This window comes from Cervus elaphus, chromosome 18 (assembly GCF_910594005.1).
Source record: "Cervus elaphus chromosome 18, mCerEla1.1, whole genome shotgun sequence".
Lineage (NCBI taxonomy): Eukaryota > Metazoa > Chordata > Mammalia > Artiodactyla > Cervidae > Cervus > Cervus elaphus.
This window is the reverse complement of record NC_057832.1, coordinates 118706408-118982270: the sequence shown is the minus strand read 5'-3', so window position 1 is coordinate 118982270 and position 275863 is coordinate 118706408. Positions and strand designations below refer to the sequence as shown.

General features: G+C 54.3%; 12 protein-coding genes, 1 long non-coding RNA gene and 1 other non-coding gene across 38 annotated transcripts in view; 9 read left to right on the top strand and 5 right to left on the bottom strand.

Moving 5' to 3' along the window:
• Positions 1–2168, bottom strand: part of LOC122673840 — a 3270-nt gene extending 1102 nt beyond the window's left edge. The window contains exons 1-2 of the long non-coding RNA XR_006334843.1: positions 2040–2168; positions 1039–1088 (exon numbers count right to left, since the gene is read on the bottom strand). This is a non-coding gene — a long non-coding RNA (uncharacterized LOC122673840). The remainder of the gene's footprint in view (positions 1–1038; positions 1089–2039) is intronic.
• On the top strand, positions 1791–27327 carry WDR86 (WD repeat domain 86). 10 transcript variants are annotated; one of them, XM_043871747.1, is made up of 7 exons: positions 2386–2538; positions 2739–3025; positions 13809–13950; positions 16911–17313; positions 23553–23688; positions 26322–26425; positions 26704–27327. In XM_043871747.1, exons 2-7 carry the CDS (start codon positions 2863–2865, stop codon positions 26869–26871), a joined length of 1116 nt encoding a protein of 371 aa, XP_043727682.1. In that variant the 5' UTR covers positions 2386–2538; positions 2739–2862; the 3' UTR covers positions 26872–27327. The 10 variants fall into 10 exon arrangements, with proteins under 10 accessions (XP_043727676.1, XP_043727677.1, XP_043727679.1 ...); XM_043871746.1 differs by lacking the exons at positions 2386–2538; positions 2739–3025 and adding exons at positions 8101–8965; positions 26004–26140 and having other exon boundaries at positions 26704–27010; XM_043871741.1 differs by lacking the exon at positions 2386–2538 and adding an exon at positions 1791–2100 and having other exon boundaries at positions 26322–27327.
• A 3643-nt stretch (positions 27328–30970) lies between these two features.
• On the bottom strand, positions 30971–60293 carry NUB1 (negative regulator of ubiquitin like proteins 1). Of its 3 annotated transcripts, none has more exons than XM_043871734.1 (15): positions 60141–60293; positions 57032–57149; positions 52500–52667; positions 50745–50803; positions 49711–49781; positions 46840–47022; positions 46557–46648; positions 45235–45341; positions 39682–39868; positions 38753–38860; positions 37958–38110; positions 34796–34942; positions 33055–33150; positions 32232–32409; positions 30971–32008 (listed from the first exon to the last, which is right to left on the bottom strand). In XM_043871734.1, the coding sequence occupies exons 1-15, from the start codon at positions 60209–60211 to the stop codon at positions 31830–31832; spliced, it is 1917 nt and encodes a 638-aa protein (XP_043727669.1). In that variant the 5' UTR covers positions 60212–60293; the 3' UTR covers positions 30971–31829. The 3 variants fall into 3 exon arrangements, with proteins under 3 accessions (XP_043727669.1, XP_043727671.1, XP_043727672.1); XM_043871736.1 differs by having other exon boundaries at positions 33055–33129; XM_043871737.1 differs by having other exon boundaries at positions 60023–60151.
• Positions 53198–53304, top strand: LOC122674942. Its single transcript, XR_006335105.1, has one exon. It is a non-coding gene; the product is annotated as a U6 spliceosomal RNA (small nuclear RNA).
• Positions 60294–103026: 42733 nt separating the features above from the next.
• Positions 103027–136554, top strand: SMARCD3 (SWI/SNF related, matrix associated, actin dependent regulator of chromatin, subfamily d, member 3). Of its 2 annotated transcripts, XM_043873404.1 has the most exons (14): positions 103027–103318; positions 104826–104966; positions 130314–130525; positions 132233–132275; positions 133133–133255; positions 133367–133489; positions 133734–133829; positions 134020–134121; positions 134353–134514; positions 135264–135361; positions 135522–135657; positions 135867–135989; positions 136100–136201; positions 136376–136554. In XM_043873404.1, exons 2-14 carry the CDS (start codon positions 104928–104930, stop codon positions 136427–136429), a joined length of 1413 nt encoding a protein of 470 aa, XP_043729339.1. In that variant the 5' UTR covers positions 103027–103318; positions 104826–104927; the 3' UTR covers positions 136430–136554. The 2 variants fall into 2 exon arrangements, with proteins under 2 accessions (XP_043729339.1, XP_043729338.1); XM_043873403.1 differs by lacking the exons at positions 103027–103318; positions 104826–104966 and adding an exon at positions 126931–127430.
• Positions 120747–126009, bottom strand: LOC122674831 (translation initiation factor IF-2-like). Of its 2 annotated transcripts, none has more exons than XR_006335054.1 (2): positions 123648–123794; positions 120747–122013 (listed from the first exon to the last, which is right to left on the bottom strand). XR_006335054.1 is itself a non-coding variant. In XM_043873405.1 (2 exons), the coding sequence occupies exons 1-2, from the start codon at positions 124765–124767 to the stop codon at positions 121895–121897; spliced, it is 1086 nt and encodes a 361-aa protein (XP_043729340.1). In that variant the 5' UTR covers positions 124768–126009; the 3' UTR covers positions 120747–121894. The 2 variants fall into 2 exon arrangements, 1 of the variants encoding a protein (XP_043729340.1); XM_043873405.1 differs by lacking the exon at positions 123648–123794 and adding an exon at positions 123801–126009.
• A 137-nt stretch (positions 136555–136691) lies between the features above and the next one.
• Positions 136692–141994, bottom strand: CHPF2 (chondroitin polymerizing factor 2). Its single transcript, XM_043873400.1, has 4 exons — positions 140743–141994; positions 139725–140289; positions 138836–139018; positions 136692–138135 (listed from the first exon to the last, which is right to left on the bottom strand). The coding sequence occupies exons 1-4, from the start codon at positions 141021–141023 to the stop codon at positions 136837–136839; spliced, it is 2328 nt and encodes a 775-aa protein (XP_043729335.1). The 5' UTR covers positions 141024–141994; the 3' UTR covers positions 136692–136836.
• On the top strand, positions 141713–148779 carry LOC122673939. The gene is made up of 3 exons (XM_043871822.1): positions 141713–141803; positions 141991–142658; positions 148568–148779. The coding sequence occupies exons 1-3, from the start codon at positions 141713–141715 to the stop codon at positions 148607–148609; spliced, it is 801 nt and encodes a 266-aa protein (XP_043727757.1). The 3' UTR covers positions 148610–148779.
• Positions 148780–149163: 384 nt separating this feature from the next.
• ABCF2 (ATP binding cassette subfamily F member 2) lies at positions 149164–163347 on the top strand. 2 transcript variants are annotated; one of them, XM_043873401.1, is made up of 15 exons: positions 149164–149315; positions 150032–150231; positions 154246–154458; positions 155106–155288; positions 155373–155544; positions 156677–156772; positions 158045–158147; positions 159335–159430; positions 159572–159691; positions 159783–159872; positions 160237–160347; positions 160984–161046; positions 161247–161375; positions 161844–162047; positions 162722–163347. In XM_043873401.1, the coding sequence occupies exons 2-15, from the start codon at positions 150075–150077 to the stop codon at positions 162857–162859; spliced, it is 1875 nt and encodes a 624-aa protein (XP_043729336.1). In that variant the 5' UTR covers positions 149164–149315; positions 150032–150074; the 3' UTR covers positions 162860–163347. The 2 variants fall into 2 exon arrangements, with proteins under 2 accessions (XP_043729336.1, XP_043729337.1); XM_043873402.1 differs by lacking the exon at positions 149164–149315 and adding an exon at positions 149570–149845.
• Positions 163348–163486: 139 nt separating this feature from the next.
• Positions 163487–168799, top strand: LOC122674832 (histone H2B type 2-E1). Of its 2 annotated transcripts, none has more exons than XM_043873406.1 (3): positions 163487–164116; positions 166112–166336; positions 168529–168799. In XM_043873406.1, exons 2-3 carry the CDS (start codon positions 166205–166207, stop codon positions 168763–168765), a joined length of 369 nt encoding a protein of 122 aa, XP_043729341.1. In that variant the 5' UTR covers positions 163487–164116; positions 166112–166204; the 3' UTR covers positions 168766–168799. The 2 variants fall into 2 exon arrangements, with proteins under 2 accessions (XP_043729341.1, XP_043729343.1); XM_043873408.1 differs by having other exon boundaries at positions 163487–164185; positions 166172–166336.
• A 2034-nt stretch (positions 168800–170833) lies between these two features.
• IQCA1L (IQ motif containing with AAA domain 1 like) lies at positions 170834–187772 on the top strand. The gene is made up of 19 exons (XM_043871820.1): positions 170834–170844; positions 171559–171886; positions 173138–173257; positions 173542–173727; positions 176307–176378; positions 177747–177952; positions 178727–178811; positions 179236–179358; positions 179512–179587; positions 179927–180033; positions 182730–182813; positions 182909–182964; positions 183649–183731; positions 183897–184004; positions 184617–184816; positions 185277–185363; positions 185624–185801; positions 186525–186763; positions 187172–187772. Exons 1-19 carry the CDS (start codon positions 170834–170836, stop codon positions 187274–187276), a joined length of 2454 nt encoding a protein of 817 aa, XP_043727755.1. The 3' UTR covers positions 187277–187772.
• Positions 187773–189089: 1317 nt separating this feature from the next.
• ASB10 (ankyrin repeat and SOCS box containing 10) lies at positions 189090–200163 on the top strand. Of its 5 annotated transcripts, none has more exons than XR_006334998.1 (7): positions 189095–189642; positions 190012–190241; positions 190422–190689; positions 194355–194874; positions 197606–197665; positions 199141–199254; positions 199512–199529. XR_006334998.1 is itself a non-coding variant. In XM_043873061.1 (7 exons), exons 1-6 carry the CDS (start codon positions 189224–189226, stop codon positions 199695–199697), a joined length of 1737 nt encoding a protein of 578 aa, XP_043728996.1. In that variant the 5' UTR covers positions 189103–189223; the 3' UTR covers positions 199841–200163. The 5 variants fall into 5 exon arrangements, 4 of the variants coding, with proteins under 4 accessions (XP_043728998.1, XP_043728997.1, XP_043728996.1 ...); XM_043873061.1 differs by lacking the exon at positions 197606–197665 and adding an exon at positions 199841–200163 and having other exon boundaries at positions 189103–189642; positions 199512–199697; XM_043873063.1 differs by lacking the exons at positions 190012–190241; positions 197606–197665 and adding an exon at positions 199841–200163 and having other exon boundaries at positions 189090–189642; positions 199512–199697.
• Positions 200164–201123: 960 nt separating this feature from the next.
• On the top strand, positions 201124–227957 carry GBX1 (gastrulation brain homeobox 1). 2 transcript variants are annotated; one of them, XR_006334947.1, is made up of 2 exons: positions 201124–201147; positions 226701–226826. XR_006334947.1 is itself a non-coding variant. In XM_043872526.1 (2 exons), the coding sequence occupies exons 1-2, from the start codon at positions 207295–207297 to the stop codon at positions 227249–227251; spliced, it is 1083 nt and encodes a 360-aa protein (XP_043728461.1). In that variant the 5' UTR covers positions 207148–207294; the 3' UTR covers positions 227252–227957. The 2 variants fall into 2 exon arrangements, 1 of the variants encoding a protein (XP_043728461.1); XM_043872526.1 differs by lacking the exon at positions 201124–201147 and adding an exon at positions 207148–207826 and having other exon boundaries at positions 226701–227957.
• A 2276-nt stretch (positions 227958–230233) lies between these two features.
• On the bottom strand, positions 230234–258637 carry AGAP3 (ArfGAP with GTPase domain, ankyrin repeat and PH domain 3). 5 transcript variants are annotated; one of them, XM_043872518.1, is made up of 18 exons: positions 257640–258629; positions 256261–256319; positions 255907–255994; positions 255603–255688; positions 255319–255460; positions 254747–254881; positions 254491–254618; positions 252821–252979; positions 249278–249370; positions 244989–245093; positions 238787–238955; positions 235716–235835; positions 234236–234373; positions 232417–232571; positions 232225–232315; positions 231902–232124; positions 230992–231247; positions 230234–230873 (listed from the first exon to the last, which is right to left on the bottom strand). In XM_043872518.1, exons 1-18 carry the CDS (start codon positions 258535–258537, stop codon positions 230667–230669), a joined length of 3252 nt encoding a protein of 1083 aa, XP_043728453.1. In that variant the 5' UTR covers positions 258538–258629; the 3' UTR covers positions 230234–230666. The 5 variants fall into 5 exon arrangements, with proteins under 5 accessions (XP_043728453.1, XP_043728455.1, XP_043728454.1 ...); XM_043872520.1 differs by lacking the exon at positions 252821–252979 and having other exon boundaries at positions 257640–258633; XM_043872519.1 differs by lacking the exon at positions 235716–235835.
• Between the last annotated feature and the right edge of the window lie 17226 nt (positions 258638–275863).

Genomic DNA, 275863 nt, shown 5'->3' with positions numbered 1-275863 from the left:
CACACACATGGTCTCCCCACACCCATAAGGAAGTAGACAGGCTCACTTACCCGCCCCTGCCCCCCCCCCCCCACCGGAGGCACCACTTCGTGCCAAACCAACACTGGGGGAAGAGAAATAAAGGAAAAGGGCAAGAAGAACAAAAACTGCCTCAGCTTGGACAGAAGAAGATAGTGGAGGTGAGCAGTACTGGACCTTGGCCAGTGGACGTTTCGTTGACATTGTCAGCCCTTATGAATGGGCTCTGTGTACTGGGAGCTGGTGGGGGGGCAGGTTTGTGTTGGTGGTGGCTGAGGAACTGAAACTATGCCTCCCACCTTGCTCACTACTATTATGTGGCCCCCTGATAGTTGAACTTTTCTCAAACCCTAGTAGACGGGCTCCTTGAGGGTGTGGCTGTGGTCATCTCACACTGCCTTGGACCTCCCCACTTCTTGAACACCCCCTCCTCCGGTGTCCAAGAGAACAGATGCCTCTGCAGACCATTTGGGTCTCCCCTGACTCTTTTCCTTTGTCTTCTTACTCTTTATTTATTTTGCTTTGGCTGTGCCTGGTCTGATTGCAGCCCTCAGGATCTTTGTTGAGGCATGTGGGATCTGGTTCTCTGCTGCTGTTGTTCAGTCACTAAGTTGTGTCCAACTCTTTGCAACCTCATGAACTACAGCACGCCAGTCTCCCCTGTCTTTCATCATCTCCTGAAGTTTGTTCAAACTCAAGTCCATTGGGTCAGTGATGCTATCCAACCATCTTATCCTCTGTCACCTCCTCCTTCTCCTGCCTTCAATCTTTCCCAGCATCAGGGTCTTTCCCAGTGAGTCAGTTCTTCACATCAGGTGGCCAGAGTATTGGAGCTTCAGCTTCAGCATCAGTCCTTCCAGTGCTGGGGCGCCCGGCATTGGGAGTGTGGAGTCTCAACCACTAGACCGCCAGGGAAATCTCTGTCTTCTTGTTCTTCACCTCATCTTCCCCAAGGGCTGCAGCTCCCAGGCATGCCCATGACTCCTGCCCTCTCTCCCCAGCCTCACCGGTAGGCCATACCTGTACAGCCAGATGCCATTAGTCTTGGAGTCTGCATGTTGCAATGGCCCCTGGAAGGACACGGGTCCCAGAGTGAACTCGTGAGCAGCTGGTAGAAGCATCTCTGAACCTGTGTCATTGGTCACCTTCTACCGGGTCTCTCTGCACAGTGAGGAACCCCCAGAGTCCTTCCCTCCTCCCGGTGGGCATCTCCTTTCTGAAGAGTCCACCTTGGGAACATCCTTGCCCTTTCCACCTTCCTCTCTCCTGATGGTGCCCAGCAGCCTCCTGCCTCCTCTTTTCAACCCACCCCATCAGTTTTCCAACAATTTCAAATCCCATTCCAAAGCCCCCTCCCAGACCCTTCACTAGCCCCTGTCTCTTAGGAAGTAAACTCCCTCTCCTTAAGCCGAGCTGCATGGTGATTCAGAAATCTGGGGAAAGAAAGAACGGGTTTCCTCCGGTTTTGACCACTCGGAGAATAAATGGCCCAGTGCGCCATGGGATCCCATTCTGGGGTTTTCTTTCGGAGTCTGGACACGGTGAATCATTGGAAGAAGGTCGGGAGGTTGTGATGAGTATTGGGTTTCCAAAAGCACCCCACTCCCCGCCCCGCGTCCCCCAAATCACACAAACACAAATCCGATCTGAAATTTTCCTGGCTAGATTCTCTAAAGGGACCCGGAGAGTTCGAGAAATCCTGCTACCTCTAGGACCTGGAGGATTCGAGTAGGGGGGTGACCCTCCCCGCCCCCCGCGGAGTAGGCGCCGGAACTGCCTAAGGGGAACCAGCAGAGTGGCGCTGAAGGGGGCTGCGCTGGCCCGGGTTGACGCGGAGACAGGGGATCCCGGCCGAGACCTCGGGGGATCGTCAGAGGCTGCCGATCGATCCTGGGAGCGCTGGACACTCCCCGTCCCCTTGCGGGACTTCCTTAGGATTCGGAGTTTGCACGCGATTCCCCAGCGAGGGCGGACTAAGGGCGCTCTCCGAGGAGGACGGACCCCAGGTCCCCCAAGAGTACCTCTGCAGGGTCCTTAGGGTCCTCGAGGAGCCTGGAGGGAAACGACTTGCCGCGGGCCTGAGTGAGCTCCCCGCGTGCGCGTCTCCCCAACCCTGACCCTGCAGTCCACCCCCTTCTCGTCGTCCCGGCCTTTGGTCCAAGCAAGGGCGGCGAGGGCGGGAGCCTCGAGGCGCGGGCCGGGCAGCCCGGACGATCGCACACGGAGCGGTCCGCAGCGTCCCCGGGGGCGGGCGCGGGGACCGCGGGCTAAGGTCGGTCCTGAGAGATCAGGAGCGGCGGTCGGGGTGGGTGCTGCGGAAGGGCAGGCCCGAGAAGTGGGAGGGGACAGGTTGAGGGGTGGTCTCTGAGGAGGAGCCTGGCTGGACTGTATTGTTCGCCACTCTGCCGCCCGGAGCGCGCGGCGCTGGCCGCGGAGGGCGCGCGGGACGCTTCACTCCCAGGGTTCACGGGTCCCGGGCGCCCCGCGCTCTCCAGCGCTCCCTGAGACAACCGTGCGCAGGTGGGTGCGGTCTCCCCCGGGGGGCGCGGGGCGGGAGTCTTTCCGCGCCGGTGGGGCTGCGGCTGCTTCACCCGTTACGGAGACTCCCGAGGGGGCCCGCCCTCTGGGGCGCAGCCCCCGGAGGGTCAGCGGGCCGGGAGGCCGGGTGGGCGCACGGTAGCGAGGGTCCCCCGCCTCACCCGCGACGGGTGCCTCCGCAGGAGCCGGGAGCCGGTGGCCCTGCGATGGCCTCGGGACACAGCCGCAGGGAACCGCCGCGAAGACACCGAGGGGCCCCTCCCTAGCGGCGCGCAGCCTCCTCCGAGGTCCCCCTCCACCCGCGGGATGGGGGGTGGAGGGTCTGCCCTGAGGGTCTGCGCCGACCACCGCGGGGGCATCAACTGGCTCAGCCTGAGCCCCGACGGACAGCGCCTGCTGACGGGCAGCGAGGACGGCACGGCCCGGCTCTGGAGCACCGCGGACGGCACGTGCTGCGCCCTCCTGCAAGGTAGACCCGCCCGGCCGACCGCTAGCTCTGCCCTCCTGTCTGCCGCTCGCCAGCCTCTGACCTGTCCGCAGACCCCTTCCTCCAAGTCCAGCGCGCGCCCACCGTGGACCCTCGTGGAAGAGCCCCCCGGGAGGGGGGTTAGGGTGGGCGTGCAGAGAGGCCGCGATCCCGGCCAGCGAGCCGAGGGGCGCGGTGTCGAGTCAGCAGGTGGGTGAAACCACTTCCATCACCGCAGTGGGGACAAGCGGAAAGAAACCGCACCTCCGCCCCTTGAGCTGAGCGTCGCCCTGCCTCCTCTCTCGCTGGTCTTGAGACCTGTGGCCGACGTTTCCTGTCCCCGAGCCTTTGGATACAACAGGGGCTGGGTCGGCGACCTGGGCACTGCGGCGGAGGGGCTGCTGTTCGCACGGTGTTGTTCTCTTAACCTATTTGTGCAGACAGGGAGACTGAGGCACGGAGTTAATTAAGTAGCATGCAGGCGGTTTACGCAGCCCCACTCCGCGGGGGGAGGGGGGTCAGAGTCGAAAACCCCCTCCCTCATTCGGCCGCCCGGCCCTGCTCTCTCTAGCTTCTTGGTCTCATCAGCAATTTGGACAGGCCCTGAAACAGCAGGAGGTACACATCGGCCTAAGCACTGCTTCATAAAAGAGCCCTGAGGGTACGCCCGTACCGATTTATATTTGTGTACTTCCTGGAGGGGGGGGTGGATGTCCCCCCACCCCAGGGACTTGTCACAGGCCTGCAGCGCGGACTGCCAGGCCCCTCCCCTCTGAGTGGCCCCTGCAGCCCCTGGCAGAGGCACCAGGCTGCCTGCCGGCGCGCAGTTGTTTGTCACCGCCGATTTTTCCACCACAATCAGCAAATCCTGGGTGGCCTGCTCGACCTCCCGCTTGGCCTCGCGCTTCCTGTAGGCACGGGGAGGAAATTAGCTTCAGGACTGGCTGCTCCTGACCCTGCTGGTTTCAAACAAGAGCAGTGAGGGTAAATGTTTCAAAGCTCCGGAGGGGTGCAGTCTGGGGCTGCCTGCTCTTTGGGAGGCGGTGTGGATAGTGGGGAGTTGGCCACCACTCACAGACAGTCACACACTTGGCCAGACATAGATCTGTTAGAAAATTTAAATCCAGTTGGTATTGTTTCCCAAGCGTGATACTTTTATCCGGAGGGCTTTCAGAAACGCAGATTCCCACGTCTGGGTTTCACAGAGCCCTTGGGGTGGGACTCTAGAATTGGCATTTCTCTATTTTCTTTTTGATGGTGTTAGCCTTCCTAGGTGGCTCTAGTGGTAAAGAATCCACCTGCCAAGGCAGAAGACATGGATTCCGTCCCTGGGTCAGGAAGATCCCCTGGAGGAGGGAATGGCACCCCACTCCAGTATTCTTGCCTGGGAAATCCCATGGACAGAGGGCCTGGCGGGCTACAGTCAGTGGGGTCGAAGAGAGTCAGATACGACTGAGGCAACTTGGCGCACACTCAGCCCGGGTCTTCCTTGCTCCTTGCCGGCTTTTCTCTAGTTGCAGGGATCAGGGGCTACTCTCTGGGTGTGGTTCTCAGGCTTCGTGCTGCTGCGGCTTCTCTTGTTGGGGAGCAGGGTCTCTAGAGTACAGGGGCTTCAGTGGTGGCCCTGTGACATGCGGGATCCTCCCGGACCAGGGATCAAAGCCGTGGCCCCTGCATTGACCGGTGGATTCCTTACTGCTGGGGCCACCAGGGAAGCCCCAGAACTGGCATGTCTAACACACTGCAAGGTGGCGCTGATGGTCAGCTGGCCTGGGGAGCCCTTGTAGGAGCTCAGGTAATAGGCCAGTCTCTGCTCCAGGAAGCTCCGATCCTTTCCAGAGTGATTCTGGGCTCGTGGGCTTTGCCTCCAGGGCCCACCGTCCTTGCCCAGCCCTGCCCTGCCCTCCTCACCCAGCTCTGTCCTGGTGGGCCCCCCGCACACCCTCTTTAGTGGCCCTCCCGGCGGTTCATCCCCACAGGACACCAGCACTGCTTGTTAATGAGGTCACCTGGACTCTCCGACTGGGGGCTAGTTGGAGGATCCCACTCGACAGGAAAACACTGTCAAATGAGAAGACTGCTGCCAAGATCCTTTCCATCACGATCGAGTCTTCTGTTATAAAGGTTCGCGCTTCAAGAATTGTCAGGGACAGAGGGGACTTTCCTTTTCCCACAATTGCGCTCATTGGCTTCACTTGTAAGAGACTCATTTTGAGTTTGTGATGATCCTTGTGCCCACCCCTCACCATGGAAAGCAAGCACTTGCCAGCTCCACCCCCTACTGTAGGATTTTTTTTGGATCAGTGAAGTATTAATAAGATGTTGTGATATTTTAGTTTCCTATATTTTATCAACACTCTTCTCAGTACATATTTTCTTCTGTTATCAACACTCACAATTGTGAGGTGGTTAGAATTGACACCAATTTCTTTATTTATTGGCTTTGAGGCGAGGCTTATGGGACCCTATTTGCCCAACCTGGGACTGAACCCACACCCTGGGCAGCAGAAGCTCGGCGTCTCAACTGCTGGACCCCCAGGGAATTCCATTTATTAATTTTTAAAATTTTTATTGAAACATAGTTGGTTTACGATGTTGTGCTAATTTCTTCTGTACAGTAAATTGACTCTGTAGTACATATATAGACTTAAATATATTCCTTCTCATTTTCTTTTCCATTATAGCTTGTCATAGAATGTTGACTGTAGTTTCCTGTGCTACAACATGACCTTGTTGTTTAGCCATCTTGTATATAATAGTTTGCCTCCCCAATCCCAAACTTCCATTCCTTTGCTCCTCTACCTGCTCTCCCCTTTGGCAAACACAAGTTTGTTCTCTATGTCTGTGAGTCTGTTTTTGGTTTCATAGATATGTTGATTTGTGTTGTATTTTAGATTCCACATAAAAGCGATTGTATATTGTGCTTGCTTAGTCTGATAATCTCTAGGTCCATCTATGCTGCTGCCAATGACATTATTTCATTCTTCTTTTTAAAAAAAATTTCTTGGCTGTGCCCCGTGGCATGTGGGATCTTAACTCTCTTGAAAGAAAGTGAAAGTGAAAGTTGCTCAGTCATGTCCGACTCTTTGCGACTCCGTGAACTTGGAATTTTCCAGGCCAGAATACTGGAGTGGGTAGTCATTCCCTTCTCCAGGGGATCTTCCCAACCCAGGGATTGAACCCAGATCTCTCGCATTGCAGGCGGATTCTTTACCAGCCGAGACACCAGGGAAGCCCAGGGTAGCCCCCCTATCAGGATCGAATCCACCCCCTCTGCAATGGAAGTTCAGGGTCTTAACCACTGGACCTCCAGGGAAGTCCTAAATTTCATTCTTTTTATGGCTGAGTAATATTCCGTTGTATGTATGTACCACACCTTCACCCATTCATCTGTCGATGGACACTTAGGTTGTGCCCTTGTCTTGGCTGTTGTGAATACGGCTGCCATGATGACACCAGTTTGTTGATGAGACAGACGGGAGGTGCAGATATTTACCAACATGCTACACGTTCTGTGTTTTCTGCACACTCACCTCGCGAGGCAGGGGCTGTTGTCAATATCCTCGATGCACAGTGTGGTTGCAGAGCTTGTCCAGGGCCACACGGCGGGATGGGGAGGCTTCTCGCCCTTGGCCCTACTCTTGCCAGGACAGAGCTGTAGGACAGCTGTGCCCTCCCGGGGCCGCGCGGCTGGTCAGCGGCAGCCTGATCCCTGGAGGTCTCCTGACTCCAGATCCAGGCTCTTTCCACTCCTGTCCTGGAAGCTGCTGCATCGGGGTGGGGACCAGCTCCCTGCACAGCCCTGGGCCCACTGAAGGCAGAGAAGGGGCAGCCTGCTAGGGCACCCTCCTGGGTCTGTTGGGCAGAGCAGCCTGGGTTGGCAGCTCCTGCCTTGTGTTTCCTTCCGCAGACAAGCTCATGGCGGCAGAAGCCATTGGGGGCCAGAGGCTGTTCTGTGAATCCTGCAGGGTTTAGGGAGCCTGTGCCAAGGGGTGGGAAGAGAGGAAGGGCCGGGCAGTACCTGGTGGCAGAGGCTCAGCGGGCACACTGTCACCCATGGGGACGCCTGGAGACTAGGCTGCAAGATCAGTCCCCCAAGCTTCCCTCCCGCAGCAGCTCTGCCCCCGAGAAACTGTGAACCCCTGAACTGGCTTTCAAATGCAATTGGTGAGCTCCTAGTGAGAGAGAAGGTTTAATTGCCTTCTGTAAAGGGAGGAATTGTTTTTACTGTAACTCTTCCCCTTTGCCTCTTCTTCTTTAGCCTTTGGGTACCTACTTCTTTGGGGCACTTCACGGGATCAGTGGGACCAACAGCGTTTCCCCCAGGGGCGGTTCCTTTCCTGCCCTGTTCTCACTTAAATAAGGGACCCAGCCTGAGGTTCCAGCCCTCGATGGCTGTTCCCCTGCAAGCTGCCTTCTAACAGCACCTTCTCACGTGATGGGGGTGGTGACTGTTTTCTGTTCCGTATAGACAAACAGCACACTCCCATCTACTGGAAGCCTGGTGGCCTCCTGCCCATTTAGATGACCCCTACTTGCTACCAGGGAGCAGAAAGGACCATCGACAGTCCAGAGCCTGAGCTCTGGAGCCAGGCAGCTTGGGCTTGAATCCGGTTACATAACTTCTCCAGCCTAAGTTGCTTTATCTGTGAATTGGGGATGATAAGAATAGTTACCTAACCTCAGAGGGTCGTGGTGGGCACCAAGCCAGTGAATATAGAGCTCCTAGCTCCTTGCATTTGCTGACTTAACCTTCATGCACAAAATGAGAAGCAGCATCCCTTGGGCCCTGAACTGTGCTGGCTCCAAAGCTCTTCCGCATTTGCTTCTCACAACCCTGTATCATCCCATTTTGCAGATGAGGAAACTGAGGCTAACCCGCCCTCTGTGCTCCTCCCTCTGAGTCCCCTCACCTGCCTGTCGGTTTGACCGCACTGGGTGCCTATGTCGAATTCAAAGGTGCCAGAGACTCGGACCCAACCCGGGGAGTTTGCAGATTAAATTGCTTAACTGAGGGGCTATGTGCTTGAACTTCAGACAAGCAGGAACTCGGTGAGTTGGGCCAGTCAGGGTTCACGTCTCGTCCCAGGTGGGCCGGGAACTGAGACAAGTTTTAATTGTTATTAAAAAAAACACGTAACATAAAGTTTGCCATCTTAACCATCTTTAATGTCCAGTTCAGAGATACTAAACTTCAAAAATGTCATGCAACCATCACCCCCACCACCTCCAGGACTTTTTCATGGTCCCCACTGAACAATAACTCCCCTTCTCCCTTCCCAGCCCCTGGCTCCCACCATTCTGCTTCTCCTCTGGGAACCTGACTCCCGTGGGTTCCCTGTGTAAGTGGGATTTGTCTTTTTATGATATTATTTTATACATATTACTTTGTCATTTGTGACAGGCACGTTTCCCTCCACTCAGTGTCCCCAAGGCTGTGACACGGGGCAGAATGTCCCTCCTTTTGAAAGCCAAACCCTCTTCCCTCGTGTGGATCTAATTCGTCTTCCTTATCCTTCATCCGTCCACGGACACTTGAGCTGCTTCCACTGACTTTGTGAGTGATGCTGCTGTGAACCTGGGTGTGCAAATCTCTCTCCCAGGCCCTGCTTTCCCTTCTTCTGGATGCAAACCCACAAGTGGGATTGCTGAGTCATCTCATATGTGTTTTTAAAAGGGCATGTAGGAGCCCAGGGAAGACGCTCAGACAGAAACAAAATCGTTCGTAGCTTTGTCCTGGCCAGGAAGCGTTCCGTAAAAAAAGCAGCCCTGGGTTTTCAGCACAGATGGGAAGGAAGCCCACACTGGTGATTCATTCTCCAGCCCTGTGGAGACCACCGTCCTCAGGAGGAGAGCTCCCCCATGGGAGCGGATCAAGGAGAATGGGATGGAGGCAGACAGCAGTTTGGTCGAGGTTGAGGGACCAGAGAGGCTGGGACTGAGGTAGGGCCCTGAGGTGGCAACAGAGACCAGCATGGGAGTGGGAGTCTGGGGGGCGTGTGGCCCCAGTTGGGGTCCCCCGTGGTTTTGTCAGACCCCGTCCATTCTGGCCAGAGCCTCCGTGCTCGGGCAGCAGCAGGAAACCAGTGGCCCTCCCAAATGGTTACTCATGGAGAGTTTCATGAAGGGACTTCGGAAAATGTGGGCAGAGGGTGGGAAACTGCAGAACCTGGGTCTCAGCAGGGCTGACCGTCCCCAGGCCTGAAGGGGGCGGAGGGCGGTCACTAAGGCCCGGAAATGGCCGTGGCCACGGAGGGGGCTTCATCCAGGGAGGTGTGAGCCTGGTTTGCGGGCCTTGGGGGACACGTCCTGAACTAGAGGCCCCTCCAGGAGTTCCCGACTCTCTGGGCCCTGAGTGCAGCGGGGGGCGGAGGGATAGGAAACCCCCAGAGAGGGGGACAGGCAGCCCACAGGGGGTCAGGGAGCCCCCGGGGGTGGGGGGCTGCAGAGAGCAGCCTGGAGAAGAGCAGGGGGCCCCACGGCGCAGACGGAAGACTCCAAGGGCAGCAAAGCTTGTCATGCTGAGCTGAAGGCGAACTCAGCTGGGCCATGCCCACCCCGGGCCCCTCTGCCCCTGCAGACCCTGGCCTCTGGCAGGGTGAGCCACTCCTGCCCACGGAGGGGTTACTTCGACTCTGAACCCCCAGCAAGTCCAAGGGTGTGTGAGCCGGGAGGCCGGGAGGGCCAACTACCTTGGCAGGAAACCCTGAGCCTCAGCATATTCTCTTGAACAAAATAACCGCATTTTATCTGCATTCTGCAGCCCTTCAAAAATATTTATTTTTCGTTTGGCTTTCTTGCTTATTCTGCACAATTCCGACAGCTCGTGGCCGAGGCTCTGTGGTCCCCGGGGACGCGAGGGCCCCTCCCGCCTGCTTCCTCGGTGACCCTGCTGGGGTGATGGGGTCCCGTTGTTGCTCTGTGGCTTCTCGTCTGTGGGTTACAGTCAGGGGCTTGCTCACAGCCCTCAGGGCCCCAGTACAGCAAGGACTCCAAGCCCGGAGGGCTCCCTTGGGTGTGAGATGGGCGTCTGGTGCCAGAGAAGGGGCGTGTGCATAGAAGAGCCTTGACCAATGCAGGGACCCCCGCCAGCCCGGCCAGGCCCCCGAGAGGGTGGAGGGTCAGCCTGGCCCACCTTCAGAGATGAGCTTTTCCACACTGAAAAACTTCTTTTCGTTGTTAGCTCGTTTCTTCAAGCCTTTGTTTGTACTTATGTTGATTTGCAGTCAAGTGTCCATCCTTGTTTCAACTTCTGCAAATCAGAGGGTCTGATTTGCAGACCCTCTCACAGTCTTGGCCAATGACTACAGTTCCATCGAGCTGAGGTGCCAACCTTGGGGTTTCAGTGCTTCCCTTGGTCTGTTGGTGGGTCCACTTGCACTCTGCTTTCCTGCTGTCAGATGCTGCTGAGACGGGAGGGAAGGAGCTTAGATTTTGGACTGCGTGCCTTAGTCTTAGTCTGGACTGGGAGTGGTCCCTGGGGGAGACTCTCCTAGCCTTGGTGGGCTTTGGGGGACCCCTGTCTCAGTGCAGAGTGCTCCCAACCCCTCCTGACGGCAGATCTGGTCTCAGGGAGAGTGCGTTGACAATCCTCAAATATTATATAAACATTCTGGGGTTGGCAGAAAGCTGGGCTGTGTTTTGCCAAACACATTTTGCCCTCAACTTTTAAACTGCCATGCACTTTGATGGAGACAATCTCATGTTTACTTAATTCACAAATGTTGATTTCCTAGAGGCCTGGGATATGCTATCCAAGAAAATGTTTATTTCTTACTTAAAAAAAAAAATTCTCTTTCTTAGAACCCAGGAAGTTGGGTTCTTTCAAGAGTAACTAAGCTTGAACCCCAGGCTAAAAAAAAAAAGTGAGAATCAGTTCGAAACTGCTCAGGAGGTTCTAAATCCTTGTCTAATTGATACCAGACATTGAGAGGAAATTTTTAAAATCCGATCAAAATCTTTAATGTCATAAATACACCCCTCACATCGTTCTTGTTTTGAGTTCATCACTCGCCTTGTCTGTGACATAGGTCTGAGGTCTCACATTCCTTTGATTCCATTGATTTTTCTGGTCTCTAAATTCTCCTCCAGTAGAGTCAGCTTCAGTTTACTGTTGGACGTGGTTATATTCGAGATGGAAACACTTCTTTTTTTCTTCTTTTAAACTTTTACTTTGTATTGGGGTATAGCCAATCGGGAAAGACTGAGGGCAGGAGGAGAAGGAGACGACAGAGGATGAGATGGTTGGATGGCATCACCGACTCAATGGACATGAGTTTAGGTGGACTCCAGGAGTTGGTGATGGACAGGGAGGCCTGGCGTGCTGCGGTTCATGGGGTCACAAAGAGTCGGATACGACTGAGCGACTGAACTGAACTGAACTGATAGCCAGTAAGGGCTTCCCTGGTGACTCAGATGGTAAAGAATCCGCCTGCAATGAGGGAGACCTGGGTTCCATCCCCTGAATCAGGAAGATCGCCTGGAGAAGGGAAGGACTACCCACTTCAGTGTTCTGGCCTGGAGAATTCCATGGACAGAGGAGCCTGGTGGGCTACAGTCCACGGGGTCGCAAAGAGTCAAACAAGGTTGCAGCGAGTTAGCACGCATGCATAGCTGATAAATAAACCATGTTGTGAAAGTTTCATTTGAACCTCAGAGGGATTCAGCCATGTATATACATGCAAACCTTACCTGGAAAACAGGCTCTTTGGTGTCCAGGGATCGAGGGTCCCCGGGGCTGCATAATAAGGCTCGAGGCGTAAAGATCAGCCCCACAGACGGGGTGAGAGCCGACAGATCAGACCACTGCCCCCTGAGGGGATGGCCAGTGCACTTGGCGAGACCCTGCGCTGCATGGCCCTCGCTCCGTCCCAGACCGCCACCCTCACTCCGCCTGCTTCATCTACCATCTCTGCCGGGTGTCTGAGTCCTGGCTCCGGGGCCCCTCCTGCTTGGTTTGTGCTGCCTCCTTGCCCAGACACTGCCTCTTCTCCGGACAGACACCGCAGAGACCCTTCCTCACCCACCACACCCGGCGTCTGCTCTGCTGACCCTCGTCACGCACTGTCCCTGCACCCGTCACACTTGGCCAACTGTCTCTCCTTCTGGGCTGGCTGTTCTCCTGGAAGGCAAGTTGTTGTTCAGTCACTCAGTCGTGTCCGACTCTGCGACCCCATGGACCGCAGCATGCCAGGCCTCCCCATCCTCCACTATCTCCCGGAGCTTGCTCAAACTCATGTCCATCGAGTCGGTGATGCCATCCAACCATCTCATCCTCTGTCGTCCCCTTCTCCTCCCACCTTCAATCTTTCCCAGCATCAGGGTCTTTTCCAATGAGTCAGTTCTTTGCATCAGGTGGCCAAAGTATTGGAGTTTCAGCTTTAGCATCAGTCGTTCTAATGAATATTCAGGACTGATTTCCTTTAGGATGGACTGGTTGGATCTCCTTGCAGTCTGAGTGACTCTCAAATGTCTTCTCTAATACCATGGTTCAAAAGCATCAATTCTTCAGTGCTCAGCTTTCTTTATGGTCCAACTCTCACGTCCATACAGACTACTGGAAAAACCATAGCTTTGACTACATGGACCTTTGTTGGCAAAGTCTTTGCAGGGGATGTGTCTTGCTTATCCCTGTATCTGTTTCCTGTGGGTGCTGTGACTGATGATCCCACTGGGTTTCCTTGAAACAAGTTTATTCTGGCACAAGTTTGGAGGTCCAAAATCAGTGTCACTGGGACGAAATCCAGGTTTCCTCTAAGACCTGCAGGGAAGACCGCAGTTACCTTTCCAGCTTCTGGTGGCTGCTGCATCCCTTGGCTTGTGGCCGCATCGCTCCAGACTTCCAGGCCAGCAGCCACACGTCTCTGCTCCTTCTTCACCATGCCTTCTCTATGTCCTGGGCCCTCCCTCTTCCTCCTTATGAGGATGCTTGTGAAGGCGTGTAGGGCCCATCCTGATATCCAGGATCATCGCCCCATCTCAAGGTCCTCCTTAATGAGTTGCATCTGTAAATGTGCCTTTTTCCAAGAAAGGTAACCTTTCTAGGTGCCAGCAATTAGGAACCAGCTCTCTTTGGGGCCAGTGTTCTGCCTAGCAGGGTCTCTCCCCAAATGTGAGGACGGCTCACAGCTAGTGTTTAGACACCCTGCACGGCTGTCCCCTGACTCGGGCAGCGGCACTGTCCGCATTTCAGGTGAGGAAATGGAGGCAGAGAGGGGAATAACTTGCCCACAGGCAGCAGCAGCACCAGGCTGATCACCTGGGCATTCTGGTTCCAAAGACCATGCCCCTGGCCTCTATACTTCCTGCCTCTGTAACATGGGGCTCCTTGAATGACCGAGTGAATACAAACAGCTGAAATTTGAAGAAAAGGAGGGACTTCCCTGGTGGTCCAGTGACTAAGACTCTGCACTCCCAGTGCTGGAGGTCCATCGCTGATCAGGGAACAAGATCCCACGTGCTGCAACTAAGGCCTGGCACAGCCAAGTAAATAATTAAATAAATATTTTCTTTAAAAAAGACCAAAAGAAGATGGTTAAGAAGGAGGAGGGGCGGAGAGAAGGGAGGAAGGATTCCGGGGCAGGCTGAGTGCTCCCTGAATTGCTCCTGGCTCCCCACGATTCCTGAGAGTCTCCCAGAGTTACAGCATCGTTTCGAAGCGCTGGTCCTTTCTGGACTCAGCCCAAACACTGCCCGCAAGCTGCTTTCTTTCCTTCCTCCGTGTCTCAAACATGCTCAGGGAGCAGGCCTGCCCCGCGGTGCTCACCTGTCCTCCGCTCGTCTGCAGGACACGAGAGCTACGTGACCTTCTGCCAGCTGGAGGACGAGGCCGCCTTTACCTGCAGCGCCGACTGCACCATCAGGAAGTGGGATGTGCTGACCGGGCAGTGTCTGCAGGTGTTCCGGGGACACACGTCCATCGTGAACAGGTCAGCGGGGCCCGGGGGGTGAGGACGGGGGACCGAGATGTAGGCTGTGGGCCCCCTGCCCTGGAGGAGCTCAGCTTCGGTAGGGAGGCGGCCAGGAGCACAGGGCAGTGGAAGCCCCAGGACAGAGGTGTCCCCGGGCGTGACAAGTGCCAACTGCCCAGGGCTGCAGGCGTGTGTGTGTTGGGGGTTGGGGGTCGGGGGTGCAGATTGGGAGGTGGAGGTGCGGGCAGAGAGGCATCGCCAACCCTTAGACTAGTGCCTGGACATCCTCGCGGGCCCTACAGCACAACCGCCCCCAGCTGGGTGCAGGGAAAAGGCCTTGGAGGCTACAGCGCCTACCGATGGGAGCAGATTCCAGAGGAAACGGCTTAAGTGGTGCCTGCTGCTGGACCAGGCGCTTGGAGGAGGAACAGAATGGGGCTTGTTTTGCAGAGGGCATTGAGGGTATTTTTCAACCTCTCCTTTCCCTGTTGCTGTTGAACATATCCCAGCCACTCCTCCTCACGGAGGTTTGAGTTTTTCCAAAAACGTATCAAGTTTGGGTCTGAGCTGAGCCATGCAAATTCCTTGCTGATCAGATTGGTTGGACAGTATTTCTGTAACTTGAGGCCATTTCAACGCCCCCACCCCCCCCACCAAGGGACTCCATGGTAGGAGCAGGAGTCTGGGCACCTGCCCCTGGGCCCTCCTGACCTCAGGGCCCGAGAAGGGCACCTGTCTGGGGAGTTAACTAGGCGAGGAACGTGCAGGCAGGCGCCGTGGGGGCCGTGGTTGCAGGGCTTTGTGAAGCCTGGGGCCGGGTGGGACCCATCTGGCCGGCTGGTCCTGCACATGGGGGGTGGAAATGGTGGGCCGGCCTGGTCATTAACTGCCCCCCCGATGGACGGATGCTCCCGCAGGGCAGGAGAGACACTGAAGTGTCACACTGACTCGGGATGGCGCTGAGCGGGGAGGGACCCCAGTGGGGACCCCGGGAGAGCGCCAGCCCCCTTACATGTTCATGCAGCTGAGCTCTGATCCCCCTCCCCCAAGCCTCCACCCCACTTAGCCAGAGCAGGTGGGGCCTGGGGACCTGGGAGGCCAGGATGAGGCAGGCAGGGGTGGAGGAGGGCTGGGATGAGGACCTGGGTCTCAGCTCCTGCCAGCCTCTGCCCAGCATTCTGTCCTACTTATTTATTAAAAAAAAATATATATATATATATACATATATATATATTTTGGTTTCAAACCTCATTCCCCAACCAGGGATCGAACCTGGGCTCTGGGCAATGAGTGTTTGGAGTCCTAACCACTGGGCTGCAGGGAATTCCCAGCAGCGGTCTATCTCGAGAAAGCAGTCTGTGACTGAGGAAGAGTGTGGGCCTGGGGGGCGACTCCTTTGGTGAGGCTGGGTGCAGCTGGGAGGGCCGACAGAGGAGGGGGCAGGTGGAGAGGGTCCCATCTCAGAGGACCAGCCGGCCCTCAGATTGTAACCAACGGCTCCTCAGAAGTGAAGGTGAAAGTCGCTCAGTCGTGTCCAACTCTGCGACCCCGTGGACTATACAGTCCATGGAATTCTCCAGGCCAGAATACTGGACTGGGTAGCCTTTCCCTTCTCCAGGGGATCTTCCCGACCGAGGAATTGAACCTAGGTCTCCTGCATTGCAGGTGACTCCTCAGAAGTAAATCTGCCCAGAAATTATGCTCTGCTGAGCGCACATGTTCACGCGCAAGCACATGCAAGCACTCAAGCACAGACACACACCCCCAGAGACTCCTTTTGAGCAGTTGGCTGTTCTGAACATCTCCGGGTGTGTATTTGCATTGTTACGTAGCTGTGCTCACAAACGTTCGGTGTCCCTGGGTGAGGACGTGGACTTCGCTTTTCATGGTTTCAGAGCAGGGCCATGTGTGTGAGCTTCTGGGGACACCGGCCCGGCCCGGCGTCCCTGCCGTTACAGGCCACGCAGGCAGGACTTGGGCCCCCCCCGGAATGTCACCCAGGGTGCCAGATCGTCACTTTCCTTTAGAAGCACCCACGCGGTGAAAAACGCACCTCCCGGCATTAGGGAAGAAGCTGGCACCTATTGAGAGTGTGCGGGCTGCTTCCTTAATGACTCTTGGGAGGGAGGACCGTCCTGGGGGAGAGGCGGGCGGAGGGTCCTCTCCGCTCCGAGTCCATCTCTCCACCTGCCTGTGCTCGGCTCACAGGCGAGACCTTTTTATGGTTTTAACTTTTACATTTTTTCGGCAGCACCGCCCAGCATGCGGGGTCTTAGTTCCCTGACTGGGGATGGAACCCGTGCTCCCTGCAGTGGAAGCTCGGGGTCCTAACATGGGACCACCAGGGAAGTCCCCGGGCGAGACCTTTTAAAAGAGGGGGCGTGAGATGATCAGCCCATGTACCTGGTAGACGGGAGGCCCCCATTTGCTGCAACTACAGAAAAGCCCGCAGCAACGAAGGGTCAGCACAGCCAATAAACAAACGAACTTTTTCACAAAGAGGGGTCACAAGGTTCCTCTGACTCTGTGATGGGGGCGTCCTGACCCCTCTGTCCCCACACAGACGACACACCCCATTCCAGCTTCAGGCGGCTGCCTCTGGGGATGAGTGTGTAAATTAGGCTCCACTCTCATGCCCTTTGAAGTTGCATACAGAGCTCTGGTGTATTTTCTGCGGAGAAATTCTTAGCGTACATCAGAACGAGAATAAGAATCAGGAATATTTACTGCTTGGGAGGCTCTGCTCCCCTGTGGCCTCCCCCGGCCGCCTCACTGTCCCTTGAAAAGGCGGTTCGAGATTCCCTGGCCTTTGAGATTTTCTCCAACGCGTGTCTCCCAATCGCTGGGAGCATTTTTGGCTTCTCATCCATCTCCTGGGCTCATTGAACACGTCAGACACCAGCCACAGGGGACCCCGTGCCGGCCTGCCGGGCAGCCCTTTGCCGCCTGACCCCCGACCCTTCCCGTCTCACCACCAGGATCCTGGTTGCCAACAAGCAGCTCTTCAGCGGCTCCTACGACAGGACGGCCCGCGCCTGGAGCGTGGACAGGGGGCAGGTGGCCCGGGAGTTCCGGGGTCACCGCAACTGTGTGCTGACCCTGGCCTACGCCGGGGCGCCCTGCGTGGAGGAGGCCGTGGCCGGGGGCCTCCTGGTGACGGGCAGCACGGACGGCACGGCCAAGGTGTGGCAGGTGGCCAGTGGCTGCTGCCATCAGACGCTGCGGGGCCACACGGGCGCCGTGCTCTGCCTGGTGCTGGACGCGCCAGGCCACACGGCCTTCACGGGCAGCACGGATGCCACCGTCCGCGCCTGGGACATCCTGAGCGGCCAGCAGCTGCGCGTGTTCCGGGAGCACCAGGGCTCCGTCATCTGTCTGGAGGTGAGACCTGCCTGACTGCTGGGGCCCCCCCTGCACCTTCCCTGGGTCATGCTCCGAGCTGCAGCCCCACCCTGTGTATGAGTCAGCTCAGGCTGTGTAACAAAGTGACCACAGATGGGGCAGCTGGAACAACAGACATTGGTTGGCTCACTGCTCTGGAGGCTGGAAGTCCAAGAGCAGGATGTGGGCAGGGTTGGTTTCTTCCAAGGCCTCTCCTCCACTTGTAGATGGCCCTTCTGTATCCTCATGTGGTCTTCCCTCTGCATCTGCGTTTCCTCTTCTTCTAAGGACAGTAGTCACACTGGCCGAGGTTCCACCCTAGTGCCCTCATTTTAGCTTAATTACCTCTTTTAAAGTTACTGTTGTTGCTCAGTTGTTCTCAACTCTTTGCAACCCCATGGACTGCAGCATGCCAGGCTTCCCTGTCCCTCACCATCTCCCAGAGCCAGCTGAAACTCATGTCCATTGAGTCTGTGATGCCATCCAACCATCTCACCCTCTGTTGTCCCCTTCTCCTCCTGCCTTCAGTCTTTTCCAGCATCAGGGTCTTTTCTAATGAGTTGGTACTTCGCATCAGGTGGCCAAAGTATTGGAGTTTCAGCATCAGTCCTTCCAATAAATGTTCAGGGTGCTTTTTTTATTTTTACATCTATCTTGGCCATGCCCCGTGATGTATGGGATTCTAGTTCCCCAATCAGAGATCAAACTTGCATCCCCTGCAGTGGAAGTGTGTAGCCCCAACCAGTGGACCACCGGCAGGTCCTAACTGCCTCTTTAAAGATCCATTTCCAAATACGTCACATTCACAGGAACAGGGTGAGGGCTGTTGTCCACACATGAATTTTTGTTTCCTTCCTTGTGAGATGAGGATCAGGTCTACCCACAAACTGTGGTCTCTGCATGCGTGCATGCTCAGTCACTTCAGTCATGTCCGACTCTGTGACCCCATGGACTGTAGCCCACCAGGCTCCTCTCTCCATGGGATTCTCCAGGCAAGAATACTGGAGTGGGTGGCCATGGCCTCCTCCAGGGGTCTTCCCCCCTTGGGGCTTACACTTGTGTCTGCCTGCGTCTCCTACATCACAGGGGTATTCTTTACCCACTGAGCCACCTGGGAAGCCCAACTGTGGTCCATAATTCCTAAATCCAGAAGTTCCCAAAAGAAATGAAGTTTTTTCCTTAGACTTGGCATTAAAACTCACTTGGTGGCAAAGCCTGGCCTGAACAGACATGAGATTGGCGGTAGGTCAGTTTGTCCCACTTCCTGGGAATACATGCATATACTTTGCTGTGGAAACACGAGGGTGTTCCTCGAGTCCAAAAGCTCCCGAAACACCTTGGTCCCTGTGGTCTGGATCAGGGATCGCGGACCTGGAGCTGTGCCTCCCCTGGGCTGTCATGAGGATTTCCTGAGTCAATGCAGACACGGTGCCTGACATGGAGCCTGTTCTTGACCCCCGTCAGCCCGTGATACTTGCTCTGAAGCATCTGAGAAAGCACTGGCTGCACTTAGCAAGCGCGTCTGCTGGATGTGGCCCCTCCCTCTGTCAAGATATCAGGGTCTGGGTGATCCTGGTACCGGTTGTGGCCACGGCCTCTTCTCTTCTCCAGGCCGGTTCCCACACCCAAGATGAGCAGGTTGGGGTTCAGGGCTTGGTAACACTGAGGCTCTAGGAACAACCAGGGCAGCGATGGGGGTGCCCTCGAGGTGACAGAAAGCAGTGGAGAGCCGGGCCAGGAGGCCCGTTTTTGGGTTCTGGGGGTGAAGGGCAGCCCTGGGACCCCAGGACCAGTGGAGTAGAGAAGGTCTCTGCTCTACGTGGACAGAATGACCTCTGACCCTGGTGAACCCCAGAGTGGCCATGTGTCTTTGGTTGTATTAATACAAATGGTGTCTTTCTAATTCACATCCTGCTTGAGGAAGAACTTGGTGATGGGGGCGTGGGTGCTGAGTTGAGAGTTGGCTGCCTGGTATCTTTTTTTAATTAAAAAAATTTTATTGGAGTACAGCCCCCTGGGGGGCTGCTGTGTGTACCCTGTGCCTGGTCAGGTCCTTCTGTGTGTGGAGATACACTTGTGGGCCGCCTTTTCAGAGGCTAGGAGAACAGATGAACCTGCCTCTGAGCCATGGGCCTGCATGCATGTGGTACCTATCATAGCATCCTCCACCCACAGCCCACTCGGAACCTTCTGGGGTCAGAGGCGAGGCACGAGAAATCGGCCAAGCCCCGCGGGGCCTCTGCCTTTCCCCTTCAGTAGGGGATGTGTGTCCAGGGTCAAGCAGGCTGGCCCCAGAGGGTTCCAGAAGCCAGATCGGGGTGGAACCAGGTGTGCACGGGCCTCTGATGTGAGAAGGTGGGCCAGAGCAGAGGCCAGGGATCACTTCCAGGTACCAAATTCAAGGTCAAGCCTGCCGACCACCAAGGGGGGCTGCTCCCTTACCCTCACTCTTCCCAGAAGCTCCCAGGGTCTGGACTCAGGCAGGTGGTCCTTGTGAAGAAAGAGAAAGTGGAGAGTCTTTCCTGTCCCTTCATGTGTTATGCTTTTTAAATGTTTAGTTGTGAAACATTTGAAACATGAAGCGTAGCAGACACTAAAACAGATTCTATGTAGCCACCTCTGAAATGAGATATTAACATTGTGTCATGCTTAGTTGATGTGTTTTTTAAATACTTTATTCTTTTTATATTTAACTTTTAAAAATGTAATACAAAAGTGCACAAAATAGATTACAATACTTCATCTTTTTAAAGAAATATTTCAAAGACAGTCAGGGAGGGACAGGAAAGATGCTGTCAGGCGTGGGGCAGTCCAGGGGTGCTGGGGTGCCTGCCCGACCGTCCGTGGCATCGCTAGGGGTGCTCTGTTCTTTTTCTGCAAAAGCCCCCTGGCAGGGGGTGTTTGGGGGCAGAGGGTGCTATTGCCTTTTAGGTGTACGTTCCAGCTTCTGGGTTCGACCAGGGTGCCGACATGATTGAATTGATCCTCACGATGGAGATTAATTTTTCTCATTTGGTACACGAGGAGACGGAGGCTCAGCGCACTTGCCCAGGGTCTCCCAGCTGGTAAGGATAGAGACAGGATTTGAACCCAGGACTGAACGTGAAACCTGGGCATTTAACAGGCAGCTTGTCAGGGCGTGTCGGGCTCACACGATGCTCTGCCCCTGGCCCTGCGCACCGCCTGGCCCAGGGGCTTCTCTCCTGCTGCTCCAGTACGAGGCCTGTCGTGAGCCGAGGCGAGGGTGAGGCCTGCCTCCAACCCCAGGGCCATGGGCGCGGACCTCCAGGCCTGCGGGCCTCGACCTGCCCTCTGTCTGGGCGATCACCCCGCAGGGAGACGGCCCGCTGTCCTCGGAGCGGCCTTGGCTGCCGTGAGTCTCGCGAGACCGGCCTTTGCGACTGGCCCTCTCAGGTTCCTCCTGCTTTCTCCATCTGCCGGAGCCTCCCTGGTCTCCCCCGCTGCCCCCCATGGGGGTCCTTTCGGGAAACCAGGCCAGGCGAGCCATGAGGCGTCCACCCACTTATCAACCTCTGGGTTCAGGGTTTGTGCTGTGAAAGCGTGCTGCTTGCCGGTTCCTTTTTTTCTTTAATTAATCATGTGTTTATTCTCAGTTCGGCCTTTGATGCTCCACGCGGGCTTTCTCACTGCGCTGAGCCCGGCTGCTCTTCCGTTGTGGTCCGTGGGCTCCTCATTGCGGTGGCTTCTCTTGCTGTGGGGCACAGGCTCTGGGGCGCGAGCGCTCAGGAGTTGTGGCTTATGGGCTTAGTTAGAGAAGGGGACGGCAGAGGACGCGATGGCTGGATGGCATCGCCGACTCGACGGACGTGAGTTCGAGCAAGCTCCAGGAGATAGTGAAGGACAGGGAGGCCTGGCGTGCTGCCGTGCATGGGGTCGCAAGGAGTCGGACACGACTGAGCGACTGAACTGAACTGATGGGCTTAGTTGCTCCACGGCAAGTGGAACCTTCCCGGACCAGGGATCAAATCCGTGTGCCCTGCGTTGGCAGGTGGATGCCCATGCACTGCGCCACCAGGGAAGTCCCTGCTTGGCAGTTCTGGGGCACATGCGCCAGGCCCTGCAGCATTAGGGCCCTTGCTTTGAGCAGGAGGCATCCTCCCTTCTCTGCGGCCTCTGTGGACGCTCTGTGCCTCCTTCGTGGACTGGAGGGGACAGAGGTGTGGAGGCCACAGGGCCCAGATGCACCACTGGGGTCTCCGCCTCACACACTCCCCTTGAGAGGTCTGGGAGCCCCAGTGGGCAGCCTGGAGAGTGTGGTCACTGGAGGTCTGGGGCTGCCTCTGGGAGGGACACAGTGGGGGACAGTCAGGAAACACTGGGGCCAGTGGCGATCGGCCTGGGGGCAGGAGGCAGATGGTGCTGGGCAGCGCGAGGAGGGACCCTGGAGGGTGGAGCTCCCATAAAGAATGAGGGGGATCCACTGGGGGGCACCTCCTGGGCAGAGAGGACTTGTAAAGGGGAGGACGGTGTGTGTCCAGGGTCCTCTAGGTACAGTGAGGACACAGGAGCCTGGGGAAGCCGGCCACATCCCAGACTCCATGTACAGGGCTAGGGGGGGCCCCCGAAAGGCCGAGAGCAGGTAGGGGCTCCAAGCAGGAGCCCTGCCCCCATCAATGGTGGCACAGATGGAGGGAGGACTCGAGTGAGGTTCTGGATCCCGCTGAAGCACTCAGGCCCGCAGATGTCACCCTTGGCCCTGTCCTTGGGGAGTGGATGCCAGTAAGAGAAGCCAGAAGCCAGGCTCCATTGACTGGGCCAGTCATAACCCCAGTAGGACTGCAGGGCAGGGCCTGGGAGGCACAGGCCAGGCTGGTCGCCCACCTGATCCACAGGAAACCCCCTGCAGCCTCTGTCTTAGCGATTTGCCCAAGGCCTACTCTGGCCTGTGCGGTGGCTGGGATGGAAGTGGAGCTGGGCCAGAGTCCTATCCTCCGTGACTTAAACCAGGAGATAATAAGGGGACACTGAGTCAGGAGTGGGCGGTGGCGGAGTCGAGAGTGTGTGCTGAGCTGGGAGGACTCTGGACCACTGCCCCCCACTCTAGGCCCACCACTCATTGCCCCCGGAGAAGGGCCTGCTCTTTCCTGAGCCTCCGGGGCTCCAGGCCCTGGCAGTATGGTGCCCAGCTCTCTCAAGGCCTTGTCGCCTGCCCCCCTCCTCCTGGGCCCTGCCGAGTAGGGGAGACCTGGCGCCATAGCCAGCTGATGGCAGCTGGGGACCCGCCCGCCCGCCTGATTCTCCCTCGTGAGTCAGAAGGTGCTGTGCTGGCTGCAAGCTCTGGGGGCTTCATGGAGCCTTCCCTCGGGGGAAATTCACAGGGCTGTTTCAATAGTCTTTGGGCTTCCCTCGGCCTAGGACAATGTCTCTCCTGCTGGGGGTGGGAGGCAGGGGGTGCCTCCTCATGTCCCCCTGCCCTTGTCTCCCTGGCCTGTTCCTCACCTCCTGCAGCACCCACCAGGGCTGTGAATGCCACTCCAGCGGGTGGGGCACACAGGAACCGGGGAAGCCTGTCTCCAAGGGCAGGGGGCCAGGACCCCGTGATGGCCCCTGGGTGTCCAGCTCTGGCCCCTGGGTGTCCAGCTCTGGTCCCAGCAGAGGGCCACCTCACACCTACCACGGCCAGTCAGGTTATTTCTAGACCTTTCTCTCTCCTGCGTGCCCTCCCTGGAGCAGAAGTCCAGCGTAAATGCCCTGCCCTGGGAGCCCTTTTCTCAGCTGGGATGATCCCAGGACCTGCAGTAGCTACAGGTGGATTCCCAGGCTGCTCTTCAGTAGGAAACTGCTAACGAGAAACGCCTGGCGGTGATGGCAGGAGTGGTAGCCGACATTTCCTGGCCCCTGCAGTTAGGGTGCTGAGCGCTGCGTGGTTGGGTCTGAGCCCCACGAGGAGGGGGCTGGCGTGGTCCTCACTGTGGGTGAAGCTGCTGAGAGTAGTCAGTGCCTTGGCAAAGGGCCAAGGGCCAGTGAGGATCTGCAGCCAGGTCTGCCTGACCCCCACTGCCCTGCAGAGGGGGTGGGGGGTGGGCAGCATGACCTCAGGCGCCAGAGCGGGCGGCCGGGTGGGACCCCCGGGCAGGGGCATTTCTGGCCCGTCCACAGTTTCTCCACTAAGAGCTGCACGTGCCCCTCCCCGGTTACACAGAGAGGTTTGGAGGGGCTTCTGAGCCGGCCCGCTGTGTCCGGGGCCAACCGTACCCCCTCCCCGTCCCCCTCCGCAGCTGGTAAACCAGCACGTGTACTCGGGCAGCGCCGACAGGACGGTCAAGTGCTGGCTGGCAGACACCGGCGAGCGCGTGCGCACGTTCACGGCCCACAGACACAGCGTGAGCGCCCTCAAGTACCACGCGGGCACCTGTAAGTGACCCCGCGTCCTGGAGCCCCAGCCTGCCTGCCCCCCGCACGTCCGCGCTCACCCGGGCCCCTCTGCTTACGCTCACTCCGCTCTACCCTCCGTGAGCCTCAGCTGCGGCTCCGTTTGGGTGGCGGCCAGGAGCGGCAGCCGTGCCTCCTCTGTGCACGTGTTTGTTCCTCCAGCCAAACGAGTTCCAAGTAAGGGTGTGGGGGCCCCTCCCCGGGTGTGGGGGCCCCTCCCCACCTTTACCCACTAGGACCTACAGCGACCTGCGTGTTCAGAGAACCTCAGGTTAAGAGTGGGTGTCAAGGACACATTCTAATTCTCGAGTGAGACAGTGACGCTGCTCAACTCCAGCCAGAGGGAGTTGAGGGGCACCTGGATTTAGCTTCACTTGACATTAGGTTTGACTACAGATAAGAGAAAATCCAGATAACAGGGAATTTAAATGAGATAGTGGTTTATTCTTCTCTCAGGTAGAAGAATTTTAGAGACTGGTGATCTAGGCTGAAATGGATGGCTTCACAAAGTTGTTAGACACCCAGATTCCTTTTTTCACTTTGCTTCATCATCCTTAGTTTGTATCATCTATCTTTAAGGGCGGAGTGGGTGGCTCGTGGTTCAAGAGAGCTGCTGGTGGGCCAGCCATCATATGTTTTAGGCAGGCAGGAAGAAGAGGAGGAGAGGGCAAAAGGATGTGTCTTCTAGATGAGTAGACCCCTTTAAAGATCTTTACTGGAAATTCCACCCAAAGACTTCTTGCATACATCTCTCTGACCACTGCCTACAAAAGAGACAGAATAATAAAACCTCTTACTGGGGATACTGCTGTCAGGACTAATCAGGGTTATTTTGGAAGAAAAGAAGGGTAGTCAGCAAGCGCTCTGTCCCCCAGATCTCAAACCCACACGTCTGGGCTTTCCTGGCTCTGTCCAAGTGGCTTGCCATATTTACAGCCCAGACACACCCAGAAGACAGGCATTGTGCTGGGAAAGCAAAACGCACAACCTACTGCACCTCCCTGGGAGTGGGGGCCCCCGTTCCTGGACATTTTTTTTCCTAAAATGACCGACCCTCAGTGTTATATTTTCCCACCAGCACCCTGCTTTCCCCAGTTATTCTCTCTCTCTCTCTCACACACACACACACAAGCAGCAACAGTCAGAAGCCAGCCCCACGCGGAGCTGAGCCTGAGAACCGTCCTTCTATCGCAGGAATGAGAGAGCAGACTGGGGCAGAGGAGGAGTCACAGTGGAAAATTCAAGTGGACTTCACAGCACAGGTGTTAGATGAAGATAGAACGGATTTCCAAAAATAGTGCCCAAGATGCCCTCAGGACTTAGGTGTCCGATGCAGAAAGATAATTTTTCCCTCCCGTTTTTGTGTCCAAGGCTCTAAGTGTGACTATGGCTCTGCTCCTGCCAGGGTCTCTAATTTACAGAGAAGAACGTTGCTCAGAGCGCCTCCCTGTGGCAGCAGCTGGAATGAAACCTGCCGCTGCAGCAGATGCCATAGACCCTATTTGCTCGCGGCCGGCGGTTAAGGAACTTGGCCCTTGGTCTTTGCCATCAGGCTGCAGGATAATCAGACCAAATTCCAGACCCTCTTCCCACACTCAGGATGCCCAGTAACCAAGTGCCCTGGTGGAAGGGAAGGCGGGAAAGGAGCTGAAAAGGCCGGCCCAAACAAAACTTCCCTTTCAGGAGCACATTTCACTAGTAGCTTTAGCAGAAAACCTGGGAATGGGCAGGTGATGCAGGAAGCGGGATAAGGAGTAGACAGCCCAAGAACAGGGGGCCCCCCGAGGGTGCTTCCTGCGGCTCACTCAGGCCGCTGGGTGGCTGTAGCAGGTGGTCTGGGTACCACACTCAGGGGCACTTCCTGCTGCAGCACTGAGGTCCTCTGGCCGAGGACGACTAGGTGTTGATGGAAAAGGAGCCCGGTACCTTTGTTCCCGGGTGGGACAACTCAGACACGGGCCACCCCTCCTCTCAAGCACGCCAGCAGCCACCGACCTGCTCACTAACACACCTTCCTGGGGAGTCCTTCCTTCCTGTTTCTCTCCGCGCTTCTTGGAATGCCCTGCCAGATGAACTGTTTGCATTCAAATCCTAGTGTCAGGGTCAGCTTCTGGGAGAACCCAGGCTAAGGTAGTAAGTGGACAGGGAGGGGAGTTCCTCTGGCCAGCGCTCCCAGTGGGATTCCTGACCGCCTACAGCATCCCTAGAAGCTGGTTAGACCGGAGGGTTCTCAGGCCCCGCCCCAGACCTCCTTAAATCAGAAACTCAGGTGGGCCCAGCCATTTCTGTCTCAACAGGACAGGGCAGGCTGACCCGAAGCCCAAGGGCGGTGGGGCCGTCGCAGCCCTGCAGAGCCGGCTGCGGCCCACACGGGGCGCCTCGGGACCCCGGCTCCCCACGCTGACCTTGAGGGAACGTACTAAAGATCGTGAAGGTGCCGCCTCCTTCCTTTCAAGGGGCTTGGGCTGTTTGCCATTTGCAATTACGACCTCCCTGGGAGGCGAGAGGATGGGGCCGGGAGAGGGTCCCTGTTACTCTCTCCGCCCGTCCACGTCCCCCACACCCCGCCCCGTGGAGCCCCGAGGGGACGTGAACCGTGAACCGTGTGTTCACAGTGTTCACGGGCAGCGGGGACGCCCGCGCGCGCGCCTTCGACGCCCAGTCCGGAGCACTGCGGAGGGTGTTCCGCGGCCACGCCTTCGTCATCAACTGCATCCAGGTAGGCGCTCCGCCCTCTCCCGGGGCCGCGGCTGGTTGGCAGTGGTTGGTGGAGCGCCCTCGGAAGGGAAGGGCTGAGGGCCCCCGACCCCCACCTCCCGGGCAGCCGCGCGCCCCCGCGGGCAGAGCCTCCTTGGGCCGAGGCCGCCCAGGGCTGAGCCGTCCGCTTGCGTCGGCCGGGGCGGGTCCGCGTCCAGGCGACCCCGGAGCGGCGGGGAGGAGCCGGGTGGGGCGGCGGGGTGCCCCCCGCTGCCGGCCGCCCACGCCCCGCGCCCGCAGGTGCACGGCCAGGTGCTCTACACCGCCTCGCACGACGGCGCGCTGCGCCTCTGGGACGTTCGCGGCCTCCCGCCGCCGCGCGCCGCCGCCCCCAAGCGCAGCCTCTCGCGCCTCTTCAGCAACAAGGTGGGCTGCGCCGCCGCCGCCGCGCCGCTGCAGCCGGCCTGAGACGCCCCGACGGCGCCCCAGACACCGACCCGCGAGGAGCGCGGCGCTCCCGCCCGTCCCCGGGGCCCCGACCGGCGCGGCGGGTGCTGCTTCGCCCTCGCGCCGGCGGCCTTCCGAAGCCCTCGCCGAGCCGCCCGCCCCTCCGTCCGTCCCTCCCGGGACCCTCCCGCGACTCTCAGGGTCTCCAGCCGCCCGGATCCCGGGCGCCCGAGGTCCCGGGAAGCCAAGTCTTTTCCTGCTGAGCGAGACGGACGCTTCAAAAAAGGCACGGACTGGGATTTTCCCCTGGCGGTCCCGTGTTTCTGACTGGGCGCTTTCACGGTAGGAACCCTGGGTTCAATCCCCGGTCGGGGAGCTAAAATAACACGAGCCGCGCCCAAGACAAAACCCCACGGACTGTCGTTATCTTGGCAGATTGTCCGCTTGTGAAGGATGAAATACAGGTCCTTGAAAGTGCCTTGTGGTGCATCGCCTTTTGTTCCGCACAACTGAGTCCGGCTCCCTCTCAGAGGAGAGGAGAGGAGAGTGCCTGCGAAGCTGGGGCCTGGCCCACCCCCGGGGGTGGAGTCCTCTGCCCTTCCGTGTCACTGCAGTGTCCCTGAGGGAGGCCAGGGGGCCAGGAGTCAGCCCCTCGGCCTGCCTGGGTGACGCCGGGGACCTGCTGTTCCTCCCGCCGGCACAGAGGCGGCCCCTTCTCTCAGGTGTGGACAAGGCGGGCCCTGGGGGTGTGCAGAGGAGGCCGCTGGAGTACCTGCCAAGAGGGGGTGAAGGGAGAAGTGGGGCTCAGGCTCTAAGAGACCCTGAGAGGAGCCGCCCTCAGCAGCCCCCGCCCACCGGTAGGGGCCCTCTTCCAGCCCCTCTGCTGGGGCCCACATTCTGCATCCACAGTGCCCTCCAGGCCCGGCCCTGGCTGGCCGCCCGTGCTGGAAGAGGAAACGCTGCAGAAGACAGTGCCCAGGTCCATGCCTGGTGGGTAAGGACCCTGACCCTCTGGCCGCATGAACAGATAACAGTACTGACTCTAGGTGCAGTAGAAAGCGCTGTGGTACCTCTGTGACTGTGCTCTGGGCCACACCCTCCAACTCTGGGAAGCCAGGGGCCTCTCCAAGAGAACAGACTGGCTGGTGAGAAGAACCCGCAGAGGCAGCATCACCCTGCCTTCTTCAGGTGGGATGCGGCACCCAGGAGAGGTGCCTGCCGGGTCTGGGAGCGCTCACTTCCTAGTGGTTCTCCAGGGCCCTAGGCTGCAGCCTCCAAGGACAGGCTCACCCAGTCCTGAGGGGCTTTCCGGGAAGCTGAAGTTCCTTCCAGGGAGGGCGGACAGAGAGAACCCCCTTGAGTACCTGCGCTGATGTTTATAGTCACCTTGGACTGCATTGCTAACAGAGGCAGCGTGAGTGACCAGATGCTCACTCCTTGGTGCTCACAGCTGATGCTGCTTTCCTGCTTGGACAGTGCACGCACGGCGTCTTATGCATCTTCCCCCACTCTGCCCCAAGAAACAGCCCCTGGGCACAAATCCTACAGTGGGCTGCTGCATTTGTTTTTCTCCAGCCTGCCTCTGCAAGAGAAACAGTAAGAAATGGAAAACTATTTTGCATGTATACAGCATGATATATTTGAGTAAACTGTATTTCAGTAATTTTTTGTGTGTGTGCTGTCTGGTTTGGGCATCAGGGTGATGGTGGCCTCATCGAATGAGTTTGGAGGTATTCCTTCCTCTGCAAGAACAGTTTGGAATAGTCTCAGAAGGACTGGTGTTAACTCGTCTCTAAACATTTGGTAGAACTCGCCTGTGAAAACATCTTGTCATGGACTTTGGTTTGTTCAGTCAGTTCAGTTGCTCAGTCATGTCCAACTCTGCGACCCCATGGACTGCAGCATACCAAGCTTCCCTGTCCATCACCAACTCCTGGAGCTTACTCGAACTCATGTCCATTCAATTGGTGATGCCAAAAACATTTGGTTGGGTGTTTTTAAACCACAGTTTTAGTACTTGTAATCAGTCTGTTCGTACTTTGTTTCTTCCTGGTTCAGTCTTGGGAAATTGTACCTGAGAATTTGTGCAGTTCTTCTGGGTTGTCCATTTTATTGCCGTGCAGTTGCTTGGCGTAGTCTCTTACCGTCCTTTGTACTTGTGTAACTTTTCCCTTTTCATTTCTAATTTTACTGATTTGGGTCCTCTCCCCTTTCTTCTTGATGAATCTGGCTAAAGGTTCATCAATTTTATTGAGTAATTTTCATTTCAAGCAACCTGAGAGGGCTTTGCTAGATGTTGAGGAAGCTATAAAGACCGGATAACCACAGGTTGTTTCTTTGCCTTTGGTAATATATTCTTGTCTCTGATAAATCCCTTTAGTTGGTGGGGGAAGAACAGGAAGTACTTACAGGATATATGGGCAGGAAAACAGGGACCGGACGTGGTGGTGTCACCAGCGCCGAGAGCAGGCAGAACTTCATGTAAGTGATGGGATCGGATCTGACCGCGGGCAGCACGCTCTGGCCAGTGTCCCACAGCCTCCAGCTGACCCCCTTGGCCTCACAGGCCTGTGCATCCCACTCCTGCTTAGAGCCCTCCACGGCCCCACTAGGCACCACTCACGTCTAGACCCCTGCCTGCCTTTCAGGGTACCCTGTAGCTGGACTCAGCAGTCTTTCCAACCTGTCTCACACCCTGCTGTGGGCCTAGGACAGCCCCTGTGATTCCATGAACATGGCGCACAGCCTGTTCCAGCCCCACTGGAATCTCATCTGTCCCAGATCCGCAGTGTCCTTTCCCTCTGACTCTCCAAGAAGAACCACCAGCCCCCCGAGAGCCCGTCTCCTCTGTGATTTCAGGCTCAGCACCCCTCCTCCTGTTTAACAGCTTTTTCATCACAAACGTCCTTTGCTCTCTCTTGCATCCCAGAGCAGGGAGCGATGTTCAGTCACCGCCTGTCAGGTGTCATGCGACCAGCTGGAGACACAGCCAGGACTAACGCCTGTCTCTCAGCGCGTGCAGATGGGCAGCCCTGGTGGCGGACAGTGCACACCCGTGCTGTCCCGAGCATGGGCGTCTCTGTGTCTCTTCACAGGCGACTGGAGCTCGAGACCTGCCAGTGTGGCTTGGCTCCACTAGCCTTTTCCATGATCATTAAGCAGCAACTGGGGAAATGAGAAGCTACACCCGGCCATGCCCAGGGCAGTGACCTGTGAGCCAAATGCCACAACCCAGGCCCCAAATCCAAGCCTCACTCGGTCTTACATGAGGCTGGGACCCTCATGCAAGACTCAAGGCCTTGGTCCTCAGGCAAGGGAGCACCCCCACCACCTCCACTCCCTCCCCGTCCCAGGGCCTCTGTACACTTGACCTTTTAGTAACCGTCATTGATGATCCTCATGGGAAGTCAATGGAAGCTGACATCTCGAATCTAAATGGAGCTCTAGACCAATGGAAGCTGACATCTTGAATCTAAATGAAACTCTAAACCACCCAGATATTGTCATCAAACAGTTTGGGAATTTGAGTAACTTACTGCAAAGGTAGGCTGACAATTTTGGAATGTATCTTCCATGTTTTATTTTCACCTGTATCATCCATTTTTGAAAGAATGACAAAAAAAGATTTCCACCCGCTCACACTGGCCTGCTGTCCAAGCTTTATGAAGATGATTTCTGAAAAAGCGGAAGCACTTCAGCCAGCCCCTCAACGGCAACCGTGTGACCCATTTGCCCTCAGTCACGGAGCTTCCAACAGGGCAGGAAGAGTCTTGGGAACACACCTGGCACGTGTTTCTTTTAACACAGGCTTCTCCCAGCTGTGTCCTGGTGCTGGAGAGGGTCTTCATTTAATAACACGTTGACAGAGGAAGGCATGGTCAAGTGAGAACGGTTACTTGAGCCGTTAAGAGGCTAATAACTATATACCTTTAGAAAGATCTTCTGTATTATAACCCCCCACACAAAGACATGAAGAAAATATATCTTAAATCTCTGATAGGCATCTCAGCCAGCAATGGATTTACGATGACAGCACTGCGTCTAAGAATGCTAATTAAAAGTAAGTTGCTTTGGCTGGCATTTAAGACTTTCCTGCTTAATAAAAGATTTTATATCTGTAAAGAATTCTGAATACATATACATTCTGAATTTCCACCTGGAATTTCAAGTGCCTACTTTGCTAAGCATTAGTTGCTCAGTCGTGTCCTCTTTGTGACACCACGGCCTGTATGTCGCCTGCCAGGCTCCTCTGTTCATGGGATTCTCCGGGCGAGAATACTGGAGTGGGTTGCCATGCCCTTCTCCAGGGAATTTTCCCGATCTAGGGATTGAACCTGGGCCTCCCGCATCGCAGGCAAATTCTTTACTGTCTGAGCCACTGGGGAACTTCTACTTCACTAAGCTAAGCACAAAAAACACTGCTGTTTCAGGCTGAAGGCCTCTGCATGGTCTGGTGCGGCTGCTACAGCCGACGCCTTGTCTCTAAAAGGCCCCCAAAGCGCTTAGCTCAGTTGAGGATCGAAGGGACACGTTCAGGATGCAGCAGAGGGTGAAGCAGGAGGCAGGGCTGCGCCATGGGAAGGAGCAGCCAACCGAGCAGTGGGTTCCCGAGGGCAGGCGCGCAGGGCGTGGGGAAGAGTGGGAGGCACGGCCAGCTTTCCCTCCCCAGCCGCTCCCCCTGCAGCCCTCCCCGGAGACACACGAGCAGAACCTGAAGGCAGCGGGCGACAGCAAGGTCAGAGGCGGCTCAGGTCCCGAGGCCACCGCTGGGGAGCCCGGGATGACCTGTCCCACCCCGTCCCACCCCCCGCCGTCTCTCACTCTCTACATCCCTGTTCCCTGCCTGCCCCTCCCACAGCCGAGGAAGCAGCGCTCTGCAACAAAATCAGTAAAAAGGAAGAGGAAGAAGACCTGCATTACACCTTCAAAACGATAGAATATTTATAAGCAGAAACTTAAAAGTTATTTCTGTTCATCACTTAGTTTTTCTTTGCTGCTGACTTTATGTTCTCTACATAGGATAAGTACTCTGCAATAATAATCTCTTCGTCTTCCAGAGTTGAGTCAAGGTAGTCTTCTTCATGTTCTGGGATGTCTTCCAGGATCTCATTGACAGCCTCTGTCTCCATGTCTTCGTCTGTTGAGGCACTGGAGGTGCCTGCAGTAAAAAAACGTGGGCAACGAGAACTCAGGGAGAAGAAAAGAAAGGAGCGTCCAGGGAGAGACTGAGCTGACCCTCAGCTGCACCTTCACTGGCCACAGTGCCGAGCGGCCCACGGGGCGGACGTCTGGGGACGCCCTGCTCAGCCCCGCTCAGCCCCTGATGAGGCACCTCCTCCACCCGCTGGCTCCCACTCTGTGTTCTGAGACCCCGGACCCACCTGCAGAGTCGGACGGGGATGTGGACGGCGTGGACGAAGAGTCTTCCGCCGAGAGCTGCAGGTCGGGAGGAAGTCTTCCTCCGTTGTGGACCAGGGTCTGCGCCGCCAGCTGGACGTTACCCCTGAACACCCTCAGGGCCGCCTTGGCCGCGACCGCATCAAAGCCCATGTACACCAGCTGGGGGAACAGGGAGGAGGCGGCTCTGCAGAGGGCCTGCCCCACAGAGCGGACGCGCCCCCCACAGCGCCCCCCATGCGGGGCCAGGGGAGTTTGATCCTGGTGGCAGGGGTGGGGAGGGGCTAAGTTTAAAACCCACCGCACGCCTGGACCACTGGCTTCCTGCATTAACGTGTGCATGGGGCAGCTTGGGAAGGAAGGAGGGGGACCTGGGCCAACCATGTCGGGGCAGTCACCTCGGAAAGGCAGCCAGCTCGAGTCAGAGGACGTGCCGTCCGTCCACCTAGTGACCAGGCTCGTTGGTCAAGTGTTGCCGGCAGGCTAATGGGACGGGGGGCTAAACTGGACAGCATCACCACAGTGATACCCTTGCAGGTCACAGGCAGGGAGATGGGCGGTCAGACGGGTCAATGCACAAAGAAGCGTGTGTACAGAAGAGGAGAAAGCCCGAAGGACACCTTCGCGTTGCTTCCTGGGTGTCCCGCTCTGAAGGGAAGGCCGTGCTCTGCTCCCCTGGGGTGGGCCTGGTCACACCTGGAGCCCGGGGAGCCAAGGACTCGGCCCTGCCGGGCCACCAGCCTCGTCGCCCCAGCCAGTTCCAGCGAGTCTGTCCCTGCAGAAGGGGCGCACTGCACTTTGACTTACTTGGTCAATGTTTTCCCGAGAAGGACTTTGTTGACGGTTGTTGCTTTCCGGAGCTGAATCATTTAACCACCACATCTGAGGATTACGGAGAAGAATCTAAAAACACACAGGAACACCCTTTGCTCATCACTAACATCTGCTCAGTCCCTCGGGCACAGACTGCGCGCCTGTCACGTGCTGAGCAGACACAGCTTAGGACGCGCAGACAGGTGCAGGAAGTGTGGCAGACGGGGCCCAGGTGCAGAGGAAAGGGACCCGCGACCAGGCGGGGGCTGGGGACGAGGCTGCTGTTCAGAGAAGGCTCCTGCCAACGGCCCGTCTGAGTCGAGGTCTGAAGGATGGACAAGACTATTCAGGCAAAAAGGTCTCATCTGAGGAAGCAGGAAAGGGTTTGAGAGTGGGCAGGAGGATCCCAAACAGAAACAGACATTTTGTTAGAGCTTAGCCTTAGGGATGACAAGGTCGTCAAAAGCTACAAATGGAAAGCTATCCGAGCAGTCTACGGTAGCCTGCCAATGTCATTTCTCTCTGGAAGATGACATGCTCTAGGTTTAAAGCGTCATGGAGAAGAGCAAAGGTCTTCAGACCTGGATTTCTGTCACATGATACTTACTCTCAACCTCATAAAGCTCTTTTGGGGAATTTCCCTTTTAACCTAAATAGTTCTACATTGAACAAGTGTATTTATGTCCTACATGTATAATTAAAGGAAAAGACCCTGATGCTGGAAAAATTGAAGGCAGGACGAGAAGGGGATGACAGAGGATGAGATGGTTGGATGGCATCACCAGCTCGATGGACATAAGTTTGAGCAAGCTCTGGGAGTTGGTGATGGACAGAGAGGCCTGGCGTGCTACAGTCCATGGGGTCACAAAGAGTTGGACACGACTGAGCCACTGGACTGAACTGACAGCATAATTAAAAACTGGTTTTGAGACCCATCAGTCACTCTACGTATTCGGAATATTTTTTATTTCTCTGAGAAGTCAGAGAAATGAAAGTGCTTCAGCCCTTCAAGCTGCCCCCACTTCTCCTCCACCTGCTGGGCCCCCTCCCATGATCCCCACCCCCCAGCCTGCCGCCCTGCTCCCCTAAGATGCCGGGGGTCCCACACGGTTGCTCTGACCCTGCTGTGCTCTCCATCCGTCTGTGGGCTCCCCAAGGGCAGGTGGGGCTTCACCCCACTTCACCTTTGAGAATCAGCACAGTGCCTGCCCTCACTAAGTACCCGTCTGCTCCGTGAACACAAATCAGGAAGGATATGGACCCAGGTAGAGTTATACCACTCATCCAGGCCCCAAGCTTCTGAGTCACTGCTGAGGAATTCTGTAAAAGGCCCCGTTGCCAACATGTACTACTGACTACATAATAAAATCAGATACTCAAAACATTTTAATTCAAAAAAACTACACTGAAACTTCAACCACCTCTCTCTTCTTCCATGTCACTGTGAAGCTCCTTCTGTTGCAACCAGAAACCTCACCCTGTTCCCGCCCTGGGAGCCCTGCCGCATCAGGGACGCGCCCCCAGCTGGGTGGGGTACCATTCTGGCTCGGCCACTGGGTGCGCGAGCGAGAGCTCTGACCCTCGGATCCAGACCAGGAATGAGGAGCCAGGCCACAGCGGCAGGGCTCCCGGTGTCATGGAGGACCTGAGAGCCACTCAGATGAGCAAGTGGAGGAGACAGCACCTGGGCCGGGAGCCAGGCTGCTCTGAGAGGCCAGAGGCCAGGGAGGGTTACCTTCTGGGCCTCCTCCAAGTTCCCGCCGGCCTGATGGAGTGCCTGCTTGGCTGCTCGCGTGGAGTAGCCCATTCCTTTCAAATGGTTAATGTTCTCCAGGCGGCGTCTTTTCTTCTCTCTTTCCTCCTTCTTTATTTGGTCCAGCTCCTTTTGGAAAACAGCAAAGTCGCGTTAGGGATTGTGATTTTGTAGATCAGTGTCTTCTCCTCTTCCCACCTCAGTCCTAAGCGGGAGAGTTCTGAGTTTGTTTTAAAAACAAGTGTCATTTTATTTTTATACATGTATTAAAAAAAATTTTTTTTTTGCAAGTATTTATTTTTTTGGCCAAACTGTGGGGCTTGTGGGATCTTAGTTCCTCAACCAGGGACTGAACCCAGCACTGGCAGTGAAAGTGCAGAGTTCTAACCAGTGGACTGCCAGGGAATTCCCACAAGTATCATTTTGAAAGGATTTCTGCTGCTTGAAAAAAATAAAATGAGTTCAAAAACCACTAACTGAATCCAGCCTCATCATTTTGCCAATAAGAAGACAGAAATCTCTCAAGACAGTTGGGTGACCTGGTCAAGGTCATCACTGACCGCAGAGCTGGGAGATTGACTGTTGTACATTCTAGATGTGGTTGGTCCTTGGCCCAACGTGGGGAGGACAACACAGAAAACAGCCTTTTTTTCTCCTCTGACGTATCTGTTCCTACCTCCATGGCTCAGTCCAAGCACAAGGGTCCCGTCTACATTCTCAGAGCAGGATCACAGCTTCACCACTCAGGAAAAGAAGGGAATCCTCGCCCCAGACCAAGCATTCCCAGCTGGCAGCAGGACCAGGAGGATAGAGTGACTGCCCCAAACGTTTCCAGAGATGAAGACCACCCCTGCCTGTTTTCTCCTGGTTACACCATCGGAGAACCTGCCTGTGAACAACGGGGCCAAGGACAGCACTGCGGCTCTGCAGAGCCGCACCCCCACTGCACCTAGACACTGCCCGCACCCCACCACGTCCTCCAATGCCTCCTCCAGGCTGTCGCCCCCACTCCAAGGCCTTCTGCACAGGCCTGTCAGCTCTCCCACCTACTCAGAACCCGCAGTGGCCCCCCCTCGAGCCCAAAGAGGCAGCCCGGGCTACCAGACTGCAGCTCCGCCTCCAAGCTGACCTCTCCTGCTTCCCCACAAAACCCACCCGGGCCAGTAGAAGTATTCTTATTGCTCACATTTCAACTTGCATTCACACATACACACCGTGTTAAATGCCTTTACCCTGTTTCATCCTCTGCTTTCAAGTTCAGCTTCTTCCATTTATATTTCAAAGGCTAAGAAGCATGAGGAACCTTCAAGCAGAGGAAGACGCTGCCGGCCAGCCAGTAGACATGGGCCTCGGGCATCATCTCTCTCAGAGCTGACACAAAGCTGGGGCCTTTCAAAGGAAATCCTTTTCCCTTAGTTACAAATGTCTAAGTCAGTTCTCTTTTAGCCACAGATACACGATATTCCTCCTTACACTAGGATTAGGAAAATAAACCAAGGAAATGACGAGTATTGCACTGCAATATTCTGGAGACACAGTCAAGTCAAACGTTACAAGAGAGACCTGGGTTCTAACGTCAGGGCTACGTCCAGGCAAACGAGTGCACGCCTCGTGGGAAGGCTGCCACGCCGCCTCTCGCAGGCCCTTCACGCATCAGCGCTGTGACCTCGGTTTCATCAGTCTGCTGCTTTTGCCAGATGAGAAGCTGGCCTGAACTCAGGGCCACGGAGCCCAAGAAAGTCAAACTTCTAGGCATCACATATTACCCTCAACTCAGTGAGATGCTCAAACCCAGAGCTTCAGGAGCCGAGAGGACGGCAGATTCACCGGAGCTCACATTCTGTGGGCCTCGGGGCAGCTCTTCCCACCAGCTACCCTAGTGCGCCCAAGGGTGTGGGAGGCTAACCAGCTCCCCGCGGAGGCCCTGACCAGCCTAAGTGACGGAGACAGGCACAAACAGGTCTTGGCATGCCCCTGGCCACGGCAACTGGCTCCAGGGTGGCCGGTTGGTGAGCAGCTCAGGAGGTCGCCCTGGGGGCCGCCCTGCTGTGACAGAATGACCCTGCTAACACGGAGGAGGTGGAGACAGGACAGGGCGAAGCGCCCCTAAAACTGGCCAGAAACCCAGCCCACCTCTGGCTCTTCACATTTAAGCAGGCCAGTACGCTTCTCCCGCATCCTCTTCACTGGGGTTTAAGCCAGTCTGAATTTGTTGCCTTCAACCAAAAGCATCCTAACTACATATTCAGTGGGTGGAAGAGTAAGCAAGGTAAACTGTTACATATATACACTGCTGTTTTTATTTTCTCCAAGGGCTTATAGTTTAATTCATTAAATGCACCTCCGACAGGACACCACTATTTAAAAAAACAATTTGTTTTTGCTACTTACAAAAAGTTAGGAAGTGAAGTGGTAACTTTTACCACTTTTTATCTCTTGGCTTTTCAGAACCTTCTGTAAGAACTCAGAACGCTGTTCTCACGTGGGAATTAGAAAGTACAGGAGAAATCCAAAGCCTCAGTTCAGGTTTTGCCCCCGATGTGACCCATGACCCCAGAAAAGTCCACCCCTGAGCCTGGCGTTTTCCTCATTTGTAAAACCAGCATATTAGACATAGTAAAACTCCTTCCAACTCCCCAAATCCTAAAGTCTCTTTTTTTAAACTGTACTTATTTCTAATTGTTTTAAATGATTATAATTTTGAATCTTTGCTTTCATAACATATTGTTAATTGCTCATATGATTTGACTCATTTTTCTAGGCAAGAATGACATCCTGAACTGTAACAATGACCCCATGGAAAACACAGCCCCCTTTAAAATGGTTTCCAGAAACACACTATGCAAATAAGAGAGAGAGAGAGAAGACTGCTTGACTGTCGTCATTAAGACCATACCATGAGCTATCTGCCACCACAGCAAGAGTAAAACGAAGGACACTGTACTGTCTGAAAACTGATGGAAGAAAAAAGACCAATTTCTCCCCTGACGTCCCAGTCTGAAGAGCTAAAGACTTCCTTGTCACTAAGCCTGCTGTGGAACTGTCTGTGTCTGTCCTTTCACACCCGAGAGCTCAGGCACTCTGGGTCACACCTACCCAAAGGCTCCGGCCTCACCAAGTGCTGCCAAGACCATGTTACCGTACCTCTCTGCGGTTGGTGATGTGGACGGCAGCGTGGTCCACGTTCCCGTCACACGCCCTCAGGCCAAGCCGAGCTTCCTGGGCACTAAATCCCAACTGCATCAGATTGTGAACTTTTGATGGATCAATATATAGCTCTTTGAAGAGCTGACATGCCTACGGACAGAGAAAACATAAAAAACCATTAGCAACATTAAAGCTGAACACAAAGCTAACACTTAAAGGAAACTGGGTTGTACCCAATGTGAATTACGGTTTAGATAAAAACTTAAACTGGATCTACTGTCAACCAGTTGTGAGTACAGACACCCTTTCGGCTCACGGGACTTATACGCAGGGTAACATGAGAAAACAGGCCAAGGAATGTGGGAGGGGCTGGGACCCATTCCCTCCTCTTTTTTTGGTAATAAAGTCCCCTAAAATGGAGCTGTGTGCAGCCAATGGCCTTGTAGCAGAAATGACCAGGTTGCCTCGCTGGAAGCTCGGCCTGGACTCTCCTGCGCCCCCTGCTGGCCGTAAGAGGCTCTGACAGGAGCCGCCCTGGCGGCCACACCAGCAGCTCGCCGGCTCCCCTCCACAGCCAGCTGAGGACTGGTAACTGGGAGCCAGCAGCAGCCACTGCCTCGGTAAGGCTTCCTTATTACAGCATCCTGCCCGCACTCTCACAGACACGAGTATGCTCACGGCGTACGTGGAGGAGAGGGAAGCGGAGGGAGACGCGCATCCCTCGCGAGTCACACACCACTAAAACACAAAGCAGATGAAGGCAGTTCCGAATTTGGAGCCCTCTTTTCTTACCTTGTTGAGATATTCATAAGCCTCCTCACCATTTCCACTGTGGTAATTTCGGATGCCTTGAAGCAAGTAAAGTCTTAAAAACAGGACTTTCTCTTTTCCACAATTTCCCTAAAATTATTGGGAGAAAAAAAGGATAAAACTATCTAATTTTTCAGTACAGGTTTATAATACATTTATAACTCCCTTCATCTCTACAGGGGCAAAATGGCATTACTAAACTGTTTCTATCTTCCCTGGCAAAAGTACAGCTCGCAGGGGACAAGGGCACTAATGCTGTCCCAAACAGAACCCCTATCTCCAGGCACACAGGCCAGGGGCCCCGCTGGGCAGGATGAAGTATGCAGAATCCCAAAGCAGGGATATCTTGTGTTGCCCTGTGACTCCCAAGCAGAATCCTGATAACCCGTGGAAATCACCTGAGAAAAGTCCTTATGTAAAGCCCAGCTCTGGAGCCGCGACTCACTCATGTGAGCTGATCCTGTTCAGTGTCTGTTTTCTGCATTTAAATCTTTCATAAGACTCTACTTAATACAGCCACCAGTTCTCTCGGTCAGGGTGATCCATGGGGTCCTGTGACTAGAAAACTCTGTCACTTCTGGGCTAAATGCTGCACAGACCAAAGTCACAGGCTAACTTTTAAAATGCTTATCAATCCCCTTAAAATATAGCTTAAGGGGACTTCCCTGGAGTTCTAGTGGTCTAGGACTCCGTGCTGCCAATGCCAGGGGCATGGGATGGGTCCCTGGTTGGGGAATTAAGATCCCATATGCCCCATGGCATGGCCAAATGATACAAAAATAAAATAAAAGAGCTCGCTGCATACTACTATCACTTAATCACCTGTGGCAGCAGTCTAAACACTTTAACAGAATAAACTCAAATTCTAGAAAAGGGCTTAGTAATACCTAAAACGAAGTACAGCAACGTACTTTTATGTGGACCAGTCTCTGGTGATTTTCTCCATAACACTTTCTGAAGCACTCCTGGGCCAACTTTAGTTTCTTCTCCGCGTCGTCCAGGCACTCCAGCTGTCCCAAGCGGAAGTAGCACCACACTATGTCCAGCTGGAGCACCGCGTAGTTGTCCACCGTGTCCAGCAGCTCTCTGCGGCACTCGCTGCCAGAGAGACAGGCTTTCAAAACTCTTTTCTGTGAATTACTGGAATTTTTTCCCCCAGTTGTTGGTGTATTTCCAAAGACTAAGACAGAGATCCCAATGTTTGTGAAGGGAACTCTACGTATAATCTGAATTCTTCAATGAGGAAAGAAAGCAGTGAGGGTTCAGAAACAGAAGCTCAATACCATCTGCCTCGGGAAGGGGAGAGAAAGACAGACGGACACACACCCCCTCACTATGTGGGGAAAGAGGCCTGGAAGGAAGTGGAAGGGCCACTGGGTCAGAACCCCTCAGCAAACATGGGGAGACCATGCTTCAAAGCAGTGGTTTCCAACTCTGACTGCAAGTCAGAATTGCCAGGATGTGAGGAGTTTTTGTTTCCTTTTCCATTTGTTTTTATCTTAAAAAAAAAGAACAACAAAAAACTGATGCTGGGACCCCACTAGATCAATTATAACAGAACCTCTGGAGGTGGGGCCTGGTTGTTGTATTTCTAAAATCCTCCTCCTGTTGTGTTGTTTAGTTGCTCAGTCATGTCTGACTCTTTGCGATCCCATGGACTGTAGCCCACCAGGCTCCTCTGTCCATGGGATTTCCCAGGCAAGAATACTGGGGTGGGTTGCTATTCCCTTTCTCCAGCGGATCTCCCCGAGCCAGAAACTGAACTTGCACCTCCTGTCTCCTGCGTTGGCAAGTGGGTTCTTTACCACTGAGCCACCGGGGAAGCCCAAATCCCCCTAAGTGATTCTAATATACAGCCAAAGTGAGAATCAAGGCTTTAAAAAGCACACCAAAAAAAAAAAAAAAAAATCCCCTTACTATGAATGCCTCAACTGATGAAGACTGACAAAGGCGTTCATGTCCGGTCACATTAAGGTGGGAGAAAAGCAATCCTGAAAAATGCCAGGCTCTGAATGCCTCACTGATCTTGGGGCCCAGAGCTGAACCCAGATACAAAGGGAGCAGACAGACAAGGTAATGGAGGGCTGATGAAGATGGACTTTGAGGTTATTTATTTTGACTTCAGACTGTGATTATGTTAGAAATTCATAATACAAATCTAGATCTCAAGTTTGAACCCTCTTTGGCAAGAAAGTAAAACATATGGAACCATGCACTACATTCACTACATTCACAAAACTGTAGAGATCTCATCTGTTTTTGTTGATCTACTAAAAATGAGACTGCTTCACATCTTGCCCATCAAAATCTGCTTGAGAAAAATGAAAAAAACAAAAGCACTCTGTCATTTATGTTTTAAAAAAAGCAGAAGTCTCCTAAGTGGAATGCGTGCACTGGGTACACTGGGTACACTGGATAATCCACTGGGGCATAAGAATAACCGCTCAGGGCAGGATTTTCTCATTTTCTTGTGGTTGCTTTGCTGGATCTTTCATCTTTGTGAATGTTCTGTAACATACACACCATATCTTTTGCACACATGCCTACACACATAGCTATTTGACCAGGTGAGGGCACCTTCTCTGAGTCTCTGCTTTGCCTGAGAACTTGTGGTTGAGGGGAGAGGAAGAAGTTCATGGGCCCTGAGTAGTCTAACCTTCCACTCTAGGTGAGACTGATCTACCTGTAGACACCTTGCATTTCTGGGATGGAAGCCTACCCCACCATCCTCAGGAAAGCAGCTGGCATTTAGCACGGCTTTCAAAGTCCTACCCGTGTGAAGAGGCTCACTCATGTCTAACACGCACCCAGAGCAAGGACAGAAAGTGGCTCCCTCCTTTCAGTTAAAAATAAAATCGCCCATACAAGTCTGACCCAGGACGGAGTGTTTGTGCAGCCAAAACCAAAAACAAAACAGGCACAGGACTCATGTGAAGGAGGTCACTTCATTCTTTCAGTTTTAAAAAAATAACACGTTTTATTCACATAGAGGCCTTATTATAAAATAGATGATATCACCTTATATAATAATTTTGAAATTGTTAGGACTACATTTGAACTTGACCATGTCACTCAGAGAGAAATGTAATGCCTTGGTATAAAATGTAATGCCTAGAGTATGTTTTATTGATTTTGCTTTAGTAGCCTTAATAGTCAACAGCCAGTAAATTTTCATGTTAAAAACATTAAAATCAATGTATAACATTGATTTAAATACTGAGCCTCGCTTTAGAAAAATTAAATCACATTTGGGCTTAAAGTCAGTTATTTAATAGAAATCTACTATATTTGCCTGAGAAGTTTCACACTTTTACATGAAGATAATAATTTCGAGAAAGGTAAGCTAAAGCTTGGAAGTGAAAACGTTAGTCGCTCAGTCGTCTCCAACTCTTTTTGTGACCCCGTGGACTGTAGCCCACCAGGCTCCTCTGTCCACGGGATTCTCCAGGCAAGAAGACTGGCGTGGGTAGCCACGCCCCCCTCCAGGGGACCTTCCCGGCCGGGGGATGGACCTGGGTCTTCCGCATCGCAGGCGGGTTCTTTACCATATGAGCCACCAGGGGAGCTTAGCATCTGCTTTTTTTTAAAAAAACAGAAAGTTGGCTAAAAAGTCATTTACAGTTTTGTTACTGGCAGCAAGGAACTGGATTGTGTGCAGTTTTTTTCGTGTTTCTTGTGCTTGGGTTCAGAGTGTGTGTGTGTGTTAGTCGCTCAGTCGTGTCCGACTCTGCAACTCCATGGACCATAGCCCACCAGGCTCATCTCTCCATGGAATTCTCCAGGCAAGAATACTGGAGTGGGTTGCCATTTCCTTCTCCAGGGGATCTTCCCAACCCAGGGATCGAACCCAGGTCTCCTGCATTGCAGGCAGATGCTTTACTGTCTGAGCTAGTTAAGTACCATTAATCGTTGCTTGGGATGCAGTTAAAATGTTATCTAAGGCAGTGGTGTGATGCCTTGTTAGGTGGGACCAGAGCAGTCTGGAGGGCAAAACTAGTCCTTCTGAGGCCACGCCCTACTGAATTCTCTACTGGCGGGGGGAGTCCCCTCATAGGTGTGTGCTGACGTCGCCCAGCAGAAGACCCCGGCGTGCCCTCTGCACTCGCCCATGTCCTCCCTCGGGCAGCTCCATCCTCCCTGAGCTCCAGCTCCTGCACAAGGGGGAGGCCGGGAGGCCCTGCCTGGGTTTCTCCTCCCCACACTGAGGTCTGGCAACTCCAGGCAGTGAGCTGAAACAATCCACAGACTCCCCTGCATTTGCTTCCCCACTTCAGGGACCACTGTCCTACATCGCCAGCCAACCACTGTTTGTATACAGTTTGCCCCGTGTTTCAGTTGAGGCGGGGGAGAGTAAACCAGTCCCTGTCACTCCATCCTGGCCAAGAGCAGAACTCCCCGTTCTAGTTTAAAACACCGGAGAGAAGCTGCTCTCGGTCCGGCTATGTACCACACCCCGAGACGAGCGACAGAAAGCTGGGAGAGAACTCGAGCTACTTGGAGAAGGCAGGAAGACATCACGGGGGAGAGGAAACAGGTGACGTCTCTTCCATCTCCATGCTGCCCTGCGTTAAGAGTGGGTCCCCTTGGTGAAGAGGGGGAACTCGCACAGAAATTATGCTAGTAAGCTGGCCTGAATAAACAGATTCCCCAGAAAATAACATTTTCTACTTAAAAAGGCACTGATGATTATTATTGGATTATTATATCTACTACTTACTGAACATGTGAATGTACTATGAACTGAAGAGAGTTGTTATTGTTTTTCAAGGGTTCCCTGAGACCTGAAAATGATTTCAAGGGTTTTTCCAGGGTAAAAAAAAAAAAAAACAGAAAGGCTCATACAGACACATCAAGATCGACCGTGTCCTGATAACTGCTGAAGATGAAGGAAAAGTCTATGGGAATTCATTACATTAATCGCTGTTTTTGTATACGTTTGAGATTTTCTGTAACAGAAAGTTAGAAACAATTGTGGAAGGGAATAAAAAATTGTATCTGAATTTAATGACCTAACTTACAGCCTGCACCACCTGTAGCAGAAGAGAAGAACACTGACGCTCAGATAAAAGCAGAGACAAAGAGGCAGGGGAAGAAAATGGCAGAGGCACCAAGCCCTTGTTCTGGCTATTCCCTGCCTCCCAAATACTTTATTTTTTTTCATTTATTTTTATTAGTTGGAGGCTAATTACTTTAAAGTATTGTAGTGGATATTATCACACATTGACATGAATCAGCCATGGAGTTACATGTATTCCCCATCCCGATCCCCCCTCCCACCTCCCTCTCTACCCAATCCCTCTGGGTCTTCCCAGTGCACCAGGTCCGAGCACTTGTCTCATGCATCCAACCTGGGCTGGTGATCTGTTTCACTATAGATAACATACATGTTTCGATGCTGTTCTCTCGAAACATCCCACCCTCACCTTCTCCCACACTTCAAATACTTTAGAAAATAAATCCCCCTTTCTGCCTACGTTTAAGCTGGTTCACTTAAAACGCAAGGTGCTGGCTGCACAGCTGGCAACCTAAATGCACTAACATTTATCTTCTTGAAGTATACTGTATATATTGGGAATTTCTCAAAATGGAAAAGAAAATAACACTAAAGCCATTACCTTTTGACCGCTGCAAACATCAAGTCTATCTCTCAAATGTTTCATCTGCCTGGATCATAGCATCTCAGTATTATTTCCCATTAAGAGGCACCAGAGCCTTTGAGAAAGGACTGGGGCAGGAGTCAGCCAGGGTGAGTCTGGACCAGCTTCAGGCAGCAGAGAGAAGCCTACAAAGACTGCCAGCATCAGGGCAAAGGGCTGCAGGACACGTGCCCACTGCAGATGGCCAACATAAGCACTGAGGTGTGAAACACACCAAACGTCACAGTCCATGAGCTCAGGCTGACACTTTAAAAAACAAAAAGGCGGGCAAGCCTCACCAGTGATGTCATCTTTAAGAAAATAAGGAGAAAAAACCAAGCATTTTGTTCTGTCTTTCTGTACAAACTACCTCAGGAGAACCAAGCGACTGAGGAAAATTATTTCTCAAATGAATTCCAGCAATAAACTCATAAGGAATAATGAGCTGTCACCATTCTGAGCCCCCATGAAATAATGGATTTGGAGAATGATCACCAACATATATACCAAAACCATCAGGTGAAAAGCTGACGGGGACTGCAGAGTCCGTCGTAGTTTAGGCGGGGAACACATCGTAAAAAACAGACATGAAATCCTACTGCTTGTTGTAAAAAAAATTAGCACATAAGTTTATAAAATTCTTTAGCGATCAATTAGAAATACAATGGGGAGAAACAGTTCGCCAGTCAGTCTACATCATAACTATTCTTTTACATTAACCATCTTGGGGGAAAACCTGAAGTCTGAAGTGCACAGGGGTGGGGAAGGTGCTATGTGTAACTGCCACCCTCCTTCAAACTGGCATCCACCAAGGACAAAAGTGCCTACCAGAAATATTTGTCAGCGTCCAACAGACATGGCAAGGCTATTCCATATTCTTTTCTTTTCAGGAAAGCTCTGCCCTTCTCATGATATCCCATAGCTAACATAAGGGCCTAGGGAAAAATAAGGATTTTAAAAAAACATCACTTTAAACTATAATAAAACAAATTATATTAAAAGCATATGAAGTCTAAAGAAATCAAAGAATGTGAAAGCAAACGAACAAAAAAACCCAAGATCACAACTGAATCTAAAAGCCAAAATTAAGGAAGACAGAATTAAAGCTTCATCTCATTTAAACACTGAAGCAAGAACTCCATTTAATGAGGCTGTCCCTTTGTTTCCACCAGTTTACTTCCATATCTGCTGATCTGGGTCAATTTCTAGGATCCATAAGACTAAACAAATTAAAAAAACAGCCAGTAATGACTGTATCCTTTTTAGAAAGAACATTCATTCATTCATTTCACTTTCTGTTCTTAATTGGGTTTTTCTCTGAAGAATCTGTCAACTGTAGCATTTCTGAAACAATTTTTGTAAGACAATCCAAATTTCCTTAAAATTTATTAATATTTTTAATTTGAATTTTTATATAAATATGTAAAGGTTTCCCATAAAGATCTAAACATTATCATTTAATATGAGAATATAATACTTGCAGTGGGAAAATAATTACCATAAAAAAATCATCTGAATGGGAGTTACCAAGTTCTCTTATTAAAATTTAACTTTAAACAAGGTAATCCATACAGTGAAACCTAGTCAAAAATGTCCTTTAAAGACCGAAAAATTAAAATCAACTTGACCCCCAGTCACTAAAGCTTTTCATGTAAGAAACTACTGGATTCCAGCTTAGAGACTGATCTCACGGGCCAAGTTGCAGATGCGGCTAGAAAGACCCCCTTGGATACCTCAAAGGTAAAGCCGCGTCCCCTTACTCCAATTAGAGAGCGGGGCCGCGGGGCCAGAGGGACGAGGCGGAAGAACCATCTGTCACGCTTTTCCCAGCTATGCAGCCCCTGGCCCCCATTCTGATCCATCCCCTAGGGAAGGTGACCTTCGAGGAAAATAAACTACACCACGACAAGCACTGCCACAGGAAGCCACTGCTCCAGGACAGGGAGGTCCTGCCACTCTGCACTGAACTCACCGGGCGGGCCAGCCGGATGAGATGCTCATCGTACGTAGGTTACATTCTCCATTTATCAACTGGAGACAGAAAGCTGTTTCTAGTCCTTTACGAAACATTCCAAGACAAAATAAGTAGAACCCACTTCTGTTCTGACAGCAAATCAAAGAGCAAGCCACACGTTTCTTACAGAACTTACCTTTCTCTCCGATGGAGGAATTCTGATCGATCTGCCCGTCTGGTTAGCTATGTCTAAGTATGGTGTGGCTTCCGGATCCACCACCATCTCAGCTGCAGAAACCCAAGAGGAACTCCATTAGTTCAAGGTTAGAAAGCAGTGATGGGGACATAAAAAATGTGAGACTGTTGGGAAAGAAAGGCCAATGAGAAATGTGATACCCCCAACTCTCCACCCCTGAGGCCAGCCCATTCTCACAGCCCCCTTCGAGGACTTGAATGGAAAAGTCTGAAGCTCTGTGTACCTCTCTCCGCAAGGATCTCCAGTCCTCTCTTAGTCCTCTGAATTCTTTTCTCTTCTAGTTTGGCTTCATTTTGCTTTTCTTCTTCAACCTGGAAGTTTTTTCTCACGTCCTCTTCAGACTGTTTTAATTCCAGAACCATAGCTTTCACATTGTGGGTCACTCCCTGCTCCTTAAGTGTCTCCCCTGTCACAATCAGAAGTGCACGTTATAAACAGAGTCATTAAATGCACTGGGTAACAGGCCATTTACTCTGTCACATGGAATTCTTCAGCCTGCGTTAGCACTTGCAAACCACCATGCCACGATTGGTAAGAATGTGTTTAAATCTGGTTGTTTAACTGCGTTAACTGTTAAGCATGGGTTAAAATCAGTCAGTGAAAATGAGCTGACTACATTAATCCTTTTCAATATTCTTTATTCCCATCCTAAAATCAAACTAAAGCAATCACTTTCTGAGAATCTACTGTAGAGAGGGCACTCTGCTAGGCAACATAAGAGGAAAATGAGGAAGTCCTGCAGGTGAATTCTCCCACCTCCAGCTAGAGACATAATCCAGTTCTCAGCCATGGGCCAGGAGCCAGAGTGCTGGAGCGCACTGGGAGAGGAGACTGACTGGAGTGGTAAAAACGAACACCCTGGGTTCCATCCCTTCTTAACCCTGCGGCCCTGAATAAACCACTTATTGTCCATGTTCTCAGACCAAGATGACAGTAAAGACAGAGGGGAAAAGTCAATGAAACAGGATGAAAGAGAATATTAACAAAATCAAAAGCTGGCTCTATAAAAAAAATTAAACATACAAACCTATCAAAAACAAAGTCAAAATGCAAATAAACAAAATGAAAAAGTTTAAATACAGATCACAAACATCATAAAATAATGAAATAATATTATGAACTACAAACATAAATTTGAACATTTCTGGAAAACTCTAGTTGAACATACCTTCATACACATACATACATACTTACATACACATATTTAGAAACTCAACAACCATTCTAACATTTATACTGAAAAATAAAGATCCATCAGTGGAAAAATTACCTTGATAAAGAAGAGCCACGAGGGATACTCACCTTACTGGGTTTTTAAACTACAACAAAGCCACAATAATTAAAGAACACACAAACAACTCTATGGTTTTGGCTCAGGAATAAACCTACAGGTAAATGAAAAGGAGAGCAAGCACAGAAGCACAGCCCTAATAAGGGGACACCCAAAAAATAAGCATGTTTACTGAAGACACATTCAGTAGGAGATACTGGGAGAAAAATAAAGCTGGAACCTAGCTTTTACATACAGAGGGAGACTGAATAGATTAAAGACTTCATATAAAAAATCGTAGAAGACTATCCACGTGGTCCTGTGGTTGGGGAAAGAACTTCTTAAAACACCAACAATGAAGTGAAAACCTGATGGATTTGATAACATCAGAATCAAAGATTTCTCCACAACGAAGGATACCACAAACAGAACCAACATCGAGATAAGAGGCCAGTGAAATGATCTCTGAAGCAGGCCACAGGAATGGCTGGCAAGAATTGAACATTTCTCAGTTCAGAAACTGGCCAGAAAGGGAAACCAGGGCTGGGCTGGGAAGGCTGTATTCCAACCAGGCTGGGATGTGGACCTCACTCTCTGGAGGCCACGGGAACCTACTGGAAACCAAACAGACATAGCACCTGCCTGAACTGCTCCAGAAGCTAACTGGGCTCCCCAGTCCATTCATGTCCCCTTCATATCCACTGCCCTACTGCAGACAAAGTGACCTCTGAAACACAAATGTAATTGTGGGTCACTCCCAAGCATCAATGGCTTTCTCCCTCCCTAGAGAGAAACACTAATATGAATGAGATTTGAACCCAGGCTTTCTCAGCTGTACTAGTGGCATTGTGAGCGGGATAAGTCTTTTAATACTTATTTTTATTTATTTATTAGCTGTGCCGGGTCTTAGCTGCGGCATGTGAGCTCTCCGTTTTGGCACGTGGGATCTAGTTGCCCGATCAGGGACTGAACTCAGGCCCCCTGCATGGGAAGCACAGAGTCTTAGCCACTGGACCACTAGGGAAGTCCCTGGATAAGAGCTCTTCTGCACCATCCCTGGTCTCCTCCCATTAACTGTTAGGAGTACAGCCTCCTCTGGCCCCCTGCTACCAAGTCATGACAACCAAAAATGTCTCTATGCATGTGTGCTAAGTTGCTTCAGTCCTGTCCGACTCTTTGTGACTCTATGGACTGTAGCCCACCAGGTTCCTCTGTCCATGGAATTCTCCAGGCAAGAGTACTGGAGTGGGCTGCCATTTCCTTCTCCATGGATCTTCCTGACCCAGGGATCAAACCTGTGTCTCTGACATCTCCTGCACTGGCACTGGCAGGCAGGTTCCTTACCACCAGCACCACCTGTCTCCAGACATTGCCAAATGTCCCCTGCGTGGCAAAATCACCCTTGGTTAAGAACCACCACTATTAGCTTTAACATGTGGCCTCTGCCTGCTCCGCCATCCTTAAGAAGCACTAGTCTCTCCTCACCGTCCACACTCAAAGACAAGCCAGACCTCCTCAATCCCTCAAGGTCACACGACAGAGCTCTGCCTGAGGCTCTCTGAGGAAGCGCTCCCCACCACGGCCCCTGCCGTGCTCAGATAGAGAAGTGCTATTTCCCTTGCAGCACACCCAGACTTCGGTCCTGCAGCATTCCATCAGACCTGCACTCAGCATCAAACTCTGAAATAACTGGTTTTACATTATATATATGATAAAGCCCCCCAAATTTTTGAACAGAGGAAGAGTGAGGGGGAAAATGATACCAAGTCACTATTTCTCTAGTAACTTGATTTTAGAAATTCTGCATAGTGTGCTGTAACATACCTAGTTGAAGTTGTTTCTTATTTATGACAATTTTGATGTAATTTTCTTGAAATCCGAAGGTTTCAGCTATTCTGTAAAATAAACCAGAGAATTATAGATGACCCAATTTGTTATGTATTTACCCACTAAACAGATTTTTACCGTGACAGCTATTTTAGACATTCTTCTCAGAAACACCCAGTATTCCAAATTCCTGATGCACAAACATTACTTCAGATAGAGCGAGCTTACTAGATGGGTATTTGAAACTGTGTCAGAGACCATGTGCTTCTGTAAACGATCTGCTTTACTGCTTGGTTCCTCGTGAAGCACAGACCACTGGTGCTGTGGATCCATTTGAATAGGAGGGCCTGAGCTGCAGGAGAGGACAATGCCCATCCCTGACACCTCCTGTGGTCTCCCTGCAGGAGCCCCTAGTGGGCCAGTTGTTCATACCATCTTCCGCTCACTGTGTGCCGAGTGGACAAGGCTTCCTGAACCCAGCCCTAACGGCCCTGATGCAGACCAAAGAAGAAAATGAGGAAAATCAGCTGGGGAAACACAGACTGGCTAGCCCTGGAGGCAATCAAACACTTACCACTGAGAAATGTTCAAGGAGATCAAACAACTGACCAGGTCTCAAAAGTCAGATTTTCACTAGAATGTGACGGGCTGGTATTTTTTTTTCTTTTTACAGATGGGCCAACAGCCTGAAACTGGCCAAACTACTTCACTGAACATCACAGCAAGCCATTAGTGCATTAAGGCATAAAATTCAAAACTAATGATCTGGCCAGTACCAGGCTGCCTCCTATTTCTATCACTCACTGATTCAAACATGGACCAAGTGCACGCATCCAGGGTTCCCACCTGCTCTCAAGTCACACCGGGAAGTAAAGGAGACTGGTACGCATCCTGGCTTTGCCCTTAAACGCCAGTGTGAGCCTGAAAGCCTGAAAGCCTCAGTGTCGCCTGCACCGGGAGAAGAGACTCACGCCTGCCTCATGGGGAGGACCAAACGAGCGCCCCTGGGCCACAGGCACACGGATACTTACTTAGATCTCAGTTCTCTGCCAGTGATGTGCAGGTGGGTCTCCAGCAAATTCTTCCTGTCCTGCATAAAAGTAAGACAGAATGCACCTGAACTTGACGCTTTTGGGGACTGTTTCTCTGCCCATAAAACCAGACAAGCTGCTATCAGATGATGTAAAAACACACAGGTCTCTCTGGCTAAGGACTAAAATGATGCATGCCTGGCAGGAAGCTACTGAACAAACCCTGCCCCTGTGACCTGGAAGTCCTTGCGGGGGCAGCAGTGTTGGCCACAGGCAGGGCTTCCGCCTCTGGGGAGCAGTCAGCTGCTGGGGGCGGGGCAGGCCCTGTTCTGCTCCAGGGCGCTGCCTCTGCTCCACGAGGACCCACCCCACAACCTCGGCACTAGGACCACCCCGGCGAGCGCTCGCCACACCCACCGAGGAGGGAGCGGCAGGACAGCTTTTGGCATCTTTCCTTCCCTGACGGCTGGGCTTCAGAAGGAAATATGGAATCACTAGGGCCACCAAGGATGAGACCGTGCAAATCATCTGCTGGGATTCCACACTCACCAATCAGCTTTCTGACCAGTGGTCTGCTTTCCCAGGCACCTGGTACGAGCAGAGCAGTCTATACACATACTGCCTTTTAAACTCATGAACTGGCATTCTGAGATAGATACATATATAATGTCCTTTTTCTCATCAAGTTCTTTATTCTTCCTAGAAATTTTTAACAGCTTTATAGGGATGTAACTTGCACATCTTAAAGTTTCCTGTTTAAAGTATAAGAGTCGAAGGTTTCTTGTATGTTTACAGAGTTGTACGACTGTTATCATAATAAAATTTCAGAGCATTTCGCCACCTCTTCACCAAACATACCCTATCCTCCTAATCCCTCCCGTGCCCCACCCCAGACAACCACGAACATATGTTCTATCTCTATGGATTTGCCTATTCTAGATATTTCTTATAAATGGAACTACAAAGTATGTGGTCTTTTGTATCTGGCTTCTTTCAAAATGTTTCTGAGTATCGCAGAGTATCAGTACTTTGCTCCTTTCATGGCTAAATGACTCATTTTATGGGTGCACCCCATTTATCCAACAGGCATTAGGGCTGTTTCCACCTTGAGGCCACTGTGAACTGAGCTGCTACAAATGCTCTGGTACAGTTTACGTAAAGATACAGTTTTCACTTCTCTTGAAGTAAAACAGCTGGGTCATAGGGTAACTCTGATACACACTTGTTCTCATCCCTTCTGAGACTAATGAACACTGATCGGCCCTAAGAGGCAGCCCCCGTGGGTGCCCTGCCTCGCTAACACTTCTGGACTTCACTGCTGACCCGCGCCCGGGACACGAGGTGGGTCCGGTCACGGCAGCCCCGCCCGGGCCCTCAGCTGACCGCGCTCCGGTGTCCACCGGCAAAGAAAGAGAAAGATGAGTTCCTGGGTGATGTTCCCTACTGTCTGCAATTTCAGAAAACCCGAAGTAATCTTTTATTCCCCATTTTTGCTTAATGTTTGTTCAAACTCTAGAAGAGATAAGAATGTGATGCATAGCTCTGTGATGCCTGGAGCCCAGGCTACCTTGTAGATGTGCCAGCTTTAAGAATCCATAAAATTAACTTTTAGATTTATTAATATTCACTATGTTAAGTAACTTAAAAGAATTTTATCTTTGGATTATAACTTCAAAAACAAAGCACTCATTACTTATCTAATCACGTCACTAAGGTAACAGCATGAATAACTGTAAATCTGGGGAACCCACTCACTTTTTTTAGCCGTGCAGGTAGAAAGACTTCAATCGTGGCAATTCCCGTCGTTTTATAGTGCTCATTTCCTGCGCCACGCTCGATTGCTTTGCAACGTATTTCTTCCATTATCTTTTCTACTTCATTTTCACAACATTCTAGCTTGTCAGAGTACTTCTTAGCAAGGTCCTATGAAGAAAAATTGAAAAACAAAAAACACACATCGGTATAGTACCAACTCAAAGAAAATCAAAACACATAACAGTGCACATAAGAATCTAAGGCAAAAAAACTGATGAGTGGTGTTCACCCCAATTACAGTGAAATTTAGACAATGGCTTGACATCTTGAGAGGCATAGAGTTTAGAGAGGATCCAGGAAAAAATAAAAACAAAGGATAGGAAAACAGGCCCCCTAGAGAAAGTGAAAATAGTTGGGATTACACTGGGGGAAAAGAAAGGTAGGCTGCAACTTATGTGACTGCAGTATACATCAATACAAAATTATCTTAACGAATACCGAACTGTTTACCACTGCAGAATGTGGGCAAAAAAACAAAACAAAGCAGAAAACCTTCTAACTTTTCTAATTTGTGAGAACAACTCAGGTTAGATGATGGTCTAAGTATGTATTTATATTAAGGGAGATGTTCTTGATATATAAAAGTTAGAAAACAGACCAGAATAGCTTTTTAAAAAATTAATATAAAACTATTTATAGTGCTCGCTTCGGCGGCACATATACTAAAATTGGAACGATACAGAGAAGATTAGCATGGCCCCTGCGCAAGGATGATACGCAAATTCGTGAAGCGTTCCATATTTAAAAAAAAAAAAAGAAAAAAAAAAAAAACTATTTATAATACACACTTTAAATAAACAATCACATAGGAAATGACTGGGAAAAAACACCAATATTGGTGATACGTATAATGTATTTTTGAAAACACACTCTTTATCATTTTTGTAGTTAATTATATACATATAGTTTTTTCAACCCAAGAGTATACATTATTTTTAAACTCTGGAAAACACAGAAGCCTTTTCAATAAAATACTTTTAAAAAACTTTCTATAATTCTCTAGAAAACATAAACATAATTACCTTGTAAAGGTTTTTCCCCCCTTCTGACACCAATCAATTCTGATACAAACTGGATATCCTACAATTCAATTCAACTCTGTTCAACAACGAACGATGGAGTTAATTAATCAGAGGCAGACGCCACAGGCTAAGGGCTCAATCCAATAGGTCTGCCCTCGTTTCAGGCAGCAGGTAAGCAAGTCCCCAGGTTACCCACACTTCTGTCTGACTGGGCTGTGCAGTTGAGGGTTCCTATAAGCCCCGCCCCTTCAGGTTTGGTAATTTGCTAGAACAAACTCCACAGAACTCAGGAAAATGCTCCCCTTATTTTTATAAGTCATTATAAAGAGAACGTATGAACACCCACATGGAGATGCACGCATGGCAGAGCCTGGAAGGGTCCGGAGCACAGGACCAGAGGACTTTGGTCCCTGTGGGTGTGCTCCTCTCTGGCCAACAGGCGTGTCTGCCCATCTGGAAGTTCCCGTGATCCGTCATTTAAGGGTTTTTACAGAGGCTCCATTATACGGACATGATCACTGTTGACCAGAGTGATCTCCTCTGCCCTCTGGCCTCCCCAGAGGCTGGAGGAGGGTGGGGCTGAAAGTTCCATGCTTCTAATCAAAGTTTGGTCTTGTAGGCAAGTAGCCCCATCCTGAAAGCCCCCATCACCCTGGTGCTGTACTTAGTCGCTCAGTGGTGTCCGACTCTTTGTGACCCCGTGGACTGTAGCTCGCCAGGCTCCTCTGTCCACAGGGATTCTCCAGGCAAGAACACTGGAGTGGTTTGCCATGCCCTCCTCCAGGGGATCTTCCCAACCCAGGGATGGAACCGAGGTCTCCTGCACTACAGGCAGATTTTATGCCAGCTGAGATACCAGGGAAGCCCATTAACAGCGGTACTTACATCTAATAAACATTAGCCAGGTGCTGGACACATATTCTCTCAGACACTCACAGCAATCTAATGATGGAGGTACCACAGCCCCCATTTCGTAAGTGATGAGAGTGGGACCAGAGCTCTCCTGCGACTCGCTGAGGCCCAAGGCAGCAGCAGAGCCGTGCGTGCATGCCTCAGCCTCAGAGCCCAGACTCCCTCCTCTGTTCGGAGCCCAGCTAAGCAACCAGGGAGTTCCTTCTGGGCAGGAGAGCACAGGCCGGGTCACCAGGGTACCTGTGCTTGCCTGATTCAACTGTGTGATGTTCCTGTGGGACGGGGCCTTCTCGAGGATGATAACTATAGCCCTAATAAAACAGGCTTCGCCTTCAATTATGAGCTATCTTCAAGTGCACTGGCTCCCACGTCAGCATTTCCTTACTCCTCAGCCTTTCTTTTAAGTTGTCAGGGTCTGTTAAAGATATTTATACAAGAGGAAAGGCAAATTTAAAGGAATCCTTCAGTGAATCCCTTTGTAAATTAGAAAATAAAAAAAAGTGAAGAGCAGTCTACATTCGACATCTCCAACCCCTCTGAATCTCCACTCTCCGCTGGTTGGCTTCCACACGGACACTCTGAAGTTCTTGTCAAAATCACTCAGTGTCTCCACCTCACCAAGAAAGTGAAACTAAAGTGGCTCAGTCATGTCTGACTCTTTGCGACCCCATGGACCGTAGCCTACCAGGATCCTCCGTCCATGGGATTTTCCAGACAAGAGCATTAGAGTGGGGTGCCATTGCCTTCTCTGCAGATGGTGAGTGCAGCCATGAAATTAAAAGATGCTTGCTCCTTGGGAAAAAAGCTATGATCAACCTAGACAGCCTATTAAAAAGCAGAGACATTACTTTGCCAACAAAGGTCCGTCTAGTCAAAGCTATGGTTTTTCCAATAGGCGTGTATGGATGTGAGAGCTGGAAAGAAAGCTGAGCGCCGAAGAATTGATGCTTTTGAACTGTGGAGTTGGAGAAGACTCTTGAGAGTCCTGTGGACTGCAAGGAGATTCAACCAGTCCACCCTAAAGAAAATCAGTCCTGGGTGTTCACTGGAAGGACTGATGCTGAAACTCCAATACTCTGGCCACCTGATGCGAAGAACAGACTCACTAGAAAAGACCCCGATGCTGGGAAAGACTGAAGGCGGGAGGAGAAGGGGACGACAGAGGATGAGATGGTTGGATGGCATCATTCACTTGATAGACATGAGTTTGAGCAAGCTCCGGGAGTTGGTGATGGACAGGGAAGCCTGGCATGCTGCAGTCCATGGGGTCACAAAGAGTTGGACACGACTGAGCGACTGAACTGAAATGAGCACTTGGTCTTCCTCCCCACCTCCTTTGGGCTGTCCTACTTCAGTCCATGGCAACTGTACTCCACCAGCGGCTCAAACTGGGTGAGTCAACCCTCTTCCCTCTCTCATTCTCCACATCCAATCTGCCTGCAAAACCTGCTGGCTCTACTTGAAAATACAACCACAGTCCAATCACTGCTTGCTACGTCCACGGTGACTCTCCTGGTACCAAATCACTGCTGTTTCTAAATGAGCATACTGCAGCAGCAGCTGATGGTTTCCCTTCTTTTGCCCCTTACATCAACCTCACCACTAGGGAATTCCAAGGGTGTTAGAAGCTCTGTGCCAGGAGCTGTGGACAGAAGTCACAGCCCCACCTAGTTCCTAAGTCAAGAGACTGTAACAAGCAAATTCAGAAGAAAAGGCCTAAACTAAAAAAAAAAACACCAACAAAAAAAAAAACGGGAGTCCTGTCAGGAACAGGAGAAAGAGAACTCCAAGACCCTGACACAGCGGTCACCTCCCGAGCGCATCACTGTGTCACAGCACAGGACAATGCGATGCCCTCCTAACAACCCTTACTCCCTGACAGAGGTTACACTGTTTACCACAATACACTCAGACTGAGAAAACAAGAGGAGTATGTTCTAGGACATTCCAACATAGTAAGATTTCCCTCAGAAATTATTATAATGTTCCTCAGCTTAGAAAGGCAAGCCAACCTCAGTTTCTAGAAATTTCACTTAGGAAAAGTGAGGCCGTTTTTGATGAGAGCATAAAAAACTGAGGTACGATTATTAGGAAAATGTATTTTGGAAAAATGAACAGATAGCCAACAGTGTAAACAAAGCTAGGGAGGGAAACTGTTCCACAGCTGAGCACGCTAACCAGGAGGGCAGAGAACGGTCCAGAACACCAGCCTGGAACACGTCACACACAACCTTCTGCCTCTGGCACTGCCCCACCAGCATGGACGCCCAGATTAACAATCTTAGGTGACACTGTGAAGCATTAGAAATGGCACATGCCAAAATAACCAGATAAACATTCTCATTTAAATAAAATCTTCTTAAACAAAAATAAGCTTGCCAACTGCTAGTAAAATATGGGAACCTGTTTATCACCATTGTTTCTGGTTATGCTGAAAGCCTACCTGTTTGTGTCTGGCAATTTCTGGGGACTTCAGAATCTAACTTACCAAGGAGACTTACAACACTGCTAATTATTAACATCTTAAAAGAGAAATACCTTCAATGCCAAACCAACTTCTTTATTTTCATCTGTATATGGAGGTTTCCAAAGTTGGATTTTGTCTTCCCTTAAAAATTGGGTCAATTTTGATTGGAGATATTTCTTTTGTGCCATCCTTGAAAACAAAACAGTACATCAATGATACTCCGCACTACAATTCAAAGTGTCTTATAAGTTACCTGACACACTGTTGAGTAAGCAAGAGGTCTCCTCCACTCCTCCCTATCCAGTTTAAAGCACTTTAGACCAGGTTTTCACTAGCTTCAAACTTCTCTAAAAGATACGTGTATTACATACAAACTGAAATATGTATCAGATATCCAATTATATATGTTACATAAGAATACTTGTTTCAAAGTTGCTAATATGTAGTAAGTAAGTAATTTTTCTATTTCTTGGGTGTGTTGTGTGTTTTAGATAGCTAAGTCATCTCCAAATCCTTTGCGACTCCATGGACTGTAGCCCACCAGGCTCCTCCGTCCATGGGATTTCCCAGGCAAAGAACACTGGGGTGAGTTGCCATTTCCTTCTCCAGGGGAATCTTCTCGACCCAGGGACTGAACCCACATCTCCTGCATTGGCAGGTGGATTCTTTACCGCTGAGCCACCAGGGAAGCCCCTTCTATTTCTTAACCTGCTATCACTCTCTAAAAGGAAAGATAAAATAAGAAAGATAAATCCTTAAAGTAGCAAACTTAAACAACTCAACACAGTGGCTCTGTGGTAAAGAACTTACCAACATACAGTGGCTCTGTATGTTGGCTATTTTAACACAAAAGAGCAATCACCTTGGCAGGTAAATATGAAGAAAAGCTAGCTTGAACCATGAACTATCAATAATATACATCTTCTATACCTGAACTTTTAAAATTGAAAATTCAGGGATTTTTTTGTTGGTCCAGAGTTATGACTCCGTGATCCCAATGCAGGGGGCCTGGGTTCCACCCCTGGTCAGGGAACCACAGCCCACATGCCACAACAAAGTATCTGCACGCCACAACTAAGGCCTGGCCCCACCAAAATAAACAAATATTTTTAAAAGTAATAGAATTAAGTTAAAAATTTAGTGTTTACAGTGCTAAAAAAGTCTTGCATGATATTTTCTGATAGAAGCATAAAAGCAGATCTACACGTCCTATTCAAATCAATACTGGCTGGGTCACCATTTTACACATGAAAAACCATAGCCCAAGTTTGTAAAATGACTCGCTCAAGGATGAAAGATTAGGCAGCACCATAACTAGTCCTGGGACTCGTGCCCACAACGCTGGATCACTGCATTCTACCATCTCTCACAAAGTCCCTGCTGCTTCTCTGCCCTGGGGTCACCCAGCAGTGGAGTCTTTCACGCCTCCGTCACTAGCACTAGCATCTCAAAGGTGGGCGAGGCTGCCAGACAGTCAAACAGCTGATGGGATAGTGCAGCCAAGTCAGATGAGTAGTGAGCAAAGTCAAAGGTTATTAGCCCCTGAAGGACGGAGACACATTCCAGAGAGCGAAAAAGCAGGTAAGAGTTAACACAACCTAGATGAGCAACTTTCTTTTTCCTATTCAGGGCCTTTATACTACACTCCCCAAAACTCAATTCACCTGATTTCTAAATCAAGTTTGACAACTTCCGTAAGCAAGTGCTTCAAAAAGAAAGTTCAAATCCACTTTATATCAATTTGGGGACAAGAAAGAGGGTAATCAGGATGGGAGGAGAAAGGAAAAAGGAGAAAACACATCAAAGAGGGGGATGTGTGCATCCAGGTAAGCTAAGAAAGAACCCCAGATTTTCAAGCACTAATAAACTGCCTCTCACACATAAAACTGGATTGTAGTCCGCCAGACCCCTCTGTCCATGTAATATTCCGGGCAAGAATACTGGAGTGGGTTGCCATTTCCTCCTCCAGGGGATTTTTCTGACCCAGGGATCAAACCCACATCTCCTGCATCTCTTGCACTGGCAGGCGGATTCTTTACCACAGAGCCACCGGGGAAGCCCCGCTCATAAATATTCAGAAATTTCCAATTAAGTATCACTTGTGAGCGGGAGGTAACCATTTCATGGGCCATTCACGGAAGTCAAGCTATTTTAGAAGGCACAGTGCTCTGTATAATCCAAGTAACTACAAGCGGAAGTCTCAAAGGGTTTCCTAAACCTAGTGTGTGGTCCACCCTCCACCCACCAGCAAATACACAGCAAGGAGGGTCTCCAGACCTTGAAAAAAAGATTAAACCATTGTCTTGAAACTTACAAAACTTCACTCATGGGTAACAGAAAAAAACCAGGATATGTATTTTAACTCAAATCAAAAGGGGAAATGGTTTAATAAATCAGTTTTCAATGTTAACTGGAAAACTGAAAGTTTCAGGCGTGCCGCACAATGTTCGGTGTCACAAGATGTTCGGTGTCACAGCCCCCGCCAAAAAGCAGAAATTCATTAATACCACTGCTCTAAACCGAAAGTGAAGGGGCATAAATAATTCCTGTAACATTTCACTTTCATTTCTTAAATAAATCGATCTACGCTGCCTTTATCCAGAGGTTTTCAAACATATATACACACACACACACACATATGTATACTTATTCAAAACACAGTACTTTTTCTCTAAGACTATTACAAGAATCTTCTATTAAAAAATAAGAGTGTGGGAAGACGTTGAGAAACATACAGAATCAGATCGTCACGGCTGGAGAAAATAAACCGCGTTTTCTCATTAAACAGCAAAGAAAATCTGTCTTTGATTGCAAATAAATCCCAAATGGCATATTTGGAAAAACAATGTTACGACTCAAGCTTTTTTATGGCTAGTGAGTAATTTTAACATATACATATGTTTCTCTGCCTCCCTCCAAAAGCAACATTTCAATCTTTCGTTTTAAATACACCACCCGCGTCAGCCCAGAGCAAACCCAGGGCCGGGCGAAGGGCCCGGCGCGTCCACAAGCCCCGACCCGCCGCCCCCAGTCCTGGCCGAGCCTCCGCGCAGGGCGCCCACCTCCCGCCGCTGCCCGGGCGGGGTCGGCGTCGGGGTCACGCCCGGGGGGAACTGGGGCGACAGGCGGCGCGGCTGAGACCCGGGTCAGGGACCGGACGCTCGGCCGCCAACTCCTCACCTGCGCCACAGCCTCGGCAGCCGCGACCCGCCGAGTGCCCGGATGCGGCGGCGGCCGCCGTTTGTTTTCATTCCGGGTGAGGCCGGCCCCGCCCCCGCCGCCGAGGCCGCCGCCGCCGCCGCCGCCGGGCCGCCCCGCCCCGCCCCCGCGCGGCCGAGGAGCAGGGGTGTGGGCGGGGCTAAGAGGGGGCCGGGCGGGGTTGTAGGTAGGCTGTGGGTGGGGATAAGGCGGGGGGGCGGGGCACAGATGGGGCGGAGCTGGGGCGAGGGCGGAAGGGCGGGACAAGGATGGGGCGGAGGTGGGCCGAGGGGCGGGGCGAGGGGCGAGGTGGGAGGGCGGAGTAAGGATGGGGCGGAGCTGGGCCGAGGGGCGGGGCTAGAGCCTGGCGGGGGTCAGATGTGGGAGGGGCAGAGGGGAGGGCGAGAAGGAGCCTGGGTGCAGACCGCCCGGGGGACTTGCCGGGGAGGGGGGGGGGGGGGTCGGGGGCGGGGCTGGCGGGAAGAACACCGCCCCAGAGCTGTGGGAAGACTCAGCCCGCAACCCTGGGGACCGCGGGCCGCGCCCTTGAGGGCCAAGGCGGTGTTGGGCGGGACCGCTGGCCCGGCCCAGTTTACCTGACTTCTGAGGAAATTGAGCTTGGCTTCGTTCCTCCAGAATCCTCGAAAGAGGCTAGAGCACCTTGCACCAAGCCCCTTCTCCCCCCACGGCGGGAAAGTCTGGACTTAGTGCAGCTGGGTCCGCCCCCCTCCCCCCCCCCCCCCCCCCCGGACTGGGCCTAACGTGAAGACCCCTCTAAAAGTCCAGCTTTTCATCCCGCCGTGCATCACCCGGCCCGGGCCTCCGCTTTGGTGAACTTCCTGGCCCCTTGCCCTCGTACTTCTCTGCTGGGTTAGCTGGCCCTACTGACCCTGTCTCCACATGCTATTGCTGACAGGACCTGTGATGATCTGCCCGTTCCCGAAGCGCTCTGCCCACCCCCGTACTCAGTCATCTAACCCTCTGGCCTGGCCTGTGTCCGGTGTCTAGGTGAGGACATAAGACAGGGGTGTCTAGAACTAACGGAGCGCAGAGCCCGCTGGTTGAGCACAGTCGTAGCATAGCTTCCAGAGATAGTTAGATCCGCCTTTGGTAGGACCAGACCGAAGAATGGGAAGACAAGATAGAGCCCACAACTGACCCCAGAAACTTCTTGCTTGGATGAGACTGTTGGTCCTTCCGTTCCAAACCCAAGGCCCGAGCTTGCTTGAGCAGCACATTAACCAATCCAAGGCCCATCCTGGGACCTGCTCTAGCACTGTCCTGGGCCCTGCATGGGGCAACTGGCTTCAGCCCTGGGGATCTAGGCAAGCTGCGCAGCCTCCACCTCAACCGGGAAAATAATATCAGTGTCCCACCCTCCCCTTAGCCTGAGCACAAAAATTTCCTGAAACAAACTTTGGGTCTAGAATCACCCTAGGAGCTGCAGACTGTCTGAAAGAGGCTTTGCAAACTCTCTGACACCCTCTACAAGGAGAGAGAGGCACAACCCCTTCTCCTGGTGCCCTTCTGCCCCCTGGGGGAAGAAGCCTTGGGTGGGATGTGTGCCTAAGTCCATTTTAGGGGAGAGAAATGTGTGCAAGATCAAACCAGTCAATCCTAGAGGAAATCAACCCTGAATATTCATTGAAAGGACTAATCCTGAAGCTGAAGTTTCAATATTTTGGTGACCTGATGGGAAGAGCCAACTCATTGGAAAAGACCCTGATGCTGGGAAAGGTTTCAGGCAGGAGGAGAAAGGGGCAACAGAGGATAACATGGTTGGGTGGCATCACCCACTCAATGGAGGTGAGTTTGAGCAAACTCTGCGAGTTGATGATGGACAGGGAAGCCTGGCGTGCTGCAGTCCATGGGGTCACAAAGAGTCGGAAACGACTGAGTGACTGAACAACATGTTCCCAAAGAGGCCCTGTGTGCCCGTTTTCCTGGCCCCTGCGGGGAGGACTCTGTCCACACCCAGAGCAACTTCTGTTCCCCTTTTTTCCTCCTCTGACCTGCAGATGTTGTCCACTGGCCCAGCAGTGCTTATTAGGAAGCTGGCTGATTTCTGTGTCTTTCTGAATAAGAGTCTTGTGGCTCTGCAGCCTCCTTTGAGTACACAAACACTTAGAAATCTTTGAAATGAAAGTTCTTTACCTTGGGCCAAATCAACTTCTTAGTTAAGGCAAAAGACAAACAGCAAAATAGGGGGAAATGTTGCCTTCCATTTCAAAAACCATACTTGAAGAACTCTCACAATTTGGTAAGAAAAAGACCAAAGCAGAAAACTGGGCAAAAGCTACTAAAATATGATTCACTGAAAAGGAAACAGAAATGCTTTGTAAATATGCAAAAAATTACTCATCTCGTTCATATTGAGACACTAAATATAAATTAAAACTACACCCAGGGACTTCCCTTGTGGTCCAGTGGTTAGAACTTGCCTTTCAGTGCAGGGAATATGGGGGTTGATCACTGATCAGGGAACTAAGATCCCATGTGACATGCAGGAACTAAGCCCACATGCAGCAACAAAGAACCAATGCAGCCAAAAATTTAAAAAATAAATACAATTTTAGAAATTATACCAAAATTTCACTTTTTACCTCTCAGACTGAAAAAGATGGATAACGTGCTATGATGACAAGGCTATGTAGAAATAGCAATCTTTATACCTTCCTTGTGGAAGGTTATGTTGGTACAACTCTTAAGAGGGCAGTTAGCTGAGACTGGTGGCTCAGATGGTAAAGAATCTGTCTACCAAGGCAAGAGACACAGATTTGATTCCTGTATCGGGAAGATCCCCTGGAGGAGGAAATGGCAATCCACTCCAGTATTCTTGCCTGGAAAATCCCATGGACGGGGGAGCCTGGCTGGCTACAGTCTATGGGATCACAAGAGTTGGACATGACTGAGCATAGAGCACGAACACATAGCATATCTATCAAAATGAAAATGCGTATTCTCTTTGACCCAATAATTCAACTTTCATTGTTCTGACTATTCTTTACTAATCTGCCTCCTTTCTGTTATTCCTCATACTGACATTTAGTGACTTCAACTGAAATTTCTTGAGATGAAGAATTCTTAAATTGTGTTTGCATTTTGGTTACTGTAGGTTTTGTGGTGATAAAGAATCAGGGCACTTCTGCATAACTGGTCTTACTTCTGATGGAATAAAACCAGAAAATCAAAAAAGAAAAAAAAAAAAAACCAGAAAATCCTTAAACATTCTTTGAATGACCATGAGATTTAACATTAAATGTTATCAATTCTTCCTAGAAAAACCAAAAAAACAGGAAGTTTTGGCAGTTCAGCTTGATTTATAGTTGTTTGGACCAGAACAATATACATGCATTGGGTTAAATTGTGTAGTTAACTAATTTTTTTTTATAAATGGGAAGATGGATTTTAAAAGAAGATAACTTCATTCTTGATTTTTTCTATTTATAAATGGAAATTTCTGAGTGGTTATAAACTAGAATTTGGGGGGAATTTCAGTGATGATTCACACTTTGGTCTTGTAGGTTTTCCGTTTCACTGCTATTTGGAGATGTGGTCTTTTTATTCAGCATCTTGGCTGGATGAGAAGAAAGCAGAAGGAGCAGAGAAAACAAGCAGGTAGACAGGGAGCTTTGTTCCCATCCGATTGGGAATACATAATTTCATTCATCCTTAGAAATGATAGGAGCTGTAAAAAGGTATGGAGAGATCAGATAAGAGAGTTACCCTGATGCTCAGGAAACATGGGCTAGGAAGATGAATCTCAGGTCCTATTAGAAAGTGTAAAACAGTATTATAATTAAAAGACCCTCCAACCAGCCACTGTTCGCCATCCTCCAGTGAATACCATGGTCATGCAGTATCACATAGGAAGATCAGCATGTCTTCTTTAAGTTCTGGGGGTCAAATCTATCCCAGTTTTTCAGGATACAGTTCAAAGGAGTAAGGCTGGAATTGTTAACTCCCATCTGTAAGAGAGAAAAAAGCAACATCCAGTGCCTCTGCTCTTTTCCACCAAAAGCGTCCCTCCCTGCTCTAGATGAGGGTGGAGACAGGTCTTCCACCTAAGCTTCCTTCCCTGGCCAGAGTTAACCTGTCCCTTACCAGCACAGCTGTCCCATCATCATCCCTCCCCATTCTACCACCGAGGTGGGGTGGAGATGCATCAGGAGTAGACCTGATGGTATCCCACCCAGACTGATGTCCAATTCCTCACCATTAAAACTTTTGCCTGCCTCTGATGTCACCCAGGGTGCAATCGGAGTAACCTTCCAGATTGCTTCCCGAGCTAAGACTGCCAGGAGAAACATTCATCTCCTGGGTGCCTGGGTATGGTCCTGACTATATTCCTGACCACAGTAAGACTGGTAAATCATAAGGGGACCAACATAAAACCAAGAGGTCCCTTCTGAGCATCACCACACCTGTATAAGTGATAGTAAAAGAGTTGGTGAAGGCCCGGCCAGTGAGGAAGAAAAAGTGATTTTTGTCTTCGAGTTATTAGGGCCAGTCCTTCCAGTTCATTTCTACAGATTCAACAGAAAGAATATCTAAGGAGTTGAGACAAAAGCTACCAGAGCCTCTAGTCCACTAAGAGCTAGTGTTACCAAAGGAAGAAGCTGTACTTCCAATCTGAGTAACTTTTAGCCTGAAAGATGCTCTTGGAGCTAGAGCTCCACCTAGCTTCGGAACGTGCTCCTGTTGTAAATTTCAACTAGGCTAGGCGCTTCCTGACTACCAGTCGAAGCTTGGGATCTGAATCAAAGTGCACAGTGACAGCATAGATCACAAGTCCCTTGAAAGTTTATGACTCAGCAGATTAGGTTAGTAGTTTCAATTTCCAATGCTGTTACGAAATGGTCAAAGAGACCAGGAAATGTTGACTGAGAAAGGAAAGTTCAGTCCACATGCTTTGCCCATTTCTGGCCGCTCCACTCGCAGGGATGCTGGATGCCTCGTGGCATCGGCAGGTTGGTATAAACCCCCAACAAGGCTCCCCTTTTGGGGCTGCCTTCAGTCATTACAAGGCATCACAGAACCTCAAAGCAGGGCTCAACGCTCGCTTCGTGGTCAATTCCACGTCTCTTTGATGCTCCTCTCACACAGACAGGCACACTGTAGAGTTAGTAAAGTACAGCAGAAAATGGGTGTAATAGGAGGACAAAGAACTAGAGCGTCAAGCATACCTACCTGTCTTAAAGATCCTGGATGAGCCCCCAAGATGAAAGGTTGTGGCTGCAAGCTGTGAGCTATGCCAGGATTTGTGACCTCTGGAGGAGAGGATTTCGATCCGGGGCCAGAGTCGAGGCTTGACTACTCAAAGCTTTTGTGTAATAAAGTTTTATTAAAGTATAAAAGGGACAGAGGAAGCTTCTGATGTAGATATCAGAAGGGGACAGAAAGAGTGCCCCCTTTGCTAGTTTTCAACAAGGAGTTATATCTCTGTTAGCAAGTTGCTAATCAGATAAAGTGAAAGTGAAAGTCGCTCAGTTGTGTTCGACTCTTTGTGACCCCATGAATTATACAGTTCATGGATTTCTCCAAACCAGAATACTGGAGTGGGTAGCCTTTCCCTTCTCCAGGGGATCTTCCCGAACCCACATTGCAGGTGGATTCTTTACCAGCTGAGCCACAAGGGAAGACCAAGAATACTGGAGTGGGTAGACTATCTCTTCTCCAGGGATCTTTCCAACCCAGGAATCGAAGCGGGGTCTCCTACATTACAGGAGATATCATTGCAATTGCAATGATAAAGAATCACCTCCAAACTGAGAGAGCTGCATCAGGCCCCTCTCCCACAACATGCACTTTGAGATACCATTGGCACAAGGTAAGTCATTCCCAGCCATAAAACAATTGACATGAATCTTAAAGAAAGGCAATTTTCCAAGCAAATGCATAGTTCCATTAACACAGCTTAAGAGAACATTTCTATGAGGGAAAGTGCATTGGTTAGCTCAAGGTTTGAAAAAAGTTAAGTTCAGGCAGAAGCAGGTGTTGTCATGACAACACAGAATTTAAAAGAAGCCTCCTTTTAATTTTGTATGGAGAAGTAAAAACAACAACAACAAAAAAAATGTCTGCCACTTGCAGTTTATTTCCTCTGCCTGGAGACCTCTAGCCTTCCTACCTGTTACCCTCTCATACCCTTCCACCTGGTCAGATGCACACAGCTATTTCAGAGCTCTAACTATAGGTAACTAATAGCCACGCAGAGTTCTTATCTATAACTAAGCAGATTCTGCCCTTTAAGGTAGAGGTTCATATGTCTTGCCTCCCACCCTGCAGAAAACCAGATTTACCTCCATTTTCCATTCATTCAGCATTCCTTGCCTTTCCTCCATATGAATCTGTGCTTCTTGGAACCATATAACATCTGCCTAGTTCTCTCATGAGTTCAATAAAATCTTCAACATATGTTCATTTTTATATCTGAATTGAGTCATGATTTTACTTTTTTCTGAAACTTACCTTTTAACACTTTTTATGCCAATGATAAAAGATGGCAGCAGCACGTCCAGGCATTGTTTGTGGTCCAGATGAAAAGAAAGGGGAAGGGCTAAGAATGAAAAGTATGTCAACTAACTGTCCATTTTTGTCTGGAAAACCATAGCTTATCCAGAAGCCTCACCCCTAGGCTTTCTCTCACTTTTGACTGATTAGAAAAAAAAATGTCTCCTAGTCACTCCTAGGAGACTGTGGTGCTGGAGAAGACTATTGAGAGTCTCATGGACAGCAAGGAGATCAAACCATCAACCCTGAATATTCATTGGAAGGACTAATGCTGAAGCTGAAGTTCCAATACTTTGACCACCTGATGCGAAGAGCCAACTCACTGGAAAAGACCCTGATGCTGGGAAAGACTGATGGCAAGAGGAGAAGCAGGTGGCTGAGAGTGAGATGGTTAGATGGTATCATTGACTCAATGGACGTGAATTTGAGCAAACTCTGGGAGATTGTGAAGGACTGGGAAGCCTGGTGCGCTGCAGTCTACAAGGTTGCAAAAAGTTGGACATGACTTAGTGGCTGAATGACATCGCTTACTCGTAGAATCTAATATATGACACAAATGAACCGATCTGTGAAACAGAAGTGGAGACAATGAGAATAGACTGGTGGTTGCCAAGGGGGAGGGGGTGGGAGAGGGTTAGATTGGGAGTTAGGGACTAACAGATGTAAACTGGAATATATGGCATGGATAAACAATAAAGTCCTCCTGCATAGCATAGGGAACTATACTCAATATCCTATGGTAAACCATAATGGAAAAGAATATGTGTATATGTGTATAACTGAGTCAGTTTGCTGGACAACAATAATACAGCATTGCATACTATACTTCAATGAAATGAATGGATTCAACTATCCTTCACTGTAAAATAAATTTTAAAAAGAAATCTAGACTTCATAGTCTAGGAGATCTGAAAGCTTTTCTTATTTCATTTGCAAAAGAGTGTCCAGATAGAAGGGGCATAAATAACACCAATCTGATGACCACTTGCAGGAAGGACTAGAGAGAGGGGTCTGGAGGGCATCGCAATGATTCAGGTAGGAAGAGATATAGACGTGGCTTAGAGTAGTAGTTCATGGACTACTCCTGGATGCAAATGCTTTGGATGGGGAAACATACAGTGTTTGATGACTACCTGGACAAAAGAAGATAAAGGAGCAAGTCAAGTTCTACGTTTTTAAAGTTTTTTCCCTCATGTAATTTCACATGTAGGCAATGTAACTGAATTCATGGACTCTGATGACGTTGTTCAGCAGCTTTTATCCAGTCCCATGGCTTTAAATAGCATCTTAACCTTGACGGCTTTTGTGCCAGTGTTTTTAGTTGCAGAGCACACAATCAATTCTAGGGATAGAATATTCTAGGAGGGGGTTATTGCAGTGTATTTGTTAGCTCTTAAGACCTTCAAGAGGGTCAAAGAACAAGACTTGAATGCTGAACAGCATCAGGAATAAAGCAATCTGGGATGTCACAACAAGGAAAATGCCCAGTGAAACCACAGAATTGTTCTACCAGGATCACCCCTATCAGCGCCACCTGCCACTTAGCCTCTCTGGCACTGGATAGCAAAAGTGCCACCCCGGTCACTCTGGAAGAACCTCATGTATGTGCTGCCCTGCTGGAAGCTTCAAGCTCCCTGCACACACTCTTACCTTATGCTGTTCTGCCCAAGCCTCCCATGGATATGTCTGCTGTGAGTCTTGGGTCACCTTCAGAAAGTCTAGCTGCAAGAGAGTCTAGTAGATGCCATCTTTCATTTCCAGATGCTGGGAAAGAGTGAAGGCAAAAGGAGAAGGGAAAGGCAGAGGATGAGAAGCTTTGATAGCAACCAACTCAATGGACATGAATTTGAGCAAATTCTGGGAGATAGTGAAGGACAGGGAAGCCTGGCATGCTGCAGTCCATAGGGTCACAAAGAGTCAGAGACAACTTAGTGACTAAATAACAAAACAACCTAGCCTGAGCAGACCAGCTAAAAGGGTGGTGAGGGAAGGAAGTGATGCTTGGGCAGAGATCCAAAGGATGAGCAGAGGTTAATTGAGCAGGGGTTAACCAAACAGAGAAGGAGGTATCTTATAGACAACATTACCGAGCAAGAGCTCGTGTGCCCGTCTCACAATGGGTGTTTGTCACAAAGGATAGGATTATTTGCAGAGCACCATGCTCAAAAGAACCAAACTCCCCAGTGGCATTCAGGCAACAGTTTGTAAAGACAGTGTTAAGGGCTGTCTTTACAGTGTTGAGGGTCATAGAATGCAGGATCAGTTCATGGACATTCTTCCGGTTGGTTGGTAGTGAGGTATCAGGGTGATGCTGCAAATCTCAATCATCAACCTCCTGGTTCCAACCAGTCTGGGATCTTGTGCTTGCAGTCAGCACGTGGTCACGACCCTCCACTGGGTGGGGATCTTAGTTTCTGCAAAAGAACTCAAAAGATAGGCATCTGATTGTTATCTCTGTTCCATCCAGAGGAACTTAGAGTTCTGTGACTCTACTGTCCTGTTCCTTAACTGCTTGAGCCTCCTCTTTGGAACTTGACGAAAGAAGGCCTAGGAAGCTAAAGCTTTTTTCTCCCTATAAACAAGAAATGGGGGACACAGAGGGGCTTTTGTACCAGGGGAGGCCCTGCAGAGTCCTACTCAGTTTCAATCCCCTCTTTTTCTTTAATACTCTTCCATCCTGAAGGGGAATGAGATAGGAAAAGGAATAAAGTTTCAGATAGAGAGATTAGTCATTCACTCAGTAAGGGAACTTGGTTTTAGGAGGACTCAGTTTCAACAAGGAGATTAGCCTGTGGCCAGAGGAAACCCCATGAAGGACACAGTGTGGTCAGAAGAAAGAGAGAACAAAGGGAACGTAATATCAGGCACAGCTGGAGAAACGAGCCAAGCCTTGTGAAGCATGGCCTGCTTGCCCCTTGGGAGCAAGAATCTGCTGATATGTGAGAACCAGTGTGTGGTAGGAATGCAGAAAAGCCAGCCAAACCCAGAGACAGCTAGAGAGCAGTCCTTCCAGGGGTTGTGAAGATGGGTGATGGAACATGGGCAGGAGAGAGGGGTCACGTTTCTGGATGGCTGGACAGCAGTGCCAGCCACTGAATGAAGGCCCTGGAAGAGAACCAGGCCTGTTTCTGTTTTGTTTTTTGGAGGGAGAGTTTTGGAAGGACTCAAAAGTTCAATTTTGGAGATAATAAAGTTTGGAGATGTGTTTGAGACAGGCAAGAGGGACATCTGGGAAGAATATAAATAAAAGAGGAGTGATCTTGGCTGGAGATACAACCCTATGAGACATCTGCGCTCATGCACAGACACTGAAGACATAGCCATGGATGCCAAAGAAAGCCTAAGACTCAGTGAACAGAGCCCAGAGAGATGAAACCGTGCAGGGGTCACCGAGTGGTTCAGAGCTCTGAAAATGACAGGTCCACCTTTTGTAGGAATAAGGAGAATGAGGCTTTTTTTTTTTTTTTTCTAATTGAAGTATAGTTGATTTGGGTTTCCCAGGTGGTGCTAGTGGTAAAGAACACGACTGCCAATGCAGGAGACATAAGAGATGTGGATTTGATCCCTGGGTCGGGAAGATCCCCTGGAGAAGAGAATGGCAACCTACTGCAGTGTTCTCGCCTGGAGAATCCCATAGACAAAGGACTCTGGCAGGTACAGTCCATAGAGTCGCAAAGAGTTGGATACGAGTGAAGTGACTTAGCACGCAAGCACACATAGTTAATTTACATAGTTGTGTTAATTTCAGGTGTACTGCAAGTGATTCAGTTGTATATTTATGTTATATATATATTCTTTTTCATATTCTTTTCCACTAGAGGTTATTACAAGATATTGAATATAGTTTCCTAGCGTATACAGTAGGTCCTTGTTGTTTATCTATTTTATATACAGTAAGTGTGTGCTTGTTAATCCAAACTTGTAATTTATCCCTTCTTCCCCTTCGGTAACCATAAGTTTGCTTTCCATGTCTGTGAGTCTATTTTTGTTTTTTAAATAAGTTCATATGTATAAATTTTTGAGATTTCACATATAAATGATATCATTTGATATGTCTTTGTCTGACTTACTTCACTTCGTATGATAATGTCTAGGTCCATCCATGATACTGCAAATGGCATTATTTCATTCTTTTTTATGACTGAGTAATTGTCCATTATGGCTCTCTCTTTCCCTCTATCTCTGTATATATACATAGCATCTTCTTTATCCATTCATCTGTCAATGAACACTGAACACTTAGGCTGTTCCATGTCTTGACTTATTGTAAATAGCACTGCTGTGAACATTGGGGTGGATGTATCATTTCTAATTAAAGTTACAGCTATATTTCCAGGAATGGGATTTCAGGATCATATGGTAACCATAGTTTTAATTTTTTAAGGAAATGTCATACTCTTTTCCATAGTGGTTGCACCAATTTACATTCCCACCAGCCGTGTAGGAGGGTTCCCTTTTCTCTACACCCTCGCTAGTATTTGTTATTTGTAGACTTTTTGATCGTGGCCATTCTGACTGGTGTGAGGTAATACCTCGTTGTAGTTTTGATTTGTATTTCTCTAATAATTAATGAAGAAAGCTGAGCGCTGAAGAATTGATGCTTTTGAACTGTGGTGTTGGAGAAGACTTGAGAGTCCCTAGGACTGCAAGGAGATCCAACCAGTCCATCCTAAAAGAGATCAGTCCTGGGTGTTCATTGGAAGGACTGATGCTGAAGCTGAAACTCCAATACTTTGGCCACCTCATGCGAAGAGTTGGAAAAGACCCTCATTGGAAAAGACCCTGATACTGGGAGGGATTGGGGGCAGGAGGGGAAGGGGACAACAGAGGATAAGATGGCTGGATGGCATCACCGACTCGATGGGCATGAGTTTGAGTAAACTCTGGGAGTTGGTGATGGACAGGGAGGCCTGGCGTGCTGTGATTCATGGGGTCACAAAGAGTCAGACACGGCTGAGCGACTGAACTGAACTGAGCTGAATAATTAGTGATGTTGAGCATCTTTTCATGTGTCTGTTGGTCATCTGTATGTCTTCTTTGGGGAAATGTCTGTTTAGGTCATCTGTCCATTTTTTAATTGGGTTATTTGTTTTTCTAATATTGAACTGCATGGGCTGTTTGAATATTTTAGAAGTTAAGTTCTTGCCTATCACATCATTTGCAGATATTTCTTCCATTTTGTAGGTTATCTTTTTGTTTTGTTTATGGTTTCCTTTGCTGTGCAAAAGCTTATAAGTTGATTAGGTCTTATTTGTTTATTTTTGGTTTTATTTCTTTTGTCTTGGGAGGCTGACCTGAGAAAATAATGATACAACTTATGCCAGAGAAGGTTTTTCCGATGTTCTCTTCTAGCTGTTTCATTGTGTTGTGTCTTATATTAAAGTCTTTAAGTCATTTTGAGTTTATTTTTGTGTAGGCTGTGAAGGAATGTTTTAACTTCATTGATTTACATGCTGTCCAGCTTTCCCAACATCACTTACTGAAGAGACTGTCTTTTTCTCCACTGTATATTCTTGTCTCCTTTGTCAGAGGTTAATTGATCATAGGTATGTGTTTATATGTTTACTTACCTGGTGCCTCAGACAGGAAAGAACCTGCCTGCAATGCCAGAAACCTGGGTTTGATCCCTGGGTCTTGAAGATTCCCTGGAGGAGAGAATGGGTACCCACTGCAGTATTCTTGTCTGGAGAACCCCATGGACAGAGGAGCCTGGCGGGCTGCAGTCCACGGGGTCACAAAGAGCTGGACACGACTGAGTGACTGATACTTTCACTTTCATGTGTTTGTGCACGCATGCGTGCTAATTGGCTTCAGGGCTTCCCTGGGGCCTCAGCTGGTAGAGAATCCACCTGCAATGTGGGAGACCTGGGTTTGATTCCTGGGTTGGGAAGATCCCCTGGAGAAGGGAATGGCTACCCACTCCAGTATTCTGGCCTGGAGAATTCCATGAACTGTATAGGCCACAGGCTCACAAAGAGTCAGACAGGATTGAGCAACTTTCGCTCACTTCGCTATCAAATTTTTATGGTATTTAGATATCATTGCATACAGAAGCCAAGAGTGGCATAATAGCTTCATTTTAAAATATGTTAGTATCTCCACTAAATTTAGAATTGCATTCTTTAGAGCCTTTTAAGTGAAGTGAAGTCAGTCGTGTCTGACTCTTTGTGACCATGGAATTCTCCAGGCCAGAATACTGGGGTTTTTTTCCTGCATTTCTTTCCCCTGCTTTAACCCCATAGGAAAGTGAAAGTCGCTCAGACGTGCCCAACTCTTTGCGACCCCATGGACTATACAGTCCATGGAATTCTCCAGGCCAGCATACTGGAGTGGGTAGTCTTTCCCTTCTCCAGGGGATCTTCCCAACCCAGGGATGGAACCCATTTCTGCCGCATTGCAGGCAGATTCTTTACCAGCTGAGCCCCCAGGGAAGCCCAGCCCTGTTAGGAGGCTGCTTTAATTCTGTGTTGCTATGACGACAATCAGGTCTGCCTGAAAGTAACTTTTTTCCAACCTGGGAAATGCACTTCTTTGTACTTTGTTGGTGAAAATAGAAATTGGTATGAAAACTTGAGGGAAAATGAAGACTATTAAGCTTTTTATTAAGTTCATATCTTTTGACTTGTTGATTTCCCTTTTAAGATTATCGTCATGACCCTGCCCCCACCCTGCTTCTGGGATTGTCAGGACGTTGCTAAGACTTTGATTACACATCCCCTACCATGCCCCCCCCCCATTTTGGGGGCCCTGCCACCTGGCATGTGGGATCTTTGTTCCCTGACCAGGGATTGAAACTGCACCCCCTGCATTGGAAGCGTGGAGTCCCAACCACTGGCCTTTCATAGAAACCCAGCCACGCCCACTTTTGAAGACCAGCCTGTCAGGGCTCTGGTCCCAACACCTTTTAGTGTCGAGAATGGAAGAGGGGATGGGGTGCTGACTCTGCCACCCAGATGCAGGGGCTCAGGCTGCCCTGACCTCTATCCCATCCCTCCTTCCCCACCCCATCCCCACACACCGGGGAAAAGGGCTTGAACTTGACACCCAGGAGACCTGCCCCATAGGCCTCGTTTGTCCTCCTGTCCACAGGGGAGTAGACTGGATGCCCTTCTCAGTTCCCCAGCTTTAACCCTACTTCTGCCCTCAGGGAATTTACAGTGTAGGAGAGGAGGCACTTGTGGCAAAGGATCCACCTGCCAATGCAGATGTAAGAGACGTGGGTTCGATCCCTGGGTCGGGAAGATCCCCTGGAGGAGGGCATGGTAACCCACTCCAGTATTCTTGCCTGGAGAATCCCATGGACAGAGGAGCCTGGCGGGCTACAGTCCGCAGGGTCACAAAGAGTCAGACATGATTTAACATGCACGTGCAAAAGAGGCAGGCGATATACCTCAATGCATGGGGACATTTATTGAATGCTGTGAGGCAATAAAAGTTAAAAAATATATATATAATTTTAAATTAATTTAAAAATTTTTTGGCTGCCGCATATGACTTGTGGGATCTCAATTCCCCAACCAGGGATTGAACCCAGGCCCCCTCAGTGAAAGCCTGGAATCCTAACCATTAGGCCACCAGGGAACTGTAAAATATACATAATTTTCTAAAATTATTTTTCATAAAGAAAAGTAACACAACTACAAATAAAACATTAGGAATGAAAGTAAATATTCAGAATGAGAAAAATATTTTACGAACTTTTTTAAAGTTGAAAACTACCACAAACATAATAAAACCCAGAAAAATAAAATATCTTTATTAATGACCTACTACATCTTTGTAACATCTTTTTCCTTAGTGGTTGGCTACATGTTCTTTGGTAAACACTTTAAATGACTATAGTCTTATCAGGGAAATTAGAAAGATGGCCTAACCTCCATCATGGTGGATAAAGTTCCCTCAGTTTTTGTGCCAGTTGTCAATTTATTGCATCTCACCTCCCAGTAGCCCTTCATTGTTCTCCTATAATTGAGTAAGCTTGTCGTTGTTCAGTTGCTAAGTCATGTCTGATTCTTTGCAGCCCCAAGGACTGCAGCCCACCAGGCTTCCCTGTCCTCCATCATCTCCCGGAGATTGCTCAAACTCATGTCCACTGAGTCGGTGATGCCATCCAACCACCTCATCCTCTTTTGCCCACTTTGCCTCTTGCCCTCAATCTTTCCCAACATCAAGGTCTTTTCCAATGAGTCAGCTCTTCGCATCAGGTGGCCAAAGTGTTGGAGCTTCAGTATCAGTCCTTCCAATGAAAATTCAGGATTTATTTCCTTTAGGATTGACTGGTTTGATTTCCTTGCAGTCCAAGGAGACTCTCAAGGGTTTTCCCTAATACCACAATTCGAAAGCATCAATTCTTCTGTGCTCAGCCTTCTTTATGGTCCAATTCTCACATCCCCACATGACTACTGAAAAACAATTAAGCTGGACCCTGGAAATAGTTACCTTTAGCTTCTCTTCTTTTCTCAGCTATTTGTAAGGCCTTGTCAGACAACCATTTTTCCTTTTTGCACTTCTTTTTCTTGGGGATGGTCTTGATCACTGCCTCCTGTACAATGTCATGAACCTGTGTCAATAGTTCCATATACAAAAAAGATCTTCATGACCCAGATAACCACGATGATGTGATCACTCAACTAGAGCCAGACATCCTGGAATGCGAAGTCAAGTGGGCCTTAGAAAGCACCACTACAAGCAAAGCTAGTAGAGGTGATGGAATTCCAGCTGAACTATTTCACATCCTAAAAGATGATGCTGTGAAAGTTCTGCACTCGATATGCCAACAAATTTGGAAAACTCAGCAGTGGCCACAGGACTAGAAAAGGTCAGTTTTCATTCCAATCCCAAAGAAAGGCAATGCCAAAGAATGCTCAAACTACCACACAATTGCACTTATCTCACATGCTAGCAAAGTAATGCTCAAAATTCTCCAAGCCAGGCTTCAGCAGTATGTGGACTGAGAACTTCCCGACTTGCAAGCTGGATTTAGAAAAGGCAGAGGAACCAGAGATCAAATTGCCAACATCCACTGGATCATTGAAAAAGGAAGAGAGTTCCAGAAAAACATCTACTTCTGCTTTATTAACTACGCCAAAGCCTTGACTGTGTGGATCACAACAAACTGGAAAATTCTTAAAGAGATGGGAATACCAGACCACCTTACCTGCCTCCTGAGAAATCTGTATGCATGTCAAGAAGCAACAGTTGGAACCGAACATGGAACAACAGACTGGTTCCAAACTGGGAAAGGAGTGCATTAAGGCTGTATATTGTCACCCTGTGTATTTAACTTATATGCAGAGTACATAATGCGAAATGCTGAGCTGGATAAAACACAAGATAGAATCAAAATTTCCAGGAGAAATATCAATAACCTCAGATATGCAGATGGCACCACCCTTATGGCAGAAAGTGAAAAGGAACTAAAAAGCCTCTCTCTTGATAAAAGTGAAAGAGGAGAGTGAAAAACCTGGCTTAAAACTCAACACTCAGGAAACTAAGATCATGGCATCTGGTCCCATCACTTCATGGCAGATAGATGGGGAAAGAATGGAGACAGTGAGAGACTTTTTTTAGGCTCCAAAATCACTGCAGATAGTGACTGCAGCCATGAAATTAAAAGATGCTTGCTTCTTGGAAGAAAAGCTATGACCATCCTAGATGGCATATTAAAAAGCAGAGACATTACTTTGCCAACAAAGTCCATCTAGTAAAAGCTATGGTTTTTCCAGTGGTCATGTATGGATGTGAGAGTTGGACTATAAAGAAAGCTGAGAGCTGAAGAATTGATGCTTTTGAACTGTGGTGTTGGAGAAGACTCTTGAGAGTTCTTTGGACTGCAAAGAGATACAACCAGTCCATCCTAAAGGAAATCGGTCCTGAATGTTCATTGGAAGGACCGATGCTGAAGCTGGAAACTCCAATACTTTGGCCACCTGATGCAAAGAACTGACTCATTTGAAAAGGCCCTGATGCTGGGTAAGATTGAAGGCGGGAGGAAAAGCAGACGACAGAGGATGAGATGGTTGGATGGCATCACCGACTCGATGGACATGAGTTTGAGTATGCTCCAGGAGTTGGTGATGGACAGGGAGGCCTGGTGTCCTGCAGTCCATGGGGTCTCAAAGAGTCAGACAGGACTGAGCGACTGTACTGAACTGAACTGGAAATTCTTGCTTGCTAGCGGCTATGCGTGAAGCATTGCCAGGAGAGGGCGCTGGAGAGACACTGGATGAGAAAGGGGTTTCCTTTCCTGGTTCAGGAGCGTACCTGGCGGCGGCTCCTGTAGCACAGGGGACCCCCTAGCATCTGGCTCCTGCAAGACACACGACTTCTGCAGGGTCTGGCTTTTCCAGCAGTACGTGTGGCTTCTGCAGCACTCAGGTCCCCCGATGCCCGGCAGTCAGGAGCTCCCTTGGTACCGAGGCACTATCCTCTGGCAGTTCTGGGTTCTGCCTCGAAGAGCAGAACCTTGAACAGCTCCCCCCCCCCCCCCCCCGGCATTTTCTCCTATGGCTTTGGGGCAGGTTCTAACACTTGACATCTCCCCGTGGATGGTTCCCCTGGCACTCCAGCGGCAGATTTCCATTCTGAGAGGTGTGAGGTCACATCTCATCGTGGGTTACATTTCCCTGACAATTAGCGATGTTAAGCATCTTCTCATGTGTCTTTTTGCCATCTATATGTCTTCTTTGCAGAAATGTCTGTTCAGGTCTTCTGCCCACTTTTTAATCATGTTGCTTTTTTTTTTTCCTGATATTGAGTTGTATAAGTTGCTTCTCTACTTTGAATATTAACCCCTTATCAGTCATATCATTTGCAAATATTTTCTCCCCATTTAGTAGGTTGTCTTTCCATCTTGTTGATGGTTTTCTTTGCTGTGCAAAAGCTTTTGAAGTTTAATTAGGTCCCATTTGTGTTTTTTGTGGGTTTTTTTTTTTTTTTTTGCTTTTATTTCATTTGCTTTAGGAGACAGATCCAAAAAATTTTGCTATGATTTATGTCAAAGAGTGTTCTGCCTACATTTTCTTCTAGGAGTTTTATGGTTTCTGGCCTTACTTTTAGATCTTTAATCCATTTTGAGTTGATCTTTGTATATGGTGTTAGTAAAGTAATTCTTTATGTTAAACTTTCTTGTTTAAGTTGTGATGAGGTTTCTGCCTCCTGACTGGACCCTGACTAATACATCTTTACCACCCACTGTTGCTAACAATTAGGGTAAATTTTAAGGATTATTTTTGCATTTAAGGAAATCTTTATCAAGTTTTGGGCTTCCCAGGTGGTGCTAGTGGTAAAGAACCTGCCTGCAAATGCAGGAGACATAAGAGACTAGGGTTTGATCCCTGGTTCGGGAAGATCCCCTGGAGGAGGGAATGGCAACCCATTCCAGTTTTCTTGCCTGGAGAATCCCTTGGACAGAGGAGCCTGGACAGCTACAGTCCATGGGGTCACAAAGAGTTTGACACAACTGAAGTGACTTCGCTTGCACATACTAGCAAGTTTTACATATGAGCTGTAATAATTTCAGGGCATTTTGAATTATTTTGCTCAGTGACTAATCTTCAAAGCCCTTCAAAGTCATAGATGGCCTCCCTGAAGTGGCAATCTACGAGTTTTACTTTGTCTTTATCAAGGTCAGCATTTCACGTCAAATTGACAAGGAAGTCACATTGTTTTCCAATGTGTTCATACAGTTCATTAATCAGATTATCAAACAATCCACAAATCTGTTCATTATTTTCTATTCAAAAATTTTATTTCCCCTAAATCAATTCTGCTTTTCATGTAATCTGAAAGCTTATTGCTACAATTTGCTTCTCAGTGTCAGACTAATTTATATTTAATTTATTTTTCATCTTTATTGCTTCTGTTGTGTTCAGTTGCTCAAGCATGTCTGACTCTTTGTGACCCCATGGATTACAGCTTACCAGGCTCCTCTGTCCATGGAATTTTCCAGGTAAGAATACTGCATTGCTTTTGTTAGAGTTCACTAATATTAAGTTGAATTTAAAGACACCAAAAGAACGTATCCTAGGCACTTCCCTAGTGGTCCAGTGGTTAAATCTTCACACTTCCACTGCAGGTGGTGTGGGTGTGATCCCTGGTGGCGTAACTAAGATCCTACATGCCATGGGGTGTGGCCAAAAAAAATTATACTATAACTACAATCTAGAGTATATAATTTCTCATTCATTTTATTAAAATGGTCCAAGAGAGTTTTTGAAATTGCAGTTAAAAGATGGTATCCCAGTTTTATCAAACATACTCATTCCCATCAAAGAAGGGGGAAAATGTGCACTGTGCTTAGTTTATACTCTGCAAAAGACATGTCCCAACAGCACCCACTTCAGACAGGTCAGGACTTGAGTTTTCTCTGGGAGCATCACCAAATCCTCCCTTCCCTGGATTTAGTGATCCCCCAGCATCCTAAGTCCTTCATCTGTTTTAATGTATCTCTATGTGTGGATTTGACCCCTGGGTTGGGAAGATCCCCTGAAGGAGGAAATGGCCACCCACTCTAGTATTCTTGCCTGGAGAATCCCATGGAAAGAGGAGCTTGGCGGGCTACAGTCCATGGGGTCGCAAGAGTTGGACACGACAGAGCATAGAGCACACACACGCATTCATGTAGCTAAGGAAACCCTCTTATCAGGCGACAATCACCAACCCCTGCCTCCCAGAAACAGAAATTCCGGGCGTTCACCCTTTTAGCCTCCCCAGACGCTGCCTGGCAAACACGTGGAACAGTTTCTACCGATCAGCAACCTCCCTCCCAGGTCTCAGACGGGAAGCTTGAGCCTGAAGGAGACAGGTCTATGCAGACTCACTCAGTCCTGGTGCGGGGAAGGGGAGGGGAGGGGCGGGGCGGAGAGGAGAGGGGCGGGGCGTGGAGGAGGGAGCGTGAGGGGCGGGGCGGAGAGGAGAGGGGCGGGGCGGAGAGGAGAGGGGCGTGGCGGGGGCTTGGCTGGGGCTTGGCGGGGGCGGGTGACGCTTTGCTTCTGAAGAGGTGAGATTACAAAACACCCAGGACTTCACCGCGCTCCCCTCGAATGCTCCCTCCCGGAGCCCAGCCGCCGTGCCGTGAAGAAGCCCGAGCTGGCCATGCTGGGTGACCACACCTGGAGGCTTGTGCCGGAGTTCTGGCTGACCGTGGGTCTCGACCCTCAGACCTGCAGGGAGCCAGGCGGCCTCCTCGTGATTCCAGCTCCAGCCCTCGAATCTCCCCAGTCCCCCAGGCTTCCCAACTGAGGTCCCAGACACGGAGCAGGGACTACGGTCCTCTCTTTGCCTCGTCTGGGTTCTCAATCCGCAGAACCCAGAGGCGTTTAAAAAAAAAAAAAGTCAGTTATTGGCCTTCCCTTAGTCCAGTGGCTAAGGCTCCCGGCTCCCAATGCAGAGGCCCCGGTTCCCTCCCTGGTCAGGGAACTAGACCCCAAAGAAGAGTGAAGATCCCCGCATGCTGTAATTAAGACCTGGTGCAGCCGAATAAATCAATCTTTGGTGGTGGTGGTTGTGGTGGTTTAGTCGCTAAGTCGTATCCGACTCTTGCAACCCCATGCACTGCCAGGCTGCTCTATCCATGGAATCCTCCAGGCAAGACTACTGGAGTGGGTTGCCATTTCCTTCTCCAGGGGATCTTCCCAACCCAGGAATCAAACTCGGGTCTCCTGAATCTTTACCGACTGAGCTGTAAGGGAAGCCCAGTCAATCTATCATCTATCTATATATATTTTTTCTAAAGGTCTCTTATAACACTAAGTTTTGAGGAGGTGGGTTTACAACAACCAGATAGAAGTACTTGTTCAGAGCTGTGGGCAGGGCGAAGGCAACCAGCTGCCCCAAGAGGCTCCCTAATGGGACGGTGACCCCCAGGCCTGACGATGGCCGTCCTGTTAGTAGAGCCCAGCGAGGGCTGGAAGCAAGTGAGGGGATGCCCAGAGGAGCAATCATCCTGAGGCTCTCGACACTCTGAGCCCCTGGGGTACAACCCTGAGACCCAGCCACACAGGAAGGGTGGAGAATGAATCTTGGGGTGCAGGGGGGAGAACCGGCCTGCAGGGTTGGGACTTGAGAAGTGTGGATGTGTAAAACCTCCGACAAGGGACGAGCCGTGGAGTGGGGAGCCCTTCCCCAGGAGGGTTTTCACTAGCGGGTGAGGCGTGGCACAGTGCCTGGATGTGGTGAGCAACGTGGTGAATATCGCTTCCTGCAGCTCGTTCGTTTGTCTCAGAGCCTCTGTTCCAGCCACCCTGGTAGAGCCCCGAGGCCTCCCTGGCTGCCCTGATGACGGCTGGGCCCCCACGTCTCTGAGGGAGGTGCACGGAATACTAAAAAATTTAAATGCCGCAATCAGGACTCTGAAAGTAGCTGGAATTATTGAGGGAAATTTACAAGTGAAATAACATAAAAGGCTGCAGATGCAAATGACATTAAATTAGCAGGGACTTGGGGAGCCCCAGAACGACTCGTCCTTCCCAGAGAAAGAAAGGGGTCAGAGATCACATCACAAACCAGGAAGGACAGGGCATCCCCCCCAAACCCCATATTCCAAGATGGTGTCCTCAGACCCCAGCCTCTAAGGAGCTGACCCCAACCTCGTGGGGTAAGTACCATTGTACCTTGCTTAATAGCAACCTTGATGCAACACTGAGTGCCTGAGTCATTTCTGAACTGAACGCATGTTTCGTTTGGTTCTGGGTCCCCCTGGGAGCTGGCTGCTCCAGGTCCTCTGCTGGGGGGTGCATCCTGAGGACCCCCTGACCTGGGGAATACGAAATGAACACGCAGAGCAGTGGGATGCTATGTTGGGACACATGCAGAGTGGACACAACTGCCTTTAGCACTTGTTTCCTCAATGTGAGCTTAAAATGCAGATTCTGATGTCAAGTTTTGCCAATAGCAACCCCTCCACGCTGGCACGCTGGCCCCTCTTTCTCCAGAGGGAAATCCCACGATGCCCTCGAGGCCGAGCAGCTGAGTGCAGGTGACCTTCAGGTGAGAGGCTGCCTCTCCCATTGTGAGCACCTGGGCGCAGGTGGGGAGGAGAGAGCCCTGGGCAGGGAGTCCAGAGACGGAGTTCTAAGCTCAGCTCAGCTGTCTCTACTGAGCAGCGGGACCTTGGACAGACCCTGTGCCCTGCCTGGCCTCTGCTCCGTGTCCCTGGGGGGCTCTAAGTTCCCTCTCGGTGCTGAGACTCTGACTCCATGGGGGAGAGAAGGGTCATGGAGAGAAGGAAGGGTCTGGAGAGCCCTCCCAAGGTCACTTACATGAGCAGAACCCACTGCCCTTTCGTTCTAGGAGGAACCTCTACCTGCTTATCAGCCTCCACTGCCCGGCGCCTCTGTGGTGTGACCGGACTTGGGTGGAACACAGCGAGGCCTTTGTTTTCTCCATGGAAAAATCTCAGATAAGGACAGGGCTCTACTACAGCCAGATCAGACTGGCCTCTGTGATAGCGACCCACCGCCCCTTCCCTTGATACCCCGGCCAGCCCGCGTCCTGACCCCAGGACACAGTCACCTCTGCACGCATGCACAGGGTGCTGGATTGGTACGAGCTCAGTGCTTCCCTGATAGGGAGCATCAAGTGGTCTTCTCTGTCCACCCATCCCTTACAATCCCGCTCCAGTTTCACCTCCTCCATGAAGCCTTCCTGGATACATCTGCCTGTAGACCAACAACATCAATTCTCCCCCATCTCAGCCATGGCCCTTAGTCCCCAAACTGCAGACGGAGGTCTAAGTCATTTCTATGCAATATTTAAATGCAGCTTCAAATATACAAGCCAAGAAATGTCTCCAGAACATGCCTTGTGTGGTCTTTTTCACTCATCAGATTGAGTACTTCCCAGGACTTTTCATCTACAGATGTACGATACTCAGTTCTGGAAAATGTTCATGTATTTTTACAAATTAACCTCTCTCCTATTATATTTTTTGTTCCCTATTTCTAAAACTGCAATTTTGGGATTCTGGATTTATCTTCTAATTTTATTTTCTCTCCTAAATTCCCAGATTTGAAGGTCATGAAGTACATAATGAAAAAGTATCCTAAATGCCCCATATGATGTAAAATCAGACCCCCTCAAAAGCACATCATCATGAATTTTCAGGATACTATGGATAAAGAAAAAGCTCTAAAAGATTCCAGGAAGAAAAATAATAGATTTCATGGGACAGGTCTTGGATCAGAATAGCCTCAGATTTCTCATTCACACCCGGCAGTAGCAATGCCTGCAAAACTCTAAAGGAAAGTTATTCCCAAACATTTATATACCCAGCTCAGCTACCACAGATGGTTGTTATTCAGTCGCTCAGTCGTGTCTGACTCTGTGACTCTGTGGTCTACAGCACGCCAGGCTTCCTGTCCTTCCGCATCTCCCAGAGTTTGCTCAAACTCGTGTCTACTGAGTCCATGATGTTATCTAACCATCTGATCCTCTGTTGGTTAGGAGAAAATAGACACATTGAGTGGTGCGTGGTCTCAAGACTTTGCCTCTCACACACTCTTTCTCAGAAAGCTACTGAAGGATGTGCTCAGTCAAAATGGAAACTTAAAGCAATAAAGAGAAGAAAGAGGATCCTGCTACCTTCCTTGGTGATCCAGAGGCTAAAAGTCTGTGCTCCCAAAGCAGAGGGCCCAGCTTCCATCCCAGATCCCACATGCCTGAACTAAGAATTCACATGTTGCAATGAAAGGTCCCACACATTACAACTAAAAGTTGAAGATCCCTCAGGCAGCAGTTACGACCCAGTAGCTCCGAAAAAATAAGTGAATATTTTATTTAAAACAAAGAAAGAAAGAGGATCCAGGAAATGGGCCTCCACCCAAGCGAGAAGAGGGCAAATCCAGGACACCAGGTGGGCTCCAGGCCATGATCCCAGCTCATTTATATCTGAGCAGGGCAGAAGGAACCAGGAAAAACCTCTTCAACATACTGAAATTAATAGAGTATCTGAATTTTTTAGAATTTGTAGATTGATTAGAATTTAGTAATAAAATGGTGATAAACCTATGGAGCATGAAGCAAAAGCTGAAGCAAGACAATTCATAAATTCAAAGCAAATGAAGGTGGCAGAAAGGGAAAAATTTAATTCTATGACAAATCTAGACAGCATATTAAAAAGCAGAGACATCACTTTGCCTACAAAGTTCCGTCTAGTCAAAGCTGCGGTTTTTCCAGTGGTCATGTATGGATGTGAGAGTTGGACTATAAAGAAGGCTGAGTGCCAAAGAATTGATGTTTTGAACTATGGTGTTGGAGAAGACTCTTGAGAGTCCCTTGGACTGAGATCCAACCAGTCAGTTCTAAAGGAAATCAACCCTGAATATTCATTGGAAGACTGATGCTAAAGCTAGAGCTCCAATACTTTGACCACCTGATGCGAAGAGCTGACTCATTGGAAAAGACCCTGATGCTGGGAAAGACTGAAGGCAGGAGGAGAAGGGGACGACAGAGGATGAGATGGTTGGATGGCATCACCGACTCAATGGACATGAGTTTGAGCAAGCTCCGGGAGATGGTGATGGACAGGGAAGCCTGGCGTGCTGCAGTCCATGGAGTCAGAAAGACACGACTTGGCGACTGAACAACAATTTGCCAGGCTGCTCCTGGAGGCCCAGGAAGGGCTGCAGGGTGTCCGTCCTGCGAGAGCCGCCAGGTGGCGCCAGAGCCCGCGCATCCCCGCCACGCCTTCCCTGGACTCCCAGCTCAAAACCCCGCAGAGGGGGTTGCAGGCGGTTCTCAGCGGTGCACACCTTCAGTCTAGCCTCCGCATCCTCAGGGGAAAATTGTTCCAGTGGAAATTTTCAGATGTACCCCGAAGGAGACGGAATAGTACAGCGACGGCTCATCTAGTTTCTCCACCCGTCTACCCATGCCTCTCTACCCAGTTTATTTTTCAAGGCAACTCCCAGACATCCAATCATGTCATCTGTAAATTTCTCTCCATAAAATGAGGACACTTAAAAAAAAAAAAAGTCATAGTCACAACGTCATTACTATAAACGTTGAACAAACGTAGGTCCCGAATCAGGACTCTGAGGCTTGGGGCTGGGGCCAGGGACCTCCCGGGTGAGGAATGAGTGGGCGCCCCACACAGGGCATGAGGCAGTGGGCAAGCAGAGAGAGAAGGCCCCCAGTTCCGCGTGTGGACTCCCGCAGAGCTGGATCAGCTGGATAGGGTGGAAGAAGGGTGGACGACGAGTGCCTTCCGGGGCTGTCCTGTCTGCTCCTGTAAATTCAGTGCAATTCATAAGGTTTAGAGAGTCCCTGGGACAGCAAGGAGATCTAACCAGTCCATCCTAAAGGAAAGCAGTCATGAATATTCATTGGAAGGACTGATGCTGAAGCTGAAGCTCCAATACTTTGGCCACCTGATGCGAAGAGTGGACTCATTGGAAAAGACCCTGATGCTGGGAAAGATTGAGGGCAGGAGGAGAAGGGGACGACAGAGGATGAGATGGTTGGATGGCATCACCGACTCAATGGACATGAGTTTGACTAAACTCCAGGAGTTGGTGAAGGACAGGGAGGCCTGGCGTGCTGTGGTCCATGGGATCACAGAGTCAGACACGACTGAGCGACTGAACGACAACATAGGGCTTAAATATGGGGCCCCTCTCTGCTCGTGTGCCCGAGGAACTGACCATCTCACCTCCAAGCTGCACCCCACTGGCTCCCTCCCAGAGCTGCTCCCCCAACGCTGACCGCAGTGGAGGACAGGCCAGCTCTATCCCTTTCTTGTGTCCCACCCTTCCCTGTCTCCCCCATTTCAGGGCCAGTCCCTCCAAGGAAACAGGCAGGTAGCAAGAGTCATATTTGTCCCCCATCTCCACTGGCACGCTGCCTGGGGCTCCAAAGCCAGAATGGAGGGTCAAGGCCCAGCTCTCTACTTGACCAGTTGGCTGACCTTGGGCAGGAGGCCTCCCCTTGCCCGGGTGCAAATCTTCATCCATGTGGGGGGACAGTGGTATCATGAATCGCCCTGAAGCTCCGAGGAGACCGTCCTCAATGCTGAGTCCAGTGTATCCCTTGGTCATGTTCTCGTTCAAATGGCTCTCTCATTTGTCCTCTTGACAAGCACCTACTATGTGCTGGGTGCCAGGGAGCTGCTTTGAAGGAGAAAGAGCCACATCTGCCCTGGCCAAACTGGGGTTCACGAGAAGACCCAGGCCATCAAGGGCCAGGCAGGTTACGGGCAGGCAGGTCAGGGGGTTCTGGGGACGTGGGTGCCAGTTTCGGGGTGAACAGGGTTTGCTCGGGTGAGATGAGCTAGTGGGTTGTCCCCGAGGCAGGCTCACCTGACCTGCTCAGAGCCATTCAACCCGACACAACGTGGGCCCAGCATCCCATCCTTTGCTCTCAGCCCCTGTCTCCCCTTGGTCTCAGCTGCTCTCTCCTGCCAGGCTTCCTCAAGCCTCTGGCCCATGTGATGGGAAACAGAGGCCCTGGGAGCCCCAGGAAGCTTGTTGCAGCTCAGCCACCTGGAGAGACACTGAGTCGATCAGAAATACTCGGGTGTGCTGCCCGGGACCAGCTCTGGCCAGTTGGGTCACGTGGGGCTGGAGGCCGCAGGGTGGACCTGCATCTGTGTGGGTGGAGAGAGGGGGTGGGCGAGGGGGTAGACTGGGCCCCGGGGAGCTCCGCCCAGCCTCCCAGGAGTTTCTCTTCTCCCACCCATAGGGGCCCTCCAGGCATTTTGTGGATGAGGAAACCAAGGCTTAGGAAGGTAGTTTTGTTTCCTAGCTGCTGGAAAACATTGCCGCAAACTCGGTGGCTCACTCAACAGAGAATTATTCTCTCTGCGGCTTCATGAGAAGCTCTCGATGCCTACGCAGTGGAGGAGGGAAACCTAAACTACTGTTCACAGGGGTCTTTGTGCGGTTGTTCAGTTGCTCAGCCTTGTACAACTCTTTGCAACCCCGTGGACTGCAGCACACCGGGCTTCCCTGTCCTTCACTGTCTCCTGGAGTTTGCTCAGACTCTCGTCTACTGAGTTGGTGACTCTCTCCACCCATCTCATCCTCTGTCGTCCCCTTCTCCTCCTGCTTTCAGTCTTTACCAGGATAAGGGTCTTTTCCAATGAATTGGCTCTTTGCATCAGGTGGCCAAAGTATTGGAGCTTCAGCTTCAGCATCAGTCCTTCCAATGAATATTCCAGTATGATTTCCTTTAGGATTGACTGGTTGGACCTTCTTGCAATCCAAGGGACTCTCAAGAGTCTTCTCTAGCACCGCAGTTCAAAAGCATCAATTCTTCAGCACTTAGCCTTCTTTATGGTGCAACTCTCACTTTGGTACATGACTATTAGAAAAACTATACCTTTGACTATATGGACCTTTGTTGGCAAGGTGATGTCTATGCTTGTTAATACACTGTCAAGGTTTGTCATAGCTTTCCTTACAAGGAGCAAGCATCTTTCCATTTCATGGCTGCAGTCACCGTCTGCAATGATTTTGGAGCCCAAGAAAAGAAAACCTGTCACTGTTTCCACTTTTCCCCCCATCTATTTGCCATGGAGTAATGGGACCGGATCCCATGATCTTAGTTTTTTGAATGTTGAGTTTTAAGCCAGCTTTCCACTCTCTTCTTCCACCCTCATTTGTTCCTCTTTAGTTCTTCTTCACTTTCTGCCATAAGGGTGGTGTCATCTGCATATCTGAGGTTGTTGATATTTCTCCCGGCAATCTTGATTCCAGCTTGTGCTTCATCCAGCCCAGCATTTTGCATGATGTACTCTGCAATTAAGTTAAATAAGAAGGGTAACAAGATACAGCCTTGACATACTCCTTTCCCAATTTGGAACCAGTCTGTTAGGCACCATCAAATGGAAGTTCCTGGCCAATGCAGTCAGTCCCACTCCTGGATGGTCCTGAAAGACAGTGGTGAAGGGACAGCCTCCCAGTATTCCCATTTTGGCCAGTCAATCTGATCGTTGGCTTTGCTTTGGAGGAGAGGTGGCTTGGGGGTGTGGATCTACACTGACTGATGAGTGATGGACAGTTGCTTAGCTGGCTGGTCGGGAGCCTTGAATGGTTACAACCAGGAAATACAGGAAAGAGCTGCATGGTTAGAAGTCCCAGAACGAGCACCAGGTGAAGACACAAAGGTATCATGCCAGTTCCCATCGGGGCAGAGGAGGCGCTCGGTAATCAGGCTGATGAAGCGATCAGGCTCTCCTGTGAATTCATCATTCATTCATTCATTCATCAGGCTCTCCTGTGAATGCCCTTCAGTCTCCCTGCTCTCTCACCCCAGTGCTTTTTCAGTAGTTACTCTTCACTACGGCTGATACGAATATCATCCCCACTGAAGTCCCAGCTGACAAATACTAACAAAGACCAACGGTGAATCCCCAGTATGGCGGAGCAGCCTGATAATTTGTCTTGTTCCTTCACGGGAGGGAGCCAGTAGTCTGTTCCCGTAGGAATGGAGTCCTGTTCCAGAAACAGACTTGCTTTCCCCGCTCGCGGAGCTTCTGCCAGCCCCAGATTTTCAGAATGCCCCATTCATTGTCATGGTAACCCACGCAACATCCTCTCCAACCAAGGAACTCATTATAGAGTGAAAGACGTGTGGCACTGAGTTCATGCCCAAGGAATTCACGGGGCCGTGCGCCGTGACGGTAACCCTCAGCGGCAGCTGTTTGGATGAACCGGGGCATGGACTCCCGAAGGCTCGTTTGGCCCCTGCTGCAGGACGGCAGCCCGCCAGGCGCCTTCCTCGAGGGTGCGGTGTCTCCTCGGGGGGCACCACCTGCATATGGCCCTGTTTCCCCCATGGCCAGAATACTCGGGGGCTGATCTTTCACAGGGCATCCCCAGAGAGGCGGGATAGGTCTCAAGTGGACTAGCACGCATAGGAGGAGTCCGCTGTACTGGTCGGGCTGACTGGCCACAGTTACCAGGGGAAATTGGAATTAGAACAGGGCACGGGGAATGGTGTCTGAACCAGAGGGTGTACTGGCGTGCCTCGCAGTCTCCTCTGGCCAAAGGTGACGGCCAGCGGGGAGCTGGTGACTCAAGGAAGATGGAATTGAGCTTTGGTGGTGGCTCAGTGGTAAAGAAACTGCCTGCGAGTGCAGGAGACACGGGTTTGATCCCTGGTCTGGGAAGATCCCACACCCTGCAGAGCAACGAAGCCCATGCACCACAACTGCTGGGCCCATGAGCTGCAACTGCTGACGCCGGTTTACCCAGAGCCCCTGCTCCGCAACCAGAGAAGCCACTGCAGTGAGACGCACGAGCATCACAGCTAGAGAGTGGCCCCCGCTCGCCGCAACTAGAGAAAAACCCACGCAGCCACACAGACCCAGCGCCACCAAAAAGAAATAAATAAACTTTTTAAAGAAAGATAAAAAAGAAAGGCAGGACCAGGAGAACTTGAATCATGTGGGAATGAAGGATGGGACCACCTCTGCCAGAAGGCAAGGGAAATACTGACAGGGAGGTGGAAAGAAGAAGCTAAGAGCATCAGCTTAGGCCCTGTGACCAGCAGCAAGTGGACTTTCTGTCTTCTTTTTTTCCTGTTACTTTCTGTGCAGGGCACTGTGGATCTTTAACTCTCTTCTTATTGGAAGTATGATTGACTGACAGCGCTTTGCTGTGATGAATGGGTGAGGGCACTCGATGTGTCTGCTGGACGGGGGGACCCCAGGATTTATTCCTTGAAGCAAAGGACAAGAACCCTCTCTGGCCCTCCTGATCCATCCTCTGTCCTCCTGCCTGCTCTGTGTCCCAGGAGGCTGACCTTGACGGACCGTATCTTCCGAGCTCCCTCACCTTCAGGCTTCTAGTTGGATGTGGTCAGTGGAGGTGCGGCATGGACTCCGAGGTTTGGAGGAGAGGTAGGTCAGGGGATTTATCATGACTTTGACAGCAGCTGCATGTTCTACAGCCCTCTCTAGGCCAACCCTCTTCCTTAGCCTTGACCCCATGTGGCCTTCACAGCATCGCCATCTCTCCTTCCCCTTTGGTTCCCCTTGGAGCTAGTGTCTGGATGCTTTATCATCATTCCTGGCTCCCTTAGCCCTGCCCACATTGCATAAAGAGGCTCTTCATTAACCTTCTTCAATTACCCCTTCTCTTGGTGCCATAGCCTTCCTGCTGGGAGCGTGAGTGATCTTGGACCTTTAAGTAATTCAGTTTTACTGAAGCATAAAGTTTAAGATGGGAGAAAATGATAAGAAATGAAGCTGTATAGGGACGCTGATCAATCCTGAGAGGCTCCATGCACTGTGATGAGATCAGCTTTACATGCCCGGGACAAGCTCTCCAACCTCTCTGCCTCAGTTTCATCCCCTATAAAACAAGGATAATGACAGCACACCCCTTTGGGGTGACTGTGTGGAGTAGATTAAAGAAGGCTTGAGAAACACTTAGAGCAGCGCCGGGCACGGCAAGCCATCAGCATCGCTAGGGACGGTGAGTCATGGCTGAGTCTTAAGCAAGGAAGGGACCAGGTCAGATCTGGCGGTTCACAAAGTTATTCTGGAGGAACCGAGGAGAAGAAGTGGGGGTGTCAGTGAACAAGTGGAATAAAGCAAGATTAGAAGCAGCAGCACCAGTAAGGGGACTACTGCAATAGTCTTAGCAATAATAGTAATAATGAAGACAGAGGAATTAAACTACCACCCAAACATGGAATTAAAGGAGGCTGATATGGGATACAAGAAACAGGAATGCTGACACAATGCTTGAGATCTTTAGGTAGCTAGCTCAGTTTTGCTGAAGCATGAAGGCAGTGGTAGAGCTTCCCCAGTTCCACTCATACTGGGGTCCAGAGAGCATCCTTGCAGCTCACCATCAGGCTGTCCACCATCACGCCACCATTAATTCCTGATGCTTGGAGTATCCACACAGAGGCTGCTTCCAGGAACCTGAGTTTGGTCTCTCAACTCCTCCCCTGCTCTGACCCTGTCCTCCACTCCGCCTCCGTCGCTGGCTTCCACAGTCTTCCCCAGACCCGGTCATCACCATGCCTGCCATCTCCCCATGCCAGACCTTCTCTTCCTCCATCCTCCACTCAGTTATGAGTTTGCTCCTGTTTCACCGAGGAGGCAGCAGTGGTCAGATGAGATCTTCTCCCACCATCACTTGGCCCATCCACCTGCCTCCGTACCCCCAAACTCTCCCTTCCCATCCCCGTCCTCTGCCAAGTCATCCCTGAGACCCCGAGTTAATGCATTAGGGGTGTGGCCTGGGCCTGGGGTCTTTAAATGCTCCCAGACGATGCTAACCCCCACCCAAGGTTGCAGTCCTGCTGCAGATGAGTGGCCCAAGCTCTTCTCCCTCGCCCACTTGAGGACGTTGTCCCGGAGATCATTCCCTCCCTCCCAGCATCATTCACTTTTCCCTCCACTGGCTCTTCTCATCCACTACAAACATGCTGTTAATTCTCCCAATTTATTTTTTTTCTTTGTTTGGCTGCACCTCGAGACATGCTGGTCCTGTGACCAGGGATCGAACCTTCGTCCCCTGCATTGGAAGCACAGAATCTCAATTGCTGGGCCGCCAACAAAGTCCCAATTCTCCCAATTTCAAGAAGGCTTTTCAACCCCAATTCTCCCTCCATCTACAGCCTCCCTGCAAAGTTTCACTAACGGATTGTCTGTACTTGTGTCCATAACTCCTCTCCCTCTCCTTCCCTTTGCCCTGCGGCCCCGCCAAGGCTGTTACTATCAAATTCACCAATGGCCTCCTCGGGGCTATGACCTGTGGCCGCTGCTCAGTCTTCAAACTTTTCATCTCCATTCCCTATTTTGTTATTTTTTAATTAAACTTTTTGTGATTAGTTGCTCAGTTCCGTCCTACTCTTTGCAACTCCATGGACTATGACCGGCCAGGCTCCTCCGTCGACGGGATTTCTCAGGTAAGAATACTGGAGTGGGTTGCCATTTCCTTCTCCGGGGGATTTCCCCGACCCAGGGATGGAACCAGTGTCTCCTGCATTGCAGGCGGATTCTTTACCACTGAGAAACCCATTAAACTGTTTATTTGGGGGTAATTGTAGATTCACACACAGTTACAGGAAATAATACAGAAAGGCCCTGTTTATCCTGCAGTTTTTCTCGTTGGTGACCTCTTGCAAAACTATTGTATAACATACAATAGTGTTAGTTATCTGTGGATACTGGAAAAAATTGTCACCAACTGGGTGATTTAAAGCAATAGAAATGTGCTCTCTTCCAATTCTGGAGACAAGAAGCCCTAAGCCAGGCTCTAGGCCGGGCCTTGCCCGCTCCCAGCTCTAAGGAGAACCTACTCCTTGCCCTTCCAGCTCTGGTGGCTGGTCCCCTGCACCCTCTTCTCTGTCTTCACATCACCTCCTGTGTGTGTGTGTGTGTGTGTGTGTGTGCCCACACACGCCCACACATGTGTAATCTCCTTCTGCTTTTCTCTTATAAGGACACTTGTAATGACATTTGAAACCCACACAGATAATCCAGGATAATCTCCTGATCTCAGGATCCTTAATTTAATTAAATCCGCAAAGACCTTTTCTCCAAAGAAGGCAGCGTTTGCAGTTTCTGGGTTCTGGAATGGGGCATATCTTTGGGAGCTGTTACCAGCTTGGCACAGCAGTGAAGATGGGACATTCCATCACCTCAGAGTTCCTCGAGCTGCCCTCTGCAGCCTTACCCACTTCCCTCCCATCCCCGCCCTCTCCTAAACACCTGGCAACCACTAATCTCTTCTCCTTCTCTATAATTTTGTCATGTCAAGAAGGTTATATAAATGGAATTGCACGGTAACATTTTGAAAGTGACCTTTTTCATTCAGCATAATCATGCTTAGTGTCACCTCTATAGTTATAGATATCAATCAGTGCAGTTCAGTTCAGTCGCTCAGTCGAGTCCAACTCTTTGCCACCCCATGAATCGCAGCACGCCAGGCTTCCCTGTGCATCACCAACTCCCGGAGCTTGCTCAAACTCATGTCCATTGAGTCGGTGATGCCATCCAACCATCTCATCCTCTGTCGTCTCCTTCTCCTCCTGCCCTCAATCTCTCCCAGCATCAGGGTCTTTTCAAATGTGTCAGCTCTTCGCATCAGGTGCCCAAAGTATTGGAGTTTCAGCTTCAGCATCAGTCCTTCCAATGAACACTCAGGACTGATCTCCTTTAGAATGGACTGGTTGGACCTCCTTGCAGTCCAAGGGACTCTCAAGAGTCTTCTCCAGCACCACAGTTGAAAAGCATCAATTCTTCGGCGCTCAGCTTTCTTTATAGTCCAACTCTCACATTCATACATGACTACTGGGAAAACCATAGCCTTGACTAGATGGATCTTTGTGGGTATCAATAGCTTATTCCTTTCCATGGCTTAGAGGGAGTCCATGGTATGGTTGTGCCTGTTTAACCCACCATTCATCCACCCAAGCCATTTTGGCAGTTTTCAGGTTAGGGCTATTATGAATAAAGCTGCTATGAACATTCACAGGCAGATTTAGGGGTGAACATAAGTTTTCAGTTCTCTGGGATAAGTGCCCAAGAGTGCAACGACTGTGTTAAGTGCATGTTTAGATTGATAAGAAACAGCCAATCTGTTTTCCAGAAGACCAGTCTGCATTCCCACTGGTAACGTATGGGCAAGTTATTCAGTTTCTCTACATCTTCACCGGCTTTAGGTGTTGTCACCAGTTTCTATTTTAGCCATTCTGATAGGCGTATATTTTAGCCATTCTGATTGGTGTATATTTTAATGTAGAGTCAGTGAATAGCCTTCCATAGGCTTATTTGCCACCCTTATTTTCTATTTGGTGAAGTGTCTGTTCATGTTTTTTGCACATTTCCTGATTGGATTGTTAGGGTGTTTTTTTTTTAACATCTTAGTTTGAAGCAGTCTTCGTGTAGTCTGAATACTAGGGATTTGTCTGATAAGTGATTTACACGTATTTTCTCCTACCCTTTAGCTTTTATTATCATCCTCTTAGCAGAATCCTTCAAAAGCAAATTTTTAAAATATTTATCAATTTTTCCTTTTATGGGTGGTGCCTCTGGTGTCAAGTCAAAGAACTCTTCACCTAGCTCTAGACTCCAAAGATTTCCTCTGATATTTTTTCTAAGAGTTTTACAGTTTTTTAAAAAAATTATTGAATCTGGTTTTTGCTTACTTGCATTTTTTTTTTATGTAGCTGCTCCAACTCTTAGCTGAGGCATGTGGGATCTAGTTCCCTAACTCAGGATTGAACCCCAGGCCCCCTGCATTGAGAGGATGGAGTCTTAGCCACTGGACCACCAGAGAAGTCCCGAGTTTACAGTTTTATCTTTTACATTTAAATCTGTAATCCATTTTGAGTTAATGTTGTATAAAGTGTGAGAGTTAAATGGAATTCTTTTTTTTTTTTTTTGCCTTTGAATGTCCAGTTGTTCCAACACCATTTGGTGAAAGGTAATTTTTTATCCACTGAATAGCTTTCACACTTCTGTTATAAATCAGTTGAGCAGGGCTCCCCTGGTGGATAAGAATCCACCTGCCACTGCAGGAAACACGGGTTTGATACCTGGTCCAGGAAGATTCCACGTGCCGTGGAGCAACTAAGCTCACGGGACACAGCTATGGAGCCTGCGCCCGGGAGCCCGGGAGCTGCAACTACTGAAGCCCGAGCCCTATTGCCTGTGCGTCGCAGCAAGAGAAGCCCCTGCACCCACAACTCAAGAGTGCCCCCTGTTCTCTGCAACCCGAGAGAGCCTTCACACAGCACCAAAGACCCAGCACAGCCAAAAATAAATAAATAAAATTTTTAAAACTCAGTTGAGCCTATTAGTGTGAGTTTATTTCTGGATCCTCTATTCTGTTTTATTGATCCACCTATGAATCCCTCTGTCGGTATCATGCCGTCTTGATTACTATAGCTCAGCATGGGGGAGAGTGATTCTCCACCTTATTCTTCTTTTCCAAAAATGTGTTAGGTATTCTAGTTCTTTTGCCTTTCTACATAAATTTTAAAATAATCTTCTTTTTGTCAACCAAAACTCCTGCTGGGATTTTGATAAGAATTGAGTTAACCTAAATATCAGTTATTTCTGAAAGAATTGATGCCTCTGCTATATTGAATCTTCCAAACCATCCACATGCTGTGTCTGTCCACTGATTTAGGTTTTCTTTGACTTCTTTCATCTTCATTGGAAGGTTTTCAGCATATACATCCTGCACATGTTTTGTTATATTTACACTAAATATTTTCACCTTTGAGTAATCATAAGTGGTATTGTATTTTTAATTTCAATGTCCACATGGTCATTGGCAGTACATAGAAATGCTATTGAGTTTTTAAAATCATCTTATAATCTGTGGCCTTGCAAAACTCACTTATTAGCTCTAGGAGGTTGCTTTGTTCGTGGATTTATTTTTTTTAATATTTATGGGATTCTCTGTACAGACAATCATGTCATCTTCAAATAAGCATACTTTTATTTCTTCTTTATAATCTCTATGTCTTGTCTTTTTTTTTTTTTTTTTGCCTTGTTGCTCTGGCTAGAGCTTCCAGCAGTATGCTGAATAAAAGTAACAAGAATGAACATTTTTGCCTTTGGATCTTAGGGAAAAAGCATGCAATCTTTCATCATTAAGGGGTGTTAGCTCAAGGTGTGCTGTAATGCTCTTTATCAAGTTGAGGAAGGTACTTCTAAGTTTTCTGAGAGTTTTTTTTTTAATCATGAATGGGTGTTGAATTTTATCAAATGCTTTCTCTGCATTGACTGACGTGCCATGTGATTTTTCTTTAGCCTGTTAATGTGGTAGGTTGCATTGATGGATTCTTCTGGATTGAAGCAAATTTGCTTGCCTGGAATAAGCATCTCACATATTTTTCTTACCTGTGGTCTGTCTCATCTGAAGGCTAGTTCCAAATGGAAAGAAACTTTTTGGTTCATTTTATTCACTGCTGTATCCTAGACCCCCAAACAATGCCAGGCATGCAGTGAGCTCTCGTTATCTACTTGTTGAATGAATGAAAGAACAACACAGAGATGAAGAGAATTCCCAAGATTAAGGTGAAGGGAGATTCCAGCTGTGGGCGGCCAGTCCAGGTAGGACCAGTCAGAGAGCCCCAGAAAAGCCTGTAGAGTCTGAATGCCCTGAGAATTTTAGAGTCTGCAGAGTGTTGGGGTCGATTTGGTGATGATGACGTGTGTGTGTTAGTTGCCCACTTGTGTCCGACCCTTTATGGCCCCATGGACTATAGCCCGTCAGGCTTCTCTGTCCATGGAATTCTCCAGCAAGAATACTGGAATGGGCATCCATTCCCTTCTCCAGGGGATCTTCCTGATTTAATAAGTATGTAGAAAACTAAGCAAACAAGCATTTTTTTTGGAAAAGGTAATCATTACTGTGGTACATCCACACAATGGAGTATTATTCTAAAAAGAAATGAGCTTGTAAGCCATAAGAAGACATAAAAAGAGGAGGCTTAAATGCAGATGACTAAGTGAAAGAATCCAATCTGAAAAGGCTACATTCTAACTATATGACATTTTATTAGTATGATTCTAACTATATGACATTCCAAAAAAGGCAAAGCTATGGAAAGATCTTAATAACCAAGATAACCATGATGGTGTGATCACTCACCTAGGGCCAAACATCCTGGAATGCGAAGTCAAGTGGGCCTTAGGAAGCATCACTATGAACAAAGCTAGTGGAGGTGATGGAATTCCAGTTGAGCTATTTCAAATCTTAAAAGATCGGGCTGTTAAAGTGCTGCACTCAATATGCCAGCAAATTTGGAAAACTCAGCAGTGGCCACAGGACTGGAAAAGGTCAGTTTTCATTCCAATCCCAAACAGAGGCAATGCCAAAGAATGTTCAGACTACTGCACAATTGCACTCATCTCACACACTAAAAAAATAATCTCAAAATTCTCCAAGCTAGGCTTCAACAGTACGTGAACCATGAACTTCCAGATGTTCAAGCTGGATTTAGAAAAGGCAGAGGAACCAGAGATCAAATTGCCAACATCCACTGGATCATCAAAAAAGCAAGAGAGTTCCAGAAAAATATCTACTTCTGCTTTATTGATTGCACCAAAGCCTTTGACTGTGTGGATCACAATAAATTGTGGAAAATTCTTAAAGAGATGGGAATACGAGATCACCTTACCTGCCTCGAGAGAAACCTGTATCCAGGTCAAGGAGCAACAGTTAGAACTGGACGTGGAACAACAGACTGGTTCCAGATTGGGAAAGGAGTACGTCAAGTCTGTACATTGTCACCCTGATTATTTAACTTATATGCAGAGTACATCATGCGAAATGCTGGGCTGGATGAAGCACAAGCTGGAATCAAGACTGCAGGAAGAAGTATCAATAACCTCAGATATGCAGATGACACCACCCTTATGGCAGAAAGCAAAGAGGCACTAAAGAGCCTCTTGATGAAAGTGAAAGAGTGAAAAAGTTGGCTTAAAACTCAACATTAAAAAACTAAGATCAGGGAATCCGGTCCCATCACTTCATGGCAAATTAGATGGAGAAACAATGGAAACAGTAACCGCCTTCATTTTCTTGGACTCCAAAATCATTGCAGATGGTGACTGCAGACAAGATATTAAAAGATGGCTTTAAGACATTAAAAGAAAAGCTATGACCAACCTAGACAGCATATTAAAAAGCAGAGACATTACTTTGTCAACAAAGGTCTGTCTAGTCAAAGCTATGGTTTTTCCAGTAGTCATGTATGGATGTGAGAGTTGGACCATAAAGAAGGTGAACTATGGAGTTGGAGAAGACTCTTGAGAGTCCCTAGGACTGCAAGGAGATCCAACCAGTTAATCCTAAAGGAAATCAGTCCTGAATATTCAGTGGAAGGACTGACGCTGAAGCTGGAGCTCCAATACTTTGGCTACCTGATGCAAAGAACTGACTCATTGGAAAAGACCCTGATGCTGCGAAAGATTGAGGGCAGGAGGAGAAGGGGATGACAGAGGATGAGATAGTTGGATGGAATCACCGACTCGATGGACATGAGTTTGGGCAAGCTCTGGGAGTTGGTGATGGACAGGGAGGCCTGGTGGGCTGCAGTCCATGGGGTCGCAAAGAGTTGGACACAACTGAGCGACTGAACTGAACTGAACTGACAGAAACAGTAAAAAGGTCAGGGGTTGCTAGAGGTTAGGTTAGGAAAGGGGAAGATGAAGAGATGATGGAGCACAGAGGACTTTTAGGCAGTGAAACTACTCTGGCTGATACTATGATGCTGGATACATGTTGTTATACATTTATCCAAACCCAGAGAATGTGCACCAGCCAGAGTGACTCCTACGGTAGCTGATGGGCTTTGGGTGATTGAAATGTGTCAGTGTGTGTGTGTTCATCAGTAGTAACAAGCGTAACTGCTCTGGTGGGAGATGCTGGTTACAAGGGAGGCTGTGTGTCAGGTGGGGTGGGGGAGGGAGTATAAGGAAACTGCCTGTACTTTCTGCTCTATTTTGCTGAGAATCTAAAATTGCCCTAGGGTATTACTTGGCGGTCCAGTGATTAGGACTTTTCGCTCTAACTACTGAAGGCCGGGGGTTTGATCCTGCAAGCCACGTGGTGTGGCCAAAATTTAAGAAAAAAAAAAGCTCAAAAAAAATAAAGCAGGCTTAAGCTAAGTATGAACTCTAGAGAAAACAAAAGTTACCCAGGAAAGGAGGAACATTCACAGTTTGCTGTGTGGGCTCAGCCAGGTTTCCTGGGCCTGAAGTTAATACAACTGAGGGAGAACTCTTTAAGAAAAGAAAAACACTAAATCAGGAAAAAATCTGATCAAATCTCAGAGCAATTTCTGGAAGCTTTGTACTTTCCCTGTCCTGACAAAGCCCAAACTCCTGAGCAAGCATCCCAAACACCCTGCCCTGGACGCTGGTCTTCACCTGCTCCTGCACAAATGGGGGGCCGGCAGTGCTCGCTTCTCAAAACTCAGCACCAAGACGGCCTCTTTCGTGAATGTACCCGCCTACCCTCCTCCCCAGGGCTTCCTGCAGGGCGTGGGAAGAAGCCAGAGGCGAATTTGAATCCCAGCTCTGCCACGTAGGAGCTACATGGCCTCAGACACATCCTTTGACCTCCCAAAGCTTCGTGCTTTATCTTCTGTAAATACAAATAATAATGTTCGTCCTACAGGACGGCTGGAAAGAACAAACACCTGATACAGAGATGGATATGTGGTGAGGGTGAGGAAACACGTCTTTCTTACTGCCTAGCAGCATTAATTTTTCTTTTACTTGTGGTAAGAAAAACAAAAGAAAATTTACCATCTTAACCATTTTTAAGTGTAAGGATCTATGGCATCAAGCGTCAGCACCACCCATCCACGGGGCTCTTTTCATCCGGCAGGACCAGTTCTGTCCCATTAAACCCTAACTGCCCACTCCTCCTCCCCGCCCGCCCAGCCCCTGGCATCCTCCGTTCCACTTTCTGTCCCCTCCAGTGTTGGGACTGGCCTCTGTGACTGCACTGTGTGACGGTTTGACCTTCTCCCTGTTGTGACAGTGAAACTGAAAGTTGCCCAGTCGTGTCCAACTCGTTACGACCCCATTATACAGTATACAGTCCATGGAATTCTCCAGGCCAGAATACTGGAGGGGGTAGCCTATCCCTTCTCAAGCGGATCGTCCTGACCCAGGAATTGAACCAGGGTCTCCTGCATTGCAGGTGGATTCTTTACCAATTGAGCTATCTATTTACATGTATTTATCCCCCATCTGGGGCTTCCCTGGTGGCTCAGATGGTGAAGAATCCACCTGCAATGCTGAAAACCCAGGTTCGATCCCAGGGTTAGGAAGATCCCCGGGTCAGGAAGATCCCCTGGAGAAGTAAATGGAAACCCACCCCAGTATTCTTGCCTGGAGAATCCCATGGACAGATGAGCGGGCTACAGTCCATGGGGTTGCAAAGAGTCAGACGTGACTGAGTGACTCAGACTTTCACTTTTCATCCCCCATATGGTCCAGGGGCGTCTCACACCCCTGCTCCACAGTCTGGTACAGAGCCAGGCCCACAGTAATACCAGCTCCAGGAAGAGATGCAGGACCCCTGAGCAAGATACACAGCCAGAGGGTCTTGAATGGGTTCGGGGATTCCTGGGTCTGATTTTACATAGCTGGTGATCAGAAAATATTAAAAGTCTAACAGATGATACAGATGATTTTTGTAAGCATTTACTTATTTGTTGAATGGGTAAAATAGTCTAAATTCAAAAGTTACAAGTGAAAATAGAGTGGAAAGTAAATGTCCCTCCACTCCAACCTCCAGCCCTTCACAAGAGGCCACCACTGTGCCCATTTTCTCCTGGATCCTTCTAGAGGACTTGTGTGTGTATGTAGGGGAGCACTCATGAGCACATATGTCACACATCACACACTTCGGCACACTTTGCACACCGTCCTGCACACTTTTCTTTTATTCTCTTGTCTTGTCTTTGAGATTCTTCTCTGTCCTCCTCTATCAGTACATAGAGGTTTCCCTACTGCTTGATAGATTCATTGAGTGGTGTATTTATCTTGTCACATGTTTACACCTGATTTATTTACTCTGTCACCTGTCGATGAACATTTAGACATCTCCAACTTCTTGGTATTCAAGCAGTACTACAGTGAACAACCCCAGATCTCACTTACTGACAATTGAATTTTATATAGTGTGTATCTGTTAATCCCAAACTTAATTTATACCTCCCACCCTCTTTGGTAATCCTACATTTGTTTTCTGTGTCTGTGAGTCTATTTCTGTTTTGTAAATAAATTCATTGGTATCATTTTTTTAGATTCCACATACAAGTGATAGCATATGATGTTTGTCTTTCCCCGATGCAGGCAACAGAATCTTATTCAGCCTTAAAAGAGAGGGAACTCTGACACATGCTACAACATGGAGGAAACTCGAGGTCCTTCTAGTGAACTGTCAGTCACTTAAGGGCAACTACTATAGGGTTTCGTTTATGCCAGGTTCTCAAAGCAGTCAGGTTCACGGAGACAGAAAGGCGGGGAGTGAGCAGAGAGGTTCATCTGGGCTTCCAGAGACCCTGCAGAGAGAGGAGCAGAGCTGGGAGGGACCCACATGAGAACTTGGGGCTCCCCTGATAACTCAGCTGGTAAAGAATCTGCTTGCAATGCGCGAGATCTGGGTTGGATCCCAGGGTTGGCCTGGAGAATTCAGCCAACTGGACTATACAGTCCATGGGGTTGCAAAGAGTCAGACAGGACTGAGCGACTTTTACTCACTCACTCAGATTGAGACCATGAGTGTGCAAGTGGATAATGGGGTGAGGGACATCAGTCCGAGCATGTTCCAGCACCTGTGTGTGTGTGTGGTGTGTGTGGGTATGTGTGGTGTGTGTGTGGTGTGGTGTGTGTGTGGTGTGTGTGTGGTGTGTGTGTGGTGTGTGTGTGTGTGGTGTGGTGTGTGTGTGGTGTGGCGTGGTGTGTGGTGTGTGTGGTGTGGTGTGTGTGTGTGGCGTGTGTGTGGTGTGTATGTGTGTGTGGTGTGTGTGTGTGGGTGTGTCTATGTGTGTGGTGTGGTGTGGGTGTGTATGTGTGTGTGGTGTGTATGTGTGTGTGGTGTGTGTGTGGGTGTGTCTATGTGTGTGGTGTGGTGTGGGTGTGGGTGTGTATGTGTGTGTGGTATGGTGTGTGTGTGGGTGTGTATGTGTGTGGTGTGTGTGTGGTGTGGTGTGTGTGTGGTGTGGTGTGTGTGTGGGTGTGTATATGTGTGTGATGTGGTGTGTGTGTGGTGTGGTGTGTGCATGTGTGCGTGTGTGGTGTGTGTGTATGTGTGTGGTGTGTGTGTGGTGTGGTGTGTGTGGGGGTGTGTATGTGTGTGTGGTGTGGTGTGGGTGTGTGGTGTGTTTGTGGGTGTGTATATGTGTGTGGTGTGGTGTGTGTGTGTGGGTGTGTATGTGTGTGTGGTGTGGTGTGTGTGTGTGTGTATGTGTGTGGTGTGGTGTGTGTGTGGTGTGGTGTGTGCATGTGTGCGTGTGTGGTGTGTGTGTATGTGTGTGTGGTGTGGTGTGTGTGTGTGGTGTGTATGTGTATGTGTGTGGTGTGTGTGTGGTGTGGTGTGTGTGTGTGGTGTGTATGTGTATGTGTGTGGTGTGTGTGTGGTGTGGTGTGTGTGTGTGGTGTGTATGTGTATGTGTGTGGTGTGTATATGTGTGTGGTGTGGTGTGTGTGTGTGTGTATATGTGTGTGGTGTGGTGTGTGTGTGGTGTGTGTGTGTGGTGTGTATATGTGTGTGGTGTGGTGTGTGTGTGTGTATATGTGTGTGGTGTGGTGTGTGTGTGGTGTGTGTGTGTGGTGTGGTGTGTGGTGTGGTGTGTGTGTGGTGTGGTGTGTGCATGTGTGCGTGTGTGGTGTGTGTGTATGTGTGTGTGGTGTGGTGTGTGTGTGTGGTGTGTATGTGTATGTGTGTGGTGTGTGTGTGGTGTGGTGTGTGTGTGTGGTGTGTATGTGTATGTGTGTGGTGTGTGTGTGGTGTGGTGTGTGTGTGTGGTGTGTATATGTGTGTGGTGTGGTGTGTATGTGTATATGTGTGTGGTGTGGTGTGTGTGGTGTGTGTGTGTGTGGTGTGGTGCATGTGTGGTGTGTGTGTGTGTGTGGTGTGGTGTGTGTGTATGTGTGTGGTGTGTGTGTGGTGTGTATGTGTGTGTGGTGTGTGTGTGTATGTGTGTGGTGTGTGTATGTGTGTGGTGTGTGTGTGTGGTGTGGTGTGTGTGTGTGGTGTGTATGTGTGTGTGGTGTGGTATGTGTGTGTGTGTGTGTGGTGTGGTGTGTGTGTGGTGTGGTATGGGTGTGTGTCTGTGTGTCTGTGTGTATGTGTGTGGTGTGTGTGTATGTGTGTGTGGTGTGTGTGTGTGGTGTGTATGTGTGTGTGGTGTGTATGTGTGTGTGGTGTGGTGTGTGTGTGTGGTGTGTATGTGTGTGTGGTGTGGTGGTGTGTGTGGTGTGGTGTATGTGGTGTGTGTATGTGTGTGGTGTGGTGTGTGTGTGTGTGTGGTGTGTGTGTGTGGTGTGGTGGTGTGTGTGGTGTGTGTGTGGTGTGGTGTGTGTGGTGTGTGTGTGTGGTGTGTGTGTGGTGTGGTGTGTGTGTATGTGTGTGGTGTGTGTGTGGTGTGTATGTGTGTGTGGTGTGGGGTGTGTGTGTGTGGTGTGTGTGTATGTGTGTGGTGTGTGTGTGGTGTGGTGTGTGTGTATGTGTGTGGTGTGTGTGTGGTGTGTATGTGTGTGTGGTGTGGTGTGTGTGTGTGTGGTGTGTGTGTATGTGTGTGTGGTGTGGTGTGTGTGTGTGGTGTGTGTATGTGTGTGTGGTGTGGTGTGTGTGGTGTGGTGTGTGTGTATGTGTGTGTGTCCTGGAGTGGGTACCGCCTGCGATCGCTCCGGATGCTCGGGCGGTCTGGGTGAGCCCGCGGAGCAGGCGCGCCTACAGACGTCCAGCGCGTCCCTGCTCAGCCCGAAGCTCACGACGGGCCTGCGAGCGGGGCGATCACAAGTGCGGATGCACGGGGCGACGCCGTCTGCTCCGATCCCTAACTCATTATTAAGCCGCTCGCTCTTTGCAGACGCTCCCTGCGCCTCCCCCGCTCGGGGCTGCAGCGGCGGCGCAGGCGCCGGGCCGAGCCGAGCGCCGAGCGGGGAGCGAGCGGCCGCGCTCCGGGCCGGGGTCCCGGGGGAGCAGGTGAGCGACCCGCGCCGCGCGGTCCCCAGGCCCCTGGAGGAGACGCCGCCGGGCCGCGCTGCGCCGGCGCCCCGGCCTCCCCTGTTTGTCGGTGCCCGTCTTGCCTGTGTTGACATCACCCCTCCCTCCCTTGCCTGGCACCCCTCCTCCCCCACCCCGCCTGCTATCTCCTCTCCTCCCGCCTGCCTGGCATCCCTCGCCCCCCCACGTCTGGCATCTCCCCCCGCCTTCCCTGGCCTGGCATCTCCCTGTCCTCCCCCCTCCCCCCGGCTGGCACCTCCCTTCTTTCCCCTGGCTGGCACCTCCCCTTACCTGGCAGCCGCCTTCTGCCTCTTCCTCCTCCTCTCCTTCTTTCCTGATCACCCCCCCCCCCCACTCCTGACTCTCCCTCCCCTGCTGGGCACCTCCCCCACTCCCTTTCTTGCACCTCTTCTGTGCCTGGCAGACTCCCATCCCTCCCCTGGCATTCTCCCCGCTCCTCACCCCTGCCTGGCATCTTCCCCCCCTCCCCAGTACCTCCCCACTCTCCCCTGTCTTTCCCCTCTTTCCCTTTGCCTGGCACCCTCCTGCCTGCTACCTTCCTCTCTTCCCCCATGTCTGGCACCCACCCCCCCTCCCCATCGCCTGGCACTTCCCCATGCTGCTCCTGACTGGCACCCTCTGCCTCCTCCCCACCCCCTGCCTGGCACCTGCCCTCCTTCCCCAGCCTGACATCTCCCTTCCTGCCCACTGCCTGCCTGGCACCTTCTCTGTCTCCACTTGGCATCCTCCGGCCTGGACACCTGTCCCCCATTCAGATTGTCCCTCTGTTTCCCACCTTCCCGCAGGTCACCTCTTCCCAACCCTGGCCTGGCATCGTCTCCCCTTTTGGCATCGTCCTCATCTCATTGCCTCCCCTTCCTCCTCACCCTTCTGGCCAACACCACCTACACGTGATCCTCAACTGCTCTCAAGCCCCCCGCCCCACCTCCATACTTAGCGAACTGCCCCCTACACCCCACCATCTGCCCGGGTTCTGACCCTTGCTCCCAACTGTCCTGCTCTCGCGTGGGAGTGAAGCCAGGAAAGCTGTGCCCACAGGGAGGGCTCAGTGTGAGCTGGGCGGAGTACAGAGCAGGTCAGCTCTACCTGCTGGCCACCCCCAGGATTCCCTTGGGATGGACCTGAGCTCCAGAAGGCATCCAGCTCCCATCCTGGCTCACGGTCCTCCTCTCCCTTCTGCCAAGTCTCCCGGATTGGCCTCCCTTGCCAGGGCCCGGGCTCTGCCTGCATCCTCTGCTCTCATCCTCCCAGCTCTGCCGGCGGGAGGACCTGGCCTCCGACAGCTTCCTGCTCTCACACTGGTCCTTCCTGAACCACCCAGGCGGGCTGGCTCCCGCCCAGTGCACCTCCTGCCTTCCCCACATGTGGGGCCACCCTGGCGTCTTCCCCCGCCTCCTCGGGCCCACTGTGAGTCTGTTCTGTGCTCAGGGTCGGGGCCGCCCCTCCCACTGCCCTCTTCTTTCAGATCCTCCTCAGAATGGCCCTTGGTGCTGCAGGCACGGTAGGCTCTGGGCGCGGGCACCGAGGGGGCACTGGATGAGTCCCCCGCTGCAGGACCCTGCCACCTATGACCGCAGGCCTTCAGCACCCGCCCGCCGTGGTACAGGTAGGCTCTGCCTCCCCCACCAGCCCCGGAGCGGCTGGGCCTCTGCTCACACTCCACGGCCCCCTCTTGGCACTTCCGCCCCCATCTGGCCCCTGGTGGTGCCTCTTCTCATGCCCTGCAAGGGCCGGAGCCTCTGCCCCGACCCTGCTGCCAGCTCCCCCTACCCACAACACCCCCGTCTTGCTCGCTGTCCCTCACCTCTTGCTGCCCCTGGGCCCTGCCTCACATGGCCATTGGAGCCAGGCACACGTGAGCCTGAAGCCAAACTTTTGCTTCATGTGAAAATGGTCTGGGGGCTCTAGCTTGTTCCACTTCCTCCTCCTTCCTTCCACCTAGCTTGTGCCCAGACCCCACCAGACACACACCTCTGTGCCCCTCACCTATGTGTGAGTGCTCACATGTGCCCATAACACCCCACAAACACACACACTTTCTGCAGCCAAGGGGAATCTGCTGAGCTCTGGCACAACTTGGGCCCTAAAAACCTACCCCCAGACATGCTAGGGCGCACATCTACAAGCCTTCTGAGCCCCAGGCAGGGCTTTGTTTGGGGCAGGAGGGGTGATGGTGGCGTCCTGTTGTAGGGTGTCTGGTGGCGGCTAGTCCCGTGCTGACACGAGGCAGGCCCCAGGCTCAGGGGTGCTCTCCGGCCCATTGCACGTGAGCTGGATCCTCCTGAGCCTCCTCCCGGCAGCGTGGCAGAGAGGGGAACAGCCTGGCTGGTCCCGGGGTGGTGTCCCCGGTCCAGGAGGAAGTACTGAGGCACCGCATGGGAAGGCTGCCTGCCCCAGAGCCCGGACCATCCATGGGAGGGGGTTGGAGCCCTCCCATGGGGGGTTGGAGCTGGGAGAGTCTGAGCTCTCCCAGCCCAGCCTCACCAGTGGGCATCACCTGGTAACAGATTAGGTGCTGTCGGGGGCCCTGGAGGTGTAAGGGCCGAGTCCCCGCCCTCAGGCCGGCAGTCCAGCAGAGGGAGCAGACTCGGCTGGCCCACAGGAAGTGCCAGAACGGATGATTCAGGCCTCCAGGCTCAGAAGAAGGAGACATCAGGAAAACCTTAAGTAGGGCGATTTGAAGTGGGCTTTGGAGGACAGGGGCCTTCCCTGGTGGCTCAGCTGGTAAAGAATCTGCCTGCAATGTGGGAGACCTGGATTCGATCCCTGGGTTGGGAAAATCTCCTGGAGAAGGGAAAGGCTACCCACTCCAGTATTCTGGCCTGGAGAATTCCATGGGCTGTATAGTCCATGGGGTCACAAAGAGTCGGACACGATTGAGCAACTTTCATTTTGGGAGAACAGGAAGGTGGGGTAGACTGGTGATGCGAGGGTAGGGGGTAGACCAAATAAGAGTGCTAGTCTCAGCTTCTCCTCCCTCAGAAGGGGCAGAGGAACTTGCTTTCCTGACTGGACTGCTCTGAAGTCCAAGGCAGTCCTGTCCCTTCTCTGCCCTGCACCCCTCTGGTAGGCTGTGCCTGGGGTGGTATGGGGCAGGGGGAGCCTGGCTGGCCCAGAGATGGAGCAGCAGTGGGTGACAGAGAGACCATGACTTGGCGCTGGTCACCACGGAAACAGGTGCAGCTCATCAAGTCCCCCAGACAAAGGTTGACCCCCTACCCTGAAACCTAACCACCGCCAAGGTTAAGGGTGAATGTGTTCCTTAGCTTGTGGGGTTGGATTATAAAGGTGTGAGCTAGTGTACTAAATACATTCTTCCCAGGCAGCTCTGAAGTTCTCAGGCATCTGAAGGTGGAAGCCAGGTCAAATGTGGGGCTGGTTGATGGGGAGGCAGCTAAGGTTCTCAGGTATCCCAGAGCCAGGCCTCCATGTGGTGAATCCTCGTGAATTGCAGCTGCTCTGGGGTGCACTGAGATAACCCCTTAGGGGGTCCCCAGCAGCAGTAGGTGGGTGCCCTGGGCTGTTCCAGGCCTTGCCCAGAGGACCAGAGGAGGTCACCTAGCTGAAGGGGTAGGTGGAGAGGGAGGGGAGACTTGAGAAGATCCCAGGGGGTCAGGAGGCTCTGGGAGCAGTGAGTGCACCTTAGTGACCCCTGGCCCCTGCGTGGCCCCAGTCATGCAGTGAATCGAGGGTTCAGTCTAAGACTCCTGGGGATCTGGGCACTCTGACCTCTCCACATGATGAAGGTGGTGAGGAATGAGGTGCTATGGAGTTTCTGATGTTATATTTTGGAGTCCTCATTACCACAAAAAAAAAAAATTGGGCTTCCCTTGTGGCTCATCTGGTAAAGAATCGGCCTGCAACGCAGGAGACCTGGGTTCGATCCCTAGGTTGGGAAGATCCCCTGGAGAAGGGAAAGGCTACCCACTGGAGAATTCCATGGTGGTCCATGGGGTCGCAGAGTCGGACACGACTGAACGACTTTCACTTCACTACCATAAAACCGGCCTTCATTCCGCGTGTGCAGTTGCAGGCAGGGAGCCGGCTTTGACGCCCGGCGGCCTGGGCACGTGCTGTCATTCGGATGCTGACAGGCCTGTGCCAGCGTCTAGACGGCGCGAGGGGTGGGCAGGCGGGCCGGGCGTGCAGCAGCTGGAGCTGTCTTCACCCCAGACGCCCGCAGTATGATTGCAAGTGAGAGCTGGTTGTCAGTGAGCTGTGAGCGGCAGAGGTAATGAGCTGAGGTGTCACCTGGGGAGGTGTCACAGGGGGACCCAGAGCCACAGACACTCAGGATGAGCACACAGCCCCCTTGATTTGGGCTGGATTCTGAGCCCTCTTGAATCGCTGCGCCAGAGGGTTCAGCTGCTTCTGGGGGACACACGGCCGAGGGTGACTGGGCGGCCATGGCTGTGTGGGACCTGCTGACCCCCAATACCTCACAGGGGCCTGAGGGAGCATAGCTGAGGGAGACTTTGTGGGGGCGGCCATGGCTGTGTGGGACCTGCTGACCCCCAATACCTCACAGGCGCCTGAGGGAGCATAGCTGAGGGAGACTTTGGGGGGGCAGCCATGGCTGTGTGGGACCTGCTGACCCCCAATACCTCACAGGCGCCTGAGGGAGCATAGCTGAGGGAGACTTTGTGGGGGCGGCCATGGCTGTGTGGGACACCCTCAGCCCGTTCTCGATCCTCTTCCTAAGCTGTGAAACCCATTTCTCTTTGACCTGAACTCACTTCCAGGAAATGTGAGAAACCGTCTCAGGAGCCTGTGGCCGTCCGTGCCTTTACTGGAATGTAACAAACTTGGATCATCTCCCGTGTCGGCCTTCTTTCCAGACGGAAGAACGTTCTGGGGCTTGGAGTGAGGAGCAGTACGCTGTGAGGGGCGGGCAGGGGAGGGGAGAGGCAGACAGGAAAGATGTACTCGCCTCGTTCCAAGAGAGCTTGAGGTGGTCTGCAAAGACACACAGAGTGAGGGGCCTGGGGCAGAGGACTGCAGGGCAGGGAGGGGATGCTGCGGCCCAGGGTGAGGTGAGTGGGAGGAGGCCGGGTGTCACAGGGCAGTGTTAAGTGTTACACTTGTAACAGGGCAAGTGTGAGCAGTGACACTTGCCTGTAAGACAAAAACCTAACCATTTGCCCCCAAAGACTGTGATTTCTGGCCCGGAGACCCCAAGAAGTGTCTCCCATGAGGTGACGTGAGGGGAATCCTGTGTGACAGTTTTAGCGACATCCTCAACAATTCCACAGCAGTTTCCTCGGGCGCAGCCGAGGGCTGACAGAACATCGCGTGGCCGTATAAGTACTGCTGACTGTGTTCAATCCAAAGATAAAATTTAGAGCAACTGTAAGAATGCACTGCCTGTTAGTATTTACAACAAAGTTTCCAATGTATGTCAGGCAGCAGGGAAGTTTATTTAAAATCAGGAATCAAGTACAGAGTCACATTCTTGGGGAAGGGGATTATCCTCATAGGAAAATAAAGACCGCCATCAGTTCATCTGCCTGCAATGCAGGAGACCCGGGTTCAATTCCTGGGTCGGGAAGATCCCCTGGAGAAGGAAATGGCACCCCACTCCAGTATTCTTGCCTGGAGAGTCCCATGGACAGAGGAGCCTGGCGGGCTACAGTCCACGGGGTCACAAGAGTTGACACGACTTAGCGCCTAAATCACTACCACCATCAGTACGTGTCCCCGACAGGTGAGCCTGGGTACGGGGAGGGACCAGTCACACACCCTTACCCCCAGATCCTGAACCCTCTGAGGGCTAGACACAGATGCCAGGGATTTAGCAACTATTTGGCAGAGAAGGCTGGATTGCGTCGTTGAAAGCATCGTTTGAGTCTTGACTTAAATACCACTTCTTCAAGAGGCACTCTCTCCCCACCTGAGGTATAAAGTTCCACCTTCTTATGTCTTAAGCGTACATCCCAAGTCGCTTCAGTCATGTCTGACTCTTTCCAACCCTATGGACTGCAGCCTGCCAGGCTCTTGTTCAGAATAGTGCTGGGAAAAAACAAAAAAAAACTATGTGTTTTTTTATGGTCATGCAGCTTGGGGGATCTTAGTTCTCTGACTAAGGGTTGAACCTGGGCCACAGCAGTGAAAAGCTCAGAGTCCTAACCACTGGGCAGCCAGGAAATTCTCCTTTTCTTGAACGAATGAGCAGATGAGTAAGGCAGTAGGAGAGAGCAGGTGGCTCTGAGAGCTGATGCTAAAGAAGCCTGAGATCCCTCTGCGCTGTTGACCCCGCCCTCTCTAGACGCCCACAACCCAAGGGTGGGCCTCTCCAGCCTGCCCGCCTTGACCGCGGACACCGGAGCTGCTCTGTGGACCAGGTGTTCTTGGCCCACACTGGGGCCGTCCCTCGCTGATAGAACCTGTTCACCATGATCCAGGAAAGCCATCCCCTCTTCAGTTGTTCTTGTGGTGAGGGAGACTCTTCCTTCCTCTCACCTTGGTCTTGCCCTTGGAGTGACAGAGGATGGACCCCTTTTCTGCTTCCATGACAGGCCTCCTTAGAGATTGAACTCTGCCTTCTGCTTCCGTGACATCTGACCACCTCCAGCCGCTCGTAGGCAATTCTCCCACAGGCCCTGTGTCTGCTCTGGGGAACATCCAGCCCTGGTCTCTTCAGAGAGTCCCTACCTGGGGGCCTGTGCTGGCTGCTCGGACCTTGGCACCCACTGGGAGAGCAGGACGCACAGGCTTCAGGGTCCCCAAACCTTAGAGATTGAACTCTGCCCTGTCCCTGCCCAGGCCGACCTGGGCAGAGGCACTTAGCTCTCAGCCTCTGCTGGTAAGACGCCTGGAAAGGTTCAGTGCGATGCTGCGGACCGAGCTCTCTGCTCAAGGCCCGCACGCCCTGGCTGGCCTCGGCACTCGTCACCGCTGGGTTAAAACGTGATGCTGGGCACTGTGCCTGCTCCAGGTGTTGTCTGCAGACCCCAGGGCCCTGGTGTGGCGACCCATGTCTCCCTAGATTCCAGCCTGCTGTGCTTCCCGCCACTGTTGTGCTGGAGTCGGTGAGAAGCCCCGGGGACTTTCTGCACCCACTCCAGCGAGAAGGGCATATCCAGGCCCGGTTCTGAGAACTCAGGTGCGGTTACCTTGTGAGCCTCCGCCATCTCTCCAGCAGCATCTGGCCGTCCAGCTGGATGAAATGTTTAGGAGGCCTGCCTTCTTGGCCTTTCATGACGTTTTTTAGTTGGAAAAAAAAAAAGTGAGGCGGGAGAGCTCAGGAGAGAGAGCCCTGTGGTCCTCTGTCTGTCCTGGGCTTGGGAACAGATTCCTTCCTGTCTCCGGACTCCGCAGCTGAATCAACAGCGCGGGCCCAGGTGGGTGGGCTTGGAGGAGGCGATGCCAGCACGGGGGAGGCTCCTGCCGGTGGGGGCGGCCCGAGTAGAGGGAGGGAGGCTGAGGTCCCCCCTTCTGCGAATCCCACTCCCCGCTGCTCCCACCGGCAGGAAGCACCATGTGCCTTTGCTTTTCCTTGCCTCAGTTTCCCCTCCGAGCCCCAATTTTATCACCCCTTCCCCTATTGTGGTGGCTCAGATGGTAAAGAACCTGCCTGCAATGCAGGAGACCCGGGTTCAATACCGGGTCGGGGAAGATTCCCGCCCCCCCGGAGAAGGGAATGGCAACTCACTCCAGTATTCTTGCCTGAAGAATCCCATGGACAGAGGAGCCTGGGGGCGGGCTAAGTCCTTGGGGTCCCTAACAGTCGGACATGACTGAACGACTCACGCTTTAGCTTTTTCCTTCACCCCCATTCTACCCAGGCCCGTTCCTTCAGGAGAAAACTCAGTCTTAGAAAATATGCTCCCTGGGGGGTGGACAGCCCTCACTTTCTTTGTAGCACCTGAGGCCCAGCGCTGCAACTTCAGGAAGAGGTAGTCGGGGGAGCAGGCTGGGGTCAGACTAGGGCAGCCAGTGTAGACCGAGGGCTTATTTCGGTTTGCAGACTCTCCCATGGCTTAACTGATTTATCTTCACCACAACACTGTGAATTAAATATGGTCGTCACCACTTTTAAGATGGAAAACTGAGGTACACAGAGGCTAGGGAGCATCCCAGTGGTCAGGGAAGAGTCCCAGCTGGGATCTGTCTACTGCATCCTCAGAAGGGCCATGACCCAAACCTCGGCCCCCAAAGGGCAAAGCAGCCAGCCGTTTATATGTGACCCCTTTCACCCCAGCTCTGAGGCCAGGTTCAAAGGCTAGTTGTCATGGTCTACAAGATCCACCCTACTTCCCATTGATTGCTGGGTCTCTAGGGACATGGGCTTCCCATGTGGTGCTAGTGGTAAAGAATCCACCTGTAAGGCAGGAGACGCCAATTCAGATCCCTGGGTCAGGAAGATCCCCTGGAGGAGGAAATGGCAACCCACTCCATATTGTTGCCTGGAGAATCTCATGGACAGAGGAGCCTGGCAGGCTCATGAGGTCACAGTTCATGGGGTCACAGAGTTGGACATGACTGAGCGTGCACACACATGCATGCCCTAGGGGCGTGAGAGACTCAACCAAGCCCTAAAATAGGGAACAGGGTGTTGTGGATTGCAGAGCTCTCACCCCTTCAGAAAGAGAGCCCCTCAACTCCATCTGTGTTGCCAGATTTCCAGTGTTTTGAGAGATTCCGAGAATCTGGCTTTTTATACGAAAGATTCCCAGTTTTAAGGTTTTTTAAAAGTGTTTGAGACGCACTGTGGGCTGAGTGAAACCTGTCTGGCTCTCCCAGCTTGCAGCATCCACCTCGAGCTTTCCTTACCCTGTCACCTGTCACCTGTCATCTCTTCTAACCTTCAGGCCCTGAACCCTACATTGGTGTTCTAAGGGGGCTCCAGTCTGAGACACACGGCACGAAGGGTTGCTATCACTTTAGGTGGCCTCCTGTCATCAGTGAATCAGAAACAAAACGCAGAATCTTGTCAAACACTCAAGGACCCTCTCCCAGGCAGAGACGCATCATTCACCAGTTCTCAGGGATGTGCTGCTGATGGGAAGGGCCGGGGCCTTGGAGATGCTCCCTGTCAACTTGTCCATGTTGTAAACCCAAAGCAGGGGATGCTGGGGGAATTCAGGATGCTTGTGACAACCAACGGGGGTGGGGGAGCAGTCAGATGGTGAGCGGAAGAGAACGTTGACCTTGAGATCAGAACATGGGCATTTGAGCCCCTGCCGGCGGTCTGGCGTTGAGTCGATCATTAACCTGTGTTACTCATCTTTAAAATGGGTATACTAATAGAGGCTTCCCTCATAGCTCAGTTGGTAAAGAATCCACCTGCAATGCAGGTAGACCCTGGTTCAATTCCTGAGTCGGGAAGATCTCCTGGAGAAGGGATAGGCTACCCACTCCAGTCTTCTTGGACTTCCCTTATGGCTCAGCTGGTAAAGAATCTGCCTGCAATGTGGGAGACCTGGGTTCGATCCCTGGATTGGGAAGATTCTCTGGAGAAGGGAAAGGGTACCCACTCCAGTATTTTGGCCTGGAGAGTTCCATGGGCTGTATAGTCCATGGGGTCTCAAAGAGTCAGACTCGACTGAGTGACTTTCACTTTCACTTTTCACTAATAGTATACCTATTCACCAATGGCTCAGCAGGTAAAATCTGCTGCAATGCAGGAGACATGAGTTTGATCACTGGGTCAGGAAGATCCTCCAGAGAAGGAAATAGCAACCCACTCCAGTATTCTTGCCTGAAAAATGTCATGGACAGAGGAGCCAGGTGGGCTACAGTCCAGTGGGTCACAAAAGCCAAACTTAATTTCCTGGGATGTTGAAAGAACCAAATTAAATCAGGAATATTGAACCGTTTTATCAGCTGTTAAGCTCCATAAAGATTCATGTGTTCATTTGGAGGCATTTGACAAAGTTTCTCCAAGTAGCTTGAGTATAACACACACAGGTGGCCTGAATGCAGTGTGTTAGTGAATATTTACAACTGGCTCTTGACAGGGAGGGAAGGGGGAGCTGAAATCTGATTTGTATCATCTGCTAATTTCCATGGTATAAATACTCCTACTGGAGCTGATTTTAAACTACCAACATGACACTCCAGCACATCACTGGGTATTACTCTGATTGAGTAAATTTGCTGCCAGCTGAAGGCTAAGCCAAAAGGGTGTAGATCATTTGGAGAGAGGACTTGTCTCGTGTCTTTTTCAGTATGTTCCATAAAGACTTGGATGAAGAGAGAAGGTCCCACTCACTGGATTTATGAATGGTGCTCAACTGGCAAGAGAGGGAAATATATTGGATGAGAGAATTGAGATCCAAAAGCTCTCGAGCTGGGATAACCAGTTAATTCTTACAAGAGGAATATCCTTGAGTCCAAAAAGGCAATTTTACAAGTATGGGATGGGGAGATAGGTTTTGTCACAAAGTAGAAAGGGAGTCAAGTTTTTAATTGACAGGAAATTCGGTACAAGCCCAAAGTGGGGTGGGTGTTTACCAGAGAGTGCTACGTTGTGAACAGTGAGGACTTCCTTCAGTCCTCTGTGACCTAGAGATGATTTTCGCATATGTCCTCTTGTTTCTGTTTTCCTACTCACACTAACGCGATGAGAGAGGGGAGACAATGCTGAACCCATCTTAGAGATGAAGAGACTGAGGCTAGAGAGCTTGGCCCTTTGTCCTCCTGTCAACAGGTGGTGGAATGAAGACTCAGACTCAGGTCTTCCGGCCCCCCAGGTCCTTCCCTGTGTTGTGCTCATAAGCACATCGTTCTTTTTTTTCCCCTTCTTATTGGAGTAGAATTGGTTGATAATATATTGTTAATTTCTGCTGAACAGCAAAGTGATTCAGTTATACATATATACACGTCCTTTTTTTTGGCCTCACACATGGCTTGCTTACTTCTTGGACCAAGGGTTGACCCCGGACCCTTGGCAGTGAGAGCGCAGAATCTTAACCACTAGACCGCCAGGGAACTCCCATCTTTTTCATATACTTTCCTATTATGATTTATCCCAGGATATTGAACGTAGTGCCCTGTGCTATTCAGTAGGACCTTGTTGTTTATATAAGCACACTGTTCTGAGCACCTTGTGTTCTGTGGCTTCGGGCAAACCAGAGGCTGTGAGGCGAGCAGCTGGGGTGGGGGGTGGGGTGGCATGGAGCCCAAGCAACAGGGAGGAGCAGTGTTAAAAGGATAAGTTTGCTAGACCTGCCATGACCAAGTGCCAGACTGGGCGGCGTCGACAATGGAAATGCATTCTCTCACAGTTCTGGAGGCTGGAAGCCCCAGACCTGGGCAGGACTGGTTCCCTCCAAGGACTGTGAGAGAAGGTTGGGCTCCAGACCTCTCTCCGTGGGGGGTAGGCCACCGCCTTCCACCTGTGTCTCCTCACGTTGTCTTCTCTGTGTCTGTCTGTCTCTGTCGTGACCTCCCCAGTTTTATAATACCAGCCATATTGGATTAGGGACACCTTCGTGACCCACCTCATTCTAACTTGGTCACCGTCTTAGAGACCCTGTCTCTAAAGATGGCGTTCTGAGGTACTGGGGTTAGGTCTCCAGCAAAGGAACTGGGTGGAGGGAGGGGATGCCATTTACCCATAAGAGGGGACTCTGAGAGCTGCCTTCAGAGGGTGGGGGTGGTTTAGTCGCTCAGTCGTGTCTGACTCTTTGCGACCCCATGGACTGTCCTGCCAGGCTCCTCTGTCCATGGGATTCTCCAGGCAAGAATACTGGAGTGGGTAGCCTTTCCCTGCTCCAAGGGATCCCCCCAACCCAGGGATTGAATCCACATCTCCTGCATTGCAGGCAGATTCTTTACCAACTGAGCCCTCAGGGAAGCCCCTTCAGAAGGTGGCATCCTGTCTTATGAGGAGGGAGATAATGAGTGCTGGGTGGACAGAACCTCCAGGAGGTGACCTGGGTCACACCCACCACAGGAGGAACCAGGGCCCGGAGGGACAGTTTGACTTCCTGCCACCACGGACTCCCTTGGGCCTCTGGGCTGCCAGACACCAGCTCCGCACCTGGCTCTAGATTTCCCCACGTGGGAACACGCAGAGGTGGCGGAAGGCCTCCAGCGGTTCTTTCCCACAGATACGCGGGCAGTCAGTCTCCCTGGCTCAGCGGTACCCACCCAGCCCGTCTTTGGGGAGCTCTGCGCTGCTCAGCCCTGGTGCCCCCGCTTTCTCCTCCAGGGTTTGGGTGCAGCTCCCAGAAACTCACAGATTTCACCATCACCCTGGGGCCTGGCTCAGCTGCTGGCGGCCCCACCACTGCCACAAGTGCCAGCCGCCCCAGCAGGCCACAGTCCCTCCGAGGAGGACGCTCTTGGGGGCGTTTGCTGATCTTTTCTGCAAGGAAGCCTGGAGCTCTGGGGTGGGGCGCACTGGCCCTCTGCTCCTCCCTCCTTGCGTTGCAGCTTTGGCCGTCCGGGGGCAGGAGCTGCCATGCGCTTCTCTGTCTCCTGGGCTGTCCACGCCTTCAGCCCCATCTGTCCATCCCCACTCAGTCCTCAAACTCAGAGTCTTGGGGGGCCGAGGCTGTGTGAGTCAACGGCACCTCGTACAAGATGTCACATAGTGGGGGCTCACTGGACACATGAAGGGGCCAGCAGTGGAGGGGCAGGGGTCGGGGGCTTGGGGGGAGGCCCCACGTGTCCTTCAGATGCCTCCAGCAGCAGCTCCCAAACCTCAGCTTCCCTGGACCCGACAGGCGGCCTTATGGGTTCTTCTTGGGTTTCCTTCCAGTTGATTCACTATTCATGGTGGCTTCTCAATGTCTTCCTTTCCCTCCTTCCCTGCAGCCCCTCCCCTAACCACTTTCTACATGGGCTTCTAATGTAAGACCCACCTTGTGTACTAATGGTCATTCTTCAATCCAAGAAGCTTCCAGTGGTTTGGGTAGAACCCAGACTTCCCTGTGGCTCCTGGGCCACTGTGATTAATTACCTGGCTGACCCCTCATGGCTACCCTCCATGGGACTCCTGATGGCTCACAGCTGAGGGGCTCTGAGGGCCCCTGTCTTCAGCAGTCCCCTAGCTGGGGGGTGGTTGGCAGCAGGACCCAGAGGTAAGGCAGTGGCCAAGCCCACAGGGTCCCGAAGGCTTACTAGCGTCGGAGCTAGTAATAGCAGGCGATTCATTAAGAGTTCACTCTTCATCAGATGCTGTGCTGGTCTGCCCAGGTATACGACCTCATTTTAATCCTCACATCCACCATGAGTTAGGTGAAGGGCTCCATGTCTTGCTGCTGGGGAAAATGAGGCTCAGATTGGTCAAGTGACTTGTACTTATTTATGGTCATGCAGAGGCTGAGCCAGGCATGAACCCAAGACTGTCTGATTCTAGAGTCGTGGTTCTCAACCCTGGGCAGTTTCACTCTCCAGGAACAAAGAACAGTGTCTAGTGGTGGGGAGAGGAGCGTACTGGTAGAATTTATTGGATAGAGGCCAGGGATGCTCCTAACATCATACAATACAGGACAGCCCCCACAGGAAAGCATTGTGTATGTATTAGTCGCTCAGTCATGTCCAACTCTTTGCGACCCCATGGACTGCAGCCCACCAGGCTCCTCTGTCCATGGGATTCTACAGACAAGAATACTGGAGTGAATAGCCATTCCCTTTTCCAGGGGATCTTCCCCACCCAGGGTTCGAACCTGCATTGCCTGCCTTGCAGATGGATTCTTTACCATCTGAGTCACCAGGGAAGCCACAGTAAGGCATTATCCAGTTCCTAAATGTCGACAGTGCCAGAGGTGAGAAACCCCATTCTTGAGTCCAAGCTCAGAGCTATCACACTATGGAGCCTGCAGAGACCTCACCCAGGGCAGCGGGTTCAGGGCCTGGGGGAGGACAGGACCCCAGAAGAGATGAAGCAATGGGCAGGGCAGTAAGGCCCCGTGGTCACAGCTCTGGCCCAGGACAGAGTGGCTTGCCGTGGCCCAGGCAAGTGCCCAGATCCGGGAGAAGGGCATGGGTCAGGGCAGGCCGAGGGACTACCTGGAGGGGATTCACTATACAGGTGGGGGGTGAGGGCACCTGCTGGCCTTGTTACAAAGGTTTGCAGAAACCAGGAGTGATGGCCCAATCAGGTCCAGGCCCTGAGACCACCCACTCTGTCTCCCCCTGCCTGCTCCATGGTGGGGCTTCATGAGCAGCTGTTTGAGCCCTGGAGACCTCCGGGGTGTGCTGTGTGGGGACGTGGAAGGGGCTGAGCCTGGCTTTGACCATGACGTCCTTGATCACGGGCAGGCCTCCCAGACCATTGTCTCTCAATCCCATATACTTTTGCCTGGTTCCCCAAGAAATCTCAGGCCCTCTGCACACAGATAGAGACTTCTGCCTTTTTGTTCGGATCATTTCTCCTACCTTCTTAGACCAGATTGGACCCTCTGAGTTCTCTATACCCATGACCATTGAGTGGTATCAGGAAGGCAGGATGAGGTGGCGCTGGGGCTGCCTACGGCCTGTGGGCAGGTAACCACGTGTTCTCAAAGGAAGCACCTGGGGTGATTCCTGCAGGACAGGGAGCCATCCCAACATAGTAGACCATATGCGTGGGTCCCACCCAGGAGTTCCACGGATACACACGTGTGTGTCCATCTGTCCATCCAGGAGAAGCCCCTGAAGGGCGCGCTGATCCACCCACAGGAGTGAGGAGCCAGGGGCTTGTTCAGAGTTTAACTAGGGTTCATTTTTTTGGCTAAAAGGTAATTCATACACAGGAACCAACGCAACTTCTTCCAACACATTGACATGAATTTTAGACACCTTGATGGCTAGTTTTCTGGAATTTATATTCCCAGTGTTTGAAACATTCTGCTTGAGATTTTGGGAGAGTGCATTTTAAAAGATAATTGAGGGTAATTCAGCTTAAATGTGCAGGCCTCTGGGGATCTTGATTTCCTTCTTTAAAAAACAGGTGTTTGGGGAAGGTGGAGGGGCGTGTGTGTGTGTGTGTGTGTGTGTGTGTGTGTGTGTCCCCAGCAGGAAGGCTCTCCATGAGGGGACATCAGAGAGGCAGATTGAGGTGAAGGAGAGAAGCCAGGGAGGGACCTTGACCTTGACAGACCCGGCCTGCAGTCCCAGCCCTAGAACAGCACAGCGGCTTTGGGCAGGTCACATGCCTTCTTTAGCGCTTCCTTTTCCTCATCTCTAGAATGGGAATCCCAGCCCCCACAGGACAGTTTAGACCTGTCAGTTAGACCAGTTAATGAAAGTGCTTGAGCTGATGTTGTTGCTATTAATCCTGCTAACACCAAGCACCGATTGTAACATCGCCCAGCATTTGGAAACACGCTGGAAATCCTGAGTAGACTTGGAGTGGGTTCTCATTACTCACACCTTTGAGATATTGGGGCTGCCCTGGTGGCTCAGACAGTGAAGAATCTGCCTGCAATGCAGGGGACCCCAGGTTCAATCCCTGGGTTGGGAAGATCCCCTGGAGAAGGGAATAGCTACCTACTCCAGTATTCTTGCTTGCAGAATTCCATGGAGCCTGGCAGGCTACAGTCCATGGGGTCGCAAGAGTCAGACACGACTGAGCGCCTAACACCTGAGATGCTGGGGTCTCTGCCATGTGCCAGATACTTGGGGTTTATCCATACACAAGACATCAAGATCCCATCCTTTGCGAAGCTTACATTCTAGTGGGGGAAAGAGAAGAGAAAGGCTAATGTACTAAATAAGTAGGTGATATAGGATGGACAAAGGTGTTCAGGACTTCGGAAAGAAACCCAGGAGGATGAAAGAAATAAGAATGTGCAAGGGGGAGGGAGATGGGGAAGGGAGGCCTCTAACAGGGTGGACAGAAGTGTCCCATTGAGAGGGGGGACATTCAAACAAGAACTTTAGAGAGGCGAAAATGTTAGCTGGAGGAAGCATTTTCCTGGTAGAGGGAACAGCAGGCTCCAAGCTTCAGGAGTGTCGAGGGCCTGGAGTTGAAGCGGGGGGGGGGGGGGTGGGGGGGGTGCAGGAGAAGGACACAGAGGGAGCAGGGAGGGGTGATGGGACTGGGTCCTGGGACCCTCAGGACTCAGCCCTCACTGGCAATGAGATGGGGGTGAGTTTGTGGGGACAGAAGTGATGCCATCTGACTCCCTTTCCTAAAGGACCACTCTGGTTGTGTGTTGAGAATAGACTACTGGGGGCCAGGTTGGAAGCCACCTTATTCACTGCTCATGGATTGGAGCAGGCTGGGAGCCATGGAGACGCGAGAAGCACTGGGTTCTGGATGCAGAGCCAACAAGACTTGCCTTCTGATTGGATGTGGGATGGGAGAAAAAGACAGGATTCCAGGATGTGTCCAGTTTGCAGGCCAGAGCAGTGGGAAGCAGGGTGAGGAGGGTGGGTAGCGAGCCATGTTTGAGGTGCGAGAGCAGGAGTTTCGCTGTGGGCAAATGTATTCAAGATCCAGGTGGAACTGACAGTGTGTGAGTAGACACTGGAGTCTAAGGACTGGGGGAGAAAATGGGCTGGAGGAAACCTTGGGGAGCTGTCAACCTAGAGAAGGTATTTACAACTCTGAGACTGGGTGATGGGTGAGATCTCCAAGGAATGATTGTGGAGCAGGGAAGAGGACCACAGTGCGGGGCAGAAGTGCTAGAGCCACGGCCCGGAGTGTGCCAGACAGGGGACAGCAGCTCATATGCAGGGGGATGGCCGGATTGAGGTGGGAGCACAGAGAACTCAGCTGCAGGAACCAGGGGAGCGATTGCTGGGAGGTGGGAGGATTTGGCAGGATCTCTGGAAGTTCTTCAGAAGCTTCTCTTTTTTCGGGGAAGTGAGAAGCAAGGGCATCAGCTGGGAGTAAGGAGGGGAAGGAGGAAAAAGATGTGGAAAACTCACATAGGGGACTGAGAGCGGGGAAGGACCTAATGGTTTAGGGATGGAGCGGGGCAGTGGGCAAGATGAGGCCAGCTGAAGTCCGAGCTCTGAAAATGACAGTGGGACCAGGTCGGGGCAGTGGCGTGTCTTCTCCAGCCACATCAGGTCCTGGAGTGCAGGGGAGAAGTTGATAAAGCTGGTTTAACTCTTAAATAAGAACGCATAAGGTAAAATTTATTTTATGTATTTTTTTTGTTGTTCAGTCACTAAGTCATGTCGGACTCTGCAACCTCATGGACTGCAGCATGCCAGGCAGGTTTCCCTGTCCTTCACCATCTCCTGGAATTTGCTCAATCTCATGTCCATTGAGTCAGTGAAGCCATCCAACAATCTCATCGTCTGTCATCCCCTTCTCCTCCTACCCTCAATCTTTCCCAGCATCAGGGTCTTTTCCAGTGAGTCAGCTCTTTGCATCAGATGGCCAGAGTACTGGAGCTTCAGCATCAGTCCTTCCAATGAATATACAGGGTTGATTTCCTTTAGGATGGACTGGTTGGATCTCCATGCAGTTGAAGGGACTCTTGAGTCTTCTCCAACACCACAGTTGGAAAGCATCAATTCTTAGGCACTCAGCCTTCTTTATGGTCCAACTCTCACATCTGTACATGACTACTGGAAAAACCATAGCGGTATGTTTTACTATAGCTAAAAATAAGAAAGAGTAAGTGTAAGATGGTGCGTTTGTAATGAGGGATGCAGGTCAGAGAAACGGACCAGTGGTTCCAGTGGCATCACAGGCTTTGGAGGTCAGGGAGCTGGACAGGGAGATGGTGGTCAGAGAGTGGGGTGCTTAAGCCTGAGATTGGTGGTGGGGCTGGAATGACAAGGATGCAAGAGGTGAAGCTGGCGTGAGTGACTGAGGGAGGGCAGAGGATTGCTGGAGGAGAGGCGGCTGAGGAACCCAGAGCCCTGACGTGTGGGAGGGACTGTCCATGAGAACCTGGGAAAGCAGCAGGAAGAGGTCAGGGGTGACAGAGGGAATGGCTGTGAGCCAGGAGCTAGGATGCTCCAGAAAAAAAGGCGCCATGGAGGTAAGATGCAAAGCCAGGGGTCTGGAAGCAGCCACAGCAAGGGGCAAGGAGGGTGCCTACCCCACCTGGAGGCTAGTGGCAAGGTGGACTCTGGGAAACCACTGCCCTGCACAGAAAGTTTCAGGGGGAGTGGTTCCTCAGTGGCTTCTGCCACAGAAGGCAAAACAGATGTTCACAGAAATGGCTGAGTGTGTTGGACACTTTCCTATGACAGACCACACAGAGAAGGACTTGGGTTGGGAGATGGCTGTGGAAGAGGGATGCACAGAGCCTTGTGGGGCTGAGGGTGCAGGAGTTGAGGGGAGTCTTGGCCTTTAAATGATGCTGGACACAGTGGGCACATGAAGGGCATTACGGCAGGAAGGCAGCCCCACCCCCCGGCCCAGGGGACACCAGGGCAGAGTGGCACCTTAGCGTTAAGAGGAGAGGGGGCCCTTTCAGACCCTGTGAGCAGGGCTCACCCTTCCCTCCTAAAGGAGTTACAGAGGTCCAGAGACCGGGCCCTGGGTGACTCCCCTGGACATTTTATCTGTACATTCCACTGCCTGCTACCACTTGGGTTAATTTCCCAAAAAGTCCTTTAAGGAAGTATGGATGATTTTTTTTTTTTCTTTTTTTGGTATCAGTTTTCTTGACTCAGGTGATGTCTCCGGCTTCAGAATGCAGTGGTTCGCAGGACTCCCTCCAACCCCCTGGTCAGAGCCCCGTAGCAGAGCTTAGCTTCCTGGGGTGAGGGCTGGGGTGCTAGCCACCAGCACCTTCTCCTGGTGTCAGCTGTGGGACAAACAGGAGAGGAAATCAGAAGCGCCGGATGGGGCCCCTGTCTGCCAAGAAAGAGGTCGGCCGGGGTGACAGCGGGGCAGAGTGCTGGCTGCAGCCCCTTGGGGTGTGAGTGGGTCTCCCCAGGCTGTGCAGAGGTAGGCTCCTACACCCCCACTCCCCAAGAAAGAGGGAGAAGCCCCCTTCTGCTTGGAGCCCTCTTCCTTTGGCCACTGAATCTACCCAGACAGACGGGTCCTGGAAGAAGATGAGTAGGGAGCAAGGATGGCTCTGTGGGACACCTACCTGCCGCTCCCCCACCCTGGCAGAGCTACGCCCTGGGTTGTATCCCCGAGGCTGTGGGAGCCGGCTGGGGCAGTGATAGCACCCCTCGGGGTCCTGGAGAAACACCACCCCACAGACCCACCCATCCTCACAGAATGGGTCCAGGCCAGTGTGACTTGCTTTTTGCTACAGGAAGTGGAAGTGTTAGTTGCTCGGTTATGTCCAACTCTTTGAGACCCCACTAACCATACCCGCCCCCCCCCCCCCCCCCCCCAGGCTTCTCTGTCCATGGGATTTCCCAGGCAAGAATACTGGAGTGGGTGGCCATTCCCTTCTCCAGGGGATCTTCCCAACCCAGGGATCGAACCCGCATCTCCTGCATTGCAGGCAGATTCTTTACCTTTCTGAGCCACCAGGGAAGCCTGACCTGATTAATGGTGGCCCTGAGGGGAGTGAAGGAACACACCATAAATCCCAGATGGGCCCTCCCTCTGAGCCCCAGAGGCCCAGGGAACAGGGAAGTACAGTGACTTGCCCAAGGTCACATGATGGTCTTAGCACCCTACTCTTTTTTTTTTTTTTTTTTCTTCTTTCTATCATATTTGTCTCTCTTGTGTGTGTTTGCAAAACCGACACAGAAAGACAAAGTCCCATGGAGATGGACAGCCCCTTTGGAGAGCAGCAGAGCAGGTCCTGGGCCCAGAAACATCCTCACAGGAGGAGAGAGGCTGCTCTGGCTTCAGAAGGGCTGGGGGGAGTAGCCAGGAGGAGGGGGAGGACTGTGTCTGCCATGCCCCTAGTCTGGTTTGCCAAGGTCCTGCCTGCTGGCTGGAGGAAGCCCCTCACCAGAGGTGGGGCTTAAGGTGCAGACTCCTCTTGGCCCAGCCCTCGGGGACTGGGCCAGGCCCTGAGGTCTGGCCAGGGTTTCCTGGGGGCCTGGGACTTGGGCCGGGCAGGTCGGCAGGATCACAGCTGTCCCTCGGCCCCCCTGGCATGCCCTGGTTTAGTGGCCAGTGGAGAAAGTGGAAGCTGGGTTTAGGGATGGGCCAGAAAAATCAGGGGTCCTCAGCCTGATCCAGTGGTCTCACTTCATTCTCTGTCTCTCTCTCACACACGCACACGCACACACAGTCTGTGGGGGTAATTTCATGGCGCTAAGGAGACCTTCATTGCTGGGGATACGGGACGGGGAAGGCGAAACGCGGTCTCCCCCTCCAGCCTGGCTTCCTTTGTTCCTCCCTTGCCGTCCTCCCTTCCCGATCGGCTTCCCTCCTCTCCTAGCCTCCTTCTTTCCATTCTGCCCCTCCTCCCCGTCCTGCCCCCTCCGCCCCACCCCCAGCCGTGTGCCCGCCGCGGGGACCCACCGCGGAAGGCGGGAGGGTGGGACCCTCCGGGCTCCCCGGCCCAGCCTCGGTGGCCATCCTCCCGCCGGGAAGGAGTTAAAAGTCTCTCGGCTGCATCCCCCCCACCACCCCCCAACGCCGCCTTTGAGTCCTGCAGCTAGGCCCTGGGCTGACCTTCACCGCGAGGGAGGCGGCAGTGCGCATGCCCGAGCCGGCTCCCGCCGCTGCCCGGTTCCCCGGGCGGGCGAGGGCGAGGGAGGGCGGCCGCGGGCCGGGCCGTGCCCACCCCCACCCACCCCCAGCGCCGGCCGCCCCCCCCCAACCCGCGCTCGGGCGCCGTGGAGTGGGGGAGGCCGCCGAGCCCGTCCCGGCGGCCGCTGCGCATCTCTCCGCGCGCGCGGGGAGAGGCGCTTTGCCATTTGGTGCTGGTGGTGCTTCGGCGAGGGAAGGAGAGATGGGGGGACGGCAGGGGGGACTCCGGCTCCGGGCGGACACGCGCGCGGCCTGCCCGGAGCGCGGCCTGGGCCGATCGGCTGCGTCGAGCCGGGTAGGAGGGCGCCCTGCCCGCTGAAATCGGGGCCCTCCTGCCCTCCCCGGGCAGGAAGCAGGAGCCGGCGGGCGGCGTGGCTCTTACTGAGCGCCCTTCTGGGGCTGAGCCCTGACGATCCTGGCCTTTGTGAGATGGGAGTCCTGACCCTGGGACACCCACACTGGCGCCTCTGCTTTCTGGTCTGAAGGCAGCCCCCACCCCGGGGGTGGGGGCACACTTGGGGTCGCCCCTGTAAAAGCAGTCTGCTGGTGAGGGCCTTGTGAGTGGGCAGAATTGTGATTGAGTTGTGCCTGTGGGTGCAAATTCATGTGACTCCTTGTTCCTCTGGCCTTTGCATCGGTGCTTGCGCCCCAGGGGACACGTATGCACTGTATATCTGCTGTCTCTGTGTGGGTAAGGATGCCTTCCAAAGAGAGGGCTGCGGGGCGAGGCCCTGGGCCTGGGGTGGCCCAGGAAGCTCTGTCGACTTGAGTGACCCTCCCCTGAGTACCACCAGATCCCTTCCTTGCCCTGACCAACTCCTTCAGTCTCGCCCACCACCAAGACCACCCCCTCACAAATGCCAAGTGTGCCCACTGTGCCCATCCACATCCTGTGCTGTCTTTCTTCCCCCTCAAAGGCCTCCCCAAGAGTTGAGAGCTCCGAGCTTTACACAAAGCTAGAGGTGTCTGCCCTTGTCCCCGTCCCCCAGAACCTCCAAAGTGTCCCTGCTAGAAGGACCCACCAGGAGGTGGGGTGCCCTAGGTGACTCACACCTTCAGGTAAGAGGCAGAGGATGAGCTCTGTCCAGTGCCCCACTGAGCTCTGGGTGGTTGCAAGTGTTAGCAGACATTGGTTAGGTCTAGTCCTTGTGTGCAGGCATGGGAGGGACAATGAAGACCAGCCCCAGATTTCATGGGGCTGCAGCCTATTTGGAAAACCCTACATAACACACATGAAACTCAGGGCACGTGAGACATTAGTTAGCAAAGTGCCATTTCATGGCCAGGGTAGATGATAATGGGCATTCACAGACAGAAAGATCTGTGCACGGAAGTGGAACCAAGGAAAGCTTACTGGAGGAGGTGGGGCTCCAGATGGGCTTTAAGGTATGAATGTGATTGGGACAAGTAGAGACGCATTTTCAGGGATTCCAGGCAAAAGAATAGCGGGAGCAGAGGCTTGGAGATGGGAATGAGCGAGGGGTTGTGGAAGTTAGCAGACAGACTGGGGAGATTACCTCCCCAGGTTACCAGCAGCCACCTTCGTGGCCAGTGGCAAACACCCTCCCGTCCCCACCCACCAGGACCCAGTATCTGTGAGTGTGTGTCTAGGGGAAGCCTGGGTAGAGGTGTGGTAGGAAGGGGCTCTCTAGGTCCCTGGTAAGGTAGAGGAGGAGCTGCCTGGACCACATGCCTTCTCTAGTCTTTCAGGGGATCGGCTGCGGGCACTGAAATGGACAGTGACAGCCAGAAGCACATGGGGGCCAAGGAAATCGGGCTGCAGACAAAATGACTCCCTAGGCAGAGCCACTCCCTGGGTTTTTGGTCCCGACCTCTGACGAATTTTTGAGCGGTTGAGGGTCAGGACCCCTCTGAGTGTCACGCTGGGTCTTCAGGATCTAACCTCGAATAAAAATTTCCAGCAAATTCCCCAGGGCCCTGCCCCGCCCTCACCTGGGTACGGACAGTACAGCCCCAGGAGGCATAAACTTGACCCTTTCTGGTCCCAAAGCCCCTGGGGCGCTTCCTCCCGGAGGCGGGGAGAGGGGTGTGGCCTCTGGGGTATGGGCGGGGCCAGGGCTCCCAGCCTGGGGAGTCGCAGGGTTTGCCCCTCCTGTTTCCTGTCTCTCCTTCACCCCAGCTCTCTCCGCACCACCCCTTCTGGGGCTCCCTCACGGACCCACCCCTACCCCTGCTTTCTTTGGGGTCCAGAGGCTGGCCCTACCATACCCAGCGCCCGGCTCCTGCGGGTCCCCCGCCCCCACCCCATTCCAAAGCTGTCAGGTCGCGCTGGCCTCCCCCTCCCCACCCATCCGTCCACCCCAGTTCCTTGCCTGCCCCCACGGCTTCCCTTCCCGTTCTCACGAGCCTGGCCCACCTCCCTCTCTCCGAAATTTCCCCTACTGCCCCGACTTTGTCACAGAGAGACAAAGACTCACATAGCCCGAAATAGACACCCGGAGCGGGGAGACACAGACCGTGTCCAGCCACACACACGCGCCCGCGCCCGCGCGCGCGCGCACCGGAGGCTCCGGTGGAGGGAGGCACACAGAAGAGGCATTTATCTGTGCACGCACGTAAACATCCACACCCACGGCCGCCGGCCGTGCCCACACCAGGGTGCAGACACACTCAGCGGTGAGACAAGGGCGCACACATCTGTGGACTGCAGGGCACACCGCCTCCGGGGCACACCCACCACGGCCGCCCGGTGCCGGAGAAAGGCCTCCTCCGGGCTCAACTCCCGCCCCCCCCGCCCCACCACCACCCCCCCGCCCCACCACCACCCCCTCCACCCACCCCGGATTCCTTCCCAGCGAAATGTTTCCCTACTTGGCCTGCCAGGTCTCTGGGGAAAAGGGCCTCAGAAATGCGGCAGGAGCCACTTGGGGGCAAAGTTGGAACGGCCTGTTCCCGGCCTGTTCCCTGCCGGCGAATTCCCTAAGCGAGAAACTATTTGCGGCGAGAGAAGCCGGGTGGCCGGCGAGCCCCCCGGCCGCCTCCCCTTGCGTCCCCTCCCCGCGCCGCCGCCGCCGCCGCCGTCGCCTCCCCGCGGCCCTCGGGCGGCCTCGGGCAGGCGGCGCCGCTGCCCAGCGGCCCGGAGCCGCGCTGGACGGCGAGCCTCGCCGCTTATCTGCGCTGTCTGGGCCCGGCGAGGCTTGGGAAAGGCAGGCTTCTCCGTCCCCGCCGAGTCAACAGGCGGACCCCGGGCCGCCGGACTATTTCTGTCTTATCAGTGCAGGAATGCGGCAGCCGCGGCGGCGGGCGGGCGGCGGCGGCGGCGGCGGCGTGGGCCGTGGGCCGTCAGGGCAGCCCTGAAGGGGCCCCCTCCCCACTCCGCTCGAGTAGAAGTGTGAGAGAGCCCAGCAGGACTCAGAGGGGAGAGTTGGAGGAAAAAAAAAAAAGGCAGAAAAGGGAAAGAAAGAGCAAGAGAGAGAGAGAGAGAGAGTGAGAGGCGCCGCTGAGCCCACCCCGATGGCCGCGGACGAAGTTGCCGGAGGGGCGCGCAAAGCCACGAAAAGCAAACTTTTTGAGTTTCTGGTCCATGGGGTGGTGAGTGGGGGAAAAGTTAGCGGGGGAGGGCGAGCGAGCTGGCTCGGGCTGAATGGAGGGAAGGTCGGGAGGGGCCGGGAGGGGGCTCCCGCTCCCCCCACACCCCACCCCACCCCTCTAGCGGGAGCGCCGCGGCCCAGCGGGCCCGGCCCCAGCCCCGTGCCGGCGCGCCCCGGGGGCGCCCGAACACGTCGTCAGGCGGCTTGGCCGGGGATGGGTGCCCCGGGGCGGGGAAGGCAGGCATTTGCATGGGTTCCTGTCCGGGGCTTGGGGGTGGAACTTGTGGACGGTCTCCCCCAAAGTGGGTGAGTGGGTGGGTCCCCTGGGGGGACAACCCGATGGGTTGTCTTCCCTTCTTTTCCTGGTGGGGCCCAGGTGCTACCCCTGTCCTGGGAGTGGGGGGTGGGGGGACTTGGCATCGCTGCGCTAGGCTGCTTGTTCATCCGTTGGGACAGTGTCTCCGGAGGAAGGAGCAGGTGACCCTGGCGGCCCTGTGAGCGGGAAGCTCTGGGGCTGAATCACCTTTGCATCCCCAGCCGGAGGGCTCTGGGGCTCTGCCCCTGGCCTCTGCCAGTCAGGGCCAGAGAGAGGCCCTCTCTAGGGGCAGACCCCAGGTTAAGGGGTCTGAGGATCCCTTGGCAGCCTCCACCACCAGAAGCTGATGTCCTTAACGCCTCAAAGGTGTGAAAGAAGAGCTGGAGTCAGGGACGCGAGGCCTGGAGACCAAAGGGGCAGGTTTAGAAGGCCCTCGCGGAGCCTGAGCGAGCCCAGGGGGGCTGAGGGGGTGGGGACGGGTTGGAAAGGCTGTGGCATAGGAGAGGCAGAGGCTCCAGGACTTGGGACGGCCACTGGTGCTGAAGCTGGGCATAAAGGAAGCAGTCAGGTTTATTATGGCCAAATTTGGTTGTGACCCCAAGGAAGGCACATTCTCAGGAAGAGAGACCAAAGCCCCTAAAATGTTGGCCCTTCGGGCAGGTCATCCATCTCTGGTGGCCAGCACAGCCTTCTAGGGGCTCCAGAGGCCTCCCTCTTGGGGCCTCCTTAGCAGATCAGTGAGTACCACCAGCCTCATTAAATGGGAGAGTAGCTGATGAGGAAAGGGGCTTTCCCAAAACAGCCTGTCCTCCAGGCCCGGGGGTCTCGGGGCTAACTTCCAAGGGGTCCCCATGTTGGTCAGCCTCGTGACCAGTCCTGATCTTGCTGCGTGGGGTGTTCTTTTAAAAAGGCCCATTTAGGAGTGAGAGAGGCTATACACATGGATTTTTTTTTAAGTCAACTCAGTGCTTCAGTTCTTGGGTGGCCTGAGCCCTACTCCCAGTGCCCTGTCTGTGCTGGCGGAGGCCTGGGCTCCATCCTGGGCCACCACCCTGGAGGTGTGAGTGACAGGGTCAGGTGGGGCGGGGGAGGCAGACACATGGACAGGCAAGTCTCACTGCTGAGGCGGCGACGGGCAGAGACAGCTGGCTGGCTGGGGGTTAGGGTTAGACACAGCGCAGGGCAGGAGGGACCAGGGGAGGGGGGGACAGTGAGAGGAGATTCACCAGGCTCAGGGGCAGGGCGCCCCCCCCTGCTCTGGGGAGCAGCTGCACCCCTGGGGTGGAGTGGGTGGTGCTCAGATGGTATAACAGGGGCACAGGGTCTGCAACCATGGCTCCCTGGTCTCCCTCCTGCTCTCCTGGTCCCAGTCCACATCCTGGCCACCCTCCGCTTGACGGCCCCTTGGGTCCTCCCTAGCCCCTCTTCTGGAATGGAGGATAAGTGAGGTTTTACGAGTCTGTGGAACACTTCACTCGATGCACTGGGTTGTCCTCTATATCCCGGCTGAGCACCTGGGTAGTGGCGAGGGAACACACCTGCCTCACCTCCCTCCCCGTGACCCCCTGGGAACCCAGACTTCTGATCTCACTGGGGTAGGGTGGGGAGTAGTTGTGGTCTGTAGGATGGGGCCATCTCTGGTGATTCAGGCAGACAGGAAGGGAGAGATGGATATAAGAGAAAATGTCCATACTTTTGACCTACCCAAGCCCTCTGGACCACCCATCACCAGTTGAGCCTCATCCCCCGCCCCCCGCCCCCCACGCCCCATCATGGGAGAATCCTGGTGAGGTCTGACCTCACTTCTAGCCCCACCTCCAAGCCTTCACCTTGAGAGTAAATTATGCGGGTGGGCTAAATCAGCCAAGCCCCTGACGGTAGAGGCTGGGAATCAGAGGGAGGGGGCGGGGACTGGCGCCGAGGGGTCAAAAGCAGGGGCCCAGAGAGGAAAGTGGGTTGAGATGGGAAGGCTGGACCGCCCTGGAAATGGACTGGGAAGCAGGCAAACGGGAAGGCGGGAGGCAGAAGTCCGGAGCAAAAGAGCCCAGCCCTGAGCTAAACGAAAGCAGCAGAGAGAGCACAAACCCCGAGCCCCTCAGGAAAGGGCCTTGCACGACCTTGGCTAGGTTGCCTTTCTCCTTGAGCCGCGGTTGCCTCATCCGTCAAGTGGGGATAGAAGGCCCCCTCAGTCCGTCTTGCAGAGGAGCCTGTGGATAGGAGCATCCTTTGAAAAGGTTGAAAAGCGCCATTAATATTCATCTTCGCGGCACCTTCCGCAAATCCGAGGCTGGCGATGCCCTGTGCAGTTAGTTGCCTGGCTTCAGTTAGCTTCCTGCAGCGAGACGCAAAGCGCCCCCCCCCCCCGCCCCCTCCGCCAAAGTCGCGCGGTTCCGGCGCCCCCGCCCCTCCCCACCCCTCCCAGCCCCTTCGGCATCGCGCCGTCGGCAGCAGGGTCACGGGCCGGGGGGCTCGGGGTTGGCGGAGAGACGCAGCCCCGCGCGCCTGGAGCCTTGGTTCTGACCGCCGGGCGCCTGTGTCTGCTTCACGACCCCCCACCCCCCTCCCCAGCGCCCCGGGATGCCGTCTGGAGCCCGGATGCCCCACCAGGGGGCGCCCATGGGCCCCCCGGGCTCCCCGTACATGGGCAGCCCCGCCGTGCGACCCGGCCTGGCCCCCGCGGGCATGGAGCCCGCCCGCAAGCGAGCAGCGCCCCCGCCCGGCCAGAGCCAGGCCCAGAGCCAGGGCCAGCCGGTGCCCACCGCCCCCGCGCGGAGCCGCAGGTAAGCGGGGGTGGGGGTGGGGGGTGTCCAGCGAGGAGGGGGCGGACGCGGGACCCGCAGGGACGGGGTGAGAAGCCCGGGCGGAGAGGGGTCAGCAGGGAGCAGGCGTCCCGGGTGTGATGCCTTCCCAGGAGGTGGGCTGAGGGGGCACTGGACCGGTTCCTTTGTGTGCCCACACCGTGGAGACAGGCGGTGACCGTCGCGCCCTTCTTGTCACCTGCTCTGTCCCTCTCTGCACCCCAGTCCTCTGGTTCTCGGGGGATGGAGGCGGGGCTGTGGCACCAGGGCTCAGGGCCGAGCTTTAGACTGTTTCCTAGCGCGGTTGTCCAGTGCGCCTTCCTCAGAAGCCCCTCTGGCTTGACTCCTCGAAAGCCCCACTCCGGATCTTCTTAATCTGAATCCCTAGCCAGTGGCGGGAGAGCCTGGGATTTGCCCCGTGGGTGGGCAGTCTCTGCCCCCTGGCGCTCTCTGGTGATTCTTAGGCACTCAAATGTTGAGGAGTTGCCATGGTCTGTCTTCTGGACCCGGTCTGCCCCCAGGCCACCAAGGGCCAGCCTGTTTCCTTGTCTGAGCCAGCCGGTGGCACCCCTAAAAGCCCCTGCTGGTGCCTGGCAAGGGAGATACCCCTCTGGGTTTCACTGTTTAGCCAAACACACATGCTTCCTTTTGCACACCAGATGGAGTCCTATAAAAGGTGCAATATGAATTTTACCTCATTATTAAATGTTTTTTTACATGTCAAGGAAAATTCACCATTTATAGGAAGCCCATGAGGAATTCTTTGCAAAGTGAGTCATTCTTTTGTAGAGTCCCTGCTTTATCTTGTACAACTGGAGAGTTTCAGAGAGACAGTTTCTTCAAAACAAACCAGACCTTTAGTGAAACCTGCTTGTCTAGCCTTGAACAGATTTTTGGCCAGGGACGGGGGCAGTGGTTGAGACCACCACACGGGGGCAGTATGCAGCCACCCCCTAGGCTGGGTTCTAATTTCTACTCGCCAAGGGTTTTCTGGGGTTGCTCCTGGGAGTCAGAAGCGGCTAGTGGATCCAGCAGAGTCCAAGTCCCAGCTGCTACCCCAGATCCAGCCCACCAGCCACACCCCAGAGGGGAACATCCATACCGCTCTCTCTGGATACCTGTGGGCGTGCCCCTGGGCCCTGCTGGCAGGTGGTCCAAGGGCATGAGCACCCTCTGCCCATCAGGGTCCCCTTCCTAGCCCAGGGTGTTAGGGGTGCTGGCCCTCCCCAGCTTCACACCATCACTTCCTGCTCCTGGGAGGGGGCATGGGGGTCAGCTCCCCTCCCCACCAGCTCAGCCACCTTGGACTGTGCGCCCCTTCTCAGAGGAGAAAAAAAAAAGTCCCCACTCTGTGCATCCCCCCACTCTGTCCTCCCAGCTGCCCAGCTTTCCCCAAACATTTCTGCAGTGCCCCTGCTCCGAGCCCCTTCTAAGTCTAATTTCTCTGGCCCTGGGGATATGGCGGGGCAGAAAAGGGGCTCCCAGGCTAGAGAAAGGACGGAGTCACCTCTGCTCCCCATGAGAGGACAGAGGCACACACGGCCAGTGTAGCCCCTCAGGCAGGCAGATGAGCGGGCTGTGGGAACCCCAGCCAGGCGGGCTGAGATGTCGGGATAATTTAGCAGGTGGCCTCGTTACTCCCAGATCTGTCGCCATGGTAACCTGGTTTTTTCTTTAAAAAATGTACAGTGCCAAGAGGAGGAAGATGGCTGACAAAATCCTCCCTCAAAGGGTGAGTGCCTTTCACAGCAGCCCCCAGCCCACCCCACCCCCCACCCTTTGCTGCTCCGCCCTCCTCTCCCCTCCTCCCCACCACCACCACCCTGGGCCTCCTCCCCTCCCCCCTTCAGGAGCAGCGCTTCAACCTCACAGTCACTTTCACTTTTTTGTTTAAAAAGCTAATTAAGAAATGAGGCTCCTGGGGGGCCAGAAGGAGAAGGGGTGGGGCAGAGGGGAGAAGCAGAGCCAGAGAGGGTAGGATCCTGGGTCTGTGGGGGGGTGCCGTAGATTGAATTCCAGTGGTCTGTAGACACGTAAAGGCAGGGGACAAAGAGGGGCTGAGAGCTTGGGGACCGCAGGCTGGCAGAGGAGTGAAGGGAACAGCGCTGGCCTGAAGGCCCAGCAGCATAGGAGGACCCAGGCCCAGCTGGGTCCAGAGGACGGCTGAGACCCCAGCTGGAGCAGAGCATATCTGGTTGAGGTGTCACCATAGGGCCAAGCCACGACATCTCCTGTCTCAGGGACCCTGGGGGCCCCTGACCACTTCACAGACGCCCCAGGGAACCCAGAGGCTGTGTGACGGGGGAAAGCACAGGATGAGCAGGTGAAGACCTAAGCACTTGCTGGCCTGCATGGTTGCTCTGGCCTCCCCTAGTGATGAAACGCGTGGGTCTCCCTCGTGGGAGCAGTTTTCATCCCTCATGACTGGATTGAGATCCGTCCACACTGTCCAAATTCCCTGCCCTGAGTGTGACCAGCTCCCCGCCCACCACACTCCCACACTCCTGGGGCCACATGACACCTGCACATTCCAACCTGCAAGACTGGCTGAGCCCCTGGTTCCCTGCCTCACTTCCTCCCTGCTTCCAGATCCGGGAGCTGGTCCCAGAGTCCCAGGCTTACATGGACCTCCTGGCATTTGAGAGGAAACTGGATCAGACCATCATGAGGAAGCGGGTGGACATCCAGGAGGCTTTGAAGCGGCCCATGAAGGTGCCTTGGCTTGGGGGCAGGGCGAGGGTGCCAAGTCCTAGTCCCTGAATGGGAGAAGCCTGGGCTGGCCCCCCGGGGGCTGGCCCTGTATGACACTCTCTATCTCTACAGCAAAAGCGCAAGCTGCGTCTTTATATCTCCAATACTTTTAACCCTGCGAAGCCCGATGCCGAGGATTCTGACGGCAGCATTGCCTCCTGGGAGCTGCGGGTGGAGGGGAAGCTCCTGGATGACGTACGTCCTGGCCCAGGTCTCTCCAGGTGTCCTGGGGTGGGTATGGGGCTGAGCTGAGGCCGGTACTGGACGTGTGCACCAAGGGCTGGGGAAGTCAGCCCTGGCTGCAGGAGGGTGGTCCAGAGAGACATGCCCAGGCCTGCTTCTGACTGTGCGGCCCTACCCGGCCAGCCCCCACCCGCTCCCAACTCACTCTGCCCCCGTGGGCCCTGTTCCGCGCCCACGGTCCGTGCCTCTCCCACAGCCCAGCAAGCAGAAGCGGAAGTTCTCTTCCTTCTTCAAGAGCTTGGTCATTGAGCTGGACAAAGACCTTTATGGCCCTGACAACCACCTCGTGGAGGTAAGACCCCGACCCCTCCTGCCCTTGAACTGGCCACAGACCACGGTCCTGGACCTAGAATGCAGTCCTGTTAGCAGCGCAGACTGGGATCTGGGACCCCCTCCCCCAGCCTGAGTCCTGCACCCAGAGCTTCAAGGCCCCAACCAGGTCGGATGGGCCTGTAGGGTGACTCAGCTCTTACCCTGGACAGTGGCACCGGACACCCACCACTCAGGAGACGGACGGGTTCCAGGTGAAGAGGCCGGGGGACCTGAGTGTACGCTGCACGCTGCTCCTCATGCTGGACTACCAGGTGCGTGCCCCCACACCCAGACACCGCACACACCCCCAGCATCCCGCCTCCCGTACCCTTCTCCCAGCCGGGGTGGGCCTGGCCTGCAAGCTGTGCGCCGGGGAGGCCCCGTTCTCCCCTCCACCCTGCCTACTCCAGAAGTTTGTTTCCAAGGAGCTCAGGCCCCACAGCCCCCAAGTCCCGAGCCCCTCCCGCTCTCTGTCTCACTTTCTCACCGCCTCCTTGGCCCAGCCTCCCCAGTTCAAACTGGACCCCCGCCTAGCCCGGCTGCTGGGCTTGCACACGCAGAGCCGCTCGGCCATCGTCCAGGCCCTGTGGCAGTACGTGAAGACCAACCGGCTGCAGGACTCCCACGACAAGGAGTACATCAACGGCGACAAGTATTTCCAGCAGGTACCCTCTCCCCCGAGTCTGGGGCCACGGGAAGGGGAAGGGCCTCTGCTCAGCAACACCACCCTCCCTCCCTGACTCCGTTGGGAATGATCTTGGAGTCGGAGACCGGGCTTCCCATCCCTGCCCTGCCACGACATCGCGCTGTGCTGCAACCCATTAGATCGGGAACCCCAGAAAGCCAGCGGCTCTAGGGAACATGTTCTTGGCACCTGGAGTTAGGGCCCCCAGATTCTAGCCCTGGGTTCAGGCACCAGGTCCGTCACTTAGCTGTCTGGAGCCTTGTTCCTTACCTTTACCACGCCTGTCCCTTCTTACCCGCTGGGCAGTTAGGAGAATCAAACTGCTGTGAAAACGATTCTACCAAACTAGAGATTATTAATTAATAATAACTTTAAAATAAATACCACAGGTAGACTTGAGCGGTGAAAACAACAGTCGATGTTTATTGAGCACTCACCGTGTGCCAGGCACTGCTTCAGGCACTTCGTGTGTAACTGATGCATTTAATTCTAATAAGCCCCCTGAGATCGGTGCCCCTGCCTTTGGCTCCCAGAGATGGAGAGACCGAGGCTGAGGTGTGAAGTTGAGCGGCTCGGGGTTGCGCCATTAGTGGTGGAAGCAGGCCTCGGGCCCAGGGCCGGCCCCCGCCTCCTGGCCGCGGCCCCAAGAGAGCTGGCTGCTCGGGGGGTCTTTTCAGAATGAAGGCTCTTTCAAGTGCAGAGGAGGGACCCTCTTCTCTCCTACTGCAGATTTTTGACTGTCCCCGGCTGAAGTTTTCTGAGATTCCACAGCGCCTCACAGCCCTTCTGCTGCCCCCTGACCCAATTGTCATCAACCACGTCATCAGGTGAGGCCCCCCCACTGCTCCTCAAAGCTGGGAGTCACTGTGGTGGTCCTGCCCCCCCATCCCTCCCTCTGCCCATCCCCCGCCCGCCCGCATCAGGCCTGGGAGGCCCTTGGCCTCCGTCGGGGCAGCACGGACGCCAAGGGCTGGCCTTCCCTGGCAGCGTGGACCCGTCGGACCAGAAGAAGACGGCATGCTACGACATTGACGTGGAGGTGGAGGAGCCCCTGAAGGGACAGATGAGCAGCTTCCTGCTGTCCACGGCCAACCAGCAGGAGATCAGCGCTCTGGACAGTAAGGTGGGGCCGGAGCGCGGTGCTGCAACGGGACGGTGACCCCACAGTGACGCACGTGCAGACACAGCAGGACGAGGACGTGGGAGAGGAAGGGGAGGTGGCCCTGCCCACGCCCCCTTCCCGCGGACTGCCCTTCCAGGGGACAGCGACGGGCCCCCCGCTTCTCCCACCGCAGCCTGGCCGGGTGAGAGCACGTGTCTTTCTACCTGCAGATCCACGAGACAATTGAGTCCATTAATCAGCTCAAGATCCAGAGGGACTTCATGCTGAGCTTCTCCAGAGACCCCAAGGGCTACATCCAGGACCTCCTCCGCTCCCAGAGCCGGGACCTCAAGGTGAAGGGGGCCTCCCGGGGAGCGCTGAGTAGGAGACAAGCATGCGGGGAGACAGTGAATGTCGTGCAGGGGTGTCCAGGCTTGGGGCTGACACCGCTGCCCCCTCCCAGGTGATGACAGACGTGGCAGGCAACCCCGAGGAGGAGCGCCGGGCTGAATTCTACCACCAGCCTTGGTCCCAGGAGGCCGTCAGCCGCTACTTCTATTGCAAGGTGTGGGACCCCCGCCCTGGCACCTCCAGCTCCCCGGTCACCCCCAGAGAAACCCCCCACCCTCCCCCTCATCACGTGGAGCTGTCCCTGCTTCCAGATGCTCCTCCAGGTGGGTGGGGCCCATCCTGTCACTCACCAGCAACTCGTCATCTGCACCTGCTCATTTCTCTACAGATCCAGCAGCGCAGGCAGGAGCTGGAGCAGTCGCTGGTCGTACGCAACACCTAGGCACGCTGGGGACGCGAGCTGCTGGGGGCCACCCGGCCCTGCCCCAGCGCATCCCCTCGGGCCTGGCCATCACCCCCGACGCCTTGTGGGCGAGGCAGGGGCCGGATTAAAGGTTATTTACCTGATAACAGCCGTGTGGTCATTGGCAACTGGGGCAGGAGGGGGAGGGTGGGGGAGGAGAGGGCAGTGGGTCCCTCTGGGAAGCTCCCCACCCCCTCCCTCAGAGTCTCCTCACTCCCATTTTTCCTAGACCTAAAAACAGTTTGGCAGAAGACACTTTTAATAACATTTTTCTTATTAAAAAAAAAAAAACAACAGCGGCGAGCTCTCCCATCTGTCCGTGCATCTTGCCTGCCTTCCTGGGCGGGGCCGGCAGGGGCGCTGTGGAGGTGCGGGCCCCGGGCAGGCTAGGTGCTGTTGGCCTGCTCCTGCTCGAACAGGGCCATGGCCAGCTGCGCGCGGCCCCCCAGCCCCTCCAGGTTGCTGAGGCGGCAGCGGTGGTAGAGTTCCTCGCTGAGCCGAGGGCTGCAGTCCCGCAGGGAGAACTTTTGCACCAGCCCTGGCTCCACGGCCCGGAAAAGGTGGAGCCCTGAGAACCGGAGGAAAACATCCATCACCTCCAGCCCCTCCAGGGCTTCCTCCTCTTCCTGGCCTGCCAGTTCGGCAGCCAGCCGGGCTCGGGCCGCGAGGTAGTCCGCGTTGTAGAAGCAGCCCTCTGCTGAAGCCTGCCGGTCAAACCTGCCTCCTCCGGCAGCCCCCCGGGCGGGGTCGGCACCCGGAGGGGACGGGGGATCGGGGCCAGCCCCCGGGGGCGGTCTCTGTGGTGCCAGGGCGGGGTTGAACTCCTGGAAGTGGACTGGGAAGAAGGCCTGCCAGCCGGAGATGGCGTTCATGCGGCAGCGGTTGAGGACCTCGGGCCCCGGCCTGGTCCACACAGTGGTGAGGAAGAAGAGCGTGTCCACGGGGTGCTTCTTGGAGACCACGTCCATGAGCCGCACCTGAGAAGGCGCCTCCGCTCGCACAGCGAGCCAGGCCAGCCTCGTCCCTGGGTACCTTCGCTCCAGCTCAGCCGCTGCTGCCTTCACCCCGAGGAACGGGTCTGGGGCCCCTCTGCCCCCTTCCCGCGGCCCGTAGACCAGCAACAGGGTGAGTAAGGCGTGCTCTCGGGGCTCCAGGACCCCGGCTGCAAAGGCCTCCAGGAACGCGGGGGCCACGGCGGCCTCGGCGGCCGGCAGCGGCAGCACGAGCTGCACGCGCGTGGCCTCGGTGACGTAGGGCATGGGGAGGATCTCCACGCGGCTCAGCGGCCGCAGCAGGCTGACCCTGCGCGCCAGTGCCCGCCGGTGCCCGCGCTGCGTCACGGCCTCCAGCAGCAGGTCCAGCGTGTACTCCATGCCCCGCGCCGGGTCGAAGCGCCGGTAACCGTTGAGCAGCCGCTGCTTCTGGAAGCGCAGGCGGGGCTGGTAGCGCCGGTTCAGCTGCTCCAGGGCCGTCTCCACAGCGTCGCCCACGTCTGCCCTGCTCGCCCCTTGAAGGGGGCACTTGGGGGCCCCGTCTGCGCAGGAGAAGGTGTGCTGTTCTGTGAAGTAGTCCCAGCCCAGCACCTCAAAACGAGAGTGCGGCGTGAAGGGGGCCGGGAGCCCGAGGGGCCAGCTCAGCCCCGCCTCCCCCTCAGGGGTCAGCGCGGTCAGGTTCCGGATCTGAGCCTAGGGCAGGAGGGATGCCCCGTTAGTGCCTGGAGAGGGAATTGGGACCCCAGCCCGCTCCAGCGTCCTGGGTCCTGAGGTCCGTCCTGACTCCATCCACACTCAGTGAGGCCTGACGCTGAACGGCCTGTACTTGACAGCCTGTCTGTAAGGGGCACACAGACCCGCCATCCGCACACAGCTGCCGTGCGGAGGAGGACGGGGTGGGCGGAGTGCTGCCGTGGAGGGTAGAGGACCCTGACGTCTGGGGCTCCGCGGCCTTTCTCTTCCTCACTCACAGGACTCTCTCTTCACAGGAGACCTTTGTTTTCACCTGGATCCCACCTTGGACAACCCCCTGCCATCAACCAGAGGATTCTTTTACCTTCTGCCCTTGGGCGTTTTAAGGACAGTGCTAGAAGTCCGGGACTGCGGGGTCTCGGCCCCCTCGGTGGGGAGGCCCTACTGGAGAGGAGAGAAGCCCTTCTGGTGCCAAGCCCGCTCCTCAGAGGTCTCCTGCAGATCCTCTCAAGTGCACCCACATCGTGCTGGGAGCTTTCACCCAGGGCTCCCGGAGCCCCTTCTCCCTAGGGTGCTTCTCACTGAGGTTCGGTCAGTACAGTCAGCCTCCTCCTGCCTCGCCCAGCCTCCCCTCTTGCTCATCCATGAGCCCGGATGTCTGAAGTGCCCTCTGACTTGCAACCCCGGGCCCCCGGCTCACCTGCAGCTGTTCTATTTCGCTGTAGGCCCGCTCCAGCTCCAGAGCACTGAAGCGCTTGTGAAGCCGGTACATGAGGGTTCCCTCGGAGACAGGGTGCACTGCGAAGGCACTCAGGAAAGCTGAGCTCCTCTCCGTCTCGGGGTCCCTATTTTTGGCCAGTTCAAACGAGCGATACTGCTGCCCCTGGAGGACCATGAGACCAATCAGTGCCACACAGGGAGGAGCTGCCTGGCCCGACTACCCTCAACTGCCCTTGGCGCTCACGCCTCTGACTGCTACTGCCGCCGAGGCAGGGAGGGCATAGGAGCTCATTCTGGGGTCCCCTTAACCTTCGCCTTACTCTCACACCGGATTTGGGAAAAAGAGTGCTCGCTAGGCAACTAGGATGACCTCGCCCCTAAAGAATCCTGATGTTTCTCAAAAGAATGAAAGCCGAGAGCCAGCAGAGACTGCCAGGACTCCGGTCGGGGAAGAGGAGGGCCCCTCTGGGATTGTCCCCTCTTCTCCAACCGACAGGGAGGCTCCCGGGCCACCCTCCTCCTCCAGGAGAACGGTCCCCTCTAGGGCACTCCCAGGTCACTGGAGACCGCGCAAATGTTGGGGGGAGGGCAGAGCGCGAGGGGCCAGACAGGAGGAGACTGGTGAGGAAGGGACATCTTTCAGGCTTGCTCAGAGGGTCCCTGATAAGACGCCACTTTTGATGGGCCTGGGGAATCTAAGACTGCCAGAGGGGGGCAAGGGAGAGCGAGAGGGGTGACTAGGGCTGGGGAGGGCACAACGACCACCCCAGGAACTGCTGGGAAAGGGACAGCAGCCCCCTGCCTCGAGACCAGCCGCTGGGTCCCTGCTAATTTGTCGGGGACGGGGACCAACTTGAAAGGGCTGTCACCTGGTGTTGAGAGACACAGCCAATGCCCAGAGAGTCAATGAGGCAGCGGCCGAGCCACTCGTCAGGACGGGCACTGAGAATGTCTCCGCGGCAGCCATCCAGATGTGGCCGCAGCCGAAGCAGGAGGCTCCGTGACAACAGGTAGCCAAAGCCCCCATGGCAGTACCGGGCCTGCTCGCCGGCGCCGATGAACTCCTCCGCCCGGCCCAGGTACAGGTCCTGGTTGATGCTGAGGTGGCCGGCCAGGGCCGCCAGGCGGGGGGCCTGCACGTACGTGTCATCCTGCATGATGAAGAACCAGTCGTAGTCGGCCCCGAAGTGCGTGTGAAGATGGCGCAGGGTCTCGGACATGAGCCAGGCTGGCCGTTCGTCCCCGTGAGACACCACCTGCATCCCTGCCGGGGTCCTGGCCCCTCGCTGCCCAGTGAAGTAGAGCAACCGGGGGAAGTGGTGGGCCACCGTGCGGTTCACAGCCACAGCCAGAGTGGACAGCGTGGCCCGGGAGGTCAGGACAGCCACCAGCAACCGCTCTCGAGAGCCCAGCTCCGTCTGGATGTACCGAGTCCTGAGAGGAGACCAGCGTGCCAGAGTCAACTCCCTAATCTTTAAGAACCCAGTGTGTCCAGCGTATACCTCCCCCCAGGAATTAGCGAGTCGGAGTTCAGACAAGAGAAGGGGAAGACCTCCTCCTCAATACTAATGAGCTACTGGAGAGAGCGTCCACTGAGTAGCTGACACTGGAACTGATCTCGGGGAGAGGTGGACCCAGGATGGATTAGATGCAACTCCTGCCCTGCTGAAGAACATCCAACCACTAACTTAACACCAATAGGTGAGGCTTTCTCAGGTCTGAGGAGGAAAAAAAACTGGAACCATGATGGAAAATAAGGCAGAGAACTGCTCCAGGGAGGCTAACAACAATTACCAGTGACCATGGATAGGACGTGGAGGCAAGGACTTGGAGCAACCCTGAAGTGGGGTGTGGGGACGATGCACACACGCGCATGTTAACTCTCACCTGAGCACCTTCTTGTAGGGTTTGTTGGGATCCCTGTAATAGGGAACAATCCGGGGTTTGAAGTCTTCGTCACTTTGATCAAGCTGAGTTCTTGAGTCTAGACTCTGTGGCCCTCCGGCTTCCCCCACGGCCTCTACACAGGGATCGTCCCCCTCCCCCTGGATCCAGGACACCCGCAAGAGGCTCAGGCTGCATCCCAGAGACAGCCCTAGGATGAGGGGCAGGGCGGGTCGCAGCAGGGCCAACACTGAGCTTAGCCGCATGGCGGTGGGCCCTGCCATGTGTGTGCCCCGGAGGGCACAGCCTCAGGGATCAATCAGTGACCAACGGGCTCTTTCAACAAGGGAGCCTGGGGCCGGTGAGGTCAACGAGAGAACAAGGTTGTGTTTGCTTCTGGGCCCAGGATCCCCGAGAAACTCCTGCCTTGTCTTCTGTTGTCAAGGCGCTGGTTCTAACCCTCAGTCCAAACGGTAATAAATATCAGAATCAATTTCACCCACTAACGGTGGGTCCTCTAGTCCAGAAGAGGAAGAAGCAAGACTCAGTCCTGCCAAACCTAACCCCCAAAGAAGGACTACATACATCTGGTGACAGGATCTAAGCAGAGAGATGGCGGCAACTGATAAAGTTGGTGTTAGGGAAAAGCACATTGGCCATCAAAACACCAGCGTCCAGCTAGAGGAACCTGACTCCACAGGCCTTTCCCAAAGAGCGTCTGGGAGGGGCATACATCTCACTCACTTACTGAAGGGGCTGCCAACCCCCGGGCAGTCACAGAAATGGAGCCCAGGCCTTCCTACTCTCTTCACCCGTGTTAAGGAAACACTCGGGCCAGAGGAACTCCTCCTCCCGGCAGTCAGGAGCAGTCAGGGGCCACTGGCACGGCTCACAGACGTTATGCCCCACCTAATGAGGTGGAGGGATGTGGTGACTCAGCACGGAGGGGAGCCTCAGAGGAGCACAAAGGCTGATGGAGCTGCCGGGCAGGGCATTCTTCTCTGAATCCCCGGTGCTGAGAGCCCGAGGCCGCCCACCATCCTCCGAGAAGAGACAGGGGGCCGGTGACAAGCCACTCCGGCTGTTGTCAAGAGCGATTCGGTGGCTGTTTTTCCCCAAGGCCCCAGGCACCAGCAGCAAAGCGTGAAGACACGCAGCTGGCGCGGGCGGACAGATGCTCGGTTGTCAAACCCGGCAACTCCCCGCCCCACGGCTCCCTCTCAGCCGACACAGACCAGCTCCAGGCCTAAGAAAGGAGGCCCAGAGGGAGCTTGGGCCGTTCGTCTCGCAGCAGAAATAAGAACTGTCTGCGTCACGGGCTGTCAGAGGAAGGGGGGCAGGGAGGCTCCGTTCGGCCGACGGGGGGAGAGAAAGGCAAAGACCCCGCTCTCAGGCTCGACCGGGCGGCGGACACCGAGGGGACACGCCGGGGGCCAGCCGAGGGGAGGCCCCTGCGGCCGGGCAGGGGGCGACGGCAGGCCGATATAAGGGGCTGCCGCCGGCCGGGGTATGGCCGGTCCCGGGGAGCTCCGGGGGGCGAGGACGTGGAGCTAGGACCGGAGCTGGGGTCGCTCCTCTGGAGCGACGCCCCCTTGCAGGGTTGTGGGGAAGGACGCGAAGGGGAGAACAGACCCCAGGGTTTCTCCGAAGCGCCGGCTCCGCCGCCGCAGCCGCTGCCACCTCACAGCCCGGCCCACTCCTTCCTCTTCCGCTTGCTGTCAGTCCCCGTCTCTATGGTGACCGCATCCGGCCGCTCGCTCCGCCGCCGCCCTCTCTATGGTCGTCCCTCCCTCCCTCGGCGCCGCCTGCGGGCCGGGATGGGTGACGTGCTCGTCCCGCCCGCCCTCGGCCCTCCTCCGCCCGGAGCCGGCGCGCGTTCCGCAGCCCCTAATTCGAGTGGACCCAGCCTGAATCTGAAGGTGACCCAGATCTTCAACCTCCACTCCCTTCTACCCTAGGAAAAAAACTCTTCTCCCCTTCGATGAGCGCTTTTCTACCTCCTTGGGCTACTGCTTCTAGCGGGGTTCCCGAACCCCATCACCTACTCTAGTTATTTCAGAAATGTTTGTTGTTTGCCTACTAAGTTCCAGACCCATGGTCGATGAGGTGGGCATGGTCCCTGCCCTCAGTTGGAGACGGGTATTAGACACATATTGACAAAAAATAAACATTTAAGTTTAGGTCGAAATTACAAACTGTCCGAAGTACCATTGCGGAAAAGTAAAGACTTCAGTGGAGAAATGTGGCAGGAAGAATTAGACTGAGGATTTGGGAATGCTGCGATCCAAAATTCAGTACGTTACCCGGGCGGAAAGAGGAAGACTGGCCCAGAGAAAAGCAGCTAAGGCTGCTGAGTGAGGGGACAACAGGTTAAAAGAGGCTGGAAGGCAGGTGGGCCTTCAAGCAACTATGGTGGGTTCCCACCCAGGATGGCACATTCCTAGGGGGCAGTTTGGAAATGCAGGAAGGCAGTTTTGTCAAAGAATTGAGGGGAGAATGCTACATGTCCATTGCAAGATTGTATTGCACTAGAATTGTTCTTCTACACAACTTTCAAATGCCCTACGAACATTCATTTTAGAGGGGAAAAAATGGTTAAAATAATCTACTTTTTGAGCCTGTGTTTTATATGTAACAAGTAATTTTGCAGGGTTGTAATGTGCCCTGAATTTTCAAAGAATGTAACTATCATGTAAATGGGAGGAAGCCTGTACTTCAGTTTTGTCCGGGAATGTACTTGTTACCATTTTGTAACAAGTGAATGACTAATGATGTTTTCCAGCATACCGAAGTAACTTTTCTTGTAAAGGATTTCCTTTACTTTCTTCTGTTATCATTATACTGTAATTTTTTGAAATTTATGTGTGTAGTTAGGTTGTCACAAATGAACTTTATTTCAAAAGAGGAAAAGAGGTGTTATTTGAAAAGTTCCTTATTAAAAGAGAACATTGGGGCTGGTAGAGTCAGGAACCCATTCTAGGAGGCCCCTGGGATGGAACACAGCCCCACATTTCCCCTTTACTGTGTTTTGGTCTGTCAGAATGACTGCAATTTGATCTCCCCTCAACAACTGGCGCATGGAAGGTGGTAAATGGCTTTTAGGTTCCAGACCAGCATTGTCCATTAGAAATATAATATGAGCCATAAATGTAAATTGTAAATATTCTGGGGCTATGTTCTGTTTAGTTGCTTAGTCCTATCCAACTCTTTGTGGCCCCTTGGACTGTAGCCCACTAGGCTCCTCTGTCCATGGACTTTCCCAGGTTAAGACTACTGGAGTAGGTTGCCATTTCTATTAGGAGTGGGATTGCTGGATCATATGACAACTGTATTTTTAGTTTTTTAAGGAACCTCCTTACTGTTCTTCATAGGAGCTGCAATGGTTTACATTCCTACCAACATTGTAGGAGGGTTCCCTTTTTTCCACACCCCCTCCAGAGTTTAATTATTTGTAGATTTTTTTGATGATGGCTATTCTGACAGGTGTGAAGTGATACCTCATTGTATCATTTCTCTAATAATTAGTGATGTTAAACATCTTTTCATGTGGCCACATTTCTTTTAAAAAAAAGCAAAGAAACAGGTGAAATTAATTTTAATATTTTATATTAAATATATCCCAAATATTAACATTTGAACACATTGTTGTTCAGTTGCTCGGTCCTATCCAACTCTTTGAGACCCCATGGACTGTAGCACGCCACGCTTCCCTATCCTTTACCATCTGGAGCCCACTCAAACTCATGTCCATTGAGTCGGTGATGCCATCCAACCATCTCGTCTTCTCGTCCCCTTTTCCTCCCGCCTTCAATAGTTCTCAGCATCAGGGTCTTTTCCAATGTGTCAGCTCTTTCCATCAGGTGGCCAAAGTATTGGAGCTTCAGCTTCAGCATCAGTCCTTACAATGAATATTTAGGATTGATTTCCTTTAGGATTGACTGGTTTGATCTCCTTTCTGTCCAAGGGACTCTCAAGAGTCTTTTCCAATGCCACAATTTGAAGGCATCAAGTCTTTGGCACTCAGCCTTCTTTATGGTCCAACTGTCACATCCATACATGACTACTGGAAAAACCATAGCTTTGACTAGATGGACCTTTGTTGGCAAAATAATGTCTTTGCTTTTTAATATGCTGTCTGTTGGTCATAGCTTTTCTTCCAAAGAGAAGAAATTTCATGGCTGCAGTCACCATCTGCAGTGGTTTTGAAGCCCAAGAAAATAAAGTCTCTCACTGTTTCCATTGTTTCCCCATCTATTTGCCATGAAGTGATGGGACCGAATACCATGATCTTAGTTTTTTGAATGTTGAGTTTTAAGCCAGCTTTTCCACTCTCCTCTTTCACTTTCATCAACAGAGGCTCTTTAGTTCCTTTTCACTTTCTGCCATAAGGGTGGTGTCATCTTCTTATCTGAGGTTATTGATATTTCTCCCAGCAGTCTTGATTCCTGCTTGTGTTTCATCCAGTCTGGCATTTCCCATGATATACTCTACATATAGAGTAATCAATATAAAAATGGAGATATTTTAGTGTTTTTCCTATCCACATGCAATCTTCAAAATCACCCCCACCTCATGCATATTTCACACAGCATATCTCAGTTCAGACTAGCCACATTTCAAGGGCTCCATAGCCACATCTGGCTAGAGGCTACCACACTGAACAGCAAAGTTTGAGACCTTTCTCAGTTACTAAGTTTCTAGGTAACTCTGGATGAAACATTTCCTCCCTTGGGTCTCAGTTTCTTTGTATTTTAAATGAAGAGCATGGGCGTTGCTTCCTGTTCCAGCACTGACCTTCGGTGATTTTCATATTTAGCCAGGGCTTTCCTTCTCTGATATCTCTCCCTTTTATTTCCCCATTTCTTTTCCCTTCAAATCCTAAAAGATGATGCTGTTAAAGTGCTGCACTCAATATGCCAGCAAATTTGGAAAACTCAGCAGTGGTCACAGGACTGGAAAAGGTCAGTTTTCATTCCAATCCCAAAGAAAGGCAATGCCAAACAGTGTTCAAACTGCCGCACAATTGCACTCATCTCACACCCTAGCAAAGTAATGCTCAAAATTCTCCAAGCCAGGCTTCAACAGGCTTCTATGTGAACCGAGAACTTCCAGATGTTCAAGCTGGATTTAGAAAAGGCAGAGGTACCAAAGATCAAACTGCCAACATCCTCTGGATCATCAAAAAAGCAAGAGCGTTCCAAAAAACATCTACTTCTGCTTGATTGACTACACCAAAGCCTTTGACTGTGTGGATCACAACAAACTGTGGAAAATTCCTAAAGAAATAGGAATACCAGACCACCTTACCTACCTCTTGAGAAATCTGTATGCAGGTCAAGAAGCAACAGTTAGAACTGGACGTGGAACAACAGACTGGTTCCAAACTGGGAAAAGAGTACTTCAAGGCTATATGTTGTCACCCTGCTTGTTTAACTTATATGCAGTGTACATCATGTGAAATGCTGGACTGGATGAAGCACAAGTGAAAAGGAACTAAAGAGCCTCTCTCTTGATGAAAGTGAAAGAGAGTGAAAAAGCTGGCTTAAAACTCAACATTCAAAATACCACGATCATGGCATTTGGTCCCATCACTTCATGGCAAATAGATGGGGAAACAATGGAAACAGTGAGAGACTTTATTTTCTTGGCCTCCGAAATCAGTGCAGATGGTGGCTGCAGCCATGAAATTTCTTCTCCTTAGAAGATAAGCTATGACCAACCTAGACAACATATTAAAAAGCAAAGACATTACTTTGCCGACAAAAGTCTGTCTAGTCAAAGCTATGGTTTTTCCAGTAGTCATGTATGGATGTGACAGTTGGACCATAAAGAAGGCTGAGTGCCAAAGACTTGATGCCTTCAAATTGTGGCATTGGAAAAGACTCTTGAGAGTCCCTTGGACAGAAAGGAGATCAAACCAGTCAATCCTAAAGGAAATCAATCCTAAATATTCATTGTAAGGACTGATGCTGAAGCTGAAGCTCCAATACTTTGGCCACCTGATGGAAAGAGCTGACTCACTGGAAAAGACCCTGACGCTGGGAAAGAATTAGGGCAGGAGGAGAAGGGAACAACAGAGGACGAGATGTTTGCATGTTGGACACGACTGACCAGCTAAATGGAACTGAACTTTCCCTTCATGCCCAGGTCTGTCCCCTGCAAGAGACCTAAACCCTGGATGAGAATGGCAGAACTTCTAACTTTTCTAGGCCACTCTTACTGTGCTGGAGGAGACTTTGCCCAGCAACTGTTAATTTATGGGAAATCATGGACGTGATTGGTTGGTCTGCAGGTAGATTCAGAGAAGTAACTCGTTAGTCCTTGCCATCCCATATCACTTTACAGAGCTGGAGTGGTTCCCAGTACCAGATTTGAGTTTCAAATACTGGTACTGTTTCCTAACACCAGTGTTATTTTTTTAATAGCACTGTGCCTTTATTTCCAATCTGTAAAATGGTATTTATACCCACTTTAGAGTCTGTTGGGGGAATTAAATGTGATGGCATAAATGGAGTATAATTATGTTAGTTCTCTGTAACCTGAAACCTGCCTGTAACCAGGCATTTTAATGAGGCTGGGAGAGGCAGGCATATTGTAGACCTCCCAGGAGGCTAGGTGCTTGCATGAGTAATTTTATGTGAACCACAATCATATACAATTTCCTTGTTTCATAAAGAAGGGCACTGCAAGCAGTTAACTACTGTCTGTGTATCTCTACCTAGAACAATGCTTTGGCCCATATGGCACTTATTACCTACATGTCATGATCTGTTTCCTTTTAAAATTTGTCATCTTGTCGGTTGAAAAATAATGCACAATGTGACAGTTGTGAGTTAAGTTTTATTTGGGGGCCTAATGAAGATTATAGCCCAGGAGACAGCCTCTCAGATAGCTCTGAGAAACTACTCTGAAGAAGTAGGGGAGGTGAGTATATATATGATTGGTGGCGGGTGGAAGTGGTGGGGGAAGGGGGTACGTGCAGTCAAGCACACATTTTTGCAGAAGGTTGTTCCCTAGCCACAAAGAGCAGATGTCTCTACTTTTCTAGACATGAGAAGATGCAAGAAATTGGGCTCATAAAATCTTCCCCAGAAAATATCTGAAGGTCTGTTTCGTCAATTTTCCCCAGAGCACAGAGTGCCTCATTCCTGATCTGTGTCCTGAACTCTTTTCAGGGTGTGTGGACGGTCCATGACTGCAGTAGCTAGTGGCCTCATCATTCTAAAACCGGACAGTGAGCAATAACTTTTAGTTGGCATTCTTAACTGTGAGCTCTGTGAGACCAGGGAATGACCTACCACCACTGCAACTCTAGTATCTAGCTCTGAGTCACACGGTGGTGAAGGTTAGTCTAGGAAAAGGCATGCTCAAAGGCAAGAGGTGTGAAATGGTATGGCTTACCTCAGAAACGCAAGTAATTAGATTCTACTGGAGCATCAAGTTTGAGAAGGAAAACTAATTCTATGAGGAAGTGAAGTGAGCGCGCTTTTTTTTTTAAAGGGTCGGGGCGGGGGGGGGGGGGGTCTACTTTTGGATCAGGTGCTTCGCTTAAGCCGAGGAGCAAACTGAGATTTGCAGTTTCCAGTGCCAGAAATAGCGGCTTCCTCTGCTCCCTCTAGCCGTGCCCCTGTGGGAAGCACTACTGATCAGAAACCTGGAGAAGTATTTGATAGACTATACATTTAGGATTTGCTTACTGCAGGCAAGGAGAAGTCCGTGGGGGGTTTTAAACCATGAAAAGTAACGAGGGGGAAGGAAGAAAGAAAAAAAAAAAACGGGCAAGTGATGTTATAAAGAGAAACTCCGAAGTCTTGATTTTTCACTTCAGGGCTCTTCCCATCAAACTTACTGGCTTTGGATGGAAACTTAACAAGTTCTGCAGTGGGTAGGCAGAGCAGCGACGATTCAGGAACAACGCTCGGCACCGTCTAAAGTTTGGACCAGCCTCTAAAGCTTCGGTTTCACGGAACGAGGACGCCTTTCCTTCACGGAGGGATAATTCTGTTCTTCGCATCCTCTTGGAAGCGATGAGCGTTTTCCCGGCCCTCTCTCACCGGTCGGCTCACCCTTCCTCCTCCTCCCCTTCCCCCCCGCCCCCCGCCATTGTTTCAACCCATTGCTGCCTGACGCCTGCTGGGAAGTGTAGTCGCTCGCCCTGCTGTCTGAGCCGGTTTGGCGGCCCTGATGAAGCCGGTAGCTCCGCATAACCCTCAGCTATTCCAGAGGCGGGGGAGCCGGGGATAGCCCAGCCGCTCCTCTGAGGAGCAAAACTGGGACTCGCCGCTTCCGGCCCCAGAAGCGGACCGCTAGCAGAGAGGGCTCTGGGACTCCAGTCCCCCTCAGCCGCGCGCATCGTGATGACGTCACTCCGGCCCGCGAGGCCCCTGGGATCCGCGGTAGTTCTCGAGGAGCCGGTCTCAGGTTCAGCAGCGGTGGCCGGGGGACGACACTTCCCAGGAATCTGCGCGGCGGCGCGACGAGAGCCGCGCGAGGCCGTGATTGGCTGGTGAGCCGGCCGCACGCGGAGGAGCTCAAGAAGCCGCTCTGTTGCGACAGAGGCCGAGCGGCGAGGCCCAGTGAGTTGGGGGAAGGGGCGCTGGGAGGAGGCGGGGGCGGGGGAGGGTGCCGGCCGGTGAGGGGGTGAGGCGGCGGGGGGGGGGACGAGAAGAGGGAGGAGGGACTGGGCTGGGATGGAGGCGACTGCAAGGGAGGAGAAGGGGCCAAGAGAGAGAAGCTGACGGGCGGAGGCTGGGGGAGGCTTGGAGGGGTGGTGGTGGGTGGCGAATGAAGAGACCCCGGGGGGGACTCACAACGGGGGGGGGGGGGGGAAGACGAGGGCGTCCCGGGAAGAAGCTGGACTCGGCGGCCGGGTGGTGTGGAGGGTGAAGACGGGGAGGAGGCCTGAGGCAGAAGGGAGGGAGGGAGCCCGGGAAAAGTGAGGCGGCCGGCTGGAGCGTGGAGCGCCAAGTTGTGGGGAAACTGGAGACCGGGGACCTGTGCCGAGGGGCAGAACCCGGTCCCTCAAGTGGAGGCCCTGAAAGGAGGAGCGTCTCCAGAGCGAGGCCGTCCGTGGAGATTGGTGGACAAAGCCCCGAAGTGAGAGCTGGTGAGATGGGAAGAGCGGCCGAGAAGCCGAACTGGCTGGAAACATCCTAACAAAAGTTGGGAGCGACTTTAGGCTGGGGCGGAGCTGGGTATCAGAAGCTTGCTAGGGATTTCCTGAGATGGATGGAGCACAAGGCCCAGGCACTGTGCGGAAGTTTAGAATTTGGGGGTGTTTGCCTTCCTTCAGGCTTTCTGGAAGAACAGTAACGGTTTCCCTGTGATTCATCACCATGCCCTCCGACCTGGCTAAGAAGAAGGCAGCCAAAAAGAAGGAAGCTGCCAAAGCCCGACAGCGGCCCAGAAAAGGACATGAAGAAAACGGAGATGCCATCACAGAGCCACAGGTGGCAGAGGAGAGAAATGAGGCCAATGGCCGAGAGACCACAGGTGAATAGAGGGAGAGAGGTGGGTTGCTGGGATGGTTGCTGGGACCCAGTGGATGCCCCTGCCGGAATCTGAGTCGGGATGCTGGAGGCGCCAGAGAGTGTATCTGGTGCCACGAAACTTTTCCTGATGAGCCGAACCAGTAGGGTTGGAGCTTGATCAAGGAACCTGAACACAGTTCTCACATACACAGTGGTGAGCAAACATGAGCGTTGTGCTGCCTTGTCGCCCTGTCTTGTAGATTTGGAGGTCAGTTCCCTGCCCCTTTCTGAATTTTCATTTCTACACATGGAGGCAGTGTACCAGACTGTTTGCCACATGATACTCTTGTCCTCCTGGGGCAGTGACTGTACCAGCAAGACAGAAACATATGAATTGTTTTATGGGTTTTTCCTGGCAAAGAGATGCATTTCTGTTACAAGCGCTTCTCAAGTATTAGACACAAGATCACTGAATACTGAGGCACTATAAGCATGGTCTTTCCTCTGATAACTTGCAGTCTAGATGGGGAAACAGGGAAGTGTGATAAAGAATATTCCAGGCTCTTGGCTATCTATCATAGCCTTCTTCCTTGCCCCCAAAAGCTCTCGAAACAGGCCTTCTCTATTGACTGCTGTTGTCCCCTGAATAGTCACCACTTTTCTGTCCACTTACACATTGAGGTTCTTATACTCTAATTTTTGTATTAGCTACATTTGACATTTTTCTTAGAGCCCAGCTCAAGGTGGTAAAATCTTTCCCTGTCAAGCCTGACCTCAGTAATACTGCTATTCCTTATATCCCTGTACTATCTATCCAGGGCTTCCCTGTGGCTCAGATGGTAAAGAATCTGCCTGCAATGCAGGAAACCCAGGTTCTGTCCCTGGGTCGAGAAGATCTCCTGGAGAAGGAATGGCAACCCACTCCAATATCCTTGCCTGGAGAATCCCATGGACAGAGGAGCCTGGTGGGCTATAGTCCTTGGGGTGGGAAAGAGTTGGACACAACTGACTGTGCGCGCGCGCGCACACACACACACACACACGCACGCACTCACGCACGCACGATCTCTAGGGTTGCTTTTTCTTTTCCCAGTACTTACACGGCATATGGAATCCTAGTTCCTAGACTGGGGGATTGAACCCGTGCCCCCGGCAGAGGAAGTGTGGAGTCCCAAGCACTGAACCTCCAGGGGAGTCCCACCGTTACCTTCATTGTATCTGTTTCTCCATCTGAATTGTTTGATCTTTGAGTGCGGGGACTGTGTCTTGGGTAATACTTCTTTTTTTGCATGATTACCCTTGCAGACAGAGATATTAGGTAAAGTTGGAAGAGGAGAGAATTATTCATGCAAGCTGCAACAGAAAGACAGGAATTCGGAAAAAAAAAAAAACAACAACAGGGTTTAAAATGATTGCGAGGAGAGAGTTAAATGGTAGGAATTGTCTCCAAAATAAGAATTATGAGGGAGGACTAGTGCAGTCAAGTCAGGCAGTTTTCTTCCTGGCCAGGATAGTGGAGAGATGGGAAGGTAAAAATGGTAAAAGGGAACGAGTGGGCTGAGTTGTGATCTGACAAGTAAACAGGGTTCCCTCTAGGGTCTCAGGAACAGGGGTTAAGCCTCAATTCTGTAGTACTTTCTGGATGAGTTGGAAAAGTAGACAACCGAATCCCACTTTGAGACTCTTGTCAACAGTTCCCATTACAAACTTCTTTGCCTTTCTCCCTAGAAAACCAGAACTTGTCAGGGCAAACCCAACTGTACTACCCCTAACTCAGTCATAAGGGAGCTTTGGGTTTCACCCTCTTCCTCAGGGAGCTACTGTTCTGAAATATAAAATCTGGGTTTTTTTCAGCTCTCTCTCTGAAAATATTTCTTATTGCCAGGGACCCAGGGTCATTTCTGCTTTCATAACTAATGGATCATCTGTCCTCTCTAACAAGACTGGGTCTGCTCTCTTCTTTGAGTTTGGAATTAATTAATTCTCCAACCTGATAGTTACCATTGCTACATGGTCTTTAGGTAGTGAGATACGGAAAGATCAAGAAATATCAAAGAAAGTGACTTGTGACAGACTACTAACCTTCTTTCGAATGTGAGACTCTTTAGGTTGCGTACTAGAGTTCAGCTGCCCCCCTTGTTTGGAAAATGAATAGAAAGGGGCTGCTTATGAAGTCTGCAGTATTTCTTCTGATGAAGTTTATTCCAGAATCCTTTCTGCATTTATTCAGTGCTGTTCACTTATCATTTGAGCCTGTTTTCTAGGATGCTATAAGCCAAGACAGTGAAGTATAAGTCTTACTTTTAAAGCTAAGGAGATGACTTAGGTCATAGATGCTGTAAACTGGAAAAGATCAAGAGAAAAGTTATATAGCTGTGTCTCGGTGTCTGCTGGGGTTTGGTCCCAGGGTCCCTGTGGATATGAGAATCCACAGATGCTCAAGACTGTTAACAGAGAATGGTGTATGTAGTCTTTGCATATAACCTGGCATGTCTCTAGATTACTTACTGTACCTAATACAACATAAATACTACGAAATTGTTGCCAGTGTGTGGCAAATTCAAGTTTTACTACTTGGAACTCTGTGGAGTGCTTTTTTTTTTAATCCACGTTTGGATTAAACATGATTTTGGATGCAGAACTATGGATACAGAGGGTTGGCTGTGTAGCTTTCCTTTAATTTTGATCTTCTTACCTGAGCACATGGAGATACAGTCTGGAGACTTTTCCTGTAAAGATCCAGATAGTGGATATTTGCAGCTCTGTGGGCCATATGGTCTCTGATGCAGCTGTTCAGCTTTGCCATTGTGGTGGAAAGCAGCCATAAACAGCATGAAAATGTTGGGTGTGACTGTCTCCCAATAAAACTTTATTTACAAAAGCAGGCAGCTGGCCAAATGTAGCCAGCCTTTTTTGTAAGCCACCCCCTCCCGGGCTAAGAATGTTTTTTACATTTTTAAAGTGGTTATGTTTCAAATGGTAATGGATATGCTTATGTAATAGTTGTGATTTTGCTAGTAGGGCTATAACCCTAAAATATTTACCATCTGGCCCTTTAAGAAAAAGTTTACTAACTCCTTATCTAGATCATAAACTTCTCTCTACACTGTCTGCTCAAGATCTAGAACAGGGATTGGCACAAAATGGGGTTGTGAGAAGCCTGGTGACTCAACTGTGTAGAAAGGAGACTTTTTAAATTCCTTTCCTCCATCAGAACTGCCCTGGACCCCTCTGTATTTTCTCATACTGGTCCCTTCCAGGCAGTATGGCTTCTTGGAATTAGCACCTGGAGGCTCTGTAGGTTGTGAAGGAAGAGAACTGCACCTCTACAGCATCTGCTTTCTCTGAAGCATTAATGCTAACTTGGGGGCTTCCCTGATGGCCCAGTGCTAAAGAATCTGCCTGCCCATGAAAGAGACATGGGTTCGATCTCTGGGTTGGAAAGATCCCCTGGAGAAGGAAATGGCAACCACTCCAGTATTCTTGCGTGGGAAATCCCATGGACAGAGGAGCCTGGTGGACTACAGTCCATAGGGATCACAAAGAGTGAGACATGACTCAGCGACTGAACAACGACAGCTAATTCTTTAATACATACTCATGGAGGATGATTTGGAGTTCTAGCCATTGCTACCATACATCATATCATCTAAGAACAAGAGAGGTTAGAACTAAAAGGACAAGTTGTGAAGTAAAAAATGTCCACAAAAGCAGGATACCAGGGCCAATCTACATGTAGTGTACACCCTGTTAAAGCTTGTGAAACATCTGAGTCAGCTCAACCTGATCTTGAGCCCTGGTCCTTCAGGACACGCCTCATTCAGCCTTTGGATTTTTATGTGTTAATATGTGGTAACTTAAAGAAGGGAGAAAGCCATAAATGCCCAAGCAGGGGCCTGAACCCTCGGCCCTCACAGTAAAAGTCTGATGCCCTTCTGACTGAGCCACCCAGATGCCCCAAGACGTGCCTTTTTATGTAAGAGTTAAGCCTGTCTCACAGCCCTCTTCCCAGACTGCTTTTCTCTTCTGTCCCCAGAAGTGGATTTGCTGACCAAGGAGCTGGAGGACTTCGAAATGAAGAAAGCTGCTGCTCGAGCTGTCACTGGCGTCCTCGCCTCTCACCCCAATAGTACCGATGCCCACATCATAAACCTCTCCCTCACCTTCCATGGTCAAGAGCTGCTCAGTGACACCAAACTGGAATTAAACTCAGGCCGTCGCTATGGCCTTATCGGCTTGAATGGAATTGGTGAGGCCCTTGGAAAGTGAGGTGGGAGCTGTCTCTCCTTGGCTCATCTGTTGCTCAGCAAGTGTTTCCTTATTACCAGCTATGTACAAAGCTGAGCATTTGCAATATGGGTGGGAGCCAGATATGCCCACCTACCCATACAGAGCAGTCATGTGATAAGTACCACGTGAGTCGTTGCAGGCAGTAGGTGCTGGAGAAGTGGGTAGGAGTGGGTGGGAGTGGTGTGTGAAGCGTCTGTAGGTGCACAGACTTCACAGAGGAGGGCTGGGACAGGACCTGGCAGAACCGTGTCCCATGGAGGAGGCAGTCATAGGATTTGAATGAATGAAAGGAAGGAAAGGACTCAAAAAACGGGGAGGTCTTGGTTTGACTGGGAAAGATTGAAGGTGGGAGGAGAAGGGGGTGACAGAGGATAAGATGGGTGGTTGGCATCACTGACGCAGTGGACATGAGTTTGGGTAGGCTCCGGGAGTGGTGATGGACAGGCAAGCCTGGCATGCTGCGGTCCATGGGGCTTCAGAGTCGGACACGACTGAGCGACTGAGTGGACTTGGCTGACTGGAGTGGAGGGACTGAGGTAGGGCAGTGACAGGCGGAGCTGTGCTGAGTGTCCCCTCCTCTGCGTGTTTGTCGCCTGCCCCCCTCAGGAAAGTCCATGCTGCTCTCTGCTATTGGGAAACGCGAAGTGCCCATCCCCGAGCACATTGACATCTACCATCTGACTCGCGAGATGCCCCCTAGTGACAAGACGCCCCTGCAGTGTGTGATGGAAGTGGACACGGAGCGGGCCATGCTGGAGAGGGAGGCTGAGCGGCTGGCTCACGAGGACGGTAGGGCTCCAGACCCAGGGGCGTGGGGTGGCTTCCCCCCCGGGAAAGGCCCTGGGAGCCTCACCGGCCACGCACCGTCCACAGCGGAGTGTGAGAAGCTCTTAGAGCTCTACGAGCGGCTGGAGGAGCTGGATGCTGACAAGGCGGAGATGAGAGCCTCGCGGATCTTGCACGGACTGGGTTTCACACCTGCCATGCAACGCAAGAAGCTCAAAGACTTCAGCGGGGGCTGGAGGATGCGGGTTGCCCTCGCCAGGTGTGTCTCCCCCACCACCTCCCTCCACGGCACCCTGTCTCCTCAGGGTTGGGTGCTCTCTCCCGCAGAACTATTTAGAACAGGGGTCAGTGGTCCGTCCATGCCAGATACCGACAGTGTGGAGGGGCGGGGATGATGTACATGAGCTAAGGAGTGAGCTTCCTGACCCATGTGGTCCTTGTTGGACTTCCAGCACCGTGTTCAGGAATCCTGGGACCACCTCTAGGTAAATGGGAGGATGGGTCTGTCTCTTTCCTCTTGACTCCTCTCCCCTTCCCCCTTTTTGGGCTCCAGCCTTTCTAATTCTTGTATAAAGATAAATTGTTAGCTGCTAGGATATCTGTCCTTCTTGCTCTCTCTTGACCCGACCCAGAACCAGTTTCTGTAGGCTGTCATTTCCGCACTGATTCCCCCAAGAAGTCCCCAGTCACATAGTGGTTCCTTCCCCCACCCATCTCTGCACAGAGCCTTGGGGAGGCTTGATACACTCTTTCAGCAAGGCTGCCTGAGTGTGCCCTGAAACATAAGAGCCTTGGCTTCACATGCTGGCAAGGAGTTGTAGCCTCAAGTTCACTAGGGAGCTTTTACACACACGGATTTCCTGGCCTCTTCACATCTATGCTGGAGTCACGTCCAGAAACCTGGGTTCTAAAAAGTGCTGCAGATGTGGTGACCGCAGGGGTGGGACCAGTGCTGTCCCCTTGTTCCTCCTGTCTTGAGATGCCATCTAAGAAAAGAACATTCTTGGGCCTCCTTGCTAGAGTCTAACAAACCCACCAGTTAGGTTTCACCTGAATGCTTTTTGGCAGTGTACTTTTTCTGTATCCTTTTGTGTATCCTGATGGTCACCAACCTCAGTGTAAGAGACTTATAGACTCATAACAGACTTTTACAGCCTTATCTCCGAGCTGCATCTTCCCTCTGCTTCTCAGCTCTGTTTTCTGCTCTTTAACCCCCACCCTTCATCTCTGGTTTCTCTCCTACTTCTCACCTTTTGTCTGAGGTATAGAGCCTAGAGTTGATTTCAGGACTCAGTGCAGGCCTGACGAGAGCTGCAGGTAGCAGGCAGGCCATCCCCTCCTGTGTAGCAGGCAGTAGACTGAAGTGGTTCTATCTCCTTTCCTGTCTTCAGAGCCCTGTTCATTCGACCCTTCATGCTGCTCCTGGACGAGCCCACGAACCACCTGGACCTCGATGCTTGTGTGTGGTTGGAAGAAGAGCTAAAGACGTAAGAGGCAGGGCTGGGGGGAAGTGGGCAGGTTCTCAGGGAGGGGCTGAGCAGAGTCCAGGGGAGATGACACCCAGGACCCGCAGTGATACTAGAGCAGTGAGCAATCGACCAAAGTGAGGCCAGAGGGAAGACCAGACTGAAAAGGTGGTGACCACCTTTGTTCTTGTTTGGTCACTCAGTCGTGTCCGACTCGTTACGAGTCCGTGGACTCTAGCCCGCCAGGCTCCTCTGTCCGTGGGATTCTCCAGGCAGGAATGTTGGAGTGGATTGCCATTTTTTTCTCCAGAGGATCTTCCCCACCCAGGGCTCAAATGCATGTTTCTTGCGTTGCAGGCTGGTTCTATGCCACTGGGCTGCCAGCAGAGCCCAGTAACCACCTTTGGGGTGGGCCATTCTGTTAGCTTTTGTTTAGTCTGCAATATATGAATTTCTTTGTTTCTCTCTTTCCTATTGTTTAAAATACAATATCTTTGTTAAAGATAATATTTTTTCTTAATTGTGTTTATATCATATAAACAGGGATTCCCATATAAGATCATGATGTAGTGACAAAGAGAAAAATAGCCCATATGGCCGTGGTCCTTTGCATGAGAGCCAGATAACCTGGAAAGTTGCCCCAGTTCTAGAAGGCTTTCCATGGTCTCTGCAGTGACCTGGTACCTTCTTTATAAAAAGTGGTCTAGTTGCTAAGTCATGTCCGACTCTTGCGACCCCATGGACTGTAGCCTGCCAGGCTCCTCTGTCCATGGGGATTCTCCAGGCAAGAATACTGGAGTGAGTTAACCATTTCCTTCTCCAGGGTATCTTCCCAACCCAGGAATTGAACCTGGGTCTCCTGAATCACAGGCAGATTCTTTACCAACTGAGCTATGAAGATAGTAATATGAAAAGGAGAGCCTGGTGATTTTTACTGTACCCATTCCAGTTCTCCACACTGGCTTTAGATGTGTTTATGGGTGCTTGTGCACATTTTTTTATTTTACCATCACTATTACTGCCATCTCCACTCCATTCTTTTGAAAGTTAGAACAAAAGTTTGAGGAATTTCGACTGCCTCACCACGCTTTGAAAAGCATCTGCTGGCCTTATACATAGATTGAGCACTGGCAGCTTAGGTGCTGAGAGCAGGGAATTGGCCAGAAAATCTAAAGGACGCTCAGGCATAAGGGTGGGAAAGGATAAAGGTTTTCTGGGCCCAACGTTCACCTCCCCTGTTGTGAACTGTCTACTGTGTTGAGCTCCTCCCTGATTGGTTCTCTGGCTTTGCAGTTTTAAGCGCATCTTGGTCCTCGTCTCCCATTCCCAGGACTTCCTGAATGGTGTCTGTACCAACATCATTCACATGCACAACAAGAAGCTGAAGTATTATACGGTGAGTGGGCCCCAGCCTCTCCACAGTACCCTCTGTGCTTCCTGATTCCCTGAAGTTCTCCTTTAAAAAAAAAAAATTGACTTAGCAGCCCTTTTCTACCTATTGCTATAAAAAGATGTGGACAGGGAGTTCTGCAGTCTGTTTTATTTTAGTCCCAAAGTAATTGCTTTCAGGCCATAGGCCACGGATTGGCAGCCTGTGCACAGGGTGTATGTTTGCCTTATTCAGAGAGGCTGCCTCTCCACGGTGCCCAGGCAGGCCTTGCTGCCCTCTGCCTTCTTGAGTAGCTACTTATGAAAAATAGAAGTCCTCTTTATTCATAGTTGTACTCACCAGAGGAGTATTAATAGTTCTTACATAATTTTTCAGAAATTTCACATGTACTTGCAAGCATTTGTAAAAAATCTTACGTACACAAGGCACGATTCTGTCAGTTGTGTTTAAATTTTAATATGTCTTGGACGACTTTCCATATGAGTATATTTAAAGTGTCCCCCTTTTTTTTCCCAGTGACTGCATGGTATTCCATTGCGTTGGCTATCCTGTAACTTATTTGTCAGACTCTTTGATGGATGTTTAGGTTGAGTCTGGGTGTTTGCAGATAGACACCACGGTAGTGCAGGGTTTGCCAGGTCCTAAATCTGACTGCTCTGGTGTCTTCCCACCTGCAGGAAGTTCTTGTGGCCTGACTGGGGCTTCAGCCTCTCCAGGTGGGGAAGGGATGCACGTGCCCTTGGAATGCTGTGATCCTCTTGATGATCAGTACAACAGTGGTTTTCAGGGCTCCTGCCTGGGCAGTGGGTGTCTTTATGGCTAACTTGAGGATTTAGTCTGGAGCCCTGCTCTAGGAAGGAGAGGCACACAGTTTGAAAAGACCTCAGCTTCTAGATTTAGATATGCTTTTTTTTTTTTTTTTTTTTTTTAAATACTTATTTATTTGACTCTGTTGGGTCTTAGTTGCAGCATGTGGGATCTAGTTCACCTGGGCCACCTGCATTAGGAGCTCAGAGTCTTAACCACTGGACCAACAGGGAAGTCCCAGAATATGCTTTTTTAATACACTTCCTCTTCCCCCGCTGCACCACCTCATAGCCAGGGCCAAGTCAGGTACCATCTCGAACCCCGCCGAATGAGGACCCAGAGCCGAGGCTAACGCTGCCCATCTCTCCTGGTGCCTCTTCCTGCAGGGTAATTACGATCAGTATGTGAAGACACGGCTGGAGCTGGAAGAGAACCAAATGAAGAGGTTTCACTGGGAGCAGGATCAGATTGCACACATGAAGGTAGGGCCAGGATCTTGTCCTCCGGGAGAGCTGACGGAAGGTGTCTGGGGAGGTGAGGGGCTAGAGAAGTCCTTTACCCTCTTTTCAGATGAATCGTGGGGTACCTGCCCACACGCAAGCCCCATCTCTGCACTCTTTCAGAACTACATTGCTAGGTTCGGTCATGGCAGCGCCAAGCTGGCCCGGCAGGCCCAGAGCAAGGAGAAGACGCTACAGAAAATGATGGCGTCCGGACTGACAGAGAGGGTTGTGAGCGACAAGGTAGGGTCTGGTTGGGTGGAATTAGGCGGCCTAACGTGAGGTGGATAGGGAAGGACCCGACTTGATAAATGCCTCTTTATCCTCTTCCTAGACGCTGTCATTTTATTTCCCACCATGTGGCAAGATCCCTCCACCTGTTATTATGGTTCAGAATGTCAGCTTCAAGTATACAAAAGATGGGGTGAGTACTTCGATGTGGTTGGGAGGCTGGGGTACATTTTACAAGGTGTCAGCTGGCGAGAAGAGTGTCCTATTTGCTGACGGCATCTACTAACCCTTGTGGTGCTGGGGGGTTTTCAGGCCTGGCAGCCTGGGTTGCCTCACTGAGAGCCTTAGAGGAGTTGGGGGTACCCTTCAAGTACTTGGAGGGGACATTGTTCAGCCACATTGGTGGGTGGAGGCAGTGGGTAGGGGGCTGCCATAGGAGCTTCCTCCCTCCTCACTCCAGCCACCTCTAGTGGTGACTGGGGGCTCAGCGAGATTGCTCTGCCAGTCGGATTGATCACCCTACCCCTGGATCTGTTTCTCTCCCCCACCCACCTCAGCCTTGCATCTACAACAATCTAGAGTTCGGTATCGATCTCGACACCCGAGTGGCTCTGGTGGGGCCCAATGGAGCAGGGAAGTCAACTCTTCTGAAGCTGCTAACCGGAGAGGTATGGTGTCAAGTGGGAGCATGGGACTCCAGCATTAGATGCCACTGTGTCAGGGTGGGGGGCGGCACGCAGGGGCCCCTGCTCTTGGAGGGCCTCGTGCTCATGATAGTGAGCCGTCCTCTGGGGGGCGGGTCATCACTGGGCAGTGTGATGTTTCGGCATTTTCTTAGAGAAAACTGGGAGAAGTGTGTGTGCGAGAGAGCCTGTGAGAGACAGCCCAGGCCTGCTCTCACCGTCTTCTTGTGTCTTCATTCAGAGCATTTAGAACACAGGAGCAGCTGTGCATTTAGAAACATTTTTATTGTAGAAAACGTATGTTGGACCCCTGAGAGTCATAGTTCAGCATGTGGGATAGTAGTCCTTTAATAACTACCCAGTGGGTCATGTGGTGTGTCTCTGCCTCCCCTGAGAACATCTGGCTCAGTGTATTTTCTCCGAGTGGCCAGAAGAGCAGTTTGTGAAGTGGTGCGGGTTCTGTTTTATAGGAAGTTGTAGGAGTTTGTTGAAGTTGTAGGAGTCCCACTTGGTGTGAATGTATGTTTGCTTCCCCTCTCTGCCTGTCTCTGCTTCTGACCAGGTTTCCTTGTCTGTGTGCTTATCTTTCCACCATCTACTCTTTTTTTTTTTTTCTTATAGCTACTGCCCACAGACGGAATGATCCGAAAACACTCTCATGTCAAGATAGGGCGTTACCATCAGGTATAGTCCTGGTGGGGAGCGGGAGATTGCCCAGGGTGGGAGAGCAGGGCTGCGTGTGCCCAGGTCAGCTCCTGGGTGGTTCTGCAGTCCTGAAGAGCTGCCTGGGGAGAGGTAGAGAGAGGTACGTGGCAGGGACCCCAACAGGCTGCCTTGGAAGAATGCTAGGCACACCTGGGTGAGTTCTTTTTTTTTTCCTGTAGCATTTACAAGAGCAGCTAGACTTAGACCTCTCGCCTTTGGAGTACATGATGAAATGCTACCCCGAGATCAAGGAGAAGGAGGAAATGCGGAAGATCATTGGGCGATATGGTCTCACTGGGAAACAGCAGGTCAGCGGAGTAGGGGTGGGAGGACCCCAGGCAACTGGGAGATACAAGCTGGGCGTCTGCTTTTTCCTCTGCTCTAGGTGGTTACAGATTGGAGCTCTGAAGTCTCAAGGGACGGTGGGGGGTTGCGTGCTGGTCTCTGACATGCCCTTGCCCCCAGACTAGCAGGATGGGCCATGTTGTTAAAGGCAAGGGAAATTGAGACCTAGAACACAGGGTCCTCTGATCCAGACTCAGGCCCCGTGACGGCTCCACTGTGTCAAGACTCTGTGCCGAGGCAGGACTTCAGGCTTCCCGGTGTGTTCCTTTCAGCCCTTGGGGGACTGGCTGGGTGCCACTGTCTTACTGTGTGATCTTGGGTCTTCCTGAGCCCCACTCTCTGTGTAATAACAGAGAAGCCATGGGGAGAGGTGAGTCGTGATGCGTGGTGAGGGCAACCTTGGACCTCATAAATGACATGGTTCCACACAGGTGAGCCCAATCCGGAACTTGTCTGATGGGCAGAAGTGCCGAGTGTGTCTGGCCTGGCTGGCCTGGCAGAACCCCCACATGCTCTTCCTGGATGAGCCCACCAACCACCTGGACATTGAGACCATTGACGCCCTGGCAGATGCCATCAATGACTTTGAGGGTGGTATGATGCTGGTCAGCCATGACTTCAGACTCATCCAGCAGGTGAGACTCCCAGCCGGGAGGCGGTTGGGGGTAGAACACCGCCATGGCACGTGGGGGACACTGAATCCACGTTACTGTGTTTGGGAAAAGGGCACAGAACGTCAGGTGGAGAGGACCAGATCTTACGGTTCTCGGAGAAACTTAGAAAGCCTTCACAGAAATACTTTAATTCTTTATTAGCTGTTTGGGGCAGTTAGCCTACTTGGCATCATTGGCCAAAATCAGGGAGGGAATTGAGTAGAGAATAGGGTGCTTTTGCTATTGTTTCCAGGATTCTTCAGCCTGGAAATAGTATTGTACTCAGGAGACTCTGGATTAGACAGAGGGCTCCTGCCTGTCACTGGGGAGAAAGCTGCTGGTCATCTCTCTGAAGCTGTGAGAAAGGTGGGGTGGAGTGCTGGAAGCTGAGAGGGAGGCCGTGAACAGCTCTGGGTCCTGCTAGGCAACTGGCAGTTGGGGAGACCAGCAGGTTCCGGCTTGGAAGGCCCCACCCCCTGCTGGGTACGGTGTCTAGATTAGACCAGCCCCAGGATTGCTGAGGGGGTGAAACAGAGCTGGATGTGGGCCGGCGGGAGCTCGTGGGTTTTTCATCTCAGAGTCCGCCGGGAACAGTCTCCTGGCCGGGGTGGGAAGGGCGCTGGCCAGGGTCACTAAGTCTGGGCTTTGCTGTCCAGGTTGCACAGGAAATCTGGGTCTGTGAGAAGCAGACAATCACCAAGTGGCCTGGAGACATCCTCGCCTACAAGGAGCACCTCAAGTCCAAGCTGGTGGGCGAGGAGCCCCAGCCCACCAGGCGGACCCACAATGTGTGAGGCCTTGCCGGCCGGCCGGCCAAGCCGGGCCCCTGGGGCCGCATCCTGCATTGCTGCAATACTGCTCCCCAGCCCCTTGCCCCCACCTGCCTTAGCTGCACTCTGCGATCCTATCTACAGCTGGACAGGACCTGTCCGTCTCCTGTCCTTCCAGCTACTGTGTCCATGTCTGGACTCAGCTGGCTGTTCCCGCCAGCTCCTCGCTGGTTTTGACCCGATAGTGATGCAGCCAGAGGCCTCTGAGGGTCAGCCCGCAGGCCCACGCCCCGGGCTGGCCTGTGAAAAAGCTTAGGATCCTCGTTCTCTGGGTTCTGGTGATGTTGGAGGAATACCCCCCCAGCCCACCGCCCCCATTCCTTTCTGCTTCTGGTTTGGAGCTCTGGACCAGGGCCTTAATCCTGGTCGGTTTTTAAATAATTATTTAATGGTGTAACTTTTAGACCTGCGTGACATCTACAAAGCGTCCAATAAAGAAAGAAGAAGCCATGGTCCCCGCCTTCCTCCTTGGGTCTCTGGGTCCTCTCCTGCTCTTCCCTGCGGTGCCAGCGTTCACCTGCCCTCAGCACGAGCTGGAGCGGGAGTCAAAGGGCTGGGTGCAAGCTGAGGACTGTCCGCGGGCACTGGGAGAACTCCCTTCTGATTTGAACTCATGCCTTTACTTAGGCCAGTGGTTCACAGACATTAACGTGCGTCAGAATCACCTGGAAGACTCATTGAATCACAGACTGCTGGGTCTCACTCGGAGTTTCTGATTGAGTAGGTCTAGGTGAGACCAGGAATTAACATTGCTGAGAGCTCCCCAGCGCTGCTGCTGCTGTATTCCTGGTGGGATACAAGAAGTTTTGTTATGTTAACCCATCCACAGCCTTAATTTTCATTAGCGCTGTATCCATTTTAATAATATGTCCAAGCCAGGGCTTTGCATAGCATCCAGCCTTTGTGCCACCAGGCTTCCTGCTTCCTTCACCTCTGAAATCTTAGCGACCATCCCTGTTTCCCCCGGAGGGGAAACATACACAGCTGTGGTTTCTCAGTGCTCACTATAGTCCAAGACAGTAAAATACAAAAAAGTCCCAGATGGTGTCTAAACCCCTGAGGAGCTCGCGATCTAATGGGAAAGCCAGTAAGACAGAAAAGGGCATAAATCAGGTGCCAAGTTGTAACTTAGATGGTAGGTTACACAGGAGACCTTAAAAGGAGGGAAGTTTCTCGTGAGGAGCTGCCCAGAAAGCTGGGATCGGTGCTGTAACTTGAAAGGTGAGTAGGGTCTTCTCAGATGGCCATGGAGTCCCAGAGCTGCCCTGGGCAGAGGGAACAGAGTATCAGGTGAGTGCCTGCAGCTTAGCCCGAGATTCCAAGGCTGGAGTGAGGGACTCCACTCCAACTCCACCCTGTGACCCCCAGGGGCCTGGCCTGGCTGCTTTGCACCTCAAGGCGGGGGCCCAGAGAAAAATGGCTCATCAGTCTGCCTTGAGTGTCCAGAGGCTTGGTTAGGAGGATAATGGGAACAGAGATGAAGAGCTGCTACTTTGGCCAAGGGAGGGCCTGGTTGTGTGAAGAACTCCTGCTGAAGTCTGTTGGGGTCTCCAGGGCAGCGGGAGGGGGCTCCAGGCCTGGAGGAAGGGAACGCAGTAGGCTGGTCAGCTTGTCCAGGAAAAAGGCCAGCCTCAACATTTTTTTTTTTTTTTCAGCCTCAACATTTTAAAAAATGTTTAAAAAATCCCACAAAATACACATTTCTACAAGCGCCTAAAATCAGTGCCTTGCTTTGGATCGAGAGTCACCCTCCTGCTCCTCCAACCTCTGGCACGCAGCCACAGCTGAATGATGGGGACTGGGGGTGTGGGGGCTTGGTGAGGTGCGGGTGCTCGGGCCCGCCTATGGCAGGTGATGCTCATTTGGCTCCCCACCTCTTTATTGGGAAAACCCTCTTCTCCCCACAGCCTGGGCTTATCCCATTGCTCTCAATTTCCTTAACCACAGCATTCAAGGACTTGAAATCCTCACACTAGGTGCAAAGCGAGACCACCTTCTTTGCAGAATAGCACCTTTTCTCCTGCTTCCCTTCACAGCTCACTCCATCAGGGGCCTCATGTTCACGGAGAGCACCCCGTGTTTCTCACTCCGGCTTCCTCCAGTCCGCCTTCCCTGACACCCTCCCTGTCAGGCCCTCCCAGCTGTGATTCCTGCTGCCTTCACCTGTCTGGGCTCAGGTTCTGCTCCATTTTGTGCTGTTAGTTCAAGCCTCCCTGAAACCACACCCACTGATTTCTTTCTCCCTTTCCTCCCAACTAAAATCTCCTCCCTCCCTAGTTAAGTTGTACCCATCCTACCAGGGGCTTCCCAGGTGGCACAGTGGTAAAGAATCAGCCTGCCAATGCAGGAGACACAAGAGACCTGGGTTTGGTCCCTGGGTGGGGAAGATCCCCTGGAGAAGGAAATGGCAAGATCAAGTATTCTTGCCTGGAAAATGCTATGGACAGAGGAGCCTGGCAGGCTACAGTCCATGGAGTTGCAGTCGGACACGACTGCACGCACACACATGTCCTACCAGACCAGCTTCAAATCCCCGTTTGTTTCCTGAAGCCAGAGTTTTCTTCTTTTTTTAAATCAATTGTGTACTTCTATAGCCTATCTTTAAAAAAAAAATATATATATATATACACACACACACACACACACACACACTAAGCTTTTTCCGAACTCTGTTCCACACACTTTTACCCTTTCACCCTTCCCTGATGGTTTCCAGCGAACCAGTCTTATCTCTCCAGCTAAACTGTAGGCCCTCAGAGAAGGGGGGAGGGGTTTCCCTGGTGGCTCTGATGGTAAAGAATCTGCCTGCAATGCAGAAGACCCGGGTTTGATCTCTGGGTCAGGAAGATGCCCTGGAGAAGGGCGACCCACTGCAGTGTTCTTGCCTGGAGAATTCCATGACTGAGGAACCTGGCAGGCTACAGTCCCTGGGGTCACAAAGTGAATGAATAACACTAGTACTTGGGGGGCGGTGCTGGGGGCCTTGTGTTACTCCGACGCTCTCCAGCACTCAGCCATCCATACGAGCACACGGGTGACTTACACGTGTGTTATAAGTATTTTGGGAGATAGAAGGGTGGGGAAGGGGGCTGGTGGAGGCTTATTCAGAGAGAGAACCCTGGGGGCAGTGGAGAGGAAGGAGCAATTAGGCTCTTTCAGGATTAACGCAGAGCATGTTTTGAATTGGGTTGGGCCCGGCCCCACCCCTGCGCCCAGGTGCTGGCCCCTAGCCCCTCCAGGTGGACGGGCAGCTGACCTCTTAAAAATTCGCCCAAGACGTGGGAGGAGGCCGCCGGGAAGACCAGGAGGATGAGCGCTGAGCACGGACAGCTGCAGCAGCCTGGGGGCCGGCGAGGCCGGAGTCCTGGGGACAAGAAGTCCAGAAGGCGCAGCCGGCGCAAAGAAACCTACTCGATGTACATCTACAAGGTGCTCAAGCAGGTGAGCGTGGGGGGGCCACCATGGGCGTGGGGCGGGGGCTGGCGAAAGCCTGGGAAGGGCCTGGATGGAGTTCAGGCCGGGGCACCGTTCACTCCCAGCACGGACCCCCCACGCCCCTCTTGTGGGGTCGCTTTTCATCTCAGAGGCCCGGGGGCCCGCTCAGTGTCCATCCTGCACCTGTGGGCAGAAGGCGGTTCAGACATGCTCCCACCCTGGTCCAGAGGCTACACAGGGCTCTGGGGCAGACAAAACAGTCATGTGGGACCTTAGGTGGGACAGTTTAAGTGAAGGAAGTCCCCAGGAAACTGCAGGGCTGACGGTGATCAGGCACCCGACGTGCGGGCCCAAACAAGAGGACGAGTTAGCTGTGGCTGGAGGGAGGAGTGGCTCCAGTGAACTGCGGTCTTGGGGGAGCTCCCCAGGTGGGCGGCGCTCCGCCTTTGAGGGGCTGAGGGGTTGGTCCACCTTACAGATAAGGAACCTAAGGTACTAAGGGCTCAGCGGGGTGACTGGGTCACATGACCTGAGAGCAGTGGAGGTTACCCCAGCCCCCCAGCCCTGGCCAGCCCTGACTCTGGGTGAGCCCCAACCCTAACCCACACTCAGCCTCCCAGCGCACCTGTGAGGACCGCCTACTCCTGGGACTCACGCAGACACCAAAGGGCACCCATCCGCTGTGTCTGATGGACCCGGGGCACCTGGCCTCGAACGCTCTGCCCCGCTCAGTGAGCTGGGCCCGGCAGTGAGCTGCCTGCGCTGGGTCTCCCCTCACCTGCCTGAGTCTCACCACTGTGAGACCAGACCTCAGACATGGACCTTGTCTCCAGTCTGAAATCCCATAAGCTGAATCCAGTTTGAGTGACTGGACGGCTGGGGGTCTCCGGGAGCGCTCTCACGGGGTGGGCCCTGCACCCACGTGGACGGGCCAAAGGGCAGCAGGGGAGAAGACTCCGGGGTCCCAATGAAAGTGGGGTGGGAGCCCGTGTTAGTGGGCCCCCTGCAGCTTAGCCTAGCTTTTCGGCTTCAAAGTTGTGAGGGCAGCATTGGGGCAGGACTTGGCTCCCCGAAGAGAGCTGCTGAGCGGGTCCTCCCGGGTCGAGGGGGGGCCACTGCCCCGGTCACCTCGAGGGGAAGAGGATGTGATGACCAGGGTCCGGCTCAGGTTTCCCGCTGTCAGATCCGTGGCCCCCAGAGGCTGTGCGGAGAGGGAGCGGCCGGGCCAGAAGCCAGGGTGTTCGTTCACCTCCACCACTGGCCTGACATGTATGTCGGCAGTCACTTCCCTCCCACTTTGCAGAGAAATGGGCTTCCCGGGTGGCTCACACGGTAAAGTGTCTGCCTGCATCTCGGAAGACCCCGGGTCAGAAAGATCCCCTGGAGTAGAGTACTCTAGTACTCTTGCCTGGAAAATCCTATGGATGGAGGAGCCTGGTGGGCTACAGTTCATGGGGTCACAAAGAGTCGGACGCGACTGAATGACTTCACTTTACTTTTACTTTTTGCAGAGAAATGGTGTCTGCCTGCTTACGTGTTAGGATTGTTATAAGGTCCCTCCCGTTTGTTTTACTGGGGATCACCTAGTTAAAAAGCTGGTGTGAAAAAAAAAAAAAAAAGCTGGTGTGACAGAAGAGGAAACAGGCTCAGAGGAAAGTGCCTCATCCAAGGTCCCACAGGGACTCATGGGACAGCCCCAGATCCCCGTCTCCTCACTCCCAGTCTGCCGTGGAGAGTGTGTCCTAGGTGGGCCCTTTCTGGAAAATAATCTGGTTAACGATCTACCAAGTTATGTGCACCAGCCCTCTAGGAACTTCTAGGAACAATCCAGCTTGCTTGTACAAGTGTCCAATGTTCAAAGACATGTATTTATTATAAAACGATGTAATAGCAAAAAGTAAAGCATACCCACTAAATGTCCCTGAAGAGAGGGATGGTGATATAAACTATGATGCATCCATGGTACGAAATGCTGTGCAAGTGCATTAATAGAAAAAGAAAGAAAAAAAAAAGAGGCAGCATTCCTTATCTCTTGCAGTTGGGAGAAACTTCTTTTTTTTAACTTGGATACAGTAGTAACCTGTCTGGCCTCTGGAAAGAGGGTGATGAGGTGGCTTTGTGGTCCCCAACTTGGGGGTGGGGCTTGCGGCATCAGGCAGAGCCCCCCTGTTAACAGACTGCTCCTGCTGCTTCCCCAGGTCCACCCCGACATCGGCATCTCCTCCAAGGCCATGAGCATCATGAACTCGTTTGTGAACGATCTGTTTGAGCGGCTGGCCGGCGAGGCCGCCCGGCTGGCCCAGTACTCGGGCCGAACCACACTGACGTCCCGGGAGGTCCAGACGGCCGTGCGTCTGCTGCTGCCTGGAGAGCTGGCCAAGCATGCTGTGTCCGAGGGCACCAAGGCCGTGACCAAGTACACCAGCTCCAAGTGACCCGGGGCCCGACCCTAATAAAGGCTGCACTGCTCTCCTGTGTGGTTCTGATTTCAAAAAGGGATGCGTGGAGGTGAGGTGTGGTGTGGGGCAGGGTGTCCCTACTTGTCACGCCCCTGAGATGGAAAAACACTTATGCATACCTCATACCTCTTAAAATCTGCGTTCTGGGTGGGGCCCACGGGTGACATGTGACACTTTGTAAATGTACAGCATTCTTGTTCTTAGGTGACATGAGGGACAACCTAGTCTGGGTTAGAATCCTGAGTCTGCCACTGGCTGTTTCCATCACGCCCTCTCTGGGCCTGAAATTCCACGTGCATCCCTCCTTTAGGACGGAGTTCTGTGAGGCCATTTCTAGAAGACTATTATTTTTGTCCTGTGCTGGGCACACGGGCTACACAGATCTACAAGATACAAAAACGAAGGCCCAAAGCTTCAAAGTAACCTACTGGGATCTCAAAGATGTTTTTATTTTCCCCTATGGTTTTCTTCCCCTTAATTTCGGAACAAGTTGGTGAGAATGTTTTTGAGACTCCTAACTTTTCTTCTCCCATTTTATTTTGTTTTCAGTTCCCAACCAGGAACTGAAACAAATTGGTGAGAGAAAAAAATGCAAAAATAGTACCATAACCACTTGTACATCCTGCACCTAGATTCACGACATAACACATGACCACATTCTCCTTTTCTAATTCAGCCTCTGCTGCGGTGGAGTGAAGGGCTGGCTGGGACTGCGTGAACAGCCCAAAATACTTTACGTTCCCTTTGTAACTTCAGGTTCATATATTGAAAAGACTTGCTGTAACGATGGCTGAACTGTGACCCGACATATGTCATGCATGTGTCCTCCTCTGTCAAGCCTACAGTGGAGATGCCACCTGGTGAGAACTAATTATCCACGCTTTTGTCCCACAGCAGGAAAAAGACTGGCTCAGGAGACCTAGCCCGGAAGCTCAGCTCCTCCCTACTCCCACTGTGTTTATACTCCTTGCTACTCTAGGCGTGATTCACAGGCCAGCAGCTTCTGTAACACCCTGGGAGCTTGTTAGGAATGCAGAATCCTGGGCCCCAGCTCAGAGTGCTGAATGGGAATCTGCATTTTGGCAAGGTCCTTGCAAGCTCTGGGGACAGGTGGATTCCTCTCCCGATCCTCTTTGCCTCTGTCTCTCTCCCGCCGCCGTCCTTTGCCCCCTGCCTTATATATTTATTCAGACGTTCCCCACTTGACACTGAGCCAAAAGCTTACCCCAGCAGACCCGAGCCAGGCTGATATGCTTTGAATTTTCCAAAGAATGTCCTCGCAAGCCTGAAGCAGTGATGGGGAAACCCCCAGAGAGCTCAAAAGGAGCCCAAAACCACCACTGAGTCCCACCCACTACTCCTTGCAGCGTCATTCTTTACACAGGTACAGCTCACTCGAACCACGTGAACTGAGGTCAGACCCCAGGGGAACAGGCGTGTTTGTGCTCACGTAAAGGGGGAAGCATGGGGACGTCCCTGGTGATCCAGTGGGTAGGACTCTGCGCTTTCACTGCCGTGTGCCTGGGTTCAGTTCCCGGTTGGGAAACTAAGATTCCACAAGCCGCGTGAACCCAGGCCTGCCAAGCCCAACTCCTGCCCCTTTGCCCCTGCGGTGCAGTCATACACGAGCGTCAGGAGGCTGGGCCTGGTCTCCAGCCGAGAGGACAGCTGGACGAACACCTTTAAGGACTAACAACCACCCAGAGCCTCACAGTCTACAGGGTGACGTCAAACAAAGCCCATTCTTTCATTTAATCCTCGCAAGGGAAGTAGCTGCAGCTGACCCGGCTGTCTGCCCTGGCCAAGGCTTGCTACAAGGGAGCCCACGCCCCCTGGCATGCCACCTCCAGGGTGTCCTCTGAGATAAGCGTCCCCAATCCTGTACCTGCACCCCCGCCCCTCACAGCCTTAGAACTTTGAGACAATGGGACAGAACCCTTAAAACTGGGCTATTCTGGCTTTGTGGAGCGGAGTCCGGGTGGAACCACAGGCATTCTGTGGATTCCAGGACCGGCTCATAAAGTTCAGAGTAGAGTTGGGCACCATGTCGGAGGCGTGAGTGAAGGAGGGGAGAGCCAAGGGCATGGCGCCTCCCTGGTCCTGCAGCCAGGCAGCTGGGGACAAGGCCGGTGTGGGGGTGCTCCTGAGGGCCGGCCCCACCTGGACCCCAGACACTCATACAGCCACCCTGGCCACTCCTGCCTGTCTGTGCTCAGGTTTCCCTCAGGCTACTGATTCCAGAACAGTCCCTCCATGCAGTACCCTTCTCTACAGTTCACCCTCACCCCCACTTCCAGCCCACCATCTTAGACCTTTGCAACATTGCTGGGGGTCCCTCCAGCCTGGAGGGACCAGCCACAGACTCCAAAAGGCCCCTCCCTTGGCAGGAGGTCCTCAGGGCGGTGCCCATTCGCCACCCTCCTTGCTCCTCCCTGGGTGGGCTCCAGCCCCAGGAGCCCCCGTCCCTCAGCTTCTAAGCCTCAGGGGGTCTGACTGGGGCCACCATCTCAGTTCCCTGAAGGCCTCTCCCTTCCCGGGACTCCCCCTCGGGGCCATGAGTCTCCTTAGCATCACACCTTCTGGGACCTTGAATTCAGGTCTTCAGGCGCCTCAAGGGACCTCACCCCTCCCCCTCCGCCCTTGTTCTTCTGAGGCTCAAGGTGCCCCCTGCCGGCCCCCCTCCCCGCCTTGAGGCTCAGGGCGCCCCCTCCTCGCCCCCTTCCCCGTCCTCTGAGACTCAGGGCGCCCCCTGCCGGCACCCCCCCCTAGAGCTTACCAGCGCCTCTGGGACTCCTCCCACCTGATCTTGGAAGAGCTGCTGGACCAGGAGTCGCTGCTGGGGGAAGCTGTTCCCGACCGCGAGCGGCAGTCCTTCCAGTACCGGCTCTCCTCGCTCTATCTGTACTACCTGGGGCTGCTGCGCCGCTTCGACACCCTCTACGACCAGATGGTGCAGCCGCAGAAGCGGCGGCTGCTGCGGCGGCTGCTGGACAGTGTGGCCTGCCGCGTGCTGGAGCTCAAAGACGATCTGGTTCGCGCCGACCTGTGTGAGACCCACTGCCTGGACCAAGTGCTGCAGGACTTAAAGCTCACCCCGGTGCGCGGGCTGCTCAAGCACTGCGCCCACCCCAGCTCGGGGGGCGGGGAGCTGGGGGGAGGGCTAGCCTTGATCTCCCCTTCCTTGTGGAAGCAAACCAAGCCCCAGCCAGCTGGGAGTAGGGGCGGCCTTGACTTTCCTCGGACACCCCAGGCCTTGGGGCATCATCTGCAAGGGAAGGCGGGCAGGGCAGATCGGACGATGGGGTTTGGGAAGTTCACGCACCATAGTTAGGAGGTGTGACTTCCCTGGTTGTCTAGCAGTTGAGAGTCTGCCTGCCAATGCAGGGGACATTGGTTCAATCCCTGCTTTGGGAAGATTCCACATGCCATGTGGCAGCTGAGCCCATGAGCCACCAGGACTGAGCCTAGAGCCTGAGCTCCCCAAGAGAAGCTACTGCAATGAGAAGCCTGTGCACCCCCAACTAGAGAGTAACCCCCATTTGCAACAAGAGAAAGCCTGTGTGCAACAACAAAGACCTAGCATAGCCAAAAATAAATAAATAAATAAATCTAAAAAAAAAAGTAGTTAAGGGTGGCGGGGGAGTCAGGCTGGAAGCTCTGTCTGGCTCGGAGGAGCCATGAACCCCATTGCACGGGATTGCTGGAAAGGGTCCCCTGGAGGCTTGTTCCTCAAAGTGTGGTCCACAGACCAGCAGCGTCAGCATCACCTAGGAGCTTGTTAGAGATGCAGAATCTCTGGCTGCACCCCAAACCACTACCCTGTCTCTGTGTTTTCACAAGACCCTCAGGGGATGTCTGTGCATCAGCAAGTCCCAGGGCACAGCGCTTCTGCACTGGCCTCCAGACCACCCTGAGGTCAGGGCTCCCTGTTCCACGTCTAAGGTGGACTCAAAGTTTCCCCTACTAGCTGCCTGAGACCCAGCTGTGGACTTGAAAAAACAGACCTCCAGGCCCTGCCATTCTGATGTGGTTGCCCAGGGAGGGCCTAGGAGCCTGCATTTTAAGAGCTTGGGTCCCAGTTGATTCAGATGTACAGCTAGGACTGGGACCACTGCCCATTACCTACCCTGATCCTTCAGAATCCAACTCTAGCCACGTGACAGGGTCAAAGGAAGAGGGGAATGAGTCTTGGGGCGATCTGCCCAAAGTCTGTACATTTCGCACCCTGGAGCTCTAGGATGGAGGAAGCCAGGCCCAGGGGTATGTATGCAGCTGAAAGCAGTAATGGGTTGGCCAAGAGGGTCTGGAGTTTTATTCCCAACTCTTCTTCTCCTGTGTTGCCCCAAAGGCAGACCTGGAGGTTCCGATTCCCAAGTATTTCGAGCTGGAGCAGTCCAGCATCCTGAAGGACCGTGAACGCATGCTGGTGGAGCTGCTGTCCAGATTGAAGCCAGAGATCTCAGAGGGGGTGAGTCAGGGAGACACCCCCCGCCCTGGAACAGAGCTCCCTGCTTCAGGACGCGGAGGCCCCGTCCTGCCCTCCACCACCTTGGAGAGCGCTCTGGGTAATCCTGGCCCCCTCACGGCTGCGCTGTGCTCCTCGTAACCTTCCCACACCAAGGCAGAGACACACGACTTGGGCACCTCACTGCCCTGGAACATACCCCCAGCGTGTTTTTGGGGGACTGGTCTCCCAGCTGGAGATGGCAAACCCTCCCTTGTTTCCTCCCCCTTTGCTCCTGCTGTGGCCAGAGCTTTCCAATGTTAAGCCGGACTGAGGCCATAATCCTACTGCAAAAGGCAGAGCGGGCCAGGCAAGGCAGGCTCCGGGCCACCTTCATGCGGGAGATTCGGAAAGAGGAGGAGCGAGACCGGAAGATTCGGGAGGAAGGTCGGTTCAAGTTCAGTCAGGATGAAGCAGCCATCACCATACAGAAGGTAAAACCCCCCCACCCCCCACACCAGGCACCCTGGAGGAAAGTCATCTCCTCTAGGAAGCCTTCCTGGCTCAGCAATTGATGACAGAAACACAGGTGCTTGGATTCTGCTGCCCCACAACTAGATGTTAAACTAGGGACCTTCATTGGTAATAAACATGTATCTTATTCATTATTTGTTCTCCATCTCCCCCAAAAGACTTGAAGTGGGATGCCATGAAAGCCCCTCAAACAGAAGGATAATTAAAATCAGAGGAGAAAGGAAATTCTCTGGCAGTCCAGTGGTGAGGACGCCTCATTCTCACTGCCAAGGACCTGAGTTTGATCCCTGTTCAGGGAACTAAAATTCCACAAGCCACACGGTGCAGCCAAAAATTTAAAAAATAACAATAATAAATAAAAATTTAAAATTAGGGGAGAAAGATCCATAATGCAGCAGCAGAACAGAGTAGACGATCATCCCAAAAACTTGTAAGACGGTGAAAAATTAGTCACAAAAAATTTTCCGGCCTACTATATCCTTTTGCTTTTCTGTCTATTCATTTTATGAATTTTTGAGAGTTTGATATTGAAAGTGAGTGAAGTGAAGTCGCTCAGTCATGTCCGACTCTTTGCGACACCATGGACTATAGCCCGCCAGGTTTCTCTGTCCATGGAATCTTCCAGGCAAGGATACTGGAGTGGGTGCCATTTCCTTCTCCAGGGGATGTTCCTGACCCAGGGATCAAACCTGGGTCTCCCGCACTGCAGGCAGACACTTGACCGTCTGAGCCACCAGGGAAGCTCCAGCTAAAAATCTTAGTTTATCTACTTAAAAAAAATAGTTGTAATATGTAGTGGAACCATATGTAACTCTCTTCTGTATTTTCCAAGTCTCCTGTAAATGTTATCATTCTGTCATAACTGAAAAAATAAAAAAGAAAGGCAAATAAATGAATCATGAATTGTAGCCTGAGCCTCCGGGCAGCTGAGGCAAAAGGAAGCACGATGAAGAATATGGAGTCTGAGAATTGATGACTCCAGGTGTCTTCGGGGTCTGGGCCGCCCGAGGTCACCCTTTCATCACACACCCTCCCACCTCACTACAGAACACCCAGCTCCATCTCTAGGTGCCACCCCTCCCCCCCCCAACCTGGGGGGCGGATTTCCCCCCAGGTGCTGCTAAGCCGGCTCACAGGGGGGCAGTGCTTACCTGCTTGATAAGATGGGAGGTGCCCTAGAGAACGCCTCTAGGGCAGGAAGGCCCAGGACTGCTGACCTGGGGCTGCTGGAGCTTTCTCTCTTAAGTCAGGCTCCTCTCCCATCTTCTATCAAGTCCTAGAGCCTCAAAAACTTCTGTTCCCCAGCCCAATACAGGAGACTTAGAACTTCTCCCCCCAAACCCAGAGCAAACCAGCCAACTAGCAGACAGCAGCCCTGAGAACAGACGTCCCCTCCAACCGAGATAGATTTTCAGATTGCAGGGGACTTGGGCTGGGGTGCTGTGCATCCGGTTCCCAGGTCTGGCTGCCCCAGGAGTGAACAGGGGGTCCTCGCCCTCGGGGCTCACTGAAACAAGCCTTTGGAGAAGGAGGGTCAGCCCCAAACCTGGAGCATCCTCCCCCAACCCGAAAGTCAAAGCGAGTCCTTTTGTCCCTGTCTCCAGACATCGAGGGTATGGAAACACTGCATCCCAGGTCCCGGGTTCCCCACTGCCCTCATCAGAGGGGAGACTGTGTGAGGCCCTTAGTTATCAGGGGTCTTTCGTGTGCTCGTCATGGGAGCAGGAAGACAAAGCCAGGACAGGAGCCTGCCCACAAAACCTGCCCTCTGAGGCTCTGTCTCAGTCAAACTACCAGGCGAGGCACTGGCCCTGCCTCCCTCTTTTCTCCTCCCCAGGGCACTGGGTTGTCCACAGGCCCAAGAGTAGCCGGGAGAGGAGCCCTGGGTGAGGAGTCAGGAAACCAGGCCTTGGTCTCGGCTCTGTGCCGAACGGCCCTGGGACCTGGGAGAGGCCATGTCCCATCTCTGGCTTCAGTTTCCCTGTGACATGTAGGAATTAATTAGGGGAGCTGCATGGTCTCAACAGCACCCAGGTCTATGGGCCTGGGTGGAAACAAGCTTTTACTCTAAATGCTGTAAGTATGCTGAAAAGTGAGAGTGGGGAGGGCTTCTCAGAGGAGGTAGAATCTGAACTCTGATTTGTGCCTCAAAAGCTACAGCAGATTAGGGACTTCCCTAGTGGTCCGTTGGCTAAGACTCTGCATTCCCAATGCAAGAGGCCCAGGTTTGATCCCCGGTCGGGGAACTAGATCCCATGTGCTGCAACTAAGAGTTCACCTGCCACAACTAAGAAAATAAATATTTTTAAAGGCAGGTTAGAAGGTGGAGATGAGACGGAGGGAATTCCTGGGGGTTTCTGAGAGTGCCGGGCATCTGGGTGCAGACTGGCCCCACCCTGTCTGGGCTATCTCTGCTCAGGGGTCAGTGGCCAGTGATCTGTATCCTAGAGGTGCCCTCCCCAGAGCTCTGCCCCCTACCCTGCATCCCAGCAGAAAGGCAGTGTGGGGAGTGTCCAGGCCCATGTGTCTGTCCCCCCAGGTGTGGAAGGGTTACCTGCAGAGGAAACGCACTCAGCAGGACCGGCGAACCGAGATGGAGTTCATCGGCATGGTGAGCGTCCCGCCTCCAGCCCTGTGCACACCTCCCTCCACTGAGGACTGGGGAAGGGGGGTCTGGGGACCTTGGTGGAAGGTCAGCAGAAAGCCACTGCCAAGCCACGTCCCTTCCCGCTGCCACCCTCCCTCCCAGAGCCCTTTGGAAGGAAGTCACACATGGGGTGGGGAGAGGGACGGTGGATCAGGGCATCCTGTCCCCTGGCCCATGATGGAGCTGGCAGGAGAGGCTGCAGGGGGTGGGCCCCGCAGCGGCACCAGGCCAGTTCCCAGGGCCAGTGGGTTTCCTGCAGCCTCTGTGAGAAGCACGTGGGGGGCCCAGTTGGGATGAGGACACACCCCCTTCACCCCAGAGCCTTTGGAGGCGGGGCACAGGCTCCCCTCTCGCTCTGGGATCCCCGGCTCCCTCCTCTCCTCTGCCCTGCAGGCAGAATGACTAAGTGTGAACTGGGTGACAGGGGCATGAATGTGCGTGGAGGGTGGGGGCGAGGAGCATGGGCAGGAAGGGGTGAGGGTGCAGGCAGGGAAGACAGACCGGAGCCCGCTGCTCTGCGGTGGTCGGCCCCCAGCTGGTTTCTGCTGACTTAGGAGAGGAAGCCACCACGGAGTGAGGTTCTGAGATCCTCAGAGGGCGCTTGGCCCTGGGCAGAGCCGCAAAAGCTTGGCCTATAAGGGGAGATTGGAGGAGGGACTGGGAGGGGGTGCTGGGGTTCGGGGCAGAAGGATTGGAGACCAGGGCTGGGATGGCCGCTCCGAGGAGGCTGGGGGCTTCAGAAGGAGGGAGGCACTGGGTGGCCCCACGTGGGAGCGGAGGTCGGAGCTCGCTGATGACATGGGCAGCCGGACCCCAGGAGACTAGGGCTGGGTCGGGTCTTGGTTGGGGTGGGGGGGTGGTGGGGGCAGGGGGCCATGGCACGACTGGTGGGTGAGGAATGAGCCCGGCCGCCCGGGCCCATCAACAGTGTGAGCTCAGCGTTTTCAGTAATTGTCTCTGCGCAGAGTGATATTTAAAATACATTTGGGAGCCAATGAGGCGGGAAAGTGGCTGCGGAGCGGCTGCCAACACGGGCGCTGGGCGTGGGGGTGGGGCTGGGGCCGGAGGCTGGGGGGAGGGGGGGCACGGGTGCTGGGGGAGCGGGCGGGCTTGGGGAGGGGGGGGCAGCCCGGATGCATCTAGCAAACTCATTATCAGAGTAATTTACACAGACGAGTTTCAGGCTCCAAACACAATTTCTCCTGATGCAGTCAAGCCCTGTTGTTCCGCGTGGGTGTGTGTGCGCGCGGAGCTCTGTGCGGGGATGGGGGGGGTTGCTGGGGCGCCCCACTCCCACCCCTGAGCCCCTCGCCTCCCGGTCCACGTCCCCAGCTCCCCTCGGCCAGCGCGGCGGAGCCCATGGGCGCCGCGTCCCAGGCCAGCCTCGGGGCGGATATGCGCAGGCTCCGGCAGACGGAGAAGGAGGAGGAGTTCCAGCTGGCCGTGGTGAAGGCCCACGACCACCTCAGGGAGCTGGAGGGGCCCGACATGAAGGAGAAGATGAAGGAGCAGATCCGACAGTGGTTCATCGAGTGCCAGTCAGTGTCCGCAGCCTCCGCAGACCCGCCCCCTCCCCCACCACGGACCCCCCTCTTGCCCTCCTCACCCCACCCTGGCTTAGCCCCGAATCCCTGACATGCTGCTGACGCACTGGGTGTAAATTCGGGGCCCCCAGCCTAAGGGAACAGCTCCACACACGACTTCCTGCTTCCCCAGATGGCAGAGAAAATGGCAGAATAAGATGGGAAAGTGTCCAGGGACACTCCCTACTCTATTCTGTAAGGATCCACTCCCTCCCCCTCTCCCTCTGTCTTCCTTGTCCTTCATCTTTCTCCATCGTCCTCTCCATCCATCCACCCATCCACGCATCCATCCACCTGACCGTCCACGCATCCATCTGTCCACCCCTCCGTCCATCCACCCGTCTATCTACCCATCCATCATCCATTTATCCTTCTGTTCCTCCACCCATCTGTCCATCCATCCATGCATCCATCCCCCATCTGTCCACCCATCCATCATCCATTTATCCTTCTGTTCCTCTGCCCATGTGTCCATCCATGCATCCATCCACCCACCCATCCATCCACCTATCCATCCACCCATCCATCCATCCACCCATCTGTCCATCCATCCATGCATCCATCCCCCCATCTGTCCACCCATCCATCATCCATTTATCCTTCTGTTCCTCCACCCATCTGTCCATCCATACACCTATCCATCCACCCATCTACCCATCTGTCCATCCACCTTTCCGTCCACCCATCCTTCCATCCATCCATCTCTCCGACCATCTTATGTCCATTTAGTGCCCTCACCGGCCGATTCCCTGATTATCCAGACGAGTCTTTAGGTGGATCCTCACTGATCTTTGCAGACAAGACTCCAGAACAGGTACCCTGGAGGTGGGAATAGAGGCCTTTCTGTGTTAGGTGGAATCTGAGGTTAGAGAGAGTAACCTGCGTGTCAGCTGAGGGTGGTGGGGGTTGGGGGAGAGGACGCAGATGTGGTGGAGGAGGGGGTCCCCAGAAGGAGCTGGAGGAGGCCCCCTTGGTCAGAGAGAGGCAACGTGTCTGATGAGAGCACTGTGACTCCAGGTCCCCACCTCCATGGAGACTCCTGGGGAGAGCAGCAGCTCTGAGCAAGCACCCACCCGCTCAGTTGAGCCCCTTTCTTCCTGGACCCTCAGCGCCTGGATCCCACCAGTGACACGAGGCCTTGGGAATCCTGGGTCCATCCCTAGCTCAGGCCCCGGGGTTCTCTGGCTTGTATCAACCCCCTCGGTCTTCCACGAAGCATCTTCCTGTGTCTGTCACAGGTGAGGATGGAACTGGAGGTGCAAGTCCAGGAGAACAAAAAAAAGGAGCAAGAGAAAAATAAGGAGAAAGAAAAGGAGGGAAAAGAGAAAAAGAAGAAGAAGGGAGAAAAGACCAAGAAGGGAGTAAGGCACCGCCTGGAGCCACGGACCAAGGGGGCAGGGGCACGGAGTCTCAGAGAATTCCCAGCGGGAGGCGGGTCTGGGAGGATCAGGCCCAGATGCCCGGAGGTGATGCGCGGAGGTGAGGGCTTCGAGCGGAGGATGTCTCTGTTCTAGGAAGCAGACACGATGCTTAGGGCACTGCCTTCCAGATCCATCCCTGCAATTAACGCCGGCCACAAGGAGTACACGAGTGAGCGCAGGGGGCCGGTCAGGCCTGTGGGCTCTTGGTCCCCGGGAGAGTGGGCCCGTGCCACGTGTGGGGGGCTTGGGGACGTGGGGGTGACAGCCGAGGGGAAAAAGCCGAGGAGGAGAGGGATGTGAGGTGTGCTCCCTGGGCTTTGGGTCTGAATCCTGTGGCCACAGGTCTTGGGATCAGGCCTCGCTCTGCGGTCTGGGTGGAAGTGCCAGGCAGCTCGGTGAGAGGAGAGCTGGGCCAGCGTGTGTGCATGCACCTGTGAGCGTCTGTGTGCACATGAGTGTGAGTGTGTGTGTACGTCTGGATCCTGGACACACACCCCTGCACCGGCAGATCTGTGGAAGAACCGATTTGACAGCCTCTTTCCCAGCCAGAGTTTTGACTCCGAGACCCTCAAGTTGGAACAGAGGAAAGACGTGGAACAGGAGATCCGCATACAGGTGAGTGTTCCTGCGGGACCCCCAAGGATCAGGCTCCATCCTTGCTGCCCACCAGCCCCCGGCCCGCCAGCCTCTGCAGCACCCTGCCTCTAGGCACCACCTGCCCAGCCTAGTCCTGGCTCCGTCTGGGTGCATCTTGGTCCCCGGGGTCCTCTGACACAGCCCTGAGGGAGAGGGTCATGAGGGGCTCTGCACCAGGGTCATACCCACCGTCCTCTACCCACCCTGTGCCACCCACCGTGGGAGCATTGGATCACACAATCTTTCCAACAACGTGTGAGACAGGCGCCTTGATTTTCTTGACATCACAGGTGAGGAAACAGGCTGAGAGGTCATGAAATTGCTCAAGGTCACGCAGACTATTTAATTTATTTGGCCTCATTGGATCTTAGTTGCAGCCCTTGAGACGTTTCGTTGCAGCGTGGACTCTCTAGTTGTGGGTGGGGGTCAGTAGTTGTGGGCCACAGCCTAGTTGCTCTGTGGCATGCGGGATCTTCATTCTCTGATCAGGGACTGAACCTGCGTCCCCTGCATTGCAAGACAGATTCTTAGCCACAGGACCAGCAGGGAAGTCCCCCACGCAGACTTTAAACAGTGGATCTGGGGCTTGAGCTGAAGGCAAAGGAGAAAACGATATATATACCCATTTGAATGCAGAGTTCCAAAGGATAGCAAGGAGAGATAAGAAAACCTTCCTCAGTGAACAATGCAAAGAAATATAGGAAAACAATAGAATGGGAAAGACTAGAGATCTCTTCAAGAAAATTAGAGATACCAAGGGAACATTTCATGCAGAGATGGGCACAATAAAGGACAGAAATGGTATGGACCTAACAGAAGCAGAAGAGATTAAGAAGAGGTGGCAAGAATATACAGAAGAACCATACAAAAAAGATCTTCATGACCCAGATAACCACGATGGTGTGGTCACTCACCTAGAGCCAGACATCCTGGAATGCGAAGTCAAGTGGGCCTTAGGAAGTGTCACTTTAAACAAAGCTGGTGGAGGTGATGGAATTCCAGTTGCGCTACTTCAAATCCTAAAAGATGATGCTGTGAAAGTGCTGCACTCAATATGCCAGCAAATTTGGAAAACTCAGCAGTGGCCGCAGGACTGGAAAAGGTCAGTTTTCATTCCAATCCCAAAGAAAGGCAATGCCAAAGAATGCTCAAACTACCACAAATTGCACTCATCTCACACACTAACAAAGTAATGCTCAAAATTCTCCAAGCTAGGCTTCAACAGTATGTGAACTCTGAACTTCTAGATGTTCAAGCTGGATTTAGAAAAGGCAGAGGAACCAGAGATTAAATTGCTCATATCCGCTGGATCATCAAAAAAGGAAGAGTTCCAGAAAAACATCTACTTTTGCTTTATTGACTATACCAAAGTGTTTGACTGTGTGGATCACAGCAACCTATGCAAAATTCTTCAAGAGACGGTAACACCAGGCCATCTGACCTGCCTCCTGAGAAATCTGTATGCAGGTCAAGAAGCGACAGTTAGCACTGGACATGGAAGAACAGACTGGTTCCAAATAGGAAAAGGAGTACGTCAAGGCTGTATATTGTCACCCTGTTTATTTAACTTACATGCAGAGTACATCATGAGAAATGCTGGACTGGAAGATGCACAAGCTGGAATCAAGATTGCTGGGAGAAATATCAATAACCTCAAATATGCAGATGACACCACCCTTACGGCAGAAAGTGAAGAAGAACTAAAAAGCCTCTTGATGAAAGTGAAAGAGGAGAGTCAAAAAGTTGGCTTAAAGCTCAACATTCAGAAAACAGATCATAGCATCTGGTCCCATCACTTCATGCAAATAAATGGGGAAACAAGGGAAACAGTGAGAGACTTTATTTTTGGGGGCTCCAAAATCACTGCAGATGGTGACCACAGCCATGAAATTAAAAGACACTCCTTGGAAGAAAAGTTATGACCAACCTAGACAGCATATTAAAAAGCAGAGACATTACTTTGCCAACAAAGGTCCATCTAGTCAAAGATATGATTTTTCCAGTAGTCATGTATGGATGTGAGAGTTGGACTATAAAGAAAGCTGAGCATTGAAGAATTGATGCTTTTGAACTGTGGTGTTGGAGAAGACTCTTGAAAGTCCCTTGGACTGCAAGGAGATCCAACCAGTCCATCGTAAAGGAGATCAGTCCTGGGTGTTCATTGGAAGGACTGATGCTAAAGCTGAAGCTCCAATACTTTGGCCACCTGGTGGGAAGAACTGACTCTTGGAAAAGACCCTGATGCTGGGGAAGATTGAAGGTGGGAGGAGAAGGGGATGACAGAGGATGCAATGGTTGGATGGCATCACTGACTCGAAGGACATGAGTTTGAGTAAACTCCGGGAGCTGGTGATGGACAGGGAGGCTTGGCGTGCTGCAGTCCATGAGGTCGCAAAGAGTTGGACACGACTGAACTGAACTGAACTGGGGCTTGAACTGAAAGCTGACTGGCTTCATCCTCGGAGCTTCTGCCCACGTGAATGCCAGGCTCAAGCATGAGCAAGATGTGGGTCAGGGTTGGGACATTCCTAAAGAACCCTCCACCCCCACCAGCTGCCATTGCTGGGCTGGGCTGGATCTTCCCTGAGGGCCCCCTGACCCCGACTTCATCCTCAGCCTCCTACTTGTCCTCCCCAAGCCCTGGTCACCCCATCACACCCCCTGCTGGCCCCCAGGTGGATGATCTGATGCGTCAGGAGCTGAAGAACCTGAGGCTGGCCGTGGACAGGGAGGAGACGAGACCCATGAAGCCTCCGAAGGCAAGACGAGGGGCTGGGGCTGAAACAAGGCAGGGCGCTCGGGCGGGGGAGGCAAGGAACAGAAGACCACTGCCTGTGTGTTTGCTTTCTACCAGAAGAAGGCGGGCAAGAAACCTGGGAAGAAGAAGGAAAAAGACCTGACCCCAGACAGGTAGCAGAACCCGCACTTCACTGGGGGTGGTGGAGCGAGCCCTCGTCCAGGACAGATCTGACTTTGGGGCCTGGCTCTGTGGCTGTGTGACCTGGGGGAAATCACTTAACCTCTCTGAGTCCCTGCCCCGCCAGACTCACGGGAGAGCCGTGAGGATGAACTCAAGCACAAGAAAGTGCTGTGAAAGTGGAGATTCAGGATGAGGTGTGAGCAGAGCATTGTTCCAAACGCTCCCTGCTTCCCGTGTCTCCTTCCTTCCCCACTTGCCCACCACCCCTGGGCATCCCAGTCTGGGGCGTCAGAGGCCTTGCCAGTGGTCCCCTTCTACTCACTCCTGGTGCCAGCTGCGTTCATGGCCAGCCCCGCCCCCCAGCCTCCCGAGTGCGTGTACATCTTCCATGTGGTTTCTAGGAAGAGGCCAGGTGTCACCCACGTTGGGTCTCAGAGGGCGCTGATCCTTTCTCACACGCCACTCAAACCCCGGGGCACCCGGCTGGGGTACGCTGCCGTCTGGGCCAGCGGGCCAGCGTCGTGCCTTCCGATGCTGCCTGACCGCAGGAAGGTGGACAGGATGCCGCTGGCGAGTCCCCCTTGCCCCCGCTGCTCCTGCCTGCAGCACCGCCCCCACCAAACTGTGTCCCTTCGCTTTTGTCCTGGGCACCCCCCTGCGCCATGCTCTGCCAGGCCCATGGACTCCCTGTTTGAAGAGCTCGTCGTCTTAGGCCTTCTAAAGAAGAGCGAGACAGTGCCTTTGAAAGACTACGTTGGTGAGACCTTCCCCCCAGCGCCTGCCCTCCGGGCGGGACCGAGGAGCGGTTCCCCTGGCCATGGCCATCCCCAAAGCCGACTGCCACCCCTGCCGTGACCCTTCTCCCCATGTGTCCTGCCCCAGTGGCTGCCACTCACCGGCTGCGCCCCCCTCCCCACCCCAGGTGACTGCCTCTACCTCGGATCGGCCCTGAACTTGGCAAACAAGCTGCCTATGCCCTCCCTGGCTGACATCCGGCAGAACGTGGCCTTGTATGCGATTCTGCGGCTCGGTGAGAGGCCTGGCAGGGCCGCGCGGCGGGCGGTCCAGGCAGCTGTATCCGTCAGGGGCTTTGGACGCGTGTCGGGCTCCCCCCATGCCTTCCTCGGGCCCCCCCCCCAGAGGTCACACCCTGAAGCCAGGCAGGCCCTTGACCTGCTGAGGACCCCACATTTCCAGCCCCTCACTCAGCCCTGAGCAATCTCCCCTAGTCTGTCCTGTTCCTAGAAGACCAGCCCCCCACCCCCTGATACACACCAGAGCCTGGATCTTTCTGAAGGGCTTTGTCATACGCCCTTTAATTCCATTCCTTCAAAATCCAGGAGTGGAAACAGGTGGGATGGAAAGAAGAAAGGGCACTGGGAGGAGGGAGGCTCTCTTCTGAACACCCCTCTCTCCCCCCCAGGCCCCCCCTTCCCATGTAGCCCTTTGGAATTAGGCTTGCTAAACCATTAGGCGCCATCCAGGCTGCCTCTCCCGGGGGCATTGCCCAGGCCCTGGGGCAGAAGAGTGCAGCCGTGACCTGACCCTAGTCTTGCCCAGCCTGGGGCCCCTGACTTCCCCTGACTCAACGTCTCCACCCCCGGCCCCCTGCCAGCTCCTAGCCCCCCGTCTTCTCTCTCAGGCTCCCCAGATATACACTCCATGGCTCCCCTCATCCGCTCCATCCTCCTGGTGGGCCCCTCCGGTATGGGCAAGAAGATGCTGGTGAAGGCCGTGTGCACGGAGACCGGTGCCAACCTTTTCGACCTGTCGCCGGAGAACCTGCAGGGCAAATACCCTGGCAAGACTGGGGTGCAGATGCTGGTGCACATTGTCTTTAAGGTCTGGGAGTCTCCTGACGGCATCTCGAGTTCTCAAACTGTGACAGCAGAGCTGGGTGGGCTCGGCGGGGGGATGCGGGGTCACCCAGCTGCCCAGGTGGTGTCGTTTCAGGAGCTGGTGAGGTCTCCCCACCAGTCAGTCCCTGCTGGGAGTGTGTGGATTCCCGAAGCCCCAGTGATGGGGGAGGTGGGAAGGAAGTGGGAGGCAGGGAAGTTTCTTCTCTTGGCAGAGATGAAGCTGAACACATAGCCCCCACCCCGTACTGCCACCGCCCCCCTGGGGAGGGCAGGGACTCTGATGTGATGGGTGTTGGAAGGGCGCAGAGGTGGGGCTGGCAGGATGTGGGAACGGAGCCGGCCACTGACCGAGGACAGCCCTGACCCTGGGTTTGACCAGATGGGGAGGGGACCCTTCCCCCAAGGATGTCTGACCTCGGGCTTCTGTTCTCTGATGCATCCAGGTGGCTCGGTACCTACAGCCCTCTGTGATCTGGATTGGGAATGCGGAGAAGACTTTCTATAAGCGGGTCCCCAAAGACGAGGAGGAGGTGGGCAGAGCCCATGGGCAGGGCTTGCAGGCATGGGTGTGTTCACGTCACTCCAGACCTCACCCGCCACGTGGCCTCGGATGAGTCCTCCTGCCTTACTTCCTTATCCTTAAAGCGGGACCGACAGCCCCTCCTGTCTGCCCACCCCCCCACCCACCCACCCACCGCGGTCCTTGTGAGGATGAGCTCTGTGAATTAGAAGCCCGTATGATGTCCCTGGTCCCCACCCCTCCCCTCCCTCCCCACCTTTCCCGGAACAGATGGACCCGAAGCGAATAAAGAAGGACCTCACCAAGGCCCTGCGGCTGCTGAGTCCCGGGGACCGCGTGATGCTGATTGGGACCACCGACCGGCCACAGGTGGCCGAGATGAAGGGCCTTTGCCACACCTACGAACGCATCCTTCTCCTGCCTCGGCCCGATTACGCCTCTCGCTATGGTAAGGCCCCTTGCGACTGCGTGGACTGCAGCCCGCCAGGCTCCTCCGTCCGTGGGCTTCTCCAGGCCAGGATGCTGGAGTGGGTAGCCCTGCCCTCCTCCAGGGGATCTTCCCGACCCAGGACTTCCCTGGTAGCTCAGATGGTAAAAGAATCTGCCTGCAATGCAGGAGGTGCAGGTTCGATTCCTGGGTTGGGAAGATTCCCCTGGAGAAGGGAATGGCAGCCCACTCCAGTATTCTTGCCTGGAGAATCCCACGGACAGAGGAGCCTGGCAGGCTACAGTCTCCATGGGGTCGCACAGAGTCGGATACGACGGAGCGACTAATATTTTTTCACTTTTTTCACGGTGAGGCCAGGGAATGTGGGGTCAGGTCAGAGAAGGGGTCGAGGGACTGCCCTTGCCAAAGCTCCCCGCTTCCCCCATCGGCCCCTGCTCTGAGTCCTGACCTCCATTCCAGGTGCTCTGGGGGGATGGCTAGACAAGCCGCCCTGGGGCCTGGGGCCTGGGGCCTGGTGTGCCCGTGTAGACACGGGCGGGTCACTCAAGTCCTCGGAGTCTCAGTTGCCATGTTAAGTGGGAGGAAGATCCTTACCTCCCTGGGAGGAGGGGCGCTGCTGAATGCTGGGCGGCCCTCCAGAAGCACAGAGCTCCTCTGCAGACACGGAGGTGCCCACTGCCTCTCTCTGCCCCGTGTGCCCCCACCTCCCCCCACCGCACGCAGTGCTCTGGAGGCATATGATCGAGGCCCAGGGAGCCAAGGGGACCCAGCACCTGGACATCAGCGCCCTGGCCAAGGTGTCCGACGGCTACACGGCTGGCTGCATCCTCCAAGCCATCCAGGCGGTGCTGACCGAGCGGCGGCTCCTGCAGCTATCCAGGCGGCCCCTCCTGACCTCAGAGTTCCTGGGGCCCCTGGCGAAGCTGGACCCGGTGTACCGGGAGGAGGAGGAGTCCCTGAAGGTGAGGCTTTGTAGGGGGGGCAGGGTCAACAGCAGTGGGGGAGTCAGCCCTCTGAAGCCCACCCCCCAGGCCCATAGTGCACTTTGGACCCCTCCGTCTGCTCCCCAGGGAGCTCAGAAGGGAAGGACTCGTGGGCAGGGCCAGCTGGGCACCCGCAGCCACTGACCCCGGGGATGGCTGGAGGAGGACCAGGGCTGCAGGGCAGGGAGGAGGCCTCTCGCCCCTGACCGTGGCCCAGAGTATCTGGTGATGTGTGAGGGAAACCAGGGCTCTGGCAGGAACTCTAGGACCCCAGAGGAGATCAGAGGACCTGCGCGCGGAGGACTCAGATCCATCGGAAGGGAAGGGCGAGGTCAGCCAGCAGAGCCGAGAGTCTGACCCATTGCCTTCACCCTTCCTACAACCCAGGACTGGTACTTCAAGACCCCGCTGGGCAAGAAGAAGATGAAATTTCTCAAGGACCAGGACGCTGCTGAGGAAGCCAAGGCAAAGGAGAAGAAGAAGAGGAAGTGAAGCTGAGGCTGGGGTGCCTGAGATTAGGAGCAGGACGGGTGGGGCCCCACGGGCCAGGAGGGGGCTGGGGTGGAGCAGAGGTATAAATGGCCAGACGGCTCGGGGACCTGCTCTCTTGGTCCATTTCCGTGCTTCCTGCCCCTTGCTCTGTGCCCCTGCCCAGCTCAGGCTTGTTCGACTTCGTACCCACCCTCTCCCCACCCCCGGCCCGGCCGCTCACAAGCCGGCTCCGCTCTGCTTCCCAGACCCCTCTGACCCGCGCCTGGTGTCTTCACCCACTGTCATTCGCCACCCGCCACCTGGCTCCCCAGCTCTCTCCCTCCCCGAGGTGTTTCTGTGCGTGCCCCATCGCTTCGGTCGTGTTCGACCCTCTGCGACCCCGTGGAATGGAGCCCACCAGGCTCCTCTGTCCACGGGATTCTCCAAGCAAGCATATGCCGGAGTGGGTTGCCATTCCCTGCTTCAGGGGAATCTTCCCGACCCAGGGATTGAACCTGCGTCTCTGATGTCTCCCGCATTGGCAGGCGAGCTCTTTAGTACTAGGGCCATCTGGGAAGCCAGAGGTGTTTAAGGGAGAAAAATAGGAAAAGGAGAAAAAGGTCTACAGTAAGTATAGGAAAAAAAAAAAAAAGCCAGAGCGTGGGGCCAGCGGACCCTGGCTACAACCTGAGAGGTCTCGTGTGGTCCTTCCCTGTCTCTGGGCCTCAGTTTCCTTCTTCAGTGAAGTGAGGAGTGGTTGGATCTCCAAGGTCCCTTCTATTCTAGGGTTTATTTCTACAGGAGCACCTCTGGGGCAGCAGTGGATCGGAGTAGGGGCGAGGGGAGAAGGCGGTAGGGAAAGGCAGGCACCTGTGGGCCGGGCGAGGGCTGTGGGCAGACCCAGTATCTTTGCTGAGGGGTCTCCACCCGTCTTCTGTACACCACCCCTCCCGTTCCCCACCTGCCAGAGCTCTGCACTCCTTCCTGTGACCCTCGGTGGGGGGGTGGGGGATGAAAGGAACGCAGCCTCCTGCCCCTGGCAGAAGGCCACCCGCGGGCTTTGAGGGGGACCCTAGGGAGCTGGGGATGACCATGCCACCGAGCGCTGGGAGCCCCAGGGTGATTGCCGAAAATGCCATGTAAGGATCGTGTGAATAAAGGTCAAAGCGTGTGGCCCGTGTCGTGAAAGCCAATGGAGGGGAGACAGCTGGACCGGCCCGAGAGGGTCCTGTGCTGGGCAGGGGGCCCCCCCGGGGGGCTGATTTCAAGTTTCCTTTCTCCCTCCCCCCCTTTTCATCTCCCCCAGGGGAAGTGGTCTCTTTATCCTAAGGTACCCCCAATGGACAGAGGACTTCCTCCTCGATTTCCAGCTAGCAATGGCATGGGAGACCCCCGGGGTCACCCAGGGAGATGCGGGTCAGCACCAAGCTGGGCTGCCCGTGGGCCAAGCCGTCTGCCCCAGCGCTGAGCACCCGTGCTGGGGACTCCTCACAGAAGAGGAGGTGTTCTCTGCCATTTGCTGGAGACCCCTAGCTTACGTTTGAGAGTGGGAAGTCACGGGGGTAGTTGGTGACATTCGGAAGGCAGGGACCCCTCTCGCCCTGCCTCTGGGGTCAGAGCCTGGGCTGCTGGAGGCCGGCGCTGCGAAGCACAGGACAGATGAGGAAGGCTGAGAGACGGCAGCTTGGGATCAACCCCCACCCGACCCCTGCAACACGGAGTCACACCTTGGCCACAGCACCCCCCCAACCCCCATCCCGGGGCTCCATTTCCCTTCACCCGGGAAACTGCGGGTTGGACTCCACGTCTGGGTGGTCCCTTCATCCCTGCTGCCCATCCAGCTCTGCGGGGGTGGGGGAAGCTCTGAACTCCGCCCTGACTGCCTCCTCCAGACTCCTCCCTAATTCCCCAGCCTGAGGCCTCCTTCCTTGGCAAGGCTGGGATGTCCAAGCTATTTATGGCCTATGGATGGGCTATTTATGGCGTGGCCTCTGTGTGCTCCCTGCCCCTCCCCCCCCCATTCCCCCAAGGCCCGAGCCTGGCTTCAGCCCAGCTCCCACCCGCCCTGATCGCCAGCAGCATTGCCCAGGGGCCTGCTCTCGCCCTGAAAGTGGCCATGCCCGGGAACAGGAGCTCGCCTCCCCAGCGGGGACACCGTCTGGGGTGCCTCCCCTCGGCCCGGGCTGGCCGGGTCTGGGGGGCCCAGTCCCACGCGGCCCGGGAGCGCCCTGGGCCCCGGCCGCTGCTGTGCCCGGACATGGCGCTGCAGAACGCCCTGTACACGGGAGACCTGGAGCGGCTGCAGGAGCTGTTTCCCCCGCAAAGCACGGCCGACCTGCTGCTGGAGAGCCGGGCGGCGGAGCCTCGCTGGAGCAGCCGCCAGAGGGGTGAGGGCGGCCGCCGGGGGCTGAGGGCAGGGCGTCCGGGCGCGGCGGCACCCAGCGCTTGAGGACAAGGAGCGGGCCCCGGCGCTGTTTCCCTCCCAGCCCGAGGCTTGCCTAAACCTTGGCCCATGAGACAAGTCATGCGGAGCCCAGAATAGCTCCTGCTGAAGCCCAGTGAGTGGCCAGCTCAGGCTCAGAGACGCCGAGGACCCAGAGAGCTGGCCCGTCCCCCTCCTCCTCCTCTTGGGCCCCCGCCTCCCCTCCTTCGAACACCCCCACCCCCCGCTCACACCCTGCCCTCATGAGCTGGTCCCCAGAAGAGTGCAGGGGGCAGGGCGAGCCCCCTGGTGACAGACACGCCCTCTGTGCCAGGCTGGTGGAGAAGCCCCGCGGAGGGTCCCCGGAGTCTGGCCCGGGACCCATCGTCACCCGCACGGCCTCGGGACCTGCCCTGGCCTTCTGGCGGGCGGTACTGGCCGGGGACGTGGGCTCCGTCTCCCGCATCCTGGCCGACTCCAGCAACGGCCTGGCTCCGGATTCCATCTTTGATACCAGCGACCCAGAGCGATGGAGAGATTTCCGCTTCAACATCCGCGCTCTGAGTATGGGCCAGGGTCACGGGGCGGGGGAGTCGGGGCTCCGAGCAGGGGGTGGGAGGGAAGCCTGGGAAGGAGCCCTGGGCTCCGGCTTCCCGGCATCTGCCCACCTCCACCCACCCTGTTGCCTGGCAGCTCTTTGCCTCCGCCCAGGCTCTGAGACCCTGTGTCCCCGTCTCTCCCTAGGACTCTGGTCGCTGACCTACGAAGAGGAGCTGACCACCCCTCTGCACGTGGCGGCCAGCCGGGGCCACGTGGAAATCCTGCGGCTGCTACTGAAGCGGCGGGCAAGGCCCGACGGTGCCCCCGGGGGCCGGACCGCCCTGCATGAGGCCTGTGCTGCGGGCCACGCCGCCTGCGTCCACGTGCTCCTGGTGGCGGGAGCCGACCCCAACATCCCTGACCAGGACGGGAGGCGCCCCTTGCACCTCTGTGGGGGAGCTGGCAGCCTCGAGTGAGTGACCCCTCACCCCAACCACCCTGGAGAGGCAGAGACAGCCACAGGGAGGGTGAGGGGGCCTGTCTGGGCCTGGCAGGTCCGGTGAGCTGGTCAGAGTGGACTTTAGGATGGCTTGTGCTTGGATCGGTTTCTGCTTTCCCAGTGCGGGAGGAGGGCTGTGGCAGGGCCTGGCTGCATGGCCGGCATTGAGGAAGCTGTGGATCCATTATGGGGAGGTGGTTAAGGTTTTCATTTTTCTGAGCTTATCCTACGTCCCAGGCACTGTGCTAATAAGTACAATACACGGCCCTGTAACTAAGGCCCGATCCTGCCCTCAGGGAACTGACTGGCCAGTCATCCAGACAGGCTGTAGAGGACAGAAGAGTCCCAGTTGGAGCCTCTGGTTGTCCTTGAGGGCAGGGTCTGGTTCGCAACTTGGCAGGTCCGGCGTTTCCATGTTGGCAGGCACCCTCAAATCAGTGGGCTCAGGGACTGAAGCCAACTAACCAAACTCACAAGAAACGGATGGCTATACCCAAATGTGACCCTATATTACTTACCGTAGAGGGTATTCATTTACAGTGACCCAAATAATTATGCCCTATGTGTCGGGGGCCTTCGAGAGTAAGTTCTCATAATTTTTTGATGAGTCTGGAATCCCAGCAAAGGAAAACTAGGCAAATCTGTGTACTAACTGTACATACAACAGAGGTCTTCTCTCTACTGACTAAACACCTGCCAATTTTCACATCTTGTCCCTGAATGGCACCAAATTTTTGATCCCTGGGCTCCCCTTTTTGGGCCTTCTCCCTCCTGTTAACCTCATCGGCCTTCAGAGGATTCTATTGAGTCACTTATATTATGTTTGAAGATGTATCTACGACAGCATGGTCCAGTAGAAACATACCGTGGTTCACATATGTAATTTAAAATTTTCTGTTGTTGTTGTTCAGTTGCTAACTGGTGTCTGACTCTTTGCGACCCCATGGACTGCAGCAGGCCAGGCTTCCCTGTCTTTCATTATCTCCCAGAGCTTGCTTAGACTCATGTCCATTGAGTCGGTGATGCCATCCAACCATCTCATCCTCTATCATCCCCTTCTCCTCCTGCCTTCAATCTTTCCCAGCATCAGGGTCTTTTCCAATGAGTAGGCTCTTCACGTCAGGTGACCAAGGTATTGGAGCTTCAGCTTCAGCATCTGTCCTTCCAGTGAATACTCAGGGTTTATTTCCTTTAGGGTTGACTGGTTTGATCTCCTTGGAGTCCAAGGGACTCTCAACAGCACCACAGTTCGAAAGTATCAGTTCTTTGGAGTTCAGCCTTCTTTATGGTCCAACTCTCACATCCATACATGACTACTGGAAAAACCATAGCTCTGACTATATGTGGACCTTTGTTGGCAAAGTGATGTCTCTGCTTTTTAATACACTGTCTACGTTTATCACAGTTTTGCTTTCAAGGAGCAAGTGTCTTTTAATTGATATGAAAAAGAAACAGGTGAGATTCATTTTTAAATTACATGTAACATAAAATTTACCATCTTAACTGTTACTCAGTGTCCAGTTCAGTAGCACTAAGTACATTCACACAGTTGTGCAACCAGCAGGACCATCTAACCCCTGAACTTTTTAAATCTTATAAGACTGAAATTCTGTATGTATCCTTTGAAAAATAACTCCCTACCCCTCCCCTGAGCCTCTGGCAACTACCCTCTACTTTTGGACTCTATGAATTGAAATGGTCTCCATACCTCTAATGAATGGAATAATACAGTATCTGTCCTACTGTGACTGGCTTATTTCATTTAGCATGATGTCCTCAGATTCACCCAGGTTGTAGCAGGTAACAGAATGTCCTTGTCTTTTAAAGGCTTGAATAATATTCCATGGAATGTGTCATATTTTATTTATCCAGTCATCTATTGATGACTGCTTGTAGTCATCATGTAGGTTGCATGATATAGGAAGGTTACCCCAAGTAGGAAGCAACATGTAGTTTACTTCCATGTTCTGGCTATTGTGAATAATGCTGCCATGAACATGAGCATATAAATATCTGTGAATCAAATGAAATTAATTTTAATAATATATTTAAATTAACATAATATATCCACAATGTTATAATTTTAACAGGGAACCAATATAAAAAGAACATATGAGATATTTTACATTCTTTTTTTGTACAAAGTCTTCAAAATTGGTGTGCACTTTGCACTTACAGCACATCTCAGTCAGGACTAGCCATCCAGTAAGTGCTTGGCGGCCACACGTGGCTGGTGGCCACAGAATCGGACAATGCCATTCTGGGAAGTCCCACATTTTTAGTGAAGTCTCTGTGTTCCAGCCCAGGCTCCCTGAGATCACACTTGGTGATAATCATTCCTTTTTTTAAAAAAAGCAAAGGGAAAGTGTTAGTTGCTCAGTCGTGTCCGACTCTTTGCGACCCCATGGACTGTAGCCCGCCAGGCTCCTCTGTCCATGGGATTCTCCAGGCAAGAATACTGGAATGGGTAGCCATTCCCTTCTCCAGCAGATCTTCCTGACCCATGGATTGAACCCTGGTCCCCTACACTGCAGGCAGATTCTTTACCATCTGAACCACCAGGGAAGCCCCTTGATTAAGTACACATATTTTTAAAATTATTATGAAGGGACTTCCCTGGTGATCCGATGGCTAAGACTCTGTGCTCCCAATGCAGAGGGCCCGGGTTTGATCCCTGGTCAGGGAATCCCACATGCCGTAACTAAGAGTTTGCATAGCGCAACTTAAAGATCCTGCGTGCAGCAACTAAGATCCAGCTCAGCCAATAAACAAATCAATTAGTAAATATTTTTTAATCATTCTGGAGAATTTCAAACCTGTAGAAAGGTGGACAGGATAATATAATAAGCCCCATGATCCATCACCATCTATACCACCCACTTCCGCTACCCATTGCTGTTTTGAACTCTTAGCTGATAGTTTTTCAGGCATTGTCTCATACGCCACTCTCAACAACCTCTTGAGTCTAGGTATTAGCAATTATCCCCTTTCTACAGCTCTGCTAGAGCTCAAAGAGACTGAGTTCCCTTAGCCCTGAATTTCGTGTCACAGGTCCTTGCAGTAATAGTAATACACAATCTTCTGAGAGGACCGTCTTGCAGCAAATCTGGCTGGCTAATTTTGGTTTTGTTGTCTTTCTCCCACCAATTTCCATGTGTGCCCACTTCCAGGCCCCTCCCCATTCCAGTCCCAGCATGCAGAGCCCTCCAACCATGCTGCTGCCCCTGGACCTGAATGCCAGCTCTTCCCTCACTGGCTATGTGAACCCGCCAAGACCCTCCACCCTCAGGGCCTCAGTTTCCTCATCTGAACCTGCCCTGGGGATGAACAAAGTCAGGGCACGTGGTGCCCACAGAAGGCACCTGTTCTAACTGAGCAAGGGCTGCTGGCACCTTGGCTCCCATCCAGGGTTTAGGGCACTTCTCTGGCTGAGAGCATGGGGCTTGAGAGAGGGCACTAGAGATGCTGCAGAATGTTGCCAGGATCTTAGTGCCAGGCAGGCCAGAAATGGACGGGCAGAGAGCACCAGGGCCACCCAAGGGTGCCCCCCAGGTTTGCTTTGCTCACACCAGCAATCATGCAGGGGTGAAGGTCTGCACCACCGTCTTCCTCCCCCACGGCTGTTTTGCCCTTACTAGGTGTGCGGAGCTGCTCCTGAGGTTTGGGGCGAAAGTGGATGGTCGGTCAGAGGAGGAGGAGGAGACCCCTCTGCATGTGGCCGCCCGGCTGGGCCACGTGGAGCTGGCGGACCTCCTCCTGAGACGCGGGGCCTGCCCCGATGCCCGAGATGCCGAAGGCTGGACCCCGCTGCTGGCCGCCTGTGATGCCCGCTGCACGTCCCCCGCCGACGCCGAGGCCACCACGGCCCGCTGCCTCCAGCTGTGCCGCCTGCTGCTCTCAGCAGGGGCCGACGCCGACGCCGCCGACCAGGACAGGCAGCGGCCCCTGCATTTGGCCTGTCGCCGTGGCCACGCGGACGTCGTGGAGCTACTCCTGTCCCGCGGCGTCGGCGCCAACGCCATGGACTACGGGGGACACACGGCCCTGCACTGCGCGCTGCAGGGCCCCGCTGCAGCCCTGGCCCAGAGCCCGGAGCGCACCGTGCGCGCGCTGCTCAACCACGGTGCTGTCCGCGTGTGGCCCGGGGCTCTCCCCAAGGTACCGGCTGGGGCCGGAAGGAGGGCCCCGAGAGCGGGGTGGGGGTGTGGGGAGACCCGGCCGGTGCGCCAGCTTGCTGTGGACGCAGGTAGCTCCGGACGGGGGTCAGTACTTTGTCTTTCATTCGACGAGAAAGCCCAGCCCAGCAGGGCGCAAACCGCACACCGCCAGCAGGAGGTGGGGAATGATGCTTGTGCGCCTGCGCACATGTATATCCACTGCGTGCCGTGCCTATACGGGTGCTTGCATGTGCGTGAGTGTATCCGTGCGTGGGTGATGAAAGTGAACCGAGGGCGGAGGGGCCGGACTCTAAAGGATCTGAAAAGACAGGAGGAGTCAGGTCGAATGTGGGCCAAAAGGGCTAGTTTCTTTCTCAGGGGAGAGAGCGGATGAATGAAACGTTTAGGAAGCTCCCTCTGGCAATGGGACCCGTTCAGAGAGAAACTCCAGTCACAGGAAACATTGGCCCGGGGCAGAGTGATAAGCCTGGTCTTGAGCTTCAAGGCCTCCTGACCATCTGCAGATGGACGTGAGAGCTCAGCAGAACGTGCACCAGGGACACCAGCAGCTGTTATGCTGGCACCAAAGAAAACACACTCACTGTCAATTTCCAATCTCTGCCTTATATTTAACATTAATATCCCCGAGGCGGGGTCAGGCTGTGCTACCAATGCCCTGGCAGGGGACCCTGTCCACGCTGTGCTGCGTCTGGAGAGGGCTATATAATATCGCGGAGGATACTGGGCCCGGGGGTAGGGACCCTGGTTCTCCGAGGGGCTGGGTCAGGATGGGTGTAGGGCAGCAGGCTGCCTGCAGGTCCCTGGCCCTGCCTCTGGGCTTGAACCATCCAGCCCCACCCAGTCCTGGATGCTCCCCTGCTATTCCCACCTCTCCCCTTCACTCATAAACCTAGAAGCATCTGTGTAGATTCCTAAGCAAGGCCAAATAATTAAACAGCCCGAGAGTTCGGCAGATTGGTCTCCCCTTTGGGAAAATACAAGAAAATCAACAATTAACACTAATTAATCTCCTATTAACACCAGATAATTAGGAGAGGAGCAATTCCCGGTAATCTGACAGTGGCTCTGACAGCTAATGATTCCCCTTTGGGGAGGGGGTGGGAAGAGAAGGCAGAGCAGCGAACGGATATTCTGGGACGCCACTGCCCACCCCTGCAGCCCTATTCTGTTCTCACTGCCCTAGGGACAGGCCAGCACAGCAAAGTGCCCCCTGCGTCCCTTCTTCTGGGCTCCACAGCATCCCAGGTGATCAAACAGTTGGCATTCATCTCCCACAACATGCAGCTGCTCCAGGGTTGGCTGGGGTGCCTGTCCTCCAGCGCAGAGCTTCTGCCTGGTCCACCGGTGACCACTGTCAGCCCCCAGCCAGTCCTGCAGGAGCCACCATACTGGTCTGGGTGCTCAGACTGGAAGCAGGGTCTGGCTGCGATGCTTGTTCATGGGACTCTAGGCAAGTCCTGGGATTCTTTGAACCCATGTTCCCTGTGTGTGATACAGTCTTGACCTAAACTTAGTGGGAACAGTAGAAACAAACACAGCCCTGACCCCGTTCCAGACCTGTTCCAAGGTGTGTTACCTGCTGCATGGATTCCTTCAGTCCTCCCAACAACCCTGTGAGGGAGATGGCAACTAAGAACATAGGCTCTGGAGCCAAGGACACTACCTGTGTGACCATCAGCAAGTTGCTTAAACCTCTCCAGTTCTGTTTTCCTCATCTTTACAGTAGGGATGTAACAGTATGCCTGCTTCACAGGTTAGTGTGAGAACAAATGAGTCACATATTTCAAGCCCTTTGGATAAGGCCTAACCTCGAGATACTGCTCCATGCCAGTTAGCTAGTACTGTTCTAAAGTTAAATAATGTAGATGAAAGCACTTGTGAAGCTGTTGGGCATGATCCCAGTGTAGGGGATCTTTAGACAAGGGACGGAGTGCTGCAGGTTAGAATAGCTACGGGAGGCTTCCTGGAGGGGGTGGGACCTGGGATGGGCAGGGCTTGGAGAGATGGAGGAAGATACAGGTATTCCAGGTGGAGGGCAGAGGCAGGACTCCCAGAGTGGCCTGGGAAGGGCAGAGAGACTGGCATAAACAGCAGGCAGTAGCAGCAGGTAAGATACAGGAAAGTTATACATAACCAGCCCAAAGCTCTAAGGAGGAGTGAGACCAAGAGGCCTGCTCCAGGCAGATGAGCTGGGGCGGTTCCGGTAAGCACTGCCCAGATGCAGGGACAGAAGCAGAGGGCCTCCGGTGTATGAGATGCTTTCTCCCTGGACAAGGCCTTCCATCTGCTCCCACTGCCCGGCAACATCGAGCACATGCAGCACTCCCAGCCTGCCAGGCAGAAAGGTCTCCTCTCCTCGCAGGCAGGGGTGTTAGAGACCCTAGTGTTACATGCAAGTGTGTGCAGCGGGAGGGGGTTACATTCAGGAACGCTGCCCGAGAGACCGCACTCAGCTGTTCTCAGATGTTACGAAAGGTCCAGGGCCACTGCCTGAGAAACAGCAAGAGACAGAGTGGCTGAAGCACGATTCGGCTTCCATGTGTCACGTGCAGGCATGGAGCAGATGATGGCTCCTGGGTGTGTCCGAGCTGTGCACGGCTGACTTTCTGACCGTGGGGACGGTGGCCCAGCACAAGCTTCCTCCCAGCATGGCTCGCCCCTCACAGCACAGGCCACCTCCTCAGACAGGCCTTTCTTGACCACCCATCTAGGACCGTGCCCTCCTGACCGCACTTAGCCCCTGAGCCTATTTTCTTTGTAGCGACACATACGTAAGTGGCTATTTATGTGTTGTGTGTTCCTTCTTTTTTGTTTTAATGTTTTTTTATTTGACTGCGTCGGGTCTTGTGGCACGTGGAATCTTCATTGCACCATGTGGGATCTTTCGTCGTGCATGCATTCTCTAGTTGTGTGCTGGCTCAGTCATTGCAATGCATGGGCTCTCTTGTTGGGGCACATGTGTTCTTGGAGCACGCGGGCTTACTTGCCCTGCAGTATGTGGGATCTTACTTCCCTGACCAGGAAGCAAACCCGCGTCCCCTGCATTGCAAGGTGGATTCTTAAACACTGGGAAATCCCAAGTCTTCCTTCAGAAAGAGAAGCTCCCAGCTGACAAGGACCTGTGTCTCCTCCTCACAGCTGGGTCCCCCAGTGCGGGCCCAGAGTGACCCTCAGTAAATATATGTTAAAGGAAGAATGAAAGAATGAATCCGGCTGCAGCTTGATCCTAGGCCCACTCCCACATCCGGTGTCTGCTGGCCTCTTTCCTTCTTCTTAAATGCTCTCCTCGCCTTTACAGCCCAAGCTTGCCTCTCTGTGAATCCCTCCTGGACCACCCAGCACTCCTGCCCTGTCTCCATCCCTCCCCTGGCACCAGCGGGTTCTGCCTTATACGTGATTGATCTTTCTGTCTGCTCAGGAGCTCCAGCCTCAGGTCAGGGTCCGCTTTCCCACACAGGAAGGTGCAGCACAGAGCCTTGTAGAGGCAGACAGGAGAGCAGGATGAGGTAGTAGTTGAGGGCAAAGAGCATACCGCCGGGATTGGATGGCTGCAACCACAACTCGGGCAAGTTACTTCTCTGTGCCTCAGCTTCCCTTGTCTGTAAAGTGGGGACAACAATAGTTCATCCCTGCAGGGCTGAGAATTGTCAACACACATAAAGTGCTAAGAAAATATCTGGCATAAATTATGCACAGTAGAAATGCTAGCTATTGTATTGGTTTCCTGTAATGGCCATAACAAAGCACTGCAAAGTGGGAGGCTTAAAACAATAGAGATGTATTCCTTTTCAGTTCTGGAGGCTGGACATTCGAAAAACCCAAGTGTAGGTAGTGTTGGCTCCTTTCAGAAGCTCAGGAGAATCTGTGCCAGGCCTGTCTCCTAATGTCGGGTGGTGGTCCACAATCCTTGGTGTGCCTTGGCTTGTGGACACATCACTCCAATCTCTGCCTCCATCATCACATGACATTCTCCTTGTGTCCGTTTTCTCTTATGAAGACAGCAGTCATATTGGATTAGGACCCACCCTAATGACCTCATGTTTACCTTGATTACATCTGCAAAGACCCTATTTCTATGTAGGTCACATTTCTAGGTACTGGGATCAGGACGTCAGCATATCTCCTGGGGGACATAGTTCAACCCACAATAGCTATTTCTTGGCTGTCTGGTCACCGGGCCTGTTCGGCCTGGGACCAGCCACAAGTGGTAACCCCTGGAGCACTGACGCAGCTCTGCCCCCTGCAGGTGCTGGAGCGCTGGTGCACGTCCCCGCGGACCATTGAGGTCCTGATGAACACCTACAGTGTCGTGAAGCTTCCTGAGGATGCCATGGGCCTGGTGCCTCCTGAAACTCTGCAGGTCAGATTCTCGGACCCTGAACACACAGTCACCCAGCCTGCCCCAAGAGACTTCCAGCTCCTAAAGGGAAGCCCTGTGGGTCCCCCCTTTCTGCCCCCACAGAAGTTACTAAGAAAAGGAAAACTCAGAGTGAATACCTGAAATGCTCCTGACTTCTAAGAGGCTTCTGGAGATTCCCACTGCCGCCCCCCCCCCCCACTTTAGAAGCAGGTGCCCCCTGCCCAGGGCTCCCCCTGAGCCCCTCGTTCTGCCCCCAGAAGCACCGTCGTTTCTACTCCTCCCTCTTCGCCCTGGTGAGGCAGCCCAGATCGCTGCAGCATCTCAGCCGCTGTGCGCTCCGTGCCCACCTGGCGGCCTGCCTGCCCCACGCCCTGCCCCGCCTGCCCCTGCCGCCCCGCCTGCTCCGCTATCTGCAGCTGGATTTCGAGGATGTGCTCTACTAGGTGAGCCCAGGCTCTGTGGACCGCCCCCGTCGCTGGGGGCCAGCGGGGGTGGAAATGGGTCAGAGGCAAGATAAATGGGGCAGGGCCCTAGATAGAACTCCCCAGACCACCGGACCTCTCTGAATCCACCCCTCTCCTTCCAGGTGTCCACTGCCTGTTGAGTCTGAAAGCAGATGCTCCAGACCCTAGGGGACACCAGCCCACTGCTCACAGCACCTGAGACTCGGGACTGAGTTGAGTGGATTCAGGCCGAGGTGGCCCCCTCAGCAGGAGGCCCAACTCCACAGGGAGTGCTGTCATTCCCTCAGGAGAGGCAGACGGACCAGGTGGCCAAGTGACATCTGATGGAGAGAGAGCTAGGACTCATGGCAAATGATATATACTTCTCTGGGGGAGGGGGGTCTCCTGAGGCCCTCTCCAGACTGTCCAAACCCTGTGCTCACATTAAAAATATGCAGGCCTGTGTTATTGAATGCTGTCTGCAATAGCCCCTCCTCTGAGCTGGTTGGCTCACGGGGACTCGAGAAGGGCAGATTTATGGGGTCCCCCTGGATCTGCCCCATGGTGCCTGCTGTATCACCTGCCTCCTTTGGCCTCCACCAGCTACTGAGGGATCCCAGGCAGACTTGCCTCTCTGGCCACGACGTGGGGGAATAGCTATCAGGTGAGATAATGTCAGAACAGGCCTGAAAGAGAGCCAGCAGTAGGACGGGGGAGCAACGAGGCTTGGGTAAGGAGGATGAGGCTGTGGAATAAGGCCGGGCAGACAGTGGGGCAGGGCGGTACAGGCAGCCCCAGGCTTGGGCAGCGAAGTGAGGGCAGGAAGACAATGGAGGTGGGTGCACAGGGCAGCCAGCGTGGTGTAACCCTGGACCAGGTGAGAGTGAAAGACTCAGGTTTAGAAAAGCCAAAACAACTCTGCTGGCTGCCTGTCCCGTAGGTCGGATGTACACCTGGGTCCGGCCTCTCTTATAAATGCTCCTTCAATCAGGAGCTGAGCTGAGACGTAACACCCCTGGGTTCTAGTCCCAGCTTTGCCATTAACTTAAGGAACAGACGTCTCTTCTCTGCTCTGGACACAAGCTTCTGCATCTGTCAAACAAAAGAGAAGGAGAGGGTCCCTGAGGGTCTTTGCAATCCCGGGATTTAAAGAACCTACAGGCAGCCCCAACAGCCAGGAGCCCGTCTGCGACCACAGGAGGGAGGTGGCGTTGCTCGGAGCCACGGGCAGCCAATCCAGTGCACGGTGACCCGTGACGTCAAGGGTCGCCGGACAGATTTCCTAGCGGCCCGGAGTGCGCACGCGCCGGAGTTCGCAACTTTTCCCACCAGTCGCTGGAAGCGAAGCTGCAAGGGGAGGGGCCAAGAGGGTGCGAGGCAGAGGGGCGTGGCCTGAGGGGCGTGGCCTGAGGGGGACAGACGGCGTGAAGGCGACCTGGAGATCGCGGAGGTGAGCGGGCCCTGATTCCCACCCGGCCTCACGGACCTTGGGCTGACCGGCCCGCGTGGGATTCCAGCTGTAGGGTGCGGACACAGCCGGACGGGAGGGGCCGCGACTGGGGCCCAGGCCCACAAGCGGTCGGGGCGGGGACTGACTGAGGCCTGGCCCCTCGGCTGTACACGGTCCAGACCTGGCCAGACCCCGCAGGGCACCCTCCCAGGGGAAGTGGGCACAGGCGAAGAAACAGGTCAGGAAGCGGTTTGGGGCAGGCTCGGGTTCCACTCACGGCTTGGGGCCTCCCCCTGTCCCCGCGCCGGGTCCTGGACAGAATGCCCCCTATTCCATTCATTGGTTCAGCAGGGGTTTGAGGGCCTCCCGAGGGCAGGTCACCAGTCACACAAAGGCCTGGCTCTCCCGTCCCCACTAGAAAGTTCGCTCCAATGGTGACAGAGACACTGAGCAAACAGACGGGAAAGTTTCAGAGCGATGAAACCTCCGCAGAGGGATTCACTGGTGATTGTCCAAGAGTGATCAGCTGCTGAGCACAGGTGACATGGACACTTCCTCTTTGAGTAGGTGACATTTAACCTGAGGCCTGAGTGGCAAGGAGGAGCCAGCCACGTGAGTGGAGTCAGGGGGAGAGGGAAGTGACATGAACTGATGTGTATTTTGAAAGATGGCTCTGGCTGCTGAATGGCTTGGGCGAGGGGAGAGGTGGGGAGGAAAGGTGAGAGACCAGTTCAGAGGCTATTTCCGGAGTCCTGGCAGAGATGGAAAAGCAGTAGGTGAGACTTGGAACCCTTTCTGGAGACTCCATGGAACTTGTTGATGGAGTAGACATGGAAGGCTGAAGGAAAGCATAGTCCAGGATGACTCCGTCGTCCTTTTTTTGGCAGAGCAAAACTGGATGGATGGTGAGACTGATTTGCTAAGGTGGGGAAGATAAGAAAGAGGTAGACGGTGGGGAAGTCAGAAGGTCTAACTGGGAGATGTTAAGTTTGAGCTGCCTATTAGACATATCAAAGAAGCTGTGTGACATGGTGATTTAAATCTATGAATTTGGAATCCAAGGATGAGGACAGGCCTAGGGATATAAATAGGGGGGAATGCATGTGTTTGCATGTGAAAAAATATTTAAAGCTCTGTCCCAAGAGAATCTTGACTCTCAAGGGACTTTTCTGAGAAAGTCCTGTTTATGCATTTTGATGGAAATTCTAGTTCATTTGCATCCACATCATTCATTTAGTGCTTCCTGAGTCCCAGGTTTTAGGCACTAGATACAGGGCTGTGAATGAGACCTGCTCCCACCCTAGTCTGAGAATTTCCATCTAGTCTGAGAAACAAGTGTGTGAATACTGAGTTCAGATACAAGGGGCAATGTAATGAATGCAGAAGACTTGTGGGAGCAGGATTTGAGGGCCTGAGGAGGAAGGAGAGCAGGAGTGGCAGGGGGTTCTGGGAAGACTTTGCAGAAATGGGAGTGCCTCCCCAAAAGTGGTAAGAAGGCGGGAGGATTTCTGGCCATATCTGGAGAGCACTGGTTCATGCAGGAGGCCTCTTAAGAATGTAGGGCATAAGGGAAGAAAGGCGATGTGGAGTGGTCAATACGAGAGGCTGCTGGCCAGCTTCACGCGTTCTCTCCTTAGCAGGGCAGTGTTAGGAAGATCCTTTCTGGGGTTAGACATCCAGACACTTCTTGCAAGCCAGGGAGCTTCCTCCTCAGCCTCCTGGCTGCGGGTCCCGCGGGCCCAGAACCTCTCCCCGGTAATTGCTTTCCGTAATGTGTTTGCTCCAAACCAATTTCACGCCTCCGTGAGGACTCCGCCCTGCACTGGAGCGCGGACCTCCCCACCACCAACCTACCCGCGTGTATCACGTGCGCGGCACACAATCGGCACACATTTAACCCAACGATATGCAGAGTTCAAGTACCTGGATACAGCCAACATACATGAAACTACACGTGTGTATGCTAGGCTTTAAGACCCTCGTCTACAACCGTCCCCCACCCCTCCCGCCCCAACCAGTGCACTCACCGTGAAGGCCCCTGCAGCGCCCAGCGCGCTGGCCCCTGGACGGCTCACCTGGTACTGTTCCCTTGCCCTCCGCGCGTCTCCCGGACTAACGCCAGGGGGCGCTGCAGGACTCCGCGCCTCTTTCACGGTGACGCAGTTGCGCGCTGCTGCCACCAGAGGGTACCCGCGGACAGAGCCCGAAGCTCCCCACCGTCAGTGGACACTCGCCCGCCAATGAGGGAGGCGAAGGTGTATTTGGATTTGACTTTAAAGAGTACTTCGGTTTTTTGTTTTTTTTTTTCGGGTGCTGGTTTCCAGTCCGTGAACGGGTGGCCAGATGAGGAGGTCGACACAGGCACACGCAGAGAGGGTAGATTCAAAGTAAAATTCTTCCGTAGAGAATTTCCCCAATTGGTGAGTAGTTAGGACAAGTCAGCACGTGGGCAGCCAAAGAAGCACTTTTAGCATTCCATTTTAGATGCCGAGGGGAGGTGCTTACCTATACGGGCCTGTCCAGGGATTCAGTAGGAGAACCAGAGAGTTTTCTTCTCAGTGAAAAAGGAGGCGGCTCCCTTCAGATTTGAGAGTGACAGGTTCTGTCCTTGGTACTGATGGGAGAGTTAGAAGCTGTGTTTGGAGAGCCACTGATAGGGAGAACGCTCATAATCTATCAATCTGCTTTTGTCCACTTAGTGGAGGAAGAATTCATTTTGAAGGGTATTTCCCTATATTCACGTGATTGTTGCAGGAGCTTTCTGACTAGACAGGGTGCATGCTCAGTCGCTCAGTTGTGTCTGACTCTTGTCGACCCTTTGGACTGCAGCTCACCAGGCTCCTCTGTCCATGGGATTCTCCTGGCAAGAATGCTGGGGTGGGTTGCCATTTCCGCCTCTAGGGGATCTTCCCCACCCAGGGATCGAACATGCCTCTCCTGCATTGCAGGCTGGTTCTTTACCACTGTGCCACCTGGGAAGCTCAGAGTAGATATTAATTGCTCTCGCTCATGGATGGAGAAGTTAAGTCAAAAGGGGGCCACGATCACATGGCCCAGAGAGGAGTCAGAACAGAAACTTAACTTCAGGTTTTTTCTTTCTTTCTTTTTTTTTTTTTTTTATCCAGCCAGTGCTCTTTTCCATTTACCATGCAGCCTCAGTTCCACGGTCCATGAAAGGGCAGGGAAAGGAAATGGGCTGCTTCAGTTGCCACTATGTATGTGAGGGTTTTATTCTAATTCAGCTACTGAATGTCAAGGACTGTGCAGAAGTCACACTCCATGACCCCAGCATGGCAAGGGAACAGATTGAGGACAAAAATGGATTACCAAATATAGTATCTCACAAACACACACCACAGCAGAGCCACACAAAGCCCCAGAGGTCTCACATGCCTTCTTGCAGAGTTGGTGGCCCACTGGGACTTGTTGGCAACAAGCTTCAAGCCTGTGACAGCTTGAGCAGAGAATTCCACTTTACAGAGTGCAGTTCTGGGCAGTGCATTCTTGGCTTGAACTAGATGACCCACCTCTTCAAGATCAGAGGGTCTTTAACCTTGAATCCTTGACAACACACGATCCATTTCATCCCATCAAAAAGTGACAGACTTATTAAAGTGGCCCTTTACTGGGAGGACTAGAGGGGGGGTGGCTAGTCAGGGAGGAGATTTCAATATATATATTTTTGAACTTTAGGAATTTTGTGTTTGGTGGTTTTCTTACGTATACAAAAGGTAAATGTAGTTACTTAAAAAAAAAAAAAAGGCTCTTCCTTCATGCTCTACTTGTTTGGTGGTATTAACGCTCATACAGCTTCAATTTCAATGATTGTAGCCCAAAAGTTGCTGTAGTAATTTTTCAAGTCAATAAGCCTCTATTATCTACCCAACACTGTAAAGTCATCACCCCAAGTACTGACCTCTCACTTTTTAATACACTTTTGAAGTCTGGTCTTCCACATGGGTACCATGCAGTACTCGGTTAATTTTACAAAGGGTTCTGAATACTTTTAGGAGGATGGGAAAGGATTATCGTTGTACTTTAGTAGTGATTGGTGTTTGCAGACTTGAGCTAAGGCACCTCTTCTTTCTCCATGGCGACATTGTCCCTCCAGACTTCATCTTTGAGAAGTTTCAAGACAGAGCCCGAGACAGATCAGGACTGTGTGGAAACCACACCCTTCTCCCTCCACCTCTCTGTTGCACTGCCAGTCAAGCATAACAAAAGAAAGTCCCACCCTCTTCTGTCCCTCTTTGGTGAGCGTGCCTTTGAGGGTAGGGACTTGAATACATCAGCCTGACTTGAGCCAACACAACACTCCCAATGTGAATAAAGTTTCCTGAGATCCGGAGTTCCCACCTGCCTTGCCTTCTCTCCGAAGGCTGTGACTCCGGTGTGCGTTTTCCTCCTCACCGGAACCAGATAACTTTATTTAGACTGCATCTTCCTGAACTGGCTTGCTTCTGCTACTGTGAATTTCAGCTTGCTTGGCTCTCCCTGGCCCCACCTGAATAACAGTGAGCAGATGACCTTCATTTAGTTAGCCAGGCTTGCTCTTCTCGGGTCACTTTTCTTCTGGTGACTTTCCTGACTTAAGTCTTTCTTGCCCACTGACCTGAGGCTGCTATCCAGCAGCAGAGCCCGGTGACTTTTGCCTCTAGACTGACGACTCTACTTCTGGAAATCTGGATGAAGCGGGGGAGGGTAAAAGGCGCGCCATTCCCGTGTCTGAGAAGGGGGGAGGTGAGCAGAGTCATCTGCAATTAGCGGATAATTAGCGCCGCTGACCCTTGGGGCTCATCAGCGCTCCCGGGGCCAGCCCCCAGCAATCAGCCAGGGCAGGTCGAGAGTGTCAGGCCCAGGAATGAATAGGGCTCATCAGCGGCGCGGGAGTCGGGGAGCCAATCAGGAAAATTAATAGCGGAAGGAGGGAGAGCGAGCAAGCGAGGGAAACCCGGACGGACGGACAGACAGACAAGAGAGACCGATGTAGGCGAGAAATGAGGGGGCAAATAGAATAAGGCGGATGGGATAGGGAGTGAGAAACAGGAGCCATCAAATAGGAATTGGGATAGAAAGGAGGGCGGGAAAGGAGACAGCGGGAGGGAGGGAAAGGACGAAAAGGATGGGAAAGATGGAGGGAGCAGGGCGAGAGGAACGGTGAGTACTTGGCACAGTGTGGGCCCTGGAGGAATTCGCCCACGGAGGCCAGGGTGAGTGACCCGGGGAGTCCGCGACGGAGGGGGAGTGAGGAGGAGCCAGTGACGAGGCGGACCGCCGGGGGCGAGGGTGAACCGGGTCTCCCGAGGACGAAAAGGACCGCCCCCCCCACCCCCCACCGAGATGAGCGGTCCAGAGCCGCGGGACCGCGGAGGAGCGCGCCCCCTACCGTCCGCGCCTCGCCGCCCGAGGGGGCTCCCACCGCGTGGTCCGCCCCCGGGGACTCGGGAGGGGGCGTCCGGGGGCGGGTGGCAGGCCAGGCTGGGGGACTGGCCCTGAGTCCGACGGAGGGTGGCGGCCCGGACCGGGGCAGGGGCGGGGGACTCTCCGATCGCGCGCCCGCCCCCACGCCCTCGCCGCACCCGCCGCCCAGGGCTGGGTCCGCGCGGGGGCCCTCCTCCCGGTCCGTGCCGGGAGCCAAGTGGGCAGAGCCGGGGTGGGTGGGGGGCGGGCCGGAGGGAGGCACCGGTCCCGCCGCTGCCTCTGCCTCCTCGGCGGCCGCAAACTTTCACAAAGCGGCATGTCCGGCCTCATCAATCTCCATTAATAATAGTTGGTTGGGCTGCGGGGGGCGGGCGGGGGTCCCGGGCCGGCCGGCCGGCCGGGCCGCTGGGAACGGGCTCTGCGGAGGGAGCGGGAGCCCGGGCGCGGCGGCTGCGGGCGGAGGGAGGAAGTGAAGCGTAATTTGAGGAAGATGGATGAGTCCGGAGGGCGACACCCCCAGCCCGCCCGCCTGCCCGCCCCCTCCCTCCTTATGAGGGAGAGGAGCGCGGCGCCGGAGCCACACTGCGCCGAGCCCGCGCCCCGCCGCCACCTCGGCCGGGGAGCCAGGCAGCCAGCCCGGCGTGCCCGCGCGGGGCGCCCGAGCCGCGGGGGCGCACGGCGGCGCCGGGAGGGGAGCGCCCCGGGGCGGCCGCGGCTCCGGGCACCATGCAGCGAGCCGGCGGCGGGGGCGCCCCTGGGGGCAGCGGCGGGGGCGGCGGCGGCGGCCCGGGCACCGCCTTCTCCATCGACTCCCTGATCGGGCCGCCGCCTCCGCGCTCCGGCCACTTGCTGTACACGGGCTACCCCATGTTCGTGCCCTACCGGCCGCTCGTGCTGCCGCAGGCGCTGGCCCCCGCGCCGCTGCCCGCCGGCCTCCCGCCTCTCGCCCCTCTTGCCTCCTTCGCCGGCCGCCTGACCAACACCTTCTGCGCGGGGCTGGGCCAGGCCGTGCCCTCGATGGTGGCGCTGACCACCGCGCTGCCCAGCTTCGCGGAGCCGCCCGACGCCTTCTACGGGCCCCCGGAGCTCGCCGCCGCCGCCGCCGCCGCCACTGCTGCCCGAAACCACCCCGAGCCGGGCGGCCGACGCCCGGAGGGCGGGCTGGACGCTGAAGAGCCGCTGCCCGCCCGGGAGAAAGTGGCAGAACCCCCAGCGCCCCCGCCTGCGCACTTCTCCGAGACTTTCCCAAGTCTGCCGGGTAAGTGCCCGGGGCCGACAGGGGCTCCGGGCGGGAGGCTGGTCCCCCTGAAGTCCGAGGCGGCAGCCTGTTCTCGGAGCGCGGGCACCTGCTCGGAGCCCCCGGAGTCCCAGAGCCCCAGATGCGCCGCCGTTGTGCGGAGCCATCTCCAGGTCCCAGATCCGCCGCCCACTCTGCCTCCAGAGAGCCTGCAGCCTCGGCCCGAGACTCGCCCGTGCTCCCCGCCAGACTAGAGGCTTGCCTCCCGGCGGTCTAGTCCTCCGGCCCGGCTCCCGCGGCTGCTTGCAGAACCTCTTGCTCCTCTGCTGGAAATAGAGAAGCTGCAAGTGTGGGATTCCTGGGGACACCAGCCAGACCCCCGGGTGAGGGGGCAGTGGGCAGGTGTCAGTTCAGTAAGGGTTTCTGCGGAGACGGTGGTATTGACCTCCAGCGGGCCCTGGGAACAGGGGCGAAGGGAGCGTCTTAAAGTGGTGCTGATGGTGGGGGGAACCTGTGTGTCTCTTGGGTGTGGGGGTCGCTTAACTGGCGGATTTACAGCCAAGCCTTGGAGAATCAAGCGAGGGCCTAGCACTGCGGACTGAGGTGGTCTGGGAGGCCGAGAGACTTGCTGAAGGCAGGGCTGAGTGGGGTGTGGCCCCAAGGCCTGGGAGTCCAGAATCCAGCTAAGATCCTGGAACCAGTGAGATTCAGCTAAGAGATATCGTTCAGGGATCTCCGACCTCCACAGGAGAATCACCTCTCTGGACAGGCGAGGTGTATTCAAACAACCCTGTTTCGAATCAGTCCAAACAGGCTTCCCTGTTGACCTTTAACCCCTAGAAGCTGGAAACGCTTTCACTCTCCAGAGGCAGATTCAGGTGTGCTGAGACCCACAGCTTATGCAGTTTGGTGGGTGGGCCCTATATAAGGAAAACAGGGACTGCTTGCAAGTGTGGTGTTCCTGAAGCTTCAAGTTCTTTAACATCAGGATGAACCTGCCTCTGCTTAACCATTCATCACATCCACTTTAGCAGGTGGAAGGGACCCAGGAAGCCTGGGGGAGGACTCTAGTGGAGACAAGGAAAGCCAGGAGCCCCTTTGTCCTTCACCAGGAGAGAGCTGTTCCTGGGGACAGGTTCCTGGGTCCTTTTTCGGAGTTGTCCAAAGGGCCAGTACTTCTTCCAGACCCCAAGGGCTGCTCTAGAGTCTGTCTTCCTCTTCTTTCCCCCTTTAGCCCTGGGTGTGTTCTGGCTCTGGGGTCCTCAGCCGCTGGTTCTTTGTACCTGGTTGGACCAGGAGGAACCAGTGACTGAAATCTAGGCAGCATCTCCTGGGAAGTATCCAGAGGAAAGGATAGAGGAGCAGCTGGAATGTGGGAGGAGATGTCCACAAGATAAGGAGGTGGGGGGGTGGGGAGGAGCCACAGGAGGACGGGAGGAGGAAAGGATCAGTGGGGTGTTGGATAGGGGAGTCCTGAGACAGAAAGGAGAGCCAGGGGGGCATTGGGGCAGGGGTGAAGCCGTTTGGAGGCAGTAGGAGAAGCAGACACCTGAGGAACAGATGAGCAGAGGGGAAGGGGAGAGGAAGACATCCCAGTGGAGGAGAGCAGGGGGGTGGAATATCCCCAGAGCATGGGAGAACAAACAACTCGTCCTGCTCTTCAGGTTCCCCCCACTTCTTGTTTTGACCCATCTGTGTAGTGGGGCCTCTTTTCTGAAGCAGGTAGAATACTGGCAGTAACATCAGGCATGGAGGTGGGGAAAAGCAGAAGGAAAGAACAGAAGAGAAACACAGGAGTAGAATAGAGGACTCACAAATGGACTGTATACCCAGATTATCCAAAGGGACCATGAGCAAAGAGAGAGCTGTCTATTGGAGGAGACACGTGCAAGAGGATTCTAGTGCTGGCTCCGTGAAAAGGGGGAGCAGCATTTCTGGACCAGAAGCATGTGTGTATGTGCAAGAGTTCTGTCCTGAGAGGACTGGAAAGGAGCTAAATAAATATACTAGTAAGAAAGAGGGGAACGTTTCAACTCTAGGAGTAATTTTTTTTTAAAGGTTTGTCAGTATTGAGAGTTTTAAGACATGAATTTGTATACAGAACGAGGAAGAAAAGAGCTTCATCACTTGAAGAGACAAGGAATTTCTTTGCTAAGAAGGATGGGAAGAAGACCTCCCAGAGGAAGGATTCTGAGAGGTGCTGGAGCGAAGGTCATCCCCCCATTAGGAAGAGAGGCTCAGAAAGGGTTCTCAGTGGAGCTTCTGGGGCTGAGCAGGAAGACGAGATTCGGATGGAACGTTTACAGTTAATGAGTGGGAGGGCTGCTTCTCCCTCTTGGTGCAAATTCTCCAGACTCGTCTTCACCTTGCTACTCACGCCACTCACGTCCACCTTCCCAGTCTTGATTTTTTTTCCCCCAACAGAGTTGAGAAAAGAAAAAAGCAATTCCAGAAATATTAGACGTAAAATCAGTTTGAGGAGTGATGACACATGGCCCATGCTGAAAGTGGTGGGAAAACGAACACTCCACTTGGCAAATTGTATTAGAGTATTTAGTACGAAGTAAAAGAGTTCTTAGAGTGAATAATGGAGTTGGAACCTCATTACAGAAGATTTTGGAGAAGGGATGGCATCTTTAAAATGACGGAGGAAGAATCGCTATTCTACTGTGAATGGGTAACGTGGGTCTAAAGTTATTAATTTACATTTGTCTAGTGTCTTACAATTACTATCCATTTTAATGAAATTACAGTGAAGATAGGCCAATTTGGAGGATGATGAGTGAAGTTCTTTTTGTTGGGAATTAGAAGGACTATTTCTAAAAATTTTGCTGAGAGTTGAGACAGCGCCCTACTAGAATTGATGAGGAATAAAGCAGAACTTTATTATGATATGATGGCAGGGTAGAAGCTATATTAGCAGGCAAAGAGAAATTCCGTGTACAGAAATAATGGGGGTAGAAAAGATTTGAAAATTGTACCCTGAAAGTAAGTCTAAGTTTGGAGCATAGGAGCAGTCGGTGTGAATAATGGGAGAGATGTCTTAATAGGGGTGATAGAATTTTGAACTAGCAGGGAAGATTTAAAAGTATGAATCAACAGAAGCACCCAGAGCAGTGCCATCTAGCAAGTCATTTATGTAATTAAAATAATTTTCTTAGCCACATTCAAATAGTAAAATGAAACAGGCGAAATTAATTTTTATAATTTATTTAACCCAGCATGTCCAAAATATTATTTCAGCATTATTCAATATAAAAAAATTTAATGAGATGTTTGATATCCTCTTTTCACGCTGTCTCTGAAATCCAGTGTGTGTTTCACACATTCAGGACACCTCAAGTTCAAACTAGCCACGTTTCACATGGTCTGTAGCCTCATGTGGACCATAGCTGACATATCAAATCTGGAGAATTGTAAGAACGGTCCTGGAAAGGGATGAAGGGAAAGGAGCTTTGAACCAGGTGTGTAGTGAAGTTGTTGATGTGTTAGGAATATGGAGGTAAGAGAGCAGTTGGCCCCAAAAGACATGAAGAGAGAGAGTTCTGCCTTGAGTGGGGCAGGCAGAGATGATCTTGTGTGTGAAGGTGTGTGAGCTCTGACCGAGTTATCGAAGGTGACTTGAGAATGTGGAGCTCACACACGTCACAGAGAGGATTGGGGAAGCGGATGCTGCGTGCTAGGGAATGATGAAAAGAGCTGTCCGTTTGGGAAAAATCAGGAGAAAACTTTGATTTGGAGGTGTTTCAGAGCAGTGATTCATTCAGGGGGAAAGGGCTGAATTGCCTGAAAGCAAATAGTTAAGGGATGGTGGATACTCTGTATGTGACTGTTGGGTCGACGATGCAAATAGAGTGAGAGATTGTTATGAAAGATAATGCCACTGCTGAGCGTCGAGAGGAAAAGAACACTTGCAGATGAGAAGGTATGGAAAAGAAAGTGCAGTGGGGCTAACCTGGGAGGGAGATGGCAGGGTAGCCAGCATTCTCTTCTAAAACTAAACAGAAAAAAGATTTGCTAATTTCTGAATAGAGACTGGCAATAATAATTGGAAACCGTGCAAGGAGTCTAGCGTGATATCTGAGTGCTGACTGAGGTCAGCCAAGCACCTGGCCGTAGCCAGGGAGAGCTGAAGACGACCCATCAGTTAATTTCTGAACAGGTATCCATTATGACTGTCGGAATATATTTACTCATGAGAGAAAAAAACGGGGAAGAATGATGTGACATGGGATCAGACTTCTGTTAGAAACAGGAGGGAGATTTTTCTTGGGAGTGATGGAGAGCATGTTTTCCTAGAAATTTTGAGAAAGAGTGTACAGAGAAAGGGACCGCTCCATTGACGTCTACAGAAAGGCACGTGTTGCATTAACTTCACGTGAGTGACAATGGACATTTATTTAGGAGTGACACAGGGGTTCAGGTCTCAACTTTGTCAGTCATTAGCTCTGCAGCTTCAGCAAGCCGCTGAGTTCAATTCAGGAAACATTTGTTGTGTGACTATTGTGGCCTTAGATTTAAGACACTCTGCATGTATGCATACTAAGTCTCTTCAGTCGTGTCTGACTCTTTGCGACCCCATGGGCTGTAGCCCGCCAGGCTTCTCCATCCGTGGGATTCTCCAGGCAAGAATACTGGAGTGGGCTGCCACTTCCTTCTCCAGTCGAGCTTCTCGACCCAGGGATTGAACCCGGGTCTCCTGTGGCTCCTGCATGCTGGCGGATTCTTTATCGCTGAGCCACCAGGGAAGGAAGCCCTTAAGACGCTATGTTTATCGCTCAGTCATGTTGGACTCTGCGACCCCATGGGTTTAGCCCCCAGGCTCCTCTGTCCATGGAATTTTCCAGGCAAAAATACCGGAGTGAGTTGCTATTTCCTCCTCCAGGGGATCTTCCCAACCCAGGGATGGAACCCGGGTCTCCTGCATTGCAGGCAGATGCTGTACTCTCTGAGCCACCAGGGAAGCCACTGAAGACCCTATAGGAGATTCAAAATCTTATCACTTCTCTAGGCTTCAGTTTCCTCATCTGTGATGTGAAAGTTTTAGTTCAGATGATTTTTAACATTCCTTTCAGCTTTATAGAACTAAAAGCTTGGTTTTCTAGCCCCAAAACTTAAAGCCAGACTGTTAACATGTACTCTATGGACCCCTTGTGAGGAAATCTGTTAATTATGGATGTGGAAAACAATTTTTATGTCTACATTTCTACCAACTTCTCACTAAAATTTGGCAGGTTCTGTGATTATGAAGGTAGGCCAGAAACTATCACAGGGTTCACAGTACCTGAGATTTCTGTCGCCAATAGAGATCACAGACATTTTCATACAAATTAACAATTTTGGGAGATATCTTGTTGTTTAATGAACTGATGAAGAAATGTAAATAATTATATCTCAGATGCATTTTAAATATTTGATAACTGTATTTTATACAATTGTTCCCTAATGTAATCCTATGTGTTTTATGTTATGCACCTAACAGTGCTGTTCTGAGAAGGGGCTCACAGGCTGTTTCAGGCTGCCACCTTTGGTTGACCCTGGGTGAGAGAGAGAGTGTTACTGGGAGGATTGGAATGGATGTTGAGATACCTCATGCCTCAGTGAAGGCAGCACGTGGGAGGGTTGGAAGACAGAGGGGTCTCTGCTGTTATCTAGGGAACTGGAGATTCTAGAAGTGAAAGTCGCTCAGTCGTGTCCGAATCTTTGCGACCCCATGGACTATACAGTCCCTGGAATTCTCCAGGCCAGTATACTGGAGGGGTCTCCTTTCCCTTCTCCAGGGGGTCTTCCCGACCCAGGGATAGAACCCAGGTCTCCCTCATTGCAGGCAGATTCTTTACCAGCTGAGCCACAAGGGAAGCCCAAGAAGACTGGAGTGGGTAGCCGACCCCTTCTTCAGGGGATTTTCCTGTCCTAGGAATCGAACTGGGGTCTCCCATAATGCAGGCAGATTCTTTACCAACTGAGCTATCAGGGAAGCCTAGATTCTAGAAGGTTGGGGCATAATTCTTATACTCAGCACCATGGGCTTGAATAGTCTATACTAGGACTAGTAGGGGAGAGGCAATAATTGGGATGAGGCGGGGCAAATGTTTTAACTGGAAAGGAGGAGGAAGGAACATAATACTCTGAGCAAAGTATTTGCATTAAGGGTAGTGTTTGAGTGAGAAGCTACAGGCAAAGATTTTTGCCTTGGAAATAACAGAGAAAGAAGGATCTTTGCGGTGAAACGGATTGAAAGTTAGGAAGCAGCAATGATACAAGTAGTGGGGTAGATGTACAAAAAAGAGAGGCGCTTAAAGAGGAACAGTGAGAAGAAAAGAACTCCCTGGGAGAGAAGTTTTCCCCAGAGGGAATGGGGGGGGGGGGGTAACCCCGCCTCCGAACCAAGGAACAGTGGAGAGCGCCCTCTTCAGGTGGTGGTGCCCACTGCAGCAGCGGTGATACAGGAGGTCTGGGTTAGGAGCCGGAGAGGAGAGGGTGGGGTTTTTCACTGGCCATAAGAATCATTCTTGGAGTTACAGCTTAGGGTCACGTGGAAGAAGGTTTGAAGCGCTAATTGGGAGAGTGAGAGGGAAAAGAGAAGCTTGAATTGGTGTGACAGAAGAGTGACCCTCACAGGTGAATTCAATTGATGTCGGAAGAGAAAGCACAGCAAGGCAGGTCGTCAGGAGGCAGTGGCTTCCCTCCCTTCCCATCACGGAAGGGAAGGGAACACTCTTCCAGAGATGAGAGGAGGTGTCTTATTAGAAGCAAAGGCAGGGTGGTGCCAAGACTAACAGAGACCAGGGTTGTGCGGAGAAAGCACTTCGTGAAAATGAGGGGGGGTGGAATCTGGAAACTCCTTCTGAGCGGGGGTCAGTGGGAGATGGATTCCTTGACTGAGAGTTATGATAGTTTTTGTTCAGTCACTCAGTTGTGTCTGACTCTTTGCAACCCCATGGGCTGCAGCACGCCAGGCCTCCCTGTCCTTCACTGTCTCCCGGAGTTTGCCCAATCTCCTGTCCATCGAGTTGGTGATGCCATTCAACCATCTCATCCTCTGTCGTCCCCTTCTCCTCTTGTCTTCAATCTTTTCCCCGCATCAGGGTCTTTTCCAATGAGTCAGCTCTTTGCATCAGGTGGCCAAAGTGTTGGAGCTTCAGGTATTAAAGTAGAAGTCTTGGATAAGCTGGAACTCTGTACTGAGAGCAATGGGAAGAGAAGCGATGCAGGTGTTCCAGGAGGGAGGGAGATGAAATTACCCTGAGACTGGAGGTGAGAAGCAGTTTGTGTTGGCATGCGTGCATGCTCAGTCAGTAAGTCATGCCCAACGCTTTGTGACCCCGTGGACTGTAGCCCACCAGGTTCCCCTGTCCAGGGGATTTCCCAGGCCAGAATACTAGAGTGGGTTGCCCTGCCCTCCCCCAGGGGATCTTCCCGACCCAGGGATGGAACCTGCTTCTCCCTCTGCCCCGGCACTGGCAGGTGGACTCTTCACCACTGAGCCACCTGGAAAGCCCTGGGTTGTGCTGGAATGGATGACAACTATCCTATAAATTTTGCACAGGTCCTGGGAGTGTGTAACAGAGTGGTCTTGGCCAAACCATGCCTCTGTGTGTCCCAGCTTCCCCATCAGTAAAGTTAGAGGTTTGAATTAGGTGACCTCTAAGGTCACTCCAGCTTGACAGTTCTGTTATCTGTAAGAATACCTTTATTAGTGAATTGTTCCCTTTAAAAAAAGAAAAAAAAAGCCACCACAAAAAAAATACAAGGGGTCAGTGGGGGGGCGGCAGATTCTATTTCTCAGTGCTGAGTTGTCGTGGTCACTGTCAAGGAGGCAGCGCTCAGATACCCACATCTCAGGATGGAATCAGGGCTGGGCTCTAGGGTGGAAAAGGCTCCATCATCTGTGACCAGGGGTGTGTTGGCTGAGTGGTGGCCACGGACAGCCGTCGTACGGGATGAGAGAACCCTTGATAAAAGGTGGGGTAGATCTTATCTGGACCAGAAACATCAGAGATCAGTTGGGACCGACCGGATGTCGTGAGGAAGGAAAAAGTGCCCCCGGTGAGTGGGAAACAGAAAGCTGCGCTGTGCGCTCAGTCCCTGGTCCCCTGTACTATTTCCCCATCAGGATTCTTAAAAGATAATTTCTGTTTATTTGTTTTTGGGCTGCGCTGGGTCCTTGTTGCCGCGCCCTGGCTTCCTCTGGTTGCAGTGCACGGGCTTCTCACCACGGTGACCTCCCTCGTTGGGGCATGTGGGCTCTAGAGTGCTCGAGTTTCAGTAGTTGTGACTCTGGGGCTCTGGGGCACAGGCTCAGTAGTTGTGGCCCATGGGCTTAGGTGCCCCGTGGCATGTGGATTCTTTGTTCCCAGACCAGCGATCGGACCCGTGTCCGCTGCACTGACAGGCAGGTTCTTAACCGCTGGACCATCGGGGATGTCCCTGGTGCAGGATTTATGGCAGGGTGACAGTGGGTTTCAGTCTCTGTTTCATTCATTGACAACAGAGACCATGTGGCCTGGAGGAACAGACACAAGTTTTGGATACCGATCTCAATCGCTTCTCGGCCTTTTGGCTAGGGTCAAGTGGATACCGATCTCAGCACCACCTCTTTTGTGACCTACGGCAGAATACTAACCTCTGCAGTCTCCATTGTCTCACCAGTAAAATGAAGGGCAGCAATGCTTACCTCATGGATTTGAAGATTAAGTGAGAAGCAGTTTGTCGAGCCTCCTAAAGTAATAGGTGGGCAAGAAATTATCGGTATTGTCCACATGCTAGAAATGGATGGGGAGCTTTCCTGGGGATTAAGTTGTGAAAGGCATCTTTACTAGAAACGATGATGGGTGACACTCTCTGAACTGAAAAGTACAAATATTTCTCGGAGTGATGGTAAAATAGCCTTGTATTCCGAGGACTTAGTTTATATGGGGCATGCCTGGAGAGAACACTGCACGCACCTAATACAGGTAGATTTCAGATTTTGTCTTTGGCTCTTTCTCCCTCTTTTCAGTTTTCCTTTCTTACATGTTGGTGAGAAACTCTGTGTAGACACTTCGTGGACACGGCTGCCCAAAGCCTTTCTGCTGTGTCCCGGGGAGCCTGTTCTTCCTTTCTCTCCGTTAAAACAAACGTAAACCAAAAGCAGCAAACAGATAAACAAAACACTTTTTTCTTCATCACAATCCCTGTTCCCTCATATGTCTGATCTCAGCTTAGTGTTAGGAGCACAGCTATTGGATTAAAATAATTCATGCTGGATGGATTAAGGAGGGTTTTTAAAAGTCCAAATAACTTTCAAAGTTGTGAAATTTTAGGTGTCACTATTATGAGTAATTTGAGGGATGACCTGGGTATCTTTTGGGGGAAATTATTTTGGATGGGAGAGGTGTGGGAGTGAGTCGGGGGGCTTCCTTTCCCTGGAGTCATGTGATTCCTGTCACTTTTAGTTACAGCGGTGCCTATAGTCAGAGCTCTTTGGGTTGCTCGTGACAACTGTTGCTCAGTTACGTCCAGTTCTTTGCTATCCCACGGACTGCAGCACGCCAGGCTTCCCTGTCCTTCACTGTCTCCCAGAGTTTGCTCAAACTCATGTCCATCAACTCAGTGATGCCATCCAATGATGTCATCCTCCGTAGCCCCCTTCTCCTCCTCCCCTCAATCTTTCTCAGCATCAGGGTCTTTTCCAATGAGTCAGCTCTTTTCATCAGGTGACAAAAGTATTGAAACTTCAGCTTCAGCATCAGTCCTCCCAATGAATATTCAGGGCATTTCCCTAATTAAACTAAAATGGACATTTATTGATTCACGTGGATCCAAAAATGCAAGCCATGTTGTTGGGTCTTTTTGTCTTACTCTCGGTCTGGCTCCTCTCTCTGCCTTTGCCTCCTTTCCTCCTGATGAGTGGGAAGGGAGGGCACAAGTGTAAGCGGCCCTAAATTCTTACAATCCCAGGCCGGGACCCCAGTGGAGCGTAGCACATGTGAAGCCCTAAGAAGACCAATTCACAAGCTTGAGTCAAGTCCCCAGGAGATGGGAATGTATGGGTCGGCCAGCTCCAGGTCACTGTCCTCGTGATTGGGAAGATGGAGAAATGTAACTGACATCCCCACTCTCCTGGGCAGTTGACGGAGAACAGCGGCCAAAGAAGGAGGTGCCATGAGTGAACAGGAGGGGCAAGCGGAAAGGAAGGAAAGCAAGCATGTTCCTTGAACTCCCTTTCAGTATCGGGGAGGAAAGCCACAGTGAAAGTCACGAGTGCCACAGCTGAGACCCAAGGCAAACCAAATGAATACGTCAATGTTTGGGGAGAGAAAACTGTTTCCATCAGCGGGCAGTATTGTTCTTTAAGTGAGAAAATACACTTATAAATAAAAGAAACAGTGACTGGTAAGGTGGTATCATACAAACCAGTAATAATGGAAAAAGCAAACAGGAGAAAGATCAGGTGGGAATTTTGTCTTGGGAATGAGGGGGAAATGGCCTGTTACAGGACAAAGGTGAGATTCGGGGAGTGAGGCCTCTCCTGCGGCGATTTTAAGGATCTTCTCCGAGAATGCTAAGGGAAGATGTTGAGGATGAGGTGATAAGTGGTCCTGATAAGGACCAGGTCTAAACCTAAACTGGCTTTGATAGGAAAGCTGGATCTGATGAAGCATCTGGGGAGGACTTCTGCTCCAAGTGGAGGGAGGAAGACAGTTTACTGGGAAGAGTAGGAAGAGCTGATTGGAGACTTAGGAGAGCAGGGTTCTGGACCAGCTCTGTCCCTAGCGGTGTGACTGGGAAATCATTTAATCTTTCTGAAATTCATTTTTTATTTTTCCACCTGAAAATAAGGTGCCTAACCTCCCATTACTGCCATACTAGGTCAGTGCTACTTCAGTGAGTTGCTTGAAGATGACAATACTAAATGTGAAATTGCTTGGGAAGGTTAAAGTTCATGCAAGAGTGCTCTTGGCAATGACCACATTCAGTTCAGTTCAGTTGCTCAGTCGTGTCCGAATCTTTGTGACCCCATGGACTGCAGCACGCCAGGCTTCCCTGTCCATCACCAACTCCTGGAGCTTACTCAAGCTCATGTCCATCAGGTCAGTGATGCCATCCAACCATCTCATCCTCTGTCGTCCCCTTCTCCTCTTGCCTTCAATCTTTCCCAGCATCAGGGTCTTTTCCAATGAGTGGCATTATCATGCCCTGAAAGGAGCTCCAAGCTTGGGGTGGACGGGCGGTGGTGGGGAAGTCTCTGTGACCTTGTCAAGAAGGTGGGAGGGGCTCTGGATCACAGTGACACAGAGGAAGTTCTCATGTGGATTTGGAGTAAAGGATGCTGAAGAGTCACAGGGAGAGTGGAGAGAGAGGAAGTGAATATTTCTTATTTTACCTAAAAGTATGGCAAGGAGTAGCAGCATAGCAGGGCATGAAATTAGCGAGGATGAATGAAGGACACATTGAAAGCAAGCCAGTTGCCATGAAGGATGGGAGAAAGTACTGTCTCCAAAAAGAGAAATAATTACAAACTGGGTGTGATGGTAAAATGAAGGTGGTGCACACATGCCTCTTTTGGGGAGATATGGATTTTTCCCACTTTTTGACCCCACCCTTCTGTATTCAGGAAGCTGGGTAGTTGTCCAGAGAGGGGTTTGGGGCATGTGAGGGTTGTTTAGTCGATAAGTCGTGTCCAACTCTGTGTGACTCCAGGGACTGTAGCCTGCCAGGCTCTTCTGTCAATGGGATTCTCCAGGCAAGAATACTGGAGTGGATTGCTGTGCCCTCCTCCAGGGGATCTTCCTGAGTCAGGGATCAAACCTGCATCTCCTGATTAGCAGGCAGATTCTTTACCGCTAAGCCACCAGGGAAGACCCACCTGTGAAGGTCGTTGTTCTTTAAATGGAGGGAAGAGAAGCCAGAACCGAGTATAGTGGGCAAGAGGCTTCTCAGCAAATAACGCCTTGGTTGTATGTCAGCTGTACCAGAGCAGGCCGGGTGAGGGCTGGACAGTGCAGAAGCTCTGTGAGTTCCCGTGGCTGGGGGTCTAAGGTGCTTCTGCATCCTGGGGGCTCTTCTGCCCCATGACATGGGCCTGTCATTCTCGCTGACCTTGGCCACGGTGGACTCCTCTCTAGGTGGTATGAGCCTGGTGCTGTTTGTTCTTCCTTCTGGAGAACACCTACCACGGAGTCTCTGGCCCCAAGTTAGGGTTTCTCGTCCTCTCCCAAGGAAGACTCGTTGCAAGGGTGCCCCTGAAGCCTGAGCGCTGCTCTCTGCAGAGGGACCATGCCCTTGGAGTGGACCCTACAAGTAATCTTGGTTCAAACCTTGTGATTTCTGCTTTTCAGGACAATAGCATCTACCAGGAGGACTTGATGTTCCCTAATAACAAGCTGCCCCACTGCCATTTCCCCTGGATAGATAAACAAAGGCTTTTCACAGACTCTAGACCTGCCCATAGGGAACAAGCTGAAAACAGTGTACTCTTTTAAACTTTTTATTTTCTGTTGGGTAGAGTTGGTTTACAATGTTGTGATAGCTTCAGGTGAACAGCAGAGTGATTTAGTTATCCGTTCAGTTCAGTTGCTCCGTCATGTCAGACTCTGTGACTCCATGGACTGCAGCACGCCAGGCTTCCCTGTCTTTCGCTATCTCCCAGAGCTTGCTCAGACTCATATCCATTGAGTCAGTGATGCTATCCAACCATCTCATCCTCTGTCGTCCCCTTCTCCTCCTGCCTTCAATCTTTCCCAGCATCAGGGTCTTTTCCAAGGAGTCAGCTCTTCGCATCAGGTGGCCAAAGTATCGGAGCTTCAGCATCAGTCTGTCCAATGAATATTCAGGACTGATTTCCTTTAGGATTGATTGGTTTGATCTCCTAGCAGTCCAAGGGACTCTCAAGAGTCTTCTCCAACACCACAGTTTAAAAGCATCAATTCTTCGGCACTCAGCTTTCTTTATAGTCCAACTCTTACATCCATAAGTGACTACTGGAAAAACCACAGCTTTGACTAGATGGACATTTGTCAGCAAAGTAATGTCTCTACTTTTTAATATGCTGTGTAGGTTGGTAGCTTTTCTTCCAAGGAGGAAGCGTCTTTTAATTTCATGGCTGCAATCACCATCTGCAGTGATTTTGGAGCCCAAGAAAGTAAAGTCTCTCACTGTTTCCATTGTTTTCCCATCTATTTGCCATGAAGTGACGGGACCAGATACCGTGATCTTAGTTTTCTGAATGTTGAGTTTTTAGCCAACTTTTCACTCTCCTCTTTCACTTTCATCAATAAGCTCTTTAGTTCTTCTTTGCTTTCTGCCATAAGCGTGGTGTCATCTGCATACCTGAGGTTATTGATATTTCTCCCAGCAATCTTGATTCCAGCTTGTGCTTCATCCAGCCCGGCATTTCTCATGATGTACTGTGCATATAAGTTAAATAAGCAGGGTGACAGTATACAGCCTTGATGTACTCCTTTCCCGATTCGGAACCAGTCTGTTTTTCCATGTCCAGTTCTATGTCCAAATTTAGTTATACATATACATAAATCTTCTTCTCTGCTGGCTTAGCTGGTAAAAAATCTGCCTGCAACGCGGGAGACCTGGATTCGATCCCTGGGTTCAGAAGATCCCCTGGAGAAGTGCTACCCACTCCAGTATTCTGGCTTAGAGAATTCCATGGACTGTTGAGTCCACGGGGTTGCAGAGTTGGACACGACTGAGCTATCTTTACTTCACATACATAAATCTATTCTTTTAAAGATTCTTTTCTCATATAGATAATTAGAGTATTGAGTAAAGCTCCCTGGCTATGCAGTAGGTCTTTATTGATTATCTATTTTACATATAGATCAATGTTCTCCTATATAACCAGGAATGTCACTTTTAATCACAAAGGACAGACCCTCTCTGTTTGGCCATCCTACCTAGCACAGCCAAATTGTTCCCAATGAAACACTTTTCCTTCTGCCAAAAATTTTCTCACCAAGATCATCATTTCCCATGTAAGATTTTCAACGATGTTTTATTGATCAAATTTTTTTGTTCACATTAGCCAGCTATATAGCATCTGCAGTTAGAAATTTACTTTTATGGACATTTTATCCACCAGGTTCAATTATTCTAAATCAAAATTTGTAAATTTTATCAACAAGATGTGCTTCTGTCAGGTTTTAGTCAAAACCATTTTTCTATGTGCAATTTTTGTTTTGAGTATGCTTACTATTTAGTATGTGTTATGAATTTGATAAAAGAGTTTGCATTAATTTTTTAGCTAATTCATGAGAAAATAAGGCTGTTTCAGGATTGCTATGTTGTAAAGGATAGGACTGCTCTATTGTTCAGCCAGTCCTTCAGAATATGTTTCCGGTCACTTCGGGTCTTAAGAGTTCTAAAGTGCTGGTGGAGCAAAAAACAAATGGCCAGGCTCCAAATCCATCAGTGTTTAGGGTGGAGAAATCTAGCATCTGTTGGGTTGTTGTTTTTTTTTTTTTGGAAGGCTTTTTACTCTCTCCCCCTGCAACTTCCCGATTTCTTTCTATTTTCTCCCTAAACTTTTCAGCCCTTTCAGTTTCTCTGACTGATCATGATTCTTCTGCCCCGCCTCCCCCAGCCTCACTCCCTGTCCCAGACCCTCTCCTCTGAGAGCTAGCTGTATTTTCCCTTCTCTGTTGCTTTCTTCTATGTCCCTGCCCCCATCTCCTTCCAAGAGCTGCTTATCAGACCCCTCAATGTCACGATTATAAAGGCTCAGAGAGAAACTCTTCACCGCCACCCCCCACCGCCGCACCGCACCACCATGCAGAATCCCGCCGGGATCAAGTAACCAAGAGAGGTTGTGAACCTGTGCTTCCTATATGGCTTTAAAAGCAGCGCTGGGGGTGGCCTGCTCGTGCGGGCTCAGCTTTCATGGAATCTGTGTGAAGACAGAGGGATGGATGATGTGATCTCAGGAGGGCCCTGCCAGATCGGGAACCTGGGAACCTCATCTCAGTCATCATCAATTTAGATTTATTGGACACCCCCTGGGTGCTTGGAGCTGTGCTAAATGATTTCATCCTTCAAGCCCTGAATCCTAGTTTCTGCCTTTTTGTAGCAGCTGGTTAAAGTAGTGTAATACTGGGCTGGGTTTTAACAAGCTTTAACAGGCTTTTCTTTCTGTTATTGTTTACTGCAAACCATGTTTTAAAAATTAGAAATTAAAAGTTAGAGGATTAAGTAACAATGTTGGGGGTTGTCCGTGATTTCCTTTAGCATACGATCCTGTCGGTTCCCACCGCACATGGATTCCTCTCCAGTGACCCTAAGATCAGAGGGCCTAGGGCTTCCCTTATGACTCAGCTGGTAAAGAATCTGCCTGCAGTGTGGGAGACCTGGGTTTTATCCCTGAGTTGGGAAGATCTCCTGGAGAAGGGAAAGGCTACCCACTCCAGTATTCTGGCCTGGAGAAGTCCATGAACTGTATAGTCCATGGGGTCGCAAAGAGTCAGACACAACTGAGCGACTTTCACTTTTCACTTTCACTGGAAAGTGGGGAGAGTGATATTTATGGAGAGGATGTCTTATGTCCAGAGCTGGGCTGGAGAAACAGGGTTGTAGGGAGTATTTTAGGAGAGGCTTGAGAAAGAAGGGACAGAGAGGGAGAATCAAAAAGTGCTCTGGAGTAGTTTCTTTCTTTCAGTCAACAAATACTTATCCAGGACTTCCCTGGTGGGCCGGTGGTTAAGATTCCGTGCTTCCAGTGCAGAGGGCCTGGGTTTGATCCCTGGTCAAGGAACTAGATCCCTCATGTCACAACTAAGACCTGGTGCAGCCAAATAAAAATAAATTTAAAAAGTAGGTATTTTTTCAGTGCCTACTCTGTGCAGGTAACTTTCTAGATGCTGAGAATATAGCAGTGAAATATATATATATAATATATATATAAATCTCTACCTTCCTGGAAAGTGAAAGTGGAAGTCACTTAGTTGTGTCTGACTCTTTGCAACCCCATGGACTATTTTCCAGGCCAGAATACTGGAGTGGGTAGCCTTTCCCTTCTCCAGGGGATCTTCCCAACCCAGGGATTGAACCCAGGGCTCCTGCATTGCGGGCAGATTCGTTCCCAGCTGAGCCACCAGGGAAGCCCAAGAATTCTGGAGTGGGTAGCCTATCTGTTCACCAGGGGATCTTCCCGACCCAGGAATCGAACCTGGGTCTCCTGCGGGTGTCCTGCATTTCAGGTGGATTCTTTACCAGCTGAGCTACTGGGGAAGCCCACCTTCATGGAACTTATATTTTAGTAGGAAGAGACAGCCAGTAAAAATAAATGAATAAAGTTGGTTACGTATACCATAGCAACAAGTAAAGCAGAGAAGGGAGATGGGAAGCATAGGGAGTTTTAATTTTAAAAAGGAAGATCAGGTAAGGTCTCATTGATAAAGACCTGAAGGGACTTTGAATCTAGGTGAAGAATGTAGTATTCCAAACAGAATAACCCAGGGGAAGGGCAGGGGACGGCATGGGAGGGGCAGAGCAGGAGAAAACGTTGATGAACTAGCAAGAGAGGAGGGTGACTCGGGCCAGTTGGACCCAGAGGAGGTGATGAGAGGTCAGTTGAGCAGTGGCTCTACTGAGATTTGCTGGCGGGCTGGGCAAGGTGGCGGGAGGGAAGGTCTGGTCTGAATACCAGGGGTGGGGGGTGGGAGTTAGCACTACCTGAGATGGGAAGGGAGGGGGTTTCAGACCAGGAAGAGCTGACTTGGGAGAAGGTCCAGGAGTACAGTTTGGGACACCGGACGTTACACTTGCGTTCTGGGGAGGTGGGGATGGCCTGGGGAAGGGCCCTTAATGACATGAAAAGGGGACCCAGGGATATGAATCTTGCAGAAATTAAACCGATTTTGGATCGGGATGAGGTCAGGGAGAAAGCCCGGGGTGCTGGGAGGTGAGCCCCAAGGGGCAGGTCACTGGTGGGCGCAAGGTGGATGAAGTTGGGTGGGCTGTCAGAGAACCAAGCCCACCTTCGAGGGGAGCAGCGAGGCCTGGGTGACTCTGTCAGGGGGTGTGCCACGTGGGCTTTGAGATGGTCGGATGAAGCAGGAAGCCCTCCAGGAAGAGACAGGGCCTGGGCCTGACAGCAAGCACCGCCCGAGGAGGGGTGGAAATGCGGACTGGGGTTCGGGGGTGGTGAGCTGGGCGGGGCTGGATCGTGGCCTCTAAGAAGAATGTAAAAGCGGTTCCTGAGCAAAAGGAACAGGTGCGGATGGCATCCGTTCAGGACAGCTCTGGGGACGGGAAGGGAACTGAAAGTGAGTGGGCTGGTGTTGGGGCGCAGGCGGATGGCAGGGGTCAGAGGAGAGCCGGCCCCCGAGCAGGGAGCGTGGAGATGTTCCAGCCTCATGCATGCGCGTGCACGCACAAGGCCCCGTCTAGGAAGCATTTCGCTGGGTCATCTTCTCGATCTCGGAATGTGCGCGCGACACACGTGGTGATGTGCACGCATGCGCCCCTGCCTGTACACCGCGAGCTCCACGGGTGAGGGGCTGACTGTTCAGTTGACGGGTTAATCTGTCTTCTTCCCGTTCTCCTTTCTACCGGTTGGTTTTCTTTTTGACTTTTTGTGGTTCCCCTGTTGCTTGGTCCTTTGGGCAGAAAACAAGGGGTTTTGTAAAACTCAAGCACTAAAAAACACTTGTCATGCCTTATCTGCGGTTCCGACAAAAAAGTCGCTATGATGCAACCAACGGTGGAATTAAACTTTAGAATTATGTATGGGTTAAAATGTTTATATGCCTGTGTTACAGTTAACCAGCAGCCTACTGAGTCAGAATCTCTTCTTTCCCATTTTTCTCTCTGTATTTCCCCCGCTGCACTTCTGTTTCTTCCTCCGCCTCCTGTGTCGCCCCCGGTTCTCAGCTCACGCTGAGCTCAGGGTCCCCAGGATTCTGAACTTGGGCAGAAAGCAGCTTTTGGTGCTTCTCACCGGCTTGGCTGGGAAAGAGGGGAGGTGGGAGAGAGATGGCATCTTTTTTTTCCTTTTTTTTTTTTTTTTTTTGAGATGGCATCTTTTAAAAATGGAGGCTGGAAAGGGTCCTGGGGGAGCTGAGTGATCGGAAGAAAAACCTGGCCTTCGAGAAGGTGGTGTGTGTAGTGGGAGGGCTCCCCGGTTGGGGCTGGGTGGTCTGGTTACGGAGAATTGGGGAGGTGGGGGTACAGACACCTGCTGACTCTTGGGTCCTTGGGTAACACTTCCTGGATCCCAGTTTGGGGCAGGAGGGAATCACATGACCCCGAAGTTTCCATCTGGAGACGAGAAGTTAAGATTCCCAGCTCCAGGAAAGAGGGAAGGAAGGGGGACAGGCTAGAGGGGCTCGCGTGGCTCTTCCCACGAGGCCTGGTGAGCAGTCCCGGGAGGAGAACACAGGTGGCCTCCTCTCTGTCCTGCAAAAGGGAATCCTCCTGCATTCTCACTCCCGCCTGTAGCGACTGAAAGGATACTGAGCCCGGCTCCAGCTGTTTCATCAGGATGAGCAGCTGCAGGCTCTGGGCTTGGAGGGGCGGTCCATGAGTGGGGAGCCCTTCACTGGGGTCTCGAGAAAGCCGGGGAAGTAGCAGGTAGGAAAACGAGGTTGAGGGGTAGGGGCTGAGGCATCCGGGTCCTGGGAATGGGGCCCTCTTGATGGATGCCTCCCCCACATTGCCCGAGTGAAGTCTGTGCTGGTTAATACCTTTCTTCCTGTCTCTCTGTCTCCCCACACCTCTTCCCACTCTGCCCTGCCTGTGTCCCCTCCCCTCCCGTCTCATCCCCTCCACGTCTATCTCTCCTCCGGCCGGCACACTGTCCACGCCTGGCCCCGGTTCCATGTGCTGCCTCCAACCCATCTGCCTTCTCCTCGCCTCCCCAATCCCACCCCAACCCCACCCTGTTGGCCCCCACTCCCCGCAGCAGAGGGGAAGGTGTACAGCTCCGATGAGGAAAAGCTGGAGGCACCCGCAGGAGACCCAGCAGGCAGCGAGCAGGAGGAAGAGGGCTCGGGTGCGGACAGTGAGGAGGACAGCTTCCTGGACAGTTCTGCCGGGGGCCCCGGGGCCCTCCTGGGACCTAAACCGAAGCTGAAGGGCGGCCTGGGGACCGCAGCGGAGGAGGGGGCGCCCTCAACGGGAGTCCCGGCCCCCGGGGGCAAGAGCCGGAGGCGCCGCACGGCCTTCACCAGCGAGCAGCTCCTGGAGCTGGAGAAGGAATTCCACTGCAAGAAGTACCTCTCGCTGACCGAGCGCTCCCAGATCGCACACGCCCTCAAGCTCAGCGAGGTGCAGGTCAAGATATGGTTTCAGAACCGGCGGGCCAAGTGGAAGCGCATCAAAGCTGGGAACGTGAGCAGCCGCTCTGGGGAGCCCGTGAGAAACCCCAAGATAGTGGTCCCCATCCCCGTGCACGTCAACAGGTTTGCCGTGAGGAGCCAGCACCAGCAGATGGAGCAGGGGGCCCGGCCCTGAGGGGCCCCCGGGGGGCCTGGGGAGGCACGGGTCTGCGCAGACACTGGGCTGGGCTTTGGGGGCCACAGGCCCCCGCCGCGGTCCTGCCCGCGGATGGGGCTCCCGTCGGCAATTGGCACGGCTCTGGGGGGCCCTCCTGGCAACCTGAGATGTGGACCCTTTCTGGGTCCTGGGCCATACCAGAGGCCCCAGGCCTGGACTTCAGGGGTTCTCGCTGTTGAGGAGCTGCTAGGACTAAAAGGGGGCTCCTCGGGCCTGCAGGGTCCCCCTTCCCTCAACTGATGCCCTAGAATCGCTTCTGAGGGGCGGGAGGAAGCCTGGGTGAGACCTGCCAAGCTGGTCACGGCTCCTTATTTATTTTGTGTAAAGTTTGTATATATGGAGCTCTCTGCCTCGGTCTGTGTCTTCCAGAGGGACTGGGGAGGTCGTGTGTCTCCTCCAGCCTCAGTTTAACCTCCCAGCCCCAGGGCGGGCACCGCCTTGCCTGTCTACAGCGCAGGATGTGCAAAGAAACAAAAGTTGGAACTCTCACTGGCCCCTTTAGGTACCCGTCAGCACTCAGCATCTCCCCCACGTAACCTACCTCTGCTTCTGTCCTTTCCCGCTGCATTCACTGCCCACTGTTCCCGCCTCCAGATCTCACGATCCTAACAGGCACCGCTGCTGCTTCTGACTTCAGGGTAGAAGACTCACTCGCTTTTGAATTGAGAGGAAGTGAACCTGGGCTACAGCCCAGGTTCTCAAGGCGGGTGCATGCAGGCCGTGTCTGACTAGGTGGAGGCCATGAGTCCTGTGAGGGCCTGGGGCAGGCCAGGGGCTCACCCTCGCCACCCGGGAGCCCAACCATCATAAATCGTCTTCTGTGCAGAGGACACGGCAGCTCCGGCCATGTCTGCTGCTCTCTGACATTTCAGACATTGAGGGCCTGGAGCGGAAGACCCACATTCAGTCCTCTGTGCTTACAGCGCTGATGGTGGTCTCCCCTCCCACCCACTTTGCCTCATTTGTGAAGCCTGGGACCCCAGATCCTCTTCCGTTTGAGAGGGCCCACTAGAGTACAGGAGGCGGGAAGGTGTGTCTGGTGGTTCTGGGAGGGTGTGTGCTGTGGGGGAAGCTACAGAGACAGGCGTTAAAGGCTTCGGGGTGGAGATTCTTCTAGCAAATTAAGGAACAGCATCCGCGGTGGACAAAGGAGACAGATGTGAGGCTTCAGGGACACCCGCAGGGCACAGGATAGACCAGGAGGGAATGAGACACGCTGAAGCTGTCGGCCGCTTCCCCGCTTTCGCGAGACGGGTTGCCGCCCTGTACCCAGAGAAACCGGGTGAAGCTGCTGTCACGGTTAACAGGCCCGCCTGGGAAGAAACAGGACCTGCTCTCTTCCTGAGCCGCTGAGATTAAAAGGCTCTGAGGGAGGCAGGTGAGCAAGGGCAGCCCCGGCCAGCCTCCTCACTGCCCCAGGGCACCGTGCTGTGGGTCCCGGCTCTGGGCGGGTCAGCTGTCTAGTCGCTCACATGTCCACCGCCTGCCTCTCCCGATGGGACTGAGACAGCCCTTCCCTCCCAGCGGCTCTGGCAGCCAGAGGGAAGGCACCCTGGAGCTGTGGCTGGTCGCCAGCCACGGCGGCACAGCGCCTGGGCTGGGACAGGCATCCAGGGTCTTCTCTCTTCTTTGGCTAAATTCCAGGAAGGCTGGAGGCCAAGAAAAAAGTAATCCAGATGAGCCCCACCCTGATCTAGATCAAGGCTGTCTGAAACCTTAGACTGACCCACAGAGGGAACCTACAGGGTGAGATTCTTTTTAGGAGAGAAGTCAGGCAGAGAGAGGTCAAGGATCCCAGGAGCTGTAGTCACCTTGCTCTCAGGAATCCTGTCCGCAGGTCTAATGAGGGCAGGAGCAGAGGCCCTCGGGCTCTATGCCCCTACCCTGGGTCCGGGGCGAGGGGTGGGCGAGAACTGACAAAACCAAGGCCTTCATCTGCCTTTTTTCCCCCTGGCTTTGCCTCTGCAGCCTCCTGAACTATACCAGGCAGTTATTCGCCCTCTCAAGCGGCTTCTTTTCCTTAGGGAACCTAAGGAGATGATTACTGCTAGCATTTTTCTGAGCCCAGGAACCCAATCTTAACACATACCCATAGCCTTGTCTCTATTCTGCCCTTATCTTTGCTTAAGGCGCTTATCCGCCTTGCGAAAGGGGCTGTGGAGGAAGAAAATAAAATCCGGTTTTCTCTCTGAATAGCTTTACTTGGTTAATTTCCCACTGGCAGAGCCTGCCAGCCCGCCACACCCACAGCACTCACAGGCCACCAGCAGGGTGGTGGCAGGCTCCCTCGAGAGCGGGGACCCTAACCTAGCAACTTCTTCAGAGGACAAGCAGAAAGTTTCTCCCGGCCGTCTTTCTAGCGAGACTGGGGACAGTCCGAGGGACGCGGGGTGGGGGTGGGGGGGCCTGGGGCCTGCCTCCAGCTTAGCAGGGAGGCTGGGGGCAGCCCAGGGTGCCGTCCTGCCGTCGGCGATGTGTCTCCTCCCCTGGCATGAGCCCCCCTCGTCCCATCGAGTCCTCAGACCCTCCTCCCGGGCACTGACCCCCTGCACATCTGGCTGTGGGGCTGGTTCCCGGACTCCTGCCCTCTCTGCGGGTGACCTCTGGCCAGCACAGGCGTGGCGTTAATAAGGCTACTTGACAGAATACAGATGAAAGCAAGGAGACCAACAGGAAACCTCTGTGAGGGTGATGGGGGAATGGCAGGGAGCCTCCAGTGGGAAGCACAGGGCTAGTCTCCCCTCCTGGGGTAGCTGACAGACTCAACACCACCCCTGGAGAAAGAGGGGCTGAGAGAAGCCCGCGGAGGAGGCTGGGCGGGGCGGGGGGGGGGGGCGGGCTCCCCAAAGTACAGCAGAGAGGAGAGGACAGGGATGCAGAAGGGGAGTCCGGAGGGGTGTTTTCTTGGAAGGGCAGGGGGATGAAAGGTGAAAGCCAGGCCACACACACACGGTCTGGTTTATTGGCTCATTACACACACACACCAAGTATGTACACAAACATAAATACTGCAATGTACACATTTACATGGGACCTCTGCCCCGCCCAGGCTCCCGGCTCGGGGTGGGGGGGCCTACAGGGGGCTGGTACGGGAAGGCAGGAACCTGGAGGAGGGCGAGGTCCTGCTCCCCTCCTCTCACAGCACCCCCAAAGCATCTCCTCCCTCCGCAGCGGCGCAGGCCGGGCGGGGGCCAAACACCTGTGGCGGCTGGAGTCCCAGGCGTCTCCTCTGACCCTCCCGTCCGGCTCTCCTCCCAGACTCTTCCCGGGTCCCTGGGTCTCAGCCCGTGTCTCTCGTCTGCCCCAGGGCCTGGAGGGAGGTGGGTGCCCGCGCCCGGCGTCAGTCCTGGCCCCTCCGGCCTCTTCCCGGGGCTCACAGGAGGCTGGGGCTGCGGCGCGGCTCGGCGGAGGCGCTGGCAACGCTGGGCGGCTCTCGGCCGGGGGCGGGGGCCGCGCCACAGCCCTCGCCGGGGCAGCCGTGCTGGACGAGGATGTCGGCACACTCCTGGCTGCCGGCGCGCCGCGCGTAGGCCAGCGGGGTCAGGCCGCGGGCGTCCCGGCTCCGCACGTCCACCCCGTACTGCAGAAGGAAGCACGTTCTCAAGGTTGGCAGGAAAGGTGTGGGTTCCCCCCGCGAGGGGTGGCAGGGGGAGGACGGATGTCAGGGAGGTCAGGAGGGCCCCCCCACCCCGACTCACCCAGATGAGCAGCTGCGTGAAGACCACGTTGGCCATGGCGCTGGACAGGTGCAGGGCCGTCCGCCCGTCCCCGTCGCCGTAGGTCTCGTTCACCTCCTCCTTGGACCCGTGCGCCAGGAGCGTCACCAGCAGCCGCAGGTCGTCCTCCACCACCGCCCGGAGCAGCTGCTGGCCCAGCGGCACATCCGAGCTGGGCAGCGGGGCCAGGAAGAGCTTCTGCTCGTACTTGGCCCGGATCCAGCGCTCCTTCTCCTCTCTGCGGGCACAGACAGGGCCAGGCCAGGGGGGTGGTCAGGGGAGCGAGCAAGGTGGGGGTTAGGGGGCCAGGACCCTCAGAGCAGAAAGCAGCCCGAGGGACCCAGGGCGGTTGGGGGCAGCGGGTGGCGCAGAGAGTGTGGGAGAGGCTGGACGTAACTCTTTGCGGGGAGACCCCAGGCAGGCGGTGGGGATGTGCGGGGGGGCGTGGCAGGGACTGGGGGGCCTCGAGGGCTGGTGGATTCCAGTCAGGGCTGGGGGCGGGAGGGCGTGGGTGGGCAGCTTATCTGGCCCTGCCGGAACAAAGGAGGCGGGGGCCTGCCCTGGGGGCCCACGGACGACCCTATCTATCTACCACCCATTCTCCATATCTCGGCGCTCCGGCTGTAGGCTTTGCGCCATTGCGCGATAGGGCCCTGCGCATGCGCCCCCCGCCCCACGACGTGCTGATAACGGCGGAGAAAGGGCCGGCTGTTGTGAGGCTCTGAGTGACAGGCGGAGGGCACCCCCGGGGGCCCACGGCCGAGCAGAGCAACGGCAGGGTTTAACCCTTCCAGCCCGCAGCCCTGTCATAGCCGCCCGGCCCCCACCCCCCCAAACCCCCAGCCTCCCAGCTCCCCACCCGGCAGGAGCACCCGGGGCCTCATGCCCTCACCTGCAGGCGTCAGGCCCCGGCTTAGCATAGCCGTCCAGGGCCCCCTCCCAGACACTGTTGGCCAGGGCGTTGCCCATGGCGGTCATGACGGCCAGCAGCTCGGGTGGCCAGTCGTCGAGGTCGAGGGAGCGGACCCGGGACAGGTGAGCCCCCAGATGCCGGTGCGTCCCGGAGCACTCGATGCACATGAGCGCACCCAGGTTCAGGCTGGCCCAGTCCGGATCTAGGCGAGGAGAGGACGTGACGGAGCCGCCCCGCCCCCCCCATCCTCGAGCTCCACCCACCCAGAGCCCCCAGCCCGGCCCCACCGCCGCGGCACTCACTGGGGGCGTCGCAGTCAATACAGAAGCTGTTGCCCCGGACGGTGCGGACGGCCTGCACGGCCAGAGCTGCGTTCTGGCTCCCCAGTCGAGTCTGAAGGGATGGGGGGGTGGCGGGGTGGGCGGTGAGTCAGGAGGCCAGCGTGGGGCACCCCCCACCCAGCGCCCCGCCCCGCCCCTCCGCCCCGCGCTCACCTTGTCCTTGGCGCTGCGGCAGCCCTGCAGGCTGGCGAGGATCTGAGCCTGCACGCTCTGCACCCATAGCTCCCGCTCCTCGGCCGTCGAGGCCTCAAAGTGCCACGTCTGCCCGGTGAGGGACACCACCACGAACTCGAACGACTCCTCGGCCTCTGCGGGCACACACAGGGCGCACACACCCGTCAGGGCAGGGCCCCTGTCGCACACACATACAGCCCCTCTGGGCCCCAGCCTGGAGGACTGTGCTCTCGGGCTCCTCGCAGAGGGGGAAGTGGGGGCGCGGAGAGCAGCCTCCCAACCTGGCCACCTGTGGAGCCTGGATGGAAAAGGTGGGGACGCAAGGTTCGTGGGCAGCCCCGGTGCGGCCAGGAACAAGTCTGGAAGTCAGAGGGGTGCTTCCCAGAGAAAGCAGAGCCCAGGGTCTGGAGAAGATGCACCAGGGTGCTGGGAGGCAGTGCCAGGGGGCGGGGTGTGTGTGTGTGGGGGTGTTGGAGGCGGGTGTGGGCACCATCCGTACATGTCAGCTGCAGCCGCCTCATTTTGCAGCTCATTAAACCCAATATTCCTGACGGTGTCGGCGTGGGGCTCCTGGGAGCCGGGCCCCTCCCCCCCTCCCCTGACACAGGCAGGCAGGGAGGGCAGGGGTGGGGAGCGGTCGTGGTTTCCTCCAGAGACCACCTGGGACATGTAAGCAGACAGGGATCCGCGGACGTGTGCGGTCACAAGCCCTGGGGGCTGAACTGTGACCCCCCGGCAGTGTGGAGGCGCTGCTCCAGGCTCTGCGCTCTGACCAGACCATCCCCGTGAGCCTAAGTCCTGATGCTCACCGCTGCTCCCCATCCCTCCCCTGGGGGGGCACACAGCTCCCGACCAGCAGAAGTGTGTCGTGGGGGCTGCAGAGACCAGGCCACAGGCTCCGCGGGGCAGCTTCCCATGGCGCCTGTGACCCTGACCCCTCCTCCACCCCGGAAGTCCTCAGGGCCGGGCTCCCGCTCCAGGAAGCCCTGAACAGAACTGTCTTCATGGCAAAAGCTGGAACCTTTCTTTCCCCAGGCGCCACCATTCCGCCTCACCTCGCTCCCCACCGTCTCTGAACCCCACAGCCCTGATCACCCATGGGGACTCAGTTCCCTGGTCCAGATGGGCCCCGGGCCGTGAGCGCCAAGCACCCCTGTATCACAGGCCGGCTCTGCAGAAGCCGCTGTTTCCCTTAGTGATGGTCTCCCCACAGCCCTGCCCCTGCCCATGGGAACAGAGCCCAGCAAGTGTGCATCCACCTAAGTTAAACTTCCAAAGGGACTCCAGCCACTGAGAAGACGCACGCTTCAAAGAGGACGTGGGGAAAGCCAGACAAGCAGTGCTGTGATGAATAAGGAGTTAGGAGCAAGGACCTGTGGAATCTGAGGAGCTGGGGTTCCTCTGCCCAGAGACAACCAAGGAGAGACTCAGCCCGACACACGCGGATGCTGAAAAACTCGACGGGTGCTACGAGAGGCGCAGGGAACACAGGTCCTGCCCGCATCACCGGGAAGAGGTACGGGACTGGCAGTCTTTTACCTTCTAGGAGAGTAAACGAAGGAAGCCCACGTTTTCACAAGGAAAGGGGTTACGTTAGGCCGAAGAAGGAGCTTTTTTGCTAAGACACCAGGTCTAAATGACCAGAAGTTATGGAGCTGCTGTTATGAGATATTATTATGAGAAGGTGCTTAAGCTAATGCAGACAAGAGGGTATGAGGGCGTGATGTTTCCAGGACGACCCCCAAGTCCCCCTGCCCACCTCCTGCGCCCCGGTTTCCCTTGGGGGGGTCCCCCTAACCTTCAGCAGCACTGCTGGGGCCGTCTGGTCGGGGGGTCCCGGTGCTCTTTTTCCTCCGGTGCTTCTTCCGGTTGGAGTGGGGAGATGGGGGGGGCTCCAGCTTGGGGCTGGAGCTGAGCACCTCAGCGGGGCCACTGGCTGGTGAGGGAGAGTGGGAGACGTGTGGGAAGTGGGGAGGGGGCAGCACCCTGACCTGAAGCTGGGGCACCACCTGGGGGGAGCAGCCCCTCCTGCCCTCTCCCCCCACCCCCCAACCCCGCCCCACCCCACCCCGGGCCTGGAGGAGGAGAGGGTGGGAAACTCAGGCAGAGCAGAGGGAAGGCAAGGGAAAGCCAGCCTCTGCAGCCCAGAGGGGCGGAAGGCGGCCGGGAACTCGCTCGCGGGGAGCTGAAACCCCAGCAGCTCCGCACCAAATTTATCCTCAATCACACTCCCAGCTCCTCACAATTAATAGCAGAATTAGAGACAATCAGGGAGCTGCCTAATTACTGTCAATTAGAGCGCGCTAATCAAGCTCCCGTCTCCCGCACCCCGCCCGGCGCTCACCACTAAATGTCAAACTTCATTAGAGGCAGACACGCGGGCGCCCTCCCTCCCTGCCTGCCTGCCTCCTTCCAGACTCAACAGAGCGGCCCACGGAGGCCGGAGGCCGGCACGGCCCTGGACGGTGACCGGTCGGGCCAGGCCTCCACCCCCCATCCCCGGGGGGGCCTGGGCTGGGTGCAGGAGGTCGGGGCAGGCCCCGGGCTGTGGGCAGCCAGCCCCTCCCACTGTCTGGGCTGGGCGGGGGGCTTAGTGGGGACCTGCGAAGGGTCGCTGGGAGAAGCTGATGCTCTGCTGCCCGGAGGAGGAGGGACGGCAGGTGCACCAGCCCCGGGAGGGGGTGGGTCTCCTCCCGCCCACACCCTCGCGGAGTTGCTCTGACTGATGGATCAGGGCTGAGGGTCAGGACGCGGGTGAGAGTGAGGTACCCGCTGAAGACACAGGGGAGAGGTAAGGGCAAGAAGAGCCATGTGAGCAAGGTCCAGACAGCAACCCCCGTAAAGAGAGCAAGGGACGTGGGAAGGTCGGGGAGGGGCCTTGGCCTATCGCAGGGGCAGTGTGGGGAGAGACTCTCTGGACCACTCCCTGATCTGTCTGCAGGGCCCCCTTCCCATCTTTGAAGCCCCCAGCACCCCCCCCCCCGCCGCCCCGGCCTCCCTCCCCGTCCCCCCATGGCGAGGCTGATGAGCTGGCTGCACGGGGGGCTGATGGCAATGCCAGCGCCACCAGCACCGCCTGGGGCCGGCAGAGGGTGGGCAGGGGGGCTGCAGAGGCAGGGAGGGTCTCCAGCGCCGGCCGCTGGCGGGGGCCTGAGGTGGCCACCCTGATTCCCTGTTTCCCAGGAGCGCCCGGCCTCTCCGAGCCCTGGAGGGCTGTTCCGGGGCGCGTGTGGCGGGGGGACCCCCGCTCCCCTCTCAGCCTCACGGGTCCTGCGTACCTGGGGGCAGGGCAGCGGCCTCAGTCCACGGGTCGGCGCTGGACACAGAGCAGGCGCGCTGGTGCAGGCCCTCAGGGCGCGGACCGGCCCAGGCTGGGCTGCTGGCTGGGTGGGGGGTACCTGGGGACGGGGGGTTGGGAGGAAGGGTCAGACGGGGAGGGGCCCCGGGGAAGGGTGGCCCACAGGCCATCCTGAAAGCACAGCTACCTACAGGCAGAGCTTGAGAAATGCCCGCAGGACACTGGGAAAAAAAACGAGGGGCTCCTGGGTTCACCGAGTACCTGCCAGGCTCGCCAGAGAACTGGGGTGGGGGGCTCAGGCCGGCCTCAGACCTCACGCCCCGCCTCGCTCCCTGCACCCGTCGTGTCCCCTCTCCACCCCACCCTGTGAGCACAGCCAGACGCTGCCGGGGGGACAGCGGGGCTGACTCCCCGTCCCGGCCCGAGCCGACCCTGCTGGTCAGGCCCCAAAGCCCGCACTCCAGGCCACACACGCTGCGGGCTGTGCCTCAGCTCTGCTGCCGTTCTGACGAGAAATAAGTGTATCAAATTCAAGTAATTATGTCTAATTAGTATTAGTAATTATCCTGTTGGGCTGCAGAAAATTAATCTTTCGTTTCCCATTGGGGGGAAGGACGACGGAGCCAGGGGAACGGGGCGGCGGCTCCAGGAGTGCCGGGGGGCCGGTGGCAGGGCCCTCCCTGGCTCATCAGTCACCATGGTCGGCCCCCGGGGGCGACCGCAGCCCTCTCGCCTCGGACACCGACCTGAGACCCTGCGGGGCCTGAGGCCAGGAGGCCACAGCTGGCCAGCAAGTCTGAGGACCAGGGGTCACACCCAGGGGTCTGCATGGAAAGCGGGGTTGGGGGGAGCAGCCGGGTGCTCGTGACAGGCAGAGACCCCCGGGGCTGGATAAGCCTGACGGAGGGGGCCCTGGCCAGCCCCACAAGCACAAGGGGCAAGTGTCTGCAAGAAGCAGAAGCCCCTAGAAGGGAAAGGAACAGGCCGGCCGTGTCACACCGATGCTCTGAGGCCCGCAGGACGCTGCAGGGTGGGGCGAGTTCTGTTTCCTGACACCCACGGCGGGAGCAGACACACAGCAAGCGCTGATTAACACCGGTGCGGGCCAGCCCCTCGCGGCCACACGCCGAGGCTCCTCTCTCCGGAATCCTGCCCCCCTCCTGCTCTGCCTAACAGGTCCTTGCCAACTCAGCCCTTCTTGGGGTGGCCTCGTCACCGGCCCCCCAAGCCCGGTCAGGAGACCTTCCAGGGGAGCAGCAGCCTTAGGGCCAGACTTCCTGCCCCGCCCCCCGCCATCTCCCCTGAGGTTCCAGGTCTTAATCCCCCCCAGACCCCAGCCCTAACCAAAGATACCACAAGGCCCAAACCTCCTCCCCACAAGCCCCCCAACCTAAAACCCTGAGGGAGGGCGGGCAGGTTCCCTTTTCTTTGTTAATTCTCCCCTCATTACGCCTGCAATCCCACAATCAGTGTGCACTGTAATTGTCGAATTTGATGCTAATGATTAATGAATTAAACATGGAGCCATCAATTAGTCCTCGGAGGATAATTCTGCATAAAGCAGCGGATAATGTAATTACAGTAACAAAGATAATGAGATGTTAACATCGCCCGGTGAGCGGAGACGCGTTGTGAGTGTGCGCGAGGTCGCTGGCGGTACGCCGGGGGGACGCGGCCCCCGGGGGGGGGGCGGCCCGGCCACGTGTTCCGGGGACACTGGGGAGCCGTCGGTGGGCACGGCTGGGTACACAGGGGCGTGGGCCACACCCCTGCTTCACACACCACTTCCGCTCCCCAGGTGGGGGCCTTCAGGGAACATGGCAGGACAAAGGGTCCTGGGTGTCCCTCCTCCAAGGAAGCAGCCAGCTGTGCCCCTGCTGCCTGCCTGCAAGCAGGGCTCCCCTTCCATCCACTTCCGCGTCCTCTGCCCTCTGGTGCCACCTGAGAAGCCCCAGGCTGGCACCCCCGGGCTGCCCTCACTGTCCTCAGGCCAGCGAACCTGCCCCCTTGCCCCCAAGCGCACCCCCGCCGGTGGCTCTGAGCACCCTACCCATCTTTCTTGTTTTCCTGTCCTTAGCGTCCCTCCCTCCACCCGTCCACTAGTGCACTCTCTGCCTATTTCAAGGGCCTCGTTCTGAGCTCGAGGTGGCTGAGTGGAAGCACATAGCTGCCCCAGTCAGGCAATGTAGGTTCAAACCCCTCTCTACCACTTCAGTGGGATTTTGGGTGCTCTGTTGCTAAGTCATGCCTGACTCTTTGCAACCCCATGAATTGTAGCCCACCAGGCTCCTCTGTCCACGGGATTGTCCAAGCAAGAATACTGGAGTGGGTTGCCATTTCCTTCTCCAGGGGATCTTCCCGATCCACGGGCTGAACCTGCGTCTCCTGCATTGTAGGCAGACTTTACCACTGAGCCTCCAAGGAAGCTCCTCTGGGGGATTTTGCAGACAAGTTACTTAACCGCTCTGAACCTTTGTTTTTCCATCCGTAACATGGGATCACGATCTCGACATCAGGGCTAGCACACCCAGCACCCCTCAATCAGTGGTGCCAGTGCCCCTGACCCCTCAGCGCCTCCAGACAGGGTGGTACCCTGGCAGGGCGGGGACCCTTGCCTCAAACAAGCACCGTCTTGCTCTCCTGACTGCTGGACGGGGCGGCGTCCACGCCTCTGAACAAAGACCCCACCCGGCACTGTGGACCCCCAGGCAGCGCGCTCGGCCAGCGTGTCTGAGATGTGGCCCTGGTTCCTGTGCCCCCCATCGCCTGCTCTGCTCCGGACGCTGACACCACCTGTCGGCCTGAGCTTCCTGTCCCTGCTCTGATCCGCCGGGCTGTCCACTGGCCACTTCCCCTACTGACCCCACGAGGGCCACATTTTGGCCAACATGCTAGCTGGGCTGATCCTAAAGCCTGACACTCGGTGCGAGCCTGACCGGAGCCCTGAGGGCCCAGGCTGGACGCAGCCCCCTGACGCCTACCTTCCCAGGCCCACCCCGCCCCCCCCCCGGTCACAGTGTGCCCCACGCCCCCACCTCAGCAGCCCCTCACCTGTGCCCCCGCCCAGCTGCGTGCTACTCCGCTCCAAGGCCAGCCCGTTGGCCCGGGGGCTGGTGCCGGGGGCTGTGGCCGGCGTGGCTCGCGGTAGGCGCTTCCCAGGCACCTTGACGGTGGTCCGCAGCAGGTCAATCTCCTTGCCGTGGATGTTCTGCATATAGTCCTGGGGCCACACGGACAAGACGGGGGGAGACATGTTAGGACAGGTCACTCTTCCGCAGCACCCCGTCCCGACCCTCCCGACTCCTGGGTCTCTCCCAGCACTGCTCACGTTTGTGGAGCCCCCAGCACCCCCCTCTAGGTCTGCCTGCATGTGGCTCTGGGGCTCTGCCGGGAGTGGGGCAGGGGCCACAGAGGGTCTGGGGCCAGAAGTGACACTTGGGCTCCTTTAGGGAAGACGGCTCAGGATGCAAAGCAAAGGAGGCCAAGTACTGACCTGAGATGGGACTCGGAGAGAAGCCGGATGGCCGAGGAGAGGGACCGACAGGCCCCTGGGGACGTGGACGATGGGGCTGCCCTGGGCCTTGGGTGGCTGGTCACCAAGGACCCCAGCCCTGTTTGCAGACGCTCCCACCACAACTTGGGGCCTCGAGAACTTTCCCAGCCTAGAGCAGCGCCTAGTCCTTCAAATGTATATAAGCTGCTCAGTCCTGTCTGACTCTTTGCGACCCAATGGACTGTTCCCCACCAAGCTCCTCTGTCGATGGAATTCTCCAGGCAAGAATACTGGAGTGGGTGGCCATTCCCTTCTCCAGGGGATCTTCCCAACCCAGGGATCAAACTCAGGTCTCCTGCATGGCAGGCGGATTCTTTACCGTCTGAGCTACCAGGGAAGCCCTGGTGCCTGAAGATAAATATTTGTCCAATAGTTAAAGGGAAGCCTTCGATTCTTTCTGCCGTCCTGAGGAACAGTGAGACAAGTGCACAGTTCCAGATACCCGTGGACATCCCAGCGGCAGGAAGAGTAATCAGTGCTAACGTCACACGTTGCCCGCCCAGCCACGCGCCAGGGGTCCCCCAAGCGACAGCTGACATCACGTCTGTATTTCACGCACTGCCTCACGTGAGTGTCCCGACGACCCAGGAGGACGGTGTTACTGTGCCCGCTTTACAGATGGAAAAACAGGTTATCCTTACAATGGATAACCTGCCCAAGGTCACAATCAGCAGGTGACTGAGCCAGATTCAAGCCCAGCCTGTTCAGGTCCCCAGTGAACCTCCTCTTCAGCCCTGGAGCGAACCAGCCCTGCCTTCATGTCAGCACCTGGAGGGCTGGATGCGGACAAGGGGGGAGGGATCTCAAGAGTGGGAGCAGCTGGGTGCTGACCCCATCATGCCTGCTGTCTTCACCTCGCCCCGGGCAGTGGGTGGCACCTGGTGGGAGGTAGGCTGGGGGATGCAGAGTGGAGCCCTGCCCTCCCTCTGCTGAAAACCTCTCCCAGCCCGGCCGGTCTCCCTAGTGCTCTGATCTGGGCTGCTACTCCCTCATCCATGGCCCTGGCGACCTTCTGGGCGGTCCTTCCCCAGGGGGCAGAAGCCGGGCCAGTGGCGCCAACTTAACCCTGGAGGGAATTTCACCAGCTGGACTCGGACGGGCTCCTCTCCTCCGTCATCAGGAGTGCCTCTGGGACATTTTGCATCAGGGTGCTTCCCTGAGCACCCGGCTCAGCCTGAGCTCATCCAGGTCCCACCGGGACACCACTTCCTGTTCCCAGGCGTTCTCCTGCCTTCCCATCTTGCAGCTTCAGGGAAAAGGGACGATGTCCTCTGCTTAAAAGAGCTGACGGGGAGTGCTGGCCAGGGCGGGCTGACCAGGGGCTCCGGGCTGACCCTAACCCTGTGAACAACCGAGATGACCTCGAGGAGAAAGGGGTCACCTGGCCGCAAGGAGCCAAGAGAACGTGGGAGTCTCCGAAGAGGAGAAGGAGTGAGATCGAGGAAGCAGAGAGCCCAGCACCTGCTCCGCTTCTGCCCCCCGCAGGCTGCTGTTCCCTGCAGGAATCACTGGGGCCAGCGGGAGGACTACGGGGAGGACGGGGCACCCCGATACCAGCACGCGGACCGACTCCCGGAGGCCTGGCCGGGCCTGTGCGTGCTAACTCACTTCAGTCACGTCCAGCTCTTTTGTGTCCTCACGGACCACAGCCCGCCAGGCTCCTCTGACTATGGGGATTCTCCAGGAAAGAATACTGGAGTGGGTTGCCATGCCCTCCTCCAAGGGATCTTCCCAACTCAGGGATCGAACCTGCATCTCCTGCATTGCATGTGGACACTTTACTGCTGAGCCACCTGGGAAACCCTTCAGAAGGACCACAGGGGCCCCGCCAGCCGGAGAGGAGGCGCGCCCTGCCCTGCAGCTCTGCCCTGCGTCTGTGGCCTCCTGGTGAGGGACAGGGCCGGGTGCCTGGACTCGGGCACACCCAGCTCCCAGGGTGTCTCAGAAGCACAGAACAGCATCGCTGAGACGCGGACAAGGGCAGGCTCCACCACAGGAGGGCCCCCCCGCCCCGACCTCCCACCCCTGCTCTGCTGCGCGCTGCCAGGGCTCGGACCCCAGCCCGAGCCCTCCCCAGTCAGCTCCGCCCACCCCCATTCCTGTCACTGCTGGCCCTCTGGCCTTGCCTAGTACCCAGCGTGCACTCCACCGTCCCGGCGGCCCCCGCAGTCCAGGCCCCCACGGCCCTCCGATTGGCTCCACACGCAACGCATCCCGGGTCCCCACGCACGGTCGCATCTCAGCTCGAGACGACTGTCAACAGCTGGCAGGGCCGAAGACACAGCTGCCGTCCCTTTCCCGGGGGCAGGGCTCGGGCTGCTCTAGTTCGCAAGGAGGTCACAGCAGCTGCAACAGTTTCCAGGCCCCGCGACAGCCCTGGGCTCCCCAGGCTGGGACACGGGTCGGGGCGGAGCGGGGGAGAAGCTGACCCCAGGCCAAGAAACCAGAGCTGCTCGGAAGGACTCCGTCTGGGACCAGAGAGCCACACACCAACGGAAGGGGGAAAGCAGGGCTGACCACCCAACAGACCAGCACCCAGCCAGCCGGGGGTGGGGGCGGACCAGCTCCGGGTCCCCCGAGGAGACTGCAGCGGCGGACGGGCGTAGGGAGCGTTTCCCTCCGTCAGCAGAACGGGGGAGCTCTGCGGCGGCTCCGGAGAGCGGTCACCACGGCTGCCTTTATTACCCACCATCAAACAGCAATTTCTTCCCCAGCCTCCTCACTAATTACCCAGCCAGCGTTCTCATCTCGTTTTATTACTGGAATTAACAACGAGTTCAGAGCGTGGAAAGCTATTAAGATGTGTGATTAAGCCACATTCAATTAGTTTCTACAAACAATTTAATTGATGTTGCAGATAGAATTAACAGAAGGTGATTGTGTGAATGGCTCCGCTGGCTGCAAAATGGGGGAGGCTGTGGCGGGCTCTCCTGGGCCCCGGCGAGGACCAGGCGTGAGGCTCGAGACCTGCCCACCAGCCTTTCCTCCGCGAGCCCCTCGGATCCCACCAGCCCGGGTCCCACCAGCCCGACCGGCCTGCTGATCAGGAGGCGAGTCCCCAGCGCCCCTGCCCTCGGGTTTCCTGGGAGGGGGAGCATGTGCCTTCCGGAGTTCCCGGAGGGCCTTCCTCCGCCGGCTTCCTAACAGGAGGGTGCCTCCAAGGGGAGCAGACGGCTCCCAGGGAGAGCAGGTCCCCACTCATTGCCGGCAGCTGGGAAGTTTGCTCAGGTTGGAAAGTTTGCTCAGGTTGGAAAACATGGCCAAGGGGGATGGAGGCAGGGAAGCCGGCAACTGGAGCTCGGCGGCCACCGGCGGGGACACCAAGAGATGAGGAGAGGACGGAGAGAAGCAGCCTCCATCAGGAGGGAACCTCGGACCCCGGGGGGCCTGCACGGAGACCCTGGACTTGGCCTCACTGGTGCTCTCAGTGTTACCACGGTTTTGAACCTGGTTCGGGTCTCCTAGACAAGAAGAGAAGCGTGGACAGGGTTGGGAACCTGCCATATGCATGGGCCAGGTGCCCGGGGCACCCGGTGTGGGGTGGGGGAGGACGTGCACCCGGAGCCCAGAGGGCAGCGACTGAAGGGCTGAGCGACGGGGAGGCCATGCTCTCAGCCTCTTCACCATGCCCGTGGAGCCGGCAGCCTCTTAGATTCACCTCGCACAAAGCAGGGACAGCCTGGAGCTAGCATCACCACATCCCGGCCAGGCACACTGGCCACACACAGTTTCCAAGCGTGGCGGCCATCCAGCCAGCCTCACTTGCCTTGATGGTACCTCTCCAGGGACCCTCAGGCAGCCCGGAGAGGAGGCGCTCCTGGCCTGTGCAGAAAACTCTGGGTGACACTTATAGTCCAAGTCACGGGGGGGCCAGGTCACTGATGAGCCACTGGCTGGGTGACCGAGGAGTCGACAAAGCCCACCGAGCCTCCGCTCTTCAGGTTGTTAGTAAAGTGAAAGTCGCTCAGTCATGTCCGACCCTTTGCGACCCACTGGACTATACAGTCCATGGAATTCCCTAGGCCAGAATACTGGAGCAGGTAGCGTTTCCCTTCTCCAGGGGATCTTCCCAACCCAGGGATCGAACCCAGGTCTCCTGCATTGCAGGCGGATTCTTTACCAGCTGAGCCACCTGGGAAGTTGCGTGTGAAAACAGCCACCCCACAGGGTGTCTCCCTTCTTCTCCACCACCAACACCAAACACGACCCCGGGCCCCGTCCTCCCTCTCCCCAGACACCCCCTCCTAGCCCTGCCTCCTTCCTCCGGGGCTCGGGGCCACCCAGGGGGCACGAGTGCCCAGCCAGGGCAGCAGGAAGCACGGCAGACCAAGGACGCAGCAGAGAGAGAGAGGGCAGGTGGACCTCACGGGTGGGGAAGAGAGGCCGCAGCCGGGCTCCAGCCCCGCAGCCGGGAAGCGCCGGGGCAGGAGCTGTAGGCACTGAGGCCGGGAGGTCCAGGCCCTTTCCCTGGGGACACTGAGCTCCTCTTCCTGGTCAGGGGGTGGGGATATGGGGAAGGGAGTGTCCCTGCTTCCTAGGACACCGTGTCCCTCATCAGGGCTCTGTGGGGAGCCTTGCCAGCTCTGGACTCGGCAGGACGCATGGAATGGACAGGACACATGGACTCGGCAGGACTTGGGGAGGAGAAGCCCAGAGTAGGGGCAAGGACGGTGCCCAGGAACCTCTGTGTTGATGCCCCCGAGGTCGCCAGGCCGAGGCCCCTCATCTAACCGGCCCCCTGAGCTGGTATCTGAGCACTGCTCCCACCCTGTGCAATGAGAGGCCCCCAGAGCCGAGGGGAAGGGCCGGGTTGAATGGAAGGGCCCACCCCAGGCCTGCGGGCTTTCTTGGGGTCCTGGGTGCTGCCCTCAGCGGGGCTGGGCTACAGCCAGTGCATAGACCCCAGTTCCTTTCGGCTGGGCCCCCTACAGCCCTCGTGCAGACTCAGGGGCGGGCGAGGGGCCCCTCTGCGGCTGGCCCGGGGGCCTCTGGGCCCGGGGTGGGGCCGGCCCGCGTGCTGTGCTCGAGGGGCTTCGCGGGAGAACTCATTAGGTCCGCAGTGGGGTGGTGACAGAGATGGATTCCGGTGACAGCTGTGCGCTGGAGCCACGCAGCGAGGGGAGGGGGGAGAGTGTGGGAGCCGCCACAGGGCCCCCCCGAGTCACCACGCCCCGCCCCCTGCGGACCCCTCTGCCCAGGTCCTGCGCCCCCACGCACCTCGCGCCAAGGGGGCCTGATCCGGCCCCAGGCTCCCCCTGCAGCCCTGGCTTAACGGCACTCTCGTGCCCCACTGTCCCGGGAGCCCAGGGGCACCCCCACTTGGTGTGGGGAGCATTGGCAACACTGCCTTCCCCTCCTGAACCCCCCAAACGTGAGCAACTCCATGTAAACAGGCCCGATTCAGCTCTTAAAACAGCTCCAGTGGTGGATGGAGAACCCGACTTGCACACCAGTCCAGCCCCCGGGGCGACCACCCAGGGGGTGGGTTTACTCCAAAGGGCCTGGCCAAGACCCAGAGCTTCCGGGCACTGGGCCTTAGGGTCCATGTGGCCCCCCAAGCCCCCAAAGCGGGGCCCCTTTCCCAAGGGCAGGACTTTTGGAGCTCAGGCGCGCTCCCCTGCGGCCCTGGAGTCCAGCCTCTCCGTGTCTGCCTGGTGCCCCACGCCCAGCCCGCCCAGGTGCAGCAAGCCCCCCACTCACGTGCAGGCTGGGGTGGTAGGTGAGCAGCCCGTTGTCACACAGGGTCACGTACTTCTTCTTCCACTCCTTGTTCAGGGACTTGCCGCTCCGCTTAAGCAGGATGCCCTGGGGACAGAGGCTGCATCAGAGACGGGAGCCAGGCCCGTGCGTCACAGGGCGTGGGGAGGGTCTCAGCGCCCAAGGGCCCCATGGGCCTCTACCCCCATCCTCCCCGGTCACTGTGCGTGTGGGCCCGGAGACACCGTGCGGGACGGAAGCTGAACCAGGGAGGGCTGCCCAGACCAGCCCAGCCACGGGACTCAGGGCCGCCTCTCCAGTTACCGTGGACCACTGTCCCATTGGGGGGGGTGCCCCCTACCCCAGGTTGTGGGGCTACATCCACAATGGGAGGCGTGGGTTTGGATGGCTTCGCAGGATCTCCAGGGGTGCGGTGGAACACAGAGACCTCAGGGGGCCCTGGCCTCCTAATCCCCGTGGTAGCCCCAGAATAAGGAAGACAAGCACCTAAGTGTCCCCAGAATACCCACTGTCTCCTCAAAGCAGGCAGTGGGGAGTTCCAGCCATCCAGATCGGCAACCAAATCTCCCATGGGAGCAGAGGGGATGCTGGGTGTGGCAGTTAGATGGGCCCCAGGATGGACAAAGGCCCCATGAGGGCCGGGATTTCGGAGTGCTATTCATCAACACCCCCCAGCACCGCAACACACTAGGGGACGGTGGGGAAAAGCCAGCAGAGACCCTGTGGCTGTCGGAGATGCCGAGAGTGGGCGGGGGGAGGACCCCACCAAGAAGGACCGCCCACAGCCCGGACAGTCTCTGCTGCCCTCCCCTAACGACGACCCACCGCTGGCTCCTAAGACAGCCAGCACAGGGGACCGGCCTGAGGATGAAGCCGGGGTCGGGATGGGACACAGACAGGCCCAGGCGGCAGGTTCCCCCAGACCAGCATCACCGCTGTGGGCCCCCTCCCCAAACTCGGGGCACTGAGAAGAGGCAGTGCTCCCCAGAGATTCCTACGCACCACTCCCGGGGGAGAGCCCCACAGCAGGATGGCCCCGGCTGGGGGTGGGATGGATCAGCACACCGAGTGTCCCCCAGTGTCCCCCCTCCTGCAAGGGGCTCACAAAAAAGGAGCTCAGGGCCTCTCCTTCAGGAGGCGGTGCCCTGCCCTCAGGCAAGCTGGAAATGGGGGTCAGGAGACTCAGTGTGACAGAGAGTGGGGGTAAAACCCCAATTCCAGGGCACCCTCCCCTGCTCAGGCCTCCTACTGGGAGGCTCAGCCCTGCAACAGCCACATTAGCAAGCGCCGCTTAGCAAGCAGGTGGCGTGGGATTCCCACATCAGGGGCCGGAGGTGGAGGCCTCCAGTCCCGCTTTTCAACAGGTGTTTTAACCCCTTCCTCCCTCATCCTCCGGCTGGAGGAGGCGGGGCTGTCTAAGGACACTGTGGAGACCTGGTCCCCTTCCCTCACAAGCCGCTTCTGAAGACTAGGGGCGTGAACTGAGACCTTCCCTAGACAGCAGGGTGGCTGGAACATCCCAGAAGGCCGTGGGCTCCGGTCTGGTGGTCCCTGAAGGAGCCCTGGTGACCTGCCTCGGGGGCATGGCACCCATCCCCTCACAGGCCAGGGCACAGCTCAGCCGCTACCTCTCCGCTGACTGTGGACCCGGGTCCCTGAGGACTGGGGGGCCGGCCTCTGGAGGAGGCAGCCCAGGCTCCTCCTGCTGCTGTGGGAGGCGCCCCATCCCCCGCCTCCCTTCCCACCTGCTCCCTAAGCCTCCCAGGAGATTCCACCAGGGCCTCTGTCCCAAACGCCTTCACACCAGAGCTCCCTTCTCTGTCCCTTCACCTTCACCGCGTGCCCTCCTGGTCCGCCTGGCTCACGGACCCCCGCTCACACTGCCTTCTGCCACCCACGAGCTCTTAACATCCCCCAAGTCCCGGAAGCTGCCTGGGCCTCCGTCTCAGATGCGCAGACTCACCTACGGAGCACCTCCAACCCACCCCCCATCAAGAGATCCGGAGTCAGGATGCCGGAGGCAGCGGAGGAGGGCGGACTAGTTCTGCCCCGAAGTCTCTCCCCTCCTCCACCGGCCCTTCTCCAGACCGTGGGAATGAGGCTCCGGCGCGCGATAGGCGCGCTTTAGCCGGGGTCGTGGGAGGAGCGCCCGGGGCCAGGGGGCGGGGGGCGCGGGATCGCGGCTGCAAGGGGGGCTCGGCCCGCGCCCACGCGTCCGCCCGGCCCCCGCCGCTCACCTGCCCCGGGCCGCCCTCACGGCCCGGCCCTCCCCGCGCCCCGGGGGCGCCGGCTCCCCTCCCCGGGCAGGCCGGCTGCGCACGGCGGCGCAGGAAGCAATCTGGGGCAGAATGTGAGCGGTGTGCGGGGGCGACAGCCCCCAGAGGACCCGTTCCCCGCCGCCTCCCGCCCGGCTCCGCCAGCCGGCTTAATTGCGGAGTCCGGATTGATTGGGAATGCAAATGGCAACTGAAATGCAATCTCCACTCCCAGCAGGAGCAGGGGGAGGGGGAGCGAGGAACGGGGAGAAGCGCGGGACAGGAGGGCTGCGAAAGGGGTGAGCCCCGATCCGGGGCGGTGGGGAGGGACGCAAGGCGTGGCCACCAGCCCAGGCGAGAGGAGAGCGCGGCGGCACCCCATCCAGACGGTAGGCACGTCCCCAAAGCCCCCCGTGTGATCCCTGGTGGCTGGCGACAGGTGCGGAGGCCAGGCCCCTCCTCCCGAGGATCCCTGAGTTTAGGGGGGTCTGGGGCCCTCAAGTGACCTCGCTGACCCCTCCAGGCAGACAGGAGCCTCAGATGCAAGTTCTCAGGGCTTCATCCCCTACCGCACAGACCCTCTTTCCCCTCCCTGTGCGGGATTCAGGGAGCAGATAAATGAGGCCAGTCCCCAGCCAGGAAGCAGGGTGCGTCTGGGGCTAGACTGATCTCAAAGTGAGGACGGGCGGCTGGGTGGGTGGGTGGGGGAAGCGCTGCACTGGTTGAATGTTCACCTGTGCCTGTGTGTACGCTCAGAAAGCTCATGCCACAGAGCAGGGGGTGATGGTCCCCTGCCTGGAGCAGGTCCCCACTGCCTGGCCTGGCAAGAGGCCCTGCGAGGCGGCCTGGGTTGACAGCCCCAGAGACAGGCCATCAACAGGTTTCTGGGCCAGTTCTGCGCCCAGACACACAAGAGAAACAGGGAGGAGACTGCCCGCTGCCATCCTCCCAGCCCATCTCCCCGCCCACTGAGGAGGGTCGCTGCGGGGCATTCCTCAGTGACACTTCTGGAGCACTGAGGCACACCCAGCGCTCCCCACTCTGTCCTCTGGCCCCCGAGACACTTCCAGCGTTCTCCATTCGCCATGGCCCTTCACCGTGGGGTCAGAAACCCCCATCCCTAACACGATTCTGGTCACAGAAGTCCCCAGCCTGGATGGCCAGACCTGATCACAGGACCCTGGTCAGGCTGACCTCAGGTCCTCTGGCCACACAAGTCTACTCTGCGCTCAAACACGGACATCACGGCTCCCGTAGACACGGGGCATCTCTAAACACCGGCTCCCAGGAAGACGTGTCTGTGCCACGTGCAGCATCCTGGGGACACAGCAGGCTAACCACCAGGCTGCTGGCCATCCCTGGGGGCACCCGGGCCAGCAGGCTCTCACCTGGCACCTCCTCGCTCCACTGCGTCCAGCTCGGCGGTTCTACAGCCCTGCCCAGCACACCAGCAAGCAACTCTGCCTTCCATCACCAGAGACCCCGCTCCGTCACTCAACGCCTGTCTCCAGCAAAGACACCCAGGACAGGCGGTGTGGGCGCCCTACCAGGCAGTGACTCCAGAGACTGTATCAGAATCAAGTTTCCTCTTTTCAAACACACAAGAGGCTCACCCGGTAAGACTCTGCCGGTGAACCCAGGGTAGGACCAGCCCTTGGTATGCCCTCTCAACCCATACTCCTCAGGGTGCTCTTTTGTGAATTCCCTCCCTTTTAGGGGAGGGAAGAGGGGAGACCAAGTCCTCCTGCAGGGCCGGGCACCTCCAGAATCACCACCACCAACGCAGAGCCGCAGAGGGTGGCGGGCGGCTCTCTGCTGCCCCCAGGTGGTGATGAGGGTGAACAGGCAGGGCCAGGCCCGGTGAGCGTTCCGGCCATCCCTGCCAGGGGTGTGTAACAGCTCAGGCCTGGCAGGGGCCAGGGGCGCTGGCCTCTCCCATCTTCCAGAACCATCCTCCAGCATTGCAGGGGCCTCCTCTCCGCTCCTCTCCAGCCCCAGGGGGAAGGGAGCACTGACCTGTTTGATGGGGATGGCCCGGCCGCTCCCGATGCTGTCCACCTTGCACTCGGCGGCCTTCTTCTCCCGGTCCAAGTCGGCACCCTTTCGAGACTGGAAGAGAAGAGAAAGGGCATGTCAGAGGGGCCCCAGGGTCTGCGGGGGTTCAGCTGCCCGCCTGGAATCCCCAGCTAGCACCCCACCCTCCCCGAATCCCTCCCTCCCCCTGGACAGGCCCTAGCAGCCAGGCAGGGCCGGGCTGGGGTGGGGGGTGGGGGGCACGGCGGGACTGGGAAGGAACGGAGACCACGAGTATTCCAACGGGTGTTTATTCTTACACACGGCACCATACAGAGCAGCACAGGTCATCACTGGGCCGGGCCCGCCCCTTACAAAAGAGCGAGGACACGAGATACTGAGGGCGTGAGGAGCGCGCAGCCCAGGGGGGGCCAGAGGGAGGCTGGGGCCTAAGAGAAGGGAAGGGGCCTGGAGAGGAGAGGTGGACGGTGGAGGCTGCGGGCTGGCCGGGAGTAGCACGGGGCACGACCACCGGGGCGGGGGGAGAGCCAAGTCCAGAAGTGAGAGCCGGCCGCGGCCGTCCGCGCGCACAGACACCACACGCGGTGGCACGGCGTACCGAGCTCAGAGGCCGCAAGGCCCGAGGGCGCACAGTGGATGGAGAGAGAGAGGAGACGGGCCGGAGGAGGCCCTGCGCCCCTGCCGGGGCTCCTGGGGCAGAGCCCGGCCGATGCGGATCCTAGGAAACGGGGTGTGGGGGGGCCAAGAGAGGGGAAGGCAAGCGCGGCGAGGAGGAGGAGGAGGAGGAGGAGGCGGCGGCGGCGTCCAGCGGAGCAGGAACAGCAGAGAAGTCCATGCAGGAAGGAGCAGAGGAGGGGAGGGGCGGGGAGCACCCCCGGGAGCAGCTGGGCCGCCGGCCGGCCGGGCGCTGGACGCCCCGGCCTCTGGGCCTCGTCGCTGGCCGGCACGCCGAGCGGGGACAGGGGCCGAGCTCCCTTCTTCTCCATGCGGCGAGAGCCTGGCGCCGTGCGTTCCGCCGGGCTGGCCGCGCGCTCCGGCGGCTCCTAGCCTTGCCTGGGGGTGTGGGGGTTAGTTACAAAGGTTCCTGTGGGTCTCTGGAGTGGGGAGCACGGCGGCCGCTTCTCATCTGAGAGCAGTCCCAGGGCCCGGCCCCGCAACGGGGACAATGTCCAGAGGTGCTGTGTGTCACCACCTGGTCTTCTAATTTGGAAGGAGTTGGAAAGGCCTTTTTGTTGATGAAAAGTTGGAAACAGTGGCACATATCTGCAAATATCGAAAGAATAGAGATTTTTGGCAAGTTATACTCGAGCCGCGCACACGGTGGGTCAGCAGGTGTCGAGGGCAGAGAACCTGGGTGCCCGGGGAGGAGAGGCGGCTGAAGAGGAGGAGGAGGAGAGAGGCTGCAGGCCGGCGGTCCATCGGGGTGCAGGGAAGGGGGTACGCTGCGCTCCGGGCCCCACGTCCCTCCCCCAGCTCCTCCGGGCTGCTGGGGAGCAGGCCCCAGGGGCCGCAGCCAGGCCAGCAGGGAGAGCCGGGCCATTCATTGCCCACGGACAGCTCTGCTATCAGTGCCTGCCCTCCGGGGGCCTCTCATGGGCACTGTGGCCTCTGCCCCTTGCACCCCCAGACGGAAGAGCCGATCGTGGGGAGTGGGCTTCACATGAGGCCTGTCCCAGCCAGGCTGGCTAGCAGAGAACCCCCCCCCCCCCGCCGCAACCACCTGAGGACCCCTGAGAGCCCAGAGGAGGGCAGGGGGTGTGGGGTGGGCACCCCACTCGGGACGGAGAACCAGGGCGAAAGGAGCGACAAAAACAAGGACATGAAGTCACAGGGGAGAGACCAGGGGGACGTCAGCGGCACGTCCGGCAGGAAAGTCACGGGGGTGGGACAGGGGCAGGTATGGCTCTGCCGGAGGATGGCAAGAGGGGGGACCCCCACCCTCCCACCCCCGCAGCGACGATGAGAAGGGGAGGTCCCGAGAGGCACCTCGAGAGAACCAGGCGCATCTGGAGGCTCCCTCAAGGACAATGGCGCAAGTGAGGTCACCATGGAAACGATGGAGAGAAAAAAACAAAAAAAAATCAGGTCGCCACAGTGAAGATGGAGAGAATGAAAGAGGCCTCTAGGGGCGGCTGTGCCGTGGAGGACGGGCGCGGCGAGGGGGCAACGTGAAGGTAGCGCGGAGGAGCAGGCGGCGGGGTGCACGGAGGCGCCGGGCGAGCAGCAGAGGAAGGTGGGAGGGGAGGGACAGGGGAAGAGGAGCAGGTGGACAGGACGTCAGCGAGCGGGCACCGCGGGTACAGAGGGCTGTCACTGCAGATCCAGGCGCCCACGGGCCCCACGGCGGCCGCAAGGGAGTTAACGCACAAGCAGGCAGCCCGGGGTGCTGTGTGTGTCTCAGCAGGCGTGAACAGAGATGAGAAGCTGTGAGCCCAGGCAGGGTCGGGGCTGAGGGTGGCGGGTGACGCACGGCAGAGGTCAGTGGGATGGAGGGCATGGGGCAGGGCCGCAGGGGACAGGCAGGCAGACGAGGCAGAAACACGCACAGCGAGGATGCAGGGGCAAGGCCTGGGGAGCACTGGCTCTGTCTGAGCTGGGTTCCTGAGGGCCTGGCCGGGGCCTGACCCTGGCCAGGCGCCGGACTAACCGACCGACACCCGAGCCCCGATGCTCGGAGAGCGGGATGAGGAGTGACGCGGAGAGATAGGGCGATCTCCCCGTGTGGGTCTGCCTGGGGTAGTGTGCCCACCTCGTCAGGCCCACGACTCCCAAGAGGGTCCAGCCAAGCCCCACCACTGGACAGTGTGTCTGCAGGCCAGATGCAGGCTTGGTTCCCCAAGAGGTGACGTATAGGGCCCTAGCGGCAGGAGGCTCGTGGGACCCTGGGCTGGGGGTCTGCATGGAGGGGCTGAGAGCAGAGCCTGTGGTGGGCGGCTGGGGGGTGGGAAACCAAGGCAGGACTCAGGAGACACAGGGGCCTGGGAAAAGACGTCTGGGCCTTCTGTCGGGCCGACGGCAGCAGCAGCAGGGGGCTGGGGGGGGGAGCGAGGTGGAATGCAAAGAACAGGGGTGGGTCGGTGGGGGGTGCAGGCAGACTGGGAGGCCTGGACCTGCTCCGGTTCTGCCATCTACCGCTTCCTGCGACCTCGGGCCAGCCACCTGGGGCCTGGATCCACAAGGGCAGGATCCAGGATGTCTCAGAGCTAAGAGAACAGACGGGTCCAAAGAGCCCTGCAGCTGGCCAAGACAGCCCTGAGGGGCTGGGAGGAGGGTCTCTGTGTGGCTGCGCTGAGGGGCGGCCCCGCGGGCTTGCAGGAGGATCAGTCTGGGTGCTGATGGAAGAGGGGGGGGCCTGCACGGAGCCCACGGAGGAGATCACAGTCTGGGTGCAGATGGGGGCCGCCTGCATGGAGCTGCCCCTGGGAGCGGCGCGTGTCTGTGCGGATGCAGAGAGGGCAGGTGCAGCGTCCTGGAGGCTGGGGGCTCAGCCCTGCCTGGTCGGCGGCGGGAGGGGCGGGCACGTACCGTGAAGATGTTGGAGCGCCGCTTGGACTGCTTGCGGATGGGTGTGGGGGTGGAGGAGGCAGCGATGGTCTCCACGCGCAGCTCCCGCTGGCTGATGCTGGGCGTGGAGGGGACTGAGGCCGAGTAGTCGCTGAAGGCGCTGCTGCCGCCATTCGTGGCCTGAGAACAGAGAGGGCTCTCAGGGCGGCCGGCCCGGGGGGCCTGGGGCTCGCAGGGCAGAGCAGGGGGGCCGCCGGTTCCCATGGAGGCTAACCAAGGAGGTGGGCAGCAAAGGCCTGGAGGCCCGCGGGACGCCACGGTCACCGCCCTGGGCTGCCCACTCTCCACCCCCTGCCTAGGGCCCCTAGCTGAATCAGAGGCAGAGGGCTGGAGTCAAGGGCAGGGGCCGGGAGAAAACAAGACTGCGGCGTCTTGGCTCACAGCTGGGCGTGACACCGGGTGACAGGTCACCCTGGATGAGCTCCCCAGGCCTGCGACAAAGAGCCAAGGCCGCGGGAAGCGGGGTGGGGCTCAGGGGGAGGGTGAGGCTGGCTTCCAGGCCCTGTGTGTGACAGGGCGTGAGATACGGGGAGGAGGAGGGCTGGGCAGGGAGCGAACAGCGACTAAGGCTGCTAACTGGAGGACACACACCCACAGCGGTGCTCGCTGGTGGTGGCTCCGGGAGCAATGGGCGGCATTACAAGGCCACCCCAGACGGCCCACTGGACGGTCACTAGGTAGAGGACGCGCCCTGCCCCAGCAGCCTGCTCCGGGCCCAGGCCAACACCCGAGCTGCCGCCCCTGTCCCGGCGGGCAGGGCCCCTGCGCACAGCTGACTGCTGCAAGGCGGAGTGGCTCAGGGACAGTGGAGACGACCTGTGTACGGCTCTCCCTTTCTTACAGGGGAGCCCTGAGACCGTCTGCAGCTGTAAAGGGAGGGGGTCCCTGGAAAAGCCCACCAGGCCGTCAGGACGCTGGGGGCCGGGAGGCCTTTGCAACGACAACGGCCCGTGGCGGAAGCAGAGGAGCAGCGTGGACTTGACTGCTCAGCAGGCACGCCCGTGCTGGCCCAGGGCTCTCCGCAGAGCGGGAGGCTGAGTCCGGGAACACAATTACCGGAAGGCCTGGGACGAACGTCAAGGGCCCAGAACTGACCAGGCAGCAGGCCCCGGCAGCGGGCAGGTGTCCAAGGGGTAATCTGGGAGGGACACGGCAGGACCCAGCTCAGGCACCCCCCCACGGACCCCACGCGGCACAAAGGCCACTGGTCCTTGTGGGGTTAAGTGCTGCCCTTCTAAATTCAAACCCGGGGGCCGGGGCGGGCAGGTCAGGAGCGGGCGGGCCTCCAGGGACTCCTCTGGAGGTGCATACTGAGTCCGCGCTAACCCTGGCTGACCAGAGCAAATGCTTAGGCGGCGGCGGCGGCTGCTGCTGCTGCAGGGTGAGACGTGTGGAGCAGCGAGGGGAGCTGGGAGCGGGAGGGCAGGGACCGCGGGGCACAGGTGGCAGAGCCAGGCCAGGCCAGGCCAGGCGTGCAGGCTAAGGGGACCCGAGCCAGTGCTTTCAAACCATCCGCAAGGCAGGAGAGCAGACGCGGTGGGGACAGGCAGGCAGACAGACGGAATGGAGAGGCAGGGCCGCGCGGGGTGGGACAGGCGTGCGGCGGGGGGAGTGCGGGGGGCTGGCCGCACCTGGTTGACGTGTACGGCTGGGATGGAGGCGGCGGACACGGCCGAGTGGCTGGGGGAGTTGGGCAGTGACTTGCAGGGCCCGATGGCCAGCTGCTGCTTCTTCCGCAAGGCCACTACCTTCTGGGCCACTGCAGGGGACAGCAGAGTCAATGACCCCTCTGGGGAGGCGGGGAAACCCCCGCTTAGAGCCGACTCCCCCCTCCCCAGAGCCTGCCTGACCCCCCTCTGGGGGAGCGCCTGGCACCCGCCGAGTTACCGTCCTGGAAGACGCGCTCCACGTTGAGCCCGTAGGTGGCACACGTCTCGTAGTAGGTGCACCGCTTCAAGTCTGTGGACAGCTTGCGGGCCCTGCTGTCGTCGATGACCCGCGGGTTCGCGGCACTGATGGCGTCTGTCGGAGACGGAGCGGGGGATCGGGGGCTGACTCAGCCGGCTGACGAGCTGGGCGCTGGGCCGTTTGGTTGGAGGGTGGGATGGGCGAAGAGCCCAGGTGGCAGACGCCACGGAGCACGAGAATACGGGGGTCTGGGCCTCGTTCCAGCTCTGCCGCTGACTCACTGAGTAGAAATGAGCCAGCCCCTCTGGGTGTCCATCTCAGAGTGCTGCGGGACACGGCCATCACGCGGATGGCAGGGTCACAGCCGGGGCGGACCCAGTGTGTAGGGGGCAGAGAGGAGGTGCCTGCTCGGGGTGGGGGTGTGGGGCTGGCGCACCGGAAGGGCTGGATCAGCGCCAGGAGGGCAGGGGGGGTAGGGGGCCAGGCTTTCTCAGGCCGGCCCACCGGGGACCCACAGCCGCCGCGCCGCCCCAGCGAGCAGGCCCGCTCACCCTGTGTGCCCACCAGCACCATGGGCACCTCGCTGGTGTTGCGGAAGCTGCAGAGGCGCAGGAAGTAGTTGTACACTGTCTGGAAGCTGATCTCATCCTCCAGGCTGAACACAAACACCACTGCGTCCACCCAGGCGGCAAACTGGGGGGGGGGGGGGGGCGGAGCAGAATTACCACCCTCACCTGGGCACAGGCGAACTTTGCCACTGCCGCCCCGCATGTGATCTTGCTGGGGTCCCAGCTGGGAACCTCTAAAAGCAGGGGGCGCCACGGGCCAGGGCTACCTGGAGCTCAGGGGGGCCTCCTTCATCTCGGATCAGCAGCAGGTAACTCTGGCCATCCACCACAATCTCCTTCTTAAACCGACCCCCTAGGACAAAGCACGCGGTCAGGCCCCAAGCCGCAAGAGCAAGCCCACGGCGGGGGTGGGGGGTGGCCACACAAAGAAGGGACCCACAGCTTCCCACAGAGAAGACGGGAGGATGGAGAGAGACACGGGGCTGCAGCCCCCTGCACAGACAGTGGGAAACAGGGACGGGGCGGGCAGAGCGCAGCCGCAGGGCCCGGGGCTGGCCCGTTAACGCTCACCTTCAGGGGACTCCTCCTGGACATAGGTCCCCGTCAGATAGCGGTGCACCAGGGCCGACTTCCCACTAGACAGGTTCCCTACAATGCCCTGCGGGAGAGGAAGGAGCAGCAGTCAGAGGGCGGGACGGACAGACACTGGACGGCAGGACAGGCTGATCCACTCGGGAGGAGACGGCCCAGCACCAAGGATAGGAAAGGCAAGAGAAACTGGGAAGAGACGGGCGCCGGGCGAGGCCGAGCCTGGAGACGGAGAGGACTGGAAGCCGGGGTGGTTGGGGGGAGTCACGCCGGCCCACTGCTCCAGCCCGCACCCCCAGCCCAGGGCTGCCTGTGCCTCCCACGGGCCTCACTCACCACTTTAAGCTCCGGCACCGAGCGGCTCAGGGTCCACTCCTGGCTGTTCACAAACGAGTCTGCAGGAGAGAAGGCCACCCATCAGGGCTGGGATGGCACACGCCCCTTTGCTATCCACCACCGACTGGCTGCCTCCGCGACCCGGCCCCTTTGCGAGGCCAGAGCCAGAAAACACCCTCACGTCCTAGTTCCCTGTGCACACTCAAGCTCCTCCAGGGGAATCTTCCCCATCCAGGGATTGAACCCGTGTCTCTTACATCTTCTACACTGGCAGGTGGGTGCTTTACCACTAGCGCCACCTGGAGGCCCCTAGCTCCCTAGAGAGTAGCAAGAATACTCTCTGTGAATTGAACAGCGGGGTGACAGCCCTCAGTTCTCCCGCCTGGGAGGACAGGATCCCTTCTCTTACTGCTCTCTTACAAGCTACTTCCTTGAGTCACTCCAGGCCGACGCCCCCGCCTGGTGAGAGGCTACTCCAGTGGGTCTCTGCCAGGCCCAAGCTGGGCTGGGGGCCCGCCTCCGCAGGCAGTAGGAACAGCTCACCCTCGCAGGGTGGGGCCACCCACTACATTCCTGGTGAGCAAAGAGGGCGGAGCCCTTCACCTGGCCCTGTTTGGGGAGAGGCCGGTCCAGCAGGGAGCCATCTGCCCCTCCCAACCGGCCCTCCTCCCCAGGCTCCTCCTTGGCAGGAGCCAGCCCTCCTTTCTTTCCCAGAGATCCGCCTCCAGCGCTCCTCCTATCCAGTCCATCCCCAGCTCCTGCCTCACCCGGGCGCTACCCAGAGCCCCTGCCAGGGCCAGCCCCTCTCCTTGAGCCTCTAGGTTGGCACGGACATCCTGGGGCCGGCTCCAGGCAGCTCCGCAGGGACCAGGCTCTAGGGGGCGGGGCTCACGCCCCCTCCCCAGGCTGCCTCCAAGAGTAGTTAACGACGCGCGGGTCCAGTCCCTAAACTCATCTGCAAAAGCAGCTTAGAGCCTCACCTGGGAGCTAGAGCAGCTGCTGATCTCGTCCTCCCCGCCCTCCAGAACCGGCCCGGGCTCCGAGTGAGTCTCATCCCTCCCGGGGCCCCTTCCTGGGTCTCCAAAAGTGAGAAAGAAAGGGGCCCTTCCGTTCGGCTCTCATTCCACTTCACTAGGGCCACGCGAGGGAGGCCCTCCCAGGACCCACCAGGAAGCCCGCCTCTGCCACAGCCACCGTCTTCAGACCCAATAGCGACCCCAGGCCATGCCGGGCGCTGATCCACTCGGTCCAGCCCCGTCTGGCGGACCCCCCACGGCCCCCGCCTTCACGGCACGCCCACCTCTCCCGGTAGGTGTCCGGTTTGTTTCACACCCGCCCTCAAGCCCAGACTCCAACCAGGCCCAGAAGCTCCCCCTTACCGCTCGGCGCGCCCAGGAGTCCGGGGGCCGCGGCCGCCCGGCGGCTCCACAGCGGCTCGGACGGCGCGGGCGCGGGCTCCCTCCGGCGGAAGCGGCTGGTGAGCAGCCTCCAGAGGCCAGCGGCGGTGCGGGGGCGGCCGGGCTCGGGCGCGGCGCGCGGGGCCTCGGTGCCCAACAGCAGGTCGCGGCGGCTGGGGAAGGCGCCCAGGGAGCTGGCGTCGCCGTCGCTGCGGGTGCGCGCGCGGGGCAGCAGCCCGGACTCGGCGCGCCGGATCTCCTGGCCGCGGCGCAGGCGGAAGCTGAAGCTCTTCCTCAGCGCCGACAGGCCGCGCCGGGGGCTCGGGGCGCTGCGCCCGCCGCCGCCGCCGCGCAGCACCTGCCAGCGCTGGCTGCTCCAGAGCGAGGCGCCCCGTAGGAAGCCGGAGCTGCCCGCGCGACCCAGCCCCGCGCCCGCGGCCTCGGCCTCGGCCGCCAGCTCCAAGCGGTTCACCTCCAGGAACGTCATGCTGGTGGGCCGCGGCGCCTGGGCGGCCCGGGGCCGGCTGCGGCGAGCCGGCGCGGGGCTGGACGCGGGGCTCGGCGCGGGGCTGGGCGCGGGCCCGGGTGCCGACGCGCGGCCGTCGGGGGTGCCGCGGCGGCCAAGGCGCGGGCGCAGGAGTCCGAGCAGCAGGCTGCGGGCGCCGGCGGGGGTCGGCGGCGGCCCCGGGCCGCCAGAGCACACGCTCCGCGGCCGCGCCGGCTGCTCGCGCGCAGCGAACAGGGCGGCCTGCAGGGCGGAGGCGGCGCGGCCGGCCGGGGCGCCGTGCAGGTCCAGCGAGTCGCAGACGCTGAGGGCGCGGCGGCAGGCGGCGGGCCGCTCCCGGCTGCAGCTGTCCGCCGGGGGCCAGCCCCGCTCCATGCTCAGGGCCCGCGGGCGAGGGCCAGGCCCATGGCGAGGGGCGCGGGGCTGGGCCCGGGCCGGGGCCGCGGCCGGGGCGCACGGACCTCCGGCCTCTGGGCACCTTGTGTCGGCCGACTGAGTCTCTCAACGCCTCCACCTCGCAAGCCGGCAAGCCCAGACCTGGAGAGGCCGGGAGCCAGCCCAGCACCGAGAGAGGCGGCAAGCCTGGCCTGGAACACCTGGGAACGGCGGCGGCGGCCCCCGAGCCCTCAGAAAACAGGAAATTCCAGCCCAGGGCTCCTCCTCAGTTGGGGCAGGTAGGAGAGGAGCTGTCATTAAGAGCAGGCCAAATAAATAACAGTCCTGGCCATACCATGCGCTGGGCTCGGTCTTGGAGAGAAGCGGGCCATTCGCTCTTTTCTCCAGGGAAGAACCAGAAGATGATCCACCAGGGTAGGAGCTGGTAAAAGCCTAAATTATGAGTCAGGAGTTACACTGAGGGCTTCTTATCTGGAAAACACGGAGCCTGAACGAGGTGATCCTGTCTTAGCTCCTGGCTCAGTCTGAGGTTGGGAAACTTGGAAGTCCGAGTTGCTGGTTGTTTCAGTCAGCTCTTCTGTTAATGACCGAGGCTGGCTTCTTCCTTGAAGACTATAAAATCACCTGGACTAGGATAAGTGCTGTCCTGCCCAAGGGCGGCAGAAAATCAGAAGATAACCTTGGGACCTGAACCGTATCGTTCCAGACAAGTGACTCACTTCTGAGCCCCTGAAGTCGCCTGCCTCCTCCAGCTTGCTGGTCCCCCTCCTCCTGTCCAGAGGCCGTGCAGAGGTGAAGCTGCAGAGGGCAGACCTCGTGGGAGGCTGACTCCAAGCACCGATTCCCTTCGTGGGCTGCCCCAGGCACTCGTTAAATGCAGGGCTTCCTTCAGGACGGGGCAGAGGGCAGGTAGTTGCTGTGCTGTGCCCTCCACTAACCATTTAGGCGTCAGTCCTCTCCGGGGTCCTGGAGATGGGCCAGTTTAGCAGAATCCACAAGGACCACAAGCAGATCAGGACAAACCAGTTTAGGTAGTGGCAAGGTTGAGGGGGCTTGCGTTTCCCTCTGAAGACATAATACTCCCAGGTCTGCTCCAGCCCCAGTCCAGCCCAACTCCTAACATATCTGTCCCTCTCAGCTTTAGAATTCCACGGTCCTGGTCAGAAGCAAAGTACAAGATAAAAGTGGCACATTCCAGAGGGGGCTGGGGTTGGGGAATGCCTGAGGAAGGCAGGGCCTCCATCCTGGGTGCTCCCGCTGAACCTCGAGCTGGAAACTTCCAAGTCCCGGGCTGGATCTCCAGGGCCCCAGGGGGTGATTCTGTATTTTCCTGGGACTGGTTATTAATGGTGATGAGGATGGCGCCTTGCTCTCTGGGGTACATTTCCCCCACATAATAGTCGGTTCTGCACAAGAGCCCTTCCCAGGATCCTTCAGGCGTGGAGACAAGAATGCAACCCAGGAATCCTGACTCATGTTCCCAAGTTTAAGCCTCACACACCGAACTTCCCTATCTTTGTTCATATCAGTCTGTCTCATGCACACATATGGGATGACCCCTCCCCCACAGAATACAGCGGCTCACTCCAAACCCTCTCCCCGAGCCAATGAAAATGCACGCACAGGACAGCAGCTATCAGAGGCAAGTGGGCACTAGAGAGGGACAGGGGAAAAGGTGCCCAACGGGGGGATGAGCTGCTTTAGAACCCAGCTGGCTACTCTCAGGCGGAGAGGGGCAGGATGGAATAGAGAGTAAAAGGCCCCCACTTACAGACACACACACATAGGCACACACAGACACACACACACAGACACAGACACACACACACAGAGACAGGCTCCAGGAAGGGAGGCAGCCGTACCCAGTCCAGAAGGTGAAAGAACACCATCCATTCTCAGAGGACACACTAGCTCTGGGCTCCCACTGCACCTGCAGAATCGGTCCAGGCAAAATGCTGAGCCTGGGCTTCCCTGCTTGCTCAGTGGTAAAGAATCCGCCTGCCAACACGGGAGACACGGGTTCAATCCCTAACCTGGGAAGATCCCACATGCCTCGGAGCAACTAAGCCCCTGCGCCTCAGCTACTGAGCCTGTGCCCCAGAGCCCGGGGGCCACAACTACTGAGCCCAAGTGCTCCAACTCTGGAAGCCAGTGCGCCCTAGAGCCCATGCTCTGCAACAAGAGGGGCCCACACATCCCAGCTAGAGAGGAGCCCCGCTCCCCACAAGTAGAGAAAAGCCGGCACAGCAGTGAAGACTCAGCAGAGCCATAAAGAATTAAACCTGGCACTGCTTCCTCTTCCTCATCTGGCTGACTCCTTCCTACTTCTTCCCAGAAACCTTTCCTGACTTGGGGCGACTAGACAGAGAAGGCCACCGGCCTGCACATAAACAGCCCGGACAAAGACCCCAGAGAGGAGATCGGGGCAGGCGCACACCTCTCTTCCTTGCTGGCATCAGCCACCGCCACTGCCCCGGTCACAGACAAGGTCTCTTGTTCCATCTCACAAGACTCGACTCCAAAGAGATGCAGCCAACAGCTCACTCAACACAGCCCAAAGGAAAGTAGGGCAGTCCTAAAAAGCTCTAGGCTAAGGCCACACCAACCAAGCGGAAATCCCATAAAGCTAGCTCTCGTGTCAGTTCTCTGGTGCCTAAGGGCATCAGAAATGCCAGGCTGAATCTGTTGCCCAGAGACCCCCCGGGAGGTTCTGGGGGAACTGAAGACACAATCTCTTTCATTCCTGGGTGTGGTCCTGGGCGAGGATGGACAGCGGTCCCTGGAGGCTGAGCAACGAGCAGCCGCAGCACAGGCAGGTCAGAAGGAGGAGAGCTGACTCTAGAGCCGGGTGCTCTGTACTGGGTATGGGGACCAGAGACGAGGGCGCCTGTGTGTGTAGCTGTGGCCTGGGGGCGGCGGGGACAACCAAACCCAGACTGTCTCGGGAGAAACAGAAAGCCCCCTGCAAAGGCATGCTGTGCAGAGGGGCAGTGCTGTGCTGGGAGGAAGAAGGGCGGCCTCGGGCCTGGGAATCCCATGGAACCTTGTACCTGCTGCTGCTGCTAAGTCGCTTCAGTCATGTCCGACTCTGTGCGACCCCACAGACGGCAGCCCACCAGGCTCCCCCGTCCCTGGGATTCTCCAGGCAAGAGCACTGGAGTGGGTTGCCATTTCCTTCTCTAGCGCATGAAAGTGAAAAGTCAAAGTGAAGTCGCTCAGTCGTGTCCGACTCTTAGAGACCCCATGGACTGCAGCCTACCAGGCTCCTCCGTCCATGGGATTTTCCAGGCAAGAGTACTGGAGTGGGGTGCCATTGCCTTCTCCGACCTTGTACCTAGTCCCTCTCAAATATTTGCCGGATGATCCCCTGATAAGTGTGGAGGCGCGCCCAGCTGAGGCCACTGAGCCAGGCAGCCTGGGGAGGTCCTTCTCAGAGCCCAGCAAGGGCGAGCTTCCTGCTGACAGCCGGCTGGGGTCTTCTTGACCACAAGGTGGCAGCAAAACATCTTCCTGCAGCCAGGGGGGCCACCAGCTGAGCTGCCCAGGAAGGTGTGGGGACCCTGGCAGGGGCCGGCGTGCAGGTGGCCACACGGGTCCATCAAGCCCCTTGACTGCTGAGCCGGGGAGGTGAACAGGGCCACGTGGGTGGCGCGTGGTGATTCTGTGAATGAATCAATGAGCCAATGAAGGAATGAAGAACATTCATCTTAGCTGCTGAGCTGCACACCCTGGCTTTTGTTCCCCTTGTGGGGAGGGCGGCAGGCTGATGAAGGTGGTCCCTGGCTGGGACAGTCTGTTGAGAGAAATTGCAGTCAAGATCAGATCCAAAGTGGAGACGGACAGGGGTGTGTTGGCAAGACACGTGCTCTAGAGCCGAGAAAACCTGGGTGCAAATTCAGCCTCTGGCAGCTACTGGCTCCGCGTCTGTCTAGTCCCCTGAACGTCGCTGGGTCTCAGGGTTTTTAGTCTGTAAACTGGGGATAATCCCCTTTCCAGCTGAGGTTGCTATGCAGTGATATGTTTATGGAGGGTCTGGCACCGAGTTGGCATGCAGCAGGTGACCAATATAGCTGGACACCTCAGCAGTTGCCCGTTAGCTCGGGCCTGTGGATTGAGCTAGAGGCCCCAAGCCCCAGGCCACACTGGTACACACAGGCGCCCTCTTCTCTCTGGGTCCTGGGAGCCAGTTCCCCATCAGCTCAGGCCTGTGGGTTACTGGTCCCTCCATCTCTTCTCCAAGAGACTGCCTCTGTGGTCCAGACTACCTCCAGAGATCCTGAGGCCCTTCTGCATCATGTCTTTCTCTGAAAATCTGATGAAAGCTGTCATGGACTGAACTGGGTTCCCCCTAGATCTGTATTTTGAAGTCCTAGCCCCTGGTACCTGGCAGTATGACCTTATCTGGAAATAGGGTGGATGTAAATGGGATTAGCTAAGATGAGGTCCCCCTAGATTCGGGTGGGCCCCACTCCGTATGACTGGTGTCCTGATAAAAAGGGGAAATTTGGACACAGAGAGTCATGCACAGAGGGAGTATGATGTGAAGAGACACGGGGAGAAGACGGCCATCTACAAGCCAAGGATCCTGCTTAGCACTTCAACGGTTAGTCACTCAGTCGTGTGTCCAACTCTTTGTGACCCCATAGCCCCGCCAGATTCCTCTGTGCATGGGATTCTCCAGGCAAAAATACTGGAGTGGGTAGCCATTCCCTTCTCCAGGAGATCTTCCCAACCCAGGGATCGAACCTGGGTCTCCTGCGTGGCAGGCAGATTCTTTACCGAGAACTTTAAGAGGGATGTAAAAAACATACGGGCACTATAGACTCCAGGGGCCCAGCACAGAGAAAGGGTCCACACAGAAAGGAGCCCCTTCCCAGACCCCCCCAGGGAATTCTGCCCCAGGTCCCGGAGTCAGAGAGCTCCCCAGGGACTGCGTCCCCTCCCCCACGGAAAGCTGGGAGGATCAAAGACCACCTGGAAACAGGCCTTCCGGCACCAAGCCAGCTACTCGATAGCAAGTTTTTCATTTTTCTTCCTGTCCACCAAGTCTGAGCAAGGCTCAGTCCCCTCTGTACGCCCCCTACCGGCCTCCTAGTTCAGTTCAGTCGCTCAGTCGTGCAACCCCATGGACTGCAGCACGCCAGGCCTCCCTGTCCATCACCAGCTCCCAGACCTTACTCAAACTCATGTCCATCGAGTTGGTGATGCCATCCAACCTTCTCATCCTCTGTCATCCCCTTCTGCTCCTGCCTTCAGTCCTTCCCAGCATCAGGGCCTTTTCCAAGGAGTCATCTCTTCGCATCAGGTGGCCAAAGTATTGGAGTTTCAGCTTCAGCATCAGTCCTTCCAATGAATATTCAGGACTGATTTCCTTTAGGGTGGACTGATTTGATCTCTTTGCAGTCCAAGGGACTCTCAAGAGTCTTCTTCAACACCACAGTTCAAAAGCATCAATTCTTTGGCACTCAGCTTTCTTTATAGTCCGACTTTCACATCCATACATGACTACTGGAAAAACCGGCCTTCTAACCTCATCTTAAAACCCCGAGGGAGACCAGACAGACAAGACAAAGCTCCCTGCTCGGCTGAGAAGCATCACGACTGAGGACCATCTGTTCCGCCGAGAAAAGTCTGCTGCCTTTCAAGAGCTTTCCCCCAAAGAGGACACGAAAACCGCATGCACCCTCAAATCCCTCAGAATCCTCCGACGCCCCTGAAGGTACAGTGAGCCTCACTGCGGTGGGTCGAGGGGACTCTGGCCTCAGAAGGTCAAACTGCACACCCCCTCGAGGCACTCTGCCTTTTCATCCCAGTTTAGACACGTGTCCTGCATTTTATCTGTCTTTTAAGGTTGTTCTCTTCCTTCAGAACTGAACAACGGTCCAGCCGAATCCCATGAGCTAAAAATCTGCCTCTTCCAGTCCAACAGGTTTCTAAAATGCATTCAGTTTGTAGCTCTTCATTCCTTTATCAGCAGTATCAACATGCTCATGAGTCTGCTTTCATCTTTTTTTTTTACAGAATTAAAATATTTTAATAAAGGGGAGATGCAATACAGTATTCAAATACTTGTACCCTTTTTGCTCCAAGACAGAGGAGTGCTCCTCAACCTGGGAACTCCAGTACAGATGTATAAGTTCAGGGTCTCAAGGAAAGGGTCAGTATACACTATTAAGAATAAAGACTCGGGTAGTTTGAGAGTCTAATGGACCAAAGTTTAAAAGCATCTGAATTCTGGGTGAGGAATGGGAATTTGGGATTAGCACATGCAAACTATTATATATAGAGAATGGACAAACACCAAGGGAATTATATTCAAGGTGTACGTGCTCAGTCGCTCAGCGGTGTCTGACTCCTTACGACCTCATGGACTGTAGCCCACCAGGCTCCTCTGTCCATGGGGATTCTCCAGGCAAGATTACCGGAGTGGGTAGCCATTCCCTCCTCCAGAGGAGTATCAATATCAATGCAATATCCTGTGCAAAACCGTAATGTAAAAAAATATGACAAAGATTATATGTGTGTAACTGAATCACCTTGCTGTTCACCAGAAATGCAACATCGTAAATCAACTATGTCAATAAAATAAAGCTGTAAATAAATAAAAGCATCTGAATTCCTGATACAGAGGATAAAAAGCAGGGCCTACACTGCGACACCCTGCCCTCATCACCCTGCAGGGGCTCCGCTGCCCAGCTCCAAGGGGCCGGTTCAACCGCACTCTTTCTGCTTAACACCAGCAAGCGCTCCCAGCCCCACCAGCGACTGGGAGTGGCAATCACAGCCTTGGCACCTGGCAGTTGGTTTTCAGGCTTTCTTCTTCTTTTTTTTTTTTAAGTAAAAAGGTTTTTATTTGCAGAGGAGCGGGGCTCTAGTAGAATAAGCGAAACCCTGTCTGACTCCTTTGGCTCCTCCTCGTCTTTTTGCAGATCCTAGAGCAGTGGAGACAGCCACGGCCCCCACAGCGGGTGCTCCGGCCAGCTTGCCGACGGCCTGGGCCATAATGTCCATGACCTTCTTTCTTTTCAGCTCACAGACGACCTGGTGGAGCTGGGCGTCGTCCACCGAGGTGCCCGCATTGCCCAGGATCTTCTCGCATCCTTGGAGCTGGGGGGAGGCATCGCACCCAAGGGCGCCGGGCAGGCAGGAGGCGACGAGGCGCATCTCCACAGCGGCTGGGAGGCCTGGCCTGTGCACCTCAGTGGCACTGGAGACCTGGCTTTCCTCTTAATTCTACCCCCGTCTGTCTTCAGCTGGCAACTCCCTGCCCTGCTAGGCAATCAGCTACAAGGCCTGGGTCCCTGGGCCACAGTATCACCATGAAACAGTGTGAGGGAACCCTGGTGACCATGTGGGGTTCACAGGAGGCCACCTCCGGGCGAGCTTTAGAGGCTGCCTGGCCAACTACAGCTTCCCCACGCGGCCATCGGCTGAGAGATGAGAAGGGAGTGGGGGTCAAGGTCAGGGGCAGAGCTGCGCTGCTTCGTGAACTCACGCCACACCACAGGCAGGGCCCACCAGGAGCCCCCCGATGGACCCCCTCCGTCTCCCGGGTCTGTCAGGTCTGTCATTAGCAACAGTCGGGTGACACGCAGGGCAGAGGGGGAGGGGTCCCTGCAAACCATCTTCTCAAATGTCCATCCTGAGCCTGGAGACCCCACAAGGGCAGGTCCCCTCCCTCTCCCCTCTGGGCACCCTCACCCGCACTCCCCTGCGTGCTGCCTCACCCGGCCCACCTCCTCCCTGAAGCCTGGGGCCTCGGACCTCAGCCACCAGAGCCCCACCCCAACCACGCAGACCCCACCCTACCCCCAGCACAGCTTGGCCAGGCAGCAGTAGGAAGCCCACCAGCCATGGAGTCTGCCTTTGTGGAGCTGCAGTCAAGCTGCAGGGGGCGCTGTGCTAGGCCCTCAGAGATGCAATTTGCAACAAGGCTCCTCGGATTTAAAGGACAGAGAGAGGAAATCGATAGATTCATGGCACAAAAATGAAGTCCTAAATGATAAAAAAAAATTGTTTAAAAAAAAACCCTGAGAGAAGATACAGCTAAAGGGAAATCATAAAAATGTGATTATGGATAAAAATGTGACTATGCTGTGCTGCACTTGGTCACTCAGTCGTGTTGGACTCTTTGTGACCCCGTGGACTGTAGCCCCTCAGGCTCCTCCGTCCACGGGATTCTCCAGGCAAGAACACTGGAGTGGGTTGCCATTTCCTTCTCCAGGGGATCTTCCTGTCCCAGGGACTGAACCCACATCTCTTGTGTCTCCTGCACTGGCAGATGGATTCTTTACCACTGAGCCATGTGGGAAACCCCCAAAAGGGAAATCAACACCTGGATAAAAATGCGACTATGCTAATGGGTTAACATCACGCCTACATGCAAAGCATGCAGACGTCACTTAAAAAACAACAACAACATAAAATCTTAACAAAGTAAAGTCCAAATGGGCAATTTACATGGAAATCGCTCACTCTCACTTAGGACTTAAAGAAATAGAAATTAAAAATGAAGTTCCATTTCTCACCTACCAAACCCTTAACATGCATGACTTTTGTGTCCGTGAGGCCCATGCTGGCGAGCGTGTAAGCCCCCTTCCCCAGAAGCTCAGCCCTCTGCCGCCACACTAAAAGCCACAGGGACTCCAACAAAGACCGCCTGACATGGACACAAAGACTGAGGCCCAAAGAAGTCCAGCACTTCTGAAGCAGTGAAATCAACCAGAGTGTCCACCAACACGGAAGTGAGGTCCTCAGCGACTCTGTCTGCAGACGGTGGGACATCGCACAACCATTTAAAATAGTGTCTGGGGTCTTCCCTGGCAGTCCAGTGCTTTAGACTCGGTGCTTGGGGTTCAGGTTCGATCCCTAGTCAGGGAACGAATACCCCACGTGCTGGGTGGCACGGCCAGAAAATAAATAAATTAATTAATAATTAAATAAAATAATGTCTGCAGAGACTTTTACTTAGCAAAGCAGCAACCCTTATGATCATTTTTTAAAAAAAATAAGATACAAAATTGTATGTAACACAGAAAGTGAAAAGAAAGTGAAAGTCGCTCAGTTGTGTCCGACTCTCTGCGACCCCATGGACTATACAGTCCATGGAATTCTCCAGGCCAGAATACTGGAGTGGGTAGCCTTTCCCCTCTCCAGGGGATCTTCCCAACCCAGGGATCAAACCCAGGTCTCCCACACTGCAGGTGGATTCTTTTACCAGCTGAGTCACCAGGGAACATGGACCCGTCTTAAAAAACAGAGGGAAAAATGAACATGTTAAAATGATGATAGAGGCCAACTCTGGCAGTTAGGCCCTGCAGTGATTTTTTTTTCTGTCTTTCTATTTTTCTGTGAAATGTGTGTTTCACCCTGTTTCCTAAAATGTCTGTAGAGAATACACTACTTTTGTACAAAGAAAATGAAACAGAGGAAAGGTAAAACTGTTCCAGCTGGGGATGAGGGCTGGTGAGGGCTGAGGGCTGGTGAGGGCTGAGGGCTGGGTGAAGGAAGAAATACCTGGTGAGTGAGAAAGACAGGGGGTGGGGGGGGGGGGTTGTTGCAGTCTCCTGGCTGAACCCTCGGCCCTGAAGGCCCCGAGTCCCCCACGTGCAGCCGCTCTGGAGCAGGGCTCCCAAGAGCTCTCCAGCTCCAGGCCTGTGGAACCCAAAAGAAAAAAGCAGGCTGGGGCTAGTCAAATAAATGTGCACTCTGCCAACCTTTTTAGAATTTTATTTTGGGGTATAAAAGCACATTCCCAGGGCTCCCCTGGTGGTACAGTGGTTGAGAATCCGCCTTCCAATGCAGGGGACATGGGTTCGATCCCTGCTCCGGGAAGATCCCACATGCTGCAGAGCAATAAGCCACAACTACTGAGCCTGTGCTCTAGAGCCCATGCTCTGCAACGAGAGAAGTCACCGCAATCTGGAGCCCACACACCACTAGAGAAAGCCCATGCAGCAATGACGACACCGTGCAAAAAATAAAGAAAAAACAATTTTAATATCATGACTTTTTAAAAAAGCACATTCACAGCATGCTCAGAAAGCTGCCCTTGGTCCTCTGCCCCCTTCTCTTTCCTTCACATCAAAGCTTCCAGAATGAGTGTTCCCCACCCCCCCACCAGAGCCCCAAGGCTAGGACCTGGACTTAGCATTTCAACACAACGCCCAGCCTGGGCAGCTGAAGCAGCTGCCCATGGAATGGGCTGGCAACCATCCCCAGCCCATGGGCATGGGCCTCACTGATGGTTAAAGCCTCACAATATTTCACGGTATGTATGTTCCATCTGTCATCCAGCCATTCCCCCTACTGAGGACCTTCAGGTTGCTTCCCCCCCTTTTTTTTAATGTCTACAAGCAAGGCTGTAACCAACACCTGTGTACCTACATATGTTCTTTTCATAGGTTGCATGCCCCAAAGTAGAACAGTTGAGTTCAAAGAAAAATATGAATTTTTCATGTTCATGGAGAATGCCTGATGACTCTTCCGAACAGGAGGCAGCAATCCCACCCCCACCCCCCGACCAATCCCCCACCAGCAACACATGAGAATGCCCACTCTGCCACTCTCACCAACATCAGAAATCATCAGCTCAGTTTCCACTTCTAAAGGGGGAACCCAGTACCTTGCTCCTCAGATATGCATTCCCCTGATTACTCTGAGGCTAAGCGTCTTTTCATGGGCATCAACAATTTGCATTTCCTCTTCTCAGAATTGTCCATCTGGTTATATTCTTTGTCTAATTGTCTTTGGGATTTCAAAATTCTTTTTCTTAAAAAAAACAAAATAAAATAAAATTCTTTTTCCTAACAATTTAGAGGAGGAAATTCCCTGGAGGTCCGGTGGTCAAGACCCTGTGCTTTCACTGCCGAGGGCCCAGGTTCAATCCCTGGTTGGGGAACTAAGATCCCACAACCCACCAATGCAACCAAAAAAAAAAAAAAAATTAGAGGAATTCTTTGTGTAACAAGCATCTTAATCATTTATCTGGCATATGTTCATGGCAAGCGAATTCTCTTACTGTATTCTACAAAAATGTAATTAAATCTGTTAATTTTGTAATTGATTATAACATCTGAACAACAACAAATATCCACAAGAGCGATACTAAAAAAAACCAAGAGCTTTTACTGACAGAAGAATACCAGCTAAGACTTGCAGAAGGAAGGTCCAGATGAGAAAAATGACCATGTGGCAACCCCAACAGGCCAGATTCAGGTCACTGATGTGCTGATAACCGCTGAGTGAGAGTTGCTGGGAGGAGTTTATTTCCTGGGTGCAGAAGTCTCACCCCACAGACTGTGAATTACAAAGGGGGAGGCAATGGGCCTTCAGGATGAGGAGGTCTGATAATTATCTCTTTAGCATCACCAAGAACAGAGCCTGACTTGCCACAACAGGACGTATTCCTGTCAAAAGGGTTTAACCTAGATCTCACCAAAGCGCCCCCCCCACCCCCAGCCGCACTTCAGGTCATGGGCAGCAAGTGGGATAAAAGAACAAGTTAAACAACACCAACTGGCCCCAGCATTCGAATCAGAGCACGGCCTTCTATGAGAAAACTGCCCCAGACTCTCCAAGAGTCTGTGTGATGGACAGGTAAGAATGGCCACCATTAAAATATCTATAATAATAAATGCTTGAGAGGGCGTGGAGAAGAGGAAACCCTCCGATGACAGCTGGTGGGAACGCACACTGGCGCAGCTGCTATGGAAAACAGCGTGGAGGTTCCTCAAAAAAACCAAAAATAAGAGTTGCCCTAAGGTCCAGCGATCCCACTCCTGGGTAACTGGGACAAAACTATAATTCAGGCAGATACATGCACCCCTGTGCCCACAGGAGCACTATTAACAATAGCCCAGTCAATGGACGTGGGTTTGGGGGCACTCCGGGAGTTGGTGATGGACAGGGAGGCCTGGCGTGCTGTGGTTCATGGGGTCGCAAAGAGTCAGACACGCCTGAGCGACTGAACTGAACTGAGACGTGGAAGCAACCTGAATGTCCACTGAAAGATGAACGGATGAAGATGTGGTACACGTGGTGGAATACTAGGTAGCCACAAAAAAGAATGAAGTAACACCACTGGCAGCAACATGGACGGACCCAGAGACTCTCACGCTAAAGCAAAGTCAGGTCAAACAGACAAGTATCATATGATATCACTTATACGTGGAATCTATAATAGGACACAAACAAACGTATCTGTGAAACAGAAACAGACATAGAGAACAGACTCAGGACTGCCAAGGGGCTGGAGGCTGGGGAGGGAAAGATTGGGAATCTGGGATTTAGTAGATTCAAACTATTATATAGTAATAAGTACATTGTTTTGGGCTTCCCTTGTGGCTCAGCTGATAAAGAATCTGCCTGCAATGTGGGAGACCTGGGTTTGAACCCTGGGTTGGGAAGATCCCCTGGAGAAGGGAACAGCAACCCACTCCAGTCTTCTGGCCTGGAGAAATCCATGGACTGTATAGTCCATGGGGTCGCAAAGAGTCGGACACAACTGAGCGACTTTCACTAAACACTACGTATATGTTACTATATACATATGAACAAGTTCCGTTCCAAGAGCGTGTTCGTAAGTCCAACTAATCTAGCCTAGTGAGTGAGTGAAAGTCGCTCAGTCGTGTCTGACTCTTTGCGACCTCACAGACTAGTCCATGAAATTCTCCAGGCCAGAATACTGGAGTGGGTAGCCTATCCCTTCTCCAGCGGATCTTCCCAACCCAAGGATCGAACCGGGGTCTCCTGCATTGCAGGCGGATTCTTTACCAGCTGAGCCACCAGGGAAGCCTACTGTATAGCACAGGGAACTATATTCAGTATTCTATAATAAACCATAATGGAAAAAGAATACGTTTATCTGAGTCATTCTGCTGTATAGTAGAAATTAACACAGCATTGTAAATCAACTATACTTCAGTGAACTTTTTAAACATCTTTTTAAAAAAGAGTCTGCGTGATAGGGAAAAGCATCACAATGGGGCCTGTGCCGTCCTGACTTGGGAAAACAAAGAGGTTATATAAGGCGTTTGGGGGTTCCTTGAGGACGTCGGGTTATGGAGGAGTTATCCAGTGATGGTTCAAAGTCCTCACTCATCTTCTTAGGTGTGACCCTGCTGTGAAGTCATGTAGAAAGACTGTCTGTTCATAGGAAATGCCCGCTAGAGTGCTTGGGGGACAAGCTCCATTGTGTCCACAACTACTGACCATCACCTCCACCAAAAAAAAAAAATGTGTGAGAGAGACAGAGGGAAAGCAAACGGGGTATATGTTACCCATGAATTATTCAAGGTGGCTATTTTCCAAAATAAAAGGCTCGGGGGGGGAAAAATCAGTCCGTCTTTCCCTCTATGAGTTCCGGGTTTCCTGTCTGGCTCAAGAGGATCCTCTCATCCCAAGATGAGACAACAGTCTTTTGATTTCCTCCTGTATTTTGCAGAGCTTTTATCTTTTCCACCGTGCAGCAGCGCGTGATGGCTCAGAACCTGGCATTTGAGACCGGACGTCCTAGGTCCAGATCCTGCCTTTGTCACGTCTGTGGGCCTCGGGTTCCTCATCTGCAAGGGGGGGCGGGGCGCCAACACCACAAGGCAGTCTCAGGAATCACAGCAGGCACAGAGGGGTACACACAGCGGAGACAGATCTGATGCGCCACCCCTACTTCAGAACCTGCCGCTCCCTGGCGGCAGAGCAAAAGCTGTCATTCTTACGTCTGCCGCACAAAGTGCCGGAGTGTGGGGTGGCACTTGTGAATAGTTTAAAAACACAAGACGCCAGTGATTTTCCTAATACGATCACGACTCCGGTAAAACAATGTCTCCCGGCGCGTCTCACAGCAGCTAGGCACGCTGCAGGGCTCCCCCTCCCGCCCGCCTCCCCTGGCACGTGGCGCGCTGAGAAATAGGATTTATCTTTGGTACCTAACCGTTCCCACTCAGAAGCAGAGGGACCCCCACACACAGCCCACTCCTGGCTGAGCTGCTCTGAGACCTATAGCCCACTTGCTGCAGAAATCAACTGCACCCTTGATCAAGTTTAGGGGACACCCTGGAAGGGCTCAGTTGGTAAAGAATCCGCCTGCAATGCGGGAGACCTGGGTTCGATCCCTGGGTTGGGAAGATCCCCTGGAGAAGGGAAAGGCTACCCACTCCTGTATTCTGGCCTGGAGAATGCCACGGACTGTATAGTCCATGGGGTCGCAAAGAATCAGACACGATTGAGTGGCTTTCACTCACTGGAAGGGCTTCCCCGGCCCAAACGGTAAAGAATCTGCCGGCCATGCAGGAGATCTGGGTTCCATCCCTGGGTCAGGAAGACCCCCTGGAGAAGGGAATGGCAGCCCACTCCAGTTTTCTTGCCTAAACAACTCACAGCTTTCACTTTTTCACCAGAAGGAAAGGCAGTGACAGTGCCCAAGGCACCTGATTCAGAATTCAGAAGAGCCTCCCCCTCCTGCCCCTCCTCCACCCCACAACCACACACACACACACACACACACACACACACACACACACACAGCTCCCTGACCTGGACCACCCAGCCCCCTCACCCTCCAGGACGCATTTTCCCTTGCAGACAGAGGAAGGACCCTCTCCTGGGTCTCCCGGGCACCCTGCCCCCTCAGCGGGTCGCTGTTAGGCTGTTTGGACCTAGGTCAGGGTCTCCATATTTATGTCACTGGTGCCCTCGGCCTGGACTCAACCAGATCAGCCCCCCTACCCACCCACACAGGGCCTGTCCTCCCCTCCTGCACCCACCTGAGACCCAGATGCTGGCCGGTGTCCCTCCCTTGGTCTCAGGCCCGCTGGTGGCAGGCGAGAGTCACAAAGTGGGCTAGAAGGTGACCACCTTCCTGTCCCCACCGCCTCCCCCCGGGCCGGGTGGAAGGAAGGCCGCCCCCACACATCTGCGGGGTGTTTAAGGTCTGCGTTGGCCGACGTGCTGGAAAGCAAGACACTAAGCCCTCCACGGCCTGGCAGCTCTGACCGAGCTCTGAGCCCTGGAGGAGGAAGGAGAGGACAGAGTCTCCACACGCCGCTGCCACCCTCCTCTGGGGGTCACCCCGGGGCGTCGCCGGTGCAGGCCGGGCTGGAGCCGGGCGCAGAGCACAGGGCCCAGACTCGGCTGCGGGGAGGACAGGCCTGGGACAGAGAAGCCGGGCCCTGCTACAGACACCCTCCTCCCAGCCCTGCTCCACCTCAGGCCCCTGACAACCCCTCTCCCCACCCTTGGCTGCTCCGGGCTCCCCAGAGACCCCCAGGCCCCACAGGGCTCCTGGGCTCTGACCCGAGCAGGGAGGGCCCCGGTCACCGGTCTCTGCCAGGCTGGGGGCCCGAGGCCCGCCCACCACTGGCTCAGAGTCCAGAAGGGTGACAGCAAGTGGGGTGGACACCAGCTCGGGACCAGCGGGGGCAGGACACGCACGGCTCCAGGCCCACGAGGGACCAGGCCAGGCAAGTCTTGGGGGGGTCAGTGGGGACAGACCAGGGCCTTGCACTGGGAAGGTGAGCGATGGAGCTGGAGAGAGGCGGGCTTACAGCCCAGCTCTTCACACGGGGAAAGGGCAGTCAGTGCTCCCGGAGCCCACTGAGCGGAGTGCAGCCCCAGGGCCACAGCCAGCGGGCGACGGGACCGAGGAGGGAGGCGAGAGCCCGGAGGCACCGGCTCAGGATGGCGTTTCCTGCCCCCCCCCCCCCCCCCCGACATGCTGGGAGCAGAGAGCTCTGCGGGGTGACGACCTCTGTTTCCTCTAGGCTGGCTGGAGGAGGACTCAGGAAGGCTTATCCAAGATGTCTTATCCAAGGGCCTCCTGAAGGCAGAAGGCTGCCCGGCCTGGCCTGTCGGCATGTTCCCTGCTGGGTTCCTGGACAAAGGTTAACAACATGGAGTTGGTGCAAGGGAGGTGGTGTTTATTGCTGCAATATAGCCGGAAGCTCCTTTCTGAGGGGTTCCACTAGCATCTCTAGCCGGAGCTGGAGGGGGAGGAGGGGAAGGGGGGGAGGAGAGGGGGAGGGGGAGGGGAGGGGGAAGGGAGGGGGAGGGGAGAGGAGGGGGAGGGGTGGTCTCCCTAATCTCAGGGCCTGCAAGTGGCCTGAGAGATTCAACAACCAGGGCTGCCAGCTTGAGAGAGGCCTGCCTGCGCCACGTGTTTTTCTGAGCGTACGTGTATGTTTACGAACTCTCCACTGTTCTATATACACGTTACTCAGCACAAAGACAGAACACAGACCAAGAAGGAAAAAGGAGCCTCACAAAAACTGCTCTTGCCTGAGACGCCAGGATGGGGTGAGGAGTATGCCGTGGCTTTGCTGGTGACTCGTCCCGGTACCGCTGCCGGGGGGTCACGGCTGAGGGGGCCGCGGCTGGCAGGATCGCCCAGCCCACCTTTGCTCCGTGGGCTGGAAGGAGGCCCCCACCACGACAAGAAAAGAGCTGGGGGCCTCACCCACCCTGCTGTTCCTCAGTGACCTTGAATCCCGCATCGGTGGCTTCCACCCTCTCTGGCCTGCACTACTGGCTACATAATCGGCACCCTAGCCCCTAAGCAGACTCCCTGATGGCTCAGACGGTAAAGAGTCTGCCTGCGATTCGGGAGACCCAGGTTCGACTCCCAGGTCAGGAAGATCCTCTGGAGAAGGAAACGGCAACACACTCCAATATTCTTGCCTGGAAAAACCCATGGATGGAGGAGCCTGGCAGGCTATTGTCCATGAGGTCGCAAAGAGTCGGACATGACTGAGCGACTTCACTCTCCCAATCCAGTACTTTATTCCATCCAGCCCGAGGTGGATATGCAGAGGTCAGCCAGTCCCTGACTGTGCCATTCACCTGAGCTCTGCCCACCGACAGGCTCGTGGGCTGGCACGTCCACTTCTGGTCGGGCCCACCAGCGCTGGCCCAGCAGCAGATGGGAGAGTCCCTCCCTGCCCCCTCTCTCCCCTCACTAGAGTTCAGGATTATCTGGCTGTGATGCGGAGGGGGCAGGCAGGGACGTTAAGTAGGGCAGAGCAGCAGCCTCGTGGGACTAAACCGCCAAACCCAAGTGACGTGAGCCACGCTGGGGCCTGTGGGCAAAGCCATCCGCAACCAAGACGCTGACTCAGAGGAGCCTGGATGTGCTCTCTCCCTAGACACCCACCCTCTCCTCCAGCTTCTTGCCAAAGAGCAGGGCCTGGGCTCACTCCCCACCTTCCACCTCAAGCAGAACTCTGTGAATCTCGGTTCCGAAATCTGAGAATTCCCTCGACGGGAACACGTTTCGTGGCCCAGCCCCCGCAACACTAGTTACACTTTCAGGTTT

Bases quoted from the DNA above. Each gene is read 5' to 3' on its own strand.
- WDR86 (XM_043871738.1), top strand. From the start codon at position 8,910: ATGGAGGCAGACAGCAGTTTGGTCGAGGTTGAGGGACCAGAGAGGCTG. The intron at 23,689-26,003 runs GTAAGTGACCCC...CTGTCTCAACAG, and splicing joins CAAGTACCACGCGGGCACCT to GACAGGGCAGGCTGACCCGA. The intron at 26,141-26,321 runs GTGCCGCCTCCT...GTGTGTTCACAG, and splicing joins ACGTACTAAAGATCGTGAAG to TGTTCACGGGCAGCGGGGAC.
- NUB1 (XM_043871734.1), bottom strand. From the start codon at position 60,211: ATGAAAACAAACGGCGGCCGCCGCCGCATCCGGGCACTCGGCGGGTCG. The intron at 52,668-57,031 runs GTATTTCTCTTT...TTTTCTTCATAG, and splicing joins AAGTTGGTTTGGCATTGAAG to GACCTTGCTAAGAAGTACTC. The intron at 39,869-45,234 runs GTAGGCACTTTT...TCTCTCTGGCAG, and splicing joins GACGCTGACAAATATTTCTG to CGAGTGCCGCAGAGAGCTGC.
- LOC122674831 (XM_043873405.1), bottom strand. From the start codon at position 124,767: ATGTGGATGGGCACAGTGGGCACACTTGGCATTTGTGAGGGGGTGGTC. The intron at 122,014-123,800 runs GTCAGCCCAGGG...TTTGTCCCACAG, and splicing joins CCGCCTCCCTCGCGGTGAAG to CTGACACCAGGAGAAGGTGC.
- SMARCD3 (XM_043873403.1), top strand. From the start codon at position 127,353: ATGGCCGCGGACGAAGTTGCCGGAGGGGCGCGCAAAGCCACGAAAAGC. The intron at 133,830-134,019 runs GTAAGACCCCGA...TACCCTGGACAG, and splicing joins CTGACAACCACCTCGTGGAG to TGGCACCGGACACCCACCAC. The intron at 135,362-135,521 runs GTGAGGCCCCCC...CTTCCCTGGCAG, and splicing joins GTCATCAACCACGTCATCAG to CGTGGACCCGTCGGACCAGA.
- CHPF2 (XM_043873400.1), bottom strand. From the start codon at position 141,023: ATGGCAGGGCCCACCGCCATGCGGCTAAGCTCAGTGTTGGCCCTGCTG. The intron at 139,019-139,724 runs GTGACAGCCCTT...ATGGTCCTCCAG, and splicing joins GCTGTGTCTCTCAACACCAG to GGGCAGCAGTATCGCTCGTT. The intron at 138,136-138,835 runs GTGAGCCGGGGG...CTCCTGCCCTAG, and splicing joins GCGAAATAGAACAGCTGCAG to GCTCAGATCCGGAACCTGAC.
- LOC122673939 (XM_043871822.1), top strand. From the start codon at position 141,713: ATGGAGCTGCCGGGCAGGGCATTCTTCTCTGAATCCCCGGTGCTGAGA. The intron at 141,804-141,990 runs GTGACAAGCCAC...TCCAGGCCTAAG, and splicing joins CGAGAAGAGACAGGGGGCCG to AAAGGAGGCCCAGAGGGAGC. The intron at 142,659-148,567 runs GTGACCCAGATC...TTTTCACTTCAG, and splicing joins GACCCAGCCTGAATCTGAAG to GGCTCTTCCCATCAAACTTA.
- ABCF2 (XM_043873401.1), top strand. From the start codon at position 150,075: ATGCCCTCCGACCTGGCTAAGAAGAAGGCAGCCAAAAAGAAGGAAGCT. The intron at 161,047-161,246 runs GTATAGTCCTGG...TTTTTCCTGTAG, and splicing joins AGATAGGGCGTTACCATCAG to CATTTACAAGAGCAGCTAGA. The intron at 161,376-161,843 runs GTCAGCGGAGTA...GGTTCCACACAG, and splicing joins GTCTCACTGGGAAACAGCAG to GTGAGCCCAATCCGGAACTT.
- LOC122674832 (XM_043873406.1), top strand. From the start codon at position 166,205: ATGAGCGCTGAGCACGGACAGCTGCAGCAGCCTGGGGGCCGGCGAGGC. The intron at 166,337-168,528 runs GTGAGCGTGGGG...CTGCTTCCCCAG, and splicing joins TCTACAAGGTGCTCAAGCAG to GTCCACCCCGACATCGGCAT.
- IQCA1L (XM_043871820.1), top strand. The intron at 179,359-179,511 runs GTAAGGCACCGC...TCTCTGTTCTAG, and splicing joins GAGAAAAGACCAAGAAGGGA to GAAGCAGACACGATGCTTAG. The intron at 179,588-179,926 runs GTGAGCGCAGGG...CTGCACCGGCAG, and splicing joins CGGCCACAAGGAGTACACGA to ATCTGTGGAAGAACCGATTT.
- ASB10 (XM_043873061.1), top strand. From the start codon at position 189,224: ATGGGCTATTTATGGCGTGGCCTCTGTGTGCTCCCTGCCCCTCCCCCC. The intron at 189,643-190,011 runs GTGAGGGCGGCC...CCTCTGTGCCAG, and splicing joins CTGGAGCAGCCGCCAGAGGG to GCTGGTGGAGAAGCCCCGCG. The intron at 190,690-194,354 runs GTGAGTGACCCC...TGCCCTTACTAG, and splicing joins GGGGGAGCTGGCAGCCTCGA to GTGTGCGGAGCTGCTCCTGA.
- GBX1 (XM_043872526.1), top strand. From the start codon at position 207,295: ATGCAGCGAGCCGGCGGCGGGGGCGCCCCTGGGGGCAGCGGCGGGGGC. The intron at 207,827-226,700 runs GTAAGTGCCCGG...CACTCCCCGCAG, and splicing joins GACTTTCCCAAGTCTGCCGG to CAGAGGGGAAGGTGTACAGC.
- AGAP3 (XM_043872518.1), bottom strand. From the start codon at position 258,537: ATGGAGCGGGGCTGGCCCCCGGCGGACAGCTGCAGCCGGGAGCGGCCC. The intron at 256,320-257,639 runs GTAAGGGGGAGC...TCTCTCCTGCAG, and splicing joins ACTCCTGGGCGCGCCGAGCG to ACTCGTTTGTGAACAGCCAG. The intron at 255,461-255,602 runs GTAGCCCTGGCC...CCCCCCCCCCAG, and splicing joins GAGGCCCCCCTGAGCTCCAG to TTTGCCGCCTGGGTGGACGC.